This window comes from Netta rufina (genome assembly GCF_964035555.1).
Source record: "Netta rufina genome assembly, chromosome: 1".
Taxonomy (NCBI): domain Eukaryota; kingdom Metazoa; phylum Chordata; class Aves; order Anseriformes; family Anatidae; genus Netta; species Netta rufina.
Genome location: NC_140123.1, coordinates 14,549,612 through 14,837,969, shown reverse-complemented (window position 1 = coordinate 14,837,969; position 288,358 = coordinate 14,549,612). Strand labels below are relative to the sequence as shown.

The 288,358-nt window shown below is 38.9% G+C and overlaps 1 protein-coding gene across 1 annotated transcript; it reads left to right on the top strand.

The window, feature by feature from the left end:
• Positions 1–144,780: 144,780 nt before the first annotated feature.
• Positions 144,781–244,032, top strand: TRPC6 (transient receptor potential cation channel subfamily C member 6; the record flags this gene model as incomplete). The annotated part of the gene is made up of 12 exons (XM_084284748.1): positions 144,781–144,923; positions 207,189–207,963; positions 214,886–215,071; positions 217,125–217,289; positions 222,704–222,917; positions 224,890–225,117; positions 228,623–228,887; positions 231,296–231,491; positions 233,018–233,221; positions 240,992–241,075; positions 242,987–243,062; positions 243,881–244,032. 12 exons carry the CDS (start codon positions 144,781–144,783, stop codon positions 244,030–244,032), a joined length of 2,688 nt encoding a protein of 895 aa, XP_084140874.1.
• Between the last annotated feature and the right edge of the window lie 44,326 nt (positions 244,033–288,358).

Here is a 288,358-nt window from a genome sequence, read left to right as displayed (position 1 = left end):
TGTATTAGACATCTGGAAATAACAAAACAGTACAACCAAAGGCATTTTACTTTCCACTTGGAAAGACCTTAATTGGACAGTAAAAGATCCTCTAAACTATTAGATTACTTTTTTTTTTTTTTTTTTTTTCCCTCTCTTTTTTAACTGTAAATTCTGGTATTAATTTAAAACTTTATAATCAGCCGTGTTTCATTAACTTGAATAAACATTTTGGTTTTATTAGCGGTCTCTGTTACAGACCACATCTACAGAAAAAATATGCTAACATTATATATACTGTATTTATGCTTCACTAAAAATATGGTGTTTATGTGCGTCATACAGTACTCCAAGTTGTAAGTTGGAAACTTTGATGCATAGCTTGATTCTAAATTTTAGTTGGTTGCATTCAACAATTTACATAAGTTTTTCTAGTTATTTAGGGATCACTAATATAATATACAATTAATATGCATTTATTTAAACTACCATCTCAAGAATCAAGAACTCTTGCTTGAAATTTATTGTGTTGGGTGTTCTGCAAATGTTGGCAGCATGATCCTTGACACTTCTGCTTGTTCTGAATGTCCAAGCCCACTATTCTTTTACTGAAGACTGCAAATATAGCTTATATATATTGAATATATATATTATATTTAATATATATGCAATATATTAAATACACTTCATCCTGTAAATGCCCAGTTCTGTAACCTCAGCTTCATATGGAAACTGTTCAGTGATTGGTGTCTGTAGAGCTGTTTCCTTTTCCTAGTTATGTAAAAGTGCACAAATTAAGCCCACAGCTAACCTAATAAGCATGGGCTCTCATTTTCCCCAGCCAAAGCTGGTGGATGATCCAACAAAACAGAGACAGTCCTGATTTGTCTTGATCTTCTGAGAAAATAGTGATCCTGCTTTGTACAAGTCATCCAGAAATAACAGCCCCAGAAGATGATATTTTTTTATCTGCCTTTGCCTTTAACAGAAACCTTTAATAGGCATCAGTAGCTGTGGTCAGATGATGTTGCTGGGTCAGTATAAGGAACTAGACTCCATTCAGGCTTTACAAATACGGGGGAAAAAAAAAAAAAAAAGCTTATGTCCTTAAGAAAATTTGTGTATGTGCATGCATGGCATTCGATACATTTTGACTTTTTTTTTTTTTTTTTTTTTTTTCTGGGTGCCTTCAGTATAGATCTGTTCTAGCTGTTCTAGTTGCATTTTGCCATGATCCATGTAAATAACTCAGAGACAGATGTTTTCATTATGTGGGGTTATAAAATGAGGTACAGGTCATTGAAGAATCATTGATGATTTATGAAGCTCACTTAGTCCAAGTCCCTGCTAACAGCATATCTAATTAGATCAGGTTGCTCGTAGACTCCTCTATTCCAAATACGAAACAAACTCTCCAGGCAATATGTTCAAGCATTTGCCCACCCACATAGTGGATTTGTTTTCCTAACATCTGATTGGAATTTCCCATGTTCCAGCTTGTGTTTGCTGCCTATTGTCCTATCTGGACTGCCTCTGTCTTCTTGTATATGTCTGAACTGGGTTAAGTTAATTCTCTGTTCTTCTGCTGTGGGTGCTGCTTCACTCCCATAGACTCTGCTGGTAGGCTTGGGGGACCAAGGAAGCCAAAGGACAAGGCTCAGCAAAAACAGGCAAAAAAGGCGTCAGGTACCTCAATCTTTCTCATGTCCCTGGTTATGAGATCCTCTGTCCCTTGAGCAATGGGTCAACCTTCTCCTTGCCTTTCTTTAGCTGTCAGTGTATTCATAAAACCTTTTCTTGTTGACATTCATCTCCCTTGCTAGTTTCACCTTCAGCTGAGCTTTGGCTTTGCAAATTCTACTGGACAACTGGAGGCAATGTCTTTTTGTTCTTCTCAAAGAGCTTGTTGCTGCTTCCACCTTCTGGGTCCTTCGTTTTTGTGTTTGAGCTCAGTCAGGAACTCCACATCCATCCATGCTGGACTTCCATGCTTTCACTACTTCTTGTACTGTGAAATGGACAGATATCTGTGTGCATTTTGGGGTATTTATCTATATTCTAAAGCTCTCTGAAGACTATTTATTTATTCAATAGCAAGTAATATAACAGAGCACAGACTCGGGCCAGAGTGCATTACTATATTTCCGCTACAAGACCTCTACTTTTTTAAGAATTGATTGCTCCCTTTTCTGGAGAAAAATCTGGCTCTGCATATATACATACTAAATCTGATGTAAGAAACTCTCCAAGCTCACTGCAGTACAATTGTTTGTTACTAAGGTGGTGACATCATCCTGGTTACAGAACTATAGACCAACAGCAAACAATAACAAATTTTTCCTTCGTAAAGTCAAGTTTCTGCAAGAAGTCTATAAGGCATAGAGAAATACATGTCAGCTTTTCCTGCCATAATAGTAGAGTGAATAAGTTTCCTGGGAATGCAACAGAATAGGATCGTTCTCCTCAAACTTAAAACTAGTGCCTTGCAACTTCTTCATAAAATTTTATTTCTTCCCTTCTTCCAAAGTTGAGAGATGACTCTCATCTCAGTAATGGGACAATGGCAAAACAATAAGCCTAGAACATACAATGCTATAAAAAAAATAATACAATGAATATTGTATTCAATATTCATAAATACATAAATTCATGAATACAATAAAAAAATACAAAAATAAAACAAAATTGTTTTGTTTTGTTTTGTTTTGTTTTTCAAATCAATGGAGAGAGATCACAGAATTACAGAATTGCTGAAGTTGGAAGGGAACTCTCAAAATCATCTGTGCAAGCAGGGTCACATAAAGCAGGTTGCCCAGGACCGGCCATGTCCTGCTGTGTTTCCAGTATTCCCAAACTGTAGTTTCTAGAACCCCTCTGGGCAATCTCCTGCGGTATTCAACCAGCACCTCAGTATAAAAGTGTCTTCTACTTACCAGAGGTCCACCTTTTGAACTCCTATGGAGACAGTTCCAATGTTTTATTCCCTTCTTTGACAACACAGGAAAAAAAAAAAAAAAAAAAAAAAAAAAGGAGAGATATTTGTGCCTTCATTAAAACAGTAATTCTTTCCCTTTTGGGTGGATACATTTAGATTTCATAAAAAAATGATAATCAAAGTGGAAGAACATGCTCCTTGCTTGCATAACAGATTACAGTTTTCAGTGTCTAAAATATTTTGCCATTAAGTAGGGGTATAGATCAGTTTCAAGTTTAGAGTTTAAAACAGATCACTGTATATAGCAGGTTACCTTGGCCATAAGCTCTAGGGTGTATTTTTTTTTTTTTTTTGAAAACAGGCACTCAACAGTCTTGATGATAAGAATCAAGGGACAAGGACACCGTCTATGAAAGACCTTGGCTCACAGGAGAAAGGCTTGCTTGCTACTTAGAGTATAAATGAAGTTTATTTTAGATAGGCACACCTGAATTCTCTGTTTTATGTGCTTTTTTCCCAAGTTGCTGACACTTGGGTTCCTGATGAAAGTGTAACTCCAGGTTTCCACATTAGGAGTAGAAATTGTTTTCAGTAAGACATTAGTCTGGTAGATAAGGACACAGTTCTGCTGTATTTCTGTCTGCCTAAAATCAGATGTCCCATTTGGTGGCTGCTCTAACCACTGATCTGTTAGGCAGAAGATAGTTGCTACCATGATCAGCTATGCCATTAACAAAATGCTTAATGAATCTCTTAAAAAGTGGTAGAAAACAATACTTTCTGAGCTGATAGTTGGATCCATAGCTGGATTTTGAAAAATACAGTGATGAGCTACATTAGGTGATTTCACTCCCAGTGGTAGGCAGAATTAGGTTTCGTAAAACCATATCTTAAACCAATTATGTGTTTCTGTTCTACAAAGGAAAATTATAATTGGCTTCTGATGATGAGTATTATCAGTCCATGTCTAGTCATGATTCAGTAATTGAGTCAGTGTTCAAACTTAAGGAAAGATTTATGTGCATAAAAAGTTATAGTATAGTCCCATAGTGGTAGTTGAAATGTCACACAAGAAAGTTGATAAATGGGTGAGAGGGATAATCACAGAATTCCCACAGATGAAAGATATTCAAGAGTAAGACTATAAAGATGATAGTAAGAGAATAAAAAATATACCGGTGTTAGAATAGGTAAAAAAGAGAAAAGAGAACATTGCAAACCTTCCCTGGTTATAGATGCTTTTGAAACTTTAAGAGACTCCAGTGCACAAAGGAGAAAGTTCAGACTTAAACAGCTAAAGCAGACATTTAGTAAACAACTGTGCAGAGGCTTTGCACCTCTTTAATGACCCTGACAAGTTGTTTCCAGCTCCTGTGATATAAATGAGATTGACGTGATGAAGAAGGAAAGAATGCATGCTGTCTGCTAGCATTTTGCTGGTCTGAATAAAGATATTAGAACTGTGGGGGAAAAAAAATAATAAAAAAAAGGGCTATGTGCCATGGAATACTTTGACATGAGTTTTGAGAAATTAGGCTAATTTTCTGTTGACTCTGCAGTTTATAATATTTAGAAATGCAACACAGTCCCAGACAAGTATATTTTGAAAGATGGGTAACATCTGCTTTGAACTTGCTAGATGCTGCAAAATAGAATATAGGCAGAAAACAAGTGTTTAATAACATCCTCCTTCTTTGGCAGGATCATTTCCACTGCTGAAAGCATGCTCCAGTTGCAGATAAAGAACATGGCACTGGTATCCTCTTTGAATTGTTTTGAAATTTCAGGGGAGATTCCAATAACAAATAAAAGTTGAAGTTGTGTTGCATGGATGAAAATTGAATGGAATACAACTCTTAGTGGTTTGGCTCAATCATTTGTCGCTTTATGTTTAAAAACAACTTTCGGGAGAAACATGCGAAAGGAAAAAGAATAAATAATAACTTCTCAAGCGCATCAACAGCAAGAATCCTAACAAAGAGTTTATGTGATGAAGAAATAATGCAGATTTAAATGGTGTGCCTGCATCTTGAACACTGCATTCATACAGTTCTGGCCACTCCAGTTATGAAAGGTCACAGTAGGGTAAGAAGAAAGTACAAACAAGAGTGACAAGAGCAACTGAAATATTAGGTAAACTAAAGACACTTTTTCTAGGTTAGAAAAACAAAATTATAAGAAGGAAATCTGTGATTAACCATTATTGGCACAGGGACGAGGAATCCTTGATCACTGTTAAGTGGCTCCCAGTCTAATCTGATAACAGTTGCCTCTATACAAACAGGAAATCCTTTCGTTATAATCTGTGATTAAATGTAGGATATTACCATCATATATTGTGAATGCCAAAAATACAAGTGTGTTCAAGATGAGAAGAGACGTAATCATGACCCTTTAGGTACTGCTAAACATGATGCAAACTCCAAATGTAATATCCAGTTCAGGAGGTTCCTAAATACCAGACTTAAAGAAAGTGGGTAGGTATGAGTGAGAAGTCACTCTTTAACTGCTCTCATCTCACATTGATTCCTGAAGCATCTGAAACAGTCACTGCAGGCCAAGTCTAAGATGTGATGCGAGGCCAGGTACATCTCTGAGCTGTGCTTGGGGTCTGGTGCTCAGTGCATAGTAGAGTCGTGGACATTTTTGACTTGCAGTGGAAGAAAGACCTCTAATGAAGAATCAACTTCCAAAAGGAGAAGAAGGCATCAATGTTGTCAAACACTTTCTTGGAATAAGTGAAATTCTTGACCGGAAAGTAATGACATAAGTAAGATACTGCAGACACAACAAGAACACGTGGTGAGGGAGAAAAATCAAGGACCACAAAGCCAATGTTTTTTTTGATCTGAAATCAATGAAAGTAGGGAGAGTTCGAAGGGTAACTGTGCACACTGAGCAATTTATAATTAAATACAAATGGAAGAGACCAAAGCAGCCAAGTCACCACATTCTGTGGCTTGACTGAAACACATTTGTGAAAGCTGTCACGGAAGGTCCTTGTCTGAGAGAAATAAAAATAAAACTGTAAGTGGCATTCAGGGATTGTGGTAGGTAAGAAAGTCTTGAAGTTTGGGTCTTTGTCCTTGTAAGCAAAAAGAATGAATTCCCTAAGAGGTGAGAAGTCATTACATATAATGAACTGGAGATCATAGAATAAAAAACACTAGTTTTTCCAAGATTAAAACAGAGAATAAAATCATGACATTTTTGCTCAGAACTGTGGTCTGATGAGGCTAGCCCTAACACTTAGTCTTAGTCTTTTATAGCAGAAAAAATGATACAGAAAATAGTAAGATCATTCTCTGTTGAGTATTTATTTGCTCCCCCAATATAATAAAAACAGGCAGCATTTTTAAGCTTAACTTTAATTAGGTTAGTGGGAAATATGATGACTTGAAAAACATTGCAGATAAGATGCAGAAGAGAGAAATAAACCAATACTTTCCACATGCAAAGATCTGAAAGCTAGCCTTAGTATAAATTTGGATACATCAGGATCAAATAATATTACTTACAGCTCATGATTCTGTACAGACCAAGGTTATTTTGCTCTAGTGGGAGATGTCCATGCTCATGGCAGGGGAGTTGGAATTAGGTGATCTTTAAGGTCCCTTCCAACCCAAACCATTCTATGATTCTGTTTTGTGTTAGTGATAAGTCAGTAAAATAAGGAATCTGCATCCAAGCAGTGCTCCTCTGGTACCAAGCCTGTGCTTATGCAGAGGTTTCCATCTGCAGGTGCCCTGAAATCCTTACAGCTTACTTTCTGAATTTGTGTACATTGCTTAGGCAGCTATCTAAGCAGCCAGGTTTTTACGTTGGCCTCATCACTGGAAAATAAAATAATAAATTCTCACACGCTGAGACTTTCAACTAGGGAGTTCAGCTACTCAGTGCTCCCCATCTTATCAGCAAAAGACATGCATATTAACAGATTGATCCAGATTTTAAATTGCCCTGAGGAAAGTCATACTGTCCCTGTTGATTGCACAGGGAGCAAAGAAAACCTGCGCTTCTTACCTGAGCTCTGGAGGGTACCTAGAGCTTAGCAGGACAAATCAAGTCCTGTGAACATGGCAACCTTTAGAAAGGGATTAATCTGCCTATGCAGAAGCATTGGAGCTATTGGAAATATCATTGCACACAAAGTGTCCCACACAAATTTCATGGTAGACACTGGCTGCTCTGGAGCTGGAGTATATGCCAGGCAGGATACCCAGGGACACCTCAGTTGGCTTGCAATACCTGAACCTTTCCCAGAAGGAGAGGCCTGACTGTTAGCAATGGCAGAAAAGAAGTTAGAAATAATTTTGTCAGTGACGTCTGACAGGGCATGCCAGAATGAACCAGGTTATCAAGGAAGTAATGCTCTGCCTCCCCTTGAGATCCCATGAGATCCATGATCTGTTGTCTCTTTCAGTCTCCACCGTGGTGGTTCATACCAGAAATGCTGGCATAGATGTATTTGTTGCCGTTCCTGGAGATGAGCTTCCATCTGGCAAACTGCATTCAGCCATTTTTAATTAGGAAGGGTCAGGCTGGGTGTTAGGAAAAGGTTCTTCACCAAGAAGGCGGCTGGGCACTGGAATAGGCTCCCAAGGGACTTGGTCATGGCACTGAGTCTGCTGGAGTTCAAGAAGTGTTTGGGCTATACTCTCAGACATGTGGTCTGATTTTGGGGTGGTCCTGTGTAGAGCCAGGAGTTGGACTCGATGGTCCTTGTGGGTCCCCTCCAATTCCTGATACTCTGTTTCTGTGTTACATGTATGCCAATTCTACTTCTGATGTGGATCCTTCTACATGCAGCCACTGTAATGCACCTAACAGTGAAGAATAAACATGATTTTATATTTAGATCCAGTGAATCAGAAATTTTTCTGGTGACATTAGCTTTGTTTTGCAGCACTCCTTCTGGAGCATTCCCTGTGTGGGTCTCAGTACTAGCCTGGCAACCAGCAGGGATAATCCATCGGTGTAGGAGAGCTGCTCCATGTGATTTGTGTTTGCATGACTGTATGGAGACCAGAAGTTATTTATAAAATGGATACTGGAAACATGCACACCAACTTCCAGGCTGGGTATTGATCCACCGCATGTGCTGATCAATAAAGACAGGCTGTACTTTGTTTTGCAGCTCATTGTAAAATGTATTAAAATTGAGGGAAGAAGTACATCTTGGGCTCTCAATGGATGCAGTTGATTTTCCTACGTTCTGTGATTAGTCATCAATCAAAAGTTTAATTCTTACTTTACAACAGGCTCTAACAAATCCTCACATGGAACACTGCAAAGCTCTCTATTGTGTGCAGCATTTCATAAAGACATAACTCATGTAATTAAATGAGTAGTCCTTCCATTAAACTTTCTTTGCTTCAAGATTTTGAATTTTAGCTGTGTGTCTGTTGTCGTGGTTCCGCTCGAGTGGGCAGCCGAGCTCCACCACAGCCGCTCTCTCACTCCCCCTCCTCAAAGAGGAACGGGGAGAAAATATGTGAAAAGGGCTCAAGGATTGAGATAAGGACGAGAAAATCACGCAATAATTATTGTAACGGGCAAAACAGACTCGGCATAAGGAGATAGTAAGATTTATTGCCTACAACTAACAAGCGAGAGAAGTGAGAAAACAAAGGAAAAAAAAAACAAAAGCACCTTCCCCCCATCCACCCTCTTCCACCTCCTCCCCCCGAGGGGCGCAGGGGAACGGGGAATGGGGGTTATGGTCAGTCTACAGCACTTCTTCTCTGCCGCTCCTTCTCGGTCACTCTCGTCCCCTGTGCTGTGGGGTCCCACCCACGGGATGCAGTCCTTGATGAACTGATCCGGCGTGGGCTTCCCACAGGCAGCAGCTCTTTCAGAACTGCTCCAGATATGGGTCCGTACCACGGGGTCCATCCCTCAGGAGAAAACTGCTCCAACGTGGCTCCCCTACGGGCAGCAGCTCCTGCCAGGTCACCTGCTCCTGCGTGGGCTCCTCTCCACAGGCTACAAGTCCGGCCCAGAATCTGCTTCGGCAGGGGTCTTCCACAGGCGGCAGCCTCCGTCGGTGCAGGGCCACCTGCTCCACCGTGGTCTCCTCCACGGGCTGCAGCGTGGAACCCTGCTCCACCGTGGTACTCCATGGGCTGCAGGGGGACATCCTGCTTCACCATGGTCCTCACCACAGGCCGCAGGGGACTTCTGCTCCGGCGCCTGGAGCACCTCTCCCCCTCCTTCTACGCTGACCTTGGTGCAAGGCTGTTCTCTCACTCCCTTGACTCTCCCGGCTGCTGTGTGACGCAGCGTTTTTTCCCTGTCTTAAATATGCTCTCACAGAGGCGCAAAACAACATCGCTCATTGGCTCGCATCTGGAAAACAATGGGGCCCTTCCCAAACATGGGGCAGCTTCTAGATCTTTCTCACAGAAACCACCCCTATAGCCCCCTGCTACCAAAACCTTGCCACGTAAACCCACTACAGTCTGTGTATGTATGTGTATAGTGATCACGTGTGAAGACATACCCAGACATTTCTATTGTAAGGCTCAATGAAAGAGGTGCCTGGTAAGATCACTACAAAACTGTCTTGACTGCATTTATTTTCCACGTGGTTTTCTCCATCGCCTGAGTGTTTCTCCAGGCATATGTGGTCTGATGTTTTTACTTTTTTTTTTTTTTTTTTTTTTTTTCCAAAGACTGTCCTTGAAAGGTGGCACACAGACAGGTCTGTAACAAAATCAAGCCCACAGAAGCAATCACCAGGCTCAGCTTTCAGGCAAGAAAAGAAAAGAAAAAAAAAATCCAAAACCTGAAAAGTTTTTCCAGGTACACCTCTTCCTTTTGCCAGCGACAGAAGACTGCCAAGCACCTACATTCCTCTTGATGTTCAAATCCTGAGGGGACAGACTCAAACTTGGTGAAAGCCAAGGGGATGACCAGGCCCGGGGGGTTGCATGGATTTTTTAGGGGGGCTGTTCTCTCCCCCGGGGTTTTATGGATTTATGTGGGGGGAGCTGCTCTCTACCTGCTCAGCTCAGCCTCCGGGGTTAATTTCAACCTAACCCGGCACAGGCAGAGCACAGACACCCGCTATGCCGCGCTCCTCGCCCAGGGGCAGCGCCACAGACATGGCCGGGCGGGCTACAGGCGCTGCCATGGCAACATTGCTCGGTGCCACCCGGCAGGGGGCGACAAAGCACCGAGGACATGTCGCCGTGAGGGGACGGGGAGGGGACGAAGCCGCCAGGGGGGGCCGGGACCGGCCTCGTCCCCTCCCCGTCCCCTCTCGGAGGCAGCTCCGCGGCGACTCGCCGGGACGGTCTTTCTCAGGGAGCCAGGGGAGATGTTGTACCTCCCAGCCTCCCTCGTTCCGCTTTATAAGAATTATTTATTTTTTTTACACGCTATCTTCCAGCTTTTACATCAGCTGTCCTCACCTGACTGCACCTCAGCCCAGTTTGCATGGAAGTTACTGGTTTCACACCACAGCTGGTGGTGGTAGGAAGGGCAGCCCTGTGTTTGTGCTCTGCCGTCAGGAAACCCGTATAGCTCACACTGACCCTCACAGCTCCTACGTGTTGTGTTTTTTATGCATTTCCCTTTATTTTACTGTGGTTATTTATTTATTTATTTATTTATTTATTTATTTATTTATTTATTTATTTATTTATTTATTTATTTATTTATTTATTTATTTATTTAATATTTCCTCCATGCAGTCTGAGATAATTTAGGGGTGCTTTATGAGGGGCTCGTGGTGATAAATTTCCACTCTTAAAAGTGACCACATCGAATTCTCTGCACATGGTACAGTGCAGACATCCAGTGCTAAGCAGTAAAACAGAAAACAAAAGTGTAGTTGCGCTGGATATCTGCACTGTGTTCAAACTGTGGTAACCAGAGTTGCGAAGGCAACTTCCTAGGGTACATCCACAGGATGGCATGGAGACATCTATTATGATCTTCTGGATGGGCAATGGGTCTTTAGGGCAGGTGCTAGAATGACTGGGAAGAAATTCATGGTTCTCTGTAGGCAATCTGACAGATAAAACAGGGGAAAAAGCAACAACAAAACAAACTACTCCCCCCCAAAACAAACAAACAAACAAAACACACACACACACACAAAAACAAAAAAAACAAAACAAAACAAAAAAAAAAAAACACAAGAAAACAATAAAGTTACCCCAAACTTTCTAAGAGCCCACGCAGAACCCCTGGACAAGCCAGGCAGTCCAATAACCTCAAAGTTCATCTCATTGACCCTCTGCCACTCATTGTGGCGATGGCCATTGTAGACAGTCCCGAAATTTACCCATGAGTTATGAGCTGAGCAAAATGACACAAGAAAGACTCAGACAAACAGTTCTAGGACAGGTAAGTCTGACAGTGGCTTAATTCCTCTTCTGCATAACTCTTGTGCCTGGGTGCATGCCATACACTTCTTCCCCTTGTGCACTAAGTTTTCATGGAAAAGTATTACATGGTGTTTCCTAGGTGGGCAGTACAGCATACTGTGACCAGGTCAGAGCAGCTGTCAGACCAGGACTTCAGGGGCCACCATGCAGCCATGTGTCTGTACAGATGGAGAAAGTGACCCCTCTCCCTGCTCAGGCCTCTTTCTCCAGACCACGTACAAACCGTAGGTCCCTGTTTCAGTGTTCCAGTTCTAGCCTGCCTTCTATGTTGGAAGTCAGCAGCTTGTGCAAAGAGCAGTGCTGTGCAGGTGTGCAGAGCAGTTGGTGTGCTTGGATCTCTGCGTGCTGACCACATGGCCAAGCCTGCAGGAGAACACTGTCCAGATGCTGCCAACTGCAGCTGTGTCAGGGTTTGGTCAGGCCTCTTGATAGCACTTCTCAGAGTCACCTTTGTTTCTGGTGTGTTTGACTGTGCAAGTTCCCATAAATGGACACTTGGACATGTTATTCTGAGACAACAGTCTCTTAATTTTCATTAGTGTTACAGTACAGCTCAGGCTGCCAGCTCTGGGCTTATGCAAAAGCTTCTGTACATTTACAGGAGCTAGGAATTTAGGAAGCAGCTGATATGTTCTTTCCGCCTTTGAATGGCAAATAAGGAAGCAGTTTAATTGCCAGTGCAAGCAGAGGTCACTTTTAGGAAGTTGTCTCATAACTGCTGTGAATATTGCAATTATAAATTTATAAATGGACACAAGAAAACATTTTCTTAATGAAATAATTTCTTCCTGTCTTCGTTTTCTATTTTCCCCTTATCCTTCCAGATTGTAGTTTATTTTCATATTTTCTTTCAACAATCAGTTCACAGTAAACTTCTGACAAAGCTGTTAAAATGAACCAGGGATTGGGAAACCATGATACATGTTAAAATACAGCAGTGGTTTCCAGGTCTCAGCTATTTTGTGGCACATAGCTGCAGATAAAAATGTCAATAACATCAATTAGTTTTCTCCAATGAGCAGGTATGAAATCGAAACTATTTTTTTCTTCTACATTTTTGGTAAGCAAAAGTAAATACAAGCTATGAAATTGAGAACTCAGAAATGAAAGTTTCTTTAAAAAAGCATTCATTTTGCATGTTTTCTGCCTATGACAGTAGATTCCTTTTTATGTTTAAAACTGTTTTTGCCTCATAATATTCAATAAAGTCCTGCAAGTCTATGTATATTGCAAACCTTTCTAGTGCTCTGATTTAATTGTGATCCGACTACATAGACTGATAGTCCACGTAGAGAAAAAAATAGAACAGAATTGAGCAGACCACTGCACCAAAGCTGAAAAGATCCAAGTAATATAAAAGAATATTTTGACACAAAGCATATGAGATATTACAGTTTTAATAACCTTTTTTCTTGATAGAAAACTGCAATCAAGAAGAAAAGGCATACTCTATTTTTTTGGGTGAAATATTTGAAGTAATCCAGCTATCTAATTGTTCAGACATTTTTGGTTAAGTTTTGCTTTATGTCCATTTGCTAATGTCTTTTTAGATGCTTAAATGATTTCCCCCCACTTCCTTTCTGTCCGTTTTAATTAGTAATTAGAAGGCAGAGGCAGAAATAACTCCTTCATACTAATGACAATGAATGAGTGATTAATGCTTATCATTTTTTAACCACCTTCTACTTAGAGGTTTTTCAAAAGAATTTCAAATCTGACCTCCTGCACAAAATGGTGCTTTTTCCATGGTGTATAACAAGCAACCACTGACTGCTGACAAGCTGGGGTAGGTCTGGGGGCGGCTTTGCTCTCGGGCTTGGATTTGTGAAGGAGTGTCCTCCATGGGGCATGTACCTTTCCAGCAGAACAATTCCCCATGGTCTGTCCAGACCCACACAGTAACGATAGGCATGTTGGGGTAAAATACGCTTAATCCACCTCTAAGTGTGTGAGAGAGATGCTTGAGTCCTTCTATTTATAACCTTTCTAGTTTGGAAATCTTTTTTTTTTTTTTTTTTTTTTTTTTGTAAATCAATGTGGGTTTAATCATCTGCAAGTCTTTATCATTTTGCCATCTTCTCAAGAAACTTCTTTTCCTTCAGAGGTTTCTCTTCGAAACAAAATCATCATGTAAGGTCCAGTCTCACGACCCTTGAAGAGCCATTGGACAAGCCTGCGTGCAGATGCCAAGCATCAGTGCATGGAGGCTGGAAGGCTGATGACTGAAGGTTGATGCATCCTTGCAGGGTTAGGTATGACAGGGATTATTACTGCAGGGCTGTGTGTGCCACTGTCTGCTGCAGACATTGCTCCTGAGCAGGGATGCTCCCTTGGAGGACTCGCTGCTGGATTCCAGGGTGAAGATACAAGGTGTGGGGATGCTGCACAAGGAATTTGCCCTCCCCACCTGCCCGAGGGCTTGTTCCTTCTCCCTGAGCTCCTCCACAGATGTAGGAAATGAGAACGCTTCTTTTGGATCCTCTTCTGCATGCATGCAAAAGCTGAATGAGGAGATGTCAGTGCGTACAGCCTGGCTGCTTCTACAAACCCTCAAGGTCCCAGTAATAGAGCAGACAAGCTGAGATCTTGGGGACTTTAAAGCAAAGGGGAGAAAGTTTCTAAACCAACTGGATGGGGTAATGATCAGTAACCTAATCCCATCCCTAATCCCAAGTGAAAGGTGAATGTCTGGGGAGAAGTTTATAAGTCTTTGTAAGAACTAGGGAGAGGTCTGCTTCCAGGATGTCCACTGGACTAGACCAAGTAAATTCAAGATGGAAAAGCAGTCCATTCCTAACCACAGTAGGATTTTAAAATGAAATTGAAAACATAAAACCCAGAGGAACAGGAGAAATACTAATTCAATTTAGATTTTATCTGTGTATCTTTACCCCAGTAAATCTGTATTTTTTTCCTCAGTGATAGCTCTTTTTTTTTTTTTTTTAAATGAGAATTTTTCTCAAAAGTGTTCCCAGTTAGCCTGTCTTAACTCCTTTTAGCATCATTCCCATTAGTCTGTGATTATGGAGAGGTTTTAAGGCCATTTTGCGTTGGCATGACCGGGAGGATTCTACTAATTTATTTTCCCATGTAATACTTACTTATAATAGTCATCACAGGAAGATGCAACACAAGTCAAAGAAGCTTTATAAAGCCATCTCCACTGAATCATTTCATTTCTCAGCAGCGTCCCCAACACTAGGGGACAGTGGGACTAGGAGATAGAGCAGCACAGGTGTGGGATGGGATGGGGGGTGGAGGCTCTGTGAAGGGAGGTCTGTCTCAGACTAGAAAAGCAATCGTCCTCTGCTGTGGTGGGCATAGTAACACCTGCAGCATTTTCAAGCCTGGCAAAACATCATAATTTGTGTGCAAAATCTGAAGATATCAAGCCAGGATAGCAGGGGGAACAGTCTCAATTGATAGGATATTAACACCTAAATTGAAGTTACATTTTTTAAAAGAATAAAAGGAATAGCTTTAGGCCTTGTTTTCCATACCACTAAGAAAACTGGAAATGGATATGAAATGTGCTGGAAATGACAGATAAATAAACACTAAAAAAGAGCTAGTTCAAAAACTTTGTCTACTTATTTTGCTATAACTACAGATGGAAATTTCGTCATGTTGCCTCAGTTTAATTTCTGTGACAAATGTTATTTAACCATAGAAAATACTCAAAGCCCGAAGCCAACTGCACTCAAAATGTAACCCCTTCATTTACACATATAAAAATTCATTGGAGAGATCTATAAATAACACTTTTTATGTTATTGTCTTGAGACAAAATGGCTATAATTTTAGATTTTAATCTATCCTGCTTGCTGTTAATTTCTCTGATTGAGCTAAGATTTTCTCTTCACCTTTAATGCAGAACAAAAAGAAAAAAAAAAAAGAAAAAGAAAAAGAAAAAGAAAAAGAAAAAGAAAAAGAAAAAGAAAAAGAGGGGGAGTAAGTGTATGATATGGTAACTCTTAAGTGTTTTTGCTGTATTGCTGTTGCAGCCCAAATCTCCTAAAAGGAAATGGAAACTTGAGTGAAATCAGGAGATTAACCACAGCCAGAGAGGCAGCTTTTTGGGCATCCTTTGGGCTCTGACAGAGGAAGGTATGTACCTGGGGAGCCATACATTCCTTTCATTGGATACATCTATATAGGGAGTCTGGGGACACCTGAACTTTCCCTATCTGGGCCTTGGAATGGATCTCCCCTCTGCCCACCCAGGGCCCTACCATTGGCTCCTGCAGCTTGGGCACCCCAACCTAAAGTACTTGCATGTTACCTTAATTAAATGCTTACCTGAATCCAAGCTGAAGTCTTAGTTTAGGACTCAAGATTAGACAATCAAGCTAAAGATTTTTTAGGTGAAATCTTTAATTAAATTTAGTATTTAACATATTGGTGCAATACATTCTCTTCAATTGCATTTATAGAGTGTATTTCTGCTTTGTTATAAAGTGAAACTTTTTTATGCTCTTCCCTGAAATACTATTGAGTTGAATTAGCTGTGATTAAGTTCATTTACTGAAGTAGGTATGTAACAATTTTAAACCTAGATGGCCATATATTTCTGTTGCCTTTGAAAAATGTATACGACAAACTTTGATTTGGTGAGTTGTGGATAACATTTAAGATGAGGAAAGCCTCAGGTTATTTTATTTTCTGGGCTGTAAGGAAAGAACATATAAAAGGACAGGAAAATTCCACAGTGAATTCACAGATAATCAAATATAGTTTTATTGACTAGTTGGTGCTCTTCATTACAAAATCTCTGTCTTTTCCTACATCACTACTTACAAAGTTACTGAGGAGAGCCACTGTATTTATGACTATATTAATAGATGTAATTAATGCCATCAGCAGCAGAAGCTTTTTGTGATTATTTACAAATTTGCTTTTTCAATGAAGGAAGCACTCAAATTCTGGATTCAACTTTTTCAGAAGCCAGCTACAAGCGAGGAAAGCTTGCAAATATGCATCACTGCATCAAACTAAGTATGTACCATTTCTGATTAGAATTACTGGAAAAAAATCTAGGTTGACAGAGACATAGGTGTGTTTTGCTTAGTATTCATTGGCCTTTGAGAAAATAAATGCCCCAAATTAGTCCCTGTTGCATATCGTGCCATCAGTTTGTGCAGGCTCACTGTGCATTGAGAGTCAGGCCCTTCCTCTGGCTTTCCTGGTGATCCTGAAAGCATATCCCTGGTCTCGAGTTCCCAGTAACTCCAGTAGTACCTGTACCTAAATTAGGTACCTCTTTAGATGATGTTTTTGGTTTTCAGATGGTGCTGATACCTAACTTTTTCCAGGCGTAATGGAGCAAGCCCACTTACCTAAAGGAAGAGGACTCCTATATCCCTACTCAGTCTCCTTGTTGTAGGAAAATTCCTGGAGATGTAAGTGATGCGTGTTTGTGAGCTCTCATATCACAGGATGCTCCTGAAAACTTGTAATTGTGGACAAATGGAGTTTAGCCATGTAGCTCTTCTGAAAATCCTCCTGGGAAAGAGAGAACCTCCCCCCCCCCAAACAAAAACAAAACAACAACAACAACAAACAAAAAACAAACAAACAAACAAACAAAAACACATTAAATATGCTTCCTGACTGGAAAAGTAGAGAACCTTGCAGTGCACTGTGGTGTGTAATCTTAGATTGAAAGACTTCTATTTTATTTAGTTTTTATTTAGTTTTTGAAAAAGAACCTTCAAAAAAACATTTTCATTGAGAGTAGAGCATGGTTGTTTTTGTAGCTGATAATGGTCCGTATTATTCTGGAATCAGGTCTGCTATAGAAATATGTGATTATTATTGTGAATAGATGGGCAGACCTCAGCTGATCCTTTTGCACCAGGTATATTTATAAATTATATAAGGCTTTTTTGTAGAGTCTGATTGGTGGAAAATTTCCAGTTCATTAGATTTAAAAAAAAAAAGGCAATGTAAACTTTTCAGGGCAGTTCTACAAAGTATCTGTCATTTGAGTCCTTTATGGCTGTGAGCATAATGAGTTGATTAAATCCTTGAGGTAACAATATATCTCCTTGTTTCTGATTTTCCACATCTATGCAACTATTTTCTCCAGAAATACTGAAAGCTTTTCAAGGTGTTTGCTTCTTAGCTGAACTTCTGTACATTGTTCCTGGAGAAATGAAAAATAATTTATTTTACAGCTGGGGAAATGAATAAGTGAATTTAGTGGAACTGGTCAGAAGTTTCCTGACCAACATTTTTCTTTGGTAAAATACCATTTTTTGAAGCTATTGGAAGCTTGTTTGCTGTCTCAGTTTCTGTTTATTTGTGAGTTTTTCAGCTGGAGTCTTCAGCAGCTCTTCAGAAGCTTCAGATCCCACAGGAAACCTGAAAATTTCTGCCAGCATGTGGAGTGGGAGCCAATGTTAGGCATAGAGGAAACTGGCAGTTGTTTAAGAGGTAGCAAAAGCACAGCAGTAGCAAGATAGACCTGCATGTGCTTTTCTGCTCCAGGAAAATTAGCTGTACTCAGTAGCAATTGGCTGAGTGTTGTTACCAAACAAAAGCCCATCTCTTTTATAGAGGGTAGAAAGGAAAAAAAACTGTTGGTGATCTGTTGGCAGAAAACAGGTGCAAAGGAGAGGAGGAGGAGCAGAGGTGGTTGAGGAGAGGAGTGAGTGGAAGGTAGAGATGGAGAGAGGTGGAGGATGAGGCAGACCAGGCTACAGACACCATCATCCTTGAAGAATTAAGAAGGTGAGGTAAAGAAGTTTGAATCTGTTGCAAAAGTGGAGAGGATGCCAGTGCATGAAGGCAGGAGAAGATTTTTTTATAGTTGTGGTTAGATAAGAGCAAAAAAGAAACAAACAAATTTTGTCTCTGAAATCAAAGCTTAGCTGCCAAGCATGCATTGCCATGGAAATGGTTAACAGTAGTTTGTCACACACCGAGTTAAGTGACACCGTGTTATGCTTCTCTTACATACGTTTTGTGCGATAAACAAGCTGCGATTTTGTAAATTATTGAGGCTGGGATAATATTCCTTATGAGTTCTTATTTGACTTTACACACTCGGGATGGAGTTTCCTGACATTGTCATTTTTCCCTGAGGGGTTGTTCTGCCTTGTCCACCAGATCTATGCCTGCAGTAAATAAAAGCTTGAATTTGTTCACTAATTTACTTGAACAAAAGCTGTCATCAGATCCCAGAACTCCCCAGACAGTAAGATGACGTGAACAGAGGATTCTGTTAAAGATTTCCCATCTAACACTGATTTCCTGAAATGCCAGTGGTGCCTTGAAGATACTTACTCCTCATGTGTTTCATTCTTAACTCAAACAAATAACACAACTTAATTGAAGGATTGGTGAAACAGAAAAATTGTGATGTTCATTTCTCCATTTGACTATTCAAATGTTATAGGAAAAAAACAAACAAACAAAAAAAAACAAACAAACAAACAAAAAAACCAGAAGATTTGTGTTTAGAACTCACCTGAAAAGAAGCAGAGCTGATGCATGAAAACAGGAATGCCATTGCACATGAGCTCCAGCAGAGGAAGCTTTTGGTGTACTAACAGCAGTGATCTAAAATGGGAAAAAAGCAGGTAGTTTTTAATGTTAGAAGTTATTAATGCAAAGATTTTATGAAGTATTCTTACAGATAGCACACAAACTTTTTTACACAGGTATGCAAGAGATAAATAACTTTTTCCAGTGATCAAAGAGTGGGGAATTTATAGAGCAAAACACTTTAAAACATGTGCGCATGTAAATGTTCATGATGTGATCACATATTTTTTTTTACAGAGGTACGCTTCCTCATTCAGTGCACAAGATGGACTGTGTTACACTGGCCAGTATTTTATTTTATTTTATTTTATTTATTTTAATGTTCATTGTTCAAGCTATGGCCTAGCCCTTTATTTACTATATGCTTCTCTGAAAATAAAACCAATCCTTTCCTTGTGGTGTTTTTATGGCAATCATTGTGTGGAGTACAAGACTTTCTAACATACTGATTTATTTTCACAAAAAACACAGTGAGATGAAGGACTGTTTTTATCCCCATTGTGCATCTTGGGAACTGAGGCACACAGCGATATCTACTAAATATGGAGACTTTTCAAAATATGCTTCATATTATACAACACAGATGGAAAGGCTTGGTACCTCAAAAAAATTGACCCCGGGGCTGCTTGTCAGGTATCCAGAAAACAAGAAAATTACCATTTAGCTACCACTCATGAATATCTTATCTTAGGTTAGTCAGGCATAATCAAATTGGCAGTCAATAAATGATTTATTATTATAATAAACATCCATTCATTATTATTATTATAATGAACATCACTGGCCCAGCCCTGCTGCCTCTTTCCTGCAGTGCATTTAGTGAGGGGGGACCATGGTCAAGGAGGAAGGGAGTCAGGACAACTGCATGAGCACTCTGAAACTGTCAGAAAGTGCATGTATCAAAGCCAAAGGAAGGTTTGAAAAGCCCTAATACTAATGCTAGACAGAAATAACATGCTACTCACCTTGCATTGGTATTGGCATCAGATCTGTATCTGCATTTGGTGTATATCAGGAGGAAGGGTTGTTGAACATAGGGGTGGAAAATGGGAAAACTTGAAAATTTCACCTTCTTCCATATAAGACTGGGAGTCACAGCTTGAAATCACATCTCTGATTTGGGCACTTTCGTTGTTTGAACTGTAGAAAATTAGCTCATACTTTGTTTTCCCAGTGGCAGGTGCTTTTTATAGGGCAACTCAAGTGATTAGAGAGCTCTTGAAAATAAGCTTCACTTTCCAGCCTGAGAGGCATCAAGGTGATGTTTTCCACTACCTTGGCTCATACACAAATGATTAGGTTTGATGATATATACTCAAAGGCAACATTTCATACTTCATTAAGGCTTTTGTTTCAGTTTGAACTCATTCATCCAAGAATGTGTTCCTGCTTTGAATATCTGCTGCATATGGCAGTGATAATAATGATTGTCATCCTCCAGTTGTGCCCTGTGTAAGTCTGTGTACCTGGGTTGCCACTATTGCCAGATGTAAAAGATCACACGCAGTCCAGAAGTATGGTAAATCAGATAATGGAGACCAGACAAGACATGTGAGTGGTCCTCCTTTATGGAGGACATAAAGCGAAATGGGAAAGTGTAGGAAAGATGATTGTAAAAGTCCCAAGTAAATTTATAACACATTTATTTATTCATACTGGATTATGCTTCATTAAAGAAAATATTTGCAATAAACATGTGGAATTGCAAGGGCATTTCTGTAGGAGATGAGAGGAGTACAATTTCCTCTAGGCCAGGCCTTGCAACAAAGCTATGACAGCCACATGGCTTCCAAGCAAGTGCTAGAAATGAGCTGGGACACAGTAGCCACTGAAGAAAGGAACGTCATTTAACATTTCACTGATATAAAACATTCTTTGTACAGAGAGATAGGATCTTAGCATAATGGACTGGCTTTAATAGACTTGGAGCAGGAATGTGAAAAGGGGATTTTTGTCTTAATCTAAAGATAAATGATTTATGTGAATTGCTTCAGCATTGTGATACCATGTGTGTAACATAGATGGATGGCAAATCCACATTCAGTCTAGGAGTGATTCTGCTGACTTGTTGCTTTAATAATGTTCAATAACATTTAGTTCATTACATCTGGAACCTATAAAGGTTCCTGCTTGTGAGTGTCTTTGTCCTCCTCATATCAGTAAATTGATGCAGGGATGCAATTGTTTACCTCTTCTGTTTTCTGTGCAGCGTTGGGTACTTCTCTGTTCTACCATCAAATCAACCCAAGCTACCGCAATCGACAATAAGCATCTCTAAGCATGGATGAGACCATTCAGGAGCACTGTGGAACAGATTCAGGCTGCCCAGGGTCTTATAGTTCCAAGCTGGTTATGGCCCCACATCATCACCACATACAGCAGGAGCATGAACCCTTATCAGATCTTTGATGACTAACTCTATTAACATGAGCCTTGCCATTTAAATAGTTTTGGGAACAACTTTCTACATCATTTGATTACTTTTCTGTTGCTGCATAATGGGACAACATAGACAATATTCGGTGGGGCCAGACAGTATTTAGTTTTTAGTTGCATCCTTTATAGGTGATTTCACTCAGTCTGGTAACTTATTTAAAGGAAGAGCAGTGATAAACATATACGTAAACTTGAATTTAATGTTTGTTCAGCTGCATAACCCCAATTGAAAATGAAATACCTACTCCTTGTGTAAGAATCTAAGTCAGTTCTTGTAAGGGCAGGGTACCAAGTCCCCAGTAAATGCATTGGTAGCACTTTTAGAGCAGTGCGATGTTCAACAAGGGGGTTTTGAGTCGTTTCCATGAAAATAAATCCAAGATCCAAACTTTGCCCTGCCTAACATTGGGATGCACAGTAGGCGGAGCAAACATCTGAAACTATCCTGTGCTTGATAGATCTGCTGTAACGATTTGTTTGTGTATGCTGTGGAAGTACACATGGCATGATTCTGAACTTTGTTGGTTTTACAGGAATTTAAGAGGAGATCAACCCCTGGAGTTTTTACTGGCTAAGCTGCTAAAAGTTTAAGAAAGTTTTATTGACCCTCTGGGAGTTGTAGGATTTGATTACTGGTAATGTCTTGAGATTTTTTTTTATTTATTTATTTTTTTTTTTTTTTGTGTGCTCTGATGAAATGGAATTTTCTTTCCAGTTCATGTCTGGTTTACTTGTTTTTTGCTTTACAAGGTCACTTGCACAAGATTGTTCTAAACTTGTTCTAAACTCTTGGGTAAGCCTGATGATCTCACACTTTTATAAATTTTACTTAACCAATAAATGATATTGGATTGACCATTGTTCTGTTTCATCATAATAATGAAAAACTCTATTTGTGAATTTGGTCAACACCTTAATGAGGCTCCATTTCTTGATAAGTAGTTCCTGAACATACTGAGTTAGTACAAAAGAGCTTTATTTTCACTTACTGACAAGAGTAGCAATAGTGTAATTTTACAAAGACTGATACCCAGTAAACTGGGCAATTTCTAACTCTGTATAATAATAACTATTCTGATTTATGGTGAATTATTTTAAGATTTATACAAGCAGCATGCTTTCTTTTGTTTCCTCTGGAAAGAGTAGCTTCACATAATGCTGGAAGTGATACACAGAAGCTACTTTATACACATAAAATATAAGAAATTGACAATAGTCTTTCTGTCCCAAATATGAAAGACCGATGTTAGAACAGCAAACATATTAGCTCTTTTTTAGCTGTTTTATTTATTTATTTTTTTTTTGATTTTTAGTGTCAGAATGGGAGATTATAATGCAGAAGAAAAATAAGTGAATCAAACTAAGTCATTGTTACTGACTAATACTGGGAATACTATTCATGGTTTGTTGGCATTTATATGGCCCTCCTTGCCAGGACAACATCTGAATGCCTTGGAGTTGTTAATATATTTTCTCATACCTTTAAAACAGATGAATGCTGTTGTCTACAGTTTAGAAATTGGTAAGTTGAACCACAAAAATATATATATATATAAATATATATATATATTTGGTAAGCTTAACTTTCTAATTTTCTCTTAAATATCTGCTCTTAGTATCATCTACTGGGTATCTGTAAAAGCTATCCAACCAACTAGAGCCAAACAACTAGGAAATCAGTTTTGTGAATTGAAGCAGTTTGACCATGGCCCTTAGTGATTCACCTACCATCTCATTAGGAACTTCTGGTAATGACAAGAAATCAGGATTATTATTTTTTTTCCAGACTCACCATCATGCATTTACCACTGGATCATCAGACCAAATTTTGCCCCAAAGAGTGGAAGACATGCAATTTGGTTAAATTGTAGCTCCTCATTCAGCTTACTGGCAGATTTTGGATATTATGCATAGATTTAAATTAAAAGGTCATTCCATGCATGCTGAAAGTGATGCAAAATTGTGCATGGAGGCTGAGCTCCTGTGTGAATTCTCAGAGTTGTAAGAGGCACCAAGCCTGTAGTCATTCATTCAACAGAGAGAAATGGGAATTATAGAAAGCTCCAAGAAGGCCTAATATATTCAAATAAGCTCCAATTAGAACTTATTATCACAGAAATGAGAGTTCTAATAAGATTTATTTCCCTGGCTGATTAAAATTGTTATACCTGTGAGACTGTTACTGCTGTTGAATTTGAATTTGACCAACAGGTTTTGAAATTTTAGAAGGACAGAGACAGAATAAGGGGGAAGACTGGCAAGCCAACTGAGGTATGGACAGTGAAATGCCATGCACTCACAAAGAAGAGCTGAGCACCAACATTGCAGAACAGGATATACTGCCTAGAACTAGCAGCTATATATCTGAGCTAATGGTGTAAAAATAATAGTGTAACACCACTGTAAGAACTTGTAAGCCTTGCAAGCTAAGTAAGATGTTGTAAGACCATTGTAAGCCTTGTTATGATAACTCATGTCTATGGCATTAGTGTCACTGTCCTATGTATGACACCATGGATTGTCATATCAGTGGGTGCTGGCTTGGCCTCTTTCCATCTCATGTGTCATCAGTTAGTATGCTTTTGAAATAAAATAGAAAAAACACTTTCCTCTAGCACTTTGTGTAAAATACATAATGGAGAATGAGAGAATTTAATCAGATTAAAATTATTTTCTACTGACTTGCCAAAAGAGCACATGATGTAAAGGCTGTTTAGCAGGTCCACCCAGCTAGGGCAGGCCTTGGGAAGGACACAAAAGGCAGAGCAGTGTGCTGTGGCTGCCTAGATGGACAATTCTGTCTGGAGGAGGAGAAAAGGGTGTAAAAGAAAATCTGAGTGATTGTCGTGGTTCCGCTCGAGTGGGCAGCCGAGCTCCACCACAGCCGCTCTCTCACTCCCCCTCCTCAAAGAGGAATGGGGAGAAAATATGTGAAAAGGGCTCAAGGATTGAGATAAGGACGAGAGAATCACGCAATAATTATTGTAACGGGCAAAACAGACTCGGCATAAGGAGATAGTAAGATTTATTGCCTACAACTAACAAGCGAGAGAAGTGAGAAAACAAAGAAAAAAAAAACAAAAGCACCTTCCCCCCCCATCCACCCTCTTCCACCTCCTCCCCCCGAGCGGCGCAGGGGAACGGGGAATGGGGGTTATGGTCAGTCTACAGCACTTCTTCTCTGCCGCTCCTTCTCGGTCACTCTCGTCCCCTGTGCTGTGGGGTCCCACCCACGGGATGCAGTCCTTGATGAACTGATCCGGCGTGGGCTTCCCACAGGCAGCAGCTCTTCCAGAACTGCCCCAGATATGGGTCCGTACCACGGGGTCCATCCCTCAGGAGAAAACTGCTCCAACGTGGCTCCCCTACGGGCAGCAGCTCCTGCCGGGTCACCTGCTCCTGCGTGGGCTCCTCTCCACGGGCTACAGGTCCGGCCCAGAATCTGCTCCGGCAGGGGTCTTCCACAGGCGGCAGCCTCCGTCGGTGCAGGGCCACCTGCTCCACCGTGGTCTCCTCCACGGGCTGCAGCGTGGAACCCTGCTCCACCGTGGTACTCCATGGGCTGCAGGGGGACATCCTGCTTCACCATGGTCCTCACCACAGGCCGCAGGGGACTTCTGCTCCGGCGCCTGGAGCACCTCTCCCCCTCCTTCTACCCTGACCTTGGTGCAAGGCTGTTCTCTCGCTCCACTGACTCTCCTGGCTGCTGTGTGGCGCAGCGTTTTTTCCCTGTCTTAAATATGCTCTCACAGAGGCGCAAAACAACATCGCTTATTGGCTCGGATCTGGAAAACAATGGGGCCCTTCCCAAACATGGGGCAGCTTCTAGATCTTTCTCACAGAAACCACCCCTATGGCTCCCTGCTACCAAAACCTTGCCACGTAAACCCACTACAGTGATCCACCTCCTAATGACACCACTTCTGAAGCCTAAAAACAGACAGGAATTTGTCTTATATTTGTTATTTGTCCTAAACAAAGAAAGGGAAAAGGTTTGTAAGGAAGATGAGGAAGGGACAGAGTGGGTGCAGGAGGACTGTGAGAACAAGAAATTTCACTACACTTTTATTACATGCAGCATATTTTTCCTTTTTTTTTTTCTTTTTTTCTTTTTTTTTTTTTTTTTTCTGATTACAACATATTCCTCTTGCTGGCATATGATACCTTAGTCACAGTGTGACAGGTGATCTTAGGGCAACCATTTCATGTTCAACTCAGAGTCATTTGTCCTGTTCCCCTTTACTATGATGGGGGCAGTGGTCCTCTTCAGGCAAACTGTAACATCACTGAACATGTTCCTGTCCCATTTTTCCATCATTAAGCACTACTGGAACATCAGTCTGGTGTCTGATACCAGTGTGGGCACAGGCAAGATGGTATGTGTAGTCAGTTTGCCTGGTCACTGGCATTTTAATAAAAAAACTCTACTGTTTTGATTTTGTCACTGTTTGAACAGTGGAGAGTCAGGCCACTTTGCTGAATTCACTACTAAGGAGACAGTTGCATAGCAGTTTCTCACTTTCCACGCATGTTGGTGGCACCATTTGATCCATAGCACAGTCTAATGATGAGAATACAATTGGTCATTTCTGTGATTTTCAATTGCTACTAAACTGGCTTCACACCAACAATTTCAAAGAAGAGACATTGATGTAAGATTGGTGTGGCTGCCTGTTGAGTCAAGGTTCTGCTTTCCATTTGTTTGGCAAGACTATTAAGAACATCAGTTAGGAGAACTCATTCCATAGGCAGACACTAGCATAGAAATGCTTATTAGTTGTTTGCATTAAGGAAATAAAGTTGGGAAAATTGTGAATGATTTTTCAATAGAGACTAAAGCAAAAAGCAAGCCGTGATATGTTCTATCCAGAGATTTTGAGCTCTAGCAGGTAACATAAAGGGGATGTAGAGAACTGAGATCAGATTTTGACATATTGGAGTTAGATTATGTAACTACATGTGTTTCCCGGCACAATAAAAAAGACATGTACTTTCTTAACATGAGATTTTGTTTGCTGGAACTTCAAAAGAAAATATAAACTTCCTTTTATGTTGTTGGTAAACTGGAACATTTCTACCCCTGTGATTCATATTGCATGAATAGGTCCTTGTTAGATATGCTTCTTTTCTCATTAAAAATAAAAACATGAGCTTGTGTCACCCGCCACGAGCTATTTAAAGGGCTTCTTGGTATTTAAGGTCACCAGTTTTCAAACAGGAAATGGAGGCAAGCTGTGGGAAAAATCTCTAGTGTAAATGTTTAAATAATACTGACATAGTATAAAAATCAACCATACACACAGGAATTAGAAGTAAACTCTTTGTGTGTGTATTCACGAATGATACAAATCTGACATCTGTTACAATAATAATTTAATTATTATGACTATCATTATTATGTCTCTCTATTACTACAGTTGTTCTTGTTAATTAGCTTCTGTAAAGATCATGTGAATGTATGCTATCTCCTATTATTTACTCACATTCTTTGTAAGATCACCGAGTAGAACAGTATTATGATGAATCTCATAAGTAAGTCCTGAGAGATGTCTAGCTTCACTGCTGCATACCCTTCATTCCTTTGGCAAAATCTCTTGCTCGGAAGTGGCTGGGCCACTGTTCAAAGAGGATTGAAAGATTCATGGGGCCAGAGACAGATAGAAGAGGAAGCTTGACTCCTAAGCCTGGCAGGTTGGGGTTTCCCCAGAGACAGCAAGCATCCTGGTTTTGCTCCTGCCCCCTATTGCCGACTCCCCAAGAAAAATACCTCAGCAGATTCAGGAAAAGGGATGGCTTTTAGGGTGTTTCCATCCCAGTAAAATTCTGCATTCAGTCCCTACCATGTGCTTTCTTTTAGTTTCCAATATTTTTGCATTGCTTTCAATAGCAATATACTCAGCTTGTTCCAGTGATCACTTTTACAGAGCTGCTTTGTCATAAGCAATTTCACTGCAGCTAATGTGGCTGCAAGCTATGGCACTGGGGACAGAAATGGTGGAAGGGGAGACAAACATCTTCAGATGAATCATGAACCCTCAGGACAAGTGATCTGAACCCAGCTGATTCAGTTCCAATGGCTTTTCCTTAGGGATTCTACTTTACACAGGATGGAGTCATTATCTAGTTACAGTTCAGGATTATGCTTGTTAATCCCTTGCTCATGGGATTTTGTACAGATGAAGAGAGCAACTTTGATACCACCACAGTTTATTCAGAGGCAAGGAGGAAGGCTTCAGCATCATCTTCAAGATCAAAGTTCACAAACTTTATAGACTCTGTTAGGATTAGCCAAGTGAGAGCTAGTCCCAGTGCAAAGTTGCTGATGGGCGTTATATCACCTTCTGCCACCAGTGCTGGTCCTGAGCAGTGGTTTTCACTGCAGTTAGCATGGCAGTGCCAGCTGCAGGTCTCTGATGAGGCCCAGTGTTGCCCTGTTACTTTCTCAGAGACTCTCCAGCTACTTTTCTTGGGGATGAGATGTATATTTGTTATTTCCCATCAGGGAGCTCAGTCCTTTGTATCAGACCTGTGTTTTCATGTTCCTTCAGCACGCTGTGAGAAAGATGACCTTGTTTATACAGTTAGAATCCACCAAGCGAATGCTGAAATTTGCTTTTACCTTAGGTTTGGTAATTTCTGTTTTCTTCTTCTCATTCCCGCTGGATAACCTGATTTTGCCCCCAAGCTAAACTTTGTAACTCTATGTTAGTAGTTATTTTGGGAACATGATGAGATTATTTATTACCTGTTCATCCTCATTTCTCAGAAACCCTATTTTTTCCTTTTCTTTCTTCCTTTATCCCCACACTTCCTGGCTACTTTAACCATAGTTTTATTTCATAATCAGATGGGATTTTTTTTTGCATTCTTTATAGACTCCACTCCATTTACACCCAGTCTTTAGTTCTTAAGACTTCCATAAAAGATTTTTTCTCTCCTTACCTGTGTTACTAACTCAAGTTAGAATTTTCCTTTTTGTCTTGTTGATTAAATATTTGCTACCTTTTCAATCTGTTATCACTATATACGGACTTAAGAACACAAATCAAGGGAAATAACTATCAAAGTAATCCAAATGAGTAGAAAATGGTTCAAAATGATACATGGATTTACCAAAGGTCCACTGTACATCATTAACTCAGTATCTTCATTTGAAAAGAATAATTATTAACTATGTAAAAGAAGAGATCTATCTGGACATAAGCATAGAATATGACAGACAGTCACCATGGAAATTATTCATTAAATGGAAGAAGTTGGGGATTAATGTGGAAATTATAAGATGCGTGATTAACTGAGTAAGTGAAAGACGGAAATGCTTAGAGCTGAAACAGTGGGAGCCAGCTTTGGGGGATTTTACCACTGGAGTTCTTTAAAGATTATTTTTGAGATTGGTTTCTTTAATGTTTTGATTCATTCATGCACACATTCACATGATTGTATAACATGGGGACAGAACTTTTGGACTGTAATAGTGAAAGTGGAGAATGATGGATGATGTGGAGGAAAATAAGAAAAGGGGAGGTATGGAGCATTAAGTATTGAGTGATCATTGCTATTGCAGTTTGATAGTAGGAGTGTTATCTCAGTTTGTGGACAACCATAAGTTTCAAGTCTTCTTCCCACTCTTCTGCTTCTTGGAGGAGTCTTTCTGTGTTACCACTTTCTGAAAATGTCCTTGCAAGTTCATAATAAAAATCTCTGCACACTACTGAAGGGACTTTTGGTACTATGTGGAGAGTAGATGTGCTAGAAGTTCAGGCAAATATCAGTGTTTTAAGTTCTCAGCTACATGAAGAAAAGACACTTTGGTTGGTCACCCATCATGAAATCTCTTTTAAGACTACAAAGAAGCTGAGTAAAATTTACATGACTTTATTATATTGAAATGCAAATCTCAAAAATTCATCTCTTATAGTTGAAGATGGGCACTGGAAGATGAAGTCTAATGTGCTTTAAAACAGCCTGGAGGCTGGTACAATTCGAGGTGCTTTCTCTGTTCCCTACAGTTAGCGGACCAATAACTTCAAAGAGAATTGGTATATTTTTCCAGTGCTGGAGCTGTTGTTTGATATGTCCCATCCTCATGCTTGCCTCCCTGAGAATGATTCAGATAGCATGTGAGGATTCCACTTAGAAGGGCTTCTGATGAGTTTCTACAGGCATGTTTCTCAGCAGCAAACACTTTATCCCAACCCTAACTAATGCACTGCAACTGTACTGATAAAAATGTTGGTAGTGATATATGGGGAAATAGATCAGAGAGCCTTTTTCTTCACTCTCATAAATCCTCTTCCCCATATGCTGAGGATTTTTGGCCAATAAGGTCTACTGGACTTTAAAGGAGTTGATTTTTTATACTTTTGCTGCCCACAATTGACAAAAAATGACTCTCATCTTTTGAAAAACTCATTAGACCTTTATGAAGGTTGACTTCTTGGACTTTTGCAAAGGATGACTGATGACAAGTGATGTAACTTCGTGACCTACTCAAAGATGGAGTGAAATTTGGGGTCCCATTCCAAAAGCAAATGAAAGCAATTGATTGTCACTTGGTAAGTCTTGAAGGATCAGTTTATCTTGATACAGTTAGAACTCTTCTCTGTATCAGTAACATACATTCAAAATTTCTGGTTACTTAAACTTGTTGGTCAAAGCTGGGAAAAACAGTGAACTATGTGATACTTCCATAGCAACGTGAATTGTCATTTTTGTTCAGGGAAGAAATTACAGGGAGCAATCTCCAAATGACCTCTATTGATGTTATATAAAGTTGACATATTAGTCTATTAATTTCCCCTATGCAAATCTCTAGAGGGTGATTCATTATATTAGTGACAAACAGCTGTGTGCCAGCCCTCAGCTGCTCTCTGAGATGCAGTTTGTTTCCCAGCATAATTTCTGACATCCAGAACTTACGTGACAGTAGGAAATATCTGTACTATTTTGGTGTGAGGCCAGAAAAATGAAATAAAATGCTTTCTTTATCTTTCTAGAGTGTGGCATTATATAACCAGCTGTATTATTACTACTTTGATATGATTTTCTACAAATACTATTTCTGGACTGTCTTTCACATAGGTTTCTGTAAATCATGAAGAGTTTAAATATAGTTACAGCAGTGTAACATTGAAAATTGGTAGAATCATTATCAAAGTTCTAAGATGATTCACTTTAGCAAGAAAAAAACACAGAATCACAGATGGTTGTGGTTGGAAGGGACCTCAGAAGTTCTAGTTCGGATGCTGAAGTGGACTGCACTTATATATGTATATTATGCTTATATTTCCATATAAATTACTTGAAAATATCCAGTTGTAAAAAAGTTGTTTTAACTTTAACTCAGACCAATCCAGAATACATGTGTTGAAATTCAAATGACTGTAAAAGTACTTGAAAGGTAATTACTTAACACCACAAATGATTATTGAACTGGTGTAATTACCAGACTACAGAAATAGTGACAAACAGAACACACAAAGAATAAGTTCCTAGAAATGTGCTCCTGGTGAAGCAAGTTGGAATTTCTAAAAAAAGGCCAAAAAATGTATTTCATTAAAAAAAAAAAAAAAAGATTTTTTTGGTGTACAATTTTCATTTAAGATTTACTAAAACTAGAGATTATTCTGTAGCAGATTTTTTTTTCTCTCTCTCTCTTTTTTTTTTTTTTTTTTTTTTTTACGTCTTTATTAAAGAAATATTTATTTATTTATTTATTTTGTGTGTGTGTGTGTGTGTGTGTGTGTGTAGAAGGAAATGATGTCCTGGGCAAGTCTTGTATTCATATTGATTTCCTACTTATATTATAACTTGCAACTTGCATTCACAAAAGTTTTAAGAAGTGGGCCTAACAGGAAGTGTTTAACACAGTCCATAATTTACAGTCTTTAAAACAAAATAAATGCAAATATTAGCAAGTACATTAAGAGATTTTAAAAGCATAAATGTAAACATTTTTCTGTATGAGTAGTTTAGTATCAAATAAACACAAAATTACGTCAATATTGCAGGTTTACTCTTCCCACTTTTATTCATCTCTTCTTATTGTTGTGTAACCTTAAGTATAAAAGAAAAAAACTACCAGAAGCTGTACGTATCCACTTTTCTTGAAATCTCTCCCCTACTAGCAACACAGAGCATCACAATTAACAGAGGAGCAAAACATTTTTCATTTTACTCTAAGGAAGTTTTTACAGACAAAAAACTTGCACTGCATAATTCAGAATCCTGTCATTGTTGACATTTTTTTCTAACTTCTGAACCAGATGGTGATGCAATATTCTTCCTGGAAGCCAATGACTTGCATGAATACACCCAGCAGGACAGCTCTTCAGATGGGCACCAGATGCAGATATAAACATTTTCTGTTATTTGCTGCTCTACACATTTCACATCACTGGTGGAATACCTTGCACGAGTAGTGATGCAGTAGCTTTAATCAGTGTTGATTTAAATCAATTTAATTAATACTTTACATCTTTAGCATTACACTGAAGGCCCCAAATACTTTTTCAAATCCATAGAAGCAGCTCAAGAGTGCTTTCACAGTGTTTAGTGTGCAGCTTCTCACATATGAAGTATATAAAAAGGGCTTCATCCTGCAGCCTCACCTGCTCTCCCTGATGCATTACAGCAGAAAAAAAGCACCAGCATGGCTCTCTTAACATGCCTGGCCCACTGGGGCCTAAGAGGGTGAGAAGGAAATTTGGCACTTCATTTTCAGTCAGTGAGAAACAACCCAGTGCCATTTCCCTGGAACATGGGATTGTTCCTAGTGGAAAAAGTTTTAGACTAATGGTCACACAATCCTTGAACTAGCAAACAAATGAGCAAGCACAATAGCAACCAGTATCATCATTAGTAAGGGATTGGAAGAGATCAGAAGACCATAAAATTGCTTTAATAGTTCCTTCTCAAGGAAACTCCTGCACTCCAGAGTAAATTGTTGTTATTTGATAATAAGAAAAGGTAAGTATGTTTGAAAACAATTTGGATTTGTACAAAAAAGAAAATTACATTATCACAGACTGTGGCTGTTTCCCATTTTGTCTGACATGTCCCTTCCTATTTCTAATGCACTTCCTGGGGAGCAGGTTTGTTGGGTACAACTGCTGCCCTGAAGCCCATTTGCTTATTAGTTTGGATTATGTCAACAAGACTGCTGGGAGCTAGTATTTTTTAAAGTGAAACATATGCTCCACAAACATCACTCTTTCCTCTCTAATGGGCACAAGGGTTTAATTCTGAATGAATAATGGGCCATTTCTCTGCAGAACCACCCACTGCTCCCATGGAGACCATGGAAAGCAGCAGGACCTGTTGACTGTTCATGGTTCAACCTCAACAATGAAGCCTAAGTGCAGATTTTTGTACCCACAAAGTAGAAATAGGCTGAGAAGGACTTAGTATTAACTTGCTTTGAACTCAGTCATAAACAAATTAATATAAATAACTGGTAACCAATAGATGAATATTTTTGTACACAGTGACCCAGTTAAAGTCATTGTACCTTATGCTTAATTGTTGTATGCTAACTGAACAAGCCCCAGCCTAGGGTTGTTACCAACTTGTGGTGAGAGCTTGCTGTCTGAACTGGAACATGGTGTTGGGTGTCTCCAGTCACGGTGTGAAGCTGAAGCATGGGGTAGCAGTGGAGACCTTGAAAGCATGGGCACAGGTTAAAAAGAGAGGCCTGAGAACTATGAATAAGTAGCTGATGGTCACCTACTGGTCACCTGCTGATCACAGGGGAAGGGCAATAGTAAGATCTGACAAGACTGCTTTTGCTTTAAGACAAGAAGATGCAGTTTAGCAAGCAAGCAAAAAAAAAAAAAAACAAAAAAAAAAAAACCACAGCTAAATTGTAAAATAAGGTACCAGCTATAGTCTGGAATATAACGCCATCAAAACATCACATAGCCCATATGTACTTCAGGAACAAGGGTAAAAGGCCTAGGAAACATCCAGAGACTGAAAATTTACAAAAGGAAATCTCAGATTTGAGGACAACAGGAGAGAAGTATGAGGTCTATTTCAGGTCCAACCTCCCTTATGAAGGAGCTTTAAGGCTTGATTACCTCTGCCTAGGTAACTAGGATCACCAAGGACCATAGCAATTAGTGCTGACTGTGGATTCAGCTTCATGGTTCTGTAATGCAGACTTATTTATCAGTCTTCTGAACACTCCCATCACAGCAGTCTCTAATTTGTGGATATATACACATATTCAATTGCAACAATATGCAAACAATTAAGATATTTTCTCAGATTTTTATTTCAGGATTTCTCTGGTGAAAGTGTTTGAGAATTTTTATTATGATCTTGGACCCTCTAAGGTTAGATGGGAAGAGTGTGATGACCTGCTGAGATCTCTGTGAAGCACCAGCCATACTTCTCCCATTATTGCTCCATACTATGTGTTCCTCGAGAAAGCCATTACAAGGGTGAACTTCAGCTTTTCTTTGCTGTTTGTAAATAGAAAAATACATCCATTTTATCTCACCATTACCAACATTTTGCAGAAGAGATGATTTTTATGTTGAACTGGTGAAATTTTATTTTCACTTTTGTTGGATCTTACCTTGCATCTGATGGACTGCAATCACAGCTCAGAAATCTTTTGTAATATTTTACAAACAAAGAAACCTGAATGTTTCTTCCCACACGTGCATAAATATTATTAGGATTGCATCTATTTTTTTTTGTTTGCTTTTTCAGAAGGTGCTAATGGTATTTGCCTGTATTTTATGGCAACATTTCCACTTGCATAATTTTGCAGTGTCTGTGGTACAACTGCTGAAGTTGCTCAACAATTGCAATAAATCTGATTTTATTAGAACTGATAATAAACACAAAGAACATTAATGGTAAGACTAATTCTCAATCTCTCTAGACTCATTAATTTCAATGTTTCAAATCAGCACAGGATGCAGCTAGCTTAATCCTCCAAGGACTTAATTCAACAGAGAATGTGGCCATTTAATAACGTAATTGAGGTACTTAAGTGCAAAGTTATTACTTGGATTTGTCTCACAGAACTTTAAGTATCAGGTTTTTGCTACTACATCTGAACTAGACAACTTAGTTGGGATTTATCTTGAGCTAATGAAGAAGAACACCCTTTTTTTCAAGTCTATTCCCTGTTAGCCCATAAAGCCATGAACTGTTTAGCTGGGGCAGCTCTGGCCATGAATAGATGCAGATGTACAGGAGTAGAATTCACCTCCCCTGCAGTAAGTCTCTATGAAGAGTTGGATCTCCTGAATGTCTTGATCCACTAGGGCTGCTTCTTAGAAAATACGTTTTTGACACTGGTGGTGTCTATCTTTTATAGCACTGAGAACACTCATCTAGTCCTGAATTCAAAGCCCTAAGCATAAGATCATCTTTCTGCCTTACATGAGATAATAACCTCATGAGATGATAACCTTACATGAGATAATAACCACAATGCTACCATCTAGGCTACAAACAGATATTTTCCACCCTCTCTGCTGAAGTTGGCCATGACACTTGTGCTCCTCTGTAGCAAGTGACATGGTATTTATTCAGCTATGCATGTGAATGCTGTTCTTAATCATTTTTACCTGAGCTATGTAAACATTCTATCTAAGGAATGTGTAATTGTAAAGGATCTGGATGTAGGCACCAGAAACCAGATCTTTTGCTTTCTAGCTGCTTAACAGACCCAGGTGTATATTCCCAGTTCCTATGAATTGAGTAGTCATTGCCACATAGTCATCCATCTTCAGCAGGAATGGAGAATAACGTCCAGCCTTTTTCTTCATATCAAGGAGATGTGAGAAAGATCTTAGAGAAAAGATCTCAGACTTCACAGATAGAAGCAAAAAGTTTCTGAAACTGCTATGAAAGAGAAATCTCCTTTAGGCCTCTACATCTTTCTTTGATGTCTGTAATATTTTTCTCTGGTAAATGATTTTTAAAAGGTATATGAAATTCTAAAGAATCCTTAGTTTCCAATACTTTCAAATTATTTCCATGGTATAATGAACTGAACCTACAACTTTGAGGCAGAAAATTCATTGAACATCTGAGTTACAGAGAGGGAGGCACATGCTAGAGTATGTGGCTGAACACAACTCAGCTAAGTAATTGGTCATTAGGGTCAGAAAACTGATATCACTTTGCAGTTCAGGCTAAAATATTTATTTATGACTAGCAAATTGCAACAAAAACCTTCCATGATAGGAGATGTAAGGCATAAAGACAAGCCCCCAGTCTTTAACACTCCTCCATAAGGAACGTGAAGACTTTAAGTGCTCAGTGAATTCATTAGTGGCAAAAATTGTTCATCATGTTTGATACTAGCAAAATTAAGTATTTTTGAGGCATCCCCTGCCTTTTAAAGACACCTATTGCATGGCAATGCAACTGGCATGAAACATCTCAGTACATTTTTGAAGTAGATAATGTGGAAAGAAAAATGCACAGATTGTATTACAGGAATAAAAAAGATGCTCTTTGTTCCCAGATGATGGAAGTCCATGAATTTTTTTGTTAAACAGTTGTCTTACCTTTGACCTGTACCTCTCAAATATATATCTATATAGACTCTTGCCCTTGAAAACTGTAAAATTTGACAGGAATCAGGTCTTTCTCAGTTTCACTATTGCTGTATTTCAGTCATGCCATCTTTTCATAACTCAATTTTCTTAGCTATAACTTGTTTTCTAAAGGCCTGTGACGCTTTACGTGCTTATCTGAGTGCTTTGAGATCTTCAGCTGAGAAATATGTAGGTTGTTGTTTTATTAGTTATTAACTCATCTCAGTTGGAAATTACTGGCTCCATATTTTACAACTCTTTCAATACGCTACACTAAAAGCTGCCTTAGTATCCTGAGAATCAAATGGTGAACATAACATACAAAAAATCCAGACAAAGAAAAGCACAAATATGCGGAGACATGTAATTTGATTTAGCTTCTAATTTTCTATACTCTCATATTTCATATCCAACATTTTGATGTAAACAATTAGCAAAGAAAATTAACGTATTAATAGGCAGAGGAAGAAATTTGTCATATACTAAAAGAAAAACGGTAAAACAGGAGCATGTGTACCTTAAAGAGCTGTTCCTTTACTGGTACTCCATTTTGATGTGTCTTTGCCCTGCTGAAGCCTTAGCCATAGGAAGCTGGAGAGTGCATATCTCTGATCTTTACTCATTATTTGAAGAAGAGGCAGTGGTTGCTGAGAACTTTTCTATATTTAAATTGTTTGTCTCAGTGGAATGACACAAGCTAATCTAAAGGAGTAATCTTCCTGCAGCAGGAAGTGATAAACCTCTAAGAAAAAACATTTTATACTGGAACAGCAATGCCTATAAGAAGAGAATACAGGGCTGTGGGGAGCTGTTCACTAAGCAAACAGCTTCATGGGTTCACAATGTCTGTCCTCCTGCTGAAGTTTACAGACAGCGCAATTTTTCCTGAAGGAGAAAAATTAATCTATGTTCCCTGCATTCTTCTTCAGACATAACTTTTTTAAACACTTTAATGAAGGGTCTGGATTATTCTGACTGAATAGACTGGGAAACACCCACCTGGACCCCTTTTCTGAGGGAAGCAGTAGGTACAGCCACCTTCAGCGGGGAGGGGATGGCAGGGACCTGGATGTAGCCACACTCTCAGTGTCACATCTGGAGCCACAGAAGTGCTGCTTGCTTGAGTCCACACCAGTACGAAAGCTCTGGGACAATCTTAGGGATATGGTTTAGTGGGGACTGCTAGTGTTAGGTCAGAGGTTGGACTCGATGATCTTGAGGTCTCTTCCAACCTAGAAATTCTGTGATTCTGTGTGATTCTGTAATAAACCCGCATTCTTCTGGACGGGATCTCTCTGAGGGTGGATTCCTACAGAGTCTTCAATTGGATCTGCAGCTGAAGGTGAATTGATACAGAGATGAGAGGAAAACTTGGAGAAATGCTGTGAGCTGAGACTCAATGTCACTGAGTGCCAGCTCTGTCCTCAGCTGCTTCAACCATCAGGTTGGCTCTGAGGTCAGCATTTCTATTGCTGTGTGCCTCAGTGCTGTATGCCTCAGGCTAAAAGCTTTTCTCCTGCCATGGGGTCTCTTTCTTTGTTTCCAGCTCTGTTTTTCTAACACCAACGGAAGGTGAATCCACTGCTGAAGGATCAAAAGTACTGGATACTGGTGTGAAGTAAATCTGTAGCCTTGAATAAACTGGCAAAAAGCAAATGTAATTATTTTCAACTTTGTTTAAAATAACAAGCTTGAAATAATGCCTTGGCTTTACCAGCTTGCATTTCCTGTAAGCTAATTCAAAGTACTAAACCTGTTATCAGGCGTTCATTGCATTGAGTTTTAACTGCATTAATGGGTACGTGCACAAGCGTGTTGGCTTGATATTTACTGTCAGTGCGTCAAACGGGACTCGTAGGGGGTGTGCATGAAATCTCATTGCTGCTAATGAGGGCTCTAATGCTATGCTGAGTGTTGGGGTCCCCAGAGTGTAGTGATTGCCTGGCTGTAAGTGGTATCGTATGGGTAGTGCTTTAGTATTGCTGCCAGTACTGGGTACATTAGCAAGCGCATTGTATCTCTTTTGTGTTCACTCCTTCCATTTTTCTCTGATAAGGAATTGAGTACAGCCTCCTCTGATGTAAATTAAGTTAACTTTCATTAGTTTTGGTGAGAGCAGGACCATAGTCATAGCATTTGTGTGTGCATGCATCTAGAACATATTGCTAGATTTGGCAGTAAAAAAGAGTGTCTAGTGGGCAGCTGGAAAATTTCAGTTTTGTGTTTACACTGCTGATGTGAGGTCTTGGCATCAGAGGCCAGGAGTGATTCCAGAGGGCCAGTGGTCAAAGCTGAGCTGGTGACAGTATGTGGGGTGACACTGCAATGAGGTCAGTGCTCTCTCTGCCCTCTCAAAGCAGAGGTGCACAATTGCACAGCTTTTGCGCGTTGATGAGTATGCACAGAAGAGAAGTGCTGAGACATGGCCCATGTGTGTTGTAGATGAGCAGAGGACCCCTTGCAGACATTGCAGTTGCACCGAGTGCAAACCACATCTAAGAACAGCGTGTGAAGGCACCCAACGTGGCTTAGTATGAGCTGAGAGAGGCTGGGTGTAGTGTAGCCACGGCTGTGCAAAATAATTGCAATCAAGCTAAATATATATGCCAAGACCCAGTGTTAACAGTAAGTGCTACCTAAGCACAGCGAGCCTGTAGCTGGATCTCCACAGACCAGTCCTTCTGTGCTGGTTTAAAGATATCTGCCCAGCTCCTTTTGCACACAAGCTGTTCTTCTCCTTCACCCTCCATGCTCTAAGGCGGTAGCTAGAGTATTCAGCTGTCTGTTTAGAGATGAGGCACTATATAGCTTTTAAAAAGATTTTCATTTCAAGGTACCTGAGAAGCCAAAATTATCTGACATCTTTTAACCGAGCACTTGCAACTCCCAGTTGACAGCCAGCAACTGAAATATGCAGGAGAGTGTGCCCTGTGCCCTTTCTGGAAGTTAATTTAGTTCATTTAGTGGTGCAGTAAGAAAGCAAAAGCTGGCTTTTTCCAGCAGGCTGAGTTGTCAGAGAAGGATTTAATTTCTAAATAGTAATAGCAAGTGATGGCCTTTACTGCTGAACACTGCCTGGAAACAGGCTTCCCAAGGTAATGAAGGAAAGAGAAAAAAGTAGGATGCAGTCAGCGGATTGTTTCAAACACGCACTAGCTTCATGGTGATGTTGAACACTAAAAGCTTCTGATAACCTCTGAGTTGAGTTATTTTTGTTGATATCATCTTGTTTCTGCCAAATGGATTCTGTCTGGCTTACAAAGAGTATAATCCACTGGTTCACACAACGTGAGGTCGGGAGCGATCACTGTGACTGCTTAGTGCTGTAGTCTAGTAACATACGCCAGCTGATTTTGGTTGGTGCATACCTAACTTAAGGCCAAAAGCAAATTGCTTTTGGTAAAACTCTGTGAGCTCATTGTTATCAGATTTCTGATCCCCACATACTGCTGTTTTCAGGCTGCTGGACTCTCTGTCTTTATATTAGTAATGTTATATGCAGCACCAAGTCTCTTTCCAGTGCAGGAGGCTGAGCATCCCAGACTGCATCTATGCTAGCTTCTCAATTTAGGCTGGGAGTGCACTTCAGAAGTGAATCCCGATGTTCCATAATTACAGTGCTGCTGTTCATGTTGTGGTTTGGTCTCGCAGCACACAGACACAGTTCTTTCTGGAGAAAATTAAACTGGGAGATAGGCTCCAAGACCACATACAATGCAGTCTGACCACTGAGGGGTATTAAATTTCCAGGGCCAGACTAGTTCCAGTCTGGAGTTCAACTTCCCTGTCTGAATCTATCATGCACATAGGGACCTTGGAACCAGGCGTGCCTGCCTACCAACCTGCTTCCATTGTACCACACTGTTTTTTAGTTTTGGTGAAGTCTTAGCATAGGACTCAGTGCCTGAAGCACCCCTGGTCCCAGTGCCCACCAAGGACAGGCACAGGGCTCAAAGGAGGGCAGGGGCAAGTAGTCTCTGTGCTCATCCCCAGAGCCTGCCTGAGAACTACAGGCCAAGACCTTCTACAGAAATAAGTTCTCATCATTCTCTTTTAAAACTAGAGAAAGGGTTAGTCTTCATAAAAGAAAGCAAAACAAAAACTGGGTGATGAGGTCTTTGCTCTTGCCTTTTTCTTCATCACTTAGGAGGTTAGGAAATATGTTGTCATTGAGATGGTTTTTAAGGTAGTAGTTGAAAGTTTTCCATTTTGCACTTAGAAAACTGACTTAGAAACTGACTTAGAAAGTCAGATTTCTTATGTATACTTTTGAGTTAAAGCTCAGTGGACAGACCACTCACATTCCCATGTGCCTGTATTGAACATTTTTTTAATGTCTGCTGAGTCAACCATGTCAGACAATATTAAATCTAATAAAATTAGTAATAGAATGCATTGAATTACGATATACATTTATTTTACATCTGTATAGATGATTTATTACCTTAGCATTGTAACTCCATTTCCTGAGAAGGTACTTAGGGACACCCTCCTTTTGATAAAAGACTAAAAATAGAGTTTGAAAAGCTATGTGACAGATTAGATAGCAATCAGCTTTTGCTTCCCACGACCATTTCCATATTACATTGAACATGGAGGGTCTCCCTCCAAATTTTCTAAATATTGTTTGGAAGCTTGATCAAAGAAACTGAAAAAAATCTACTAGTTTTGGGTTGATCCCTCAAAATATTGACAAATTGTTCTGAACATAGAAAATCATTTTGGCCTTGCAGAATACAGGATGCCCAGAAGGGGATGCACTTATGTGCTGCTTTGTGCTCTGTTCCTAAGAACTGGTTATTCTACAGGAAGGTAGGTACAGGGATTTTTTAAATTGCTGTTGGAAAGTTTTGAATAAACAGTCTGTTTGCAATTTCAAGGAAAGAAGAAATCTATTTGCAAGGTATAAAATCTTAAAATAGCAACAAGCCTGGGTTTTAAAACCTCCATGGTGTTTTTTTTTTTTTTTTTTTTTTTGGGGGGGGGGGTGGGGGGAGAGTCTGGTTTTCTTACACAAAGGACTTAGCTATAAGACCATTGAAAACAATGAATTTATAATTGCTCAAGCTGGAAAGTGGGTAGAACATTTTTTCTTCTCTTTCTATCTGAAAGAGAAGAAAAAATATGGCAAAAATATGGCAAAATTCACTCTCCAAATAGGTTTTATAACAAAACTCAAAAGCCATAACTGAGTTGCTCATATCAGTTTAATTAGTACTTCCATTACATGGGGAAAAAAAGTATAAATGGCATGGCAATTGAACTCAATACATTTTCACATTTCATGTGCAGAGGTGGAACTAAAGTTTGTCTAAATCAAAGAATCTGTACTACTCAAAGGTGATATATACAAAGTTTTAAGAAGCTTGTTTTAAGGAGTCGGACCAACTCTATTTTAGCTCCAACATGTTCAATACTGAGCAGTCAAACATTTGAAAATTTTTCAGCTAGCTTGACCTTAAATTCCAATGTTAAACTTCAGCCAATGTAAAACAAAACATGACACTTAAAACATAAAACATAAGATCCTTTGCAAACTGAAAAAACTGAGTTTTTCACAGCCCTAATGATGACTACAGCCAGCTGCTCTGATTTGAAATACTATAACATTGTTAAAGTCACTTCAAATTAATTACTGTGATAAAGAAAGTGTTTGATAAAACCACTTCCATGGAACTTGTTACAAGCCCAAATAAGACTTGGAAAGAAGTCTGATTTTGCCCTTATTTGTAATAATGAATATGATATCACTCCAGAAATCAATGGTTATCTTTACAGAAATGTAAATGAAGACAAATCAGCTCCATTGTGAAATACTCTCTTTCAAATCATCTGTTAGAAAAAGTACCATGTAAAGAACATCAATTAATAAAGTAACGATAGAAATGCAGCAAGAATACTGTTAATGAAGTTACATATTAAGAACTGGGGGGAAATCACTGTCTTACTTCACAACAAATTTTGAGAAATTTGAATCATATCTGAAACTATCCTGAAAATTCTCAATGGTTCCATTAGCCAGATTTAAAAATGTCATCAGTTTTGGACAGTAGAAAGTTTTGCTTGGAATTTAATGTTTCGTCTAAATATTTAACTTTGTAGCAAATTTTCTTTGTAGAATATACTAACTATTGTAATGAAAATAATTAGACTTAGAAGCAGAGTTTTTTTTTTCTTTTTCTTTTTCTTTTCTTTTTCTTTTTCTTTTTTTTTTTCTTTTTTTTTTTTCTTTTTTGTTTTCTTTTTCTTTCCTGTAAGGAAGACATGTCAATGAAACAATTATGAAACAAAACCACCAGGAGACAGAAGCAGAACATGATTTTATCCCCATTAGTTTTTCCACCAAAATTTCCCTATTTTTTTTCTATCTCATTTCACATTCTAAGTTTTTCTTTTGTTGATTCTACACTTTTGAAGTATGAAGCACAACTTACATTATCAGATGTTCTAAAGATACAAATGACTGCTGTGAATTACCATATCAATGTCTTTTTTCATGCAGAGGCAATGCTGTTGGGGAAGCAAAAACATAAACAGAGAATTTTTTCTTCAATTAAAAGAAACTAACAGCAATGGGCAAGTCTGTTTTTTTTTTTTTTTTTTTTTTTTTTTTTTTTTTTAAGTTGGAATCAAGTGTTACATTTTGATCTTTGGAGCTGATTTTCTAGTCAGTCTTTTCCTCTTCAATTTAGCACAGTTTGGCCTGCCTTGAGTCTAGTTGGTAGTTCAGCAAGACCCAGTGTAAAGTTGTAGAACAGTCACACTTCATAGCTGCTGAGTAAAACTTATGCACTTGCATTAATATCACTGCTTGTTCATACGGAAACTCTCATAGTATCTCAGGAAAAAATGCTTACAAATGTCTTCAGTTTTTAGAATCTGTCTGTTAGGTAGAAACCACAGAGTTCATTTTGAACTTCTCTCTGAGAGGAGAATTTATGAGAAAATCATCAGATCATCAGATCATCAGATCTTTCACTGCTCACAATCTGCAGCTAAATGTGAGGCTGAAGACAGACACAATGTCCCTACCACTCAAACCATGTTTATTTTTAACAAATGCAGGATTTTAGTCTGTCAAGTGGATGAGATTTCTTTTCCTCTGATTTCATTCCAGCTTCACTTAGGAAGAATAATATTCTATGGTATGATATAATAAATTCTCATGTAACAGAAAATAACTGCTATTGCCTCTTTGTGAAAACATCATTAGTTTGGGAAAAGGTCAGAGAAGGGCTTCTGTCAGTCATTACCAACATGTCATCACCAGTCTTTCCAGAATGTAACAAGAGCCAATGAGTGACCAGGATGGATATAAGCCCTACATCCTTCTGGATCCTCCTTAGTGCCACCTGTTTCATTTTAATGGTTTGTATGTAGTTTGCTAATGAAGGCTTCTCCATTAACCAATTTACTGTTTTGCTTATCCATCTCAATGACCAAGAGACAGAGAGTGACTTAAAAGGTACAATGTTGGCCTCCAATGTTGGCCTAAATTTCCTAGGATTGTTATGGGGTATTGTGATGTGGTCGGTATTTAGGCTTTGACATTTAGGTAGGGTTGGCATACCTTAGCACATGCCTTGCCATTAAACTCAGCTGTTAGTTTGCTACATCTCAGGTAAAGAACTCTGGCTACCTTTCATTTCATCACAGAATAATCATTTAATGTTTCCCACATAAAATAACTGGGGTAAAAAGGAGTGAAAAAACATTATACAAATAAATTCTGTGGAGAACTGGCCCATTGGACTTTGTAATGTTGATAAATAGATATCTCCTCTTTCAGAAACCACTTAGTTATTCTTTTTGGGTATTAACTATTCATAAATTATTTGGAAAACTGTCTGAATATAGATACAAGATAAACCAGAAACCTTTAGTAATCCACTCTGTGATTGGCATAGCAGAAGGTTCAGATACTTGCCAAAGCCACAGAAATGGGGAGCCACTGGAATAATTGGTAATAATGTGTGCAGTTTGGTGGTGTTGAATTTTCTCAGGCAGCTGTATCAAATGAGGAGAGGTAGCCTAGAGAAGATTGTCTTAGCTGGACCTTAACGTGTCTGAGCCATCAGGATTTCGTGACTTAACACACTATTGTGCATCACGGAGTAGCGATGTCTGACTGCATGGGTGGTTTCAGCTCCTTGCAAATGTGAGATAATGTGGACTAGGTTCAACTCATTTCATCAGCGTGCATCACCTTGTGTTTTCCTAAGACTGAGAATATAAACATGATTCATGACTGTGGGTCAGCTGATGAGCAGCAGTTCATGACACTGCAGAAATCCCTCCTGTGTCCCAGGCTTGAGATGGGAAGTAACTGGTGGTGAGGGTCCTTCACGATGAGGTGTCTAACCAGTGTTCCCTGCATTTTTACCCATATGTATTTGGGATTAAAGATAACTCTCTTTATATCCTGGGGAAGGAGATTTGCTAAATTTCAGTGCTGAGTTTTGTCAAATATGCTGAAGTGATATTTAGGTGGCTTTAGGGCATCATACTCTGCTCCATGGTCTCTTAAGTGCAAGGCTTAAAAGTAGCCATGAGAGGTGAAGAGACTTTGAAATGTAGAAATATTTGTCTGGAGGAAACTCTGGGTTTGAAAGAAGACAAGTTTTAGTCCTGTTTGGCACAGTTCTTCCAAATAAAAGTGTTGCCTTTGTTGAGAAAATGTTAGATTCTTATTTATACTTGCCTTATTCCCTGAAAAATATGGAGCACTGTTGATCTGGGCCATTTTTTAAGCTCCAAGTAAATAAGCCAGGAGAACTTGTTGAACTTTTACTGGCCTGCTTTGGGAGCAAGTGGAGAGCATGTTCTCTGGAAGTGAGTTTTTCAAGTGACTCCATTTCAGAATCATTAATCCCTATGTCATAGGCCACAGAAAATTTCAACAGAATCTGAGTAAGCCTGTGAATTTTAGAACACTTGGAGCAGCCAGTCTTTGATAGTGACCTTTTAAATCATTTTATGAACTGGAAATAGTAGTGTTTCATATAGAAAGGAAATGTATGGCACGCTTGAGCAAGAGGATCATCATAGGTCGTGGAAACAAAGACCATATTACTCAAGGGAGCAATTCTACTCTGTCTCACTGTCTTTGTTTGTAAATGCCATGTGGTCTGGATGTCAAGACACTTGGCATCTCTACTTTAAATAATTTGTCATGATTGCTTTTAAAGTTCAGTGCACTTGTTCATGACCTATCTTGAAAACCAGCAATAAATATTAGCATAGTAAATGGTCTTTGAAGTTATTTTGATTCAAAAATTGTAATAGAGCAATATTGCAATACTTCATTCTAAAATTAAGACACTTGTATACTTAAGGCATAAAAAAAATATGTACAATTCTTTTTTTCCAACCTGAGGTTCATTACTCCAGAACTACTGTGGTAGACTGCACCCTTTCCTTTCCTTGCCTTGCCTTGCCTTGCCTTGCCTTTCTTTATCTTTGTTGTTGGTGGTGTTGTTTTTTCTCCTTATTTGAGTGAAAAGTAACATCAACAGTCACTGTAGATTAAACTATTTTGACAGCAGAGGGTATGACTGTGGGATAAGAACAGCTGGAAGGAAAAAAACAGTTACTTTTTGGACAAAAAACAATGCATCTATGACAAAGAGTCTGGATTCACGTGATTTTCCCTAAGGCCTGCAGAAAGAAAGGTCTAAGTCTTGAAAGCAGAACTGTGGGAAGAGGGATTAGAAAAGCCTGTGTTATTAGAAGGAAGTTTGATCTACAGCATTTTTTTTTTTTTTTTTATGATGACTGACGTTTCCAGCCCCAAATTTTGAACAGTGATGACAGAGGACCTTCATCATGAGAATGTTACATTTTGTTATAAGGATTCTCATTGATACACTAGATTTTTGCTCATTGAGCTTAAATAAGAACCAACTTTAGAGTGTCACAGGAGGTTGGTAGCACCATGTTTTCTTGAGAAAACTGAGTTTTGTTTTACCCTCTGTAGCTTTATTTTACCAAATCTATTTTACCATAAGGCAGCTAGAATTTCAAATTCTATCTGAGAAAAAGAGTCTGGAGGCTGCAGTCTCATTTTGCTAAGTAAATTAATGTGAAATATTGATGCTACGACTGCCTAGATGCATTTTTTTTTCTTGTTTTGAAATAACCTACCAGGTTTTCTTGTTCCTTCCTGTTCTTAATTTGTTTTGATTCTTATAATTATTTTCTTAGCTTTGTCCTTTTTTAGTTTTGCTTTTGATGATGATTTTGTTGGGTTTCATTAAGAGCAATCATTCTATTATACTCTCTTGCTTTTAAAGGTATTTCTGCTTTGTTTTGCATGAAAGATGCTGTACAGAGTGAAGCTGTTTTGTACAATTTCCTTGCTGGAAGCACCAATCAATCTTGGTCTGACCTGACCCTTCTGTCAAATGTGTTTAACCAGTAAGAAAAGGATAGGTTCAATTTCTAATGATTTCCATTAAAAGCTTAAAACAACTTCAGCCCATGCTCCATCTCAGACACTAAATTGCACCTTCCGGGGTGCTTCAGAGGGAACAGCAGTCACAAAGAGATAATATTTTTAAACAAAGGCCTTAAGGAAGATCAAGGTCCTCTTTTATATATGTGAAGAAAAGCATATTGGAAAAGCAACTGATGGAGTTTAAAGAGGTAAGGACAAGTCTTTAGGAAATGTTGATAACAGTATTCCTTCAACTGAAGGAAATGTTGATAACAGTATTCCTTCAACTGAGATTTACTGATGTGGTTGAAGATGCAGGCCTTATTCCCTGATTATGCCGCATTACGTGCTTATTGCCCAGCTCCTAGTTAGTTCAATAGCTTGTTCTGAAACTACTTGCTTTGCCTGCTACCCTCTTGCTGCTCCTTTTATGCTTCTGACCGCTGTTTCTATCACTGTTTCTTGTCACTGCTTTGCTGTTGCCATTCCCACTTTGCTGAACACATCTCAGTATCACAAGTTTTCTGCTCCCTGGGAATATAGCTACATCAGGTGTGGGTCTGAGAATGGGTCTGAGACCTAGCCCATACCTCTTTATTTTAAAACCCCAAATCCAAGTTTGACTACAGGCATTTTGAATGGGATTAATCTCAGAGACCTTAATCTGTCTCTTACAAAGACATTTATATCTGAGTTAATCTTGCTTGGTTCCCTCTGTAGCCAAAGAAGAAGTAAATATTTTTAGAGCATGATTCATCTCATTTTGATAGTGATGCTTGAAGTAGGTCAGGCAAGTTTCACCAAATGCATTTTCCATATGGTGGGATTCCCAAAGTGACTATCTCAGATGTACACATCTTTGTTGTGTTTGTCTAAATTTAGATGAGAAATAGTCAGGAGAGTATTAGAGTGAAGAATTGTATGTTAATAAGCTGCTTTTTTTCTAACAGCAGAAGAGGACTAGGAAAAGAATGAGGATCCTTGCCTAGACAGACCTTTTTTTGGCCTCAATACCGACATTTGCATATTATAGAGGAAATTACCTTTTATGCCTAAAACAATGTTTGCCAATTGGTATTCAGAAAAGTGGCTGCAGTGGTTTAAATTGAAAGATCAAAGCATGAGCTGTAATTTGTAGTGTGAATATAATCCCTAGTGTCACACAAGCCTTCTACTTCATCCTTTTTCCCTTTTGCTGTTTACTACCTTGTTTTAGGTTTTCATTCTACTGCAACAGCTGTATCAATGCTTGGTGTTACTTCTTCATCTGCACCATGGAGCAAGACATCCAATAGTGTCTTAAATAAAAATACGGTTAGTATATTAATTCTGCCTTTTAAACATATGATTTTTGAACAGAAATGACCCATAATGTATGCAAGGTACAGGAAATGAAAAAAGTCAGAAAAAAACTATGGAAATGAAACAAATATTAGTCAGGCCACTTTTTTCCTCTTCCATAAAAAAATACCAAACCAAGCAAAAATCATGTCTAAGAGACACATTCACAGAATCACAGAATAGCTGAGATTAAAGTGGATCTCTGGACAGATCCACTTTAGAATGGATTCTAATTAGAATAGATCTCTGGTCCAAACCCTCTGCTCAAGCAGGGCCAAAAGGTTGATACTGGATTAATTTCATAAAAGGAATAAAATATATAGTTATTTTAGAATTTACTTGAATCACTTTAAATCTTCCTATGAAATTATGATATTTTTCCTATTTTATTCAAATTGGATTCTATTTTCATCTCATTTAATATTCAGTAATTCAGAAAAAATCAAACACGTTGTCTGTCAGTGAATAGGGTGGAGATAGCAAGGAGAAGGAGATGGCACTGATACAGTGTTAAGTGATAGAAAGCTGACTAAAACATTCACTTAGAAATTATTTGACAGTATATGTGGTTTCTTTCTTACAAAACATTATTATTGCAATCACAAAGGCACAATTCTAAACTGAAAGTAATTTCATCTGATATATAGAATAGCTTAGATTTGCAGGTACCTCTGGAGATCACCTAAACCCAACCACCCTGCTCAAAGCTGCTCAGTGTCAGCTTTTTCTGGCTAAATGGCCTTGTCCAATTAGGTTTTCAATATCCCCAATGAGGAAGACTTCAGACCTCTCTGGTCAAACTGTCCCAGAATCTGATCACCCTCACAGTAAAAAAGCTTTTTCTTAAGTTTAAATGGAATTTCCCTTATTTCAGTTCCCATTGCTTCTTGTCTCTGGACACCACTGAGAAGAATCTGGCTCTGTTTTCTTTACTCACACCATCTGATATTTATATCCATTACGAAGATCCCCTGAGTTTCTCTTCTTCAGCTTGAACAGTCCCAGCTCTCTCAGCCTTTCCTTGTATGTGAAATGTTCCAAGCCCCTAATCACCTTTGTGGTTCATTTCTAAACTCCCTCAAGTATGCCCATGTTTCTCTTGCACTGAGAAACCCAGCACCAGGCACAGTACTCCAGGTGTGTCTCACCTGAGATGAGCAGGGGAGAAGTGTCAAACCCCTCAACAGGCTGGCAATACTCTAACTAATGCAGCCCAGAAGGCTGTTGGCCTTCTTTATAGCAAGGGCATATTGATGGATGGTCAACCTGGTGTCTACCAGGACCCCCAGGACCGAGAGCTGTTTTCCAGGCAGTTTGCCTCTAGTTGGCTTTCCCATGTACAAGATTTGGCATGTCCCTTTATTGAACTTTGCGAGGTCCCTGATGGCCCGTTCTCCCAACCTGTTGAGGTCCCTCTGACTGACAGCACATCCATCTGGTGTATCAGCCACTCCTGGCCATACCATCAGTGCCCATGTGGAGGAGCAGCAGAGAGTTGCTGTGTAACAACTGTCTAACAGCCTTAGCAACCTCTAACAATGTCCCGGATCTACACCACCAGCAAGCAGAAAACCTGCCTAGGTGACAGGTTGGGTCTCACTTCCCTTGCCATAGAGAATCTCTCACCAGCCCATCACTCGCTACTTCATCCTGGTACTCCCATGTAGCTTGGGTTCAGTCCAATGGAGCTGTGCTGGATATGGCTCCTGACCCTCCTCTGCTCCACTGAAACTCTTCTGTAACTGCAGATCTGCAGGCAGAGCAGGAGCCAGAGTTCACCAGCTACCAGACTGCAGTGTTGTGGAAATCTCAATTTCCCAACCCAGTAAGCAGAAGCACTGCAGATCCCACACAATGCATCTGGGGCTGGGGCTCCTGAGCCCTCATTACTCCAATGCTGCACTGGCTGCTGGCCTCCTCCATCTCTGAAAGCTTATGGGCAGTTGCAGCCAACCTTTCCTGGCAGAAGCAGGCACCCTGCTGTTCCTTGGAGGGCTCCCAGCCGTCCCTTGACAATCTCAGTTAAAGTTCCCAGAAAATGTACAGGATCTCAAAGCAGAGCCCAGAAACTGTTGCTTGAACTGCAGTGTCCACTAGCTGCCTCTGCTTTGCTGTAGAGCTCTATGGGACTGAAGGGATACCGGCTTTTATCATTCAACATTTTTTGAGAGGAAAAAAAAAATAAAAATCACAAAACAAACAAAAAAACACACACAAAAAAACAGGAAAACTAACCACAAACAGAAAAAAAAAAAAGATACATTAATCTTCTGTGGACAGTAATAAATGCTTCTAAAAATACTTTTAAATGTTTACCCAGTCCTTCAAATTCAGGAACTAATGTCTGAGAATGTTTGAGAATTTTGATATGAATATATTATTTTATTAAAACCTACAAAAACTTTTCTATTTGAAAAGCAAAGATCAGATTAAGTCACACTATTGCAGGAACTGTCAGTTCTCATAGCTGGCATAGTTGTGAGTAGGGTCTTAATGGAGTGTTGTGATAAAGATGAAGTGCTTTGTTCTGGCTTTATCATGTTGACTTTTATATTAGGATTTGTCATGGAAAACTTTAGTGAAAATACTCTTTTGTCTGTATTGAAATGAAATTTCAGATAATATTCAACATTTCTGAGGTGAACTCTTCTAGAAATTTAGCCTCATGGGAGTTTTTGACATTTAATTTCAATTTCTGTTAAAAGGCAACACCAAAGAACTAAATGGCCACACAGAATAGAAATTCCAGAATTTGGCCACTTCTGACATACTCTGAGATAGAGACTGTGGTGTTTCTTCCTCTTCCTACTCTATTCATTTCTTGCCTTTTATCAAATTATATGTTAGTACTAAAATCAATACTGGGGAAGCGGATTTCAGTGTGTGTTCTAATGAGCTCCATGTGGGAATAAAAAGTTTGTGTTTTCAGAGTTGCTCATATTGATCTTACATATCTGTTTGAATCCCTTATGTTACATAGCACCACTACCCAATGGCCCAGATTTTGCCTGCAGTCTCTTGCAAAGACCAAATTGCTTTAGAAAACAAGATGAGTGTTGTCACGAGAAACTACAGCTTAAAAGCTTTTACGTACAATATATTTATTTTTTTCTCCTTACTGAAGAACAATTAATTATAGGGAATCTATTTTCTGTTACTCTTGACTGTGAAACAATCAAAAAGCCGGAGCAAACAGAACTGTGTTCCAAATAAATGTTGCATTACATTCTGTGAATTGATGTTTGCTAGAGAATATAGACAGATCTGATTACTCAAGCAGAGGGCTGAATTTGGTAACTCCACTAATTGTTCTGTTCTGCAGAAAATAATTTCTAATCTGCTCTTGAAATAACTGGCTTCTTTCCTGGAAGTTATAACACTTTAATTTGAAGATATTTTTCCTATTTCTAGACTCTAGGATTTTAAAAACTCCTTACTATGACTGATGTTTATTCCTGCCCTAGTGTGACAGGTCCATGAAATTAGATGTGAGGAATGATCAGATAAGCTTATAGCTAGTTCTTGGACCTAAATCCGAGGATGAAGGACACCACAAGTAAACACACATTTTTCTCTGAAATTAATTTAGTTTTTCCTAATTATTCCCTCCTAGAAATGTCCCTGCAATAGTTAGGTTTGGATGTGAAGGCTGTTTCCACCTCTTGGTTCTTCCTCCATCAAGCCTCTCACATCCCTGTGTTCTAGTCCAACCTTAAAATGAGCTGCCACATCACTGAGAAATTGTCTCTTCAAATGTATCCTCCCACACTAGAAAAAATGGTATGAAGTTATATAGTAGGAAGGAACTAACTTTTAGTACTGAACAGATTCCCAGGCCTTGGGAATTTTCTTTCTCCAATTTTCCTAAAGATGCTCTTTGTGGATGCTCAATGATCTTTTATTATGCTAACATGATAGGACCTCTGGGGCCAATGAAAACTCAATGGCCTTTGTGGAGCTCCCCAAGAGCAAACAAAGGAAGAGTTTACATTTGGGGTGCATTCCTTTGTATGCTCACCTGGTGGTGCCCCCCACTTTTGACAGAGTACATAGGAAAATCTACCTCCCCTTCCAAGCATCCAGCTCTGAGGAGGTGACCAGTTGGTACATCCCCAAGCAAGGCTGTCAGCACCTATGGGCAGGTTACATATGGGCAGTCTAATCTTGGCTGACTTTACAAGTCCTTCATCTTACTTGCAGAGATTGTATTACACTGAACTGCTAAGTAAGATGTTATTTTTAACTGGGACTCCCCGATGACAGTAACTGCAGAATTCAGAATTTAGTGATGTACCAACATTTGAAATCATTCTGTGATTGTTACAATACACTTCCAAGTTCTAAATTTCTGTTAGCCTGTTCTAATGTTTAAGCTTTGAATACTTCACTGACCTTGATTTATTTAGTATTCCTAGTGTTCTGCCTATTATGCAAAATACCAGGGAAAAGCCTGTTTGTATCCCTATCATCACAACTATTATTTGTGATTTTTGATGGCTTTATTATACCTTATCCCTGAAATCAAGGCTAGTTTGTTTTTCTTACAGTTTTGATTATATGTATATGTACATGTATATTTATACTTATATTTATCCAATGTAACAGTATTAATAGTTAAAACACAGTTTAGCAAAGCATTCCAGCATATGTTGGAATCTGGGGGTTGATTCGCCTTTTTAGTTAAACAAAAATTCAGTTATTTTTCAACTGAGATCATGAAGCGGAGTTTTGCATTGAATGAAAGCACATTCTGGGTTCCTATACCTAATATGAGACCCTTTGCAGCAAGGTTTTATTTGTATGTCATGGCAGTGTGTTTCAGATGTCTCTTTTCTGTGAGTAACAACATTTTCCTGGACATTGCTAAAATATGACTACTGTAGGTCAAGGTCATTCAAATCATATCTCCCCAGGAGACACATTTTGAGCATCTGTCACTGAGGGCCTTACAAATTTTAAGTTTATTATTCATCCCTTATTTTTTTGGCACTGAAAGTAATCACTGAAAAAAATATATATCTATTATCATTTCCAGTAGTAATCAGAAAGTTAGGCACTGGAAGAGCCTTTACCAGATTGTCCTAAATTTAAGTTCATGTCCAAAGCAAAATTATTATTACATAGTTCCTCCACATGCCCTTCCCTTTTTGTGGTTGACCCCACAAACTCTGCACCTTGGGTATCCTTTTTCCCCACCCTGGGTCTTGGTGGGTGCCTGTGTCTCCTCCTGTTCTGACTGTCCTCCTTGTGCCACAGGTTCTCTGGTCCCTTCCCAGAAGCATCACCTGCCTATGCCTGTGAACGTTAACTGAAATCCTATTTTATTTCTTCTGATTGGTAGGAGGGCTAAAGAAAACTTTGCACTTAGCAGTGAAATAAATGAAATTTTCAAAGTATTTTAATATAAGTGGAAAGCCAATGAACTTATTTACCCTCTTAAAAGATTGAACACTTGGAAAAAAAAAAAAAACAAAAAAACACAAAAGTTCAGAGTAAAATGTTGCTAATTTGGGAACAGAAGAGTTAAAACCTCTCATAAATTTCAAACCATTTCATCCCTGTTCAGAATATGCCAAAAACTCAAAATGCCTCATAGGCATACTCTGGTGCTGAAAAAAACATTCAACATCTACTTTGCTGTTGCCAAAACCAGTAACTTTCACTACAAAGCGTGACAGTGCAATGATCTTTATGTTACTATGTCTGAAAAACTGAGACCAAGAGTGATATCAGTCACAAGGCAACTGCATGACGGGTGATGCCTGATAATTTTACAAGTAATTTGATTCTTCCTTTAAGCTAGATTTTGAAAGAGTTCATAGCTCTGTAGCACCATCTGCAGCTTCCAAAGCTAAGGCCACACTTGAAAAATGACCTTCCTGTGGTAATTTTTCTAGAATTCTCCAAAGGTTAAAAAGACTCACTAGCACTGCACTCATGTGAATTGGTCTTGTGAATAAAACAATACTAATCTGGTATAGAACTGAGTTGATATCTTCGCTTTCTTACTGCTGACACTGTTTCTTGTTGGAAACATCTTATCCAGCACTGCCCTAAACCATGTTTAGAAGACTTTAAATTTTGCATAATACAGTTTGGCTTCTGAAGAGGTTCTAGAACTAATCAAGCAATTATGAAACCCCCAAATGAAGTGCATTAACAGATTTATTTGGGAAGTTTTCACAGTGTCTTTGCTCCGTGCCTATATTAAACCAGGGCTATTAATAGGGTGGAAATGTTTTGGATAAGTCTCATGAACTTTCACATCAGACTTAAACCAAAACTTTTTTAAGTCTTGAAAAAAATCCTCATGTTCTTTTCTGACTTGTTTTGCTTACCTCTGTGCTTCTTGTTTGCTAGAGACAACAAGAAAGGGAAGGTTCAAAACGCAGTTTGAGAAGCTGTTCTCATGGTGCTCCTGACCTACCTGGCAACCAGAACCATCAGAAATTGCCAGGGCGTGTTCCTGATTATTACCAGTAATCACAATAATTGCTGGAGCTAATACAGATCTATTGTAGTTGGTAATTTTCTGATTAAATTGATTGTTAGAAATTAGTGAATAGTCAAAAGTAATGAGTAAAAGAGACATACAGCTAGAAAAATCTGAAATGCGAGGGGGTTTGTCTTATACTGTTTATGACTGCATGTGTTGTTTCAAGCATTCATCACTCAACATAAACTGAATAGGCAAATTGTGAATAACATCTTGTAAAAACCTGAAGTTTGAAATTTGCAATTATTCATTAGATTCTTTTGCAGGTAATAAGGTGTATGTCACACAAGCAAACACAGTGCAAAACAGTTATTCAGCAGTTCTTCACCTGCAACTAATTCTTCAAGCAGCAGTTCAGCCATTAATGCCTAGACAACTGGGGTGCTGGAGCGCATCCCAGTGCTGGGATTTGGTTCCTTGGTGTCATCCAGCAAGCCACTACACAGATTTCCCAATATGGATGAATTTTCTAAGATTAAACACTGTTTATTGTTGTGATCATTAAGCTAACTAGTCACCAGAATTAAATTAATGTAAAGAATTAAAATACCTCAAAAGAGGTATGACTTTGCACTTACTGAAAGTTCTCAAGCATCTTTTTCTTTTCAATCTGCAAACCTTTTTCTTCATTCTTTCAACAAATTATACCAAATTATGCTTATAACTCTGCTTGCCATAGTCACACACATAAACATACATGAACACATGCACATTATTTTATAGAGGAACAGTTATTTAGTGTTTGTTTCCATTGGATTATTGCAAAAGGAGTGGTTAACATTGTTTCATATATTTCTAGCCAAGTACATTACATTTATTTGCCTCTTCCATTGATACACTTGATTATGAATCAGAACTAAAATGAATAAATTACATCACTAATTCAAAACATGAGTTTGGATGCCTGTGAAACACATGCTGTTGAAAGCATTCTCTGTTCCCCTGAGCCTGGAGAGTCTTCTGCGCATTGTTATGTTTATAAAGTGGTATCATTCACATTATTGGATTACAGGTGTATCTTTCCTTCTCATCCACACATCAGTCTTAAGGATAGGCTCATCTACAAGTCCCATCTTGTCCATACGTTCAGAGTTAATTTATAATACTTTCTCTCTTGCATTTTATCCAGTCGCCTGAAGTAGAAGTTGGCATCATCCAAGAGCTTATCCACTCATCCCCGTCCTTCATTCATATTGTCTTTCTCATTGCCAGCTTTACACCTGTGTAGCCTGTTCTAAAAACTATTAAAAAGAAGAGAAAATCAGATTGAACAGACTGGTTGTTTAGAAATATTTTAGTCTGGTTGCCATGACTTTGCTTCTCAGTCACTTTTTCCCTACCTTTCAGACTATGTAGATTTGGCTTCTAATTTCTTCTGCTTGTTTTTTAATTTGACATGAGACTTGATAAAACAATGGCTTTGGGTTACCTGAGAATTGCCTAATTTATTTTGTTTCCAGATAAAAGAATTCTATACTAATTTAGGTAGATCCCTGAGACTGGCAGTGTTCAACATACAATCAGTGAATGGCAGAGTTAAATATTAAATATTTCACATAAAATGGTTCAAATCAAAATGATATTCTATAATTCTGATTTAAATTACAATGAAGAAGTGACTGCTCAGTACAGGTAACAAGATATAAAAATGTTTATGATGATCCTGTGTAAAAGTGAATCATTACAGAGAATCAAGTTATGTATGGTAGAAAAGAATGATGAATTCTCATATAAACAGGAAATTAACACAAAGACAAGAAAGACTTAAAAACCAGAGCAGCACAGTAATTAGCTATAAATAGTCTTGATTCAAAAGACTTAACTTTCTGTTTTGGAGCATATTTCACAGTAATGAATAATATGTTTTGAGACTTAATTGACAGGAAACGTAGCACAAGGTCATGTAATGACTTTTTTCAAATATAGTATCCTAGAACCTTGCTCTCAGCTGTGCTATAAATATAATGTTAGTTCCCTCCAAGAAGTGATAAAACCTCAGAAGGAATACTTGTTCAGTTCTAGTATTGTGGGTGGCTTTGGCCATTGGCTTAATCACCTGTGTGCTCACAGGGAATTCATGTTACCAAATGCTTTAAGGGGAGTGCCTACAGGTCCAATGGGACAATTCACTATTGCTTGCATCCATGAACCTGGTTGACTTTCAAAAGGTATTTTTTTCATGGAAAGACGTGAGAGCTTGGCATTTGTATTTTGCTTTAGCTTGCCTATTAGTAAAGATGAAACAGGAAATTAATACTGGTTTTGTTAACAAAACACACTGTTTTAAGCCTAGTACTCCAATAGCAACCCAGCTACATATAGCAACTCTCAACCATTACTAAGTTTCCTGAAATGAGGCTACGTGCTGCCTGACTCTTGCCTTTGTGACAATTTTCCTGTTTGTTGATATTAAAATCCTCTTCCCAGGACCATAAGTATCATGCAGTTCAGAAAGGCACATACTAAGCACAAATTCACACTGATTTTAAAGGATATTTATCACAGCAATAGTAGTCCCCAAAAAGTAATTTTCTATTTTTAACATATGGAATTACACTGACTTGCACACAAGAGAGGCATTTATTAAACAAGGCCGTTAATACCTCAGTCCCAAGTAAAATTCCATGCAGCTTGAATTTCAGCTGTAAAACTTCTGATTACTAAAGACTGCATCTTACCTGGAAATCAATGCCTTATCTGAAGAAGTTAAGATCCCATATCAATAAGGCACACTTTAAGAAAACTTCGGTGTTTGCATGCTGGTAGGGTGTCTGACTGGCATTTGTTAAAAGTGCCAAGACTTTTTAAAGAAGATAACATCACAAATGTTTTGCCTGACCGTGTCTGTAACTATACATATATATACTTATATATATGTGTTATTACATATATATATATATGTGTTATTACATATATATATATGTAACTACATATATATATATGTACTACATATATCTATGTAGTTGGTTATATATATATATGATATATAATATATTGTAATAAAACATGATTATATATATATTACATATATATATATATAGTTATTACAACTTTCCTAGATTTAGAATGCAAACTCAGGGACCCCATTTTATCTCTATGAGTTTGTATAATTCCTACAGCTGTAGTTCCTGACTAATGATTTGGAGCCACTGATGCATACTGACGTGCAAATAATATATTATTTTATATGTATAAGTAGATGTTTCAGGATAGAAGAAAGCTGCTATGGAGGCTGCTAACTCCAGACATAGGAATCATTTCAATCACAAATAAGAATAATATAATCAGAATACTGTAGTCAGGATACTATAGCCTACAGCTCAGTGAAGTGTCTCATTTACAGCCAGGATGGACAAAATATTCTGCAGTTAAAATCAGTCCCATACTGGTAGGGAGATGAAAGCTCTAAATAGTAGACTTTTAAGATTGTTTCGTTCTCATCTCTTGTTCAAAATCTAAACAGCCAAACTTAGAGCAGTTTTTTGGCACATCAGGAATGGGTTTCCCAGCTGTCCAACCATAAGTCCCTGCAAAATCATTGCTCTAGGCAATGGCTGGGATAAAACTCATTCTGTAGTACATGGTACTATCAAGAAGACCCAGATCATGGAGGAAGACAAAACAATTTGTTTTTCTCTGGTCAGTATATTCAAAACTATGTTACACATTCCTCCACTGTCTGGGGAAGAAGAAAAATGCTAATACGATTAATCTTGTCCTTCTGCACAAAATCAGTGCAAGGGTCCAATGTACATAAATCATACTATATTTGTCCTCCACATTATTTGCTGACATACATACTGTGCAAGTTCATTAACTTTTAGTGAGGCAGCAGGAAACACATAACCTGGATCAAACTGAAATCCATCACACTTTCAAGGAATAGAAAGAAAATTTATTTCTTCAGTTCCTAGGGCAAAATATTAGAAGTATTCACAGGGAAACAAAGATCTTTTGTCAAAGGCGACCATGATCGGTGTAGAGCCAGGTATCACTGCTTTGTCAGTCCCTCTAGTACATTTACTACTTTGTTGTCATGAGCACATTCTCAGTACATAGGTCATGTGAACGTGACTTACGAAGCTGTATTTTTAGCTTGAATGAATACATATTTTATGAGAGGAAGAGAGCTTGCAAATGATGTGAGACTTATTTTTTTCCCACAGACTCTTACACATACGTTGCAGACATCAGGAGTAACAAAAGCTTTTAATGCAGCTAGCTAGGACAGCTGCATGAGTCAAAATACAGTGCTAAGTTCATTGATACTTGTCTCTGCTACCAGATGTTCATCTTGTTTGCCCTGAAACTCACTGAGTATGGTGTAAATTCAAGAATAATCTGTGATTACATTATGCTCTGTACTCTATCGCACTATAGATTGTAGCAGCTCTCTCAGAAAGATGCCCAACAGTTGAGGAACTAATTATAGCTCAACATATGCTGCATTTGCTCTATAAATCTTTTCTCATGCAGAATATGGTTCAGTTAAAGCTGGCTAAATATTTCTATTGCCTGACTGATTCCACATGGACCTTAGATTCAGTCTCAAGTCACTGCTGTATGAGTTTTGTGACTCACAAGTAAAGGAGAGCCAGGTCCTTATATCAACTTAATGCAGTACATCACTTCTCCTCCCTCATCCCACAATGGTAATACGAATCTTTCCAGACATGTCATAAAGGAAATACAAATTACAATATATATATTTCCCTTCCCTTCCCTTCCCTTCCCTTCCCTTCCCTTCCCTTCCCTTCCCTTCCCTTCCCTTCCCTTCCCTTCCCTTCCCTTCCCTTCCCTTCCCTTCCCTTCCCTTCCCTTCCCTTCCCTTCCCTTCCCTTCCCTTCCCTTCCCTTCCCTTCCCTTCCCTTCCCTTCCCTTCCCTTCCCTTCCCTTCCCTTCCCTTCCCTTCCCTTCCCTTCCCTTCCCTTCCCTTCCCCTCACCTTTCATCACCTTTCCCTGCCTTTGAAAATAGTGTAGTTCCTTGCCTAAAGAAATCTCCATTCCTAAAAGCTTGCAGCATCATTTTAGGCATAAAATCTCAGTGAGAGAAGTTTTAGTGAATAAGGGAAGTAAGATTAAGGCAGTAAGATTATGTTACCATGAAGCACATGCATTTTCAGTCAATTTGGGGGATTTGAAAATATTTTTATTGATTCATTAGTAGTGTCCAATAACTAAATATTTCAGTGGAATAACTGAGAAAGAGGCAGTGGAAGAACTGACAGCAAGTCTTGAGTGACACAGAGGAAAGGGGATTTTTGACAGGAGCAGATAAACTGCATTGATATTACCACAGTTGTGTAGTGGGAATTTGACTTATTAAGAGGCTGGATGTGGAGAAAGGGAGAGTAATATGCAACATTTAAGGCAAGGACAGATCATTTAAACTGGAAATAGTGTAGCAATAGAAGTCTAAAACTGAGAGAGAAATCCAGTGGATCACTGTGTGTGAAGAAGCTAACTGCAACCTACTAAGACAATTGCAAGGACTGAGTAGAGCTGGCTATAGAGAACATCTTTAAAAAAGCAGGCTGAATTTATCAAGAATACATTTTTTTTTTTTTTAGCAACCTTGGATGTCAAGCATGTCCCTCAGGGTCTACTTTGTTGATCAGACTCACACATAACAACAGGATGATGTAAGATTACATATTATGTATTCAGAACAAGCTATATCTGCTGTCACAATAATCTCTTCATTCTGAATTGACACAGCAGGCTCTCACATTAGTGACCTCTGCAGGTGTGTCAGGGACTTTGTGCTGAAATATTAAGCAGGTTTTATGACTTAAATCCTGAAAAATGTTGTTCACTCATTGAACATTGACAGTGAACATTTAACAGTGTGACCAGCAGGGCTAGGGAAGTGATCGTCCCCCTGTACTCGGCTCTGGTGAGGCCGCACCTCGAGTACTGTGTTCAGTTTTGGGCCCCTCGCTACAAGAAGGACATCGAGGTGCTTGAGCGGGTCCAGAGAAGGGCGACAAAGCTGGTGAGGGGCCTGGAGAACAAGTCCTATGAGGAGCGGCTGAGGGAGCTGGGCTTGTTCAGCCTGGAGAAAAGGAGGCTCAGGGGCGACCTTATTGCTCTTTACAGATACCTTAAAGGAGGCTGTAGCGAGGTGGGGGTTGGTCTATTCTCCCACGTGCCTGGTGACAGGACAAGGGGGAATGGGCTAAAGTTGCACCAGGGGAGTTTTAGGTTGGATGTTAGGAAGAACTTCTTTACCGAAAGGGTTGTGAGGCATTGGAACAGGCTGCCCAGGGAAGTGGTGGAGTCACCATCCCTGGAAGTCTTTAAAAGACGTTTAGATCTAGAGCTTAGGGATATGGTTTAGTGGGGACTGCTAGCGTTAGGTCAGAGGTTGGACTCGATGATCTTGAGGTCTCTTCCAACCTAGAAATTCTGTGATTCTGTGATTCTGTGACTGAGCCTACTATGTAAGACAGACATGTTTTGCTTAGCCTTTCTTCATGTATCACAAATGTCAAGGGGTTGAAAAGAAGATATAAGTCCACGTCTAATTCAGCATACAATGAAAAATTGCACCAGGGAAAGGAAAGGAAATTCTCATATACAACAGTGATGAGAAAGAGATAAAGGACAAAACAAAACTGAATTAGAAATTAAATGATTAAAGACAACCAGTGACCTTCTAGTGCTGGAAAGTACAAGGTAATCATGAGTCCCTGAAAAGAAATTGCTCAGTGAATTGGCCAACAGCCAGTTTTTACAACTGATTACAATTTCATTAGGGAGACATCTAGAACTACAAAAAGTATAAGCAGTCCAGATTGCAGTAAGTGCTATGTACCATGGGCTAGGACCTGTCGGCTTTGTATTTGATTGCCTATATTTCATGTAGTATTCAAATTGCTTAAGTATACTGAGACTTAAAATGGTAATATTAAATAAATTCACAAGTAGTTAACACAGTTTACTTATTTTTACTTTAATAATTATTTTTTTGGCACAGAATTGTATTTTTATGCTGTAATAACAAGTGGAATACTATGATTCCTCAAATACAGATCTATTTTTCTTCAAGACCACATAATTTAAATCTTAAATTACTGTAAGTAAGGACTTTCTATAGACTAAATTAACTTACCAGTGTTAAGTTTGAGAGTAAGCAATACTTGACTGTTTTCTTTACCAACAGGTTTACAGGAGAAAAATTTTAAGATGGTAAGATAACATATTAACGTACTATGATGGAGTTCGGGATCCTTAGAGCAGTGAGGAGGGTGCAAAGCAAGATCACAAACCTGGACTTCAGGAGAGCAGTCTTTCTCCTCTTCAGTGATCTGCTTGGTAGAGTTCTGAGGGATAAAGCCCTGGAGGGAAAAAGGGATGAAGAAAGCTGGGTAATATTCAAGTATCACTTCCTTCAAGATCAAGAGCAAAGCATCCCAACACAGAGGAAGTCAAGCAAAAATGCTGGGAGGCCTACACGGATGAACAAGGAGCTTGTGGCCAAACTCAAACACAAAAAAGAAACCTACAAAGGGTGGAAGCAAGGACAGGTAACCTGGGAGGAATACAAAGACATTGTCCCAACAGCAAGGGATTGAATTAGGAAAGGCCAGTAAGAATTTAATCTAGCCAGGTATGTCAAGGACAACAAGAAAATCTGTGAAGCTATTTTATTTGTGATTGCAGTGGCAGGCTCCCAGCAAATAGGAGCACACAGTAAAAGTATTTCATAACCGTATATTTCCTATTACACGACACTTGATTCCTCCTCTTTCCTCATTGGCTGGGTACTACAGGTTCACAAACTACTCAACACTTATTATTTTACCATGTATGTACAATTTTATTTGACCAACCATTAATTTCTCCTTTTCCTTTTTCTTTCTTTCTTCCTTCTCTTGTGACTAGAGGGCCTGTGATTTTTTATTTATTTATTTATTTTACTGATTTTACACTGCTCATAATGTTTTTCTTAGCCATCTTCCTTATTTTGGGACAGTGGAACCTTCCCCTTATCTGCTCAATGTTCTCCCCACTGCTATGCCATTGTAATGCATGCATGATCACTTTTGAATATGCAAGTTCAGTGGAATTTTACACTGCAAAACCAACATTCTACATTCACATTGTCCACTGCAAAAACACAATGTTGCTTCTCACAAAAATAGCTCTGCAGAGAACCTGGGTGTCCTGGTAGACACCAAATTGAACATGAGTCAGAAATGTGCCCTTGCCACGAAGAAGGCTAATGGTGTTCTTGCCTACATTAGGCAAAGGCAGGTCAAAAGAGGTGATCCTTTCTCTCTACTTAGTATTGGTGAGGCTGCATGTGGAGCACTGTGTCCATTTCTGGGCCTCCCAGTACAAGAGAAATGTGGATATACTGGAAATATACAGTGGAGGGCCACCAAGATGATGGAGGGACTGGAGCATCTCTCCTGTGAGGAGGGGCTGAGAGAGTTGGGTGTTCAATATGGAGACTTGGAGGCTCAGGGGAGATCTCATCCATGTTTCTAAATACCTGAAGAGAGAGTGCAAAGATGACAGAGCCAGGCTGTTTTCAGTGGTGCCCAGTGCCAGGACGAAAGTTAATGGGCACAAACTGGAACACTGGAGGCTCCCCCTGAACACCAGGCAGCACTTCTGTGCTGTGCATATGATGGAGCCCTGACACAAATTACCCAGAGATGTTGTGGAGTCTCCTTCCTGGAGATCTTCAAAAACCACCTGGACATGGTACCAGGCAACCTGTTCTAGGTATCACTTCTTAAGGAGGGCAATTGGATCAGATGACCTCTACAGGTCCCTTCTAACCTTAACCATTCTGTGATTCTTTGATACAGCTAATTTACTTTTTCTCATAATCAAATAGCTACTGCTTGGACTCTAGAATTGGGTATAAAACACTTAGCTGGAAAGATGTTTTAAGAGTTCCAGTGAAGAAAGAGTATGACCTTAGTCTGGATGCCTAGGTGGAAGAAGATAAACTTTGCTCCCAAATGTATGAATGATACACTAGACAGACAAAGAAAATTGAATTGTTCTTGGAATCTCTTTATAATTTTACTTTATAATCATTGTTCCTGTCTTATTCTTTTCAATGAGCTCTGAGGCAAAGAGTTTTTTTCTTCCTTAACAAAAGCTGTCTTATTTGCTTTGACACTGGAGAGAGAGATGAAGTTTGGGACCTTGAATCTTCCCTCTTTTTTAGATGAACTATTGATATTCATGGATACATTTTTTTTTCTTTAAATTTGAGTTTATCTCCCTTGAAATAATCTGTAATGTGGGAGGAAAGAGCTAGAGACCATTTAGACCTCTGGATTGTTGTTTTCTGGAAATGATTGTTTCATCAGAAATATATGAGTGCTTTTTTTACTGTAAGTTACAGCTTCTTGCCTTCCCAGACTGATTAGGGAAATAGTCTAAACCCTGGAGAACTTCCAGTTTCATTTGTACTGTTTTCTCTATTAGTTATATTCCCCAGTGAGATTATCCTAGCTGGGAGGTTTTATCAGTGAAACAATTATTTTATATTTATCCTGTTGCTTATAGTCTTTACTTCAAAATTTGCTGCTTTTCACTGTTGGAGACAGGATACTGTGCTTGCTGTACCTTTGGCCTGACCTTGTTTCTTAGAAGTTTTGAACATGAAAAAACTCATTAATCCTGAAGTTTCTAGTTTTGAACTCCACTTCAAATTATCTCTCTGTACCATGGGTTTTGTTCTCTTCCAGTAGGTGGTCTTCAGACACATACAATATTTACTGTGGTGTTATTGAGCTAGGGCAATATTGCCTTCAGATAATTCATGCCTGCCTTTCCAATCTTGCTTCTCCCCAGCTCTATTTCTGTGGATCTGTGTGCAACTTGATGAAAATGATAGCTCTTTTATTGCTGGAGAACAGGGTTTGATTCCTCCTCTAGCCACTCAGTGGCCATAGTTGAGCCACTTAATTAAAATGCATATTCCATTAACTCAGGCTTATTACTATAGTGTTCACCATGATTTCTCCACATGAAAGACACCATGCATTAACATGTCCGCACTTTAATGTTAAATGCATTTAGACAACCTAAATTAAGGTAAAACCAATCTCCATGTTGAATTTTACTTCAGTGGTGGAGAGCAAACGAATCAAAATTCTCTTCTCTATTTCATTCTCTATAAATATTAATTTAAATTTTGTCATTGGTAAATGTCCCGTTTCAAGGTACTGACATAATGTTCTCTTCTTTTTCTTCTCACTTTGCTGTAAGTCTGTAGATCTCCCAAATTCCTTTTGAGAAACTGCTAAGATATGAAATAAATTGTTTCTTCCACTGAGGACCTAATATGTTTTGCTATAATAACCTTATCTATTGGTAGCAATAGCCTCAATAAATAGGGATGGGAAGGAAGAAAAAGGAGTGTGATTGTAGCATGCTTCATGACAGCTTTCTTCCAGATCAATATTATGAGCAAAACCTTTAGACTCATATTTGAAAGCTTTTTTTTTAAGGAAGTACAACTACAGTCTTGATTTTCAGGAATTCAAAAAACATACAGTTTGTGTCACTAATAACTATTGTTGTCCAACATTTTCTAATGTAACAATTGTAAATATTATAATCATGTTTATACTTTTATATTTCAATCTAATTATATTTACAACTATAAATCAGGTTAAAGGTCCATCTAAAGCTGAGGACTAAATATTCCAGCCAAAGACCTTCATAAAACAGGTAACTATTATACAGTTTGGTATAGAGTGGACACCTTATTCTTCCATTAGAAGTATTTCAGCCACTGGTGCAAATGCACCTCCCACAGTTAAGTTGGATAAGCAAAACTCTATTGGGGCTTAGCTTCTATTGGGATGCTGTCGTGGTTCCGCTCGAGTGGGCAGTCGAGCTCCACCACAGCCGCTCTCTCACTCCCCCTCCTCAAAGAGGAATGGGGAGAAAATATGTGAAAAGGGCTCAAGGATTGAGATAAGGACGAGAAAATCACGCAATAATTATTGTAACGGGCAAAACAGACTCGGCATAAGGAGATAGTAAGATTTATTGCCTACAACTAACAAGCGAGAGAAGTGAGAAAACAAAGGAAAAAAAAACAAAAGCACCTTCCCCCCATCCACCCTCTTCCACCTCCTCCCCCCGAGCGGCGCAGGGGAACGGGGAATGGGGGTTATGGTCAGTCTACAGCACTTCTTCTCTGCCGCTCCTTCTCGGTCACTCTCGTCCCCTGTGCTGTGGGGTCCCACCCACGGGATGCAGTCCTTGATGAACTGATCCGGCGTGGGCTTCCCACAGGCAGCAGCTCTTCCAGAACTGCCCCAGATATGGGTCCGTACCACGGGGTCCATCCCTCAGGAGAAAACTGCTCCAACCTGGCTCCCCTACGGGCAGCAGCTCCTGCCGGGTCACCTGCTCCTGCGTGGGCTCCTCTCCACGGGCTACAGGTCCGGCCCAGAATCTGCTCCGGCAGGGGTCTTCCACAGGCGGCAGCCTCCGTCGGTGCAGGGCCACCTGCTCCACCGTGGTCTCCTCCACGGGCTGCAGCGTGGAACCCTGCTCCACCGTGGTACTCCATGGGCTGCAGGGGGACATCCTGCTTCACCATGGTCCTCACCACAGGCCGCAGGGGACTTCTGCTCCGGCGCCTGGAGCACCTCTCCCCCTCCTTCTACACTGACCTTGGCGCAAGGCTGTTCCTCGCTCCTCTCACTCTCCCGGCTGCTGTGTGGCGCAGCGTTTTTTCCCTGTCTTAAATATGCTCTCACAGAGGCGAAAAACAACATCGCTTATTGGCTCGGATCTGGAAAACAATGGGGCCCTTCCCAAACATGGGGCAGCTTCTAGATCTTTCTCACAGAAACCACCCCTATGGCTCCCTGCTACCAAAACCTTGCCACGTAAACCCACTACATTCCACCCCTCGCCTCTGTTAAAAGCATATTTAAGATTACTCACAATATACTCTTACTTTACAATTATCACAACAACCTTCACAAAATTCACTTAAATCAAAACGAAAAAGAATTCACCACACCAAAATAAACATAACATCATCACAGCACCGACAAGGTGGACATTTTACACACACACCACCCCTCGTCCCTTCACCACACTAACATATCACAGTTACTGCTTTCTTAAATTCTTCACGACTTGTACATTCCTAACAATCATCCTGCACATATTTTTGCCCGTTACTTCTACTAACTATCATCCTTATCTCAAATTCCTCGAGCCCCACGTTGGGCACCAAAAAAGACTGTCGTGGTTCCGCTCGAGTGGGCAGTCGAGCTCCACCACAGCCGCTCTCTCACTCCCCCTCCTCAAAGAGGAATGGGGAGAAAATATGTGAAAAGGGCTCAAGGATTGAGATAAGGACGAGAAAATCACGCAATAATTATTGTAACGGGCAAAACAGACTCGGCATAAGGAGATAGTAAGATTTATTGCCTACAACTAACAAGCGAGAGAAGTGAGAAAACAAAGGAAAAAAAAACAAAAGCACCTTCCCCCCATCCACCCTCTTCCACCTCCTCCCCCCGAGCGGCGCAGGGGAACGGGGAATGGGGGTTATGGTCAGTCTACAGCACTTCTTCTCTGCCGCTCCTTCTCGGTCACTCTCGTCCCCTGTGCTGTGGGGTCCCACCCACGGGATGCAGTCCTTGATGAACTGATCCGGCGTGGGCTTCCCACAGGCAGCAGCTCTTCCAGAACTGCCCCAGATATGGGTCCGTACCACGGGGTCCATCCCTCAGGAGAAAACTGCTCCAACCTGGCTCCCCTACGGGCAGCAGCTCCTGCCGGGTCACCTGCTCCTGCGTGGGCTCCTCTCCACGGGCTACAGGTCCGGCCCAGAATCTGCTCCGGCAGGGGTCTTCCACAGGCGGCAGCCTCCGTCGGTGCAGGGCCACCTGCTCCACCGTGGTCTCCTCCACGGGCTGCAGCGTGGAACCCTGCTCCACCGTGGTACTCCATGGGCTGCAGGGGGACATCCTGCTTCACCATGGTCCTCACCACAGGCCGCAGGGGACTTCTGCTCCGGCGCCTGGAGCACCTCTCCCCCTCCTTCTACACTGACCTTGGCGCAAGGCTGTTCCTCGCTCCTCTCACTCTCCCGGCTGCTGTGTGGCGCAGCGTTTTTTCCCTGTCTTAAATATGCTCTCACAGAGGCGAAAAACAACATCGCTTATTGGCTCGGATCTGGAAAACAATGGGGCCCTTCCCAAACATGGGGCAGCTTCTAGATCTTTCTCACAGAAACCACCCCTATGGCTCCCTGCTACCAAAACCTTGCCACGTAAACCCACTACATTCCACCCCTCGCCTCTGTTAAAAGCATATTTAAGATTACTCACAATATACTCTTACTTTACAATTATCACAACAACCTTCACAAAATTCACTTAAATCAAAACGAAAAAGAATTCACCACACCAAAATAAACATAACATCATCACAGCACCGACAAGGTGGACATTTTACACACACACCACCCCTCGTCCCTTCACCACACTAACATATCACAGTTACTGCTTTCTTAAATTCTTCACGACTTGTACATTCCTAACAATCATCCTGCACATATTTTTGCCCGTTACTTCTACTAACTATCATCCTTATCTCAAATTCCTCGAGCCCCACGTTGGGCACCAAAAAAGACTGTCGTGGTTCCGCTCGAGTGGGCAGTCGAGCTCCACCACAGCCGCTCTCTCACTCCCCCTCCTCAAAGAGGAATGGGGAGAAAATATGTGAAAAGGGCTCAAGGATTGAGATAAGGACGAGAAAATCACGCAATAATTATTGTAACGGGCAAAACAGACTCGGCATAAGGAGATAGTAAGATTTATTGCCTACAACTAACAAGCGAGAGAAGTGAGAAAACAAAGGAAAAAAAAACAAAAGCACCTTCCCCCCATCCACCCTCTTCCACCTCCTCCCCCCGAGCGGCGCAGGGGAACGGGGAATGGGGGTTATGGTCAGTCTACAGCACTTCTTCTCTGCTGCTCCTTCTCGGTCACTCTCGTCCCCTGTGCTGTGGGGTCCCACCCACGGGATGCAGTCCTTGATGAACTGATCCGGCGTGGGCTTCCCACAGGCAGCAGCTCTTCCAGAACTGCCCCAGATATGGGTCCGTACCACGGGGTCCATCCCTCAGGAGAAAACTGCTCCAACCTGGCTCCCCTACGGGCAGCAGCTCCTGCCGGGTCACCTGCTCCTGCGTGGGCTCCTCTCCACGGGCTACAGGTCCGGCCCGGAATCTGCTCCGGCAGGGGTCTTCCACAGGCGGCAGCCTCCGTCGGTGCAGGGCCACCTGCTCCACCGTGGTCTCCTCCACGGGCTGCAGCGTGGAACCCTGCTCCACCGTGGTACTCCATGGGCTGCAGGGGGACATCCTGCTTCACCATGGTCCTCACCACAGGCCGCAGGGGACTTCTGCTCCGGCGCCTGGAGCACCTCTCCCCCTCCTTCTACACTGACCTTGGCGCAAGGCTGTTCCTCGCTCCTCTCACTCTCCCGGCTGCTGTGTGGCGCAGCGTTTTTTCCCTGTCTTAAATATGCTCTCACAGAGGCGAAAAACAACATCGCTTATTGGCTCGGATCTGGAAAACAATGGGGCCCTTCCCAAACATGGGGCAGCTTCTAGATCTTTCTCACAGAAACCACCCCTATGGCTCCCTGCTACCAAAACCTTGCCACGTAAACCCACTACAGATGCTAAATAATTTTCTCTATATCTCAGAGAAATTGCAAACCAATGAAACTTAAATCTAGCAGAATCTGATGAAATGCATCTTGCCAAGCATATGGTATGCTCTATGTATTCACTAATGGACTTAACTGGCATGGCTCACTCTTCTTTAACAAGTTCACTGGAGTCAATTATCTCCTCTGTCCTTCTCCTCTAATTCTGTGGTTTTCAATCTTTTTCCATTTCTGGATTGAAAATATTTTCCCAAGAAGCCATGGACAGTAAATTAAAGCAAATTTAAACCTTAAAAGACTACACTTATTTTTCTTAGGGAGTACTTGCACAGATAATTTTTCCAATAGGAGAAATACGTAATGAATACCTATGTCTTCCCCACAACTGCTCCTTGTTTCTATTCTATACCAGTTAATCATGCTTTGTTTATATAACAGATTGTTAAGTAATAAAACTGACGTGGCCAAAAAATAAACTTAGTAGGAGAAAAAGAGTTGAGTTTCTTTGCTTAGTATTTGTTCACTCTTTTTATCTCATTGATTTTGGCTTTGTTTCCAGGAGTTACGTTCCTAGTGGCCTTCACATACCCTTCTAGATATAAGTCATAGATACCAAGACCTTTATGGTCACCATTTGGCTAAATTGTATCCTGCAGTCTAACTTTGCACAACTCTAGACTGTCATATCACCATCAGTAAGAGTGTACTAGGAAGAGTGAAGCCTGTACTAGTAAAACTATAGCCAGAGGGCTGGATGATCATTTCCCCTTATTCAGCATCTGTGAGACAGATGTGGAGTTCTGCACCCAGATTTTGGCTGCCCTGTACATGAAAGATGGACATATTGTTAGTTTAACATATGAAGATGCTCAGGGAGCTGGACCACAAGACATATCAGGAGTCTTAATGCCTTTTTTATGGTGAAGGGCCCAAAACTGAACACAGTACTCGAGGTGCGGCCTCACTAGAGCAGAGTACGGGGGAACAATCACCTCCCTGGTCCTGCTGGCTACATTATTCCTGGTACCATCAGCCTTCTTGACCACCTGGGCACACTGTCAGCTTATGTTCAGGTGAGCATCAATCAGCACCCCCAGATCCATTTCCTCTGCACAGCTTTCCAGCCACTCTTCCCCAAGCCTATAGCACTTTGTGGGGTTGTTGTGGCCAAAGTGCAGGACCCAGCACTTAGCCATGTTGAACCTCATCCCATTGGTCTCTGCCTATCGACCCATCCTGTCCAGGTCTCTCTGATGGGCCTTCCTACCCACTGGCAGATGGGTAGTTCCTACCCATCTGCCACTACCCCCAATTTGGTGTCATCTGCAAACTTACTGAGGGTACACTCAATTACCTCTTCTAAGTCATCAATAAAGATATTAAAGAGAATGGGCCCCACCACCGACCCCTGGGGAACACCACTGGTGACTGGTTGCCATCTGGATTTCAGTCTGTTTGCCACCACTCTCTGGGCCCAGCTCTCCAGCCAGTTTTTAACCCTGCAGAGTGTATCTGCCCAAGCCATGGGCTGCCAGCTTCTCCAGGAGAATACTGCGGGAGACAGATGTTGTTGGGTCTCTATTCTTGGAGGTGTTCAAGACTGGACATGACCTTGACCAACCTGATCTAACTGAACCTGCTTTGAGTAGAGACTTGTTCTACATGAACTCTGGAGGTCCCTTCCAACCTAAGTTACTGTATGATTCTATTGAAAAAATATTTATGAAAATATTTCCCTAAATGAAAAATCATCTTTGAAAACTAATTCAAAGGGTGAGAACTAACACCAGTTGTATAAACTTGAGGGGTCTAGTCTAAGACAGCTGCCTAGACTTCTCCCTAGTCCCTGATGATAAAAACACCTTTCTGTGGGGTGATTAATCTCATCCTAATTTATGTGTTGAAAACATGTGAGGTCAGATTCTTTTGGGGACTGTCTGTCTGTCCTCATTACAACTGAGGAACTAATAAGACTTGTTTAAATTAAGCCTCTAACATTTTTATGGTTCTAAAGGATCCTACTCAAAAAAAAAACAGAGGGCACTAAGACTTTACCAGGCATGAAGAGAAGTTGTTTACGGTTAGGATTACAGATTTTGGAGAGTACAGGAAAAATGTTTTCTATAACATAAGGCTTTTTATTTGTAGTACCTTAGCTCTGCTTCTGCCCTAAATGTCATGTATTTCTGACAGTATTTGAGATGACATGAAGACTTAAAGCCTTATGGCCATAAGATGACACAAAAACTTAAAGGATTTTCAGAAATTCTTTCAATATTGTCTGCTATTTATATAGCTTCACTGATTCAAATTATGTTGTGAATCACAAATTCCAACTGTTATCAGTGATATTGCCTTACTACATTCCCATAATATAGATAGCATAGTCAGAAAACACTTGAAAGGACTCACACCTCTTACTTAAGATCATATTTATAAACATTCCTACTCCTTATAAGCTGAAAAATTAAACAAAAATCTGCATTTAAATATGATGACTGCAAGAATGTAATTGCAGACAGCTGTCCAGGAAAATTTTGATGAATGAAGGATGAAATGAAACCACTCTAAACTTCCAGTAAGGGACAGTGCCCATTGCAGTTTATGCTGGATACTGGACAGTTCACATGCATAAGGTTGGCAAATTGATTCCTGCATTCCTTGCAATGGTTGTTATCTGTTTAAGACATGCATCTATTGTTGACTTATTTTCTACTCACAAATTCTACCTTCAGATGGATTCCTTCTACAAAAGTGAGAAAAAAAATCTATAAAATCTTATTAAGAGGAAATTATAAAAAACTATACCAGTGAGAAATTAATAAGCCATAGGATAGCTCTTTACCTTCTACTGTCCATCAAAGGAACACTATCCTTACCAGCTTCTGAAGTTACCAGCAAGGCTGTTTCCTGCACATATAAACATACATGCTACTAGATTTAGAAGTCATTCGGAAAGTTTTGGTATTTTTCTTTGCTTTCCTCAGTGATTTAGAAAGCAGATTCCCTGCTAGCATAATTTGTAAGGTAAGTTTTAGTGAAAGGAACAGTGAATCTTTTCCCCAAGTCTTTGAACAAATTATTATAGCTCCATCCTGAAACACTAATTCATCACTAGACAAACATCCCCTTTTTCCTGTCTATAAGAACGATATGTCAGGACTATGTGGCTGACATTTGAGGCCAATACTCCACACTTTTCTACAATAGGTGTCACAGTGTTGATTTGCCAAAATAGGCAATTCAGGCATGTATTATCCAAAGTAGTAACTTTTTTTTTTTTGGTAACAGAGAAAGAAAAGAAGAGAAGAGAAGAGAAGAGAAGAGAAGAGAAGAGAAGAGAAGAGAAGAGAAGAGAAGAGAAGAGAAGAGAAGAGAAGAGAAGAGAAGAGAAGAGAAGAGAAGAGAAGAGAAGAGAAGAGAAGAGAAGAGAAGAGAAGAGAAGAGAAGAGAAGAGAAGAGAAGAGAAGAGAAGAGAGACAACCAAGTTTATTGTGAATGTTGTTAACCATTTATCTGATAATCATTTACCTGAATTAATAATGTTCCAAAATAACTGATGTTAACCAGCTGCTGTTCTTCAACTAACTGCTGTGTTAATGATCATGCAGACAGTGATGATGTAGAGCAGGAAAGGAGGGGAGAACTACAGTTTTCCAGCTGGCTTTTCCTAGTAATCAACAAAACGCTTACCCTCACTGCCAGTGGTAGGCAGAGCCCATCTGCTTGTTACCTGCTAAAAGGTCATTTAAACATCTACAAACATTTTTTTTTCCTCTCTCTCTTTTATAGTTTATTTACTGTTTGCACAGTTACCTGCCAGTTTATGAAGGGATGGATGAGCACCTGTGAACTGAAAATCAGATCCCTGTTTACAGAGTGAACTGTCCGGCACAACAGGCCTTATCTGCTCTGTCAATCAGACCAGGAATAAATCTGTCTTTTATTTTATTATTTTTTTTAATTTTTCCTTAACAACTTTCAGAGTTATCTCTAAAGCCTATCCCTAGTTTAGGTGGGAATGAACAGCCAGGAAGAAGAGAGAAGTATGGGATATACTAGCATCTCTATCAAACATGTTCTGGCCTTAATCCACAGCCTAAGTGAGGACTGAAAAGACCTCAAAAGATTAAAGTAGAAAACAAGGAAAATGAAGTAAACTAGCCTATGCTTTTCTGACTTGCAGGTAAGTTATTGACCCTGGGGGATTAGTGGGTTTTGAAATACCAAGCTAGGAGATCCAGGACACAAGTTTGGGACATAACAATTTAATTTTTAATCAGATTACAGTTTAAAACTCTATCTGAATCAGGCGTAAGAGTTTTTTTTTTTTTTAATTTATTTTATTTTTCTTCTATTTCTTTTTGTTCCCCTTACTCTGAAAAGCATCACTTCCTTCCACACAACTTAGACTTTGTAGGCTAAAAAGTGCGTTAGCAAACACAAGAACATTTCAGAAAAGTTGGAACAAAAAAAAAAAAAACAAAAGAAAACAAATATGTCTAGTTCTTAGAAACAGGATTGTTTCTAGTTCCATTCTTACCATCTGGGAATTTGGTTAAGTGCAGAATTAATTTAAAAATAAAAATATTAAGTTGGTAGATGTAGATATTTTTACTGCTACAAAGATCAGCCAAAATACACAAGAGTTCCTTTAATATCAGTCATTTGACTTCCCTTTGAGAGTGTGCAGAGGAGTCTTGAGGCCTCTGAATAAGTAGTATCTCAGAAAGAATTGATCCAGACTCAAAAGTTGGTCTTATTTAGTATGTAAGACACCAAGTTCAAAAAACAAAACAAAACAAAAAACTTGCATGTGTTGAGCATTTTCTCATTCAGCTTTTCAGACAGCTAAAAAAAAAATCTAAGTTTTGTTCAGTAGATAAAAATTCACTGTATATATATTACATACATAATATTTATTCAAAACAAATTATGATACGGAGGATTTCTTTTCTTTCTGAATTGTGAAAGGGAGAAATAACAACTTATAGCTGCTTTCTTGTTAATTAAACAGTGCAACATGTGCAATAAGATTTTTATTCCTTTTGGGAGCAGCAGGAAACACAGGTGTTTAGGGACAGACAAAACTTTTGATGAGTTGTCCCACTGTTTTTTTTTTTTGTTGTTGTTTTTTGTTTTTTTGTTTTTTTTTTTTCCTTTCATCTTTACATATAAATTTCCAAGAATTGATTAGGATATTGTAATTTTAGGGAAAATTGAAGGTTCATATTAAAATATTGTATTTTAATATATTAATTTTTAATGTATCTGTATAGTGCCACCTGTTTTTACTTTGCTACAGCTTTTATTACTCACTGGCTTTTTTTTAAGATGATGCATCTGCACAAGTTCCATTAACATTAATGAAAATTATATGTTTGCATCAGATTGAGTCTTGAAGACTAGAGATAACAGTTTTAATATTTCTTGCAAAGATGTCTGAGAAGAAGACAGGTTTAGTTCTAATAGCTACTTCTTCCTTCTCCACTCATTATATCCATGTATATGGATATAATACAAATTGTTGTTTTCAGAGCTACTGTACCTTTACTCAGAGGAGAAATGAATTAGATTTAAGCAGCAGTAGAATTTAGACAGATTCTAAAATATGAAACAACTTATAGGATGCTTTGGGATGTCTTAGAACTGTAATTTAGGTTAAAGAGTTCCAGAGTAATTCTATAAGCACATACAGACACAGATTTCTCAGCAGGAATTATGAGGTCTGACCTATGTGGCATACCAGGGCAAGCCCAAGTCTTGTGATATAATTGAGATGTGAGTCTTCTGGCTCCTCGTTTATTCATACCTGCAACTGTTCCTCACAGTCTTTTGGGCATAGAAGACTGAGGACGATTAAGGATCTGCACTGCATTTTATTTATCATTTACCTATCTATTCTTGTTTGTCACTTAGGCTTATATATAAATGCAGGAAATTAGTTTTAATCTACTGTAGAAATTATATTGACAAAGTTTTTCACATCAACTTGTGGCAAAAATATATTTATATATTCACTCTGGATAGGAACTAAGCTGCTAAAATCCCATCTAAGTTGTGATGTAGACACATAAATCAAAGCTGTATGCATTCCTCCTAGATAGCAACCTAGACTTGCTGCTTTCAAATACTGCCTAATTTTGTAGGCACTTACCTACTTGAAAACCTCTCGCTAAAAAATGTAAAAAACTCACTAAAGCAGTATCTCGCTTTAGTCATTCACACATACTCCAAAGTGCTTTTTCTAGGAACATGAGCACATATCTTCAGGCTCTATTTCCATCATAATTCAGGTGTAGAATCACAGCATGGTTTGGGTTGGAAGGGACCTTAAAGGTCATCCAGTTCCAATTCTCTGTCATGGCCAGGGACACCTCCCACCAGACCAGGTTGCTCAAAGCCCCGTCCAGCCTGGCCTTGAACACCTCCAAGGTTGGGGCATGTATAACTTCTTTGGGCAACCTCTTTGAGTTCTTCACTGGAAGATAAGGTACTACGTATCTTTTGCTAAATGTTAGTGGATAAAGCACACACTGGCACCTTGAACTTTCCCTGGTCTATCGAGGATTCTACTCATTTTCCCACCTTAGAGAAAAGTACTCTCATCATAGCACTGTGGGATGTTTGAGTGGGAATGCTTCCTACAGATCCTTATGGAGCTGAGCCTGGGATCAAGGGATTTGAGTCAATGGGCTAAAGAAAGAACAGAAAGAGACAGTCTAGCTCTAGCCTGGGTCTGGGCACTCTTGAGAGTTTAATACTGTATGTATAGTTCCCAAAGCCTTTTTGTAATCCACCATTTCTTTCTGCTTTCAGTGTTAGATTTGTCAGTAGGCAGGAGATCAGAGCCCAGAAACCCATGTCAGAGTGAGCTGACATGGAACAAATGTTTGGGATCTTTAAAGTTAAGAGGGACACCCACCTGACTTTGATGCTTTCAGGATTAGGGAGGCAGCAAGCAAAGCCATTTCAGGTCTTTGGATCCAAAAGTCCATTTCCGTGCTCTTCCTGAACATTGAAGCCAATCGGTCTCTGCTCTCCAGTGCCTTCTCTTGGTTCTCCTGTACCTGAAATCTTTTTAGGCTATGCTCTGAAGATAGGAGTCCAAAGTACTTTAGTTTGTGACTATGTTTACACCACGTTATTAATGCTTACTCTCTGCTCATCCCACAGCCATGGCATAGTAAACCTGAGTTGGAAGGCTTTTAGCTTTCTATTGCAAAGCAGTTTAAGAAACCTGTTCAAAAGCTGTGATCTGATGCATTTTGGGGAAGGCTTTCCAGCTATCTATTATCTTCAGATGGGAAGGGTGACTATTATCTTCAAGTAAGAAGAAACAATTAAATAATAACAATAACAACATCAACAGTAATAATAATAAAACCACCAACAAATGGTAATGCTGGGGAGGGAAATTAAGTAGCTGTACTAGCAATTTAAAGAAAAGCAGCTCAGCAGAGATTAAAAGATAATTAAAAGCAGCAGGTCCTATTCACTGCCCAGTTTTAAGCCCAAGATTTGTGTGGAACTGCTGCTGAGATCTGAGTTTGAAGGCAGAAGTCTGGAAGAAAAATGCTTTTCAGATTGGCTGAAGATACTAATTCACACCTTTGAAATTATTAAATTTGGGCTCAAACCCAGAGCCTGCAGCCAGGAACAGCTGACAGTGATGAGGATGTTTCAGCATGAGCTGCAAGGCTCACACCTTTCTCTCCCTGAAAAGAGCTGAAGATTTTGTCAGGGACTGTCCTGTACTGCACACTTCAGCTGGACTCCAGAACAAAACACATAAATTGTCTTCCATCTAATTGGTTCACTGCAGGTGGTTTTACCCTCTTTAACATTAGCAAATAAATAGGATTTATGAAGCACCTCAGCTGTGAGCTATACTCTATTCCTACTGAAATCTGATCAGTCTTTACCACTGCTATAAATGCAGGCTAATAGTTGTAAAACCTTTGCACTCTTCAGAGGGAAAACGTCTGGGTCAAAAAAGGTGTCACAAAAAAAAAAAAAACAAAACTGGAAAAAATAAAAATAAAACCACCAAAACAAAAACAAAACAAAACAAAAACAAACAAACAAACAAACAAACAAAACACCACCACCAAAAAACCTTGTAATCCAAAGCAATAACATGAGCATCATGAGTCTCAGGATGTATCCCAGGAGAGAAATCCAGCTCATAATCAAGGATGTAGGACTGAGGAGCATAGCATCTTCTTACAAATTTACTGAATATATTTGGTAAATGAATTTTCTTTAAAAATCTTTGACAAAATAACAAAAGTGGTGGGCAAGTGGTGGGAAGGTGACATCACCAGGGCAGCTGACCTAAACCAATCAAAGGGATATTCCATACTTTATGATGTCACACTCAGTGATAAAAGGTGGGAATAGGGAAGTAGTGGGGGGCCTCTCTTTATGAAGACGTCTGTCCTCCCAAGTAACTGCTATGTGTATTGAGGTCCAGCTTCCTGGAATGTGGACAAACGTCATTTGTTGATGGGAGATAGAGAATATTTTTTTCTTCTCTGTGCTTCCACATGGCCCTTGTTTGTTTGTTTGCCTCTTCTCTTCCCTTTAATTAAATTATCCATATCTAAACCCATGAGCTTTTTTTACACAGGGATGGGCTGGGGACAGGTCAGGCCATCTGTGGTGAGCCTTTACAGCAGAGCCATCACCCCAGGTGCTAGGGCCTCCTTGGGCCAGGGCTGGGCTAAGCTGAAGCCTCTCCACACCATTGGGATCTCCCCCATGGTCACTGTGGGACAGGGTCACTCTTGCTGTGTGGCTTAGAGCCAAGGGAAGGGGCCTACCTGGTGGTAAATAGATTTTCTCAAATACTTTTTTTTTTTTTTTTTTTTTTTTTTAGCTCACAGCCGTTACTTTTCTTCTCATAAGCAAAAGAAGTTGCCTGAAGATTTTCTAAATCTGTTCACAGGGCTCAAATATTTCAGCCAAAGTGTCTGCAGTATTTCATTTTAGAGATAATGGGAAATTTGTGTTCCTGAGATTAGATGGTATGAACTTGACCTTCATCTACAGACAGAGTTTGGTTTGTCTCCTCATTTTTTTTCCATGTTTGTCCTTCTGTTAGGCACAATCACTAAACTAAGCCTCAGGCTAAAACAAACAAAACTGCTAGCAACATGAAAGAGAAGGTGACAAGAATACAGAAAAATGCCTTTCTAATTATGTTGTCTTATGGATTCTTTTGTTTAATCCCATGTGGAATTAATTCTTTAAGTAAGTTTACTCAACATCATTGAAAATTGACTCCTAGTCATTTTAAATGCTTACTGTTAATTTTTTTCTGGAAATAATAAACAAATTTCAACCCTTTATTTCCCCACCTGAAGAAAAACTCAAACCAATATTTTCAGAAAATGTTAGAGAAACTTGCTTATATTCTCCTTTGGACTTGTTTTCATTCTTCTTTCAGCATTTAGCTCAAAAGATATTGTAAGAGCTTTCTAACTTCTAACTTCTCTCTCATGATCTCTCTCATGATAGTGAGAATTGGCACCTCAAAGAAGTCTGGAATCTGTTGTTTATTAACACAGAGTCAATGGTTCAGTGAAATCCATATATCTGTAAAACAATTAAATTTCTATTCTGGACTAATGGATTTTTAAAAAGTACACAAATAACATCTCTGTCAAATACGAGCTCAGCTAAAACCATTAGTTATTTAACAACACATAAACCAGAAACTAAATGGTAACACGTTATACAAGCTATCATTGCTTAATTTGGTCCACCAACACTTTTTGGAGTTGGCAGGGACAGTTTGTAGACAACTCTTTCTTAAATTTCCATAATTCCTGTTCATCAGATGAAACATGTCTATACATAGAACCACAGAATCATAGAGTCATAGAACAGTTTGGTTGGAAGCGACCTTAAAGATCATCTAATTCCACCCCCTTGCCATGGTCAGGGACACCTCCCACCAGACCAGATTGCTTAAAGCCCCATCCAGCCTGGCCTTGAACACCTCCAGGGCATATACAACTTCTGCAGGCGACCTGTTCCAGGGCCTCACCACCATAATAGTAAAGAATTTATTCCTCACATCTAATCTAAATCTACATTCTTTTAGTTTAAAAAGTCACTTCCTCTCCTGAATGACTAGTTCCATTAGATACTCTCAGGCATAAGCAAGGAAATAATTTGATTAACTAATATCTGACTGTAAAATTCTACATCAGGAGACCACAAAAAATATCACCAGCAAAACCTGAGCCATATCACAGAATCACAGAATCACAGAATTTTCTAGGTTGGAAGAGACCTCAAGGTCATCGAGTCCAACCTCTGACCTAACGCTAACAGTCCCCACTAAACCATTTCCCTAAGCTCTACATCTAAACGTCTTTTAAAGACCTCCAGGGATGGTGACTCCACCACTTCCCTGGGCAGCCTGTTCCAATGTCTAACAACCCTTTCAGTGAAGAAGTTCTTCCTAACATCTAACCTAAAACTCCCCTGGCTCAACTTAAGCCCATTCCCCCTCGTCCTGTCACCAGGCACGTGGGAGAACAGGCCAACCCCCACCTCGCTACAGCCTCCCTTGAGGTACCTAAAAAGAGCGATAAGGTCGCCCCTGAGCCTCCTCTTCTCCAGGCTGAACAAGCCCAGCTCCCTCAGCCGCTCCTCGTAGGACTTGTTCTCCAGGCCCCTCACCAGCTTTGTCGCCCTTCTCTGCACCCGCTCAAGCACCTCCATGTCCTTCTTGTAGCGAGGGGCCCAAAACTGAACACAGTACTCGAGGTGAGGCCTCACCAGAGCTGAGTACAGGGGGACGATCATCTCCCTAGCCCTGCTGGTCACACTGTTTCTGATACAAGCCAGGATGCCTTTGGCCTTCTTGGCCACTTGAGCACATTGCTGGCTCATATTCAGCCGACTATCCACCATCACTCCCAGGTCCTTCTCTGCCTGGCAGCTCTCCAACCATTCCTCTCCCAGCCTGTAGCTCTGCTTGGGGTTATTGCGCCCCAGGTGCAGGACCCGGCACTTGGCCTTGTTGAACTTCATGCGGTTGACCTCAGCCCATCGGTGCAGCCTATCCAGATCCTCCTGCAGAGCTTTCCTACCCTCAAGCAGATCGACACACACACCTAACTTGGTGTCATCTGCGAACTTACTGAGGGTGCACTCGATGCCCTCGTCCAGGTCATCGATGAAGATATTAAAGAGGACCGGCCCCAGCACTGAGCCCTGGGGGACGCCACTAGTGACTGGCCTCCAACTGGACTTGGCTCCATTCACCACGACTCTTTGGGCCCGGCTATCCAGCCAGTTTCTAACCCAACGAAGCGTGCGCCAGTCCAAGCCAAGAGCAGCCAGTTTCTTGAGGAGAATGCTGTGGGAGACGGTGTCAAAAGCCTTGCTGAAGTCAAGGTAGACCACAAGTCAAGGTGGACCACATATATCAGTAGAAGTTCTTATTCTTTGTGAGAGTAAGTAGTCTGTGAGGCCCACCTTGGGAAGTGGTGAGATTCCACTTTTTTCCTTTATTTTGCCTGAGATGCAAGAGGAGAAGCTCTTACCAAGTTGCTGTTTTTTCCAGTGTCTCCATTCAAGCTTGCAGACTCAGCATTCAGTTAGACTCCCTGGCATGACTAGATAAAAGGGGGGTGAGGCACAGTGTATATATCTAAAAGCTATTTAATTTCCTATGTTGACCCTGTGATTAGCATCCCACTGTCAGTGCTTCTTAGGAAGCTCTGGGGCTGAAATATCTAGTACCCCAGCTCTGCTTTCACTCGTTCCTCTGCCAACAATGTGTTTCCCTGTTAGTAGAACTGGTTGAAAAATGAGGAATTCTCCAATATTTTTAGACAAAATATAGAAAAGTTCCACCAAATTGGGCTATGATAGTGGTTGTTAGCAGGTCATTTGATTATTTAAAAAATGAGGTTTAATCTTTCAAAGTCTTATGCTCTGGAGAGTGTAGGAAAATTAAATTAATGATGAAGCGAGGCAATTTTATGACAGTGAGTTGAAAGCATGTGTTGGGCTTATATTTGGAGAAGAAAAGTTGACTGTGTTTTCAGAAGCTGCCCTATATATCTGCATCAGGGCATAAACAGTCTATTTCAACAATATGAGAAGTTTTATTCACTAAATCCTGCTGTATTTCTTGAGTTGATTTACTTTCTTCAATAAAATGTGCAGCTGAGCCTGGGAAATCATGTACTGTTCAGAGATGCCAGAGTTGAAGAATCTCCCCCAGAGCTTTTATTTGCATTTGGTTTTGGAAATAAAGGCAAAGAGAGTTTCAAATTCACTTGCTCTGAATGCCAGAATTGAAAGTGTCAAATGTGGCCCTCTCTGTAATCAGTGTTACACATATCCAAGGCATCTGGTTAAATAAGAAGATGAATTATTGTCATCATTTTAAAAGGTGGAGAACAAAGAGCATGTCAAGGATGGTGAGAGAACTTCTCTAGCACATACCTTTGAGCCAAAGCTATTATAGACTCTGTAAAGAATTGCTTGTCTACTGGCAAGGTCAGTCATTAATTTTTATGAATTGCCACCAGTTCCTTGAATCTTATGAACTATGCAATCAAAGGCAAGCAATAAGCCCTGAAAATTCAGTGTTGCAACCTCTAATCATAATGCCCACATTTTTTTAATGATATCAGCTCAGTTTTACTTATAGATTATTGAAATTGATTCATAAGGAAACTCTGGAGAATGCGAATCAATAATTAAGGTCTCGAGAAGACAGCATATTACAGGAAGACTAAAAGAGCTGACAGATCAATGGATCTATATTTGGTCATCCTCTCTGTCAGGAAATATGGTTTATTATTTTTGGATTGCATGACTGAGAATTTCATTGGCTCAGCCTCTGTCATTGGGAAATTTTAGGAAATTGCTGAACCACTGTATTTTCTCTTCAGGTTATTTTGACCCTCTCTTCCTGTATTTCTATCATGTTTTTATTTGTGATTGCTGCTTATGCAGGCATTACCAATCTCGCTTTAAATTTGACAGGGTAATCTTAGCAGCATTGTAGTTCACTGCAGCACGTGGCCAGGTTAGGAGTATGGTAGAACATTTATCCTCTGCTATTTTAATTGTTGCTGCTGCTAGCATCACCAAGGTAGCTTATTTTATATTAACTCAGGTTTGTCTACATGAACAGTGGCCAGTCAATATTTTGACATAGGCAGTGCAATGCAGTTGGATGGCATCCTTTAGAATTTGAGATGGCCTTCTACTTGCCCTCCATATACTATTCCTGAAGGGCACTGAGCTCTCACTGGTCCTGTACGATACCAGCCTTCTATGAAAGGCTGTCTCAGAAAATTGTGGTGTCTCAAACAACATATTGTGTGTTTAAGTAGCACAATTGAGCTCAGATTGTTGAGGAACAAACTAGAAACTCAACCTTTTTCCTGTAAATTGATCTGCCCATGGAAGCTTCTGTGCCCATAGGAAGCTTTCAGTAAAATACTAAGAATGAGTGGCACTGATATTAGAAAGAAATGCTAATTTCTGGTTAAAATAGTGTTGCATCATTTACCACAACAGTATTTACCTCTATGTGTATTCAGTACTTCTGTATGTGTTCAGTTGTCACGCTTCACATACCTAATGGAAGAAAAAAATTTGAATTATAATTTTAGCAGACAAACAGATAAAGTAATACACTGCTTCTTGCAATATGTTGTTCTACAATAATTTATGTAACATAGCTATAATATACAACTGTGTATAGAAAAGTTTAAATTTTTTCTTTCTGAGTTTCTTCTAAGACATAGTTCTCAGCCAGAGGTAAATTCTACAGTTTAGTGTAGCTTTGGAATTTTAGATCTTTTTTCTCCACTGTGAAAAATGATCTGTCAAATTCTACATGACCTTTTATCCAGTTTCAAAACATGAAGTCATCTCAAAATCTTGTCATTTTTTCCTAGCAAGAATAAAGACAGTTCTCAGTTGTCTTCACAGTTAGCATGATTAAGACTTACAGTTATTATATAGGCCTACACTGGTGTATGAAGTAACAATAGTTAATAGATGGCCTGCTATCAACTATCTCTTCGACACGTGACTTTCTAAAAAAACCAGCGACAATTAAATTTTGTAAATTACTGTGGTAATTTTGCAAATATTAAAATTTTTAGATTAAACTATAACTGTTTAACAGTGAAAAATCTCACTTTTTTAATGGGAAATATATTTCCCTCAGTTATGGTTTTTACACCATGCTATATCAAAGCAACTTCAATGAGAGAGAACACCATATTTGTATAAAACTTCCTAAAGAGAGTCCGCAAAGTAAATCTTTATTTCATGTAGCCTTTCAGAATATTCTTACTGGTATTTTGAGATGCTTGATAAAATTACATGAGAAAGATATGCAATCCACATTTCATAATCTCAAGGGCTTTACAAAAAATAGTTTTTTTTTGCAATTTCCCACATGAATTGTTTATATGAAAGCCTCAACATAATTTCCTATTTATTTAGGGAGAACTTTGATTGCAATGAGATGGATTTTGTCTGCTGTCACATTACAAACCAGTGAGCAGCTGGGACAGGATCTTCACCTCTCATTTCCCAGCTCCTCCCTTCTTCTATATTGCCTCTGCTATATTTTGCACATATACATGTACATGTCCTTGGTAACAATGGCAACGCAAATCTTTGTGATTTGTAGCAAGGAAAGCTGTGAGCTTTCCTTGGCTCAGGGACCTGCATCCTGAGCATATCTAAAGAGGGTCACACAAGGATGCACACGTAACCTCCTTGAGAGCCTGACTGCCAAAATTCCTAACCTTACGGTAGCCTGGGAACATGTGCTGAGAAGCCTTGTGGTAGAAATGGCTCTTATTCTTTCAGGTTGAATTTGATTTGTAGTGGCATTGGACTCTCTTGAGAGTAGTTACAGAACTGGAAGAACCTTTTACTTTACTAGAGCAGGACTGGACAAAACACTCAAGATAACAAGCCTCCCATATAATTATCGCTAGGCACTTGGAAATGGAAAGGGCATATGATCATGGATTTTTCCTTTCATTTAGAGATTGGCTTTATCTACATTAATTATTTGTGAGCAATTGCTAACATTGAAGGGTTTTTAATAAGGGACTTAATGTGATTCATAGGTGATAAAGTTAACTATAAAATAAAAATTGAGCAATTATATAATGTCAATTATCGGCTTGATTTGCTACTTACATAGCAGTGCTGATGCTTTATGTGACAGATAATTATTGTCTTGCTCTAGCAATTGCTCATCATCGTATGACAGCCATTTTTTTCTACTTATACAAAGTTAGTGGTGGTTCAGTTGAGATATTTCCTTTCTTGCAAAGATACTTGTAAAGCTAAGCCATCTAAATGATCATGCTTAGATCTGCTTAGCCTTCTTGTAAAACTTCAAGCTCATACACAGTCTCTGAGAGAGTTGTGTCTCCATAACCTGTGAGGAATGACTTCCAGCCTTCACCCATTTTAATGGAGCTCCTATTTGCCTAGGAGGTTTAGGCACTAAGAAGGCAGCACATGCTGCACAAGACAAAATTGACAGTGCCTAGCATGCTAAACTATAAGAAATAAGTATAGAAAAGAAATTCAGAAGAAGAAGTAACTTTCTTATTTGAAATAAAGTGAAATATTTCACTAGTGTCTAGCATATCCTAGAACAAATGTCTTGGACATGAATGAAGGGACTAAAGTTCTTAAGGTGGAAGCTGAGATAGTTTACTATGCTTTAATGCTAGGTAAGAATATCCACATCAGAAAGAGAGGGACAGTGGCTGTGAGGGAGTGTTGGAGTCTCTTTTGCAGAAGCTGACAGAGCTTAGAGCCATTCAGATCCTTCTGCAATGAAAGTGAGACAAGAGCAACACTGAAGGTAGTGTGAAAAGTGACTTCAAGTTAGTGTGACTCACAAAAAGCTACAGGAATGGCTTCAAAAGAAAAACCTAAGGGTGGAGTTGAATTACTTTTTATACAGGATGAAAACCAAGCTCTGATAGGTAAGTATGAGAAGAGAGGTAAGGTGTATAAGCTTAACGCATGTCTGTTCAGCGGGAGACAGAATTGGAATGGAACATGTTTAGACTTTTTTCCTTTTGTCACTGGTATATTTTTCTTAACTTTAAAATCTGTCTCTATCTTCGGCTAATGAAGAGAATTATATTTAATTATAAGGTGTTTCAGGGATATACAGGACTGCAAATTTTATTTCTGTAATTCTTATTCCTGTGGATTGTAACTTGAATGAGGATTTTTAGAACCAGGCCTAAAGCTGTATGATATCAAGTCTGCTACATCAGCTTGTTGAAAACATTTGATTTTTTTTTTTTTTTCTGATTTATTTGCAAATTCATTATTTACATCTAAAGTAAAAATTCAAAGTAAATATTACAGAACACATAGAGGCTAAAGTGACAATTCTGAAATTCTGCTGTGTCTACTGAAAGAAAATAGTCCTTATTCTATTCTGCAAGAAAGTAAGAAAGTTAATGTGTTCTGCAAAATGTTTAGTGTGCAAACAGAATCTACATTTTTTCTCAGACAGTAACAGATATGTAAGACCTTATTTTCTATCAAATGTATCACAGTTTGGCAAATCATGAGTGTATGAGAAAGAGAAAAGAGTATATCCTTGACACACAGATGTAAATGGAAGAAATTTTAAACAAATAAGTTTCTTATCTGCCAAAGGCTTTTACTTGTAATGGGAAAATGAGCTAGGCTCCAGGAGGGCTGTTTTCAAATATCACTACAAAAAGCAGTATTCATCACTCCTCAGAAGCACAGCATTCAAACTGCACTGCAGTGATGTTGTTTATCATTGTTTCAGACAGAGTTTTTATCACAAATAATATCTGAAGGTGTGGTGGTTTTACCGTGCTGGGCAGCTAAACCCCACAACCGCTCTCTCACTCCCCCTCCTTTAGATGAAGAGGGGGAGAAGTAAAGCAAAGAACAACTCACGGGTTGAGATAAGGATAATTTAATTAAAGGGAAATAATTATAATAATTAAATAAAGACTACCATGAACTAAACAATTTAACTAAGGGGAAATAAAAGGGAAAGGGGAAAAAGGGAGGAAAACAAACAAACAAAATAAATGAAAGCGATATGGAAGTGCAGAGGAAAGAAATTACTCTCTACTTCCCACAAATGAGCGATGATTGACCACGTCCTTGAAGCAAGGCCTCAATGCACGCAGCCGGTGTTCGAGAGAAGGACCGATGTCTTCTCAACGAGAGCCCACCCCACCCCTCTTCTTCCTGTTTCCACCTTTTATTGCTGAGTGTGACACCACATGGTATGGAATATCCCTTTGGTTGGTTTAGGTCAGCTGCCCTAGTGATGTTTCTCTCCTCACCTTTTTGCCCACCCCCTAGGAGGGTTAGAGAAAGGCCCAATGCTGTGCCACTGCTGCTCAGCAGTAGACACAACACTGGTGTGATAACACTGCTGTTCCAGCTACAAGTACAGAGTACGGCACTGTATGGGCTGCTGCCGGGAAAGTTAACATTCCAGCCAGACCCAGTACAGAAGGGATATTCCAAATAACAATGAAATTACTTCTTTGGACCTTGGGCTTCGTACGTTAAAAGATCTAGATCTTCTGATATTTGTTTATGCATACAAAAATAAACAAGAGAGAACCACAGTTCAGTCAAATCTCTGAATCGAGTGTGGTGACTGGAGTGGTGTAACATCCTAAGCAGCAGCAGAGTTTTAGTTATCTTCCAGAAGTCCATAAACCACCAAGAAATATTAGTGACATAGCTGCAAAGATCTGTGTATTTTCTTGTTAAAACTTCTGTACATCTAGAGAACACATTTATGCTCTTGCCGTGTAACTCCAGTGACTGTGATATTTAGTTTTTGATGAGAATGGATGACTTCTGAATGGTACTTCTATTGAGGGAGGCTGCATCCAATTCCTCACACTTGGCTGAGTTATGTAGCAACTTACACATAAATCACAGTTATATCAGTAGCTCCACTAGTCTCTGATCCTCCAGAGGTCAGGATTCATGCCATGTTCAGAGATATGCCTGAGTTTAGTATGTGTTTGTGTGCTATATGTGATTCTCCAAAAGAGAAAACCAGATATAGAGGAAACAAATTCTACAGTTCATGTAGACCTCAATACTTTTAATTTCTTCTGGGGTTGTATAAACAGACAATACACCATCAGACTGAGATACAGAAAAATACGTGCTAAGAAATTCAATTTTTTGAGGGATGGAAACTAAGTGTTAAACGCTTCTCAAGAATCTAATGTACCGAATGAAGACCTCTCATCTTACAGAATACTTTTCTTCCCAAACCATACTTAAAATAATTTCTCAATTTATGTCATCAAGATTTCCCCTTTTTGCTGCTTTACACCTGTTTCCAGTTTTGCAGAGCTAGTTGGCATTCTGTCTCTGGGATAAGAGGTTAAAGCCTTCCCCAGACCATCTGTGCACGTAACTGCATGCGCAGTTGCAGAAGAGACCTAAGTTACTCAGCTGTGTTTCCTTAAAAGAGACTTTAACAGATGCTAACAGTGCTATGAAGAAGGTACTGCAATCTAAAGTATTGAGCAATTTCTTTTCTCCAGTAAAATGACTAAGTTTAGCTCCCAAGCAAAAGGGAGTGTTGAAGATGGCAGTGAAATAATTGGCAGTGAAATAATGGCAGTGAAATTTCATAGAATTGTTAAGGTTGGAAAAGACCTCCAAGATCATCTGCTCCAATCATCCAAATTTATTTTGTATTGACAGAAAAATCACAAACTATTGCTGGACATAAGTTACCTACTGTACCTTCCTGTAATTACTAAGACAACTTGGTTTTCATTGGTGGAAATCAGCACCTGGTATCTTCACAGTTTTCTGAAATGCCCAGATGGAGTTCATTTACATAATGGATGTTCAATATGGATGATGAGATTTTCCTTGATCTTCTCTGAAACAACGCAAAATTCAAAGCTTGGGGTCCTGAGGAGGAACTAACATCACTGCAAATTAACTTTCTACCTTCTTATTTATGTCTTGTAGAACAGACACAGAAAAGTCTTGAATTTAATGCAAACAGGATTAAGTGGCTGTCTAAATTACAGTGGCTTACCTCTAGCTTCTGACAACCAACAGTAAAGTCTAGAGCAGACTTGTGGCAGGGTCCTTGCAAATCAGCACAAACTTTTAACTACACCATTTTCAGTCCCCTGCAGGGACGAAAGAAGGAAAGATGTGAGGAAAAGGATTCCCAAACTGAAAATGGTGTAGTTAAAGTATTCAGGGAAAAAATTACAAAGTCAACGTGTATTGCATATTTCTCTCAGTGGAAGTAAATGTCCTGTTATATCCTTTTTTTTTTTTTTTTGTTACATAGCACTTGCCTTTGTACTATTAGATTAACAGGGTTGTGGAGTTTTTTTTTTTTTTTTTTTTTTTTTTTTGGGGGGGGGGTTGGTTTTAATCTCAAATATGTTACATTTTGGAGGCTTAACTTTGCTGTAAATGTACCTTTTTTTTCTCCCCACTCCCCCCCCCCTTTTTTTTTCAGTGTGGTTTTATTCTCATAGAATACAATTTAATTGTCCTAGATTATTTTGAAATAGACATATAGACACTCAGTGTGTGCCCCCCCCCCAAAAAAAATCTTACCCCCTCCATATTTTCTGTGTGGTTAAGCTGGAAACTGTTCACCCCAGAGAACTTCCCCAGTGGGCAGTTCAGCTTGTTGCAGGGCTTCTCCAGATGGAGATCTTGGGCTATGTCCATGACAGCCCCATCATTGATTGGGGTAGAACAATTTAAGGCCACCTTTCTTCAACTTCTACCGTGCCCCTGGTCCTGGAAAGGAAAGTTTCAATTTAAAAACTGCTTCTGGGATTCTGCCTCTTATCTTGCATTACAGTGATTCCCAAAATACAAGCTTTGTTGCAGGTGATACAAGAAAGATGGATCTGAAAGATGGATTGAGAGTGTTGGCATCATCGCAGCCCTGCACTCCCATGATCTCTCTGTTGCTTAAAAAATACCAGGATGAAGGTGGTGCCCAGTCCTCTGGACTACTAGAGTACTCGCCTTGCACCCCATGAAACACTTGACTCCCGCAGGAGGTCATTGCATTCATTTTAACTGGCTTTTGGAAAGCATGAGCACTTTTGCCTAAAAAATAATTCATGAGGGAGAATGAGGTCAGAGAGCATGGGACAGGCTAAGAGCTGTTATCTTAGATGAAACAGCCTTCATCCTTACAGCATTTTCAATGATGCATCTGTGAGCTTCTCTAGCAGCTTTCCAGTGCAGATTAGGCACATTTAGACAACTCTGCATATACTTGGTGGATGCAAGAAGGCATGGGTGTTTCTGCAAATAATAGAGATAATATAAATCTAGAAGGCAGTAGGGAATAAAATCACTATGCTGAAGAGAACCTTAATTTCATTTACTCCACTGGCTAAGAGAGTACCAGAATCAAGCAATGCTGGTTTAGCTAAGCCTGGCACTGGCACCACAGAGCAGCCAGGGATCAACCTTGAGAGAATCTACATTAAATATCTATTTAAATAAACTAAGGTCAGACCTGTATTCCATGAGAGTGAAACACAATAAAATACTGGCTACATCTCTTGGCCAAGCTACTCTTTAATTTATTAGTTGTTAATCGTTTTCCTTCCAGTGACTCTTCTGTGTGTCAGCTGCTGAAATTCAAAACAAAATTACTACTGAAGTGGCTAAAAAGTTTAGAGAATGACCAAGTGCAAGCTGTTCGGGGCTGGGAGGCTGTTTTCCAAGCCAACTTCAGATCAGATAATGTTCATAGACAACACCGAAGCAAGAATGAAATGGAGTAACCAGAGGAGGGGGATAAACTGCACCCAGAAAAAGTATGAGGGGGCTGGTGTTATAAGGCTTCTGTAAGCTATAAGAGAAGAATGAAAATACTTATCTCTCTTGTGTGTCTAGTAAAAGTGATAGCTGGAAAATACAATGTTGATCCTGGAATCAGTTATTTATTTATTTATTTATTTTTCTGATTTTCAGAAGCCCCCCAAAATATGTTGCAAAAAGTAATTGGGTGAGAATTAATCACTCACTGCTGCAGTAATTAGGACAAATCAGCTTCTACATGACATAACTGCATTTGAAAGGAACTATAATTGCAGTGACTAATATTTCCAGCATTGTTTGATGGATCCACACTTCTTGAAGGGGCACTTCAAAGACTTTTAGCTTCAAGAAAGCAAAATCTTAGCGATGTGGTTTAGTGGAGCACTTGTTAGTGTTAGGTCAGAGGCTGGACTCGATGATCTTGAGGTCTCTTCAACCTAGACAATTCTGTGAATCTGTGAAATCTTGTTTTGGACAATATGCAGGCATCCTTGCTGGATGTTGGTATGAAGGGTGGTAATATTCCTAAAGTCTTATTTGTGCCCCTAATCTTTTTTTCTATATTGTTTTTTGTTTGTTTGTTTGTTTGTTTTTTTGAGATGGTTTGCAATAAAATTATAGAAAAGCCTGGTGTGTTAACACGATAGTGCTTTTAATGAAAAAACAGTGCTAACTGAACTAGTGGGTATGTTTGAAGCTAAAGAGTTTCTAGGGAGGACTGTTCAAACTGTCTTGAAGAATAAGTTTGAAGATGAATGTGTTTAATCATGAAAGCCATGGTTCATTATACTGTGCACAGCCTTTCTGTCAGCACCTTACTGGAAGCAAAATAGGACAGGTTTAGATTTAAAGGGGTCACTGGTAACATGCTGACTGGTAACATGCCTCCCAGCAAAAGGGTAAAAAGGAAAATTTAATGTTTTGATACCGAATGAGCCAGTTTTCCTTGCTTACATGTCATAAAAAATGTCTTAACAAATATTTTGATTAAACTGAAAACAGAAGTCTGAAGTGGTGAACAAATAAAGGAACTCTGATCTCATAGCTGATCTTGTAGTGTAACTTGTGCTGCTGACTCTTGCTGGTCTTGCTCTCCTGCTCTGCATGCCTCCCTCCTTGCTCTCCTAGCCATCCATGTCCCTTACAGATACACTGCTAACATGTTGTCTCCTTATCACCACAACCAAAGCACAGTTCTCCATGACAAGGCCTTATTCAACTTTTAGTTTGAGTATTTACGAAAATCCTAAAATAGCCATATTGGCCAATGTCTTTAGGAGTAGAACAGAGAATGCTCCCAGACCATGGGAAAGTACCCAGGATATAAGATAAAAAGACTTAAAAAAAAGAAACATTTGATGCTCAAAAATGTATTTTTTCATACAGTTTTCAAGACTGTCAGCCATTTTTGAAAATCTGTAGCAAATTGCATTTCATGTTTGTGAATTATGTTAGTACATTTCAGGAAGTGTGGCTTCTTATACAGTAAATATTCAAGCTCCATCTGTCTGTAACCTCCAGAAAAATGAGTACTTTATGACTTTTTGTAAATATCTCCAAGGAACATGCTGCAAGGTGAGAATAAAGTGTACAGATGTATTAACCAGGTAAGAATAAACTAGTAACAACTGAACTTTGGCTAAAAATCCAAAGACTTTCCCTGAACATAACCCCAGAGAAGTTCTGGACCAGTCAGAGCAGTGAGAAGAGAAATAAAATAGTGAACCTCCTTTAGGTGATATTCAATAATAAATTTATGAAGGGAACTATTTTACATGGTGCATTCAATACCTAAGTGCAGTGATTCAGGAGGTCTTCTTCAAGCCTTGCTGCTGCACAGCATTCTATGAATACCAAGTTAATTGGGAAAGCTTCTTGTTCTATGCAGTTTACCTCCAGAAGCAAACAAGAAACTATGAACTGTTATAAAATAAAGGTAAACCATGTTATGAGGAGCTTATAAGGGAATTGCTGCACTTCGTGAAGCTGAAAATTGAAGGATGCAAATATTTTGGATCTGTCTGGAAGCCTGGAGGACCATCATCCTTCCCAGAGTGGCAGAAGAGCCAGAGATGGTTGTCCTGTCATATTTTCAACAGAAGAGTTTTATAAATTATTTTATTGTGACTTCCCCCCCCCCTCAGATTCTGCCTATGCAAGGGATACTCAAATATGCAAATGCCTGTATTGTTTTAATAGCACAGGAGAGTCTTCATTTTAATGCAGTCCACTGAAATTTTTACACAGTGTCAGAAGAATGGTGATTTATGTTATATTTGGAGAAAGGTTGGAATGCTTCATACAGGCACTATAGCTCATAATTTACATGTTACTAAAACTGTTAATTTCAAGCAAGCTGTTAATTTAACAAGACTCTTATGACAGTTAAAAAAAAAAATAGATGGCCAGAAACTAGTCAAAATCCACAAATTGTGTTAGGAAATAAGATATGTTCACCAGTAAAGGAAGCATGAGGGACTGCAATTAAAGTAAATGAAATATAAATTCTTAATGTCAGACAGAGAAAAAAGATGACATTATTTCTCAAAATGTTTGTCTTGTTTTTACTCCTCACATAACCTGCTATTGTAGGCCTACCTGAACCAGAAAAAGTCTAGTAATCTGAACTAAAACCACAGTCTGAAGTAAGGAGGTGCTTAACTACTGACCTGTAAAGCCTGATAGATTCAGAGAAGTGTTACATGGACTCATATTCATGTCTATCTAGAACAGTGGATACCACTGGGACCAGTAATGTTATCTTCACAACATTCACTTTTTTTCCAGGCCACTCTTTTTTTTTTTTTTTTTTCCTTTTTTTTTTTTTTTTTGTTTCATTTTGCATTAAACTCTAGAAAAATGTCAAATGTTCTGTAAACAGCAGAGGAAGAAGGAAAGGAGATGATCCTGCTGATGGCAATTTGCTCTGTTAACACTAATATAGCTATTTCAGATCTGCATCACCTGTCCTAACGTGAATAAAATATCCAAAGGTGTTTAAAATGTGATTTTGAATCTCTGTCCCTGTATCATGGAATAAATACATGGAAGATTTAAATGGGACTTCACTGTGTGTGTCAAATTATTGCCTCCTGTACTCACTGTACAAACTGGCAACATGATGCCTCAACACAGAGGACAGGCTGAAAGAACTGGGTCTGTTTAGCCTGAAAAAGAGAAGACTGAGGGGAGACCTCATCAATGTATATAAATATCTGAGGGAAGGGTGTCGAGAGGATGGAGATAGTCTCTTTTCAGTTGTGCCCAGCAACAGGATGAGAAGCAAGGGGCACAGGAGGTTCTGGCTGAATATGAGGAGGCATTTCTTTACTATGAGGATGATAGAGCACTGGGGCAGGTTGCCCAGAGAAGTTGTGGAGTCTCCTTCTCTGGAGATAATCAAAACGTACCTGGATGCCACCATGCACAATGTGCTTTAGGTGATCCTGCTTGGCAGAGGGGTTGGACTGGGTGATCTCCAGAGGACCCCGCCAACCTCAGTCATTCTGTGATTCTGTGACAGAGATGCTTTTTGCAAACAGATGGTTCTTGGAGGACCAGGACTTGCATACTAAATAAGGGATACAGGGGAATGGCACATCATCAATATATCCTCATTAAAGGATCAAAATCAAGAGTCTAAGTTGATGTATAGTCATGGGAGAGAAGGAGAGACCTTTATGAAGGCTAATTAGAACACCTTAGTTAAATGGTTGGAATGTTAACTGTGCTATTAAATAAGACATGATCACTGGTAGGTGCAGTTCAACTAATAACTCTGAAGAAGTGTAAACATCATGATACCTGTGTATTACTTCACAGGGTGTGCAACCCTGCCACAGTAAAGCTTTTAAGGAATTCTGTCTGCACTTTGTGGAATCAACAGCATGATTTTTTCTTTTTTCAATATAATACCCTGATATATGTTCAGGATAAATTATTTTAGATGAAAATGAGTCATTCTTCTTCAGTGAAATGCCTTTGTAAAATTGCTCAAAAAGAAATAATAGGGAGTCAGTTTTATGGTGATGAAAATAACACCCTGAGAGAAAGACTGGTGAAGGTAAAAGCTCTGCTGGCTTTGGCATTCTTGAAATGCAGAGGAGATTTACTCACATGTCACTCTGAATCTGGAAGTAGTGGGTTTTAGCATGAAAGCAAGAAATCTGATGGCAGCTGTGCTTCTGGTGGTGGATTTTTTAATGATTATTTTTAACTGCTCTCAGTCACCAGGGCACTGTTATGGTTAAAAAATTAGATTTATTCTAGATGGCAATAGGAGAGGCAGATGTGCAGACTCATAGTAGGAAAAGAGAATTAACCCTTCAGAAGTCATTAGAAGTTACCAAGTAAATTGACAGCTCTCCCCAGCTCCCTTCAGACTGAAGCTGATGGACAGGGCTCTGACAATGTAGGTCTGTCAGACAACACAAAATAGAAGAAAAATGACCAAATATATAAATAAATAAATAAATAAATAAATAAACAAACAAATGAGATCAGAGCCAGCATGCATTTGCCATGTGTAACTCCAGGATTAGTTTAACATTCTTGGGATAGAGAGGAGAGATTGGAAAGGCAAGAAGGTAATATCAGCAATGGATTATATTATTTAGCTGGACTTTGCAAATGACAGCATTGTGCACAGTGTGGACTGGGGACTGAGGCAGTGCCCTTAATTCAAATGAATTAAGTCTAGAGGCAAAAGGTTATGCTGCAACAGAAGATGAACAAGCAGCCTGAAAGCAAATGCAACATTTGTAGATTTTGAATTGGATAAAGAAAAGCGATCAGGCAAAAGTTGTCCTAGAAACAGTGATATTAGCTCTACAAAGAAGATAAACAGTTAAAAGCCAGGGTGCACAGTGTTGCTTTTATAATAAAAGATGTGATTATACAGGTAAATACCAGCTGGGAAAAAGTCCATTCCGTAACAGTGTAAGGAAAAAGGGTAGGCTAGATAAAAAAGGGTAGGTTAGATTAAAGGGATGTTTAGCTGTTTAGCTTTATCTACAGTGCTGCCACTTCCAAGTCATTATAGTGACTGAGGGAGATACTGAGGACACTCCAGTAGACAGAACATAAACCTGTATAAAGTATGGCTGAAAAGCTCAACTACCCAAGGTAAGACCTCCAGGAATGCTTCCATTGATGCAGAGCAATACAAGCCATTGTGTATAATCAAAATACCTCAATTACAAAATATGTAAATGTTTGCTTCAGCAGAAATTGTCTAAAATCCTATTAGAGACAGCAGAGATTTTGAGTTTAATTTGGCAACTCACAAATATGCATCTAATACTCCTCCCTCCCCAGTGATACATGGATTTTTTAGGGGTCATGTTCCAAATGTGCAGACTCCATGTAAACGTCTCCAATACCTAAAGAAAATATACACTAGGGAGGATATGTTTGCCTAATCATAAATGTTTAATGCTATTATAGGTGCAATGTTTTATTTTGCCTGGCCTCCAGCAGCTGTAAGGGCAACATATGGATTTCTGGAGGGTTCTGTTTAAAATCTGTCAGCCCTTTGTGGAGGTTTTTTTGTTATTGCTAAGGAACCTCAAATGGCACTACATTCCTAAGTTTAGTGAAATGAATTCTGCCTCCAGCATCTGGTAATGGTAGGGTGGAAAGACCTTTGGATAAAACATGGGGTTTGATTTCCCTAGCTAACTCACAGACACCTGAAAAACCTCAGGCACTTAGCACTACATGATAAAATATTTTATCCCTGTATATAAGCCAATGACAGTATTCTGCTTAAAGTTAATAAGACAGAGACTTTTATTATTTTTATGTAACATTGTAAATAAAAATATTACGTGGGATTTGCCCCCAGGGCCCTCTGACTGCCCGGCACAGCAGGTTGGGTGCATGGAGGGAAGGATTGTGTCCTTCAGCTGCACCAGGGCTAGATCACCCCATCAGAGGGACAGGGCTGGCACTGCTCCGCATCCTACAAAGTCCTGTTAGCGCCAGCTGGAGGAGTTCTGCGCTGTGAATGTGCTCTTGCTGAAATCACAGCAGTGCCCTAAATGCTGCTCTCCTCATGAGTCCAGCTTTGTCAGACTGATTCAGTAATGGGGCAAGCAAAGCTTAAGGTGTTAAAAATCATTTCATGTGTGGTGAAAGGGATTTGCATTGCTGCAGTTTATTTCAATTAAAAATCTAGGTGTTACAAATTACATACATAAAGAATTTTGCACAGTGAAGAAATGACATTCGTTCTTAAGTAAGCTAACTCCTTTTAATAAAGAGCCGATACTGGCTTCGCAGACTACAGATGAATGTTAGTTATAATTTATCACTAGCCATTCTGTTTTACCATAACAATTTTGGAACTATTGTGATAAAAGTAGTCTGAAAAAAAAAATCAAACCATCCAAAAAAAAAATCAATCCACCAAAAAAAATCAAAAAATCAAAAAAAAAAACACTCGTACATCTCAATCATAAATATGACTATGCAGGAAACAAGGCAATGGGAACAGAGCAAGCGAAACTCATGGAGCTCGAATCCACAGTATAAAATATTAGAAGTATTTCCAGTTTCAGGTGAGCTTCCTGGGCCTCTACATTTTCTTTACTTTGTTGGTTCAAAAAAAGATTCTTTTCATCTAAAATCAAGCCCCAGTGACATGAGTTAGCAACTAAGCAAATTGTATATGTTTTCATTCCCAGAGACGAAGCTTAACCAGAGTTCTGAGTTCTCTGTTACATGAACTGCACTTGTGGACAAATTTAATTCAAGTAGTTTAATGGAGAGAGAACGACATTCACAATGTCTTTTCTTTTGTGTGTGTGTGTGTGTGCTCTTAGCTCTGTAAGACAACTGCAGTTCAGATCTTAAAAGTGTATTTTTTTCTGCTCTCAAAATGCCAGTCAGACCTCTGCCAATAGGATCTGGCCCAGAGAGTGAGCCCAGCTGCACATTCGGCCTTTCCAGTCCATTATTGTATTTCAAATTACTTGGATCATAGGGGAGACATTTTAACCTTCTATGTATTTCCTACTAATTTTTCAATATTTTTAAGGTACCGCTTGCCATCTGCCTAGTGTGAGTAATAGCCAGTGTGTTCTGGCAGTGATGCCAGAGCTCACCTTCCAATTTAACTGCTGCAGAGGAGAGCAAAACGGAAGCAGACAGATTTAAATGCTACCAACAATTTTTAATTTCTCTTTTGACATAGACTTGCTATGATTCATGTGAATAACTGTATGTTCTTGGTCTGGCAGTTTGAGAGCTTATTTTATTTGTCAGAAGAACATGGTACATAAGGAGTCTGCCTGTTTTTTTTTTTTTTCCTTCTGGCTAGTTTTGCCCCAAGAACACAGCAGCCTGGTGCTATGGCAGTAGAAAACTCTTCTAGCATTTTACAGTTAATGAATTAGTATGTGACTAATTGCCTGCTATGAAATTATTCCATTTAGTTCACCTCTACTTATGGTAATTGATTATAAGAGGTGCACTATGTGGCAGACCTAGGCTGTTCTTGGGACCTGCACTAAGATTCCTTTTTATTTTATGTAGGTAGTAGTGGAGGGTCCACGTTAATTTCATTCTGGTATCAAAATTCTGTGCACTTCAATGATTGTTAGAATACACATTTTCTTCTGAGTTTCTTTATTTACCTATTGCTGTGCTCTTGTTATTCTGGTCTTCACTTTCAGAAAGGGAAGAATTCACATTCCCTGCAAAAAATATTGTGAGCAGAAGCCTAGGAGGATTAGAATTTGCTAGTATTGAAACAAGGAGTTGCTGACATAAACAGGAATGAAAATAAGGTCTGTGTCTCTATACATGAGCATGATTTCTTCCATATTGTTTTCACTGTACAATAAATCAAAGAAAAATTGTCACTGGAAGATGATTCCTGCTTGAAACTGAGGTCAGAATTTTCAAGCACTTGACAGTATTCCCCTAAACAACAAATGAGGAATTCTGAAAAACTGAAGCCCTCAAACCTTCCTTTGTAAGGACATTGTGTTTACCCTCTTTCTTATCCTCCCTGATTATCCTTCACAGCTTCTCAAATAGAACAGCCTCTTCCTCTGAGACTGCTTTAGCCAGTTCTAAGTAACTTTTTTTTATCAGATATTTATCAGTAATATTCTTCCTCTACCACGTTGAGTCTAAGCTGCAGATATAGATGAAAAAATGACTGAAAACATTACTTGCATTCTCCCTATATACATATACACACACTATATAGATACATGTATATGACATATATACATACAATATATATATATTATTTTCTCTCTCTCTCTTTATATATTTGTCAGGACACAGACTAGGTAGAACTCTAATAATGACTGGTGATGTGGAAAAAGTAGGTTCTGCATTCATGTGGTTACTTTTCTGCCACCTGGTCTGGGTTGAAACCTGCAGCAGGCAGTACTGACGTACACCCCTTTCTTTTCTCCCTTCCACTTAAAAACAATTAAAAAATAATAATTCAGGAGCATGTCACAGTTTTGCACTGTAAAGATAATAGTGTTTTTCAATGGCCAGCTGGATCCTTTTCTGAATTGGGAAATCTTTAATGTAATTGCCTGAAACACCCTAATCTAACTGTGAATTCCTTATTGACATTGTAAGAAGGTAATTAGAAAGCAGTTTGTTTTTATTTATTTAATTTGCTGTATTTTCTTTTCCCTGTTCCAATAAGATTACGTCCAATTGAAATACAATTACTTCTAGAATTCCACAGGCAAACAAAAACACAGGGGAGCACTTTTCATACCATGGAAACCCTTTCTCTCCCATTCTCTCTCCCCCCCGACCCCCCCCCCCCCCTTGCCTGTCAGTGTAGTGTTTTGGGGAGGATTTGTACTTTTTTATTTATTTTATTATTATTATTATTATTTTTAAGCAGATAAATCTGCAAGCAACATCAGCAAGGTGTAAGTGCAGGTGTCATCAAAGGGGTCCTTTAAATTTTCTCAGGGGGTTCTCGCTGAGGTAGGAGGGCTCTCCTTCAACCATCTCAATGGCCGTTATTCCCAGTGACCAGATATCCACTTTGGGCCCGTAGGCTTTCCGTGTCACCATTTCAGGCGCCATCCAGTACCAGGTCCCCACCATGGTTCTGTGCTTGCTCTGCTCAGGAGTGATCTGGGCACAGAAGCCAAAGTCAGCTGGAAAAGCAAAGGAGAAGGGAAGAAATATAGTTAAAAATCAACAGGTTTCTCCAAAAACAACACATACTGATGTCAGAGCCGTGGTACAAGCTAGCCTGTTGCACTGCCTGGTACACTGCTGCTGCAAAGGAGGGGTGGTTTTGTGGGTAACAAGGTGTTCAGGAGTAAGCTTCTAAATCTGACTCACTTAGACCATGAAATCACAGAGCTGCTGACTTTATGTGAAGGACAGTGATCAGTAAAGAGCTGTACGTGGATGCTGTGAAACTTGGCAGCGCAGCATTTTGCAGCTGTAACATACTGTGTAACACATGGTCTCAAGGCTGTTCCTGGGTTTGTGAAAACAGAAACCAATGCCCAGCCTGTCCTCCCTCCACCCACACCCATCAGCATTATCTGGTCGTATTTTCTGTCCCAGAGATATTGTTTTCCCAGAAGATGTACCACCTCTCAAACAGGATTTGCTTTCTAGAGCTGAACACAAATACTGTGTTCAGAATAAATTTAAGTACCTATTTTAATACTATTTTCTTTGAGAAGACAGAAAGAAAGAGAGCCTTCCTGTGAAAATTTTTTGGCCCTGTCTTATTTGCATTTTACTTTCCAAAAGATCATAGAATCATAGAAAAATTAAGGTTGGAAATCCCTTCAAGATCATCTGGTCCAACCATCCCCCTACCACCAATGTCACCCACTACTCACAGTCACATTTGTTTGCAGACTTGCTTTTTACTGCCTTGAGCTATACAGCAAACACAGCCTTGGTGGCTGCACGCGTTTATGTTAGAAAAAGCTTATGCAGTGCAGCAGCCACAGTGCTGATTGTTCCTGCTCTGGTCCTGTCCTAATCCAAGAGATCCCAGAGCAGGTTCCTACATACGTAAGCCATTAGGTGCAGTACTTGCAGGAAGGAGAAGCAGGGATTCAAGGAGTCATCCCACACAGATGTAATATATCCAAGGCCAAGGCCAACACAGCACGTGTCCAATGGATTTTCTGTGGTAAAAGACAGACTTTCAATACCTTCTTGGTATCTCTGTCTTCAGCTTCCCTTCCCTTCACCATCTTGATGTCAACACTCTTCCACAATCTTCCAAGATTTCTTTTTATACAGTCTCTAGCAAAGTAAGCTTTGATTTTACTTTGGGTCAGTCCAAGACAACAGGTGGGTCATAAAGATCTGTGAACTTCATGGGAAGAGTAGTAGTGCTTTTTTCTTACTATTTTGTGTATCTTCTGTTCTGGAAGTACTTCTGCTGAACCTCTAGAAATCTGTGTCAGCACTGTAAAATTTGTGGTGACCAGACTTCAGAGTAAGTTTGGAGCATTAGGTTCATATTGCGAACTATAAATTAACAGACTTTTTTCTTGTTTTCTGCATTTTCCAATTTCAGCATTCACATAGCTATAAAGAGATCTTTAGGGTAAGAAACATTTTCTCCAAAAGCAGCAGGAGTCTGGAGTGAGCTTGTGAATTCCTAAGCAGATTTGGGCTTGCTCTGGCAAAAGTGAGGAAAAAAAGGAAAAAAAAAAAAAAGATCAAGAGGAATTTCTTATATATTGATTTTCACAGGTCAGCTGCAGCCAGCAGATGTTTAGTAGGATGACACTCTACTTGGTTTGAGAAACAGGAGGAAGTATAACAGCTGTTCCAAAGCAAACAGGCAAATATGTGGTAGGGGCTGTTCACTGTGTGTACTCTTTTTTCTTCCACATTACTGGCCTCATGTATAGCAATCATGGGGTGCTCTAGCAATGAATAATATTTCTGGCCTTAGGAGACATTTCATCAAAGGCCTAGAATAGCCTGTGCAGGCTGCACTTCCTCTAAAAGACATTTAAATAACACTGACTTTCAATGCAAGACAAAAGTTTATATCTAAGTGAAAACCTGTCTGACCTGTGGATTTTCTTTTCTTTTTTCTTTTTTTCTTTCTTTCTTTCTTTTTTTTTTTTTTTCCCATCTCTTTCCAAGACATAAATAATATTAGATATAATATTTATCTCATCTCCTTCCAAGATATAAGTAATATTATAAACATAACAATACAAACTCACTAAGTTTTGTATTTTGTTCGTGAGAAGACTTGAGAATGGGAAGACAAATATCCTGATGAGAGCAGTCTTCTTTTGGGTGTGCAGAAAAATGGTCTATGTTTGTTATGTTAGAGTATGGACACATACTCTATGGACATCATTTCATTTACAAAGTTAAGTCTGGGGAAAGCTTACAAGACTGGTATTCTTCTTCCCATGCTCTGGGCAAAGCTTTCAGTGTAGATGTAAGCAGCTTATGCAGTGCACTATACACAGCATATTTCAGTTCATCTCGGCATATCTCCATTTATTAAAAGAAACATTAAAGCAGCATTCATTAGCTTCAGAAGACACCATTTCCTAATGGGATGGAGCAAGCCCCTGAGAAAATGCCGTTCCACTTAAGTACAGTCAGCAAAATATTTTGGATGGACACATTAAACACTTTCTTTGTGTTCAGAAGAAATTTTTACTTTGAGGAAAGTAAAATTTGTTGCATGGGAATAAAATGAACTGCTTGGAAAATTACAGGTCTAAAGAAATAGTTTCTTCTAGAAGATCAAGTTGAGGATGTATTCTTCTGTAAGACTGCATTTTCTTCTCTTTCACTATTCTAGTCGATGAACCTACACAGATTCAAACTTCAGGGTGCATTTCAGTTGCCTAAATGTCTGTGACAAGTTGTAGTGGGTTTACGTGGCAAGGTTTTGGTAGCAGGGAGCCATAGGGGTGGTTTCTGTGAGAAAGATCTAGAAGCTGCCCCATGTTTGGGAAGGGCCCCATTGTTTTCCAGATCCGAGCCAATAAGCGATGTTGTTTTTCGCCTCTGTGAGAGCATATTTAAGACAGGGAAAAAACGCTGCGCCACACGGCAGCCGGGAGAGTGAGAGGAGCGAGGAACAGCCTTGCGCCAAGGTCAGTGTAGAGGGAGGGGGAGAGGTGCTCCAGGCGCCGGAGCAGAAGTCCCCTGCGGCCTGTGGTGAGGACCATGGTGAAGCAGGATGTCCCCCTGCAGCCCATGGAGTACCACGGTGGAGCAGGGTTCCACGCTGCAGCCCGTGGAGGAGACCACGGTGGAGCAGGTGGCCCTGCACCGACGGAGGCTGCCGCCTGTGGAAGACCCCTGCCGGAGCAGATTCCGGGCCGGACCTGTAGCCCGTGGAGAGGAGCCCACGCAGGAGCAGGTGACCCGGCAGGAGCTGCTGCCCGTAGGGGAGCCAGGTTGGAGCAGTTTTCTCCTGAGGGATGGACCCCGTGGTACGGACCCATATCTGGAGCAGTTCTGGAAGAGCTGCTGCCTGTGGGAAGCCCACGCCGGATCAGTTCATCAAGGACTGCATCCCGTGGGTGGGACCCCACAGCACAGGGGACGAGAGTGACCGAGAAGGAGCGGCAGAGAAGAAGTGCTGTAGACTGACCATAACCCCCATTCCCCGTTCCCCTGCGCCGCTCGGGGGGAGGAGGTGGAAGAGGGTGGATGGGGGGGGAAGGTGCTTTTGGTTTTTTTTTTCTTTGTTTTCTCACTTCTCTCGCTTGTTAGTTGTAGGCAATAAATCTTACTATCTCCTTATGCCGAGTCTGTTTTGCCCGTTACAATAATTATTGCGTGATTTTCTCATCCTTATCTCAATCCTTGAGCCCTTTTCACATATTTTCTCCCCATTCCTCTTTGAGGAGGGGGAGTGAGAGAGCGGCTGTGGTGGAGCTCGGCTGCCCACTCGAGCGGAACCACGACACAAGTGCAGAACAAGATACCTTGTTTATCTTCCCATTGCCATTCTTAGGTCAGGCATGGTCTTTTATCAGATATGTCTGTCAACAAATATGTCACGCCCATGAAGACATCTCAGGTAATTCGGTGTTTTACAAATGACTATATAAGTTAATGTGACTGAACCAAGCTCCTGATGACTTAATTATCAGTACTTCTGTTTCTCTACAGGAAACACTTTGACTGATATATCCTAGAATTGCATTTCTTCTGTTATGGTTATAATGACTGGTGACTCACCTTCACAGCAATATTTGATTTACACAGATCTCTCTCGTACTTGTCAAACTCCATCTGAGTTCCCCTGTTGCAGTAAAAATCATGTTTATTAATCCTTTTACTGATCATTTTGATGTTATAGAGCAACATTTTATCCAATTTCCACTACCCTTATCTTGAAAATATCTATTTTTCCTATATCCAGTATCCCAGAACTTTTTCCATTTAGCAATGTCATCTAACTTTCTCATCAGGAAATTTCATGGGCATGATTTTTATGATAAGGTGAATGTATTAAATATCATATCAAGAATATTCTTCTTACTTACTTCATCAGTAACAACTTCAGTTACTTTCTCTCAGTCTTCTGTCTCTTCTTCAGAAGTAATATCATCATTATTTTGCCAACTTAATATTTTTTCCCATTTATAGTCTATCAAGTACTTATCTGAAAATCTGGATAAATCATAACTACAATATTTCTTTTGTCTAGAAAATTATTTATCTAAACAAGTAGTGTCAGATTATTCTGGTTGTATACTTCTAGCAATATCATATGCAATAATGGGCCATGTGCTAAATTTTTCTATTGGATAACAACAATTTCTCTACAGATCTTACCTTCTCATCCCCAAAACTATTTCAAGATGTGTCTTACAGTAATAGGTCTTTTCCCCATACTTTCCCCCCATTATTGTTACACACAGGTACAATAGTTGCTACTCTCTCTTAATTTACTATTAGTAGATGGTTTTAAACAGGACTGGTTTCAATATATGTGTACTGGGTCTGGCTGGAATGTTAACTTTCCCGGCAGCAGCCCATTCAGTGCCGTACTCTGTACTTGTAGCTGGAACAGCAGTGTTATCACACCAGTGTTGTGTCTACTGCTGAGCAGCAGTGGCACAGCATTGGGCCTTTCTCTAACCCTCCTAGGGGGTGGGCAAAAAAGTGAGGAGAGAAACATCACTAGGGCAGCTGACCTAAACCAATCAAAGGGATATTCCATACCATGTGGTGTCACACTCAGCAATAAAAGGTGGAAACAGGAAGAAGAGGGGGGGGGTGGGCTCTCGTTGAGAAGACGTCAGTCCTCCTCTCGAACACCGGCTGCGTGCGTTGAGGCCTTGCTTCAAGGACGTGGTCAATCATCGCTCATTTGTGGGAAGTAGAGAGTAATTTCTTTCCTCTGCACTTCCATATCGCTTTCATTTATTTTGTTTGTTTGTTTTCCTCCCTTTTTCCCCTTTCCCTTTTATTTCCCCTTAGTTAAATTGTTTAGTTCATGGTAGTCTTTATTTAATTATTATAATTATTTCCCTTTAATTAAATTATCCTTATCTCAACCCGTGAGTTGTTCTTTGCTTTACTTCTCCCCCTCTTCATCTAAAGGAGGGGGAGTGAGAGAGCGGTTGTGGGGTTTAGCTGCCCAGCACGGTAAAACCACCACAATATGTTCTTCTTGCCACAATTCATTTTGATTCAAACTTCCTGATGTTACAACACCACAGATCAGCTTACCTGCAGACTTACCTCTGCTGTTCGTCCAGCAGAAGAGCCAAAGATAGTTTGTACCTTGCCCAAGTCTGTTGACAATATGTGTGTTTGTACTTTCCTGTTGTCTCATTTATCAGTAAAATATGTGTCTGCAGATCAGCTGACCAAGCAATTATTTTTTTGCCAAATTTGTAAAGCAGAGCTATATATATAGCTCTGGCTTAAGAGACTAGCTGACGTTAATAAACGTCAACTTTTTTTTTTTTTTTTTTTTTTTTTATCAATAAGCAAAGTATTTCTCTTGTATTTCTGGTTATTGAAGTTGAAGTATTTCTGCTCTTATTCTTATTCCAAGGGAACCTGTGCTGCAGTCTTTTTGTCAAAATCATGTAACTTCACATCCTTAGTTAGAAATAACATTCAGTTTCACAGGATTTGGATGCTTTGGACTTGAGAGAATTGTTAACAAACTAATTTTTTATTAAAGTTAATAGAAAATATACTGCCAGTTTTATAATGACAGATCAGTGATGCCTAACTGAAAGTGTCATGAAATTAGGAAGATATTTTTTTCATATAGCTAAACTTTAAGTTAAGATCTACTGTTAAAAGCAAAAAGTCATCTTTTAAAAATTTGTATGTGTGTCCAGCTGAGGGAAAAGCTAGCTAACGAGAAATGTGCAACTAACAAAAGATTTATTGTTTGTACAACAAACAGATTTTTTGAACAATTTATGAGAGATATAAAGAACACATCTTTCAATCTCATGTCAATAGATGATCAGAGTGTCAAAGAACTGTGCAAAGAAAATAAAGCTGATAAAATGAAAAAATGTAGTTTTCCTAGTGTCCTTATTCCTTGCTCAGGAGTTCATAAATGCTGCCATTCCCTGCAGACAATGTCAGAGGATCTGTTTCATATCAAGGCATTGGCTGAACTTACAGAGAAAATAGTCAAAATGAACACTAACTAATGACCATCACTAGATATAATGTGTCTGAGGGATCTAGAAGAATGTCAAAATGAAATACCTGAATTATTTAACTATGGTGTTCAACTGTTAGGTTAAAGCAGTTTTGATACCATAAAGCTAGAAAGTAGCTGATGATCCACTACAGTTTAAGACTTCACTGTGAACACCTGGGGAACTATAAAATAAAAAATAGGATTAGTAGACATACATGTAAATAAAGACAGAACCTTGAGGAAGAGGAGTTTCTGTCTTCTGATTTTCTCAGAAACATATGTCCTCAGTTTTCTGTTAGACTTCTTTGGAGAACTCAGCATGAATATGGATAAAGGAGGTTTATTTGACGTGGTCCATTCCAGAAGGCAATCAACAGCAACTCTCAGCAAAGGTTCTTCAAGATGTCAGTTTTCTGTAGGAAGAAAAAAGGCATCATTCACATAGCATATGATGATTTAAAAGGTTAAAATCAGGATTCAGGTCGACTCAGCAGAGTTTTCAGTGAGCATTGAGACCTGTATCTATTGAAAAATAATGTGGAGAAGATGGTTTAAACTGAACATGTTTGTTGGTTATACTGGAGAAAGAAGGGTGAGGCCCAACTAAAAAATACAGTGGAAGAACCTCACAATAATAGCCATTAATAACCACGCGATACAATGGCAGATGAAATTCAATGCAGATGAAGGGAATATGATAAACTTAGGGGGAAATTGTGCTAACTTCACACATGCAGTGTCAAATGACAAGTTAAATATTGCCATCCAAGAATGAGACTTTAATATATATACTCCCATGAAAGCATTATTTCATTGCTCAACAATGGTTAAAAAAGAACAGGAAATTAAGACTTATTAAAATTAGGAATAGAAATCTTACGTCATTGCTTAACAATATGATATACTTACAACCTCAGAACTATTGGAGCCTTCATCCTTTCAGCTTCAGGAAAGACGAAGTAGAATGGAAATGAAAGGAGAGATTAATGTTCTAGAGACAAGAATGACTTCTTCAGGAATGAATCTTTATATAAACTAAAATTTTGAGCTTGGAAATGGAGACTACAGAAGAAATACAAAATCCTGAGTGGAGCAGAGAGGATACAGGCAATCAATGAATGATCACTAACCCTACTAATGCAAGACCTAGTGAAGCTATTAGGAAGCAAGTTCTAAAGAAATGAACCAGTCCAGTAGCAAGCTAAGAAACAAGTATACCTGTAATATTGCACCTGATAACATTTTATTTTAGCTAGTAATATGACTGACAAAAATATGGGTCAGATTCTATTCGGGGATATTAAATATGTTACTTCGTATTTAAGTACAACATACCAGAATGTTCCCAATAGTTCATTGTCAGGAACATTTAAATATAAAGACAAGTTAATTTTTTTTTTCTTATCCTATTACTTCATGTTACACTGCTGACCAATACCATAGACCAAATACTGGGCCAAAGAAATGTAGTCTCACTCTGTACCTCCATCTATGCTGTCTTGTATTCATGACATTTTTCTGACCAAATTTGTTCAATGGAGTTCTACAGTTTGATTATAATTTTCTGAAAATGGTATTTCTTTTGGCATTTGTTCTTCTTGATGCTCTGATCTGTTTTCCAACTATCCAGATCAGCTCACTCCATTTTAACCTATTTTGGTTTTCTTTTTCTCTTTGTTGTTTTTGTTTGCGACTAAATAAACATGCTGTCTAGGTTATTTAAATAGGTTTCTTTATTCAATTACATGTTGTTCTTACCTTGTTATTGCCTCTATTGACTAGAAAGAACTACCTTAGTGTTTCTATCCCTAATCACGTATCAATAGACATGCCTTATCAGTATTCCAGACCTTGCCTTTCTGTTCTTATTACTATTGTTTTAGTCATAGTTTTCAAAAATACATTCAACCATATCTAGGGGAGGCAAGTCAGCATTTTCCCTTTGAAAAAGTCTCCTACTACTGAGTCTTACCAGAAATCATTATCATTTATGCTTATATTAAGGACAATAAGGTTATCAGCAGTAGTCAGCATGGATTTATAAAGGGGAAATCATGTCACATGATAGCCTTCTGTGATAAGATAACAGACTTGGTTATATGAGAGGAATGCTCTCTTGAAATGTTTGCTGATGATACAGAACTGATAAATCAGTAACTGTAAATGAGTAACTGATAAATCAGATGGGTGTGCTGACATTCAGAGGGACTTCCACAGGCTGGAAAAATGTTCCAACAGCAATCTCATGAAGTTCAGCAACAGGAAATGCCAAGTGATTCCTCTGGGGAGGAATAACTTAAGTCACCAGGACAGGCTGGGATCAACTGGCTGTAAAGCATCTTTTCGGGGAAGGAAATCTGGATCCTAGTGGGCAAGAAGTTGACCACAAGCCAACAGTGTGCCCTTGCTGCAAAGAAGGCCAACAGCCTTCTGGGCTGCATCAGGCAAAGCATTGCCAGCATGTCGAAAAAAGTGATTCTTCTCTGCTCAGCCCTGGTGAGACTCATCTGATGTGCCATGCCCAGTGTTGTTCTGCCCAGTATGAGAGAGAGACTTGGACATACGGGAGCGAGTCCAGTGAAGTGACATGAAGATGATGGAGCAACTGACATATAAGAAGAGTCTGAGACAGCTGGAACTGTTCAGCTTGGAGAGAAGAAGGCTCAGGCTCAGGGGCTCTGCACCGGTGTGTATAAATATCTGATGTGGTAGGGAGTAGTAAAGAAGACAGAGCTGAACTATTTTTTTTTTTTTTATGGTGAAGGTGGTCAAGCAATGAAACATATTGTCCAGAGAGACTGTGATATCTCCATCCTTGGAGCTCTTCAAAGCTCAGCTGGACTAGGAAGACTGCTGTAACTGACCATTAGTTGAGCTTGGGTCTTGATGTTTCCATCTCGAGATGGAGTGTCTTCCCAACTCAGTCAGTCTAACTTCATGTTTCTTATATTTTTAAAAATCCCTTGTTGTCAAATTGTAATAACTGAAATTAGTTTAAAATCTAGCTGAGATGCCAGACCACTTATTCTGAGAACAGTGTCCTTTGTTCCTGTCTTTGTTCCTGAACTACGTGAAGATATACAGTTATGGACAAGGGAGGAAAGAAAAGAATGTTTTCTCAGTGATCTGGGCCTAATTACCAGGGTCAGAAATGTTCAATTTCAGATTACTCAAGTTGTTTGTATTGTAATCATTTCTTGTTCCCAATTTAACAAGACTATACTTCTTAAAATAAAGCTATTTCCATAAGTTGAAATATTATTCCATCTGTATGATTTTAATAATTTACACACTTAGAAAGTAATATATGATGTTAAAATAGGGAAAGAAAAAATATTCAGAAAAATATCTAAGAATTCTCATATTTCTGTTATATTTTCAAGGATGCCATCTGAGCTTGTGTTCTTTGAAAAGGACACATATCTAAACCTGAGTTTTTCCTAGTACTGTTGTTTCTTTTAACTTTACCTGCAATTTTTATGATGTAGGTGATTACTATATCCCATAAGAAATTTAATGACTGAGCTTTCTATACAACTGGCACAACTTTTAGTCTATGTCAGGTTAATCTTCCTAAAGTAAATTAATAAAAAAATCTCCAAAGAAAAGAACTTGTATGGAAAGCCAAAGCAAAGAAGAAATCAGTGGTAGTGTCCAATAACAAAGTAGTGTATATTTGCTCAAAAATTGTAATTTGGTTGCCAAGGTGATACACAAAGAATACATGAAAGTTAAGAATATGTTTTCATTTATACAGGCTCAAGGTTTTTATATTTTTCAAGAAAGATGTGTCTCAGGTGATACAGACATTAATACTCCAATAAAAAAAATATCTAAACTTTTCCAACAAGAAGAATTGCAGAGTCCTTCCTGTGGGGAGGAACAACCGCAGGCACCAGGACGTGCTGGGGGCCTCCCAGATGAAAGGCAGCTCTGGAGAAAAGGATCTGGGGGACCTGGTGGGCACCAAGTTGTTAGCCACTAAGAAGGCAAACAGTGTTCTTGGCTGCATTAGGCAAAGTATCATCAGCAGGTCAAGAGAGATGATACACTCACCACTGGTGAGGCTATGCCTGCTGTCCTGTGTCCAGTTCTGGACACAGTACCAGGGAGACCCTGGAGAAAGTCCAATGAAGGGCCACCAATGAAGGGAGTGTAGCACCTCTCCCATGAGGAGAGGCTGAGAAAGCTTGGAATGTTCCGCCTGGAGAGGAGGAGGCTCAGGGGCGAGCTCATCAGTGTCTACAAACACCTGAAGAGAGGGTGCAAAAAGGATTGAGCCAGGCTGTATTCAGTGGTGCCCAGTGCCTGGACAAGAGCCAATGGGCACAAACTGGAACACAGGAGGTTCTGTCTAAACATCAGGCAGCACTTTTGTGCTGTGAAGTTGAGGGAGCCATGGTATGGGTTGCCCAGAGAGGTTGTGGAGTGTCCTCTTTGGAGATTTTTAAAAGCTGCCTGGACATGGTCCTCGGCAGCCTGCTCTGGGTGTTCCTGTTTGAGCAGGGGTTGGACCAGATGGACCCAGAGGTCCCTTCCTACCTCAACCATTCTGTGATTCTATGCTTCTGTGATATTTAATCTGATAACATTTAAAGACATGTTAGATGATATCTAACATTTGAAAGATACAGAAAATGGCAGCCTCACCTGTAATTAGCTTGTAGTCCAAAAGAACAGTTTATAACCTGCGAGATTATAGTAATACCCACTTTCAAGTACCATAATTTGATGCATAACTCAAACATAAAATTGAGGTTGCTAAGAGACAAAAGTACCATGAAAAGTAAATCACTACTTTCATTTATCTGTTTATTCAAGCAATAAAGTCCTATGTGTTTTTGTATCACTGTCTTACATCTGCATACCAAACTCTGAGATTACACCCTGAGAACTTCTTAGAGTTCAAGCAAAAATATTCATAATAATAACTTTCCTTCATATAAGCCTTTCACAGCTTGAAAAGAGGCTAAGGTTTCAATCATAGGAATTCATATTCACCATAGATCTCCAGAATATTTCCAATTATTCACTGAAATGACCGACTCTTTAACTCCAACAAGAAAGTTAATGGGTCTCTGTGCCTTATGCCTGGGGCATAATTGTCAGTTATACAATACTATTTTTTCCCAAACTGGGAAAATTTTGCTTTCAGCCTGTAAGAATGGTATGACAATAAACCATATTTAGAAGGCTGTAATAGAAACTAAGAACTAGTGAAAAGAAATTGATGGATAAAATAATTAAACAGAAGTTATTGCTTAACATGCACAGTTTAAAAATATTAAGCATCTAGGAGAAGGAAACTGCCACAGCATTCTCTGCTCATTTATCTTCTTCATTTATCTTATCTGGGAAGCCATCCAAGGTCATCCAGTGGGAAAACGCTGAAAGTAAGATACGTATTCCACATCACTTTTCCCCAGGGCTGAGATGCGTCAAACAGAGTGGCAGATAAATACTTCTCACCACTGGAGACTCTCATCTCTGAATTTGTCTGCGGTTATGGCACCTCTTCTTTCTCTCCAGAGCAGAGCAGAAACAGCTACTTCTTTGAAAATTAAACCTCCAGTATTATGCTGCTGTTCCTATGCAATATCTTAGCACCTGTTCATAATATGGCATCATCATATTTAATTCCTTCTTGCACCCATGTGAATTCAGGCCTTTTCCTTGGAAACATCATAGTTTTAAGTTATTCTTGGGTTATGATGCTCTTTTTTACTCCAGGCCCTGGGCAGCAATGGTTCCTGATTTGAGGCGGGATACAGTTTTTTTTTTTTCTACCCCACTCAGTAAGGCTTGAGGAATGGAGCTGTAGCTACATTGTGGCTCTGTTCCTACTTAATTAAAAGGCAGAAAGAACAGGCCCTGTAATTCTATAAAATGTAATTCACCTACACTATTTTCCAGCTTTGGTTTATCACTAATTGCAGTCCTCCACACACAATTATAGGTCGTGATATTTTACGAAGGAAGCAAAATTTTCCATAACCAATAAGCTACAAGCAACTGAGGACTGTAGTTCTGAGCACCTTTGTGTGGTGTAACTCTGTTAACAAAGTAGCATGCAACCTGACATTATGAAGCACAGAAAAATTGGATATACTAGAGCTCAGAGATAATTTTAGACCCTTGAATCGGATGCCTGTGTTAGGACCCTAGAGTCTCTTTGTGGTAAATGTGGCCATTAAAGCAATTAAGAACAGCTCTTTAGGAGCCTCCCTCCACTACTCTGCACAGCACACGGGCTGCCAGCTTAGGCACAAAGTTAAATGCCTCAAGTAAGGAGGGTGCATATTGCCATTTTCATTAAGCTTAGTAGAGATGACAAAAAGGCCAAATTACTATGCACTGATGCCCTAGCAACCTTTCGATGTAGTGCCCTTGCTGTAACAGAAGAGAATTTGGTCCCATAAGATTATTTCTGCTGTTTGCCAAGAGAAAGGTTAGGAACAGTTGAGAGCAAATATCCTGAGATAATAAAATCTTTAAGATTTTACATTGGATTAGTCCTCAAATAGTGAAAAACTACACAGAAGACCTGAAGTTAAATGTTTCAACTCTCCATTTTGCTGGTGCCAATTAACCCTTTCATAGAGTATCCCAAGATATATACCATCCCCACAATATGTGTGTCTTAGTCTCATGGCATGGCATTAAAGCAACAGATTTGCTACTTTTTGAGACAGAGCACCTATTTGTGCAATGGCAGGTGGATATTGATGCCATTTATAAGGCAGGGCTGATGAATTTCTGCTTTCAGTATTGTATACCAAACCTGGAGTATTTCAGCTACTTTCACAATGGCTGCAGACACAGGAGTGCACAAAACAGCTTTAATTCTGGAGTTCCACATTAGCACAACAAGATGCAATAATACATAGCTATTTACTGAGGCTTTAGAATGTGCTTATTTATTTATTTATTTATTTTCCCTGAAAATTTGTTTATAGTTTTACTGTACAGGAACTTGAGCTAATGCTAGGTGGGTTAGTGGCATACTGGAAACTGTATGTCTCCTTTTGGGACCAGAATGATCAAGTTAGCTCAGCTAATGAGTAGTTGATTTTCTTGTGGGAAGTAAATGTCCCTGCTTGAGCGGGGGGTTGGACTAGATGACCTCCAGAGGTCCCTTCCAACCTCAGTCATTCTGTGATTCTGTGATGTATCTTTTTCAGTCAGTTAATATTTCTGGTTGTTGTGGTATTTTTTTTTTCTGAAATAGAACTGTGGAAATGCAACCTGTCCCCCTGTAGCCCATGGGTCCCACATGGAGCAGATCTCCACGCTGCAGCCCGTAGAGGAGCCCCCGGTGGAGCAGGTGGATGTGGCATGGAGGAGGCTGCGGCCCATGGAGAGCCCCCGCAGGAGCAGGCCCCGGGCCAGAGCTGCAGCCCGTGGAGAGGAGCCCACGCAGGAGCAGGGGGTCTGGGGGGAGCTGCCGCCCACCCGTGGGGGACCTGTGCTGGAGCAGTTTGCTTCTGGGACATGGACCCCATGGGATGGAGCCGTGTGGAAGCAGTTCCTGAAGAGCTGCAGCCTGTGGGCAGCCCCTGTAGGCTCAGTTCGGGAAGGACGGCATCCCGTGGGAGGGACCCCATGGGGAGCAGGGGCAGAGAGGGACTGTGAAGGAGCGGCAGAGACAAAGTGCTATGGACTGGCCACAGCCCCTATTCCCCATTCCCTTGTGCTGTTCAGGCAGAGGAGGGAGAAGATTTTGGATGGGGGAGAGATGTTTTTAGTTTGTTTTTAGTTTTTCACCTCTCTAGCAAGTTAGTAATAGGTAATAATTTACATTAATGTCACAATGCTGAGTCTGTTTTGCCCATGACAATAACAGTTGAGTGATCTCCCTGCCCCTGAGCCCTTTCCATCATACTTTCTCCCCCTTTCCCTTTGAGGAGAGAGTGAGAGGGTGGTTGTGGTGGAGCTCACATCTAAGTACCACCATAAGGCCATACCCAGAGAGAAGCAGTTGATGGCTCTCTGTCCGTGTGGAGGCTGGCGACAAGTAGTGTTCCTCAGAGGTCTGTCTTGGGACCGGTGCTTTTTAATATCTTTATTAGTGACATAGACAACGGGATGGAGTACACCTCCCGCAAGTCTGCAAATGACACCAAGCTGAGAGGTACAGTCAATACAACACAAAGAAGGGATGCCATCCAAAGGGACCTGGACAAGCTAGAAAAGTGGGCCCACGTGAACCTAACAAGGATTAAGAAGTTCAGCTGCAAGGTGCTGCAGGGCAATCCCAGACATGAGTACAGACTGGGAGAACTTATTGAAAGTAGTCTTGTGGAGGACTTGGGGGTTCTAGTGGATGAAAAGCTCCACATGAGCCAGCAGTGGTTACTTGCAGCCCAGAAAGCAAGATGCATCCGACCCAAGCAATTTATGATGATGAAGGTGGAATTGGTATAAAGCTCTTGAATATTGCACAACAGAGCCATGTAGATATTAAATTTGTGTGTTGTAGATTATGGATTGCCAAAACAGAAGCTATGAAATTACTATAGAATGGAGCTCTGCAAGAGATACCTATTTATGGATTGCCACAGCAACATGTACCAGCTTGTTGCAATCAACAGTGAAGTATCTCTCAAGAAATCTCAGCTTTGATAAACACATTCAGGTTTTAAAATTAATTCTTTTGTAAAATCGAACAAGAGGAAAAAATGACTGTGGTCTATAATAATTTACATATTCTGAGGATATTTAAATTAGAAAATGCTTTCAGTCTCACAAAGTATTCATGAAATAATGACTAGCAATTTCAGTCAGAAAAGGTCAAACAATGGAAAAGATGGAATATAACTCTTAAACAACAAGTTGTCAAGAATGTGATCTATTCTTTGTCAGTTGGAATCTTTAAATCAAGATTAAATGTATTTGAAGACATGCTTAATTTAAGCAAGGGTTAAGGTGCAAGAATGAGTGAAATACTGTGTCATGAGTTACCTAGAAGATCAAACTAGATTTTCATAATATATGGCTTTAAAAGCTATGACTTTGAAGTAAGTAAAAAATGAGCAGCTCTACTCAAAATTTGAATATTTTGAGTAGAAAATAAGGTCTTGGAAGGTCATGTTATTAACATGCAAATTTTTGTAGGGAATTTTTTGCAAGCACAAATATGTGATGTATTAAACACTACAGACTGTTTCCTACTTATTTAAACAAGCATCTTCACTTCTGATCTGTAATACAGAGAAATATTTCCTTTGTCATAGAAAACAAAATTTGTCATTTCTCATTTTAGGCAGCTTAAATACTGTTGAGGAGTGGAATTAAGCAACAAGCAAACAAACAAAAGCTTACATGGTTAAAAAATAAATCTCTGCATGAGAAATACTGTATCGATTCTATTGAGTGACTTTGAAAGATATGGCAATATAGGAACATTTATATTTGTTTGTTTGTTCTCTGTGCTGTTATAAGGTCAGTAATGATCAGTATCATGGAATGGACATGTATTATCTTTACAGATAACACTTACTGTCTTTTCATGGTTTAGAACTTCACCATTCATTCCAATAATGTTAAACAGCAACAATTAGTCAGTACAATTAATATTGAAGAAAAATATATTTTCCTGACCTATTGGACTATGCTTTGAGACCCGCCTAGTAAAAAGGCCTGCCAGACTCAAGATTGTCTTAAGTATTGTTCATATATTCTGACTAAGGTAGAAGACAATTTATAAAGAGTGGCATTGACTTTTCTTTTAAGAATCATCTCAATGATAATAGGTTTTCTTGCCATGTACTTGCTTTTCTTGGTAATTTTCCTTGCTACTAAATATTAATAACACATAAAGAAAACATATAGATGAATATATCTGTCTTTATTTCCAGAGCACTTAAAATGGCAGAAACACATAAATTACCTTAAAATAATTGCATACAGCATGAGATCAGATAATTGTGTGGCTAATCTTCATTTGCAACTACCGTGATTTTTCAAGTGGCTCTACTAATGTGCCAATCTACAAGTCCCCTCAGTGCTATAACTGTGTGTGAATCAAGGCACAGAATTTGCAAGAAGTTGCACACACCTAGAAATCGTAAAATAGCAGAGTTAAGAGTAAGAGGGAAGGGACTTGAACTTTGTTCAAGTGAACCTTAAGAATTAACTAGATCATGTTCATTAAAATGTATCAGTCTGAGAACTGGTGCACCCTTAATGCTGGTCCTGCAGTTTGTTATTAATATCATGTATAAAGAGAAGCCACTGGGCTGAAACTGGGGCTAACAAAAATACGAGAATAGTGTGTGGCCACAGATTTCAAGATCTTTTAACTGATTTTCTTTCTGTAACAAAATGGAATTAACCTTTTTCTTTTTACTTTTCAGGTAAAATTCCAAAGAAAACCTAACAGAAATAAAAGCCTTTAGTATTTGTTTGCAGTACAGGAGAATTAGCCTCTGGTACATGATTTAGACTAATGATATGAAACTACACTTTGTTTATATTTCAGATAAACATTAGGTTATTAACTTTTATGGAACTGTAACATCAGTGTGCCTTGCCTTTTGTGGCAGGTTAACATTGGTGGGGTCCAGATGTCCACTATTCTTTCACTCCCCTTTCTTAGCAGGACACTTTCTCACTTCCTTCATTTTTCTCTCTTTCATCCTCTTTTGCCTATATATTTATTTATTTTTTTAAATCCAAGATGTAGTAAATAAACATTTTCCAAACAGAAAAAGATATGTTCCATATCTTCTTTTTTTTTTTTTTTTTTTTTTTCTTTTTTTTTTTGTCGAAGATCAAGTTTTCTTCAGGTGTTGGAAGAATACATTCTCCCAAGGTCTTCTGAAAAGAACTCCAATACCTAGTTTTGGACAAATACAGGAGAATAATTCACCTCTTTCTGCTCTTGATACACCCATTGGTGGATGTCTTCAGAATTAACTCAGCTTTTGCTTCTTCTAATGTCACTGAATGCACTAAGAATTGTTGAAATAAACAATTTCAGTTTGTTGAGGCAACGGTGAAATGTTTCTATTTTTTTGGTGCAAAATATATGTTTTAGAAGCTCTTCATTTAGAAGCTCTTCACTTCTTCAAAGTGAAACATTTACTATGGTCAAACTAAAGATTTTCAGTGCTGTCCTATTTCCCATGGTGGGAAAATCAAAAGTTTGATCATACATTTCAATTCAAAATTTAATTTTAAATGTAATTTTCCCTTGAACTTCTTTTGAATAGTTCTGCCACCAGGAGGCAGGTTAAATCAATTTATTTTTCTTGTGACAGGTGCAACATCTGAGAAGAATGTACCTTCAAATCTATATGTACAGTTTTATTAATTTCCTTCTTCTAGGGACTGTAAGACTAGATTTACTGCCCACAGCTAAGGTATCTTAGTTTCCTAAAAAGATGAATAGGTGAATAGGCAAGTTGAGGGACTGTTATACTCCTATGAACACATTTAAATACTCAAACTACTTTTAAAAATTTCATGGCATACCTGTTTTACATCATTAGATTCACACATGCTTTTGAAAGCATTTCCAGTAACATTAAACATACAATTAATAGTATAACCACTTCAGCTCACATTAGCCTACACGTTTTTATAAAAATGATACATGTATTTTGGGTTTTCTAGACTTTTGTTTTCTAGACTGTTATTAATCATAGTTCATAGAAGTTCTGCATATTTGGGTTGAATTTATTCAGTTTGAGGTTTTCAGTATCTTTTGTTTGATAGAAGATGCAGCTAAGATTGCAATACTAATGAAAATAGTTGTCTGTTTTCCATTTTAATAGTTTTAAAATCCTTGAGTGTCAGAATTGCTTTTTTCTGCATTTGGTTGAAAATAGAATCATTACTTAGATAGGGCAGTTAATTTTTTCTCTTTTAAAAGATAACAGTAAGATGAAAATTGCTGTTTTTTAACACTTTAATAGCTAGTCTTTTTCTAATGAGGATAAACATTTTGTAGTAAAAACAAAATCATTATCTTGCCTGACTTACTGGCTTAAACTGGATAAGAGGAATAATCATTTGGCACATATATTACTTTTAATACTAACTAAAAAATAATAAAATAAGAACAACATTGAATAGAATATCTTCTGTTAAACTCCAATATTTTGACATACTCATCTTTGACAATGGAATTCTTTAGAATCAGATTTTTTAAACTGAAATAATAGCAGCATAATAGCTTATAGAATGGAAAATCAGAGCTGCATGGTTGCTTGATATATCTGTTTTTCAGCAAAATTTTAAACAAAGCATATTTAATTCTGCAATAGAAATTACCTTACTCAAGGTGTAAAAATTAAAAAAAAAACAAAAACAAAAAACAAAAAAAAAAAACGAAGCAACTCAAAAGATATATATTCATCTTTGTCTCACAATAAGCAGTCCAGTATGTGATGAGAGATGGAAGCTTTCTTAGATAAAGAAGACAAATTGAACCTGGGTCTCCCTTATTCTGAATGTGTGCTACATCTTTCAGTTATAAGATAAAAGAGTGACACCACACAGAAGATTCAGTGTGAGGCTGACACCTTAATCTAGGTGCCAACATGTGGACTAGATGTCTAGGGTTATATCAATTTGATGTCTAGTCAGCAGGGAGCCAATGGAGTCTAGAAACTAATTCATTTGCCTTTACAGGGAACTCAGTGCCACATCCTTGATATTAGCAGGAGCCTGGTAGATAGACCATGGGTCCAAAAGAAGAGCTGTGTCCTTCTGGAGTGACCGCCAGAAATGTTATCATGAACTATTTCAAATCCCCCCATATAGCTCTGCATGAGCAACTGCATCAGACTCTGGGTGTCTATTTGAGAATGGTCTCACATGTTTCCTGGGTCTCTCATGAGAGAACATAACGACCGTATTGCTACTGATTGCAGTGGCAGCTGAGATACATAACTCAAAGGTGGACTCCTACATATATACATCTATTTTTAGAAATTTTAAACTTGGACTAGGTCCTGCTCTCTATCTTTGTGCAGGAGCTCTGTGAACCTGTACACTAATGTATTTGAGAATCAAAACTGTTCAAGGGATTAGACACAAATTTATATTGCTAATAGAAGCTGCAGTTTGATGAATAATAAATTCAACTACAAAAAATGAATTTTGTCAGGCTTACAAGAAGTGAAAGAAAGGCTGAAAATAAGCTTATAAGTGACAAAAATGTTTTAGAAAGAGTACTATCTAATTTAAGATTCAATTTTAATCTGAAAAAATTTAATCAATAACATTTTTTTTTGAGATTATATTAAGCTGCTAACAGTGAAGATGGGAAAACCTATACAATACTTTACTTTTTGTAAGGTAGTTTTGGAAATGTGCTAGGCAGAAATACAAGCAAATTCATCACAAAAGCTGCTGGTAAAAACAAACGATACAGTTGTGAAAAGAAATAGCCTTGGGTTCCTCCAACATGGTGCATTTATTTAAAACAAAGATCAGAGCTAGGAATTGCCTTGTCTTGCCAGCCCTACAGCAGGTTCCATGATGTGGGGATGGGACTGTGATGGGACTGTCCTCCTGACCCTGTGATCTAAAGCCCTGGGGGCTAAAGTCTCCTGAAATATAACAAAGCCCACCACAATGGTGCTGGGAGAAGCACTGCACAGTGAGGGAACCATAGGCAGGCAGGGCAGGAGAACTGATAATTGTTTTAAGGAGCTTTTAATGCCAGTCAGCAGAGCTTCAAAGTATGCTTTGGTACTGGGGACAGTGTTGTACAAAGCTTTTCCCTAGGGAGCTTAATCTTCCTTTTTTTTAAATGTGATTGCAGACTTGACATCTTTCATGTTGATTTCTCCTTTTTTTTAAGGAAAGCTCTGTTCTTACTAATGGATGACAGAGGACAGAATCATAACTGTACGTACTACCTGACCTACCAGTCCCACTGGTAGCTATTGCCCTGTTCAGGCCCAAAGAAGTTCTTTGTGTTTTTTTTTTAGCTCCTTGCCAAAATGTTTTAAAGAAACCATTCTGTCAGAACAACCAGAGGCATGAGGTGGTCACTCTCAGCTCTCTCAGCTCCCAGCCCATTCTGCTCTATGTGGAGTGGGATATGACTGTAGAACAGGGTGACTATTTCATGCAAATTGAACAGGAATTGAGCATCTTTGGAAGAATTAAATATTTGATAGAATCATAGAATGATTAAGGTTGGAAAAGACCTTCAAGATCATCTGGTCCAACCATCCCACTACCACCAATGTCACCCACTAAACCACGTCCCTAAGCACCACATCCAACTTTTCCTTAAACACCCGGAGGGTTAATCTGAAATGGAATGGAGTTTTTCAGAGTTTTTAAAAAATGCTAAAATATTCCTTTTTTTTTTTTTTTTTTTTTTTTTGGCACTGAATTAAAGAGCTTTATTCATACAGCTGTACATTTTAAGTCACTTGTATATTTTACAGCACACATACCATCACTGAAGATAAAGAGTTTTGTCTCTGTTCCTTTCTAAATACGATATCATATTGTGTTTACAAAATCCAAGCCAAGGAAAATAATCCAGAATTTGAATATCATGATGTTTCCAGGATAGAAGTGCATCTCTGTTTTTTGCAGGTGGAATGCTTGAAATCCCCAGAGATTACAGAGATCACTCTGGGCCACATAAATAATCCACATAGGATTCTGCATCATTTTTATGGCTTTTGGCATAGCCCTAAGTCATCTGTTTCCTTCTCTGTAGGAAATATAGTTACAGGAGTTTATGCAGATAATACTTCAAGCACACTTTACCAAATGATTTTTTTCTTGATGTGTGGCTCTGGAAAATCAACCTGAAAAAGCAGTAAATATCAATTGATTTAAACAGTGTTTTCACTAGTTATCTCTTTATTTTAATATTATCAATTTTATTTTAATGCCAGCTGCAATTCTATGGTTTGGATAGGAGTATGTACATAGTTAATCTGGCTCATAAAATACACAAAACAGCAGCCTTTCATCTTAATTTATGAAAATATTATTTATTGTCTGTTTTTCAAGAAAGCAGAATTGTGTGATGCATAGAAGCAGCTTCACGTAGTCTTGTTAGTTTTACCTTTCACTGTAGTATTTCCGTGATCAACAATTAGATTTATACCTCTCAGTTGCTTTTCTTTTCCTTTACTGGCAAAGATATTGCTTAAAGGCTCTGTTGTATGTATATTATGGCCTATATTATTATCCCTTTCTTTCCACGGGATGTGTTTTAAATTGTCAGATGAAAAAAATATGATGTACTGGAAACAATTCAAATGCAATGAAGGTTCCATCAGCTTGTGAAAAATCTCAATTTGGGAATGTTTGTATAAAAAGGAAATATTGTGTCTGAATTTTCTAAAATACCATATGATTAACTGAAATGCATGTGTATTCTGCTCCTCTTCCACGGCATTACTACAACCAGAAGAAGGAAGGAGAGGTCTGCCAAAGACATTCCTGCTTAATCACGGTCAAATCACAGTACTGTGCTCTGTCTCCATTCTTGGTTACAGGGTGTATCTGGACCTCATGAATTCTTACCATGCTTAGAAATATTTCCTTGTAATCCTTTCTTAAAAGTGGATATAGAATAAAGATCAAACAAAGCAGGATTTTTTTTTTCACATTAATTTTTCATGTACTGACAATCTTTAGAAAAAAAAATTAGTCTAAGCATTTCCAAGATTTATTATTCTTTTTATAGAAATATCTTCAATACTGAACATACACATTTTACTATAACTTTACCAGAAACCTAATTATTTCCCCTGAAATGCTGAACTGTACACAAGTCAAAACCAAAATTATAGGTTTGTGTGGGTTTGCATTTCAAATGCTTTATAATGATCTGTAAGTCTCACCTAATTGTTAAAGATGGCTAGCTTGTGTAAAGTAATATAAATAACTATGAGAAATGATGAAGATCAAATTTCATTTTCTTCTTTCTTTCTTTCTTTCTTTCTTTCTTTCTTTCTTTCTTTCTTTCTTTCTTTCTTTCTTTCTTTCTTTCTTTCTTTCTTTCTTTCTTTCATTTTTTCTCCAATAAAATATGCTAACAGCACCAAAATTGTCCATCCATATCATACAACTATAAACATTTCAGTCCAGTAACAGATTTGTAGAGTCTGAAATAATTCCTGCTGAAAATTATTCTATGGCACTGAATGCTTCATCAAGTTGGGAAATGAGCAAAGAGAAAGGAAAGTTAGATAAATCAGACTTTTGTAAAATATTGTCATAAGAATACTGAATTGTTGCATAAAGTCAGTGGAAACAAATGTGCTCTTATCACTGGATAATGTCATTCAATGCTTGAGTTGATCCTGTTGTACTGGGGCATTGTCCCGAAGGCTGCATGTTAAAAAAAGCATTTTCAACCATCAACCATGCAAACTTCAGGGGGAACAGGGAGGTGGATTCATATAAAAACAGCTGAGTATAGGCTTGGAAATGATGTTGGCAGTTAGGGAAACCACAGATAACATCTGTAAAGACTGAAAGGTGTAAATGCTATACTTTGACTATACTGGCAAAAAAGTTGCTAAATAGGCATGAAGCATAAGCTAGCTCAAGACATGAATTCCAGACCTGAATAGAAGAGTTTTAGGAAGCTTGCTGTGTCCATTATGGTAACTGAAAGTCTTGCCCTTCCAGGTTTTCAAATAATTATCTTGTCAGAGTTCCACTAAAAGAACATTTTGATTCTATACCTAGTCAGCCTCATTCATCTGTCTAATGAGCTTTGACAATGCAAAAGTGGGATGTCATGACGTCTACAGTCACTTTCACAGTATTTTATGCTGTTGAAGTGACAGAAAGGGCTCTTCACTAGAGAATCAGACCTGGCATGTTTGTCAATATTTTATTATGTAATATTTTGTTAGAACAAAAGAGATGATCACTGGGATGATGTTAATGTTTCAGGAAGTCCAGCAGGAATGTGCTTATGTACAACTCGGGACCGCTGCCTGTGAAAGGCTTTTAAAGCTAAGACTCATATGCCACAGGAAAGATTTTAATACTGCGTGGACAGTAATAATAAATCATGAAATGGAAAGAACTGGGAAAAGAGGCAGCTTTGATAATAGAAACAGATTAAAAATATTTGTGTGAGTAGCAAAGACAACTGGGAGACTTGATGCAGACAGTGCTGCTCTTCATTCTGCTCCTCGTTGCTATTGGAATTTAGCAAATCTAAATTCCCTGTGTCTTCATTTATCCATAATTCATTCCTATCTCCCTAAGTTGCTTTAACAATTCATTAATTGATGTTCATGTAGTAATTAAAGTCCTTAGATTAAGTAATTTGTATGTGCAGTCATGAAAGGAAAAATACACATTGGACAAAGAACATGTTGAGGGGGGAAGTTCAATAATAGTGCACTTTGTCAGATGTCAAAACAATGAGTGTATGACTGTGGGCAGTTTTATTATTTGGATTGTGTGAGAATGGGGCTGTAAAGTGTAAAAATAAAGATATGAAATCAAGGGAGTAATTTTATGTGGTGGAATTTAAACATAAAAGCATGCCAGACTTGAAAAAAAATATTCAAGATATCTCAAATGCTAATTTCTCCAAATTAATTATTTAACACAGATGGTTAAATAATTCAGATTTAAAAATATAAAGCCATGCACAACAAAACTGGTTGTGTGTTGCACAGAAGGTACTAAATGCTTCGGGACAAGCCCTGAGATCTTTGCTTAGCCTTCACTCAGGGAAAATCAGAGAATCAGAGAATCACACAATGTTAGGGATTGGAAGGGACCTTGAAAGATCATCTAATTCAATCCCACTGCCAGAACAGGAAAACTCTCAGAGGAAACTTTTATTGAGAACTTTATTGAGTGAGGGCCTCACTGCAGCACTCCATGGCAATTCTGTGGTAGCTGAAGAAGGTTTGGGATGAAAATCAATATCTTTTTTTTATGGTTTGTGGGTAAAAACTTCTCATATCCAGGGGTTTTGCAAGGAAATTAAAGTTAGGCCAGCTTGCTCTTCTGATACGTTAATGGTAATTAGGAATTAAAGGTTTACTGTGACAGCTTTAATGTGAAATGTAAACTATGATGCAGCATTAAGTCAGTGTCATAAAACACTGGAACAGACTCATAAAACATTGAACAAGAAGTCCATAATAACTTCTTAACACATATTAACTATGGTGCGATGTCTTCAGAAATAGATTGCATAATGATGACCTACTAGCAATAGATGATTAATCAAGAAGTTATATTGCCTTGATTAAATACCACACAATGTACTCATTTAATTGGAACTGTTGTATAGGTTCACTCTCTACTGTATATCAGATGTAATTCTAATAGCCTAAGAAAATACGCACAGTAAATTGTACAATACCATGAAATACAACCAGCATTGCTAGGCTTTTGTCACAGCTTCAGGACTGCCAGAGGTTTCTGCCTGAATAGTACAATGAAATTGCTAATAGTATTACAAATTATTAAGGGTTCTTACTCAGGAAAATGTGGGTACCTCCTCTTTTTTATTTTCTTTTCCTTTTTTTTTTTTTTTTTTTTCCATGAATAAGATGAAAAAAAGAAGTCAGTTGTTTCAGCTTTTTTTCTTGGCATGGCTGAGAGTGTTATCTGTGTGGTACAGATTGAGAAGTTAAGGCATGGAGAAACAAAATGATTTAACATCACACAACAGTTAATGGCAGAATCATGAATCTCTCCCCAATCAGGTCCCAATGGGTCCCAAGCCAATGTTCAGCCCAGTAGGCTGTGTTTCATCTGTTACTGAACTTCTTTTGTGAAGTCCAAATAAATGAGTTCAGAGGCACTGAGTTTGAAAACAGAAACCCTTTCCATAACTCTCCTGAATGAAGGCCTTGCAATCCCACTGTGGCTACAGTGGTAAATGAGATCCTGTGTAAATCCCATGAAAAAGAAGAATAAATGTGGTAGTCCATAGGCAGATCCATTTATTTGTACAGAGCCAGTTGTAATATTACACCTGAATCTTAATACTGCAGGCATCTTTTTCTCTTTTGCTTCAGCCTGTCGCTACTTGTCACGGCTTGTCATTCTCGAGATGAGTGCATTATTTGCAGCCACAAGGCAAGAAGGTGTTGGTGTTTGAATGAATCATATGAAAACCAGCATTACCACCAACATAGCTTGGAGGGCTGCCATATGCCTATTCATCTCATTCCTTTGCTTCATAAAGAACTGCTACAAAAGAAGATTTTCCAGGTAGAAGTTTCAGTTCAAAGCTTAAAATCTAGAAATTTTCATTTAAGGTAAAATTTTCAAAATATGTAAGGTACGGTTCCAGAAGCCAAGCAGCAGAGCAAATTAAGCAAGCAACCTACCATTGTTGGTAGCTGCTGACTAATTTAAAGCTAATACTTGCAGTCCTTCGCTGCTGTGTCATGGAGGAGATATCTGATCTGTAGATGTTCCTTAGGAGATCAGGGTGCTTCCATGCACTGGTCCACATACAGAAGTTTATCCCACCTTCAGTTTGACCTGGGCTCAAAAATCTATATAGCATCTTTTAAAATCCCTAAGTCATTTCATTTCTGAAAATCTGTCCAGGATCTATTTATCTGGGAGGGAGACAAGATATAGAAGGGAAGTCCTGACGTGTCATCCAAACACAATGAGTATTGTATTGAATTTTCTCACAAGGGGAGATAGTTTCAGTGAAGTAGAGCTTAGCAACCCATGAAATCTAAAATTGAAATTGAAGAGCAGCAGGAGAAGGAAGGAACTGTGACTACAGTGGCTATAGGATCAAATATAAAATGCAGAGAAAACACATCAGGGAAAGCTGACTCATGAAACACCTTGTTAATGTTCACCTGTACTGCAGTTGTGTTATGGGATCATAGCATATGAGCTAGATTTAGTCAAGCAAAAATAGGTGATGATGATGACAAGATCATGAATTTCCTGGCAGCATCAAAATTGTAAGGAACATCAGTTTACATGCACAGCCTGTTCCAAAACCTGTGCTGTTACTTGGGCACTAAGTAAGTCCCCATGTTGTTTCCTGTAGTCACAGTGTAGATGGTTATGAAAATACTTCTGTAAATACTGATGACAAGAAGCTCTTGTCTTTTGGTTTTCTTTGTTCTCCTGTTTGTAAGTTCCTGGTCTTATATAAACTAAATGAACATCAAAAGAAACAATTTTTGTTTATATATAACAGCTGTAATCTGGCTAGATGATAGAATAATAATGATTTCCTTCATATTGGGAAACGATGAAGAAAAAGATCAATAGGTAAACGAGTTCTGCTACTGTGCAAGAATGAATACATAGAACTGTAGCATTTTACATGCTACTCTAGTGTCTGTGATGATATATTGTTAAAAAAATATGTTAATTCTTCTCCATCTTTTCCTTACAAACTCTGCTTCCTGTTGCACCTGCCTCTAGATGTTACATTTTGCATCTGGAGTTTATGCAGCTATATTTGCTTTTTTTTTTTTTTTTTTTTTTTTCCCGCAACAATGTGGGCATATTATGATTATGATTATGATTCAGCATTATCAAAATTCATTACATCAGTTTAAATTTTTTTTTTTTTTGTATAGCAAATTCCTGTTTGAGTTTATGAGACACTGCTCATATCCTTTTCTATAGTAAAGATGTAAAGGAAGTAGTTTTCCTGCTGTCTGAGGATTTTCAAGTTTTCCAATACCTCCTTGTTTTCTGCAGTACAAAATTTTATTTTTCCACGAAAAAGTGAAGGAAAGCAGTTTTACAACTCCTGGCTGAAAATGAACCCCCAAACCATTATATAGAACAGGGTCTTGTGTTTGACCCTTTCACATATGCTTTTCTCCTTTTGGTTTTCTTCTATTTTGAATAATTTCAATTTTCCAATAAAGAAAATTAATTTAGTTTCAGTGGGTAGACCTCTTTTGTTTCTCACAAAAAAAAAAAAAAATCTAGTCAGCTACACAACCAATTTTTAACATTGTCATTTATGGTCTTGACCTTGGGGATAGCAACAAAACGGTATGGGGTGTGGTATGCATGGGTGAGGTAGTGAGTAGCCAACACAAAGCTATAGCAAATTGAATCTAGGAATGCAATGTATTTCTAAGTGAAGATCCAGAATGTTGACAAGTGTTGAAGGAACAGGACCATGGGCTGAATCACCTTGAAAGTACTTTGATCACCTGAAAAGCCTGAACAATTAAAAGATATGAAAAAAATCTCAGTTGGCATTTTGTGGTGCGGAATACTTTTTGCAAGACAGTATCAGTTACTGGTTGAGGATATATAGGACGTCAAACAGTCAAACTACATACATTTTGAGAAAAACCCAGACATAAGGAAGAGATCTGGACATCCAACCAAGTCCCAAAGAATAATTTTGAGAGGTAAAAGCACAGAGGTAACAAATGGTATAAATAGTTTAAGTAAATTTAATCAGGCCTTATGGTATTCAAAAGAATCAATAGCTGTGTTAGTCTTTAATGGGAAGAGATTTAGCTATTACCTCTCCCCGGGGATACCTTTAAGCTAACAGAAGGCCATCACGTACCTGCCCTTGCCATTGGGGCCCATAGAGAACACCTGTGCTGTAACTGGACATGCTGGACTCAAATCTCCCAGAAACACCAAGAAAGTGCTTCTGCTTAAAATGCATGTTAAGGACTTTTTGTTAATGCTCTTGTTCAATTAGGGTTTTTCTGATACCTGTTACAAGACAGCAAGTAAGTAAAATAAGGTTTACAAACTAGTCTTAACCAGAGGAACATATCCCGTAGTTGTAATAGCTCTGTTCATTCCTTGGGTTGGTGACAAACTTGATGCAGACTTTTGATCCACGTGTTTCTCAAGGCGGTAGACATTTCTAAAATGGACGAATTTCACTGTCAGTTCCTCTAGAGAAGACAAGGGAATGGGGGAGGTTGGGCAGGCTTGCAGCTGTGGTACAAGTGACACAGCCGGCCAGTGTTAATCCCAAAGGATCCTTCCCTGTCATTTCTTCTAGAAAGCAGTTCTAGACTACATTATTACTGTTCTGCTTTAATCAGGGCAAAATTGGAGAGAGTCAGAAAAAAACATTTACTAGTGTTGCTAAAAGCAGAATTTTGAATGTGGACTGTAGAATTGGAATGTAGAATTGTGGACTACCTAGTTGCCAGAGACATATAGCATCCCAAACACAACATTACATTGAATATTTCTGTTATATTTCCCACTTGCATCCTATGCAATGTAGTCATACCTCTGTTTTCTGAAATTTACACTTTCTCCCATCCTTGAGCAGCTGCTACCTATTCTCAGCAGGATTGCATTGGATGCTGCTTAATGTTTGACTTTAAACACAACTGTATAATTGCATTTACTGCTAATGAACTGTAGGGATTTTCTAATTCTATTATGACTGTCAAAAAACAAGTTTAAAACTTCTAAGTTCCACAACAGAAATCCAGCTATGTAAATTCTGAAACCTGTCAAAAAAGCGTCTCACCTCTTTGTGGTGGTTTTACTCGGGTGGGCGGCCGAGCTCCACCACAACTACTCTCTCACCCCCCCTCCTCAAACAGGAACGGGAAGAAAATATGATGAAAAGGGCTCAAGGGTTGAGATAAGGACAAGGAGATCACACAGTAATTATCGTGACAGGCAAAACAGACTCAGCATAGGGAGATAGTAAGATTTATTACCTATTACTGATAAGCTAAAGAAGTAAGAGACAAATGAAAGAAACCAAAAGCACCTTCCCTGCCCATCCACCCCCTTCCACTTCCTCCCCCCAAGCAGCGCAGAGGAGCAGGGGTTATGGTCAGTCTATAGCGCTTCTTCTCTGCCGCTCCTTCTCGGTCACTCTCATCCCCTGTGCTTTGGGGTCCGTCCCACGGGATGCAGTCCTTGCTGAGCTGATCCAGCATGGGCTTCCCATAGGCAGCAAACTGCTCCAACCTGGGTTCCCCACAGGCAGCAGCTCCTGCCAGGTCATCTGCTCCTGCGTGGGCTCCTCTCCACAGGCTACAGGTCCAGCCTGGAATCTGCTCCGGCAGGGGTCTTCCATAGGCCTCAACCTCCATTGGTGCAGGGCCACCTGCTCCACCGTGGTCTCCTCCATGGGCTGCAACATGGAACCCTGCTCCACCATGGTACTCCATGGGCTGCAGGGGGACATCCTGCTTCACCATGGCCCTCACCACAGGCCGCAGGGGAACTTGTGCTCTGGCTCCCGGAGCATCTCTGCCCCCTCCTTCTTCACTGACCTTGGCGCCTGCAAGGCTGTTCCTCACTCCTCTCACTCTCCCAGCTGCTGTGTGTCACAGCGTTTTTTTTCGCTGTCTTAAATATGCTCTTACAGAGGTGCAAACAACATCGCTTATTGGCTCTGGGGCAACTTCTAGATCCTTCTCACAGAAGCCACCCCTATGGACCCCTGCTACTAAAACCTTGTCATGTAAACCCACTACACTCTTCCAGTAGCAAGATATGGTTTTGAAGAAGTATTCTCACTTTGAACACCAGGTTTCATATGTGAGTGACACTTCATTAAGTGCTAATTTATGTAAAAATAAAATAAAATAAAATAAAATAAAATAAAATAAAATAAAATAAAATAAAATAATAAATAAAATAAAATAAAGCTTCTTCCAAAGGGTTCTGTTTAAAGGGCTCAGAAAGATTCTTCTATTGCTGAAGCAATGGGCAAGAACTGGGTGGCACAGAGAACTTCCCACAACTATTCTGTCTTCAGACTGGAGGGCATTTTCCATCTGCTTTTATTTTGTTAAAAATAGCATTTTTATTTTTAACATTTTAAAAATTGAAATTTAATTTTGACATTAATCCCAAGAGGAACATGAAGCATATTTGTATTTTCAAGTCTATCATTCTATTTTGCAACCCAGGGAACCAGAAGCTTTTTCCAGTGAGAACTCTCATGCAGTAACATCCCAAGAGATGATGAGTGAGGAAGACAAGCAGACTCTGTAAGACTCAAGACTCTTTAACAGCAATTAAAGTATTTAAAGTAAAGTATGCAACACTTTGCTCAGAGACAAATAGCAGCAGTCTTGTGCTTCAGGCAGCAGTACCATGAATGTTTTATCTGAGAATTTATTTAATAAATTAATTAATCTACCACAATTTATTGTCTCCAGTGAAAACAAACTGCTAAAGAAAGCTGTTGCCTGCAAAATCCTCTCTCTCAAAACAAAACAATAAAAGCAAACAAGCAAACAAACAAAGAAAAACAAACAAACAAACAAACAAACAAAAAAAAAAACAAACGCCAATAACAACACAAAACAACTATTGTGGTCTTGGCAACCCCAATGTTTCTAACAAATTTCAGTGTTTCAGTCAAAAACTGAAGTGGACAGAACCCATGGACAAAATCCGAGGATATGTTGTGGTGGAAATCACCTCTTCCCAGCACTACAGCTCATATGTTATTTTTCAGTGGGACAGCATACACTCAGAAAGTATCTTAGCCGAATTGATTTACAAATAGTTATTCACTGTATGTAACCTAGAAAGAAAATGGACAGAACACAGAAAATGATTCAACCCAGTATTAAATATGGGATTTTGTGAGCAATTCCAAAGACCCCCACTCTGTGAATTCACACCTGTGAGTTGTGTTCAACTCTGTGCTGATATATAGTGATGCTATGATAGTATCACTACAGCAGAGGAGGTTACCTACTTAGGTCTAAGAAAGCCACGGAACTTCAGGTATTGTTATACAAAAAATTTCCTGCCTCAGGAACGTGTTGGCTGGATTTATAACTGATGCATCTGAAAGCAGCCACTGGACATTTATGATAGTACAAAATATAACATTGCAAACACAAATAACTAATTCATATAACAAAAAATTTCAAACTAATTTTGAACAGTCCACTGTAAGGATGGACAGAACAATAAAATGGAAGTCCACTGGCCTGTCTTACCTTTGTGGGAGAGCTTTTTGGTATTATTCTAAATTATGAATAGAACAAACATGCTGATCTAGCTGAGCCAGGCCGCTGAGATTTATTTAAATCTTTTGTCCCACTCTTGTTAATATGCAGGATAAACTCTTGGTTTTGTTGTTGTTTGCTGATGGCACAATTTCCATGGATTCTAGTCTGATCAGAATTTAATCTCAATAGTTAGGGTTCTGATGAACTGTCTGTGGAGGTTCACAAACATTAATTTGTTTCTTTATTAGTAATTCAAACATTTCAAATTAACCATCCCTGACTGAAAAGATAAAAATGCTCCGGTTCTTAACTGATTGGAAAATAAAAAAAATCATGTTTATTTGGCTCTTTGAAGAATTTCACTCTAAGAGCATTTAAGGTACTTCATTCTGATTCCAAGTTTTCAAATATAATTACTTAAAGTGAAATTAAAAAAAAATAAAAAAATATCCAACCCAAATAAATCAAGGGGATACATTTTGAATGGATCAAGAATGGCTGCTTTTCAGCTGAAGATATATTTGCTTTCCAGGAAAAAAAAATCTATCAACTAATAATTGAACATTCTTGAGATGCTGGATCTGATAAAAACTGACAGGAAAGTGTTTTGTGTAAAATGTTTAATCAGACTTAGCCAGGATATAATTAACAATATGTATGTTAGATTATGGTTCTTGGATAAGATTCGGCATTTATGTATTTTTTAATTCTTCAATATCCTTTTTTTCTGCCTTTTTCTTAGAACATTTTGCTATGGATAAAAATCGCGTTGACAGAACAAATTTAACCCTTTTTGCATGAGTTTGTTTTTATTAATCTATATTATGAGGTAAAATTAAGACTTATGCCTGTTACACAATATGGATAGTTTTGTGGGTGATACTTTGTTTTGGTAAGTCTTTGGTTATCCTCATTATACACATTTTATTTTTTCAGCTAAGAGAGACCTACCACCATGATTTTGTGGCAGAATCTATCTTAGTAGAGACCAGCAGAATATTCTGAGAGTCATAATTTTAAAGACATCATGCAGACTTAATATATGTCAGTTCATCTCCTTATATCAATAAGCAGGGCTTTTCTAATCCAAAAGAAGAAATTAATCCATGGTATAGTTTGGTGGATCCAGACAGGATTAAAAATATATCATAAGACTTGAGCTCTGTATAGGTGGCAGGGAGTTTAACTGAGTCTGTGCAGGCCAGTTGCACAGTTTTTGCTGCAAATATACTCATTTTGGATCTCAGTAAAATCTAATTCAGTAAAAAACACCTCAGAAATGAGGTGAACTGTACCGAAAAGTGCTCCACATAACCGATAAGTTTTGCATACAGTTTATATATATATTTTTTGCAGTCTGTTTTCTTAAGCCCTGAGGAAACAGCAGACTGGCAGGAATCTGAGAGCTGTGAAACCTGGGACAAGATGTTTTGTAACTGCAACTTGTCTTGCAACCTCAGCTTGGTGAAGAAAACACAGAGACCTGCTGACTAACATATATATATGTTAAACCATTTTTCCCAACCTTTTTATTTTGGAATAATTTCTTCAATATATTGAGTACAAATATGTTTTTTAACATGGATCATGTCCATAAACTTTCAATCCAGTCTTGCTTTCTTACATACATATTTATCCATTCCTCATTAGTCCTACTTGTCAGGAATGAAATGAATACCCTAGATTCCTTTTGTGGAGTTTGTGCATATTGATACTTTGCAGAATCTCATTACATGTGGTACATCTGCTTTCAGGGGATAAAAGAAGATCCCTGCATTTTTATTGAAAAGGAAATGAGCATAACAATTTGATGCATTCATTTTCACATTATATTTCTTTGTGAGGATTATTTACAAATACACCAACCATGTGGACATTTTGTAAAGCATGAACAAAAATTGTTCAACTGGATTTCAATATTGCCATTTGATTCATTGTCACTACCAAATGAAAGAGATCAGTATTTTGGAAAGATTTTTTATCACGTATCAGCTGTCATAATAAAATAGTAAAAAAAAAAAAAACAAAAAAAACAAAAACAAACAAACAAAAAAAAAAAAAAAAAAAAAAAACAAAACAAATCAAAACCCAACTAACCAAGAAACTCCACAAAACTCTAAAGAAGTAGATTCTCTCAAAGTCTCAATTAATGTTTTTAATCAGAAGGGAAAAAATAGTGTTACATTTCTCACTCCTTTAATGCCTTAATTTTATTTGAAAAAGGACCCTTCCCCCCCCCCCTCTTTTTCTTTTGGAGGATAAATGGCCCTGACACTTAATAAAGATAGCATCTCATCATCACCATTTGCAATAGGGGAGACTGGAAACCTAAATTTTTTGCTTAACCCATTATTCAGTTTTGTGTATCATGACTTAATGGGACATCATAGAATACTTTGGTTTAGAAGGGACATTAAAGATCACCTATTTCCAACCCCCTGCCATGGGAAGGAACACCTCCCACTGGACTAGGTTGCTCAGAGCCTCATCCAGTCTGGCTTTGAACACTTCCAGGGATGAGGCATCCACAGCTTATCTGGGCAACTCTTTCCAATGTTTCACCACTGTTTGAGTGAAGAATTTCCTCCTAATCTAAATCTCCCTTCTTTTAATTTAAAACCATTTCCTCTTGTCATTACTTGCCCAAGCAAAAAGTTGTTCTCCCTCTTTTTTATAAGCCTCCTTTAAGTACTGAAAAGCTGCAATGAGCGTTCTCCAGGCTGAACATCCCCAGCTCTCTCAGCCTTGGAGAGGTGCTCCAGTCTTCTAATAATTTTCATGGCCCTCCTCTGGACCTGCTCTAAAAGATCATCATTCTTTGACACGAATGCATCTCCTATTGTAACATGGTCTATATTTTATGTGATAAATAAAGGGGGGCTAGGAGGAAAGAGTCAGGTGGCCTAAAGCATAAAGAGAATAGGTGAATACTGGATGTTGGAGCAGAATTTGCTGTCTAACTTGTACATATTTACATCATAAAAACATCTACTTATGAGCATTTACATTGTAAAAACATCTATTTATCTAGGCTCTCCTTAAGATCAGTGGTAGAAAATGGCTTCATGTGGTAAATAGATAGACATTTCCCTATAGAATAAGCCTAAATACCTAAATGTCTAAGTTGTAAACTTCTAAAGGTAAGTGAAAATTACTTCCCTCCCATCTACTGTTCTTAAAAGCCCAAGGATGATACTTCTCTACCTCCAAAAATATCTTTCCTCAGCCAATATCATTTGACAAAGCAGATAGTTTGGTAAAGGATTAGGCAGAAGACTGTGATGTTTTTTGAAAAGTCCATCAGAAAGAAAGTTTTAAGAGAAATTGCAGATTTAACACAATATCTTTTTTTTTTTTCCACTTACATTGAAATCAATTTTGCTTACATGACACTGTGTTTAATGAATATACTTCCTGGAGCTTTCAGCTTGCAAAAATGTGTGGCTTAAATTTCTCAGATCTTTGTTACAGTGTAATCTAAATACTTCCATAGTGTCAGAATTTTCGCAGAACATCTTATAGAGAAGTTTGCCAAGTAAACTTCCTGACTCTAAACCAGTAGTTATACAATCCAAAAGTGCTTTGTATCCCAATCAAAGTGAAAAATTTTGGGTCAAGAGTCTGTGTTAAAGTAGAGTTTGCGCTGCCCATACTTCTTGGAAATATTAAGGAAGAAAATCCTCAAACCATTAGAATTTACTGTTGCTTACATCATAGTTATTTCAAAACTGGGTACAAATTAGCAAGCTCAAATCTATCCACCATTTAAGCTCATAATGCAGGTACAGGATGCATAACACATTTCAATAGTGGAAGTAGCTTCCTTGCATCTAGCAAAGGAGAGTGATCTATTGCAGATTTTTTTTTTTTAAACTAAGTTTTTAGGTCTGGATCAAAGGAATTTTACAAGCTATAAAAGTCACAAACATCATTACTGAAGTGCCACAATACAAAAGTAGAAGGCATTTGTTATGCATCATGATGTAGGTAAACCAAAGGCTGGTGACAACTATGAATTACTAAAGTAATGTAACCAAAAACAGCATAAAGTAGTATTTTGTGGCACTGTGATGGCATAGCCAGACGCAATGAATGAGCATCTTACATTAGTATGAGTGATGTAATTTTTGAAGGGGATATTAATTTTATGTTCCAAGAATGATCATGTTTGATAAAATAGCCTAACTCTTCTACATCTGGCAGTAATAGATGCCTAAAGGCAGTGCAAAACAAGGTAAACATGGAATGGTATTTCCCCATTCTTTTTTTTCAAAGGTCCAGTGAGTTGTATCTCAAAAGCTTTTCTGGAGTTAGAGGTAATATCCCCTTCCTTAGTGAAAATTGGCATTAATGCATTTGACTAAAAACTCAGCTATCAGGATAGCAATGTTCTCTGACTATAAAGACTGAGCGTTAGCCATCTGGCAGTCCTACAGTGCCCATTTGCTACCCCTTATGCTGTCTCAGGGATGCCCAAAACAGTGAGGCTGGTGTTCATGGAGTAAGGCATATGAGTTTCCCTCCCAGAGGTGTAGTAATTGCCAGATCTGTCATTCTGGGAGTAGGGAAATATTCTGCACTGCCATTATGACTCCAAACAAACAAACTACAGAAACTGCACAGTTTCTGTCCTGAAGTCATACCACTTTTTTCCCCAAACCAATACTGCAACACTTCAACACTTGCATAGAACAGAGCAGTAGCATCTAATGATTTAACTTCTCGTATTCCAGAGATTGTATTTGTCTGGGTTTTAGCAAGCTAGCCCACCACTTTAAGAGTAAATGAGGTGAATATGACCTTGCTTTCTCTGGTTAATTACTCCAGTAACCAATCAGTTTCCCAAGTGATCATGAACAGAAATGTTATGACAAAACTGAAGGAAAGGAAAAACATGTAAATCTTGTGTGGTCCATATCACAATTGGTAATTCATACATCGATACCACATACAAAACAAAATAAATAAATAAATCATAAACTACAGGGAAAATTGAATCAAACACCTAACTGTCCTGTCCAGTGACAGGACACAAAGTGACTGCTCATTGAAGACTGAAGAACTGATGTATAGAAATGATTGTCAAAGCATGCCCTGGCAGATGCCATCACAGCTCAAACTGTTACATATCATATAGAGGATGCATGTAAGCAGAAAGTAGTTATAAAAGACTAGATTTTATCTAGGATGCTGGCTTAAGCCTCTTCATGAATAGAGGAGAACAAATAAGGAATGGTAATTTTTTTGTCTTGAACAATCTTGGCCACTTGTAAATGATGTCATTACAGACATATTTTTCCTTCAAAAGTTGTGCAAACAAACTCTTGCTAATCTAGAAATATGTGAATGGCAAATGACGGAAGCCAAAAATGTATAGGAACCAACTAGTCACTCAGAAAATGAGCAAGTGAGCATATGATAGCTGAGCATCCTTCCCATATACCCACCATCAGGAATTACAACCATGTTCCTCAGTTTGAACCAGAATGGTTTAGATGGGCAGTGAGAAACAGATGAGTTAAAACAGCAGATGTACATATTATTGAACATAAGAAAATCATCACTTGGATATTATATCTTTAGTTATTCATAGCTGGGTCTTACAGAGCTCATATGCAAATTACTTTCTTCCTTTCATATATTTTTGGATATTTGTTATTTCTTGCTACATTAGCCCCTTGTTTTTGCCATATTCACGGTATTGTGATTATGTAGAATATTATCACAACATTTTTTATATTCTATCCCAAAAAAAAAAAAAAAACACACAACAAAACAAACAAACAAACAAACCAAAACAAAACAAAACAACAAAAAAACAGAAATGTGAAAATATGAATTTTGCAAGCAATAAGAACAAGTGAAAATAGTGTGGCTGACAAACACTGTGTGGAAGTGGGTTGGGAAGGTGCTGTCACTAATCTGTTTAACTTTGTATTGTATAATGTCAGTGTTTCAGCATCAGTTGATGATTATTTCTCCCAGTATTCTTTTTCCATTGCTCTGAAGCCCCTTTGTATTTATTTTTCAGTTTAGCTAAACTAGTATGGCTCATTTTTGCCATATGAATTTGATTGGGCTCCTTCCTGCCATTTCTAACTAAACCACATAAGAACAGGTATTATACATGTATGTCCCTTCATTGTTTGTCCCTCCTGTGGTGAATGTATTTGAGTGCACTGAGTTTTATTTAGTAAAAAATCTTCAAGTCTATATCTTCAAGTAAGTTCTTCTCCAGCATGTGAAGTAGCAACACATTACCTCACTTGATGGGAAGGCTGATGGTGCATCTCACAATGGAGTAAAGCCTCCAGGTCCTCAGCTGGAGCTGTTTAAGGTAGCACACCCAACCTGCACGCAACACAACATTCTTTCCCTAAATCATTTTTCCCTGACTTCCAGATAAATTGGGCCAATCATCTGCAGCAAGAACACAGAAAGATAAAGTTGCAAACCAGTGACAATATAGGAAATGCAGGCCTACTTGCAGGAGTCTGAAGGGATATTCTTTGATAATTGGCAGATATATAGTATCAACAGACAAAATGGCACTTCTGAGTGCAAAAGCAATCTCAACAGGTTGTCAGTTGAAACTGCATCATGTTTTCTCTGTAACACTGATTCTCTCATACCTTAGAATTACAGTGGAAAAATAAAAACAAAAGCAAAACCGCAGCATCTTATATTTTAGAGGGTGGAACCCCCTCAAAGAATTAAAGGTTTAAAGCCCTCTTTCTACTCTACTCTACTCTACTCTACTCTACTCTACTCTACTCTACTCTACTCTACTCTACTCTACTCTACTCTACTCTACTCTAATCTTGAAGTCACTGGATAAGATGGTGCAGCCAAGACTAATACAGAATCTTCTTCTAGCAAAAGAAACAGAATTGCAAAATGGAATAGAATTTCAGAAGGGATTATTTTCTTTCTTAGAGAACTGCTAACAAGAGATTTAGAGTAGAAACTAATTTACGATAAAGGAACATAATGCACATACACAATTCAGAGAAAACATAAATAAGACATCATTTGTGGTTAACTAAGAAAAGACAGACATCCTTGACAGATAAAGTGTTCTGAGTTATTATTTTTAATACTGCAGGATGAAATCAGTGGGATATCAAAGATTATAGATTCCATCCTGTCGACAGCGTTGCAAAACTAATACCCATTATGTTAGAATCTCTAAATGGTAAAGCTGAGATAGCAGTGAGACATATACTGCAGCCACTCCACAGCTAGTCTGTGTTTATAACAAATCTCTTCTATTGCTATTTTCCATCAAAAACACAAAATGTGAATAATGCATTACCTGCTTCTCAAAGGAGGCAGGAAATTGGTAGTATTATGTTGGGTAGATAACTTATAATTTTTACAATAGGGAGCCTCCTCTCCAAAATCATAAAATAATATCCCTGTGCATGATACTGGTTTGAGAACTAGAGTAACTACTGGTGTTGTCCCTTAAAGTGATATAATTAAACCTGACTGCTACACTGACAGGGCTGAGGAAGATTTCTAGAATTCACCTGATTAAAATTATCATTCTTTCCTTGTTATTAGAAGTTTTGCAACTTCAACTTAAAGAGATCACTGAAATTTAAAAGAGAAGGAAACAGTCTTGCAATAGTTGCGAACTGCATCGTTTTCATGACAGTATGTGATTATGTCAAGATAAACAATTGTTCTGTACAGGCACATTTATTTGCCAGACAAAGTTAAATGTTAATAATAGTTTTTGAATTTTTAAGAACTTATTTTTGTTAAAGCTCTAATTTATTAATCACTATTTATGATACTTGTTTAGCCTTTTACTTGTTTATCCTTGGTAGAGCTAGACATCAGATCTCCAAGATGAGTACCACATATTGATCCTGTAAAGTATTCATGTAAAAGGACTCAATATATCACATTCTAAAGTTCTATGATAACATTAAATGACAAATCAAGATGCTCTGAACCGCTGGAGCAGCACACAGAAGTTAACATAGTGTCTTGAGTGAACATATAACCGATAATGAAAACCTGTTATATTCTTCATTAGATGGACACAGAGTAATTGAAAGTATTTTATTTCTTTGTGTGCATAATGACAGAAGGTAGATACAGGAAGAACTCTGATTTTGATCTTAATTATACTGGTTTCATAATGATGTCCTTCTATTGATTTCACAGCATCACAGAACGGCTGAGGTAAGAAGACACTTCTGAGTCCATCTGGTCCAACCCCAACTCAAGCAGGGACACCCAGAGAAGGCTGCCCAGGACCATGTCCAGGTGGTTTTTGGAGATCTCTGAGCAGCTTGTGCCAGGGCTTTGTCACTCTGCCAGTGTAGAAGTGCTGCCTGGTGCTCAGAGGGAATCTCCTGTGTTCCAGTTTGTGCCCATTGCCTCTTGCCCCAGCACTGGGAACCAGTGACAAGAACCTGGCTCTGTCCTCTTTGCACCCTCCCTTCAGGTGTTTATAGACATCGATGAGATCACCCCTGAGCCTCCTCTTCTCCAGGTGGAAGAGTCCCAGCTTTCTCAGCCTCTCCTCATAGGAGAGATGCTCCAGTCCCTTCATCATCTTAGTGGCCCTCCACTGGGCTTTCTCCATTAGCTCTAGGTCTCTCTGGTACTGGGGGGCTCAGAGATGGACACAGAACTACAGGTGCAGCCTCACCAATGCTGTGTAGAGAGAAATAATTGACCTGTTGGTGATGGCTAAAGCAGCCAATGGTACCATTAGTCTTCTTACCAGAAAGGGCACATTGCTGACTCATGTTCAACAATGTCCACCAGGACCCCCAGGGCCTTCTCTGCAGAGCTGCTTTCCAGCTTGGCCCCCACCATGTCCTGGTGCCTGGGGTTGTTCCTCTCCAGGGGCAGGACTCTGCACTTCTTGAGCTTCATGAGAGTTTTGTCAACCTACCTCTCCAGTTTGTCAAGGTCCCTCTGGAGGGCAGAATGGCCCTCTGGTGAGTCAGCCATTCCCTCCAGTTTTGTGTCATCTGTAAATTTGTCAGATTACTCTTCCTTTCATAGTGTACATGAACTCTTGAGCAACATCCCTTTACATATACATTCTTTTTGGAAGGTTGATACTTTTCTACTTCCTTGGAAACTAGCAAGATATTTTCCACTTAATTCTATCTAGGTTTGGCTTCAAACATCCTCCTACTCACTTAAAATACAGAAGGAGTATCTTATTATCTGTAATGGAAATAGGGGCTTGATGACTTGTAGTGTTCTTTGTCTTTGAGCAGCATGCCTCAGACTACTAGGCTGGAAACACAGTGTTTATGCAAAACCCACAGAATTATGTGTAATAAAACTGCAGTGGATTTAATGACAATATTTCACTTGCATTGACTTTTATAGTGTAGATACAGTATAGGTGGGCGTTAGTGCATGTTTCAAATTTTTAAAACTAATTGACAACAATTAATTACACCATGTAAATTGAGGCAAATGTAGCATGACAGACCTTATGTGAAAATGATTTGAGAAGAATTGTATATTTTTGACAGAAAAAAAAATAGGATAATGTCTGAGTGGGATCCTGTAAGTCATGTATATCTGATCCTGTAACTACATGTGTATGTGAGGGAGGTGGGAGCATCCCTGGCGGTCGCCTGGCAGATAAGGATGCTCCTAGGAATCTCTGTTCCACTCACACTAGAATCCTCAGTATAATTGTACAGGTAGGAACACATCCTTAGTAAATTATTTCCTTCTCATTCCAGACCTCACTTCTCGCCCCTCTCTCTTACAGTTCCTCAGTATCTCCTGTCCCTGAACACCCCAGAGTCTCCTTAGGCACGGCATTTTGGACAGCTTTTGAAACATTCTTTTACTCTTCTGTGATCCAATGCTGTGATCTCATTTGGGTGCCAATAGCTGCTAGCCATCTGAGCCTACCTCCTCTCTGAGATCTCCTTGCAGGAAAAAGGGCAAGCTGCCATTTCTAACAGTGATTATAATTTGTAAATAAATCAACTGCACTTTGGTTTCAAAAATGTATCCATGCAGCATTCAGTGGGAAGAGAAGGAGTACAGAAGTGACAATGCTAGGGAAGATTTTTAGAGATAGAGAAGATTTCTTCATGGCACTAGATTCTGTCCTCACCCACATTTAGACAAAGGCAGAGATGAACTGTGATAAGAATTAGAAGTTGAAAATAATTTTTTGTTTGTTTCTTTTGCTTTATTTTGTTTTGTTTTCATAGAGTGAACAAAACTACTGAGTAGCAATGGGTGGGTTTCCTGGCCTTTTAAAAGCAAATCTTGAGTCCTATGTTGTGCAACAGGAAGGAACTCCAGCAGGCAGCTTACACATCTTTCACACCTCAAACAATCCAGTGTTCCTTTGCTGTTGAGCATACTCCTATTTTTTTTCCAGAAGATGCTCTCACCCACAGGAGTAACACTGCTTAGCCATGGCACCATTTCACTGAATTGTTCCTTTCCTGTTTATACAAGTGTATCTTTGATAGTATTTCCTGTTCAGAACAGAAAGAGCCAGGAAACTATGACTGTGGTGCATGCTGGACTACCTCTGTTAGTACAATCTAAGCTCACATAAGAATTTGGTTAAACTTAAGCATCCATGCATCATTCTATGAATCCTTTAAAATTTCTTGGTTACAAGTACAGGTTGGTGTCACTTCCTTTTGTTCCTAAATAGGTTTATATTAGTCTGCAAGGGAAAAATAGAGTTGCACCTATATTTTGCTGTATGGAGATAACCTTTGTATGATTTTTTTTTTTAGTGAGGCTGAATCATGGTGTTGTTGTGTTCCACGTAGGTTCTTTAGCAGCTTTCATTGCCATGGTACCCAAGTGACTTCCAGTAGTGCATTTAAGCAATGTGCCTGTCACTTGTCATGTGGGTTCACTCCGTCTCTCATCCTCTCCCTGTATAGAGAACAGGAGCTTTCAGTTTCTGTTTTTCATCTTTCTGAGCAAAATATCTGCTACTATACTTTATTGAGTGAATGATGATGGAATAGTTTGTAATGTGCTATCTGTAATAAAAACAATTAAGCCAGCTCTAAACTAACCCTTCCATTTCACACTAAACACATCACTGCTTTTTATCCAGGGAGACAGATTATTTTCAGATTATGTAATAAAAAAGATGAACATAGTTAAGTGAAGAAATACTTTTTGTGTGTGTGTGTGTGTATCATTACTCAAGGTTACAGATTTTTTATTTCAAAGGAACAAAAAGTTAATATGTGTACAAGTCGGGTAATGATTCAGAACAAACAGATCTTCTGCCTAGTTCTGTATTCAGTCTGATTTAAAATATACGTCTGGATCAGAAGGACTGCAGTGAGGATATGATAACTTTTTCTAGAACACGTACAGAAATTTCATTGTAATTCAATTTGCAGTTTAAATGTCTTACAAAACACTGCATAAACATAAATAATGGGCATTTTTTAAAATATATCATATGTTGTTTATCTTTGCAACAGAAACACCAAGTCATTAGCAAAGACAGAATAATGTATAAATAAGATTGTGTTGTTGGAAAGACCTTCAAGTGTAATGAACAGTTAAAATCATACTTTCTGATAGGAATCTCTTTTCTTCTCTTTCACTGCAGGAAAGAACCATTTTTTTGCTTCTTCATCCCAGCATCTTGCCATCAAGAATAATTCTCTGTAACCTCATAAGCTTCCAGATACTTGCAGAATGGCTCATCAACCCTAGACTCAAACATGGGGATAGATTCAAGTTCAGTCCTTCTATATCCCGAACTGTTCAGACACAAAGGCATCCAAAGGACCATAAGTACAATAGGAAATGTCACCTTTGGCCAGGGTTTCCATCATTTTGGGTCTTTTGTAAAACCCACTGACATCAGAAGATGTATGCTGGTTGACTGTCAGCAAGCAGCACAAAAGATGTTGGTGTAGGCTTCCCTGCTGAAGTTGTTTGATATTCTCATGGCTTGTCAGCTCTGCAGTGTGCATGAATAAAAGCACCTTATTGTTTTCTTTCACTTTTCATCAGTACCATGAAGGTGGTATGATCTGAAAGAAACCATAAGAGACATTGCTGTGATTCATGAGTGTATCTTCAGAATTTCTGGAAGATTTGGGATAGATTAAAATATAAGAGTGCTTGGGGTGATAAGTGCTTACAAGGCTGAAATGTGAATGAAGACCAATGAAGGCTTTGGATCAAGGAAACAGCTGAGAAAATGTGAGCTGAAAGCTGAGAGAGATGTAAAAGTATCATGGTGAAAATGGGCATTAATCCTAGGGGCAAACATCAGTAAGCAGATCTTTGAAGGAAGCAGCAGAAGAAAACAGAGAAAGGTATGAGCAGGCTCTCAAATCACAGGTTCTGATAACCTACCAGAAAAATAGGATTGTATAAAGTTTGAGGAAGAAGGAAACAGAGGTTGTGCAAGGAAGAACAGTGATAAAAAACAAACAAACAAACAAAAAAACTAAACTAAACATAGATCTGGTTTGAGACACCAATCTAGTATCAAACAGAGCAGTTGAAATAAAAAATATCTGTAAAAATATCTGTATTGGTATTTTGGGAATTTACAAAAAAGACCTAGGAAAAACACTTTATGAGAGAGCAGGAAAGGGGAAATAAAACTTCCATGAACAAGAGCAGTGGAACACATGAGAATCTTCCCATCACAAAGTACTCAGTTACTGGCCAACAATTTTCCTACAGTAAAAATGTGAAATATTATCAACAGCATATTTCTCAAATGCAGAGCATGCCCATAGCTCTGTATCTCTTTTTATAGTCATATGAAACAAGAATTAGTATGAGAACTATAAAATACACATGAGAGCATTGCTACTAAATCTCCTACTTAAAATATTCTTAACCAGAAAAAAAAAAAAAAAAAAAAAAGTTTATCAAAGAAAAAAGTTTATCAAAGAAAGGAAGGCTTGTAGAGCCCATTAGAGTTTAACTTTAAGAGCAGTAGCTATGAGAGCAAAAGAAACTTCAGAAACTTAGAGCAACTGTGGAATTGCCTTTAACTGTGGGTATTTCAGAGCCTGGTCATTATCATGGACATAATATTGCAACTTCAGTGAGCTCTGGATCTCCCTGTGCATCTCCTCCTCTTGCACTTCAGTAGGTGAGATGAGTCAGTGGCTCAGGCAGTCATCAAAACTAAGACTTGGCAAAGAGCAGCAGGCAGCATGGGCTGTGTCAGCCAGCACATACATGTATATCTTGTACAGGATTGTGTGGGGTTAGTTGCCTGGCTAGCTGCTCAGATGACCTCTAGTCGGTGAAGGTGTGTGTGCTTGAGGAGATAGGGACATATACTATACAAATACTAGCAATGGTTTTGAGATGAGAGCATGGTTAGGGATGAGGGAGAGATTTTATTCAAAGATGTTCATTTTACTTGTACCTTTACAACATCTAGTTATAAACATTACTGTGTGACATAGTAAGCCTATTATAATGTTACATAATGTGAAAGGTGACTAAATATCAGATGCTATTTCTTCAATACATTTTTTGTCAGAAAAGTTTGTGTTTAGTATATTTAAGCTAATATGATTTGTATTAGTAAAATAACATCACCAAAAGTTTATGTGTTTAAGCTATTACGATTTTTATTAGTAAAATAACACCACCACTAAAAGACAATGTTACAACTGAAACAGGATACATACAAGTGGAATGAGTTTTGCAATGAGTTTTGCTAAAGTGTTATAACCAGAACATTTGTTATTATTATTATTATTATTATTAGGCTAAGAATGGCCATATTTTGCCCCTGCTGTTATCTGAAGTTATTGGAGGTGACAAAAACAAGTTCTGTTTGAAACTGGTGAGGTGTTTATAATGGGACACAAGCACCACAAACACCGTATTTCCAAGTTAAAAGAAAACAAGAAGTTCCAGCCCCGTGAAAGCCTGAGCTAACAAGTCCCTGTGTGTTTGCAGTCCCGATAAATTTCCAGGGGAACAGCCGTCAGTGCGATTTTGCTCAGATACCCGTGGGCCACGTCGTATGTAAAAAGCGGCTGAAGGTGAGCATATCTCCTCCTTGGGGTACAAACCCTTGGTTTTGGGGGGTGGGGAGAGTATTTTGGAGTGACCTCTTCAGAAGGCCAAGCCCTGAAAGCCAAAATCTGTCCCCACACAGGCCGGGCAGCCCCCTCGGGGGAGTAGGGGGTGTGAGAGGAGCCGGGGTCCGAGGAGAGCCGGGGGTGGGCTGGCGGCGGGGCCGGGAGACGCCGCGGCCCCTGAGGGGAGGCGAGCGGCGCCCTCCGCCCTCCCACCTCCCGCCCCTGCCGCGCTCCAACTTTGCTGCCTCTCGCCTCCCAGCCGGCTCCATCCCTCCCTCCATCCCTCCCTCCATCCCTCCTTCCCTCCCTCCTTCTCTCCCGCCGGGGGCCCGCCACGCCGAGAGGCGGCCGCCGCGGTGCGGCGGGGCGGGCAGGGCGGCGCCGAGCGGGGCTCTCCGCGCTGCTCCGGCGGCGCCCTGAGGGAGCCGGGTGCCCCGGGCGGGCTCGGCGACGTCGACGACCCCGTCTCGCCGCGGGACGCCATGAGCCAGGCTCAGCCTTACGCCCCGAGGAAGGGCGGCTCGCCGGGGACCGGCGCCCGGCGGAACGACAGCCAGGACTACCTGCTGCTGGACGCGGAGCCGGGCGAGGACAGCGCCCTGCCGCCCTACGCCTTCTACCCGCTGTGAGTGCTGGGGCGGGCTGCGGCGGGCGGGCTGGGGCCGCTTTCCATCCTCTCCCCCCTGCAGGGCAGCTTTTTTGCTTTTAAAAGGCGAAGAAACAGCCGCGGCGAGCGCCCCTCCGACCGGCCGCAGCCCCTCCAGTGCCCGCTCTGCTGGGAGAGGGACCCCAGCGCCCTGAGGAGGAGTAGGAGTAGGAGGAGGATGATGAGGAGGAGGAGGGCTGCCGTTTGCTGCCGAGCCCGCGTCGTTCCTCGTTAAAATTAACGCTGTGTCTGGTGGGTTCAACGTAGTTACGGAAATATTAACTCGCAGAGTGAGCGCACGTCGCGGTCGTGCTCGTACAGCCGCGGTCCTTCCCTAGCTGCGTTCAGTCAGAGGCGCGTAGCCCGCTGTACTTTGATTGTCCAAGTTTTGCTGAGTAGCTCGTGTCGTTTGAAGTAGGGTGGAAGGACGTATGCCATGAAAACTAAATGAAACATAAACGACAAAGGTTCCGGGAGCCGCAGTTTTTAAAAACCAGGTCAATTAACGCTCTCTGTTTACACTTTCTCCCTGGTTCTGTGCTGTCAGCGTGAGTCCCATAATTATCACTTGTTAGTGCTTCTGAGGAGAAGTTGTCCCACAGAGGAGGAAAACGGGTATTAAGCAATGTGAGATGAGTCTGAAAATCCCAGGTGATTACTGAAAGCTCCGTACTTTCTTTTACACAAATTGGATTGACTGCTTAACTGATGAACTCCAGTTGTGTACCTCTTCTAGTTTTTTTGGTTTCATCTATGAGGAACTTACCAGCCATTTGTCATCTACCTGGATGTAGAAAATAAATAATTGCAAGAAAAATGGTAATACTCACAGTGTTTGATTATTTATATGCTCAGTGAAGAACAGAGTTTTCAGAAATCACAACTATATTGCTCTTCCTAAGTGTTTTTTGCTGTAGAGTAGTTACTAGTTCAGTATGATCATGTAGCTATAGGAGCATACATTATTCTACACTGGACTTAATCCCCGTGTCAATATGAATGAATGTATCTGTCTAGTGAATGATTTCCTGAGCAAAATCTAATGATGAGTAGTGCAGGGACTGCTTCTGGCTAGGTGGACTTCAGCTCTGAACTAATATGTCAATTGTTGCGTTCCTTTGCTGTGGACTCATTCAGAATGGTTGTCCAGCTGCAAGAGGATATACCTTGCTTAAGTGATTTAAACAGTATCTTAAAATAAGATCTTCAAGAGCTGTGGGATGCTAATGTTTTCCCTTCAGCAGTATAAGCCTGTGTTAGCAGCTCTTGGTCCAGCACACAAGTGTGGAGATCATGTCTCATCATCTCAGAAAGGCTTTGAGGAAAGCCTACATCGTAATTAGGTTGCTTTATAGAGCTTGGGTAGCACTAAATGCAGGATTTTATCTCAAGTTGTGTCACATCAAGGTCTTAGATGGCTGATTCTGCTGTATGGGAGCCTCTCCCTGTGGAAGTTGTTTCTATCAGTCTTTGAGAACAGACAGATGCTACCTGATCTGAGTGGCAGATGTGAACATGAGAAATGTGCCCATTCTCATTTTTTATATAGTTGCTACTAAAAAAGGTGCTCTAGGGGACTTTGTTGTTGCTGTGCTTATTTTTTGATGTACATTAGGCATGGGAAAGTTTGTATGGGGCTTCTCATCTTCTTCTAAGGAGCCACTTTATGTGCACCTTGTAGACATTGCCTGCACAGAACCACTTACAAACTCTAACTAATCTGGCAAGGATGAACGCAGTGAGCACAGGCTCCTCCAGGAAGAGGTGATGTCCTAAGTACAGGTTTTGAATTTTACTGCCTAAAGTCCACTTGCATCATATTTTACATACCTTTTGTGCTGTCTCTTGAGCTGGAAGCCAATAGATTTACCAGTGGCCTTCATATGGCCAAGAACAAGACCACAGTGCTGGTGTTTGGGATATATGATTTATAACCTTTGTAATCTGCATGTGTTAAGAACACTTTTTTCTGCTTTCTTTTGAAATCTTCAAATGACCAGTATTTCATGATGTTACAGTGGAGAGTATTATCTGAATCTTACTTTGTATCAGTAGAATCATAAGGTCTCTGGAGATCATGAAGATAGTGTTGATGAAGGGCCTGCATTACCCAGAGAGATAAATTAAGTGAAATCAGTGGTTTGTTTGCCATGAAATCTACTTGGGCTCAGCATGCATGTCTTATCAAGTCTGTCCATATGTGTGCTATCGATGTTTATTCTTCAGCTTCTCCTCCAGCAATGTGGCAGCTTAGGGAGCTGGTCATGCTGTAAGGTGTCATATTCTTCTGTGAAAGCCCATGGAGGAATCATTGGTGGCCATTGGATTAGGAATCTAAACTGAGGGGTCTGTGGGCCTGTCTATTGAGCACCCTGTGCGTGACGCTGGGGGCGCAGGCGCGGTTGGAGCCCGCGGGCAGCTCGGACCCGGAGACGCGGTGCTTCTTGCTCAGCGGGGGGCTGGACATCAATTGGCGCCCAACGTGGGGCTCGAACCCACGACCCTGAGATTAAGAGTCTCATGCTCTACCGACTGAGCTAGCCGGGCCCTGTGTAGGCCCCTTGACCTTGCTCTTTTTAATGGCAAAACCAGCTTTCAGGAGAATTTGGATTATTTTCTTCCCTTTCTCAAAAACTTCTTCTGCTGTGTTGCCCCACATGGTAGCAGAGGATGGTTTCGATCCATCGACCTCTGGGTTATGGGCCCAGCACGCTTCCGCTGAAACTGAATAGTATGTCTATGTTTCAATGCAAACACAATAAAATAACCCTCCAGATTACATCAGCGTGTATTTTAAAATATTTTTACTAAAACTACTTGTGTGTCACTTATAGTATTTCCTGGTGCATCCAGTCGCTAAGGTTATTTTTGTCAAACTAACTGGAAAATGATGTGCATCATTTGCACAGGCAAAAATGCCCCAAGAACATCTTGTGTGATGGTGATTAATGCAGAACAGGGATGCAGAGTACAGCTGAGGTCCAAAAGATCTGCCCTGTACATCATTTTCAACATTGTGAGGGGGAAGCACACTTAATAATGGTGGCTTGGAAAGACTGTCATTTGACATGTGGGCTGATACCAAGGAATGGTTTTCTTCGAGTGGTCATTTAGTGCTGATGTCACTGCCTGTGTTGTTTCTAGAACACGTTTTTCATGTGTCTCTTTGTGATTGCCTTGAAGTAGCGTAGTGGCTGGATTCTAAAATATCTTGTCTAAGAGACCCGTTTCTTGTATTTGCAGCTAAAGACCTAATCCATCAACCACTTCTACTTCAGTTCAGTAGTGTTACTCCTGAGCCTTCATATACAGTCCCTTTGTAAGAGCAAATTATTGTCAATTTAATAAAATACTGAGGTTGCCTTTTTTTTTTTTTTTTTTTCCTTTGAGGTGATTTTTTAGATAATTCATTAATGGTAAACCGTGCAGTTATATTAAAATAGGAATAATTGCCAAACCAACTGTCTTGAATTTGTGTCAATGAGTTCAACAGCACTGATGGTATTGTTCTCAGGTACATCTAGGCTGAGACAGAAAAAATGCTTTCATATATGTATGTATATATATAATTAAATAATTATTTAATATTTAAGTACTAAATTACCTGTAGACTGGACAAAAATTTGAAATATTGACCTGTCAGTGCTAACTGACTCTGTGAGTAGTGAGTAGTGAGAGATCTGACAGAATTACTCACATACTTGAGGCTTTATCTGAGTTTCATTACAATGTACTGAATGAGCAGTACTACTCTTAGTACTACTCTGAGCAGTACTGTCTCTGAGGTAGCTGTTACCTTCCTTGTACACAAGACAGCCTGGGCTCAGTAACCATGCCAGACAGGGTCACAGCCTTTTTTTTTTTTTGGATGTGTATAAAATAATCTTTTATTTTCAGTGCTGTACAAAAAGTTCTAATGGAAACTTGTGCTGAAATACCTTGCTTTTCAGAACCTCTGTTAGGGAAACACACTTCAGGCAATTTGCAGAATTTGTAATTATATGGTTTCCAAAAGATAGGGTTACTTTCTTAAGAATTTAATAATTGTGTTTTAGAAATGTTACGTAAGTAAACACTCTTTCTAGTAATCTTCTTCCATCTAGTTATCAAGTCTGGCCTCTAATGTACCAAAAAATTCCATTGCCACACATAAGTCAGAAGAAACTTTTCCTCTTTTGCAAGTATTTCACTGGCATAGAACCCCTAGTGTGTAGTTTAAAAGAAGATGGAAAGTGCATTTTAAGTTCTAACCCCAAACGTGAGCACTATTTTGTAGTGGAATTTGAAAGTGATAGTCCCTGTATAAACTTCCCTGCTGAAAACATGTTATTGGAGAATATATTGTGAGCATATGGAGATAATCAGAATGCACTAATTCAGTCAGACATCTGCTTATATTGCTTATTTATGCTTTGAAATATTTTGCATTGTGAAAAAGAAATATATTTTCTTATATGTGTCAGAAAGGACAGACAATTATGCATTAAAATATCAGTTGTAAAGTAAATGAGGCACACAAATTATCAGATGAAAATGTGAAAGAAAAAGGTTCTGATGTGCATAACTGCCTTGAGGCGCAGATTATTCCTCGGCTTCTGTGGTTGTTAGATCAAGCGGTTCTCAGCATTAACAAATCCAATACATGCTTTAAGCCACTTTCACTGTTAAATAATATACTTAATAATTTCTTTCCTGTCTCTAATATAACCGTTTCTGCTGTTGGCATAACATCATTTTTATCTGCATCCTGAACTATCTTGCTTGAAATGACCTGTAAAATTATCTCCTAGACTCTTCATTAGACGTAATCTCTTCAGGGAGTAATGTGCAACGTGGCAGCTGTGCTTCAGATTGCTAGTCTCTGCTGAGATGCTGTATCATCTGAAAAATCTCTTGCAGTGGTTTTGTTGACAACAGAAAGGTGGAAGAATTAGTACAAGGAAAGAGAGGTTGTTTCCTTTTATAGTGTGGTGGATAGAACACTTCCCTGTGAATTGGGACTAATGGATCTAGTTCCTACAGTGCAGAGGAGAAAAATCATGCCTGAATTTCTCATATTCTGGGTGAGTAAATTTAATCCTCAAAGTCTTGGTTAAAAAAACATCACCATTATGACCAAGTCCCTGGCAAAACAGCTTTTAGTTCCCTCTTTATTTTGTACAAGTATCTATAAGGGAATGCTTCACTTTGAACTAGAGGTATGCTTGATGTTAAGATCTTTATTTTTTTTTTTTTATATGCTTTTTTTTTTTGGTCTGAGTGAAGAATAACAAATACTTCCTTTGAATCAAAAGGAAATGTGTTTATTTGATATTACTGTGTTCTAATGTTTCCCGTCTCATCAGAATTTTTATGTCTCATCAGAAATAAAGAAAAAAGAAACCAGAATCATGCTTATTGGGGTTAGGACATTCAGTAAAAGTTTCTTTTAAAAAACAGCGGAGTGGACCTACTGTGGATAGCTGAGTTCTGTTGCTAGTGAGTACTGCTGTAGCTTAACCACACAAAGTTAAGCTGGCCAGGGATAGGTGGTCTTCAAAAAGGTCTGGTAGTCTTCAGAATGCTCCCTTCCAGTATGTCCCCAGAGCAGACTCTATTCCACAGGTGAGGTTTCCTACTGGATAGTTTTGTGCTTTGAAGTTGCTAGAAATACAGTAGGCTTATGCTGAAACCGGTACAAGACCAGAAAATTACCTCTCAAAGGTAAGCTGAGCTACAGACATTCATTTTTTGGTGAAGACTTACATGATTTGTTGGTTTTAGTTGCTAGGCTCTTGTGTATTCACTGCATATGTTCAATAATGTAGCAGGAAGCTTCCTTTGGTCAGCTGCATTACTTGAGCAATGCCATGTGGTAAAACTATATAATCCATTTTGCTTGACCTGTAGCAATATTTCTGAGGACTTATTCATACCCATTCTTAAGAAAAAAGGTAGATCTGCAGGTCACTCAGATGCAGTTACTGAAAAAAATAAGTTACCTCACTGTGGGACTTAATTTTATAATACTGGAAGCTTTCCATTTAAATCCAAGTCATTTGTTGGATTTGCATGGTGAAGGTGGAGTAGCGATAAAGAAATGCGTGGGATATGTACAGCATACTTTTCATTGCAAATGTTAATAACAAGCGTGCTCTTTGTCAAACACCCTCCCAACAGCATTTGCCACTGCGGAAGCTGTGGGTTATAATAACTGGCTACTTGAAGAATTCCCACAAAATGTCAATATCCCCAAGTAACAATGAATTGGCATGATGGGTCTACCTCATCAGGCTATGTTTAGGCATTTGAACTCAGCAAACATGGTGAAAAGAAAATTTTGGCAGTTAAACTATATTCATAAAATTCTGCTTGGTTTCTTACATCAAACTGTGCAAGGCAATGGCTTAGCAAAGGGCTACAATTTGAAAGTGCATAACAATAGTTTTATATATACGTTTGCACATGTGTACACATACTTGTGAGTGTAGATACGCACATGGAATCTGCTCAACAGAGAGCTTAAAGGATTTGGTTGATAAGATGCATTTAAATGTAAGTTTTGATAGTTAAATGTGGACAGAAAGCTTAGTGATAATTAAATTACATACAGTTTTCTCTGGAATGGATTAACATTTTAATCTTGCAGTGGAATGGTTGTTTAGCACTGACAATTTAAATACATAATCAAATACATTATCTTCAGCAAAATAGATAAATTGTGGAATATAAAGGGAAGATGACTAATTAAAGTCCGGGTTTATTTTCTATATCTGTTTCTACACAACTTCACCTTTCCATAGCACGAGAACAATTGACAGCACACATTTATTATCTCACCAACATAATACGTATAAGTAGACATTTGTAAATAACAAAAAAATAGGAATGAGATGGGAGCTTGGCTACAAAAAACATAAGTAAGTGGAACAGTGTAGAGGAACTGCACATCAAGAATTGTCATCTTGGGGGCGTTCTTCAGGTTATGTGGGAGGTGTGCATGGCTTGCTTTCTGCAGCAATTGGATGTTATTTCCTTTTGCTAAAAAACAAAAGCCAAAAAACTAATTTAAAAATGGAAGTGTAGTGGATGTGGGTTTGGAGGGTCAAGCCTTTGCTGTGGATGGTCTACTTTCTTTTAAAGTGAAATTGTAGTGATGAAGTAAAAATGACAAATAGTAATAATAATAGTAGTTGTGAATTACTGAGAAGTAGATGTGCCTCATCGCTCAAACATACCTTCAGTCATGCCCTTAGTCATACTGCTGTTAACATTAATACATCATTAATTAAGAACAAAACCAACCTGAGCTTGCCCATTGCCAGCTCAGAAGAATGTGACTGGAGTTATTTGTTTTTGCCTTAGAAATGGAATAAGTACTGGTTTTGATGTCAGTATTTACCTTAGTGAAATGATTAAAGAATTGAGGTTCTTTTTAATTATTTGGTATGTGAGGTCTTCCCATGCAGGTAGAAGGAAAGATGCTGAACCACAAGATGGTGGTGGATGCAAGTTAGATTGAAAAACAAACAAGCAAAATGGAATACAGATCACGAGGTTTGGTGATGCAGTGCTGACAGTTTTAGAGGATATTCAGACTGGTAAATTTCAATGAATCTTGTCTGCTGTTTTGTTACCAAATTTTGAATGAAACAGTGCATCTCTTAAAAATGGCATCACATACTCAATTAAGTTAAATCCTCTCATTGAAAGTAGTGGGAGTTTTGCTAGATAGCCTGGATGTTTAGCAGCTTCATATTACAATTTTACTTTAGTTGTAAGTGAGCAGCAGCAGCTCCTGCTGACCACCTGCAGAAATAACTACTCAAACAGGTTTACATCTTGCTTTGTTGTGGTTTGCTGATGTTCGTGCACACAGCAAGTGGTAATCTCTGGGCTGCATGGGACATCCCATACTTTCCTAATCAGACTTTGATTAATCTCTGCTAATAAGGGCAAACTTCTGCTTTTGAGCCTGCTGAGTTCTTAATTCCAAAAGAGAGGTCTCTTGATTTAGCCATGACCTGTAGGGACCTACCCAATACAAGCAAGCGTTATTTAACTCAGAGCTGGACAATACTTGTCCTGAGAGCAAGGAGGTATTAAGAAGGCTGCTAGCAGCCACAGCCATCCTGGCTCCTCTGGACTTTTTTTCATTTTTAATCACATCCTGATCAGCATAACTAGAAAATAGGTATGTGCCCAAGAGACTGTTAATGTGGGCTAAAGTGCTGGTCTGGTGCCTCCTGTCTTCTGTCAGTACTGATAATTCAGATGAATGCTGGGTTACTGATTTTCCTCTTAGCCCAGTCTGGGTTTTGCCAGTTGTGTGTCTTGGCTGGATTTAGGAATTGTCACTGGCTGCTTAGAAGCCTTTCGGAAGGGCAGATTCCCTCATCTTTGAGTGATATTTCTCATCTGTAAGATTTTGTCTTTGGCGTACATATTTCATGTATTCTGTACATGATTTTTTCTCTCCTTTTTTTAGAACAGGTAGCCATATATGACTGCTCAACATTGTTAGGCCTATGATATGTACACGTCTTCAGCCTGCCAAGTGGTAATAACCCAATACTTGGCACTTCTTGTAAAGCTCTCTTAGTGCATTGCAAACAGGCACGTTGCACAGAGTCCAGCTGTCAGCCTTCCAGACACTGGGCACTTGGCAGCCGAGAGTGGTTCTTAGCACAACAGCATTTTAAATTACGGTCTGTGTCAATTAAACACCTCTACAGCACCCACATATCGCAGCAGTAAGTAAAATGCTTCAAACTGAGGTGCAGTTTGTGGACGGATGCTTTGGCAACTGGCATCACAAGGCTCAGAAAGTCTGTACTGTTGAGACTCATTGCAGCTAATGTTGCAATTCTCATTTCTCTGCTCATCTCAGGATCTCTACCAGCTTCCCCTTAGCCCCACGCATGTGCAGGAGCACATCCATGAGCTTGTGATGGGGCAGGTGCTTGATAAATCTGATTGCTTAGCATCCATCCCACGTGTAACAGCACAAGCAGTGCTGAGCTGTGACAAGGGCTGTGTTTACTCACAAGCCCCGCCAGATAGAGACCTAGAGCCCGGAGAGATCCAGATGTTAGCTAAAACAGTAGTTTTTGCATTTTTTTCCCTAACCATTTGCAGTAACACCTCGTTGTTCATATGTGCCAAGATTTACAGTCACATTCTGTGAGCTTCTAATCATGTTTAGTGATTTACATAGGATCTGAACCATTGTACTGATCTTTTCATTTTGATAATCCTTTCAGAAAATGCAGTGAACCTCTTTGAAAATTACTCCTAACCAGCTGTTCTTCATGTTCAAAGGCTAAAGAACAATTTTCCCTTCCATTTGCAAAGCAATAATTGATTTTCTATATTAGTTTAGTTCCACTCTGCTAATCTTTGTTTTTATGCATAATTTCCTTAAGCTAATTTAACATTACTTTCAATTGGAAAGTGTTTTCTTAAATTTAGTAATGAAATATCACAAGTGCCATAATTTTCTCATTGATTATCTGCACTTGTAAGGCTGGTTGCATTATACATGAGTTGAAGATATATTTCTATCCTTTTTTTTTTTTTTTTTTTTTTTTGTCATGCTAGATTCATTAATTTATATTTAATTGCAATAAACCTAATATGATCCAAATATATGAAGTAGCAAAAGATCTTGAGATGATCATTTAAAGCTTGTAGAATTTTTATCACGTGCACATGAGGGAGAGTAATCTTGTTAGAAGTTGATATAAATATATAGTATGTTAGTTGCACTTATTTAAAGGGAAATCCAGTGCTCTGAGAACTCCCGAGCCTCTCGTAGCTCTGACATGAAGAATGAATATGCATGTTCATGGGTCTGTCGGCACCTACATGATCTCACGGATCTCCACTTCCTTGCTTTTGTTTTCCTCTGTGCACTTGCCTATGGATTTGTCCTGGTGGGAGCACATAGGCTAGGATGGCTGCTGGGAGGGTTCAGACTCAACGTACGCATAACGTGGACCAGGGAGGTGAAATTAAATAATCTTCTGTGCAGCAGGATACTTGAGGATATTTGCAGTAAAACTTTTAAAATTTCCACTGAGACATTTAAGTCCTGCTCTGACTAAATTATCTGACAGATCAGATGCAAAGAGCAGGCAGCTGGATGGCAGCAATTGCTGTTCCTCTGTAGCTCTTTTTCTCTGCCTCTAAAAACAAGTTTCCCATTAATTTCTTAAGACAGTTTAGGAAGACTGCTGTTTTCTTAGCTTTCTCAAGTGAATCTTATATTCTTACAATGCTCTATTTCATTCTCCTTTCTGTTGCTATGTTGAGAAATCCACATTAAAAATGCAATGACAATTTATAATTTGGATCTAAGTGTGGTAATGTCAGCAAAAGTTAGTTAAGAAAACTTAACCTTCAGACAGTGGGGATGGGACGAAATCTTCTAAGGCTACTAGGTATTTTGTATGGCCTCTCTTCAGTGTTCTCACTTCAGGATCTTAAAAACTAAAACCACACAGCATCAGAGCCACTGGGAAGTTTGGGTCACAGTCTGTGCTGCTGTCCTGCATCCCAGTGAGGCCAGTGAAGCTGTGAGAGTCTGTAACAACCTCTGGCCAACCTCTGGCTGTCCAGGAAAGATGAAGGAGTTACGGCAACACAGCAGATATTGCAGAGGAAGAACAGCAAGTATCTTGAGCTGGCATCTAAGCAACAAGCAAAACAAGCAAAAACTTGACTGGGAGAGGAATGTGAGTATCTGAAGAAAAGGTCTATAGTATTTAAAACATTTTGGAGAGCACTTCTAAGAAAAAAAGTCAGCAATAACAGTATTTCCAGAAGGTTTGCAGAGTGAACACTCCTTGCTGTACAAAGCAGTACAAGTGAATGTTCTCTGCTTTTCTTCAGAAAAGAATTTTAGAGAGTTAGGTCAAAAAGCTATTTAATGAGCAGCATATGTTGTGGGCACATTGGTAGGTAAACAGCAACTGATGTGATTGTGAAATTTCAGCACTGCTGTATATGATAAAGTAATAATGATCTTACTTAACAAGATGATATATAAAATATATACTGGGATTTCTTTTCCCACATGCACTTCCAGCCTAAAATCAGCAACAGCATTTGAAAACAATGCATGAGAAGAAAGGAGATGTAAAAAAGAATCTAGGCAAACACTGCAGAGACAGCAAGGCTAATGGCTCTAGTCTTACAGAACTGCCAGAGGGTCTTTAATGACCCAAGGTTTCTATGTTATTGATTTTTACATCAAATCAGAAAAACAACAGAAATCTCTATAGCTGTCAGTGAGAGCATTTGATAACAACTTAGAGGGAAAGAATATCCCTTGTGGATTGACCAGCTTCAGCCTGTGCAGGATTTCTGACCTGTCTGCAAGAATCAATGAAGAAATCACCGGTACAGGGTTAGCATCACTGCTGTGCATGTGTGCCTCTTCTGACTCTGCCTGTGCCTTGGTTCTTCCTACCAGCACACAAGTCTTGATCTGTCCAGAGGGTCAGAAACAGCACAGAGGTACATAGTGAAGAGGAGTGGAAATAGGAGGATTCACCAAGGGGAAATACAGTGCCCTTCCTATCTGGATTTCCTTTTAACTGAAACTCGAAGAGGGTGTAAGAGGGCTGCTGCATGTCCAGGGATCTCCCCAAAGGCAGTGTGCATGCATATGTGAATGTGCACTTTTGAGCACTCCTGGTACTAATAATGTGCAAGCAAATTCCAGTAGCTTCATGTTCCTGAGTTTTACCTCTCTTGGAAGCAGATTTAATGAGTCTTGAACTGTAAGGTAAGGTGCTAGGTATTTCATATTGTGGATCAAGCATATAAGAATTGATCAAAATTTCACACCCATCCATGGTTTGTTTTCAAATCCTACATTCAGTGAAAATGTCAGCAACTCTGGCATCTACATTTGGTTTTGATTTAGACATGGGATTTGGGGTTGGAATGTAGAAATCCTTGTGTCTCTTTCATCTCCGTGGCAGTCATCAAGCTTTCCCCTTATTTTAGGGATGCTGCCTGGGTGGTGAAGGTGGCAGCAGGTGCAGGAGAGGCTGAGAGCTTTGTCTGAAATGAAGCAACTAGCCTGACATCATGTGGGCTCCTTCCATCCTCTGTGGAGGAGACAGGCCCCTTCAGAGCATAGTTCATCAGGTCTGTTCTAGGACTGGGTGAATCACACTGGTGACTAAAATACAGTAGAATGATTGTTGATGAATGGCACATTTATATTCCACAATGTGCAGATGTATTGCTGCTGACTTCAGTGGGATTTGAATTCATATGCCTATGTGGGAAATATTATCCTCAGTCTTTAACATTCGTGAATATGTCTTTTTCACTGTATGTTTTGTAATATATGTCAACGATGGTAATTTAAATATGGAGGAAAAGATTATATGTTTCTGGAACAGACGTCAAAAATGAGAAAGATATGCACTGAAAAATGGTATGTTATTCTTTGACTAAGACTAAATTCTGACCCATATGTATATGGATAGATGTTCTGACCTTTGAATACTGAACTATGCAACATAGATTGATTTTTTGGGGGGAGAGGAGAGAATTAAGAAGAGAAATATTTTGCATGTTAGTTGTCTGCATTGCATTAGAGAACAGAGGTAGGAAGAAGAATAGATACTAACGGGTTTATCTTGTAACAGAAATAATTTTTTTCTAATTTAAATTCAAACACGGGCCAAGCAATATCTTTCATTTCGATTAGAAAGTCGGCTTATAATACAAAGAAGTATTAAATCTGCTTATTTTGAAAAATAATTATAACAATCAATTCCATGAGTGTCACAAAAGATTTTGCAGAATTTCAGTTCCTCTCTTGCCTAATTTTCCTCTTTGTTGACATGGATAAAATAGAATTGGAAGTGGTGGTGTAACTTTGTCTCAAAATAGAATTTCTTACAATTAAGGCTGTTTACCAACATTCTGTGATATCAGATGTTCTGAGTTACATGCATGACTCACCGATATCACCTTTAATAAATGTAATGCTTCTGCAGTCTGCATTAAGCCTAGCACAGGCTGAATTGGAGAATGTACTTCAGTTGTAACCAAAATTTTGCTCTGTAGTTTTTAGAATGGTAAAACCAGGAATGTTTTCTGTTCAAGAACAAATTAAAATCTGCTTTTTCGATATGTTGGTGACCCAAGTATTCATCCAAATTTCTTGTCCTCCATCCACAAATTATTTATATGGGTAGATTTTTGTTTCAAGTGTTTAGCAACTGCCCTGGGAATTTAAGGAAGGATCCTGCCCACTGATGATGTAGGAGAGCATGCCATTTTCTCCTCAAGGCACCAGAGATGAACACCTCATTTGGAGGCATGAAGACAGCTTTGGAGATTCCAGATTGCATGAGAGATACAACAGCAAAATATCTTTTTTGAGTGAGAAGTAATTTCTGAATATTTATAGCTTTATCTGAAACAGTTCTTTTGAATATATCAATATTATATTGTGAGAGGGGGAATGTTGCCCCAGGTAGGAATTACTGGCCAGACCCCCTGAACAGTAAAACAGTATGGCTGGCTGCATTTCATTGTAAGAAAAACAGTACAAGATTTGAAGTGTATCCTTCTCAAGTTCACAGCCTCACTCAGCAGCAGGCCACTGCTTCTTGGTTTGAAAGGGGTATAGGGGTGGCTTTTCTTGGGGCATGCAGTGGAGAGTCTGTATCTGCTGAGTTTGTACTGTGGGTGGCTTTTTTTTGTTTTGTTTTGTTTTAAATTTGTGACCTGTTAGCATGAATGTAGAAGGCTGTCATTCTATCCCATGGGAATCTGAAAATTAGAGATGCCACTGACGTTCTGAATAGATTAGCATGATCCCATTTGGCACAACTTGGTAATCTTTTATAGCCTGGGCTGAAGAGTTGTACTGAGATCATTTTACCTCTTGCTCTGCTCAGTAAGCCCTGAGCTCAAGGCTGGGACACAAGATGGAAGTGAACAAAAGCATCTACTGCTGCTATGTATACTAAAAATACTCAGTTCTGAGAATATAAGAGACAGTAAACACCAAAGCACCAACTTATGACTGCTAATTACCTTACAAAAAAGGCAGGGTGCTAGGAATATTTGAAGGAATGTTTCAAAGGAGTGTAGGAAGTTAGAGGTATAGAAAATGAGAAGAATAACTCTTATTACCACCTGTCTCCAATAATCAATCAACAGCTTCCTAAAAATTCAAGGTAATTTTTGGAAAACAGCAAAGCCAGCTGAAGCTGTTGCATCTTCACCCTGGAATTTCAGTTTGCCCAGGAACTGGATGTAGCAGAGTAGGGAATAGGGACAGTGAAACTATTTTCATGATATTTCTCATGTGCAGCATCTAGATAAATGATATGTTGACTAGGCTAGCTTCATATCCCAGAGATGACTTCTGCATGAGAGCAACTTGTTATTCCCTGCTCTTCTACATTGTGCCATGTATACTGACACTGACAGGATATATACCACTTACAAGAGTATCAAGGGGAGAAAAAACTTCTAAGTAAACAACAGTTGCAATCAGGGCTCTGCAAATACTATTTTTATTTTTATTTTTATTTTTATTTTTATTTTTATTTTTATTTTTATTTTTATTTTTATTTTTATTTTTATTTTTATTTTTATTTTTATTTTTATTATTTTTTTTCAACTCATTCTGGAATATCACCTTGTGGACTTGGCCAAAAAAAAATGGGAATACAGTTTTCTCATTTTGCCAAATCCTATGTAAAAGTGAAAGCTGAGTAAGTTTGGAATTTCTTTTCACATGAAATGTTTTTAGTTTTGTATCTGTTTTCATGCTAGAATGGTTAAACAATTAAAATTCCCCCTTTTTTCCTGAGCAACCCTTGATAACTCTCTTCTTGGAAATATTCACCATTTACTCTTTGATCAGATTGTTTCCATATGTGTGAAGTAAAAATGTTTAGTTTTGGTCAACAAAGATTTAAAAATGTTTGTTGAAGCCTACCGCAATCATACACAAATCAAATCAATATTAATTACTTTTTTTTTTTTTTTTTTCCCATGGCTGATGGTGAAGGACAGTTTCAGCTCTCCCACAGCCCATATGTGATGTGACTGCGTTGGCAGACGGCAGAATTCAGAGTTTTTCTGTGCGTTTGTGCATGGCAGAGGGCATTCTCTGGGGAGACCAGCCCCTGTGAGACCATGGTGACCAAGACCCCAGATCTGTCTCCCTTCATCAGGGTAATGTAGTGAAATATTCTGTGGAACTGATGCAAAGTGATACACTTCACATCAGTTACAAAGCAACCATCACAAGGCTTTCTTCTCCACAATATTAGGGTTTGGATCCAAATAACATCTCCCCTGCTCCCTTCTCCCCTTAATTTTAATGCATTTAGTTAAAATCCAAAAAGTGAATTTGGACAGTTTAGACAAGCAACAAAAATACCTACTGAGAGATTTTGCTTGTCAGAACCCGTATTTGCCACTGGATAATGAAAAGGCCACTTTATTGCTAACTTCTGTTGGCTTAACTTTTCTCAGTCAAAAGAGTTTCCATCCACCCCCAAAAAAACAACGTCTTAAAGGCGTTAACTCTACTACTGTTTGTGGGATTTCAGACTAAAGAAATGTCTAAAATTGTTTTTCTGTTTTGATTCATCAAATTTTCTGGATGTTTGTGTTAAGTGATAAAGAATGATTCTCTGCATAACTAAGTTTTAATTACATTATGATTCTTCTGCAGAGTATATTGCAAAAAAAAAAACAAAAACAAAAACAAAAACAAAACAAAACAAAACAAAAAAAACACCAAGAATAGAACTTCTCTTGACAACAAGAGGCAAGCAGGAAATATGCTCAGTGGGTATTTGCCATTGCACATAGTGTTGGTGCTCCAAAAGCTGCGTGTTAATGTGCCAGTGTGAATAAATGCCTCTTAGGAAGATTTCTTATTTCATTGTTTCATCATAGCAAATTATTCATTGGTAAGCCATGTGCTTGGGGTGTCCAAAACTGTATTGCAAGTCCTGTTTCAAGTCAGGCAGAACAGAAATCTCAATCCAATGGGAACTGGTGTGGATGGGCAGAAGATGTGATCTTACTGATCACAGGAAAATATTCTGCAATTATGAAGTTACAGTTATTGTCTCACTTTATGTCTTTGATATCTCAAATTATGTTTCTTTTTTTTTGTTTTACATCGTGCCATGTATTGGAATCCTTATCATACCTCAGGTCTGAGAAAGGCAAGCGATCTTTTCATGCTGGAATTTGTTGCTTGACTTGCTACCAATTCTGTATTCACTGAGGTCAGGATGGCAAGTACTTTATGCACAGCAGAGAACAATAAACATCGTCGTTGTTTCTTCATTCTTACAAAGTAATTATTTTTTAATAACAGTAATTACAGCTATTAAAAGTAAAACAAAGCTGTTACTTTAGAAATAAAATATTTTTCCCTTTTAAGTAAGCACATATTGAAATGGAAAACATTTCCTCAGTAACACTTTATCCTGAAGTTATATTGCACTGTTTTTAAGTAGCATTCTCATTTTTTTTTTTTTTTAAATACAATGCATGTTTCTTCAGCCTACTTTGTACAAGATAATGGGTAACATCTACAAAAATAACTCTGTTCTGTTCTTGTTTTCATGGAATTCAGTTTCATGCTTTTTATCTATTTTTATTTTTCTTGGGTAACACCAATCAGCTGTTCTTTCTGTTGGATATCACTTTGTTTTTTAAGCACTTACAAGGTAAATTCTATCAGATGCCTTGCTTCTTATTTCATATAATTAACTATACATTACATTTGCATAGTAAAGATAGGATACATTTAATTCTTTTCCCACAAGCAGAGGAGGAAGAAATGTCTCCTGTACTGAAACTATAGTTATTGAAGTTTTTTGTTTGTTTGTTTGTTTGTTTTTTGTTTGTTTGTTTGTTTTTAATCCAAAGAGGAAAGATTGGTTTAGATTTATTATTTCCTCTGAACTTGTTCATAAACAGAATTCTGGGAAATGGAATATTTGGGAAATTCTCATTTTGTAGAAATACTTTTAAACAAACATATTAGCTGGTGGACACACTTCACAGTGTTATAGATTATAACAAATTAAGAAGTGGATAAACATATTAAGGTCCGTAATCAAACAGTCAAATATGACTGCCAGAATAATCATACCTGCCATCCTTTCGGAATTCTCTTTGTTGTATTATTGCATATCTCTTCTAACTCTAGGCTAATTTCTGTCCTTAGTACAATTATATGCAGGTTGTTTTAATTTTTGTACCCCAAGCAGTCTTATTGTCTGTTCTTCATCAGGTAGGAAGTAGAGTGCATACTTCCTGCTCCTGCAGAATGGAGTTATTTGTCACCAAATTCTAGTCACTCCTGTAATGCCAACAGGTTCTCATGTTGATACTTCCCTGCCACACTTTTAAAGGTCTTTTAAGACCTTGAATGCTTTTTCCCTTATTCTTAGTCCTGAGGTTGTTGGTTGACAGGTCAAGATCAGTGAGAGATATTCAAAGGAGGTTATCTTGAAAGAGTCTATATTTTTAAAAAAGAACAGAATCTGAACAATATATGAGGATGAAGAGCTCTAAATTTAGGGTGTATACTTAGAAATTTATGCTCCTCATTAATATTTTAGGATTGTTAAATTTCATAACTGCAGTAGTCTGAAAAATCAAACATCATCCATGGAAGTGATGAGCAGATTGGAGTGATTTCAGTTGCATTTGGTGTTGACAGTCAGATTTTCAAGAAATAAGAAGAGACTGAATAAATCATGAGTAAAACTAAAAACTAAATCATGAGTAAAAACTAAAAACTAAATGAGTAATCATTTAATTTTTGGTTTCAGTCCAGAAGGTGACAAATGTGATTAAATCTCAATTTATTCCCATGCTGGAGCATTAGCTCAAGTGCTGACTACAAGGCATGCTGAAGTTCTGCCATATTAAAGTTCACTTCTTTGTGCCATACACCACAGATTTTAGGGGTAATCCATACAACTGTGTTTCGCCTCATTAAATTCTTCACTTTTTGATTTTCCATGCTTTGATATCTTCACCTGCATTGTAGGTGAAAATACAGGCATTGCTCTCGTCATCAAATTGTCACTTGTCTGGAATTCGTACTTTACCGCATGATGTTTTTTATTGTCAACTCTGTGCTATAGAAAATGAAAAGTATTCTGCTGAGGATTTTAGTTTTTATGTATGCTTTTCTTGAAAGATGCCCAATAGTTTCAGCTTGGGAAAAGCAATAGAAAAGATGTTACCAGCTAAAATTAATCGTTATACAAAAATAAAATTAAAATATCTTATTTAGACTGCTAACCTTTGGCAAGCATGTCTCTGGCCAAGTAGCACAAGAAGCAGCTAGCAGAACTGCTGGTCTTCTCATGTCTTATTTAGACATTTTAAGTTACTTTTAATGTCTGCTTTGTGATCGTCTCTAGTTTTTCTCTTGGAGATGATTTTTCTGTTTCTCTGACATTTTTGATTATACCTTACCCTATTGCCTGGGACTACAACTCTGAATAATACACTGTGCTAAAAGTAACGATGATAATTGGCTCTGACTCATGCCAGAAGTAATTCACACCACTAGGAGAACAGGTAAAGGAAGACAAGACAACCTTGTGAGGTGTCTTGTGGAGGATTCTGTGCCAGTGTTTTGCCCTGTGCTCCAGTCTCCCTGTGCAATTATTGAGCTGTGGTATTACGGTTGGGTCTAGACACCCCAAACACTGCAGTGAACTCATTAAACTGTGCTCTGTGATGTATGTTTGTTTTCCTTTCATTTATAAACAGATATATAAGTGCATACACACTCATACACATTCCCTTTCTCCCCCACTTTATAAAAACAAATGGCATCAAAATGAATTTAAGGGAACTACCCTTTGTCACTAAATGATCAAGGCAGTGAGAGCTTAGCAGAGCTCTTGGCGGCTGGAGTTACTCTGTCAGCATAGCCTCATTTTCTTCCTTATCTGCTGGAGAGGTCCAGGAGTAGTTGTGGCTACCCTTACATGGGTACATTGTGGGACAGAAATCAGGAGCAGCTTCTCCTGTTCCATCGCATGGTCTTATTGAGGGGGGTTACAGCTTTTCAGCTGTAAGCATTTCCTTAGCAATAGCAAACACTATTGCACTTGCCATAATACGGCTAAGTGTTGTGCGCTAGCATCTGGCAAGTGGTTGTAAACATAAGCAGAGCAGTTGAGTCAGTGCATGACATTTTCAAATAAGGCCCTACAGAGCTAAAGACAAATATTTACTGCTTGAGCTTAAGTCCATTGTCTGGAAAGAGAAGACTCTTGAGGTTTTATGTTCAGACTGGGCATAAGGTTGGCTAAGGAAAAGCTAAAGTCCTAGTAAGTGTTACCACAGATGGCTCTTGTTTTCAAGCCTGAAATGCATTTTACTTCCTCTGTTTCAGTGTATACTGGCTAATATTTTCATGCTTTGTTGTGGTTGCCAAACACAAAGTGTTATCTATGCAGCTCACCAGGTTTACATAACTGGGAAAGGGTAGTGCTCCTTAGAGCTCACCTACTGCTGGAAGGTGATGACATTAATGGGACAGTTAAGGTAAATACTGTTTAAGTATTGGGAAATAAATGTGTGCTGAAGACGTATACAGCTGGAGTATAAGAGATGCAGCCTGTGATTTTTTTATTATTATTATTTTTTTTTAAGACAAAATTACTAAACATGGACCTGCAGGACAGAGAATGCTATAAAATCCAGTTTGACAAAAGCAACAGTAGCTTTATAGCACAAATGTTAACAAGAGAGAGCCACGATTGTCCATCTGGCTTGGCTTCTTTCTGCAGTCAGCTTAATCAGATGCCAGCCAGAGAGGTTTGTGTCTGGGGAGACAGGAGCTCAGGGCTGGGAAGGGGGCAGGCACTGCTAGAGGAGGTTCTGCCTCTTCTGAGGCTGTCTCTGAGTATGGGGACTCCCTTCAAACAAAATGTGTCCAACTAGGAAAACTTGAACGGATTGTTAGTAGTTTAAACATATGAGAGGACTACAAGGCACTTATTTATGTATTTTTTTATGTTAATCTGAGGTTTAAAACAACTATTAGTTTTGACAAATGTGATTGTGTGCTTAAATCACAGCTCCATCCAACCTTATTTTTCCATACACAAAAGGGGTAAGGAGCAGCAGAAGTATTACGAAAATGTAAATTACCTAAGCCTCTCTGTAAGGTTGAACACACACTTAAGATTGCTTCAATTCAGAAAACATTTGAGCAGGCAATTAAGTCTTAATGGTTTTAATGGAGCTAAAGTGTATTCTTAAGTGAAAACCACAGAGCCTTTTTTTTTTTTTTTTTTTTTTATTTATTTAAAACTGAATTTAGGCTTTAGCTACAGACAAAGAAATGAAAACAAACCCATTCTAATATTTTATTACTTTTATGCTCCTACAAAGGTATTTTCTTCTAGTTCCACATCTGTGTAGTATTTTCGTTGTAGAGTTTAAAGAAAAGGATAGTTTTAAATATGTTAAATTAACTCTTTTTTATTTTTCCTGGTGTATATTTTACATCACATTCCTGACCATGATTCTGGCATTGTGTACTAACATTAATTATGCATTTTTGTTTTATGATCTGTTAAATTGGAAACAATAAATTAATTTTTGGCCGTTGGTTACTCATTCGTCCAAATTCATAATAAAAATATGAGTTAGAAATTTCCAAACATAAAAAATTAGGTTCCTGTATTGAACATCCATAAAAAGTCTTCATGTGGTATGTTAGAATAGTGAGTAAAGAAAATATTATACATACATATATTGAAATAACTTGTTTGTATATGTTCATTTGATAAAGTATGTTATAGTGCTTTAAAGCATTTATTAGTTTTTCATATATAATGGGTTATTAATGTCTATGAGTTATTTGCATAAATAGAGATTAAAAGATGATTTAGTATAACTGAGTGGTAGGACTTCATCTGCTAACAGGTTCTACAGGTTGGAATTAGAATTATTCTCATTAGAATGAGAAATAATTTTTTAGAATGAGAAATAATTTTACACTGATTTATTAGAATCTTCATCTAGGTTGGAAAAGGCCATCAAGATCACCAAGTGCAACCATCAACCTGGCCTACTGAGTCACGTCACTAAACCATGTCCCTAGGTGCCACGTCCATGCATCTCTTAAATACCTCCAACGATGGGGACTCCACCACTTCCCTGGATAGCCTGTTCCAATGCTTGGCCACCCTCTCCATGAAAAATTCTTCCTAATGTCCAATCTAAACCTCCCCTGGTGGACTCTTTCCTCACATCCTACCACTTGTCACCTGAGAAAAGAGACTGTCACTCTCCTCGGTGCAACCTCCTTTCAGGTAGTTGTAGAGATTGATCATTTCTCCCCTCAGCTTCTTTTTCTGCAGACTGAACAGCCCCCAGTTCCCTCAGTTGCTTGTCATAATTATTGTTTTCTAGTCCCTTTACCACCTTTGTTGCTCTTCTCTGCACATACTCGAGCAACTCAATATTTCTAGCTGTAATCAAGTGGGGAGTGTTTTATTTTGATTTGAGAACCTTAAACGCTTCCTCAATTTTTATTTTTAGCAATGAAGAGTGATGGGATAATTTGTACCTGAATTACATGCAAAGCTGCAAAAAAACCCTTTGCTTTCTACCCCAGTGGTTTCTGATTCTCTCTGCTAATTATATTGCGTGTGTGGTTTAGTTCATGTGCCTTTCCCACATTGTACTTACTTATATATGGTACTTAGGTAACTGTATAACAGTGAAGAGCACAGAATATCTCAGTGGTGGTGTAACACTCTAATGTATACATTAGTCATGTTTAAATTCATCTTTCAGGAAAATTAAGTGTCATATCTGAACTTGCATACATTTATTCCAGCTTCACAACAGGAAGGCTCTGTCTTGAATTTTTATATGGATATTGAAATTTCAAGGTATCATGTAGGACACTCATCTAGGGAATCCATTAAAATCAGCAGCTCTTTCATCATGAAACAAGCTTGAACATCTTAAGTATGTTTAATAAGTAGAACAAGAGGCTCAGCTCTGCCATTTTTTGATCCATTATGTTGGCTAAAAATGGACATACTGAGTGCTGTCAGTTCTAATGTAAACCCTTTGTAATCTTTTTTTATATGTATTTACATTTTGATTGTGAATCCTTGCAGAATAATTGTTTTCTGACTTTTTTTTTTTTTTTTTAATACCATTAATCGTGAAAATTGCCCAATTGCAAATACCTTTTTTAGTTGGAGGTTAGTGAAGATTGATGTGAGCAGTACATTAACTGTTTTGGGTTTTCACTGTAGCTTTCCCTTGTGGTAAAGCAGTGGACCAAAATTTGCCTTAGTTCCTTGCTTTCGGTTAATGTGTTTTTGGAATAATCTCTGACTACTTTTCAGGCACCTTCACAGGCACCTTCAGGCAGTTGGAGTTTCATTTTGTCCCCGTGCCTTATCTTTTCAATTTGTCCCCATGCTTTATCTTTTCATTTTTGTCCCAATGGTATCTGTTTTGGTGTTAATATTCTTTCTTAGCAAACTGTGATAGTTTCTCTTTCCAGTACTTTGATGTATTCAGAAAGGCACATGGTTTGGCCAAGAAGATCTATTAAACTTTTGATCTTCCACAAAAGAAAACCTTATATTTTTCCCCATAATATTGGCTTTTTAATCTCCTAATTCTCATTTTGCTTTTTACATATTTACCTTTTACTTTTAGATAATTTTCCAAGATCTTATTTACACTTTCTCTGAGTTTCTTTAAATGTACTTTGTTATATTCCACTATATTTACTTTACAGTTATACTTCCTTCTCTTATTATAACCATTTCCCTTTTCAATTATTGACAAGGTTCTCATTTTTTCCACTAAGGCAGTTTGATCTGAAATACATACAATTAATTTCCTGTTGCTTTTCAACTGTTTCGTAAACAAACAAAAAAGGATAGATGACTGAAATGAATTTATCACAGAATCACAGAATTTCTAGGTTGGAAGAGACCTCAAGATCGAGTCCAACCTCTGACCTAACGCTAACAGTCCCCACTAAACCATATCCCTAAGCTCTATGAAATATGATTGACAAAAATAAGCTGTATTTCAGTCAGATATAGACTAGCAGAATAGTTACAAGACTGTCTCTTAAAATGAAATTTAATGCAGGTATAGTTGATTTAAAACAAAAAAAAGAATAGAGAAACTATTACAATCATTTTTTTTTCCCAAGGCTAACAGAATCTTCCAGTTTCTAAAGACAATCTTTCCTTTACTATTTCAGTTCTTAATAGGTCTTTCAAATAGGGGTGATATTTCATAACTGATGAATGATAGATACTCTAAACCTGATATAAGAAAAATATAGTGGAATGGTAGACAAAGTTTTCAAAAAAAATTAAAGGAAAAAATGACTAGACAAAGCTAAATGCATCACAGGCTAATAGAGGACTATATGAGTAAGTAGGACAATAGAGTTAATTTATCAGAACTCAGAAAAGTATTTGATATAATGCCACATCAGAAAATATTTGTTAAATAATGAGATTGGTTTAGTTGAAAAAACAGGTTTAATTTAAGGCAATAGCATGTTGAGTTCTTGTTGCCAAATGTCTAACGTTTACAGCTTTTCTTCATGTGACTTCTTGCCTAGTCCAAGGAAAGTGTTACTCCTTTCCTCTTAGATGTATTGTCTATGTGAAAACATTTTTGTATAGCAGAAGTCTTCCCAAACTGAGAACAAACAACCAAGTTCCTTCAGTCTATTCTCAAGAGCTCTTTTCTTGGCCTCTATTAATCTATTGCCACATTTGCCCATGATGATTGGGTCACTTTTCAATCCTTTGCAAAAGAAATTGACTCAGGGTTTCTGCTTCTTAGGTTTCTGTGTTTCCAGAATATACTCGTGTATTCATTTTCTAGGTAGAAAGGTTAGGCTACCTCTGTAATGGTAAAGGAAGCAGTAAATGAATTTCCAGTTCCTGGAAATGTTGCTGGGTATTGGAATGCACTCATTTAACTTACTACATTGTTCATAGTGTCACTGAATCATAGAACAGCGTGGGTTGAAAGGCAGCCTTTGCAAGTCATTTAGACCAACCCCATGCTCAGGGAAGGTCCAACTAGAGCATGTTGCTTATGGCATTGTTCAGTTGAATTTGAATGTCTCCAAACAATGGAGATTCCACAAATTCTTTGACCATTCTGTGGCACAATGAGGAATTCTTTCTTTATACCAAATCTTAATTTCCTGCTTGTAGCAACTTCTGCATGCTGCATCTTTTCCTTCCAATGTGCACTTCTGAGATGAGTCTGGTTCAGTTATCTTTATGTCCTTTCAGTAGGTTGTTGTAGAAAGCAATAAGATCTTCACCTCAGCCTTTTCTTTTCCAGGTTGACCAAGCTGATTCCTTAGTTTTTGCTTTCATCTGTGCTCCAGCACATTGAGCATCTGCTGGACTTGACCCAGTATGTACCTGTATTTTTTGTCCTGGGGAGTCCAGATATAGATACCATATTCCAGATGTCTCCAATAGAGGCTCACCAGTGCCCTTACCTGCCGGTAACACTCCCATTAATGCAACACACTACATGGTTGATTGCCTTTCCCACAAAGGCACATTGCTGAGTTCTCTTCACCTTGAGGATCTATCTCCAGATCCATTCTGGAAAACTTCTTTTTATCCAGTTCGCCCCTAGCTTTTGCATGAAGTTAATCTATCCCAGAAATAAGACTTTACAATTGTCTTTGCTGAAATTCACAATGCTCCATTTGGCCCATTTCCTCGATCTACTCTTCAGTGTATCAGATACTTCCACCATACTGATATCATCCAGGGACTTGCTGCCACTATAGCTGCTAGTATGGTTCCTTGATGGTAACCAGCTGCAGTTGGACTTCATGGTGCTTATAACTACTCTTTGAGCCCAAAGGTCCAGTTAATTTTTTGCTCACTTTTTCATGTTCTTCACCAAACTATATCCTGGCAATTTGTCTGTCCCACTGTGAGATCATGTTGAAGGCCTTGCTAAAATCAAGGTAATTGAAACCAATTGCTCTCCCTCAGTGTAGCAAGCCAATCAGCTTGTCACAGAAGGCAAGCAAGTTGGTCGGTAAGTGTCCTAAGTTCACCGTAGTAAATCAATGCTGGCTGTTACTAGTCACCTTGTCCTTCCTGTACTGGAAAGGTCTTCCAGGAGGATTTGCTCTAAAGCCTTCCCAAAAGTTGAGGTTGGGTTCATTTGCCTACAGCTTTTGGGGAAGGCCTGGTTTGAAAATAGGTGTTGCGTGCCTTTTTCTAGTCATCAAGACTCAGGAACCTTTCTCAATCTCCAAAACATTTCAAAGATACTAGAGGTCAACACTGAGATGGTACTAGCAAGCTCCCTTACCAGCTTTGGATGTATCAGATCTGGTTGATTGGACTTGTATACCCAATTGCCTTAAATATTGCCCAACTTAATTTTCTTGTAATGTAATTAATGCTTCACTCCCTCCGGACTCTGATAGCTGGCTTAAGGATTTGAGGAGCTTGATGGCAAACCTTTCTGGTAAAGAAAGCACTGAGTACCTCACTTATTCATGTCCTTGGTCACGGATTTCACCGTTCCATTGAGTAACAGCGTGCTCTTTAGACTTCCTTTTGCCACCATTGTATTTGTAAAGGCCTTTCCTGTTGTCTTTCACATCCTTGATTAATTTTAAGTTTACATGAACTTTGGTTTCATAGAATCATAGAATATCCTGAGTTGGAAGGGACCCTTAAGGATCATCAAGTCCAACTCTTGACACCGCACAGGTCTACCCAAAAGTTCAGACCATGTGACTAAGTGCACAGTCCAGTCTCTTCTTAAATTCAGACAGGCTCGGTGCAGTGACCACTTCCCTGGGGAGCCTGTTCCAGTGTGCAACCACCCTCTCTGTGAAGAACCCCCTCCTGACGTCAAGCCTAAATTTCCCCTGCCTCAGCTTAACCCCGTTCCCGCAGGTCCTGTCACTGGTGTTAATGGAGAAAAGGTCTCCTGCATCTCGACACCCCCTTACGAGGAAGTTGTAGACTGTGATGAGGTCTCCCCTCAGCCTCCTCTTCTCCAGGCTGAACAGGCCCAGTGACCTCAGCCGTTCCTCGTATGTCTTCCCCTCCAGGCCTTTCACCATCTTTTTCGCCCTCCTCTGGACACTCTCCAACAGTTTCATGTCCTTTTTATACTGTGGTGCCCAGAACTGCACACAGTACTCGAGGCGAGGCCACACCAGCGCAGAGTAGAGCGGGACAATCACCTCCCTTGACCTACTAGCGATGCCGTGCTTGATGCACCCCAGGACACGGTTGGCCCTCCTGGCTGCCAGGGCACACTGCTGGCTCATATTCAACTTGCTGTCTACCACGACCCCCAGATCCCTCTCTTCCAGGCTGCTCTCCAGCGTCTCATCGCCCAGTCTGTACATGCAGCCAGGGTTTCCCCGTCCCAGGTGCAGGACCCGGCACTTGCTCTTATTGAACTTCATGCGGTTGGTGATGGCCCAGCTCTCCAACCTGTCCAGATCCCTCTGTAAGGCCTTTACGCCCTCATTTGAGTCCACAACTCCTCCAAGTTTGGTGTCATCAGCAAACTTGCTCAAAATACCTTCTATTCCTACATCCAGATCGTTTATAAAAATATTGAAAAGTACCGGCCCTAAAATGGAGCCTTGAGGGACCCCACTGTTGACTGCCCGCCAGCCTGACGCAGCCCCATTTACCATAACCCTTTGGGCCCTGCCCGTTAGCCAATTGCTCACCCATCGTATAATGTTTTTATTTAGCTGTATGGTGGACATTTTGTCCAGTAGGATCCTATGGGAAACCGTGTCAAAAACCTTGCTGAAGTCCAAAAAAATCACATCAGCTGGTTTCCCTTGGTCCACCATACAGGTGATCTTATCATAAAAGGAAATCAGGTTAGTTAGGCAGGACCTACCCTTCACAAACCCATGCTGGCTGGGACCAAGGACTGCTTTGTCCCCCAGGTGCGCCTCAATAAGTCCGAGAACCATCTTCTCCATGATTTTACCAGGCACTGACGTGAGACTGACAGGCCTGTAATTGCTAGGGTCTTCTTTCTGACCCTTCTTGAAAATCGGCACAACATTTGCCAGCTTCCAGTCTACCGGGACCTCTCCAAATTCCCAGGATCGTTGAAAAATAATTGAAAGAGGTACCGCGATGACGTCCGCCAGCTCTTTCAGCACCCGGGGATGAATCCCATCCGGACCCATGGACTTGTAGGGATCCAGGTGGAGTAGCAAATCCCGCACACGTTCAGGGTCAGTTGGGAGTTTGTCATCCCCACCGTCCCGGTCCTCCAGCTCAGGGCACCCTGGGTCCCGAAGCCCATCATCGGCATTGAAGACAGAGGCAAAGAAGGCGTTAAGCGTCTCTGCTTTGCCTATGTCATTGTCTGTGAGGAGACCTTCCCTATCAAGGAGCGGCCCTATGTATTCTTTAGTTCTCCTTTTTCCATTCACATATCTAAAAAAACCCTTTTTATTTTCTCTCACAGACACAGCCAACTTCAACTCTAGCTGTGCTTTGGCCACACGAACTTTCTCCCTACAAACACGAACAGCATCCCTGTATTCTTTCCATGACACCTGGCCCTCCTTCCAGTAGCGAAACACTCTCTGTTTCCGCCTAATCTCCATTAGAACGTTCCTGGTCATCCACGCCGGCCTCCTGCCCCGCCTGCCTGACTTGCGATATTTAGGAATTGCCTGATCTTGTGCTTCTAGGAGGCATTGCTTAAAGAGTGACCAGCACTGGTGGACATCGAGGCCTTCAAGAGCAGTTTCCCAGGGGACCTTGCTGACTAGTTCCCTGAGCAGCCTGAAGTCCGCTTTCACCATATCTAGGGATGAGGTTTTGGTGGCACTTTTCCTTCTGTCACCATAAATTTTGAACTCAACCACTTCATGGTCGCTATGACCGAGGCGGCCACCAATCACCACATCTCCCACCAGACCCTCTCTGTTTTCTAGCAACAGGTCTAGGAGGGCTCCTTTCCTAGTTGGCTCCGTTAGCACCTGCACCAAGAAGTTATCATCTAGGTGCTTCATGAACCTCCTGGACTTGCTCGTGTCAGCCGTGTGGCACTCCCAGTTAACGTCCGGCAAGTTGAAGTCCCCCATAAGGACAAGGGGAGTTAATCTCGAGGCCTCTCTTAGTTCTGTAAAGAATAATTTATCGGCGCTATCGTCCTGGCCAGGCGGTCTGTAATAGACTCCCACAACGACATCCCCTTTATTCGTTCGTCCCTTGATCCTTACCCAGAGGCTCTCAACTTTGCCATCGCCGACCTGAAGTTCCACACAGTCCAGCCCCTGCTTCACATACATCGCCACCCCACCACCTCGCCTACCCTGCCTGTCCCCCCTGAAGAGCCTGTAACCATCTATCGCAACACCCCAGTCACAGGACTCATCCCACCAGGTTTCGCTTATGCCGATGATGTCGTAGTTGCGGGACTGGGCCAGGACTTCTAGCTCATCCATTTTATTCCTCATACCGCGTGCGTTCGTGTAGAAGCACTTCAGGTGCGTCTCCTTACACTCAGCACCTTGTGGATCTGACCGAAGGACCTCACTGGCACACAGCCCCTCTGATTCTAGCGTACCATCCCTTAGGTCTTCACCGGCGTGTCTGGTTTTAGCCCCTTCCCCCTTCGACTCTAGTTTAAAGCCCTATCTATCAGCCCTGCCAACTCCTGACCAAAGATCCTTACCCCTCTCCGATAGAGGCGCATCCCATCAGGTGCCATCAGGCCCGGTGTAGCATAGACCTTCCCGTGATCAAAGAAACCAAAATTCTGCCGGTCACACCAGTCTCGAAGCCACGAGTTTATGTGAACAGCACGCCTTTCAGCTTCGATCCCCCCTATCGGAAGGACAGAGGCAAACACCACCTGCGCCCCTGATCCTCTAAGTAGTCGCCCCAAATCCCTAAAGTCTCTTTTGATCGCCTTCAGACTTCTCGTTGCTACTTCATCGCTACCAGCCTGAAAGACCAGTAGCGGGTAGTAGTCAGTGGGCAGTACCAGGCGCTTGACTTTCTTGGCAAAGTCTCTCACCCGAGCCCCAGGGAGGCAACAGACTTCTCTGGGGGTGGGGTCCGGTCGGCATATCGGTCCCTCTGTCCCTTTCAGGAGGGAGCCCCCCATAACAATAGCCCTTCTTTCTTTTTTGAAGGATGATGTGGCAATGCGACGCGTAGGTCGCCTTGTCTTAGGCGCCCCCTCCATCTGGGACGGGTTTTTGTCTACTTTGTCATTTAGATTGTCTTCTTCTAGTCCTTCATATCGATTATTTAAGGGTAGATGAGAAGGTGAGGTGGGCAGAGAGAGGGCTCGCCTACCATCCCGAATAGGCACCTGCCTCCATTCCCCCCCTTGATCTAGGTCTCCTCCCGCTGCCTGGCAGGAGGAGGGAACCTCCGTCTTCTGCGTAACAGGAGACGCCTGTGCTGTGGCAGGCTCGTGAGCCTGCCTCAGAGAGGGTAGAGCACACCTCCACCAGTCAATTTCCCTCTCTGATTCCCTGATGCTCCTAAGCCTGTTCACCTCCTCCCGGAGCTCCGCTACCTGGCTGAGCAGTTCTTCAACCTGGGCACACCTCCCACAGGCATACCCACCACTGCTGTCGGAGACCGACAGAAGGCTGGGGCACACTCTGCAGCCCAGGACCTGGACGGCTGCGTGTTTCCCCGAGCCCTCCATCTGAGTAGCCACACTGGCGACCGTGGCTGGAGATGCCGCACGAGATGCGGAGGCCATGGTTTTCTGCCTGGTCGATACCATGGTCAGGTTCTACGCAAGCAGCTTACAAGCACCGAAGGGAGAGGCAGCTGCAACAGAGCGACAATGGGCCCCCCGCTCGCCCTGCCCACGCAAACTGCCGCGCAAACTGCCACGCCCTTCGACTCGCCACGCCCTGTTTGCCCGTCCTGTTCGCCGCGCTCCTGGTCGCTCGCGCTCCCTAGGGGCAACTTTTAAACAGCCTGGGAGGGGGCGCTGCTGGCTCTGCCCGCGCCTCGTCAGCCTCCCTCGTGAGGACAGCCGGGTCCCGGCATCTCCCCCGAGTGGCCTCGATGCCGGACAAAAAGCCCTGCCCGCCTCAGTCCCCTGCTCCGCTGCAGAACACGTCTGCCCTGGAGCCGATCACCTCAGCAAATGGCTCCGGTTGCTTTGGTTTGCTTAACTCCATCCCCGTGTTGTTGCACTGGTCATTCGGAACTTTATTGGTTGTCCATGCTGGCCTTTTACTATAGAATAAGGGAATGTTTTAGGTTCAAAGGAACCTTAAAGACCATCTAATTCCAACTCCCCTGCCATGGGCAGGGACACCTTCCACCAGACCACGTTGCTCAAAGCCCCATCCAACCTGGCCTTGAACACTTCAAGGACAGGGCATCCACAGCTTCTCTGGGCAACCTATTCCAGGGCCTCAATACCCTCTGAGTGAAGAATTTCCTACTAACCTTTAATCTGAATCTCCCCTCTTGTAGTTTAAAACCATTACTCTTTGTCCTATCACTACACTCCCTGACAAAGAATCCCTCCTCGAATTTTCTTTAGGCCCCCTTTAGGTACTGGAAGGCTGCAATGAGGTCTCCCCAGAGCCTTCTCTTTTCCAGGCTGAACAACACCAACTGCCTCATCCTGTCTTCACAGGAGAGGTATCTAGCCCTTTGATAATCCTCGTGGTCCTCCTCTGGACTCATTCTAGTACTTCTGTGTCCTTCTTGTGTTGGGGGGCCCAGAGCTGAATGCAGGGCTCCAGGTGAGGTCTCTCAAGAGCAGAGCAGAGGGGAAGAATCACCTCCCTTGTCCTACCGGCCACATTGCTTTTGATGCAACCCAGGATATCCTTTGCTTTCTGGGCTATAAGCGCACATTGCCAGTTCATGTTGAGCTTCTCATCAACTAACACCCCCACATCCTTCTCCTTAGGGCTGCTGTCAATCCATTCTCTACCCATCTTGTGTTTGTGCTTGGTATTGCCCCGATTCCGATGCAGGATCTTGCACTTGTCCTTGAACTCATGAAGTTTGCACATGCCCACCTCTCAGCCTGGCCAGGTCCCTCTGGATGGCACCCCTTCCCTCCTGCATGTCGGCTGCACCACACAGCTTGGTGTCATTGTCAGACTTGCTGAGGGTGCACTCAATTTCACTGTCCATGTCACTGACAAAGGTGTTAAACAGTGCCGGTCCCAATACTGTTCCCTGAGGAACAGCACTTGTTACTGATCTTGACCTGGACATTGAGCTATTGCCCACAACTCTTTGAGTGAGACCATGCAGCCAATTCCTTACCCACCGAGTGGTCCATCTATCAAATCTATGTCTCTTTAATGTAGAGACAAGGACATCATACGGGTCTTGCTTGCTCAGCTTTCTGCACATCACAAGGGACTGCTTTTGTACTTTTGAAGAGGGTGTCTCTGACGATCAACCAGTTCTCCTTGACTTATTTGCTCTCCTACAGGATCCTGCTACCAGGTCTTTGAACAAGCTCATCTTTGCTCTCCTGAAGTCAAAGGCTCTAATTTTGCTGTTTGTCTTGCTGTCTTCTCTCAGAGTTTTGAGCTGCATAACCTCATAGTTCCTGCAGAGAAGGCTGTCACTGACTTTCATATCTTCAACCAATTCTTTGCTTGTGAGTAACAAGTTGGAAAGTTCCCTGGCATGTTTTTTGCCTAAGCCATCTGCAGTCTCCCAAACAATTCCCCTTACAGTCTGAGTATTAAGAGTGTTGCTGGAAGTGTTCCCAGTAGTTGGTTTCCATGCACCCACTGTTCTTAACATCGAAAGGTCTTACTGGAAGTGAGCATAGGCATAGGGCACAACATAGTGGTTGTGGACCGCTAGTAGACATTAGTGATCTGAAGCATTCCTGGCCATTTTTACTAGTGTGGGTATAGCTGAGAAGTAGTCTTATAGGCATGAAATGCAAACAATTGACTAAAATTGTGAAATACACCATACCAGTTAGTACCAATGAGAAGAGAACATCTCTTTGTTCTGCAAGAGCAAACTTTAGCTCTAAGAAGAAAGATACAGAACAAATGATAGAGCAATGTAATTGTTTCTGTGCATGCGTACATGGCCCCTCAAGCACAGTCATCCAGCCCTGGCCTGGAAAAGTTGTAAATACAAAGTCAATTGCTAGTAAGACACAAGTGATCTGTCTGATAGCCCAGTATCTCAGTTGCTCTACTGGTTTTTGTCACTCCCAAAGTCTTCCATTGGACTTCAGTTTGCTCTATGCTTGTTCTGGAAGAAAAGCCTAAAGTTGCTGATAGTCTTTTACTGTGTCTAAACTGGTCCATGAACACTTCCAAATTCCTGCATCTAAACATGTTCTGAAAGCTTCCAGGGTCGTCATATTTAGCCTTATGTCCTTCTCACTCCCCAGTTCCCCACTTTCTGCACAATCCTGCTGTCTCCATTTGGTTTTATAGAAAATAAACTCTTAAATGCAGTTTGGGAGGGTGCAATAATCTCCAGAGTTTACTCCATGCTCAGTTTTAGGCTTAATAAATACATCTCCCCTGACAGTTTAATTGAGCTGTGTATTATAGCCACAATACAACCATTGAAAAAAAAAATCATCTCTGAAAATACACTGAAAGGGAATTTATTTATAGTTGTATGATGGAAGAGTAAATGTGTTCTTGAATCCTAATAAAATCAAAATGTGTCCTCGTAACAAAAAAGAGAAATTATACTGAGAAACATTTAAGAATTTAGTGTATGATGATATTTCATCGAAAGATTATGCATAGTGTTCTAGGTTAAACATTTTTTAAATCTGTTTGTAGTGTCTCAAGTGGATATTATAATTGCATTAACTTTTGTATATGATACTTAAAACAGTAATATGGCACACACTCTATAAGTTTATTGAAACTACTTAGAAATTTTTTTGCATAAGCAATGCTGAGGTTTAAATCTGTGTATTGATGTGGTTCTGCAGTCCAACCCCAGACACCTCAGTGTGAATGGAACTGCAGGAGTCCTGCAGTGCTGTGGCTTGCACTGACCTGGAGCTCATAAGCCAGGAATTCTGCAGAATGACCATCCTGGCAACAGTCAGCAGTGCTAGTGCAGAGATGGTACCTGGATACTGTGGGTTATGTACATACCAGGCTATATTTGCTCCATTGCTGAAATAAATTATCTCTCATGTGTCCCAAAGTGCTGGAACATTGCAGGAGTCCTGTGGACTCAATAACTCTGGTTTCTTGCCAGCATGGTAGTGCTAGGCTGGCTTTGTGTAGCGCAGACTGTATGTCTCTGCACCATGCCCTCACTGTGCATATTGTCACAGCTTTTCATTTATCTTCATAATCCAAGAATGCTGTTACACTGTTAGTAGAAGGTTAGCTGCATTAACCACGTAGAAATACTGGTGTGCAGAAAACTAAAATTTCTTCTATGCAGAGGAGTGAGATTTCCTGAAGTTTTAAGCAACAGCTGATTCATGTCTGAATGATGGATCATCCACAACTCAAGGTGCATGTGAGGTTCATGAATTGTTTCTCTGTGTTTTACAAAAGTTTCTTATAAGAATTTTTGCTTGTCAAAAACATTATCTTGTTACTCTTGTGCGTCATATAGATTTTCCCCTTGTTAAAACAGGTTGAACTGAAAATATTCTGAAAGGGGTTGTAAAGACAGGTCACAACTAAAGTCTGCAAATATTAACAGAAACAAGACTCATCAGTCTAATGTTCAAATGATCTTGGAGGATACAAAAACTTGCTGGATGAATAAGGGTGAGTCTTGAAAAGCCCCTTGAGAGCACTGAATTAAGCCAACTAAAACACAAAAATTACCCATCTTATTTAATCTGAAAAGTAGAGGGCTGATGGCTATTGCTATAACCAGAGAACTTTAACAGTGAAAGTCATCAGCTTCCTGGATGTGGTGGTTTCACACTGATGGGCAGCTGAACTGCAGCACACCACTCTCACTCCCTCTCTCAAGGAAAGAGGAGGAGAAAATACAATGGGAAAAGGCTCAAGGGTGAAGATGAAGACAGGTCAAAACAGACTCAGCATAAGGGAGGTTCATGCAATTTATAGCCTATTTCCACCTGCTCCACCAGGGGTTCCTCCATGGGCTGCAGTGTGGAGATCTGCTCCATGTGGGACCCATGGGCTGCAGGGGGACAGCCCACTCCTCGAGGGGCCTCTCCACGGGCCGCAGGGGAACTTGTGCTGCCTTGTGCCTGGAGCACCTCCTGCCCTCCTGCTGCACTGACCTTTGGGGCTGCAGGGCTGCTTCTCTCTCAGCTCTCACCCCTCTCTCCCAGATGTTGTAGCACAGCAGACTTCCCCTTCCTTCAATCTGCTTTCCCAGAGGGCCAACCAGTGTTGCTCATGGCTCAGCTCTGGCTCATGGGAAGGTTAACCATCAGCCTCTAGCACGCTGGGTTCTGAAGAGAACAATGGGCTCCAAGTGCCTACAGTACAATTAATTTCCCTCAAAGATGCTGATTTTTCCCTTTTAATGGTGAAAACAAGAGTTGAAATAATTATTTTATGCTCAGAAAGGGACATGTTACTATGTAAGTCTATAGAGGAGCAATGGCACATGCTTTTTGCTGCATGCTCCATCATCCTGGTCCTGTCACTGTCCAGACTGAAGACCTGTCTGTGGTTGCCTTCCAACTGGCACAATCATTTTCTTTTCCTGGAAACCAGAAAGTGTTGAAGCAAAATTTGAATAAAATGATGCTTTCTTGGGTCATGTTCTGATGTGGAGTTAGAATCTCAGTGGAATGCATGTCTAGGAAGTGGGAAGAGATCTAAGGCTGTATCTACATTAAAAAATGAAGTGTGCTGGGGCCGCTGAAGTGAATTGGCACTGAACAGTCCATGAGCATTTATTAAATGGTCATGTTGCCAAAACAGGATGGCAGCGTTCAGACTACCTAATGGAAATTTTCTATGGCCTGGGTTAACTCCTGAGTACTGTGGGAATATTTGGGAGTGCTAGTTGGCTGAGTCCAAACGCATACCAGGGTCTACACTAACAAATTAGCCATGCAGTCTGATTTCTACTGCTCAGGAACATTCCCTGGCACTTATTCATTTATTAGTACAGACTTAGCCTAAGAACCCTAGTCCTTGAACAGGAGCCCTTTGTGTGAGATGCTGTCCAGACGCCTAAGAAAACATGGTGCCTTTGTGATCAACAGGTTTACAAGGGAGACTCAAATATATAAATTTAATTGTGATATCCAGTACCTACTTATCTTGTTTGCAGGTGTTTTGGGACACTCCTGGGTGTTTGCAAAAAGTTGAAAAAGGCACACTGGGTCCTGAAAGAAAAACGTGGAGAGAGCAGATGCCCAAGAATAACCCAAATAGAGCTTCTGTGTTTCCAAAACAAATAGCAAACCTTGCATATCCCAGGAAACACGTGTAGCTGAATGACAAGATTTTGTTTCTCCGTATGTTCCCAAAGACAAGCAAAGAAACAGAACAAAGAGGAAAAAAGAATGCTCTGGTGTTATTGATGGAGTTGAGAGGAGAGAGAGGCAAAAAAGCCCAAGGTCTCAAAGCCATTATGAATGTATAATGTTCCTAAAATCACAAGTTTTTAAATCTACAGTTGTTAAATTGTATGTTAACATACTTTATGAAAAGTAGAACCTAAAAAAAACAGTTTGAAAACTGCAGTTTGAAATTAAAAAAAAAAAAATTAAAAAATGGAATGAGAATATTTCATAAAGTATTTGAAAACCTCTTCAATGGGGCTTGAAAGAGGGCATTAGGTAGTTTCTCTTGGTGGAGGTAATAGGGTAGTGATAGAACATGATTATCTGAAATGTTAACAAACTTATTGTTTCATTGACAATTTTTTTTTCTCTTGCTGATTTATGTTAGCTATCCAATTTTAACTTTTGTTCCAAGAATTCACTTGGAATTTATCTGCTGTCTGCCTCCTGTGAAATCTAGTGAAATACATGTCAGTAAGGCATTTCAAATCAGCAAAACTCTTAAAGCTCCGGTTATCTATGAGCATTTATATTTGAATGGCAGAGTTGAAGTCTAGCATGCAAAAAGGCAATATGCAGAATTTTCCTAAATTTACACAGATTAACTTATATTTTACATAGTACAGCAAAGCAGAACGCATCTGTCTTGTGAGAATTGTAATTTTGATCATTGCAAGTCAAGCAGTGAAAACCCATCCTCAACAGACTGAGCAGCAAAACTTTGTTGTCTTGGATGGTGTGAAAGTTTTATCCCCCAACCCTTTTATTTTTTTCACTTCGATGTTCTAGCACAGTGTGGTAACTAAAATAAGATGGCTGCTTATTTTAATAGTGATTCATTGCTTCCTAACAGATAGTATTACTTGATCTCATCACAGGACTTTTCAGGCCCTTTTTGACCATTAAAGGTCCAGAGCAGTTCCCACACAAGTCAGTAACACTTGGATCTGGTCCAAAGAAATGTTTGGTTTTATCTAGCTTCTGCTGACATGGTACAAATGCAACTGCCTGGGGATTTTTCACAGCATTATTTGACCTTTTGCCAGAGCTTAGGCTGAATATTAGAAAACTATGCTCTTAAGAGGGCATTTGCTCATATTTGAACCTCTGGGATCCATGCTTTAAATCTAATTTGTTATACAACTTCAAGCATAGTTCTCTGTATCTTACTTTATAGACAGATGTACAATTTGAAAAATGAGTATACTTTGGGTTCCAGAGGCAATGTTACTATAGTCAGAGTGATTTAAGAACATTAGCAAGATCAAGTGCGTACATCTTTTTGGACCAATTTTATGGACCTGAGTAGGAATGTGAAAAAGTCTTCAATCATCTCAGGTAATTTCAGTGATGTAGGTCTGGCATCTACATCTTAGCTAGGCATGCTTTGCCCATTTTATAATTGGTGGAGATAAACAGGCACTTCTAATCTAACAAGCAATTCAGTGTAGATATTTACTTGTGGCATTGAATCATGCTGTGGAAGGGCTTATTTCTGTCCATCAACTGTGGTGAAGGTTTGGGGTGCCTCACTCGGCTGCAGATGTCTGCATTGTGTGGGTCTATATTTAGTCAGATCAATCCCATCTGATTGTGTCACACATAATGGGTATGATTAGACATTATCTTATTTTCCAAGTCAGTTCTGGTGTCAACATGAGTAAATGTTCAGTCTTCATTCCATTAAAAGCCATCAGATTATTTTCTCTTGTGCTGATGTTTAATTTGTTTATTTCTATTTTTTTTTTTTTTGAGGAAAACTGCACCATACTGACACAGAGTATATTTCTTATTAGTGGATTTTTTGTGAAGCTGAAGTCAGAAGGCTTGAATGTAGTAACATAGACTGCACACAACAGGAAACAGCATGTTTGACAGTGGATCTCTCTCCAGATCTCTTTAATAGTAGGAGCGTGAATGAGTCACTGCTCTGAGTCATTTCTGAGAGGATTTGGAGATGCCTGCTGCATTCTGCTCGAGTGTGTTGAAGTCTGAGGACCAGTATGAGGACCAAAGGCTAATTTGGTTCTTTCAGGTGGCGTTGCTGTCATGCATACAGTCCATCAAAAATTCTGCAACTGTTCAAAACAGTGTGAGTAAAGATTAGTTTGATAAATGCTGTTAAGGACATGTAACAAAGAAAATTAAGTCAGAGGTAGTAAGGAACTTGTTCTTTGAGTTGTAATAGAAAAAAAAAAAAAAGCATTAATTTAGAAATAAAATTTATGAAGTTATAAACTTAATCACAACAAGCTCTGTTTAATCAGACTTGAATTTGATTATATATTCAGATGTTTTTCCCCAATTATTGTCCATTGTCTGGGCTTTAGTGTCAGGGACAATTGCAGTACTTCTTCCCTAGACAGCAGCTTTACACCCTGATTCTTGCAGGCCCTGCTAACTCACAAATGAATATACAGTGCTTTCTTGTGCATCGCTCCCATCTAGAACTGAAAAGGTTTTAAAGAAATGAAGTAGAATTCAGTTTTCCTATGACCTAAAATGTGTTTATGTGATAGTTTTAGCAAGGAGCCATTCTCACAAAATGAGTGAATTTTATTTAGTTATGCATAGTATTTCCATATAACTTTCATCATGTCATTGCCTTCAGTGTGCATGAAATCAATATGAGTTTTGGTTCTGGTGTAGTGACCAAAGGGATTTCAGTGCACGCAGTGGTAACTGAACTTGTCTGCCTCATGCAAAAAATGGTGGCTGGCTGCCACAAAAACGATTTCAGAAAAAAAAAAAAAAAAAAAAAAAAGAAAAAAAAAAGTATAATAATAAAGGAACTAGAACATGAAAAATGGTGTTTTATAGAGTATAGGAGACTTATTACTTTTTTACCAGGGACAGCACTTATAACATACATGTACTTCTTTAATCCTAGCAAAACAGGCGATTTAGGAACATTATTTAGCTTCTGGCAACATTCAGCAAAAAGCTGCTCTAGACATAGCAATGCCTACTGCCGCATAGATGTAAGGGGTTACATTCTTCTTCTGATTTGTTTCATGATATTTATTATTCAATCTGTAATAGTTTTGCTTTTGCAAAGCCTGAAGAAAAGTACACTGTTGCTCAGGGATCTGGTGGCACAATGATGTTGTTTCCAGAAGTGAAAGCAGGCAAAAATTGATCTCAATATGTCCGATACCAAGTATGAGATGCTAACACAAGACTTATTTTTCCTTTTAAGGCACAAAAATAGCAATTTGGAAACCAGCTCATGACCTTGAAGATGGGAATTTCATTGTATCCCTTTGACCTCAAGCAAACCATTTAAAACATTTTTAGCTTTGCATTAGTGGGCCTGCAGAGAATTCCAAGTTAATTTTCAGGTTTTGCTCAATGCCTGCAAACTCTGAAATTTCATTTCATTCTCTTTCATTTCCTCACTAATGAACTTCAGGATGAAAAAGGAGTTCCCCAAGAAAATAAGCTGCTTCATCCTCTATCTTCACTTCCTTTGGTCCTATACAAAATATGTTAACACCGATGGGAATTTTTCCTTTGCTGCCTGCAGATTTTGGATTTGAGTTGCTACTGCTTAAAGGGAAGCAGAATCAGATTAATTTGTTACTGTTTCAACAGAAACATAGTTATCTAACAGATAAAAAGCCTAATGGATTATGGACGTCCAGGTTGCTTCCAAGTAGTGATAACTACAAGTTTTTTTCTGGCAATTTACTTTTTTATTCTTCTGAAAGACTAATAAAGCAGGGAGGTTAGTTTGAGGGTGTCCAGTGTTTTTGTGGAAGTGTTAGCAGGTAAAAGAAGCTTTTCCTGGGTACAAGGTAATGTGACTTTTGGGAACCCAACATGTTCAGGCTGTTTCCCAGTATGTTGTAGATGTAGCCCATGATTTCTTGGGGAAACAATTACAGAAATACTTCACTGTGTGCTATTTCACCTACTATTTTGTGCTGCACCCAGCAGAGAGACCCAGAATGGTAGCAATACAGCTGTAAGTGAGCTGGTGTAATTCTTTTTTACAAGAGCGGGTACTGAAATTTCAAACAGGAGCTCTATATTCATTCATTTTATTGCAGCCCATTCATCCAGATGGATTCCTGCGTGCCTGTGCGACTGGAGAGTGGCATTTCAAAGATATACAGATGTGTAAATCTTGCATTATTCTGAAGCAAATTTAGGAATTCGAGGATATAAAAGAATGTAAAATAGAGAATAGAGAATATAAAAGATTTTTTTTTCTTTGTAACTCTGTGGTTGTTTGGTGGTATCTTGTGAGAATTCCTAGTGTTCTGAATATGCAGGTGTGAGGAGTTTGGACAGGGAACTTTCACTGGCATTGAAATTCAGTGAAATGCTTTTTAGGGCATAAGAATTCACAAAGGAACACAAGAAACATGAGGTCTAAACAGAGCAGACCAAGGTGTTTTTCTTTCTTTCATTCTTTTTTTTTTTTCTTTTTTATTTTTTTTCTTTTCTTTTTTCTTTTTTCTTTTCTTTTCTTTTCTTTTCTTTTCTTTTCTTTTCTTTTCTTTTCTTTTCTTTTCTTTTCTTTTCTTTTCTTTTCTTTTCTTTTCTTTTCTCTTCTCTTCTCTTCTCTTCTCTCTCTCTCTTTTTTTTTTTTTTTTCCTTTTTTCCTCTTTGTTGAGAACTGTTGATTTGGTGATGCAAAAGGAGAATAGGGACGTGCAGCTGGAGAGGGCCAGGCACTGTGCTCTCCTGGAGTGTGTATGATCCAAATTCAGGCCATCTGACACCAATGGATTTTAGCTTTGCAGAGAAATATCCAAGATCATATACTGCTTCAGGAAACTGTGTTTGTATTCTTGAGTAATTTCCTGACCTGAGGTCCTGGTTGTTAACTTTTCCTTGAATTTTCTCATGCTCTCCCTATTTAAAGAACATTTTTCCACTTTGGCTCAACTGACTGCCATCTTGTCATTTTTTAAGTGCTTTAAATAATCCAGGTGCCAGCATGAGATGTATGTTTATAAGTCAGATTTCTTACATTATTTTCCTTCTTGTCAGCAGTGTTTCCTGATACATCTGTGGAATGATAACACAACCCTTTTAGGTCATTCAACCAATTATTTTGGGCCAGTCCAGCAAGTCCTACTCAGAAGACTCTGATTTCATTCAGTTTTTTCTTTCCCTACGAAAAAAACTCTCCAATCAAGAATTAATTTTATTGATCTTGTTTCAGTGATATTTTTTTATATTTGGTATTGTTTACTTTCATAATTTATTTCAAATTTAAAGTAATTTAGAAATATTTTTCCTTCCCTGACTTATTTTATTGTTTGTTTCTGCTTTTTGTTGTTGTTTTTTGTTTGTTTTGTAATTTAAATAATTCAGATCAAAATCTGAAAAATTATGCCTTAGGGGCAATAGAAATGAAAGGAGACGTGGTCTCTGTCTTGGGATTGTTTTTCTCCTCTCGTTTATTTGTAATATGTCTAGCATCCTTTCAATTAGTTCATTATTGCTATTGTCAAGCTATCTTCATTGCTCTAGCAATTATTAGTAAGCAACAGCTTCGACACAGGTACAGTGTACATGAAAAGTTATGCAGAAGAACACGGGAGAGTTAGACCATGTTAAACACTGTTATGGTTGATGATACAGAGAAAGGGAATGTAACATACTAAATGTATCTTCTCCCTGCTATAGCAATGAAAACACATTGGTTTTCTTGGAAAAGCTGAGGTTGACACAGAATATAAGCATACCTCTCTTATTACTGACATTTCTATAGAGTGAAATAAACACCAAAGAAACACTACAAATTCAATTGAAGTCCCTGGCCTGAACTTCAGAAGGTTTACAGGACTCATGGTTACAGGCTGATATAGAAAAGATAAATAGCAGGAACAAAGAGTACAACTTGTACATGAATGCTTGAGAACAAGGTCCCTACATTTTGTATTTGTAAGTAATTCTGCAGCACTGTGCTGTTCTCCATAGAAAATACAGAGTTAATCAGGACGAAGGTAAAATTCAAAAAATTTTTATGACGAATACTGAGTACTCATTTCTTTGTGTCTATTACTTCCATTGTTTCAACTTTATTTCATCCTTTCCTTTTATTCAGTCTTGATGTTATTTTTATTTTGCTCTTAATTCTTTAACTATTTGTGGAAATTTTCTCATAATGGACAATAGAAGTCTCTTCTTTTTTTGCATGTTTCTTCTCAGACTATCTCATAATGCCTGCCTTTCTTTCCCAGTAATCTACTCCATTATTATTTTGAGAAATAAAAAACACAATGTCCAAATCATGAAGACCCTAAAAAAAAAAAAAAGAGCTGAGTTCATTTACCTTATTTTTAACTTCTGTTAGTGCCAGGAACTGCACGGCTTTAAGGGAGCACAAAATGTGCTTGAGTAAGAAATGAGTTTATTCTGAAACTAAAGGTTGCATTAAATTAATCTATCCACTGTTTTGGATAGCTGAAGTAGTTTTTCTACAGTGAACTTGGCCCAGATGCTTCATATCACTATTACTTATTTATAGGTAAAATGTAAAGTGTTAGAGAAAAGAAAAAGCTCATTCTTTGCTTACAGGAATTCTTTATTTAGGTCACATATAAAGAAGGAAATGGGAAATTTTATGCAATATACATGAAATATGGATAAGGAAATGTAGTTCTGACTGTGTTTCCAAAGATACCACTCCACATTCAAGCTGCAATGAAATTTGTATCAAGTTAAGGAGAGGGTAGCACACCAAAGGCTAGCTACTTTCAGCTAAATTCAGCAAAGCTTTTAGAGATCTGGATTACTTTTTCTACTTCCACAAATAGAATAATTCGATAGTTATTTTTTCCTTTCTGTATTGAGTACTCCAGTATGTTCACTTTGGTATTCTATGTAGAGATCATTCTCTGAGTAATGATATTGCCTGTCTTGTGTGTGGAGATACCAGACATCTTTATATAAAGGTTTTCTCTTGGGCAACATGCAGTTGGCATATGACAAGATTTTTATTTTTGGCATAATAATCTTAAGTTTCAACTATGGGATGGTTTTCTTTCTCTGCTTGCTGCCAGGATGGGGTATTTAGATGGGTCTGGAGTTAATAACTTAACTAATGTTGAATGAGTCAAATAATTTGGTTAGATATCTCCTCAAAGTTGTCCAATGCATTAGCTTAATATTCTTTATCAGTGGCAAAATGAAGGGCTGCACAAATTCCTAGAATAAAATGTCAGGATTTTTTTCCCATTCTCTCTTAGTGGAATTACACTTTATTATTTAACCATGTCAGACTGCCTCCCATCCACTGGTTTTGTGGAGTAAGGAAATTGAACCAATGAAAGATTCACAGATTCACATAATTGTAGGGGTTGGAAGGGACCTCAAGAGATCATCGGATCCAACTCCCCTGCTAAAGCAGGTTCCCTAGAGCAGGTTGCCCAGGTAGGCATCCAGATGGGCCTTGAATATCTCCAGAGAAGGAGACTCCACAATCTCCCTGGGCAGCTTTCTTCAGTGCTGCCACCCTCACCGTGAACAAATTCTTTTGCATGTTGGTGCAGAACTTCCTGTGCTCCATTTTTTGGACATTGTTCCTTGTCCAATCCCCACAAACCACTGAGAAGAGGTTAGCCATATACCTCTGTCTCCCACACTTCAGGTATTTATAAGCATTGATAAGATCCCCTCTCAGTCTTGTTGAGGTTGAACAGACCCAGGTCTCTCAGCTTTTCCTCATAGGTAAGATGCTTCAGGCCCCGTATAATCTCTGTGGCCCTCCGCTGGACTCTTTCCAGCAGATCCCTGTCTTTTTTGTAGTAGGGAGCCCAGATCTGGACACAGACTGCTTCTCTGGCTTCTGCTCAAACCAGGTCTTCTGAGGGGAGAGGTCTGGACCTGTGGCACCCCTCTCCTTAACGGAACCTTTCTGAATACTTAAGACCATGTTTGGTGAGAGCTTCTGTGAAAGTAATTGCATTACTTCATTCCAGTCTGTTACATTATTTGTTCAGTTGCGGATTTTTTTCACCATTCCTGGCCCACAGCATAAGCGTATCTTTATTTATTCCTGAAAGATCAAAATTAATGTAGATTTTAGGTGGACTTATTATTTGTATTGTGAGACAGCTTTTCAGTATATTATAGAAAGAAATCCCTTAAGCTGAACAAAACGGGAGATAAACAGGAATTTAGTTGTTCTCAGACACAGTTTAACCTTCTCACAGCCTAAAGTACTTCAGAGAGCCTTTGACTTGCACAGGTGATATTGAAATAATTCTTTTCAGTCTCCATATATATATTTTTATCCCTATATAAGCTTCATGTTCACAAAATATGTTCATGATGATGATAGGTAAACTTGGGAAGATCCAACTAAGGGCCTGTCATGTTCTGATTCCTCTGCATCACGTCATCTGTGAAAGCACAGTCAAAAAAAGCAAGACTTCATATTTTTCAAGGAGTGTAATAGGAGTGGATTTATTATAAACTTAATTAGTTCTGAGCAATATTTAACTGCTTGAGGTGGTTACTACACCTGATGAACACTAATGATTGTGGTTCTTTTTTTTTTATTTATTTTAATTTTTACTGTACAGAGAAAGTAATGAAGTAATGATTGGCTGGGCTCAATATAGTATTACCCATGTTATTATGTAAAAAACTTGTTAGTAGTTCAGGATTACCTGCTCTTTTAGGGGGCTTAGCAAAACTTGCTGTAAAATGGGTGAATGCAAAGTCAGCTTTCTTGGGTATAAAAGGTGAATCCGGACTCACATGGCAAGTCCATCTAATCATATAATTTCTCTTCCTTCTGTATTATTTCCAGTTCTTGTATTCCAATGGCCATCTTTCATTCTGTTGCTGGTTTATTCAAAGGGAAAGAATGTGGAAGAGTAACTCTATACCACATATATTATATATAATTATAGTATTTCAATTTGATAAATTATTTGTTATATGAAAACTCTGAGCTTTCTGTGGATTGAGGAATCAGAGAATCCCTGAAACTAAATGATTTATCTATCAATAGCAAAGAGAGTTTGAAAACAAGAGAACAAGCCCTGTTAATTTTCTGAAGTTCTTTTTAAGTACCATAAAAATGTTGCATTGGATAAGTGATACTCACTGGAGTATTTATATTTTCTGAAATCATTTGACAGGATTCTTTGCTGAAGATTATAAACTGTGGTAAAGTGTTGTTGAGTGTAAGATGAAACAGGATATTGGCTAATTCCCAGGAACCAAAGAACAGCCATAGATGGATCTTTTCATAATGGAAAGGGATAAGAATGGAGTAATCTAGCAGCCTATTCATGTGAGAAGAGAAATCCATTACACTGCTGGGCTTCTCCTTGTCTCAGAGGTGAAAGACAGTTGGAAGAGTGGTAATAGCACAGAGAGGAGATGCAAACAGTCTCCTGTGTCCTGAAATAAAATCATACCTTATGCTTTGAGAAAATAAACTTACCCTTTATATTTAAAGAATCAGAAATTGAATTGGTAGATGGGCTTTTTTTTTAACCCCAAATCCAATCAGGTTTGGATTGTCATTTGATTTTAGGGATAAAACCTGTACATTTATTTCTTACAAGGCAAGGGATTTTGAGCCCTGATTTTCCTGGTTGTCTATCTGCCAGAATCTGGTGTATCTCTTTGCACTTTGTGGAGCTTCTCCGTGCATATTCCGTGGGGAAGTTCAAACCAGGATGCCCTTGCAGTATGTTCTAGCCTGGTTGTTTGTTATCAACATCTGTCTTTTAAGCTCAGACCGTGTAAAGTACAGCCAATCTCTGTCCTAAACAGCTTGCATTGTACATATAACAAACAGAGAACCTAAAGGGTTGGGAAGAATGACAGATCATTTTTTATTTTTTATGCTATTGTTTAAATTTTATTGTATATTAATATTTCCAGGCAATTTATAAATATCTGCTGACAGGTTTTCAGTATGGAGAAAGTAGGTGGAAATATTCTTTCTAAAGAATGTTGATTTAAAAATGAAGGAGGAGTTAAGAAGGTGCTTGGGGAGAAGCATTTCACAAGTGAGATTAATTATCACATATGTCAGTAAGCAGAGTTCAGTTTATCAGAATAAAACAAAGCAGAATGTACACAAACGATGATAAAAGATAGAAAGGTACAATAAAATTAAATAGCAATATTAGCAAGATTGCGGAGCTTCTCTGCTTTTAAAATGTCTTCTTGAATGAGGCAGATTTACAAGCTGAAGTGAAATTACTCTTTAAACAACCAGTTCCACTGTTATCAGAAGACCAATGCCTCAGGACCATAATAGGACATCTCTTCATATCCAAGGCATAACTTAAATATATACTTCCCCATACTTCCCCAGCATTCAGCATTGCTTGAATTTTCTGCTCTTTCCTTTTTTTTTTTTTTTTTTTGTCAACAATGTTCAACAAGGACTTTTTCTTGTCCTGCTCTGCCCATAGATCTGCCTGCTCTGGCAAACAAATAAAACTCTGTGTGAGATAGCATTATTTAGCACTATTAAAGGCTGCTAAGTAGTTTGTCCATTATTTCACAGATTTAGGCAGTGTTTTGCATGTTGCACCTACCTATAGTGTCCAGCTGTGGTCATCTGGTGTCATGTCCCCTGCAGTTCCACAGCTGGCATTTTGCTGGAGCTTATGAATGCTTAACTATACTTGAGACTCCTCTCTCTTTGCCCATACTCTTTGCTTTGGACATATGAACCAGAGATCCCTGGTAGTGTTACTCCTGTGGCTACAGACAGCCTGAAACTACAAGAAATATGAACTGTCCAGTTATTCCAAATTAGATACTCGAGTTTTCCTGCCTTTATTCCAAGGTCATGCAGTCCCACCAGCATTAAGCCTTACAAGTAGTAGAGCTATTAAATAGGATTAAAATTGGATTAAATGTACCTCACTGAAATCTCATGTGGTTGAATCTTTTTTTTTCTTTAAAGGTCAAAATACACTATGCAAAGTATTTTTCATACATTATTATGTGTGCTAGAAGGAAGAAGAAGGTAACTACTTTCAGAAAAAGGTTTTGAGCTCTGCCATCCGATACTTTAAAGGACCTGAATTTCAACCTGGAGTTCTTGGATGACACAGAGGAAAATCTTCTTCAGCTGTTTTTTTTTTTTTTTTTTAATTTGTTTGTTGTTTTTTTTTTTTTTAGTTAATTACTCTCATAGAAGTTAATCATCAGCTACATCAGAATCATCAGTCTTACGTCAAAGGTTTTCTCCAGCTGTAGAAAACCTGAGCCGTAGTTGCATAAAGTTTTGCAAAGGCGAGAAGGGTTGGATGTGGAGGAAGATGACAATAAAGTGAATCAGTATTGTTTTAGAGCTTATAGGCTGTTGCTGCAGCTTCAAGAGTTTACACTATTGAACTCTGACATTTCAGCTCTGGAATTTGCTAAAGAAGAATACTGGGCCACTACACAGCTAATCAATTAATAGTTAATCTCCCTGACTTTCTGACACATTGTACTCAGATGCTAAAGTCTTTTAAACTTCTTGTTTAATTTCAGACATGGAAAGGAGCCTAAATTATGATCAGCTGTATGAACATGTTAGTCCTTCAAATTTTAAAGAAAAGTTGCATCTCAGGCCAGCTAAGTATAAGTCCTTATACTTATGTGCACTAATCTCTTCAGTGTATTTTTCTCTTAAGCATGAAGTAGTTTTATAAACATAAATCCATTACCTATAAAGTACCACTATACTAAATCCATTCCATGTAGAATTGTGGCTTTACTCATAGAAACAATGCAAATACATTTTTGTCTCAAGTAACAATGCAAATACAATTTTGTCTCAAGTATATAGACATACATCCTGTTGCCTAATTTAATTATCTTTATCCATACTCAGGTTTACACATTGTTCACACAGAAAGGAATTTTTATTAAGCCATGCTGTTACAGCATGCACACATTTATGTGATACTTACAAATATAAAAATTAGTGAGCTACATCCCAAGCTATTCCAAATCCTAGAATCAGAGAAGAAATAGTTGTTTGAGGAGGTTCCTGTGCCTTTTTTTTAATCTATGGGGCATCAAAGGAAAGTTGTTTACATGTCAGGGTAAGGTGAACAGTCTCAAAACCTGAGAAAATATGTCACTGCTATGAGCTCTTTACTATTGTGGGGATCAGAACAGATTATAACAAAAGTTGTTGGAATCTGCTTTGGGCTTTGCAAATGCCTATGGGTACAGGAACAGGAATACCTTGGCTGAATCTTTCTGCCCAATGTAAAGGATTGGAAAGACAGACCTTTGGAATCAACTAACTATACATTATTATATATATAATTATATTTGTATACGATTATAGATATAAAAATATATAGAGTGATTAAGTTACAGACCTCGTAGTGTCCTGTCTCCAACAGGGGCCAAAAAGAATATGCGTCAGGAAGATGATGAGAACAGGGAAAACAAGAAGCCATCTTTTCCTATCTTCCTGCAGTTTACTGCTCAGAGACTCAGAAACTGTGCATTTAATACCACTGGTGGATTTAAGTTCTCTGAATTTCTTTAATTCCCCCTTGAATCTATTGTTAACTGTTAGCATGCACAGTGTTGTGGGGTGGGCTCCACATACCAACTATGCAGTGTGAAGGTGTACCTCCTTTTGCTTGTTTTGGAATAATTATCTGCTAATTTCACTTACTGCTCAATTTTCTTCAATTTCCTTTGTAGGGGAGAGTTGCAGGCTCTGCTTGTAGTCATTCTTGGGAAAAAAAAGGGAGAACATGAAGTATAAGTCATCATCAGCTGTCTCTCCAGTGCTATTTAAAAACATGCCTATGTGTGGTCAAAATAAAACAGACACGACAGAAGGAAAATACACACCATGGAAGTGCAATGCTGAGTTGCCAGACAGTTTTAAATATGTTGTTCTGTGAGTTCATAAGCGTATGGTCTCCAGAGGGAAAGTGTGTGTGTGAATGGGGCTTTGCTCTTTCCAGTTTCCTCCTGACCTTTCCTGCGGATTTTCAGTAGCAGAAATTTGGTGTGTTTATGATGAAGCAGAGGTTTGAGCAAAATACCTGTGCATGAGCAGTCCTGGGGGCAGGGAACCAGTTAAGGGAATCACAAACATCTGCACTTGTGAACTGTGGAAAGTAAGCAGACAGTAAAGTATGAAAAAACTGAGAAAATATCCTGGCCCTTCTGGACTTATGGGTTTCAACTTGTTTTATGTTAAGTGAATCAGAACACAAAACTCAAGATGTAATTCTTTTCAGGCTTTAAAGCAGATCAGATAAGGGATGACCATTAATGACTTAAATAAGAGTAATATATCCAGGTTCTGTTTATGACATGGGCAACCGCAATGCAGAGCCTGACAGAGAAAATCCACTTGAAATTACATTGTCTGTTTTTCTTTTCATCTGTCTTCTAGACCATCTATCTATTCACTTCATCATCACCATTGATAGATCATCATTGCTGAGCAAATACAAAATGTTGATTAATATGCATATATATTTTTGTCTTAGCCTATTGTGCTATAAACTAGTAGAGCTCACAGTGTGGATGTGAAGTGACGCAAAACAGTCTGGTGCAGTGGACAGAGGGAGAGCACAGGAAAACAAGGGAGTCATACTAAGCAATGTGAGAGTAGTTTTTGTGGCACAGAGCAGTATAGCTGTAGATCCTTGTTAAGCAGCCTTAGTCTAGAGATTTCCTTACACTGCAGTGTGACTTTAACAAGCACTGTCACCAAAAGGATCAAGCCTCCCTCTCTTCTCACTCTCCATTACTTATTCCATGTCCTCACACCACCTCCTACCATGGGCCAGCACAAGTGTTTCCATCTGTATGATAAATTGGGTCGAGGAGCTGGGCTTATTTTTATTCAGAAATATTGTCCTTTGGTTAAGCTCCTTGATAAAGGTCAGCCTGGAGTTGCCCCAGCACTTATGTTGGCATAACAAATGGCATGGTGCAGGAGCAGAGGGCAGGAGTGTTTCTGCAAGAATGTGGATGAAACATCCTGACCTCACTCACTAAGTGGTTAGCAAAAATGTTGCATCAAATAAATTGCGACAATATAGGAATGAACCTGTTAAACTGAATAGAAGTCAATTTTAACCCTTTTGAAACAAACAAACAAACAAACAAACAAACAAAATCTGTATTTGTCTCTCTGTCTCCATAGAATCAACATCTTTGGTTAACCAGATTTGGTGTGGAGAGACAAAAGACAGAACCTTATCTGTAATTTATATTTTGAAAGTCAATGTCTCTTTAAGAATCTTAGAGTTTCCACCAGGGGAGGAACAAGATCAAGTTGGTTATATATCATAGCAGATTGCTTTGTTTGTATTCAGTTTTAGCATTGGTACAAGTATCCATCCTCTATTTTAAGTGATTTTATTTATAACCAGTGGGACACAGCACTAAGGCACATACTAAGTGGTAGCATAACATTCCAGAGATCTGCACAAGAAGTGTTTTTTGCTTTTATTTGAACCTCCAAAAGAACTGTAATAGAATAACAAGGGATACCTTGTTGATGTCTGCTACATCATTACTAATATGATAATGTTTTGTTTTGTTTATAGAGGCATGTTTGTCGTGGGCAGCCAGCTGTGTTTGCATTATAGCCATTTTAGTGATTCTGCAAGTTCTAGCTGGACAATGCTGAAGCTTCACTTAAAAAAAAAAGAAAAAAAAAAAGCACGACAATATGACCCACTAGCAAAAGTGATTTTAGTGCAGAAGTCTACAATTCATCACAAATAATATTATGATAGTAATAACAAAAGAATATTAATAGGAAAAAATGTCATTAGGAGAGTCTGGGGAATGTCAGTGTTGGACTTGATATGAACTAGATAAACCTGTTCAGTAGTCTCAAACCTAGGTAAACAAATGGATCCTAAATTACCATTTCAGGCAATGTCAGACCTCAAATTTTTAGATTGCTAGCTTATTATTACAGAGAAGCTTGCTTGAGGCAGCAATCCATCTAGCAATTGTGAATCTAGAATAGTCTTCCATGATAGCAGCTACTGATAGTCTACTCAGAATGAGGTGAGTAATGAAAGCTGATAACTCACCACAGATAGAAGAGCAGACAGCTTGCAAAACCTATATACTGTACACTATCAGTAGCTTTGTAAAAGGCACAATTTGAACTGGATAGCAAGCTCTTGACCAGAAGATCGAATTTCCCAAAGTTCCCAAATAGTTTTCAGTGCTTACAGAGGAAACCTCAGAAACAGCCATCAACCACAGTGACAAAGTCAGACACTGCCTGGCTAACCGAGGAGTAAACAAGACACAGGACATTTAATTTTGCAAAGTATACAAACTTAGATAGGCCTATAAAAATTGTTTAAGGCTCAACTCCAAAGGCATATAAATGCCTCCAGGATCACAGAATTACTTATTTATTCTGTAGATAGCTATGCGTAAGGCTGTAGGAATAGATACACAATTTACATTGCCCTTGAGATATGCTCGTAGTGAGGTATAAAAAGCATGGCAATATAGTCAGTGATATACCTTAGGTGTTTCATAGAAAAACACAAATTAGTTAGCAATGCAGCCAGTTATGAAATTTACTTTAAAGTCTTTTTATATATTTAATTTGCTTTCATCCATTTTTTCCCAGTCATGTAGTTAAAATCCTAGCTTTAATTTGAATAATTAAGACTTTTTGATTGCTGTTTTACTGTTGTCTAAAATTGCTGAAAATGATAAATTTTGGACTGTCTACCACCAGAGAAGTAAACAATGTGAGAAAATTATGTGGTGAGGCCACTAAAGACATTTCCAGGAAAACATACAGAACTTGGAGCTGTGAAATTGTTTTGAGAAGCTGAGAAAGTAAAAGTTGGAGACTGATGTTACCAAGTGTCAGGCTTAGTAAGGAGTTCCCTCTGGTGGGCACATACCCTCTGCAAGAAACAGTTAGGAAAAAATGCACTTTCTGGCTTTAAGCATCCTCAGAGTATTGCAGTGGAACTGGACAATTACACTTTAATTAAAGTGTATTTCAAAGGGTGAATGCATTCATCATTTTCTTACAGTTGAGAAAAAATGTTTTAGCGGATATGCGTAAATATAGATCAAGTTTTGTAGACAGATGCTGTTCTGAGCAAGAACATCAAGTACAGTTCAGGTTTTCAGTGGTGACCCTAAAATTAGACTTCAAAGCTTATGTTTAATGTCCAGGCTTATTGTTAAAAGTTTTCAGCAGCCAGCATGAAATTACATATGTACTCAGGTACAACAGGATCTTCAGTCCTACAAAAAGCAGTTCCATGGTAGTCTTCTGAAGCTTAAAATTACACTAATCCTCAAATAAAAGGAAGATAAAAATAATAAGCTCTCTTTTGGCACACTACCCTAAGCAGCCTCAACTCATTTCTTAGTGTCATCTGTCCTGCCTTACCATCTTACAGTGTTTAATCTGCTGTTTTCTTTCCCTTGCAAGTATATGGTATTGTGTAAGTATTGTGTATGATGTGTTCTAGGCTGGTAAAGCACTTGCTGTGCTCCTTTTCTTAGGAAGGAATTAACATCCCCTTTCTTCATTTGAAAGCTACCAGCAAACAGAGTCTAACCTTGTATTTGTTGTTCCTGACAAATCTCCTTTATGCAGACTCAATTATGGTTTTCCAGATTACCTTTCCTCCTTGGACCATTTTTCTGCAGCAACTATTTTCTTAATCATTTCCCTAAAGTTTTCTATTTGCTTGTAATTCCCTTTTCAGTGGTAGGCATCTTCTTTATCAATAATAAGCCACCATTCTTATTTCTGGAGTGAAAGGGCCAGTGAGAAGCAGGGACAACAACAAATGAAATAAGGAGCCTGGGAAATGGCTGTTTGCTCTGTGTTGTGTGCTTTCTCTCCATCAAACATTGAATAGCCACTGAACTATTTTTTCAGGGGAGAGAGGAAAATCTTCTGCTATTCCCTGAAGAAAACGTTAGTCAGACCATTACCCTTCCAATTTCGCATCAACAGATTTGAACTTTTCACCAAGCCGTGGACAAGGAAATACTTTCTAAAATCAAATTATTTTTAACCACTTCTGTACAAAAGCATTTGCACGACATAGTAAAGAAGCTTGGAGAAAACACTTCTCAACAGTACATAAACAAAAAGCTGTAACTATCCATGTCTCAGAAGTGCCTCAAGGGCAGTCCCAGTGGACACATCAATTTCTACCATAACTTCAGATAACATTCCCAAAGATTACATACTTCATGCTTGGTGTTAGATGTGCTTCTGAGGAAAAAAAAACAAACAACAAAAAACACACAAACCAACATGCCCCCTGCCATAACCCCATCCCCCAACAAAACAAAACAAACAAACAAACAAACAAACCCACACCATGTTTGTCCAGGATTTATGCAAGTAGAAATACTCGTATTTGCAGAACCCTTTCAAGTGCTGCAAAAAATGAAGTACTTAAGGGATGTTCATTGTGGCCTTTTCTCACTTCTACTGCAGTCTCTGTCTTTGGTTATTTGGAAAATATTCTGTAAATGTCCACCTGTATTTTTGGCTTGTTATTTACAGAGTTCTTCAGCTGTAGCCCAAAAACATTTTAGCACCAACTTCAAAGGTTTATGGAGGTAATTCAAATCTTTATACCAATGTGGATGTCATTAAGAGATGTTTCTCCTTATCTTTAAGCAGATTGAAGAATAATCAAATATCATTCAATTAGAAAACAGTGGCAAAAGAATCAATCTTGCTGCGTGTCAAAGGTAATTATTTCTGATGCTGTATGAGTGATGGCCCCACAGGCTGTCTCTGCTGCTCTGTGCTGAGCTCCAACCTGGAGATGAGAAGAACCAATACCCTGACCTGGCATTCAGGCCTGTGAAATGGGGCTATATCAGATTTAGCAACTGTGTGATGATGGAGAATTGCAAAAGATGCGTGGCTACTGAATAACATGTTCTGAGGGGTTTGTCTTCCCTCATAAAACAAGTATGTCCCTGTTAATGACTTGCAGGGCGAGTGGACAACATGGCTAGGAGAGACATGGAATCTGGACATCTTATCCAATTCCTCTTCACCAAGCAAGGTCAGCTGTCCCATAGCCATTCCTAACAGGGCTTTATCTTAGCTATTCTTCAATATCTCTGGTGACTGAAAATCCAAGATTTGTACAGATATTTGTTTCCAGCCAGTATCTGCCTTTACATTTGAAATTTTAACGTAATCTTCCTTTCTACAGCCTATCACTTCCTGTTCTGTAGCATGGCATAGCAATACAGGTTCAGACCACATCTGTCTCAGCATACATCCTATCTCTGGACTAAGTATATATTATTTAATATTATTTATATAAAACCTAAATATAATTTTATATGTGTATTACAAATTGCATATTATATATTGTTATATACCAGATATGTTTATATTTACATATTTTATATATACATATAAGGAAAAGGTAAGGGAAAGTAGAAGAGTAGAATATACAAGTAATTCTCTCTTCTCTAAATACCTTATCAACAAGTTTTAGGGTTTTCAGAGGTGCAGGGTACTTACCAATAAAGCTTACTAAATAGAGACAAATTATTCCCCTCTTACACAATAATTTGAACACTATTTAAATTCCTTCAGTCTTCTCAAGATCAAACAAAACCTGCTCATACTTTATTTTACATCTTCCAGACTCTTGATCGGTTCTGTTGTTACCTACTAGACTAATTCCAGTTGTTCTGTATTGTTTTTTATTTTAGACCACTTCTTGTCAGGCCCATTCAAAATTCTGACATTGCTTTCCTCCTGTTTATGATTCCTCCCAAACTAAGTTCCTGTGAGAATGTAAAACATGGAGTTTTTATTCTATCATCCAGAAAATTTATTGAAAATACTAAGTAGTACCACATCTAAGTCAGATTTTCTGAGCAACTTGTCTTTATAACCTTGGATTGATAACTACAATTTTCCAGAGTTGAGCTTCCTCTTCAAGGTTTCATTCAGCTTCTTTCTTTAGTTTGTATTTAGAATGTTATGTGTCACAGCAATGAAAGTCTAAAGACCTGCAGCATATACAAGGCTCCTGCCTGGTTCAAGATGATTTATTCTTCGGTGTTTGCAGCTGAGGGCCTTATTTGGTGCTACTAGTATCTGATCTTGTAGCTAATTACTAATTATTGGAAATTCACCAACACTTTTTGAAAATTAAATTTGAAAATGATTGATTTCATTTACATCACTTTTTATCTTTGTTGTTGGACTCGATGATCCTTATGGGTCCCTTCCAACTCGGGATATTCTATGAATCTATGATTTTTTTAAATGAAGTCTGTGGCTCTTTCAGGTTTTCTGGAAGCTCACCCAGAGAGGTGATTCAGAGATGATTACTATGTTTTTGACATTGTTTCGGCTTGTTGAAGTTATTCTCATGCTTAGTAATTGGCAAATTTTCATAATTCTTGACTTTAGGACATTGAGCAACTTGTAACTTGTAACATTGAGTAACTTTAGGACATTGAGTGACTTGAGTAACTTAAGCCAGTGTGGCCATATACTATACTTCTTTCATTCTCTTTGCTCTGGGAGTATTTATGACTTTAATATTTTTATTTAGGATGCTGTTGGCAGTCGCTACCCTCTTTTTTTCCTTAGCCATGCTTCCAGCCTGTAGATTTGCATTACACATTTATTTCCTCTTCATGAGAACTATGGTCATTATGTCTGTTTGTGCATGAATTTACTTAAGTTAATGGCTTCAGTGTAATCTCTCTCACTAAAGCATGGTCATGAAGACAGAGGCATAATTGGATTTATTGAGTTTATATGTTCTAATTTCCTAAGAAGCTGTATAATCTTACTCCAGAGGTAATAAAATTTTGAAGTTAAGCCAAAGCCTGAGTTAAAGTGAGTTAACAGAGTACTCTTACAAAATATGTAGTTAAGGTCTTTGAATTTTTGAATATAATAAAGCCTTTTACATGATTAAATGAAAAAGAGAAGGGGGCTGTGCTGTCACCACCCATGCTCATTCAGACTTTTTCTGCTATTACAGACTCTTCTAAAATGCTTTCTACTTAGGATTATGATGCTGGAGATGCTCACAATTGTTTCTCACTCCTAGACTTTCCCAGCTCAACAGCTCTTCATAGGGAAAGTCGGTGTCCTTGAAAAGAGTTGAGGTTTGAAATAGGATCTTTCAACACAGTTCTTTCATTTTGTAAATTAGACTCTCACTTCCTGAAAGCTGATTAAGGAAAGTCAGCAAAGGCAGGAGACTTATCTCTGTCCTCCAGAAGAGTCATTAATGCCCATATGATGTCTTGGATGTAAGTGCACCAGTGAGATAGCCGAAGATGCACATTTAAACACAAAATGGTTGCTAATCATTTTACTGCAAATATTGATGTGGAATTACTGTATGGTTTAGGAATGTGTCATTGAGTGGGGTTTTGTTCTGTGGCAGGTTTAATGCATGGAAGTAGCAGGAAATGAGATTAGCTCGATTTAGCTCAGCAAAATGAAGTTTGAGAGTGTGTATGATTGCTTCGTATTTGTGTGTTGCAAGTAAACACTGTCAGGGGAAAATGCTACTTAATTTGAAAGACAATTCTGGTTTCCAAACAAAACCAAATAGATATAAATTGGCCATTATTGCATTTAGACTGAAAATTAGATGAATGTTTCTAACTGCAAGAACAATCAAACTCAGGATTAGTTTTTAAGTGGGATTAGTGAGAGAAAATAAAACCCCAGGAAAACAGCAATTTCCTTTAAGGCAGAACTTGATATATTTATGGGAATTTTTTGAGATGGTTTGTGTGCTTTGTGGCTTTCTGTGCATGGACTTGACTCCATGATTCTTTGGTGGTCCACATTCCTACTAAATTATATACATTAAAGGAGGCCTTAATCTCATCTAATCAGCTAGGATCCTTTTTGAATAATCGAAAAGTACAGGTATTCCGCATGAATATTTATGCTATCCTAAAATAAATACTAAAGGTAGACAGCAGAATTCTTCTTTATCTAGAGAGTAAATCAAAATCAATTTATAGAAAAATCATACTGTTTCTATGGTAGACATGAGTTGAATATGACCCTGTATAATTCACAAAGTCAACTTTATTGTGCTTTAAGTTGAAAATACAGTGGAGACTGTGTGACTCTGCTCCATTGTGTTACATTTCTTATTTTATATGAATACTTCCTGTAATATGGTACCCAAAATGATGCAGGTATTCCAGGTTTGGTCTTTCTGGCTCTTAGAAATGAGTTAGTCCTTTAGACTACATTCCCACAAAAGTGCATTAATTATTTGTTTCAACCAACAGTTATTCAATATATTGTAAAGGCTAATATTTCATGTTGCTTCATGAATTATGTGGCCAGAGTCTGTGCCAATAGGTGCTAACATAGGTATCTTCTTGATAAAAAAGTGAATGAAAAGACCTTTGTAATGGTGAAATAAATTTAAGAATGTCAGAGCATAACACTGAACATCCTCTTCTGGAACAGCAAGTTCTCCCTTCTTTTGGAGGCAACCAAATATCTTATACCTTTCTTAACAAATTACTGAATTAATTTTTACTCCGTGTATCTAATTAAACAGAAAATAATAAAGTAGAATAATTTGCTTCCTCTGTTACAATTAAACATACTTAGAGTCTTGTGCTACAAGAACCAGTTTTAATTACAGAGCCTTAACTTTAATTAATTGCAATTGCAAATGGGTGTAACGGGAAATTCATTTCATACATATAAAATATATCGATGCAGGGAAAAACTATTGAAAATGGATTACACTGAAATTTTAGAGATCTGCATCAGAGATGTGCTACAGCGAACAATACAAAAATATTCTATTTCAGTCTGTAATAAGTTCTGCTCCAGAAGACGAGCTACTGTCTAGGGAATGTATATATTTAATTTCCCGTTTAAGCAGTGATTTTCTTATAAATTCAGGCAAGGAAAGAGGAAATGTTACTGGACAAACAAGCTGATTTTAAGTGTTCTTTACTAGCAATGATTATTCTTTGTTTTGATAAATCCTACTGAATGTGTTGCTGGAATAGAAACATAATCAGTTTCTATTATTTAAAAAATGAACGTGTTTAATGAACTGTAGATTTTTGTCAGTTAACTGAAGTTCAGTTAGCCTGTCAGTAAAAAAATTGACCAATCTTCTAACTCAAGAGGTTGTTTCCTTTGACTTTATAAGGATCAAAAGCTAGCAACATCATTTAGTACTGGATTATTTTTGCAAGGCAGGTGAAAATATGTATTTTGAATCAGTTATATAAGACGCGGTAATCTACGCTGAATATATCTCTATTTTTTGAAGGAATTTTTAAAATTGTGATACTTTATTATAGGCTGAATTTATTGTCTATTCAAATAATGTAAGTGTAAATTATTTAAATAACATTTATCAATAAATGAAGCTGCATAGATCAAGAAGAAAGAAGTAGTTCAGGACTAAGTATCTAGATGCAGCTTGCCAGAATGCTGCTCAATAAGATGGCATATACATTTCAGACTTTTCTGCCATTGCAATTCAGTGGTTAGCTTATTCAAAATTGAAAAGCCAATGGGGAGGTTAAAAAGTGGGCAAACTTGTTTCCTATGAATAAAAATTCCTCTAGTTACTATGCACTCTGAGAGATGATAGAAAGCAGCTTTGCTATGACATCTGTCAGCTCCCTCTGTCCCCTGGATGCAAGGACTGATGTATATCTACATCGCTGAATGTAGATAATGCTGCTTGGCTTGTGCACTTTCGAGGTCTGGGCACAGACTTTCCTGGTAGAAACTGAAGCAGAGAAAGCATTGAGTAACTGTCTGACCTATGATGTCCTTTGTCTCTAGATCTACCACCTATTGAACAGTGGGTCCACATGAATTCTTCAGCCCTCCTTGTGCTGCTATTTATTCTCAGAAGCTGTTTTTTCTGGTCTTCAGTCATCCTTTGCTACTTTTAACTCTAGCTGAACTTTAACTTTCCTAATGCCCTCGCTGCATGTACATTTATTCTCTCAATGTTTCTGCCAAAAGATAGAATCAGAAGGATGAGGATAAGCAGAGGAGATGTATTATCATGACTTGAGCAGATGCAGTGAAGTTAGGTTATTTGTCTTAGGCTAACATAAACATAAATTATGTTATATGAATGGTGATAACTGTCCTATACTCAGTACATCATCTGCAAAGACATGAAGTTCGTGCTCTGAATCCTTTGTGTAATGGTGTCCATTTACCTTTATCAATTGTAAAAGCTGAAGTGTTTAAACTTATTAAAGTGATCTTAGTCTTTGAGAACACTTCCCTTGATATACAGGAGAGCCATCATGGCTTTTTGGATAGTAGATATTATCAGGAGGAGTATTCATGTACATATTTGCTGCACATATGGAAAGAACAGGAGAAAAATGGATGGAGTAAGGTTTGAGGGAGATACTGTGATACCAGTTGGAGCAAAACAACAAATATTTCTTAAAAGGGTGTGGTTTGGGCCTTTAGAATTAATTGATGTAAATTAATTTTTACATCAATTGATGTAAAATTGATGTAAATTAAGATTTATATCAGAGAATATGCGTCATCTGGCAATTTCTAATGTGATAGGTGTTGCAGTGATTTTTCTTAGAAGATGGTTATGACTTGTAGTAACTTATGCTGATATATATTTCCATTAAATAAAATCTCTCAAAATCTTTCCTTTGATAAACACAATAAATAGATTAAAGATAGTACACTATAGACACTTGTTACTTATTGTCTGCTCCTACTGCCTGTTGAGTCAGGCAAAACTCACTCTGAGAAAATAACTTAAAATGGCTTTTACAGAGTAAAGAAATAAAAAAGGGGTTAAAAAGCTGCATGGTTTCCAGACTGATCAGGATATTAGAGAATTTTTACTTTAAATTTATTAATTGGGCTGGAAACTCAGACTTATGTAAGATATAACTAATGTGCTCTATAACGTGTCTTGTATTTCAATCATAGTTCTATCAATTTGTAACAAATACTGAAAAGAAGTATGTTTAATTTCAATAATAAAACTTTCATTTTGTTATTGTGAGCACCTAGTTTCTCTGCTTAGATGGTTCTGTTCTACCACTTATGTCCTGCATTCAATTTAGCACACACATTTCCACTAAAACACTTGCAGGTAGGTAAAAAAAATGACTTCTGTTTAGTGAATTTCTGTTTTTAGCACCAATATTGTCAACAATGCCAGTTACGTTATCATCTTTTTAGTTTTCATGTTTTCTGTGAAACTTCTTCAAAGGTGGACTTTTCAACACATACAATTATAAATATATGTATATTTATAAAATATGTGGAAATATGGATGGATTTTTTTTCAACCAGCAATTTACCTATAAGACATCAGCATATATATCCATGCTCTCATGTATGCTTTGAACCAAGTCCTTCTACTCATTGAGATCTGTGTTGAGACAGTCCTCAACACAGATCTCAATGAGTAGAAGAGGATGGGGTCTAACTCTATTCCATACCATGACATAGGCCCAAGAAAGGCTATAAACTTGCCATTGTCATACATTATCAGTATTGTCTGCATATTGAATAATGTTATAATTGTCAATTTTGAGTTACTCTTTATTTCATACCTTTCATATCTTGCAAAAGTAATTGCCCTATTGGACTTAAGATGTTGACAATTCAAAGCATTTCCAATGAGGAAAGGACTATATCTCTGAAACAGAGAATATAAAAGGCAGGAAGGAAATGTACAGCAAAATTAAATATAAACAATTTAGAAGATTATTATTAGAAGATATTTTGTAATGTTACTTTTTGTGAAGAAGTTTTGAGTCACTGATTCAAGTGATTGATTTTTTTTTTTTTACTTTGTCATTTAAATACTCAAAATCATATTCATTGGTATGTATTTAATAAATAAAATGTTGCTTGCAGTTATTATTTTGTGGCAATATTGAAAATACTGAAGTATCTTTGAGCTTACATATGTAAAGAGTTATTAAGTTACCATTCAAAAAGGAAAAAGGTGAAGTTGTAGTGAATATTGTGTAGTTTAACAGTAATTTCAGGAGAGAAAATGATTTGCAATTGAATTTCTGTTGAGGATTAGGATCTGTTCTGAGACAGCAGTGTCATGAATTAGATTTTCTTCTTGTTAAAAAGAATGTATCATATTTTGCCCTGAAAAAAAAACACAGCAGGTAATTAAACATTCCTCAACAAGCTTAGTTTTGAAATTGTTCATTTTATGTTTTAATAAATGAATAGTTAATGAGTAAGAGAAGTTAAGTGAAGGATGTGGATTTCTGTGGTAGAAACAAAAGGATGGTTCGCATTTCAGAGCTGTCATTAGGCAAGAATTGGCAGGATTTTGAGGCAAGCCATTAAGTGGCTGAATTAATAGGGGAATATCAAGGTTATGTACTGTAATAATGAAAAGGATTGTGGAGTTGTGGAGGAAGAGATGTCATACAATGCAGCAGATACACTTTTATTGTGTAGAGATTCAATTTATGACTGAGCAGCCAATTCTAGATATCATAAAAACACCATCAGGGCAAAGAGGATAAATCAGGCTAAAAATGTAGGCTAGACACTAGTACTACTATCAGTAGCACTGCTGATGTGGTGATGCCAATAAAATAATAAAATCAATTGAAGTCTTCCTGCCTGCTTTTCTGAGGCAGGTGGCTCTTTGGAAAATTTCCATGTTCATGTGTCCTGCTGTTTAATCCCTTGTTCCATGGCTGCTGACCCCTTTCACACCGCAACTTAGCTTCACTCTGAGCTGTGACTTAGCACTAAAGTAGACCAAGAAAAAAGCTTTGGGTAAAATGGCATCTGTAGGGACTGGTGGCTTTCTGAAGGGCCACCTGACACCTATGCTCATGAGGTGTCACTGTGTCTCCTTGTACCAGCAGAGCAGACCCGGGCTATTTTCTCTACAGGGTGCTGTTGATACCATCAGTGTCTGAACTGAGGCAGTCATTGCACATATCACCTTGCATCTCTGTTCTCCAAGTCGTCTCTGTATTTCAAATATATGCAACTTGAGATCTGATATTCTTTTTTGCTACTGAGCTGTTACAGTGAAGGTCCTCAAAATATCCCTGCTAGGGCAAGCAAAGATGTCATAAAATAGTACATTCATCCAGGAAAACGTAATTTTGCTTTTCTTGAAGAAATTCACAAACTTATCTGAATGTTTTCTGGTAAAAATATTCTTCTAGCCAAAAAGTCAAATCTTAGCATGTACAAATGTTATTATAATGCTATCTTCTTTCCTAGATTGTAATAAGAAGCACTCTTTTCATGAAGTGACTATGCATATCGGAGGAAAGCTTGGGATATGAGACAATGCTGAGAAGATAAGATTGTGTAGATAGAGAAGTACGAGAGAAAAAGAGGATTTTTTTTGTGTAAACCTGGAAAAGAACCTTGCCTTTAAAACTGTTACTCTACCTGTGTAATATAAAGCAGAATCCAGTTTCACTGAAGTTTATGCAACAGTTATGAAGGAAGAAATAAGAAAAGAAATGTACTCTTAAATGATGATTGACTAGGGCTTTCTCTTCTTGTTGAAAGAAAGTGTAGCGCACTATAGATTCCAGATCTGTGCAGTGACAGTGGTTACAAATGCATCAAAGACAGAATTTCTGGTCTTCATACTGCATTAAAAATATGCTGCAGATAAATGATGAAAAATATTTTTATTAATTATTGTTTAACATGGACATGCCCTTGCATACAGCAGAATTAATACTTTCTTTATTTCCACACAGCCGAGGCAATGAAAATAGACTAGCGCTACGACGACAGACTATTCTCCGGGAGAAGGGGAGGAGGCAGGCCAGTCGAGGGCCAGCGTATATGTTTAATGACCGCTCAACAAGTCTTTCTCTTGAGGAGGAACGCTTTTTGGATGCAGCAGAATATGGAAATATCCCGGTGATTCGCAAAATGCTAGAAGACTGCCCCTCACTCAATGTCAATTGTGTGGACTATATGGGGCAGAATGCCTTGCAGCTAGCAGTTGCCAATGAGCACCTGGAGATCACAGAACTTCTACTGAAGAAGGAGAACCTGTCTCGGGTTGGCGATGCCTTGCTTTTGGCTATTAGCAAAGGTTACGTTCGGATAGTGGAAGCCATCCTAAACCATCCCGCATTTGCAGAAGGCAAGAGGCTTGCATTAAGTCCAAGCCAGTCAGAGCTCCAGCATGATGACTTCTATGCATATGATGAAGATGGAACACGGTTTTCCCATGATGTTACACCAATCATCCTGGCTGCTCACTGCCATGAGTATGAGATCGTCCACACTCTGTTGAGAAAAGGGGCTCGGATCGATAGGCCACATGACTATTTCTGTAAATGCAGTGAATGCAATCAGAAACAAAAGCATGACTCTTTCAGCCATTCTCGGTCCAGAATCAATGCCTACAAAGGTCTAGCCAGCCCCGCTTATCTGTCTTTATCCAGTGAAGACCCCGTAATGACTGCCTTAGAGCTCAGTAATGAGCTGGCCGTGCTTGCTAATATTGAAAAAGAGTTTAAGGTGAGTAGAACGATACCTATTCTGACAGACACAGAATTATGAAGTTCAATTAAAGGCTTTTCTCGTGTTCCTTGAACAGGAAGACATTGGCATCAGCTTCATTAATAAGAACAATAACATGGGGAAATGTGTAATTGTTTCATGAATGGAACATTTAAATTTCTGGGAACTTATTGCTCTGTGCTGATTGTAATTCATACCATGTGTGTAGAAGGTGCCAGTGCCACATCCTATCAGGCAGGATAGTAAAGGAGACACAACCTGACCTTCAAACTTGTGGGAGAAGCTGGTTTATGACAGGGGAAAGAGGAGACTAAGGTTGGACAGTTTTGTCACTTATGCAAGCCAAATTGAACAATTCTACTCAAAACCTCACACATTCATTATTTTCTCATAGTTGAACTGAAAACTTTTTGTCATTTCTTACAACATTTTACAGTTATTCACTAAAAGGACTCTAAATAATGTCCTTCTTTTCCCTTTTAATGCATAGCTTTTCTCTTGTGTTTCTACTCATCTCTTCTTGTCTTTTACTAATTTATACTTGGTTATAGTTGAACTCAGCGAAGTTAAAGACTTTTTCAATGTTATACAGAATTTGTAATGTTACACAAATGCATGATTTTGAAACAAAATCAATAGACCCAGAGATTCAGTGCCCATTAGATCTTTGGAGCATGAATATTCTTTTGTGTGTGTGTGTGTGTGGATACACTGGTGCGCAGCCTAAAAAAATATTTCTATTTCCCAGTTTATTTCTATTATTTAAGACTGTAAGAGTCATAGATAGAAGCTTTTTGCTTTCAGTAACTGCCACGTGGGCCTTGTTCAAACATAAGCATTGTTAATTATGACAAAACATAAGCATTGTTAATTATGACACTGTTGTGGTTTAACCCCTTTTGGTTAATTAACTAAGAACCAGCTAAGAACCCACAGGCTCTCTCTCACTGCTCCACCAGTCAGACAGTTTCATAAAAAAAAAAAAAAAAAAAGCAAAGAAACAGCAAGCAATACACAAGATTTCTCACCACCAGCTGACTGATGCCCAGCTAGTCCCCGAGCAATGGCAGCTTCCCCGTCCAACTGCCCCCAGCTGTTATTGTTAAACATAACATCATATGGTATGGGACATCCCTTTGGCCAGTCTGGGTCAGCTCCTGGTTGCGTCCCCTTCCAGCTCCTGGTGCACTCCCAGGTATCTCGCTGGCAGGGCAGTACCAGGAGCTGAACAGTCCTTGGTCTATGTGAGCGCTGCTCTGCAGCAACTAAAACATCAGTGTGTTATCACCAATATTTTCATCCAAAATCCAAACATACAGCATGATACAAACCTCTATGAAAAAAAAAAAAACAACAACAAACAAACAAACAAACAAAACTTAATCCCAGCCCAAACCAGAACACTTAGATTAACTAACATCACTTGAACTGGGACCCTGTTGAAAGAAGGTGCTAATATATGATATTACTGTGACACAGCATGATATCTAGTCTTCTCTACCAGGAGAGCAAACCCTCTCCAAAGCATTAAAAGAATCATTTCTTATGTTGTGTTAGGAAGAGTGTGAAGTTGTCTTGATCAATATTTAATGTTAATCTTTTAAACACGGCTTTTAAGCACAGTTCTCAAGGTCATGAACCTGTCTTTGTTTAGCTGACTTGAGCTGAGATGCTTCAAATCTGAATTAGTTGCTCCTAACTCATGCTTGCACTGTATCTTTGTGGCACCAATCCATATACAGGAAGCTGAAATCTTTCTTTAAGAGGGAAAAAAAGGAGGTGGAATGTGCAAGGGGATCTAAAAAACAAGAGTTAAACTGCTGGATAGGAACAGGGGAGAATTTTTATTTTATATCAATAAGACCTATGTCTGGAAAAAACATTTCAGCTTAATGCAGAGGATAGAAGTCTGCCCCATGGAGTCCCTGGCAGAAATCGTTAGGACCTTGGGACAGAGGTTTTATCCAGTGCTTGCATGTACAGTTTAGAGAAAAGTATTTAAACCACATACTCTTGTTTCTTTTGCTTTAGCAGCTGCTGAAGATATGAACAAAAGGACTTGATTAACTTAAAGGGGAGTAAATTTAGAACAGAAGAGAAAAACATTTTTATACACCATAAATGCAGCCTGTTAAGTTCACAGCTATGTTGAGACCAATGGCATGTCTGATTTGTAGGGACTGTATAGCTCCGTTTACCACAGTTGGAGTGACACAAGTTAAGATTGTTAAATAAAATCATCATCTGGAACTGTCAGCAAGAATTGTTCTTCAGATGCGTGCTGCAGTACAGAACTGATGGGGTGAACAGGGGGCACAGTGTTTGTCCCTGGTGCCACCAGGGCCAGGAAATGCAGCACAGGTGTGAGAAAAGATGGACTGGTTCAGACAACAGGCTTCTGCAGCCTGCACTGCTGTTCCATGAGGAGGACCTTATACTGTGTGACCTGGCTCAACCCCAAGTGACCTTTAAAAAAAGTTCCTCTTTTGTTGCTGTTGTCTACTGCTTACAGGATAATATTGTGTGAAGAATTGCAAATGAGATTTTGAGGTACTGTCACTCAGCAGAAGCAGGAGGCTGGACAAGAGGCAGAGCAGCTCCATATTGCTGAGCATAAGTCAGCCAAGCTCTGCTGGGGACACACACGTGCTTTAGGGTAGGGTGAAAGGAATAGGAACAGTGAGGAGCAAGAGCACAAGGCAACACAGAAGTTTAAGTCTCTGTTAATTTAAGGTTTAACCAGGAGCAGGCAGCTGGTGACGTAAGGTCTTTCAGGAACATTTTTGTAAGTACTAAAATGATAAGGCCATTCTGGATAAACATTAAAGACAGGGGAATATATTTATACATGTATGTGCAATGAAAAGTGTTAACATTTACACTGTATGTAAGTAGTAACATTTACAATATCTACACAACCTTGGGGCTTGACTGCAAACTACCTGGCTTAGGTTCAATGCAGACAGTACAAAGGTTGTGTTTACAAAGCTGCAGGAAATGGACACCATCATCTATTCTGTCTGGGCTTGTCTGTGATCCTGTCAGCTCGTATCACTGCTTATATCCCAGCAATTTATCTATAAAATTGTTACCCTTACTTTCTTCAGGAGTTGGCTACAGTTGTTCGGAGTGTAGATTATGAATAAAAATGTGGATTTGGTTAAAATGTGTTACACATATTAGTGTAATCTAAGTAAGTATGTCTTCTGTGCATGGATTAGCTGGACATGGTAAATCTTTAGCTCCACCTAGGGTTTACCTGAGCCATTTGAAATATTCTAAAACATTTCTAAATGAAAATTGAGTTTACTGGCAATATACTGTTTTAAAATTCACCTATTTTTCAGTGCTGATGGAGTATTATTTGAGATAACACTAACCATGAAACTGTGATTTAGACCCAATTTCAAATCCCATACTCAGCAGAAAGCACTATTCTCTGGAACAAGCTCCTTTCTTTGCTTCAGACATCTGTAGGAATTGTCCTTATAAGTGTTTTGGAGGATAATTCTTTATTATGGATAAATACAGAAAAAAGTAGAGCATGACTGCTGAAGAAAGAGTAACTGGACTGTTGTGTGTAGTATTTCTGTACCAAGCACACAGTTAATGTAGGCTTCCCGAGAAATTTTGAAATCTGCAAGATTTTCTGAAAGCCATTTAATTTAACTTTGTACAACATAGCTAAGTGAGCAGCTTTATGAGGTTTGATAGCATATGAATCCTTATTTGGAGTATTGCGTTTGTATTTTCTTTCATCTAAATTCTTTGCCCACCCTAGAGCTAATATCTCTGCTCTGTCCATAAGTATGAAGATGATATCTGACAAATATTGTCCTGCAGAGATATGGCCTGGAGTTTTGAGAGGGACAGCTGTGGCCCAGCGCTGTTCAAAAAGGATAAGATTTGCATTGAATGCAGAGTTCTCTGCAGCTATAATGGCAACACACTGTTTTATTATATAATGTGATGGAGTGGAAAAATATTTTTTTTTTCAATAAATGTAGATGTGTTGCTGTTTGGTGTAAATTAATACCCCAATAAAGTCTTTTAAGTTTTCATTCCTGATGAGAATCAAAATCCAAACTATCAACTCAAAGCCTGATTTTCTGTTTGTTTTCAGTTAACCCTTGTTACAGAATTAGGGTCCCAAGTCTTGATTGTGGGTATTCATTGCTCTTTTAGAGAAAGGTTATCATCACCTTTTAGAGATGAACACCTGAGACATGGAAGGGGTAAAGGCTTCATTTGTAAGGGGGATAATATGTTTCTCTACCTACTTAGATGCCTAGGTCCAACATTTAGGACCCACTTTTGGGGCGTCCCTACCAAGGCACTGGTAAATCCTAAATCCACCAGGAGCCAGTGGCTTTTCACAGGAGGCAGCGTAGAGAGGGGTCCTTTCTTCTGGGAGGATCAGTTGTGGTGGTGCCAACACTGCTGTCCTGCTTATGGGGTCAGAGGTGAGGCAAACGGCTGGCCCAGGATGTGGTCGGCCCAGTGGCCTCTGCTTTCCTACCCAGACCACCAGGACAGACTGCCAGGAAGGACAGGTGACACTGCTGGACACAACGTCCACTGCCATCCCCATCTCTCCTGTCATTCCTCTGCCACCAGGGTCCTGTTCATCCTTCTCCAGAGTGCTTACCCCAAATCTTCACCCTCCTTTTGCAGGGTGGGAGCAGCCTGGGGTGCTGATCCCTCAACCTTGGCTTGCCAACATTTGGCAAAGCGGAGATTTTCCTGAACTTCAGAGAAGCCTGGAACCAACTTTGTCACACATAAAATAAAGCACACACCTACCTGCTTGCAGAATTAAGGGCTGATTCTTTTAAGCCTCTAAATGTAAATTAATTGCAAACTGCCTTTTTAAGTCTTGTAGGGCTGCTTTTTTAATTCATTGTTTATGATTTGCAGTAAAAAGACAAAAACAAAAACACAAACTTGTGGAATTCTCAATGTGCTGTTGGCTATTTTAGAAAGTGAGTTAAGCCAAACAAATTACCATTTTCTCTTGGTTCACATTAATGGTAAGAGACAGGAGAACTGGAGGGGAAGTGACTGTGCATCTGTGACTGAGACAGGGAGACGGTGAGAAGCATGTATTGCAATTAACCATTTCAGCTGTTACTACACATTTTTGTGCACTGAGGAAACAAGGGACACAGAAAAAAATATATATTCTTCATTAGAATAAAGAATTTTGTTTGGAAAATGGCCAAAGACATTGGTGTCCACCATGGGGTAATGGTCTCCTCACATACTGTTTTGAAAATCCTCAAAATCCAAAATGTCATGTCTCAGTCACCAGTGTGACTGTGTATGCACATATATTTATCACATATATTTATCAGCCTAGAACTGTTCATTGTACCTAAAAAGGTACATACGTACATAGGTTGATTCTTTGTTTTTCCTTTGCCTGGGAATGTCAAAAAGCTGCTTTTCCTCTAACTCTGAGAACATTTCAGTATTAAAATGATTGAATAGTAAGTTTTACCTTAGCCACTGGTACAAAAATGAAAGCCAAACAGAAGGTGATATATTACTCTCAAGAAGCGTCTTTTTAAACTGCCAAGATGTTGGGATTTTGGTTAATCTCTATAGTTACTCATTTGAATAGAGAGAAAACAAATAATACAACAGTAAAATATACAACATGTCGTGAAAAAGTTAATTTTATTATTTAGTTTCTGTCTTCTCTGCAGAGAAATGCAAAATTCTCTGACAAATCTGAGCTATCTTGCTTACGTTACATTATTAAACATATAAATCACAAACACTTATGGAGTCCTATAGTGGTATGTGTATGCATCTATGAATATTTGCATCCATATAAGTGAAGTGAAATGTAAAACTCAGATGCAATCCTTTAATATATACAAGTAATAAGCTCCTGGTATGTTATGTTTAATAAAGAACAAATATATATGAATTACACTCTCAGCAAATAAATTAGGATATCCTGCATACTACAGATAATGGTTTGTATTCCTGGCTGTGCATTAGTTGGCAGTTAGTATAAGGAAGTATTTTAAAAAGAATGATAGAAGAGAGAATGCTATGAAAAACAGACCAGAAGAGGGAGAAATGTTCCACTGTAGTAACAGTGTTTGTAGAAGGCAACTTTGAACATGAAACTAGAGACTGCATGAGCACTTCTGTATGACTTTTGCTGTTGTTGTTTTTTGCTTCATTCTTTTGTTTGGGAAAAAATGTACAGTAATTACGTCTTTTTAAGACATTAAAAATTAGTAAAAATTAGTCAATTAAAATTATTAAAATTATTAAAAATTAAAAACATCAGAAGATTGTGACATATGAATAAGAAAGTTCTTAGTTCTCAAAAGAACTAAGCAGGGGGTAATAAGTCTATACACATTATTTAGCTTTAGATTTACATCTATATCTGTATGCATCTGTCTACCTATCTACCTAATTTAACTTTTGTGACCCAAACACAGCTGCGAGCAAGTAGTGGTTAATGAATTGTGGTTTACAGTGACGGATTTGGTAATCAGTGACTGAGAAAAATAACAGGTAGTTAAACCAATAACCAACTGAACTTGCCATTACAGGGCAACATTTTGGCCGACTCACCAAAGTCTGAAATAGTCATTAAAATACAGTATTTCTAAAAGTTTCATTAAAGTTTTGATTGGCTATAAAGTAAGTCTTGAGAAGTAACCTAGATGTAAAACTTGATGGTCTAAATGACCAAGATGAGATGTATCCTAATCTTTGTGAACATTCAGGGGAAGTAAATGCTGGATAGAAAAGTGCTGTTAACCTACGACAAGAAAGCAAAACAAAATGCAAAAAAACTATTGATACTCAACAAATGTATAACTGGAATGCAGAAGTATTTCTCTGTTTGTTCTAAACATCAATTCACTTTCTTTCTTCCTTTCTTTTCCAGAATGATTACAAGAAATTGTCTATGCAATGCAAAGATTTTGTAGTTGGACTCCTTGATTTGTGCAGAAATACAGAAGAAGTGGAAGCTATTTTGAATGGTGATGTAGAGATGAGCCATAATAATGGAGAACATGGTCGCCCCAGCCTTAGCCGCTTAAAACTTGCCATTAAGTATGAAGTAAAAAAAGTAAGCAATTATGTTGATGGCATGAAATCATGGGATTATTGAATGTTTATGGTACGGTAGCTTTTGACATTTGAATGAACATTTCGGCCCTTCTATCAAGTGTATTTTACAAACAAAAGAATACTCACCCCAAATAGCTTGCAGTATGAAAAAGAAATGGATATGCAGGGTGGATACTGGCCACAGTGAGTATGCAACTTAATGGTTCTAAGAAAATACTAGCTGTATGCAAATTTTTTAGGTATTTACTTGGTTTTAGTTTTAGTGTACTTAAAAAAAAAAAATAAAAAGGTGGAAGAAATTTGTACTAATTCTGAAGCCTGGGAAAGTATAAGATTTAATAAAAAACAGATGATAGCACAGCAGTCTTGTGCTATTGATACCCATTTTTTGTCAGGCTGTTATGACTTACTTAGAAAATTGAGAGAACTTAATGAAACTATGTGTGTCACAGAAAATGTATATTTTTCTGTGTGGATAATTGGAGACACAATCTAGGAGTAAAAGTACTACAGTGGGCTCTAGGCACCAGGCAGTGTTGAAAACATGACATCACTTCTTTGGCTGACTTTCCATTTCCATTGCCAATTTAAGTCTTTGGTCTGCATTTGAAATGTACTCATTGAATAGGATCAAGCTGAGTTAGTAGCTACACCCAGACTCTTGAATTACTCAGAAGCTTCTCTTGGATAATATAGGTTGATAAGTTCCAGATTATGTATATATGTGAGAAATTATTTGATGAAGTTTGTGCAAATGAGGGACACGAGGATTTAGTTCAGGAACATGCTTAGAAAGCAGGTTACCCTAAAGTAGGGCTATCTGATCTCAGAGCAGAAAGATCTTTGATAAAATTTCTACATAATGAAACAAATCAGATCAATACAGTGAAAATGATCAATTGCTTATTTTAATGAAAAAATAGAAATGGAATCAGAATGCATAAAGATCCAGTATGGACTGAATATACAGATCTAGTTTGTACAGGAAGAGCTTCAAATTTTTTATGGAAATGGAGTTCACATCTCTGGGTCAAACCTTAAAAATTGATATGTGAGCAATATTTACAGTGTTCATGAATGAAAGAAAAGAAGAAAACATTTTTGACTGAGGAGCACCTACCAGCAAATGAACACAAACATGCAAAACATTTGGAAAGCAAAGTTCACTAAAGAGAGCTAAAAAAACTTTCAAAAGGAACGTACAACATTGAACATGTCCTTCACAGTGTTTGAGTCTTTATCCTGCCTTGAATGGGAACTTGCTCTCAACATTTTCCATTGCCTGTTAGATGACATTTCTTGCACCTTCAGCCAGTCACATAAAAGAGAACAAAGAGAACTATTCCTGAAAAATCTACTGGATTCATTTAAACTTTTAATTGTGTTTCCATGTTGAGACTTAAACTTTAATGCACAGAAGAATCCACCATTTATTAATACTACCATTTTAAGATGCTTCTTATACTCTCCAGAAGTTTTGACAGAAAAGAGGGCTGCAAGTCCAACTTTTCAGTTTTGCAGTATACGTCTAAAAGATTCCATAACCAAGTTACAAATAGCCCTTCCTTGATTTCCTGCAGAAGTGACAGTGGTATTCTTATGTCAGCTGAAAAAGTGATATTTTCCAACATGGCATGTGAAAATATGGTGTATTTTTTCTTTCATAACTGAACGCTGTATAGCATCATTTGCAAAACAGAAAGACTTAAAGTTTTGGAATTTCTGAGGTAGCAACATGAAAATCAGAGATGTAGGAAGCAAGTGGAGTTTGCACAGATAAAGTTGATGGATAATTACACTTAGAAGGAAATTAGTTCGTGATGGACCCCTTTTTTTAAGTTAATGTATTTATTGTTGCTAATAGCAACAAGTGCATTGCTGGGAGATTACACTCATCAAAAAACTTTTTTCTTATACTCCTGTTAATGCTCCTTTGAATATAAGCTGAGTTTTTTCTAGTCCCACAGTCCAAACACACTGCACATGGCTACTATTTTAATAAAAGGTATTCTAATAGTAATGTTCTGTTGTGTTTCTTTTCTCTATTACAGTTTGTAGCACATCCCAACTGCCAGCAACAACTTCTCTCAATCTGGTATGAGAATTTGTCAGGTTTGCGGCAGCAGACCATGGCAGTGAAGTTTCTAGTTGTTCTCGCTGTTGCAGTAGGACTGCCCTTCCTTTCAATGGCTTACTGGATTGCTCCTTGCAGTAAGGTCAGTTGACAAAATCTTGTAATGGCCATTTATTAATATTTATAACATTTCCATTTAGATTCCTGGCTGGCAGATGAAGCATAGGTATATGTATAAATTACTGGTGTGCTCAGATGGTGCTTCAGAAATGTGTTATTTTAAAGCTGGGTTAGAACAGAATGGCTGCAGTATTACATGTTCTGATAATTGGAATTATGACAGGTAACTGTATTGTGTTAAATGCAAAGTATATTAAGTTAAGTTACCGTAGCTGAACAGGAGTCATCTTGTAGAAACTGTAGAAACAATGAGTCAAACTATTCTTCATTAGTTGCTGCATTAGTAGTCAAGTGCTGACTACTAATCCTCATTTTCCATTTTTCAGAGATAGACTAATGGGTTGACTATTGTCAACCCGTTGGCTATGGGTTGACTCTAATTACCTCAAAGGCAATTTTATTTTTGATTATGGAAAATGAGTAGATAAAGGTCACAAGATCATGAAGCCAGAAATTAGCACAATCATCATTGGTTTCCTAGTCAAGGTGGATTGTGTTGGCTTGTCAAGACAGTGCTGTGGCTCATTGTATTCCATTAGGTTTTTAAAGCAGCCACGCAGCCTCTCTTGCATCCATTTATAACATGATGTTGTTTGGATTTGGATACTACCACTTTATCTCTTTGAGTGACATATAGACTGTGGAAAGCCTTTCCACTGTGGACAGTTTACAGTCTCTAATCTCTCCAAACTTTGTGTTGAAACTCTGTTTTAGTTGGTTAGCCACTATCCATTGCAAATGGACACTGATGGAAGTTTTCCTTTGAGAGTATATTAGAAGGAACAAATGGATCTTATAAGGATCTTACAGTGTGGTGGTTTTACCGTGCTGGGCAGCTAAACCCCACAACCGCTCTCTCACTCCCCCTCCTTTAGATGAGGAGGGGGAGAAGTAAAGCAAAGAACAACTCACGGGTTGAGATAAGGATAATTTAATTAAAGGGAAATAATTATAATAATTAAATAAAGACTACCATGAACTAAACAATTTAAGTAAGGGGAAATAAAAAGGGAAAGGGGAAAAGGGAGGGGAAAAGGAAAAATAAAAAGAAGGGAGGAAAACAAACAAAATAAATGAAGGCTATATGGAAGTGCAGAGGAAAGAAATTACTCTCTACTTCCCACAAATGAGCGATGATTGACCACGTTCTTGAAGCAAGGCCTCAACGCACGCAGCCGGTGTTCGAGAGGAGGACCGACGTTTTCTCAACGAGAGCCCACCCCACCCCTCTTCTTCCTGTTTCCACCTTTTATTGCTGAGTGTGATATCACATGGTATGGAATATCCCTTTGGTTGGTTTAGGTCAGCTGCCCTAGTGATGTTTCTCTCCTCACTTTTTGCCCACCCCCTAGGAGGGTTAGAGAAAGGCCCAATGCTGTGCCACTGCTGCTCAGCAGTAGACACAACACTGGTGTGATAACACTGCTGTTCCAGCTACAAGTACAGAGTACGGCACTGTATGGGCTGCTGCCGGGAAAGTTAACATTCCAGCCAGACCCAGTACACTTACAGAGCACAATATATCTATGATTTTAGCAGGCTGAATCCATTGCACATATGATTCCAGGGATAGAGGAAGTTTCAGAGAGGATTGAAGTCTTTTTTCTTTTTTTTTTTTTTATTGTTCTGTGAGAGGGAAAAGGTGGGTCTTTTCTGTTTTGCTGTATTTTTCATTTCTTTCAGTACGAACAATAAAAATCAGTTATATTATTTTCAATTTTCTATATAGTGACTAGGATTTTTATGAATGTTTTTGTCTGAAAACGCACCCTGAGATTCAACACTTTAGTAATTGTTTTTCAGCTATAGCAGTGACTTGTCTATTTGTCATTTCCCTTTTTTAATGATTTATTGGATCTTAAAGTCATTTTGAACAATCATACATTCTAGAAAAGCTATTTCAAAGTAGCTTTTCAAAGTCAAGTTTCAAGGGACAACATCCTTTAACATTTCACTTCATCTGTTCCTTTTCAATCATCTCATCCTGTGATCTATATGTTGGATGTTTCATTATATTCTGCAAATATAAAATTCAATCCATCTTTTTAAGCAGTTGCAATTTCTTTTCTTGTACTTCACTCATACTTCAAAATCTGTTTCCTTTTTTTTTTTTTTTTTTTTTTTAGGACAAAAATGTCATAGGATTGCCATAGGATTGCTCCAATAAAGAACATTATATCTATAACACTACCTATCTATGGAGTTCATTCTGTGTATGAACTGATGGAATTTTATAATTTCTTTTTCCTACCGAGATAAATTACCCATATTTTTTCCAGATATGGAACTGTAGGTCTCAGTGACAGCAGGAAGAGAAGGCAGTATTTATGGTGAAAATAACAACTGGCATTGAAGTTATTCTGATACTTTTCTTTAAATTCTCATGCCATTTTTGAGAAAGGCAAAAAAAAAGGTGCAGCCTTATTGTCTTTGTAACAGTTACAATATCTCAGACAGTTACTTGTGCAGCCATACACTTTTCCTTCTAGGAAAAAAAGCACAAAACAAAACAAAACAAAAACTTACTTTGAGCTTGACGTGCATATTGGGAGTTTCACATCTGGAAGAAATTTCAGAGAAAGCTGTGGACAGAGGCCTGTTGATTTGGCAGGAATTGACCCGTGTTAGATTCTGAACAACAAATGTCCTCTTAGTGAGTGATCCACTCAGCTTAGCTGGTGATCCACTTAGAGGCACTTCAAAAGTTTTGTGAACTATTTGCTCTGATTTTCTGTCTGGTAGTTTAGTTTAACTACAGACATAATTAACCCAAACCTTCTCAAATACTATTTAGTTGCATGACATTTTGAAAGATGAAATATTATTTTCACTTTTGTACAAGAATTTTTATAAAGTCTGAGCTCTTCAGTTATAATTAATAATAGAATTTATATTAATAATTTTATGAATTTATGCGTAATTCAGTCAACCTCTGGTCAAGATGGGGATCTGAATTTGAAATTCAGTCTTCTTTTTCTGTTCCCATCCCATTGGTGTTGGGATTTCTGAAAAAGTAACATCAGTCCCTATGTGTTTCTAGAATGTTCTGAGGGTTGTACATATTCTATTTCACTGCAGTGGAAGAAAAGAAATTTAGTGTTATGTCCAGTACATGAAGAGCTTGGAAAATGTTCCCCCTAAAAAGTATATGCATTATCCCTTTTTGTTACCAGGCTTTTTTCCTTTGTGACAGATGTGCTACCCAGAGACCTATTTTATCTTCTCTATATCAGTGCCATACTCTATAATGTTATGATACAGACTGTTTCTGCAGATTCACATGGAAGGACTAACATTAATCACTGACTAAAGTCCTCAGACACTTTAGATGACCTTATGTATGGGGTATATGCAATATAACTAACCATATCTTGTCCTAGAATCATAGAATCTTAGAATGTCCTGAGCTGGAAGGGGCCCATGAGGATCATTGAGTCCAACTCCTGGTTTCACACAGGGCAACCTAAACCCAAATCAATATATAAAAGTGTGTCTAAACTATCGTACAAAGGATCAGAAACCATCAAAAGCATTTAAGGTACAGAAAGAGAGCATTTAGAACACCATGTCCTTGGTCTCTGCAATGGGAAGGAATTTATTATGTCAAACTGCTAAGTGAAATTCTATTAAAGAAGGACTCTAGCTTATAGAAAAGTCTCAACATCCTGAAAGATCATGCAGTGTTTTACATTTTCTTGCTCAGAGTCCTATTTTCTGACCTATGTCCCCTGCATAAAGAGATTCAGGATTTAAAAAGTGCCATTTCAAGATTTTCTTGGATCACTTACATGTACCAATGTCCTAGTAACTTCCAGAATTTGTGTGATCAGTCAGGTGTGGTCAGTTCTGCCTCCAGGGAGTATTTTACTACATTATTTTGCTATTTTTTGTTTTTGGAAGGGGTGGGGATCTAGGAGTTCAGTTTACGATCAACAGGTATATTAACACTACTTCCCTCAATATTTTTTCTTTTTTCCTGGCTATGACTCTTTCTGGCATCTGTCTCCTAACCCATCTTCGTTTGTGAACACAAGCTTAGTGCATTTAAAAGGACACTGTCAAGGTACTTTATCTTCCAACTCTGCTTTATTCCATGTTGTTTATGACTGTTCCTTGCTAGACTGAAACAAAATATTTTCCCATGACAAATATCTGCTCTTTTTTGTAGTTAACACAAAATAATTGGTTGTTGAAGATTGTCTCAGAAAACAATGAGAAACAATGAATGACATGGATTTGCAGAATAATATATAAAGGAGAAAGAAGATGAAATGTTGTGCCTGCTAACCTTGACAGTGTTCCTTTAAGAGTACCTTCTTTTTATATTTGTCTAATTTTCTTAATGTTTTCTGTGCCTGAGACCTTACCATTGCATCCTCTTATTCTTTGTTTCTGTAAAAGCTGATTGTAAAGTTGGCATAAATCTGATTTTGATATTGAAACAAGTGTAGCAAAAATGCTTATGGCAATAATTCATCTTTCTGTCTTCCCTCCTTTTTTCCAGACCACAAATAGTCATATATTTCACCTGGGATCTGTGACACTTGCTTTCAATTCTTTCCATAAAATTTTTGTCAAGATGCTATAAGAGTATTTTTCTACAGCTGCCAACTCAGTGAACTAGCTAAGACTTTTGCTATTAATATTGGCACTCTTAAGCTATCCCCTATAGTAAATAACTGCTAAAAGTTCAGCCTAGTGTGAACTTCTATGGAACTTTTAGGTTTTTTAAGTGTCATGCTAAACTGTTTTGAAGCCATGCATAGTCATCACAAGGTTAAGGATGTTTCCATTAAAGGAGTCGGGAAGGAAATTAAGACACTACAGAACTATAAACATACCCTCCTGAGGCCTAATGACATTTTTTTAAAAAGGGAGTAAACTGGAAAAACTGCAAAATAACTGTGCTAAACAGTATCATGTCAGTCAGGAAACAGAATTCTTTAGTTATAATGTACTCCTGATGATAATTCAATGCCTTTAGTAAGTGTCAAAATCCCATTTTCTTTTCTGCCTCATAAAGATCACTGAAAAGTAAATTTGGAAGATATTTAACAACTATAATAAATATTTCTCTTGATTACCCATAATAGGCATAAACATGCCCCAAAAGAATTATAGAATTGTTTCAAAACACTGAGTTAAAAATACATATATGGTGAAACTGAGAATCAAAATTATCCCTTTGAAAACGGGAAATAAGCAGAAACTTTTAAATGTGGTTATCAGTATGGCATCATAGTACAATTTTTTTCCAAGACTTTGTTCCTTTGTATTATTGAAACATACATTTCTCTGTGTTCCTGTTCTTTTTATACATTCTTATTTTGGAAGAAGGCGATGCAATATCTTTTTGTTTTATAACCTCTGTTGCAGCTGGGGAGGATAATGCGTGGACCATTTATGAAGTTTGTAGCCCATGCAGCTTCTTTCACCATTTTTCTTGGTCTGCTTGTCATGAATGCAGCTGACAGATTTGATGGCACCAAACTCCGACCTAATGAAACAACAGGCAATGTCAAACAACTATTTAGGATGAAAACATCCTGTTTCTCCTGGATGGAGATGCTCATTATTTCTTGGGTAATAGGTAAATATTAGTTTTTGCTTAAAATTGTCTTACTATGATTTCAATGAAGCTGGACCGAATTTAGTCCTTTGCTATTAAAGTTACATGTAAAAATTGCATCAAAGGGAATTTATTCAACCAGCTGCATTCCCACATTGGCCTCGTGTTTCTTATTGGATGTCAGCAGGCCTTCTCATGTGCTTCATTACACACATTCAGATTAGTCACAAATATTCGGGTTAATCACAATCACAAATATGCAGGTTAAGGACGTTGGTGAAATCTTCATCATCCAAATATGAACAAATGCAATTTTATGAATGTCAAAGGAAATTATCTACTTGTTTTTGTTTTTGTTTTTGTTTTTGTTTTTGTTTTTGTTTTTGTTTTTGAGTCAGGCTGAGTATCAGCTCTCAAGGGGAAGGATTTCTATATCATGGGCCAAGGTTTTTTTATTCAGTTGTCTCTTTCTGATAAGATTTTCTTACTTTGCAAATATTTCTTCAGAATTAGTGGTTTATAGCTTAATGTGTTGTTGTTTGACAAAAGAGAAGCAGCATATAGATCCCTCAGTATTCAGCTGTGGATTTTTCCATCCCAGCATAGGGATGAAGTGAATGCTATGAATAGTAGTTTGGTATGACCCATTCAATGCAGTGACTAAATCTTACTCCACATAAGAACTTGAGCACAGACCCTCAAATATATCTTATCTGTATGATTCCTATTTGCAAGTCTAATTCCATTTATTTCAGTGAGGTTTAGATTCCCAAATATTTTAAGGACCTGGGTTTCGGATGTTAGTTAAGTCAGTAAATATGAGAGTTACATTCAAGCTAAGGAATCTGCTTCCAGCTTATGAATTTAAAAATTTTTACTTTTATGAGCTATTTTTTAATTGGAGACATTTGCACATCAACTGAATCATACAGCTTTGAAAGACATTGACAATTGTTATTTATTTCATCAGGTAGCTGTATAAATGAATATAATTGTGTATTGTGGGAATAATGATACTTAGATTTCCAAATCTTCTATAAATATTAATGAATGACCTGATAATAAGGGACTAAACAATATTTTTCCAATTTAAATGTATAGTTTGCTAATTTAAGCTATTCTTATTTATTTATTCTTATTTATGTCAGTGTCATGCAGAAGCAGGAAATGATTTAAGAAAAATTAATTCAGTGCATACAGATATAGTATGGAATTTAATTATTGTAATTAACATTATAATTGTTCTTATCTGAGAAGTGATGAAAAGATCTTTCAGATGGTTCGATAAGTACAAAAAATGGTGACATTACAATTTGCTTCTCTCTTATTAGCTCTCTTAAGAATTCAAGAAATTTAGTGCATGATTAAATACATTTTATCTTGAAAAGGGAAAGGATTTGCTCAATAAAAAAGATGCCATAAATGATACTGCATTCCTAGATCTTATTATTTTTATTTTCTATTTAATAATTAATATTATTAATTAGGAATGAAACAGATACCTTTGCCCTGTTGACAAAGTATTGGGTCTGATTCCTACTTGCACACTTGTTTATCATACAGACTATACTCAGGGTCCTCTGCAAATGGGAAAATGTGACTTCTGCTATCAGTTCTGCTACTGCAATACATTCATGCCATTACTCCTCTTTCAGTCTCATTCTGTGTTTTTAACAGATGGGAATACTCACTACCCATTCTTTCTTTGAAATCTTTTGGAGTTGAACAGGCAAAAACAGTATAAAAGATTGTTATGATTACTCACATGATGTAGAAGTAGTAACATATATATATATATGTTATATATATATATACATTAATTAACAAGTTCAAGGATTTTAGTGTGTGTTCAAAGTCCCAAAGAGCAAAATGGTTTTGAGTTTGACTGAAATCAAGAGCATAATCTAAACATTATAAAGTATCATATAAAATGAACATGAAGCTAAACAAACATGCTGCTTTTTTTTTTTTGCTTTTTTTTTTTCTTTCACAGGCATGATATGGTCTGAATGTAAAGAAATTTGGTCTCAAGGTCCAAAGGAATACCTTTTTGAATTATGGAATATGCTTGATTTTGGCATGTTAGCAATTTTTGCAGCATCATTCATAGCAAGGTTTATGGCATTTTGGCATGCGTCCAGAGCCCAGAACTTGGTTGATGCAAATATGAAAGACCTGTCAAGTCCAACACTGGAGCCCAACATAAAATACTACACCTTGGGTGAGTTGATTGTACATGGTTTGAATGTATTTCTTGGGCCAAGAGTTGATTTTCTGTAATTAGTACATTAGTTCCACAATGTAATTGTTAAAGAAATTCCCATCCCTGCTTTTCTTTCTCATCTCTACTACTTGTTCACAGTTCCTTTGGCTATGCTCATACATCTCTTTGGGGATTATTCTGGGCATCAGGCACTAAAATCAACTTAAGTTCAAAATAGCCCCACTGTCATCACCCCACCCATAAAGATTCTCTTTAATATCTTTATTGGTGATCTGGATGAGGGGATTGAGTGCACCCTCAGTAACTTTGTAGATGACACCAAGCTGGGTGAAAGTGTTGAACTGCTTGGGTGCAGGAAGGCTCTACAGAGGGATCTGGATAGGCTGGACTGATAGGCCAAGGCCAGCTCTATGAACTTCAACAAGGCAAAGTGCCAGGTCCTGCACCTGGGGCACAACAACCACATACAACACTACAGGCTGGGAGATGAGTGGCTGGAAAGCTGCTCGGTGGAAAGGAATCTGAGGGTATTGGTTAAGAGCCGGATGAATATGAGCCAGGTCTGTATTTGGGTGGCCCAGAAGGCCAACAGCATCCTGGCTTGTATCAGAAATCAAGCAGTCACCAGGACTAGGGAAGTGATTCTCCCTCTGTACTCAGCCCTGGTGAAGCCACACATTGAGTACTGTGTTTGGGTTTGGGCTCCTTACTACAAGAAGGAGCTGGAGGTGCTGGAACGTGTCCAGAGGAGGGCAATGAAGCTGACGAAGGGTCTAGAGAACAAGTCCTATGAGGAGCAGCTGAGGGAATTGGGGTTGTTTAGCCTGGAGAAAAGGATGCTCAGGGAGACTTCATCACTCTCTAAAACTACCTCAAAAGAGGCTGTAGTGGAGTGGGAGTTGGTCTCCTTGCCCAAGCAATAAGCGATAGCACAAGAGAAAATGGCCTCAAGTTGTGCCAGAGGTGGTTTAGGTTGGACATTAGGAAATGTTTATTCACTGAAAGGGTTATGAAACATTGGAACAGGCTGCCCAGGGAAATAGATGAGTCACCATTGCTGGAGGTGTTCAAAAAATGTGTAGATGGGATGCTTAGAGAATGGTTTAGTGGTAGGTTTGTCAGTGCTAGGTTAATGGTTTAGAGGTCTTTTCCAACCTAGCTGATTTGATGATTTGATTTGATGATTTGATTCTATGATTATTTTAATCCAGGTCATTTAAGCTGTTCAGTCACACAATGCTATCCTGCAAACATTTGTGTTGGCACAACTGAAAATGTGATGTATGGTAACGCAGGGGAAGAACTAAGCAATGAGATGCAGAAACTTCTTAAACCTTCTTTGCCAACAAAACCAACATGTCTTTCACTACAGCCAAAATCTTTGCTCATAGACTCTATTATATTATTTTAGTATTTCTCAATCCATTTTCTGTGTCAGTAAGAGATAAACATGTTAATAAACTGCTTGTCATATATGAGAAGTGAGTAGAAGCTTTCATGTGTATGCATGTACACTGAAGCCTGCTTGGAGAACATCTTTGTATGGTAATACTAGCATGGATAATATTAATAGTTAATATTTAATGTCATAGGTTTTGTCATAGGCTAGCAAATATAATACAGCTCATCTGGAGACCTGAAAGACATCTGACTACTAACCCATACTGAAACATCTGCTGTCTTTGCGTCTAGTTATCCATGAAATCTGAGGTAAAGCTAACACAGCTATGTCTGCTCATAGAAAAAAGGCACAGTATTTTGCCATACAGACATTTTCTCATTTGAATATAGAGTGTAGCGTTTCAGTAAACAAAAGAATATGCACATACCTACAAGAAAAGCACAGTTGCTAGCAAGACAATGATTGTGCTAACTGAGCCTTGTTATGCCTAAAACCAGAATCACTCATTATGATGTCATGACACATGAATACTGCTATGGCAGTAAATTCCTTGAAGACTAACATTTTCTTACATAAGAACATTCTGAAGCATTGTTGCTCAACATCACTGTGTATGGATATAATATAAAGCTGTACAAATAACTGACTTGTATTAAAAGATTATTTGTTAGTTAACAGCTCAAAATAGTATTTTTACAAAAGGCCAGTGGCTGCCTTCATTGCAGTATAAATTATTTATTTTATTTTATGGCATTTACAGTAGAATAAACACAGATGACAACACTCTCAGGAAGTAGGAAAGCCATTCCAGGTTGACCTGTTCTCTTTGCCTGAAGCACAATTGTGAATTGAACTTAAGCCTCTCATCTCATGGGAGAATGCCATAACCTCCAGCTAGGTAGCATCCCGAAGGGTATAACTTTGGGTTTCTCCTTCTATTGTTCTATAAAGATTTCTCTGAGTAGAGGTTCAAACCTGAATGTGCCCCCTTTTCAGTTGAATATGTTCCCTATGAAACAGCAATAACTCACTCACTCAGTGATCCAAATGACATTCAAGCAATTTACCTAGGTGGATTAGCTTCAAAAGAAGAAATTGGTAGAAATGATAATAGAAAAGATGATGGAAATGGGTGTTTGGTATATACCAGGAAAGAACCATTACCATTTCACGATGAGATGGAGTAAATAGAAAAACAAGAGAAGCATTACTGTTCCCACAGTTATGGAGTTATGGACGGCACTTGATTTTAGATCCCCAGGTTGAAACAGTTCATTTTAGATAGCTCAAACAAATCACATTTATAATTTAATTTGCCTTTTTTTTTTTTTTTTTAATCACTTAACACTATAAGCTGAATTTTACTTAAATTCACTAATAGGTTGTGATTCAAGTCCCAGGAATTTACTTTAGTGCTATTGCAGACCATTTTAGAAGCTTGTTTTTCCTTTATAATCAGTGGATATCTAATCAGTATGAGCAGAGCCATTCATGGTTTCTTGTTATTAAAAATGACACTTCTGGTGAAAGTGTAAAAAGAACGGAGTAAAACATTAGTGAAAAGGTAAAACATTTCCCCAGTCCCAAGCATAGGAGATGGACTAGTATCCCACCTCTGTGTCAGTCTTAGTGAAATATCTTCCTTTCTTTCACTTTAATTTCTGGCAGCATCTTCATGTAAGAAATTTACTGAGCACTGGGAAGTAGTGGGCAACAACTGCTGGCACTATTTGAGCATTTATACTTGGCACCAGGAAGTCAAATGAGTATCTAAGCACTTCACTCAAAGAAGGACACTGTTTTTCTGTGTGTTTTTTAAGTTCAAAAGGGTAAAAATTAACAGCTCCTTACTTTTAGGCAGCACAGTTTTATACCTTTTTACTAATGAAATAGCTCAAAATTCATGATGCAACATACAGTAAAGGAAAACACATGCAGATTGTACTTCAACTGTTTCAGATTTGTGTAGCTCCACTTAATTCAATTCTAACTTACAATGACTTTGGTTCATTATTACCACTCCCCCAAAGACAGCACTTCTGTGAACAACCCAGAGTGGACTTCAAAATGTTAACAGAAATTCTCATCTTTTGTTTTTAGCTAGAATAAACTGGGATCCGTCTGATCCACAGATCATATCTGAAGGCCTGTACGCAATTGCAGTAGTATTAAGTTTCTCCAGAATAGCCTACATCTTGCCAGCCAATGAAAGCTTTGGACCACTGCAGATATCACTTGGCAGAACTGTGAAAGACATCTTCAAGTTCATGGTGATATTTATCATGGTGTTTGTAGCTTTCATGATAGGCATGTTTAATCTCTATTCCTACTATCTGGGGGCAAAACAAAATGAAGCATTCACAACGTAAGTACTACTGATTTGATTGTAATAATTGTGAGCTATTTTCATGGGAGATAGTTGTTTGCATTGTATGTATTAAGTTTACTAATAGTTTTATAAGTTTTACATCTTTTAAAATACCTTTTTGTGTGGTATAAAGTAGTAATTTTTTATCGTATATATATACACATACATACATACATTATATTATATACTTGAATAAGCAGATGAACTCCTGATCCCAACACTAGGATGATAAATCAGGAAGAACAGTCTGGGAAGGTGAGGGATAGCTGCAGTTTATGTGAGTAAGAAGCAGGAATGCCTGTGCATCTGCTTAGGGATAGATAATGAGCCAGCAAGAATTTACAGGTTGGGATTAGAGGGTAGACCAACATGGGTGATTTTCTGGTGGATGTCTGCTGCAGACTGCCTGATCAGGAAGACAAAATAGATGTGGCTGTCTTCAGACAACTGGGAGAAGCCTCATGCTTCCAGCTCCTCGTCCTCATAGGAAATTTTATCCACCTCGATATCTGCTGGATGGGCAACACAGCAGGACACAGGCAATCTAGAAGGTTTCTGGAGGTCATCAACAATAACTGCCCAACATAGGTGATTGAGGATCTGGTGTGGAGCCATTTGCTACACTTGACTTTTACAGACAGTGAAGATCTGGTTGGGGATGTGAAGACTGAGAGTAGCATTGGCTGATGAGGTGATGGAGTTCACATTCCTGAGAGGAGGGAACAAGGCCAATAGCAGGACCACCACTGTGGACTTCAGGAGAGCAGACCTTGGCCTGTACAAAGAATATCATATGAAGAGGAAGTCCTGGAGGAAAGGGGAGTCCAGGGGAGCTGTTTGATTTTCAAGAATTGCGTCTTCAACACTCAAGATCGGTCCATATTACTGGGTAGAAAATCAAACAAAGGTATCAGAAAGCCTGTATGGATGAAGAAGAGTGACTGACACGTTGTAATGTCACTCAGAGGGACCTCAACAGGCTGGAGGAATGGGCTGACAGCATCCTCACAATGTTCCACATGGGAAAATACCAGTCCTGGCCCTGGGGGCGTAATAACCCCAGGCACCAGGGCAGCCTAGGGCTAAGCAGCTGGAAAGTAACTAGACAGAAATAACTGTTATTGATGCTCTTAGTGCACTGCAACCCACTTACTCCATGTAGCATCAGTTGCATGCTCTTTTTCTTCTCCCACCATAAGAAGAGAAGACCTGAATTTACTCTGTCTGTCAGGAGTTACTTGATATACATTTGTCATGACATCTTATTGCTAGCCATGATTTTAAGATAAATCACCCGAGTTGATACTCATTCTTTTCCATGCCCTGCAGTCCTTGCCCACTTAATTTCTGACTGTCATAATATTTAAACTATAGCTGTTATGAGGCTTGCTCAGCCAGGAAACAAACTTGGCCAAGAAGGAAAAAAATGCTACTACATTTCTTATTATTATTAGTTCACACAATAGATAAAGTATCTGAACCAATTCACAGATGGTGTACTGATAGAATATTTTATGCAGAGGGGTAGATTCAGAACTACATAACTTACGGGTTTCTTTTGACTTATTCTCTTAATGATAATGCAATAAAATTGAAAATGTGCTTTACAATGCTACTATATTTGGGTCATGGGGAAATACATGTAAGGTCTATTTATCAAAGCAAGAGAAAATACATCTACAAGGAGGTGAATATAGAATTAGATTCCCAAGACATTTGGACTTATGTTTGTGTGTATGTATGTGGAGAAAGAGAGAGAGAGAGAGAAATATATATATATATATATATAATCTGATTAAGAGGAGATACATGCATTGAAAAGAACTAACCTGAAAAAAAAATATTAGTGTCACAACACCATGGCTTATTAACTTTTTCCTGAATTTGTGGGAACAGTGAAAACTGAACTTCAGGATTATGGTCTTGAAGCATTTTTGAAAAATGTTGCTTTGCAAACAAGCTGCTTTCTTTACGGTTTCAGAATGTTGATCATATTAATGGTATAATACTTAATAACAATTGAACTATTCATACAATTATAATGAAGTGTTTACAGGTTATTTTTTGTTATTTACATTCACATTACAGGCAAGTATGTTGCATCTAGAATAAAGTAGTTTATAGTGATTTATTGTAACATTCTTTTGAAGCTGTAGATATAATTCCTAAACTGAATCAGATGTTTTTATTGTCAGTCCTAAATATTAGGACACGTATATTATTGAAGAACATATACATATGAAATTAGGTAGTCTACTTCTGCACAATATTGCTCTGGTACAGGTGTACATGATGATAGTAGAAATTTTTTTATGCTGTGTAAAAATGGTCGCTGGCAATTTATACAATAAGACTATACTGTTCTTGTTCAGTAACATATGCATGTGTTCAATTTCTCCTTTTAGTGTTGAAGAAAGTTTCAAGACATTATTCTGGGCTATATTTGGACTCTCAGAAGTTAAATCAGTTGTCATCAATTATAAACACAAATTCATTGAAAACATTGGCTATGTGCTTTATGGAGTTTATAATGTTACCATGGTCATTGTCTTACTGAACATGCTTATTGCAATGATCAACAGCTCATTCCAGGAAATTGAGGTAAAAATTCCATTTATGATGAAATATCACCTAATGTAGTGTTATATCTAATTGTTTAAATACCCTAGAAATCCTGTCTTCTTGTCATCTTATATAAGAAAAGTAACACAGAGAATTTTGGAATATATTACCAGAAAGTATTCATTCCACTGTTCATTTTCGTTACAAATTACCTGGAAATTACTCAGCTGTATGTGCTTGCAGTAGGAAGAACCAGAACCGAACCAAGAAACCCAAGAAACTGCTGCTGACCAGCAACGGATTATTTAAACAATCATTGCTTTATTCCTCTGCATTCAAAAGAACTTTATCTAACAAAGTAATCAGCAGGGCTACAGAAAATCAGCATGAACTTTTCATGTCATGCAATACAAAGGGCTAAATCATTATAATTGATTAGTAAAAAATGGAAGTAGAGCTTCAGAAGCTAGGCCATCCCAGCCTTTCCTGGGTGATGCCCTTACCACAAAGCAGCAGACTCAGGTTGTTTGACATTACTCCCAGTTTCTGGGCATTGACTTGGGGTCACAGTCATTATCCAGCCTGATTAAAAGCAGTGCACATTCTCCAGATTCAGATTTTTCTGACTGAGATCACAGAAAAAACAATTAGGTTTAGAGCAAAGAAAACTACACTGTTATCCAAAAGTATGATGACTGAATACAAATAGTTTCTAAAAACAGCTACAGCAATATTGAGACATGTCCTTGAGCCTGACCTCAGTCCTTTCTGCAGAATTGACTTCCCTTGAACTTTACAGGAATGAGTAAAATGAGTGTTTTGGCCATTGTAAATGTTAAACATAAACCATGGTGATGATAGCATACCTTATTTAATCGTATATTAAAGCAAGTGGAAGGAATTTGATAAAAATCACCTAATCCTCTTTAACATCATGTTTAAAGTAATAAAGTAAAATTCTTATTTAAAATTCTGTTTCTATTTCTTTTTCAAAAAGAAGATTATAGATTAAATTAATTGCTACAAAAAAAAAAGATCAGTAAGATAAGAAATCAAAGCTTGTAGTATTATTGAGGAATTTACAGTTTTGTTTTGTTAGAATAGGATTTTTCCATTTTATTTACTGAGCGTGACAGTGTTCCGTGCAAGTGACTACTTGACCAAGCCTGAGAGGATGAATTTGAATGTTGCCATGAAACTTTACATTAGGCATTGTGTTGTGTGCTTTTAGGTCAACACCATAGGGTTATTAGTCTCATTACAAAGAGCACAAGCCAAGAAGTCTTTGTAATGTTGTATTGGAGACTATTAGCACTCATTCTGGAGTAACTAATGTCTAACGCAAATCCATTTTGTTCTTCTGTAATTGCATTGTTTTAAATGGATTAATAAGAACAATTCTATTAATTGAAATGTGGTTTTCATGGATTATAAACAAGCTCTTAACCTGTTTGAAATTAACTTCAGCCAATTACATTGAAAGCACACATAACATTTAGCTAGGTCATCTTCAGTTGTCAAGATGCTATTAATAGTGTATTAATAGCAATGTTTCTCCTTTACAGGATGATGCTGATGTAGAATGGAAATTTGCAAGGGCTAAACTTTGGTTTTCTTACTTTGAAGAAGGGAGGACTCTTCCAGTACCCTTCAACTTAGTGCCAAGTCCAAAATCTTTGCTGTATCTCTTACTCAGAATCAAAAAATGGATCTCTAAACCATTTCTGTGCCAAAAGAAAAACTTTCAGGAAGATGCAGAGATGAACAAGGTAATTTAACAGTATGTCTATTAACTACTAATTTTAAAAGATAAAAACAATTTTAACTTTTCATTGTTGGTGTTGACCCATTTTTCTAATGAATTTCCTGATCTGCTTAGTCCAGACTGAAATCAGTCCCTAGGTACAGGTTGAAATTTACTTATTTTTTAACTTTTTTTTTTTTTTACTTATTTTTTAATCAATATTTGTCCACATCTATAATCAGTTAAGTTAAAAAATACCTTTGTAAATTTACAGTTCTTCTTGCTCTCTGTCACAGAGTCAGAAAATAATTTAGGCTGAAGAGGATCTTAGGGGGTCTCTTGTTCAACTCACAGCATGTCAGCTCTGAGGTCAGACCAAGCTGCTTAAGACTTCATTCCTGTCCAGTCCTGAAAACCTCCAAGGACAGAGACTTGACAACTTGCCTGGGCAGCCTGTGCCATTCATTGCATTACTATTCTCAGGGGGAAAAATTTTTCCTGTCCAGGCAGGACCTCTCTTGTTTCAGGCCGAACAAGTCCAGCTTCTCCAGCCTCTTCTCACAGGGCAAGTTCTTTAGCCCCCATCATCTCTGTGGTCCTCCACTAAGCTTGATAGGAGTGTACTCCTGCAACTCCTCCAACACCTGGTCATAGATAAAGATTCTAGAAGCCAGTAATGAGTGGTGTCCGTCAAGGGTCCATACTGGCACTAATGCTATTTAATATCTCCATCAATGATGTAGATAGTGGAGTTGAACGTACCCTAAGCAACTTTGCAAATGACACCAAGCTGGTGCTGTTGATATGCTAAAGGAAAGGGATGCCATCCAGAAGGACCTTGACGAGCTTGAGAAGTGGGCCCATGTGAACCTCGTGAAGTTCCAAGGTCAAGTGTAAAGTTCTGCACCTGGTCTGGGGAAATCCCTAGTATCAGTACAGTTGGTGATGAATTGATTGAGAGCAGCCCTGCAGAGAATGACTTGGGGATACCGGTAGATGAAAAATTTGATATGTTCTGGCAGTGTGCACTTGCAGCCCAGAAAGCCAACCATAATCTGGGCTGCATCAAAATCAGCATGGCCAGCAGGTCGAGGGAAGTGATTTCCCCCTCTGCTCTGTTCTTGTTAGACCCTGTATAGCCTTGTGTTCAGCTCTGGGGCTCCAGAGCAAGAAAGACAGGGACCTGTTACAGTGGGTCTACAGATGGGCCTCAAAAAGTATCAGAGGGATATAATACCTCTCCAGTGAAGAAAGACTGAGCAATCTTGGCATGTTCAGCCTGGAGAAGAGAAGACTTCTGAGTGACCTTATAGCAACTTTTTAGTACTTAAGGGGGATTTATAAGAAAGATGGAGAAAGGAATATGGGTAATGGTTTTGAACTGAAAGAGGGTAGATCTAGACTGAATATATGGAAGAAATTTTTTACCTTTACTGGAACAAGTTGCCCAGAGAAGTTCTGGATGCTCCATCTTTGGAAGTGTTCAAAGCCAGGTTGGACAGGACTTGGAGCAAATTGGTCTATCGGAAGATGTCCCCACCCATGGCAGAGATGTCACACTGAATGATGTTTAAAGGTTCTTTCCAATGCAAACCATTCTATGATTCTGTATTAAAAAGTGCAAGTCCCAAGACAAGGCCCCTTACTGCCCTCTGAGTACGACTATCCAGCCAGCATTTTGCCCAGTTGTCCAGGCTAACATCCTAAGGTAGGTAGAAGAATATTTTGGGATACAGAGTTAAAACCCTTACTAAAATCATGATAGACTACATTTCCAGTTCTTCCTTCATCTGCAAACCCAGTCATTTTATCACAGAAGGCCATCCAGAGGGTCAGGCAAATTTTACCCTTGGTAAATCCACATTGTCATTCTCAGTCACCAACTGCTCCTCCATGTGCCCAGAAATGTTCTCCAAGAGGACTCAATCCATTATTTTCCCAGTTACCAAAGTGAGGTTGTGGTGCTGACATCATCATTTTGGCCTTTTTTGAAAATGAGTTTAATGTGTGTCTTTCTCCAGCCTTCGGAGACCTCTTCCAATTTCCATGAACTGTGAAAGGTGTTATCATCTTTGGAAGTTCTCCAACTGCTCTCAAAACCCATGGATGCAGCCCAATGACTTGCCAAGTTCTGTCAATTAACCCCTAACTTAACCCTCATCCACGGTTGGTTGTTCAAAACCCTCCTCGAACCCCTTCACTAAGAACAGAGCCTTGGTAGACTGTTTTTAAACCTGATGGAGAGAAGGCATCAAATTCCTCAGTCTTAACCTGAATACCCTTCTTGACTGAGCTGCAGGCCCATGTTTTCCCTGTGCAGCATTTTATTGCTATTGCAGCAGTAGAAATTCTTCTTATTGCCCTAGCCAAAGTCAGCTTAAGGTGAGCTTTGGCTTTTCTAGCACCCTCACATGCCTGGGCAGTGCTTCTGAACTCCCCTTGTATAGCCTGTCTCTGCGTCCGCCAAGAAAGCAGCTTCCTTTTATTCAAAGCATTCTGTTATGTTTTATACAAGTACAGTAAAAGGCACTTGAGTTTATTTATTGCTGTATCTAATGGGTTTATTTAAGGAGTTTATAGTCAGTTTGTTTTTCTTGCAGTGGTTTGGTATAAATTAAATTAATTGCTTTACAAGAACGTAGGGCTTAGCACATGAGTTTACGTGGTGGTAGAAGTGTAAAGACTAGCACTGTTGTAACGCAATATGGAAGAAGAGCTTTGCAAGACATCTAATGAGACTCGCTAAGTAGAAGGGTGAGCATATGGTAACATTCACACACACAAAAAAGAAATTGCAGGTTTGTCTATGTGGCAGAATCAAATGTGTCATTTATGGAACTTTAAAAAGTGAAGGGTCGCTGTTAAAATAGTCAGCAGACTGACCAGAGGCCTCCTCAAGGTCAGTGATTTTTGAGACAGTGGCTATAGTCATTAGACGGGGGCCTGTGAAGAAATTACATGCCTATGTCAGTTCTCAACCAATCTGATAAACACTTTTCCCATCACAGTTATCAGCTGATGAGTAAAAGAGAAAATAAACTCATTACAATCCTAGAAGGAAAAAATGGACCTATATGGAAAAATAGTGTGCCTCTGACAAGCCTCTGCCTCTGGTTAAGTTCATAATGGTTTATAAAAGGAGACACAGACATTACAAACACTGCCAACAAAGTCAAGCTTGTTATTAATTTCAGATGTCTTTTGTGTGCTACTGGTAAACTTTCTAGCCTTTCAAAGACCTCATGTCATTTTATTTGCAAAATCTAATACTAATGTATTTAAGACCCATCAGAGATAATATCACTGATAATATCAGATAATGTATTTCCTTGAATTTTCAGTGACTCAATGTTATCAAAACTTTTCATCAAGCTGCTTGATGAAAATTGATTTCACAACTTCAGTGAGTGATAAGGTCATCACTGAAAAATGGAGATGCATGCAAACTTCAAAATGGGTAATGGTGAGAAACATTTGTGACTTTGAAATGTGCATAAGTAAGTTAGAAGCTTATTTTTAATGATGGTTTTAAAAATGAAATTTCTGATCCAATACAACTTAGGTAAACTTGAAAATCTTGTGCTTGCAATTACAATTAATTTTTATCATTCCTTTCCAAAATTATGTTTGTACATAGCAATTCAGATAGCTAGAAAGGTGCTTTCTACTAGCTGCAGATGGTAGAGTAACAAATGCTAAATTACATGTTCTTACTCTGCAATCAAAGAAGCTATAAAACTACAAATCAAATTAAAAACAAACAAACAAACAAACAAACAAAACAATATCTTACAATGAGAACCATAATGCAGCTGGACTTGCATCTATTCTTTTCTCAGCCTTTCCAGAAAGGTGATTGATATTGCCAGATGATTATGTTCTTACTTCCTTTTCGCCCTGCCATATGCCACTGAGCTGACTTGGATCTATCATGTGCTGCCATCCTTTGCTCTCTAAAAATAAACTAAAATGTTTTCATGTCCTCTATTAATGATACATTTCTGTAAAGTCTGTTTTATGGCATCGTCTCAAAGAAATTCTTAGCTTTTGGAGCTTTTAGCTTTGTACTCATCCTTGTGCTAGGCAGGTTGGTCCTGCTGTGGCTGCCGAACTGGCCATCCTTGCATGAGGAGCTGCTGGAAGCACAGTGAGCTGTGTGAAGATCAGAAGAAATCTGGCAAGAGCAAGACTTGGTGGCTGTGCAAATGCAGGACTCAGGGATGGCTTGGCCCTGTTCAATTAGCTTTGCCCCCAAGTAGGGTTGCTGCAAGGGCTTGTCCCCAGTCTGTTCCAGTTGCCAAACTGTGAGGGAGACAGCAAGTTCCTCTGGTGCAAGCCATAATGGGGAGGTCTCCACAAGTTTACAGAGAGATGCCTTTACATTGCTGTGCCCAGAAATGTTAATGCACCCTTGAGTTTACTGACTCAGGCCCAGTCTGAGGGTCTTTCCCAAAGCCAGTGTCTTCTCGGTGCAAAAGCAGCAGCAGCACCAGAGTGAGTGTAAAGGTGAGAAGGAAGGTGGGAAGGGGGGAATTCTGCCCCTGGAGCTAGCTCTGCCCTTATTACTGTCAGCAGAAAACAAAGCCAGATGTTGATAATGCTAAATGGCTAGTATGGATAATGTTAATTAATGTAGCTGCATTCAAAGTGTAGCACAGCAGAAACATGTCTTGAGACATGTCTACATATAATAATGAAGACTGTGAAGAAGTTTTCTTACAATCTGTTGTTTAAGACCTGCAGATTTCTGCTGTAGGGTAGGATTGCTGTTTAAACATTAGAGAAACAAGAAAGATAATCCCAAATAAATACATTAATAATAATAATAATAATAATAATAATAATAATAATAATAATAATAATAATAATAATAATAAAGAGTTTTAAAGAAACCTTCTTGGAGTATTATGCTAAATCAAAAAAGTGCCTTGGAAAAGAGAAAGTATATGTTTTAAGAGTCACAGAACCTGTTCATCTTCCTGAGAAAATAGCGGCAGATAACATATATAAGGCATTTTTTTAAACCATGACCTTTCAGAAAAGAAATAAGGAACTAATTATTGAAATAGCTTTAAACCCTGACTCAAACAATGAAAAAATACGTTACTTTCTCTTTCCTGGAATAAAACAGTAATTCTGAAATTTTCATGAGGGACCTCTGGTTATGAGAGCACAAACTGAATCATATTCTGGGAACTCACACTCCTGGTCTAAGCACATGCAGTTTAATGACTTTCAGCTAAAGTCATCAACTGCTTCTGAAAATTGGGATTTAAAGACATTAAGAAAGTGCTGCACAAAACAGCTACAGTCATTATAGATGACTGTTGTAACTGATTGCACTGAAATTTAAGCAATAGTAGAGAAAGATGTAATGAGAAACAAGTTTAAGCAAGAACATTTTTTTCTAATAGCAGTGCTCTATACATGCTGCATTTTTCTTTCACACAACACTCCCAGAGAAGAGTTATTTTTGTTAGGGTTCAAATGATTATTGTATTTAAATTACTTTCTCTTTCCTCTCCAGTTACTTATGTGTGGATTCTTGATAGATAATAACTTAAAAAGATGAAAACTCTTTCAATCATTAAAGTGACAAGCTGAGTTTACTGTATTAGTTGTTTTTAGGAGGAAAAAGCAATACAAATGAAGCTTCAAGGGTTTAAAGATTTTGTGTAAAAATGAAGTTGTAATGAAATCTTGGCAATCTCTGCCACCAAGTGGCCACTCAGCAGTGTACAATAAATGTGCATTGTGTGAAGCACACAAATGTGTTTCCTACAGAGGAAGAAAACTCTTCATTTTATTCTACCACATTATTTCCAGAAATTAGGAAACCAGAAGCTGAAGAAGAATTAAGATATTTTTTTTCTCATTGAATTTAGTAATGAAGGTAAGGCCCAGGAGAATATTTGTTAGCTTTAAAACCCTGAAATACATATTGATTAGATGTAGAACTTAGGGATATGGTTTAGTGGGGACTGTTAGTGTTAGGTCAGAGGTTGGACTCAATGATCTTGAGGTCTCTTACAACCTAGAAATTCTGTGATTCTGTGTGTGTGATTACACAGTCATATATAGCCACTATTTTTTTGCTGTTGTTGTTATAAATCTAATGCATAGTTTAAGTTAAAATATATTTAGATAAGCTTATGTTCTCCAATATATATTCAAAGCATTTAAGGTAGCTGTATTCAAGAAAAAAAAAAAAAAGTAATAGATTTTGCACATCTTTAATTAATTTCCCATCCAAATTTGTCTTAATATGTTACATATAAATATTAATTGTGCCATATATCTCTATATCTTATGAATTTATTCTTGCTTATTTCAAATAAACATAATCTGAGTTAATGTTTTTTTAAATATGTATACATGTATATACATAGAGAGAGAAACTTTCTAACAAACAAAAGGAAGTTCTAAATTCAGCGTAAATTTAATATTAATTTGAAATGAATACAAATGAATACACTGTGCCAACAACTGTGATGTTTTCTTCAGGAAAAAATATCAAAATACAAGTGCTATATAAAATTTTAAAATATTTAAATTATTCCTTGTTTACTGATTTATTAAGATTCATTTGCTTTACTGTAATAGTGAAAATAAAGTTTTTGGGAATTCTGGAGAACTAAAAGACTTAAAGAGCATGCTCTGCAGCAACAGGGAGAATTACAAATTTTAATTGATGTCCTCTTTGCTAATTATGCACCTGAATATTATGCGTCATTCAGCATTTTTTGTACATATACAGTTCCCAAGTTTTTGATTTTAGCCTTTCTTTTGTGTTAATACACGTAGTGTAAGTTAGAACAAAGCCCCAGTAAAGCTCTCTGCTGAGAGCTTTAACCTTTTCTAATTGACATCTGGTGAATATTTACCACATATTCTATAATCCTACTTCCATTTACTCTCAAAGTTCCACCACAGGAAATTCACAGTGTACCTCAGGAGGTTATAATGATTTCAGCTGTAGGAGGAACAGCTACACGAAAGCTTCAGCCTTCACTGGCAGCAGGCATTGGAGCGTGGGCTGCTTGCTGGGTGGCATGGCTGTGCAGCTGCACAAGCATCTAACTGCTTTCCCAGCTTGTCCCTCATATCAGTCAAAGTGCCCCAGTTTGCTTAGCTGTAGGTGCTTGATGCGTTAAGACGCAAAATAACCAACACAGAGAACCTCACTGAAAGTGTAGTGTGATCCCACTGGATCTGAAGTACTACACTGGGAGCCTAGTGTTTTAAAGCAGTAAAAGTCTTACATGTGGAGAAAGTACTTTTTAGTGACAGTCCCACTTATTTCTTGTCCAGATCAATCACAGCTTATATTTCATACTTTTTTATTTCTTGCAGTGCCACTCTTTGTACTGTCTCCATATGAATCAAAAGTCATGTAATTCATTTTGGTTTGAGACTCTTAGTGCAGTCCAGCCATCCAGCTGGAGCCCCCATTCATAATTTCCTGAAGCTTTAGTCCTTATCAAAGATGTAAATCACAAACAAAGCCTACAAGTTGAATCCTCTGGTTTTCATCAGGGGTGAAGACCTTTCATTTTAGCACGTGTAGTAAAGAAGATGCTATTCAGAAACACCAGCTGATAATTTTGTGGTTCCTGTGATGGAGTTCTGCAAAGGTACCATGTGATGGAGTTCTGCAAAGACTACCATGGTAACTTCACACAGACATAATTGGGCTCAACAGTTAATGTTCTGTCATACAGTACCTGCGTGGGGCAATTTAACTTAATATTGCTCTTTTATTTATTTTGTATTATAACCAATGTTTCAATTTCAGCTTGGTCAAAGGAAGCAATCAAGTATAAGAAGCTCTGATGAAATCCACTTAAACAGTTTAAACAATCCTCCAAGACAATACCAGGTAAAAAGCACTTTATTTTTGAATTAGATCAAGTTGTGCAACTCATAACAACATAAGGATAGTTTGAATTTAAGTTAAATAAAAATCAAGGGTAAATCCACAGACTCCGCATATGTCAGAAATAAATGCAATGATTTTGATACTTACAGTAAAATTTCAACTTTTTTGGTCTTTTTTATTTATTTTTTTCCCATATAGTATAACATTTAAAGTGCTTTTTGATTTTAGACACAGGTTGAGTCCTCAACAGCACAGCAAAAATTAAGAAAACAAAAAAGAAATGCAAAATATTCCTTGTTTGTTTGCTGAAGCAGCTTAGCTTATTGTGCCACATTTCTATATTTTAATACCTCAGGAAATAGAAATATCTTTCAGCCAGTGTGCTATCAATAGTCTGTTTATCCTCTAGTTCCTAGACAGCTTCAATGAGCCTTCATGCAGTCAAGCATGAGGAGACCCAGACTAGTCCGCATAAAGCGGACTAGCCCAGTTGTTCTGGGCTTCTTTTCTTTTGGAGGCTGCTTCTTTCCTTCCTGTTACTAAGTAGGCAGAAAGGAACGAGCAAGAGCTGCTTAAGCAGGCAGAAAGGAACAAGCAACTTGGGCAGTAGAACAGGACAGTCTGAACACTAAAAGACATTGAAAACTGTGGAATTAGGCATTGATACCTTTTTTTAACCATAAGGCAAAAACAAGTTGGTTTCCTTGGGTGCCACTGTTACATTATGCAGTGTCTATAATAAACTCTGTTTCAAAAACTCTGACATTTTCACAGCCAGTTTCCTTTCAATGCAGCGATAGATATGAAGATTATAAATGTATCCTGTAAACTTAAGGATATGTGTCCTTGTATTTGAAACATTCTCGGATTATTAGAATAAACAGTACGGCTGCTGACCTTGCAAGCATGGCTGTAATGATGGTCCAGAGCCACTGATGTAGGATGATTCACTTCTCAGCCACCTCTGGTCAGAGCTATTACTGTGGAGACAAAAGCAGACACATAAAACTATACATATTTCCTACCTTGTAGTGAAAAACAAAAAATATTGTGTTGTCATGGGTTACATTCTATAAAAATATTAAAGCCAAAGATAGATCTTCAGAGGTAGTTAGATACATTCTTCCATATTCAAGTCTTTTGAACTAATGGGAAGAGCAGGGTCAGGATTCATTTATCCTAGAAAGATAAAATGTACATTTCAATTTGCTGGCCTAGGTCCCCATATTAGTAGTGGACAGGGCAGTCATTTGAATGATGTGCTTCACTTGCTCAGTTTTAGCTGTCTGAGATGAACTATGCTCTCAGATTTGCTTTTTCTTTCCATAAAGAGAATTCAGGATGACTGCCACAGATATATATATTTACTTTATAAAATATCTGTATTTGCTTAAATGAGTCACAGCTGAGGTGTTTAAATGACTCTTAGAATGTGGGTTCCATTTTTTCCAACATTCACATTGTGAAAAGATAGCTTATCAGTTATAATACAAATATAGATTAAAATAAACATTGCAAATGGGTTTAGCAATTAGCATGGCTAGTCACGGCCATGGCCATCTTTTGGTAGTAACAGAGGCTAGATGTTTTTGTCTATGTGTAGATCAAAGCTGCAACTATATCAGTAATTCTCGTAGACTCTGGTAGTGGTCCAAATCAAGCTTCATGAATGACAACATCAGGAAGACAGGCTTAGTTTTCTAACTTTCATATACATATTTGTGTAGAACAATAAATCTTACATACTACTGTAGATGAAAAAAGGTATTTTTACGTTTCATTCTTTTAAGCTGACACGTCCTACACTGCAATATCTGAATGTAAGAAAAGATAGCAGAGCTCATATGTTGAAATTTCATAGAAACAATAGGTCCAAGTAAGAAGAGTTTTTCTTTACTTTCTTCTCTGCAGAAAATAATGAAACGGTTGATTAAAAGATATGTACTGAAAGCTCAGATAGATAAGGAAAGTGATGAAGTCAATGAAGGTGAGTATGTGCATGTTTATGTCTAATCAGAGAATCAAAACAAATTAAAATGGTTACATATGACACCTGGAAAAAAATAAATGTTTCCAAAGTGCTTAATCCACTTGACATATTTACAAGTGCAAAATGTAAAATTAACACGAAATTGAAGTTAGGGAAGAGATGTGTCTTTCCCATCAGAAACAGCTCTGCCATCAGATTCTTGTTCTCCCATCAAAAGCTGTCACTAGTCTGGCACCTTCTTGTGAAGCATGATTCCACTTCTAGTAGAGCTCATGCATTCTAGTAGAGCTCCCTGCAGGGAGGCTGCATTTAATGGAGCAGCTGGTTGGGGGCACTCACTTATGAATTTTTCCTTGTGCAGACACCTTTTCTTATTAGGGAAACAGCTGGCGCATGCACTTAGCAGAAATGTTCGCTTTTGTTTGCACCCCTTGGAAGCTGGAAAGACACCTATTGCCACAGGAAAAAAAAAAAAAAAAAAAAAGGACTGGATAGTAAGAGGCCTTGTTGCTGGCCAGAAGGACTCAGGGACGTGAGATTTCAGTGATTTCTCTTAGAGCAGATCGTTAACTTCCTTATAGAGGCTGCTTAGGGATTTGTGAACTAATGTGATCTCTCACACATTTGCTTTCTGATTTGTTTCCTGAACTGCATCTTTCTATTCCTATCCATAAACCACCATTTATATACAGTCCACAGAACATTCACTTTTTCTGGTTCAACAAAGAAATCCTGAGAAAACCAGTGATAACTGTAAGATATGTAGGATATGCTACTTTTTCCTTCTTTTCTAAATAGTGTGATGTCTTTTACAGGTGAACTGAAGGAGATCAAACAGGACATTTCAAGTCTCCGGTATGAACTCCTTGAGGAAAAATCTCAAAATTCAGAAGATCTGGCAGAACTTATAAGGAAACTTGGGGAAAAATTGTCAATCAACTCTAAGGAAGAAGAAAACAAAAGATAACCAACCTAAACATTTAAGAAATGCAACAGAATGTTAACAATCCACTTAAAGCCATATTTCTGTTTTTTTCAAGTCTAGCTCACATTTCTACTACAGATTCAGAAATTACATCATTCCAAATCTTTATTGTAAAAACAGAGCCACAAATCCTCTCTGTCTATGGTAAAGATGAAATACCACTTGAGTAGCGATATTTATTTTTCCTTTATCTGCTGAAGAATAGATAGTTTTAGATCATTTTAATATTCAATTTACCTCTTTTAGAAGGTGAGTGGAATCTTGATAAGCCCAGCTGTGAAAGATTAAAGACATAAATCTAAACTTTTCCTACATTAGCTAGTTGTTTTTCCAAATTTAATTTTGTAGACATTCACACATATATTTTAGTGAAGCAAAAGAGGGAAATTGTGGGTTTTTACATATTTATATCAAATGCTATTTAATTTTTCAAACATTCTCAACTAGAAAAAAAAAAGAAGGAAAAGAAAAAGCAAACTGTCTTTCTTAAAAACATGCAGGTTATTAAAGTAATTTATTTGAGCATCTCCTTATTTGAGCGTTAGATAGCAGAATTCTCAGAGGTCTTTCCTACTTATCTCTATCACTTGATAAACTATCATGAAAGATTCCTAGGTTCCAATGGGAGCTGGTGCATTAAGAAAGAAATATTTTTCACCAAGCTTATTGAAGAGCTATTGCTGGGGCCTGAAGGAAATTCCTTTAATTCAGAATAATTAATCCTTGAAGTTCTAATCTGTTCCAGAATTCCCAAATTCTCCAGCTTTTATGTCTTGAACTAAAACCCACAAACTGCAGGAAAGTTTGATTGTAAAGCAGGTAACACATTAAGTTGGAGGATATTACAATAAGTGTAAACCCTCTGAATTCAGGGAATGGTATGCATTGGGGGCCATGTTTCCTCACTGTTAAACTTCTTTAAGTTATTGAATTTTGCTCAGATATATCTTTACCAAAAGAAAAGGTGTTCCAAAAGCACAAAATCTGTATAGATTTGCATCCTTTGTCCTATTCTTTCCCTGGAGAATTTCCTGCGCTCTATCTCCTAGGTCTTCATCAATGAAGAATCTTCTCCATGTCATCATGAGTAGCTTCCCACACTTTGCTTATGCCTACTGTAATACTCCTATGTCTCTGTTTAGCTGGACAAGAGGTATAACATATCCATGTAGACATGTCTGGTTGATTGTTTAGATGCCCAATCCCTGGATGTGTTCAAGACCAGGTTGGATGAGGCCCTGGGCAACCTGATCTGATGGGTGGCATCCCTGCCCATGGAAGGGGGGTTGGAGCCAGATGATCTTTAAGGATCCTTCCAAACCAAGCCATTCTGTGTCTCTATGAATCTATGATTCTATGATAGTTGTGTGACTCACCAGCTAATACCTACATGCAGGATAGTTGGTTGCTTTCTGTTTCTCCAAGTGGATACAGGCTAAACACCATCTCATTTTTTCCCTCAGTTAATGCAGTAAATTGGTTTCTCTCCTCCAGCAATCACCCATTCTGTGATTGTTACAAGCATATATTTTGTTGCAGAACTTTACTCCTCTTTAAGCTAGGTTGAAGTTAGTGAAAGGGCTGTGAAACTTTATAACAGGAACTTCAAGATGTATAATGTACCTGTAAAAACCTTGCATATATTGGAAACACAGCTAAAATGACTTGTTGGTAATTACTTTTAAATTAGCTTTGTGAAACTTATTTATCGTGGAATGTATCAGAGTCTTTCCACCTCTCCCTTTTGGCTGAAGGTGTAAAACTATTGCTTTTGATGGGTTCAGACTAGTTTCTAGCTGAATTTACTGATAGCCTTTTTAAAAAAAAACATTGGTGAAATCACTGTGTATTTTCAGGGCAAAAAAGTGTGAATGAGAACTGCTTTTGTAGTCATGTAGACATATGTAGAGGCAAGAGGCTCTGTCCTGCCTGGAGTGCAGTTGAAGTTGTGGAGGCTGGCCTTTGACCAGGTTGACTGGGTATTTACTGTGATCTGGGGGAATTTCTCACCCTTATGCTCAGCCAGTTAGATTAGCCACAAATGGAGCCTGTGGGATAATCCCATGTATTGTGGGCCTCATGCATAATGAACTCAGGGTTTAGAAACATTTAAGGCCTCTTCTTCTGAGGGAGGAGAAGAAAATGAGACTTTTGAAGGTACTAGAACAGACTGTATTAAAATCCACAGTGTGTGCGACTGGAAAACTATGAGCTACAGAATAGCCAATTTAATAACTTGCCTTTGATTATTAAAAAGCATTACCTCATAACCTGCAGTATTTCCTGCAGTAGTCAACAGGGAGTACTGCAGACTCTGAGATGGCCATACTGGTTGGTCTGCAGCAGAGATGCTCTGGTTTCTGTGTCAGCCATCGTGTGGAAACAAAGGCAGCTGGGGTGATCTCCAGCTGGAAGTCAGCATGAAGCTATCTTCACTGCCTTTTGTCCCCTGGAAGGCTCCTGCCTGTCTCCCTGGGCCAGAATTGGTCACTGATTTTGAGTTCCCGCTTGAATATTTTGGGCCTGGTTTACTGAAGTAGTGAGCACTTATTACGGCTCCAGCAAATGACCACATTAGGGACCACACCACACGAAGATTTTCCACCTTTGAGAAGCCCTTTGGAAAATCCATTGGCCAGAACTTTTGGTAACAATTACAATTAAAATTTGCTTTCACTAGTAGGAAGTTTTCGACCATTGTAATGTGCAGTTTGGATCCGCAGCCCAGTGCTAGATGTTGGTAAAACTCAATCTCCATAAATCCAGTGTAAGGAAATGGCACTTAAGGAAATGTGTAAACACAGTTTAAGATCCAGGCACTTTTAAAGTGAAGATTTTTATTACAGAGGTAAAATGGACACTGTGAACTTGTTTAAGCCCAAATTTTGACTTACCTTAAAACTATAGGATCATAATGTATATATTGTATTTCATGAAAAAAAAAAAAAAAAGATTTTTTTAATTCAATGAAGATATTTTATATGTAGTTATTACTCATGGAACAATTTGTTAAATATATTTGAAGAGGTCTATTGCCAAATATAGTGTGACAAGCAATGTAGTATTTAAAATGAGCACAATACCAAATATATTATTCTGATAAAAAATTAAACATACCAGACTGAAAATACCTTTGTGCTGCATTTTATAATCATATTAGTCCTTCACTGCTGGGAACCTTTGGCTACTCTTGCTTGGAAGACAACAGCAAGACAAACACAGAAGACTACTTCAAATTGTGAGCAATCCTACTACAAAAAAATAATTTAAAAAAAGTTTCCCAGAAGGATAAAATGTCTTGTCCTACTTGATTAGACTCAGGATCTGTCTTGCCTTCTGCGACTAAATGTCACTGATGCTAGATGTTTTGGAATGACCCTGCAGCAGGTAACATGTAATTTTCGTCCTACATGTTTCTACTTCTGTTTTCTAATTACAAAAGACTGATATAACTTTGATGAGGAAGTGTTTCCAGATTTTTTGTTAATTATTAGGATAACAAGTAGGTAGTCTTGCTACATGCTTTAGTGTTCTTTTAAAATTTTTTTGAGCTCAGCAATTCACAGTTTCTGCAGCAGCAGCTTCCATGTCCAAACCAGACCTACTACAAAAAAGTATTGGCTTTTATATTTTTTTTGTCCCATGAATACCTCTTAAGTTTGAATTATGTGACATAGTGAGTAAAATCCATCATCTTCATGACAGTCTTCTCTCTGTTCATACAAACATATTTCACTAAAAAATATAAGATATCTTAATAAATTCTCAACAGAAGAAAGTACTTTCAAAACAATCCCCAAATTAACAAAGGTTTGCATGGAGGTTTCTTTCACTATTATTGTTTAAACCAAATCACACCAAGCTATTGGGAGGAAACGTTATACATCATGGAGGAACACAGAAAATAGAGAGTAATAGTGTAATACAAGTGTACTCTGCTCAAGGTTTACAGAAGCAGTTCCTGGGTAGTTTTCTCCACCAAAGGGTTTCACGCATAGATTCAGATATTACAGGCTAAAATCTGCTTTATTTCACTCCATTTTTGAGCACTTCAGTGCCAAGTTAATATATCCTACTGGTTTTGGAAGTGAAATAAATAGGGTCACCTAATGTTAGATGGATGCTAGCCATGAAGACTTCTGTGTTGGAGCACATCTGGACTTATTTTACATGCAGTGAATAGAAATGATCAATCACAGGTGTGATTTTGTCTCCTCTCAAGGTAGGAAAGCATCCTGGATAAGTCATGTATTAGAAGTGACCATTTCCCTCCAATTACTCTGAAGAAGCCACTATAGGTGTTTCCAATGTCTATAAGGAAGTGTGAGATGTCCCAGCTTGCAGAAATTAACACTGCAGTACACTGAAGAGCCATGAACCATCACAAAGCCTCATCTGCTTAGAAGTGCTTGAACTGATGAGGAACTCATTGAGAGGAGCAGGATCGAACCTGCCTGCAGAAGAATCTAACCCATTTTCCAGGGATAATGGATGAGTATGGTCCTTCATTACTCTGAAGCAATATTACATGTTTTCAATAGTGTAAGTGTGGGTAGGCATAAATGGAAATATCTACTAACTGCATCTTTCCCAGACATAAGAATAACTGTAGCTTAATGTGCACTTGGAAACTAAACCCTAATTGATGAACCAGGAACTTTATGAGAAAGAGAAGTTCAAATGCTATGTTTTATTACACTATGGTGAACATGTATTTTCAAGAGTATGTCTTTAAAGTAAGGTTTACAATATACAATTTGATGTTGGCAGTACTTCAGCTATAGCAGATGTATCATATAATTTATTAAGAACATGTTCTCATGGCTGCAGTGTCCCAAAATGCAGTTTAGTCCAATGAAATCTTGCATTTGCCTCTCATATACTTCCCTCAAGCTTGAAATTTGTAGCTGAACATAATAATTAATATATTATAGACAACATAATGTGCAACTGCACTCATTCACAGAACAGTAGAAATCTTCCTTATATTGAAAATGGCTCATTTTTCATGTAAATATTTAATGCTTTTTTTAATTCATTAGAAAATGCCTAGTGCAAATAATATTTCTTATTTCTAAGCATTTATGTTCCTGCTTACATTTTAATTTGGTCTGTGAATATAGAACTCAGAAATTAGAAAATTTCTATTTGGAAAAATGGAAAAATACTTGTACTTCATGATCTCATATCAAAAGAGGAGTTAGGTGAGGCTGAGGAATTACCTTAATCTATGTACTCTTAGCAGGACAGGGAATACCATAGAATATAGTGCTTTTCCCTGAGGTATATGACCTTGAGTAGCTCAAAATGCTGCACTTATTTTATTTTTCCATTGCTGCAAAGCCTAGCAGACTCTTCTTCCTCTTTCTGTTCTTGTCACCATCATTAATGTGACAGTGCAGAAGTGATCACAAGGTACAATCTTTGAGTGTTTTCTATATCCTGGCAGCTGTTATAGTAGCAACTGGTTTTGCTGTAACTTTTTCATTATTCTATGATTCAGCTCCTCAACATTTACTCTTTGCTCCTTTAATCAATGGATCTCCAATCAAAGTAATTGAAAAAGATTAGATTGCATAGTCTGCAAATACCGGTCATGAGATAAATCATTATGAACATGAATAGCAATAACTGTATATACTTTTATGTATAAAAACTTTTACATCACTTTGGCATTTCATTGTTCTTTACAAAAAAATGAGTGTATGCTGGTAGGCTTGCACAGTCTGCCAAGAAGGGTATAATTAAAACAACAATCAGTACAAAAAACTTTTGCTGTGGTGGCTTAAGGCAGCTTAGCACCACCACACTGTTCTCTTATCCCACTCCTCAAAAGGACAGATGGATTAAATATGATGAAAAAAGCTCAGGGGTTGAAATAAGGACAGGGAGGTCACTCAGCAATTGCCATCACGGGTAAAACAGACTTGGCATAGGGACATTAATGTAATTTATTGCCAACTGCTACCAGACTAGAGCAGTGAGAACTAAAAGCAGGCTAAAAAAACCTTCCCCCTACCCATCTTATTCCACCTCCTCCCCCTGAGCAGCGCAGAGGAACAGGGAATGGGGGCTGCAGTCAGTCCCTGGCATTTCGTCTCCGCCACTCCCTCACAGTCCCTCTCTGCCCCTGCTCCCCGTGGGGTCCCTCCCATGGGATGCCGTCCTTCCCGAACTGAGCCTGCGGGGGCTGCCCACAGGCTGCAGCTCTTCAGGAACTGCTCCCACATGGCTCCGTCCCACGGGGTTCGTCCCCCAGGAGCAAACTGGTCCAGCATGGGTCCCCCACGGGTGGGCGGCAGCTCCCCCCAGACCCCCTGCTCCTGCGTGGGCTCCTCTCCACGGGCTGCAGCTCCGGCCCGGGGCCTGCTCCTGCGGGGACTCTCCATGGGCCGCAGCCTCCTCCAGGCCACATCCACCTGCTCCACCGGGGGCTCCTCCACGGGGAGCTCCTCCATGGGGGCTCCTCCATGGGGGAGCTGCAGCGTGGAGATCTGCTCCATGTGGGACCCATGGGCTGCAGGGGGACAGCCTGCTCCACCAGGGGCCTCTCCACGGGCTGCAGGGGAATTGTGCTGCCTTGTGCCTGGAGCACCTCCTGCCCTCCTGCTGCACCGACCTTTGGGGCTGCAGGGCTGCTTCTCTCTCAGCTCTCACCCTTCTCTCCCAGCTGTTGTAGCACAGCAGATTTCCCCTTCCTTCAATCTGCTCTCTCAGAGGCCCAAACAGCATCGCTCATGACTCAGCTCTGTCCAGCAGCAGATTCCTTTTGAAGCAGGTTAGAGCTGGCTCTGATCTGACATGGGGCAGCTGCTGGGCTCTGCTCACAAACCTGCAGCCCCTCTGCTGCCAAACCCTTGCCACATAAACCCAATACATGTAGGCAAAACCTACTCACTCTCAACTGGTGAATGGATTTTTCTAATAAAATGTACTTTCCCATGACCTTTGTCAAGCCAATTCAACTCTCTGTTGAACTCAGCTTCCCTATTTGTGACAGGGAAGAATGAAAAAAACACTAACTAACGTAAATTCTGAATAATGTTGGTCAACACGTTTGAATAATTATTTTGAGGATTTTATAAAAGATAAAACTTCAGCTTTTCCTCAAAGGGACTATTTCTGTGCTTCCAGAAATGATTTTGAATAACTATATGCAGACATCCAGTAGCGTTATCCACTGCAATGGAGAAAGAAAGTATGGAGGGTTTAATTGATTGATGTCTTCACAGCAAAAGGCATTGCTATGGGACTGTTCATATGAGCTGTGATTCTAAAAATGCCAGTTAAAACACTCACTGAGCCTGTTCTGTGTGTAGCCTGATTATTCAGTCCCCATCTCATCGTGGTAAACTGGGGCTCTGCATCTGTCTCATAAAACACACACTTTTGAATGGAAAAAAAGCCAGCACACAATAAACTATTTAAAATACCATGCATCGTGAACAAGTCTTTCTGGTGAAAATAAAGTATGTGGCAGGTTTCTATCAAACCATGTTGGTATTAAAATACTCAAGACTGTGTTTGAAGGCTGTGCTAGAGCACATATGATCTCCCCTGAGGTGGTTGTTCTATTTTTCAAGTGAAAATACTTGTACCAGAAATGACCTTGTGCTTGAATTCATCAGCATTATTTAATAATGCTGTGAGCTTCTTCCCTCTAGAGTGGACCTTACACTTTGCTTTATATTTTAGTTGAGGAAACTAAGTGTCCGTATACAGCCACATCCCTTCAGCAGAGACTTCTCTTTGATCATACAGGAGGCCATTGACTGTAGCAATAAGAGTATTAAAGCTAAGCCTGGCTGGACCAAGAAAGATTTCTCTGTATCAGAGGGGGAGGAAATAAAGAAAAAATCAGAGAGCCTGAAGTTCTTTTACCATCTGAAGTTTGCATATAACCATCCATGGATGTTCCATGTGTTTGGTGATTTTGTTTCTTCTGTTTTAGATATTCAGAACATAGATAACTCATCAAGCGATCTAGGCTCCTCCTCTAGTCTCTGAAAAGGAACAGAAAATTCTAGGGCACAGTTTTAAATGTCTAACGTATGCCAACAAAAACATTCTTTCAGAACATCTCTCTCTCCACTGCTCAGGTAAGTCCCATCCACTGTCACACAGCTCTAGTAGTAAATGGTTGTGTGAAAGCAAACACAGGCCTTCTGTTTCAGGGGCCTTAATAGGCACAGATTTCTATTGCCTGAATGATGCTTCAGAGGTAAATCTTGACTTAGAGCACAGACCTAACCTTGGCCCAGTCTAACTAACTAGGTAACTCAATGTCTTGAGAATATGGGAATACCTTGTTGGGTGACCAATGAGGTCTGTATGGAAGTAGTGACCCAGACAAGAACTGATGTCAGTTGCCCAGGTATGTTATGTTTTTCTCTTCAGATGTCTTCACAGCTTTAGTAAGACTCAGATATCTATATTAGATTACTTATCTGTGTCTTTTACAAATTAATCCCCCTTACACTGGCTTTCCCCTGTAATCCAGCAATTGTAGTTGATCTACTAGCTGTTCATTCAACCTCCTCAAATTTATCAACATGTATTTAATTCATGCAGGTAAATTTTCTAATCAACACCCAAAACTTAATCCGAAGGAGAATGATGAGGAGATAGGATACATGCTGATGATCCCAGATTATTCACTCTGGAGTGAATAATCATAGTCCTTCCCTTACTTTTTTTACACAAAAGACTTGAAAAATTTGGAAGCATTCTTGGTTACTGCAAGGCTGATGTGTATATGCGTCTCCAATAAACTGTTTCTGCTGCATTTACCCCTTCTGTTATTTGAATGCTTTTTTTGAAAAGTAAATTGGTGAGTTTACTCATTTATTTTTAGGTTTATGGGTTTATATGTTTGGTTTAGGCAGGAATTCAACTCTGACTGAAATGAATATATTTCAAGTCAGCATTTTCAATGTCTATAAATTTTATAGTGTTGTCATAATATAATCAGCAGCTGCTAGCCAATATCCCATCATACCAGGCTTTTCCCACACAAAATGCATAACATCTGTTAGGTAAGCCCTCTGTGTACCTGCAGACCACGGGATGCATGCCAGAAGAAGACAGATGTTGGTAAAGATCCATCTTCTTTAACGGGCTATGGCTAAGACAGCCCAGACTTTCTGGAAGGTAAATGATGTGTGAATTCATCAGAGCACTCTGTAACAGAGCTGCTACTCCAGACTGTTCCATGCCATACTAACCTGTAGTTCTTTGTCCAAAGTAAAGTCAGTCAAAGAGCAAAGGTGAAAACAACCTGGAGAAACTACTCTCTAAATAATGTCTCAGGTATTTTTCAAGTCAGGTGACTTGGTGGGTATGAGAGAATGAGAGGAACAACTAAAATCAGGATTGAGTTATGATAAAGTCTCTGGCACTGTGGTTAGGCTTCTGCAGCTCAGCAAGGTTGATTCTGGAATATTTAATGACAGGCTTCAAGATTATGGTAAATTCTTACTCCTAAAATTGTGAAAAAAATAATAGGGATAGTTCCTATATAGCTTCTAGTGAACTCAGAAGTGTATGATCTACCAGATTATACTTACAGAATTACAGAATGGTTAAGGTTGGAAGGGACCTCTGGAAGCCATCTGGTCCAAGCCCCTGCTCAAGCAAGTACACCCAGAGCAGGCTGCCAAGGACCATGTCCAGGCAACTTCTGAAGATCTCCAAGAACGAGACCCCACAGCCTCTCTGGGCAACATGTGCTCCAACGCCTGCATAATAAAGACATGCTTTATGATGTCTAGATGGAACCTTCTGTGTTCCAGTTTGTGCCTATTGCCTCTTGTCCTGGCACTGGGCACCACTGAAAACACCCTGTCTCTGACTTCTTTGCACTCTCCCTTCAAATACTTATAGACATTGATGAGATCCCCCTGAGACTCCTCCAGTCTGAACAGCCCTAGCTCTCTCAGCCTCTCCTCACAGGAAAGGTGCTGCACTCCCTTTATCAGCTTGGTGGCCCTCCACTGGACTCCTTCCTGTATGCCCATGTATGTTTTGTACTGGGTAACCTGGAACTGGACAGAGGACTCCATGTGAGAGCTCACCAATGTTGAGTAGAGGGGAAGGATCACCTCTTTTGACCTGCAGGTGATACATTAGCCTTGTTAGTAGCAAGGGCACATTGTTGACTCATGTTCAACTTGGTGTCTACCAGAAACCTCAGATCCTTTACTGAAGAGATGTTTTCCAGCTGAGTGGACCTAGTGCACGGTCCTGGTGCATGGGCCTGTTCCTCCCCAGGGGCAGGAGTCTGCACTTGTCCCTGTTGAGCTTCATGACAGTTTTGTTAATCCACCTATTCAGGCTGTCAATGTCCCTCTGGATGGTAGCATGGCCCTCTGGTGCATCTGCTACTTCCCCGAGTTTTGAGTCATGCATCCAGATGTCCCTTCTTTGTAACTCTGTGACTCTCTAACATTGACTGTGTAAGTCCCTCTGAAGCCTGTCATTTGCTATGTTCATCCCTATAAATATCTTAATTCAGTATGTACTTACATGAAATATATTTTTTTTTCCAATAAGGCAAACATTTTAATAATCTTATTTCCCAACTGCAGTTCTATGTTCCTGCATCTATGCTTTTCCTAAGTATCAGTGAACTTGAAAAAAATAATTTCCCACTGCAGCGCCTTGTCCCTGCCAACATAAATTCATTATACCATGGCCAGAGACTTGAATTAACAAGTTCAGTTAGGAAATACATGTATTGATTGGATAATGATTATACTATAACCTGCTTATCTTCACACAATACATTTGTCAAGGTCATGGCTAATTGCATTAAATGCATAAGCTTTCCAGAAATCTTGGTATAAAAAAGGATGATTTTAAAAAACGCTTGTCTGAGCAAACTGAATTCTTGAAAACAGAATTACTATCCCCCTTTTTTTTCTTTCCTTTCTCTTTTTCTCTTTTTCTTTTTGGTTACAATGTAAAAGGAATCGAGTATTACAATCAGTCCCTTACAAAAACTGGGAGAAGTTGTCCTTAGCATTCTGAAAGGCTGTAAGCAACTGTAATACAGGCAAATCCCTTTTGGTGGGTTTATATTTTCCCCTATAAAAATCATACTTTATGGCCTGGTTCATATTTTATTTGCATGCTGAGTCTGCAGCAGCAGCGTTTGCATTGGATGAGCTGGCTGGGCATCAGTCTAAACTAAACATATCAGCCTCCAGTGGTCTGGTGTCCCCCTCTCTTTCATGAGCTCTATTTTCCTGGGAGCATGCATGCAACCTGCCAGCCAAGCATGAATTCATGCCTTAGTTCAAGCTGCAACTTGACTCTCACTCAGATTATTTGGATGAAGGAAAGTGTTAAAGAAAAGACAGGCATGGAGGCTAAGCCCACACATACCTTCAAAATATGTTCAAAAAGTATTTCTAGCTATAGTGTATATGAACCTGTAACAGGAATAAGATGTTTGAGGTCACTGTTGTAGTGCTAACAATGCATTCATTTGACTCCGTGTGACTCATGCAGGGCTGAAAAATTGGCCTGAAACCCTCTATATTAGGTACAACAAGGCCTTATCCGTGGTACAGGTATAAGAACAATTTAAGGTCAGTAATGATGCACAGGGCATGTCAGCACGCATGCTTTAGGTGATACATGCCTGTCACAGCACTTTTCTATTCAGGAATAAAAATAACTGGAAAAATGCAGTGTGGATAGGGTTCCTGTCTCCGTGAGGTCCCTCAGGCATGTGGAGACTGATGGGTCAAAATCAGAAGCACAGACTTTGCTTCCAACAATCATTCTATAAGGTCCACACTGAACTGTTTATATATATTTGCAGTTGCAATGGGTGACTTAAAAAGCAAAGCACGAAACTGCTGAAGCTACTTCCTAGTGCTTATTTAAAAAGCAACCCCATTATCTAAGGTTCACGCCAACCTCCAGCACAAAGTGAGGCAAAACTCTGTGAATCTTTATCAATCGCAAAAGCTTCGAGGACAAAAAGAGGAGACGCATTCTGAAGGAGCATGCAAGGAGAAAAACTACCACGTTGGGGCAGTACGTCCCCGTTGATGCTCTACAAGGAGCGTGCATGACCCTACCCAACGCCTGCAGCCTGGGTGCTGAGAAGGGCGTGGGAACACCCCATCTTTGGCACTCACACACGCACACAAGCACACATGCATAGGCGTTTATGCGTATATAAAGATACACACGTCACGTACATACTCATATATACATATCTATATATTTTATATATGTATATATTCTACATATGAACACACCAAACTTCCTTATTTGTTTTTTATGGTACCTTGAGCATTCATATAAAATTTTTCATATAAAACCAGATGACAAAACAAGGCTCTGACTTCAGTGAAACCACCTCCAGCAAATGCTTAAGGAAAAAGTTTCATACTTGGAAAGTCTGCAGTTACACATCTCAATTGCATGAGAAGAATAAGGGGCAGGGTACACAAGCTGAGAGAAGTAAAGTTCAGGTTAGGTATTAAGAAATACATTTTCCCAGTGAGCATTCTCAAACACTGGTACAGGTGGTTCACAGATGTATTTAATGCTTAATTTTTGGAGATTTTCACAAATCTGAACAAAACTTAGAGCCACCTTCTCAGGATTGGATCTACTTTGACCAGGAGGATTATCTTGAGCTTCCTTCAAAACTGAACTATTCTATAATTCTCTGATTATAGTATGGATGCCTTTATACATATTTACAAAACTCAGTGATCGGAAGTATTATGTGTATTTATCCAAAAGAACTATTTGTGATCCTGGACCAGCTGTATCTGCAAATTTGAACTAATTCATAACTTAGCCTTTGGTTTGTATACCTTTGGTTGGATGGATGCAAGAAATCTGAGATTTCAACATTGCACTTTTCCCTTGGTGAGTTTGGGAAGTGTATTAATTATTATGCACATGACTTCTAGACCTATGATTAATCACTTCCTTCTCATCTAAGCACAGCAATTTTTTCAGTATTTAGTTTATTTTCTCAGCCCAGGAAAATAAACAAGGAACAAACAGCCTAGAAAAGCGCAAGGCAGAAAAACCCAATACAGACAAACAAATATGGGTGCATCTGTACTTGGGAAAGCTGGAGAATGCAGAATGCATTTTTTTTTTTATCTAGCAGAAAAAAAATATTATTCTAACCTGATACAACAGAGTTAAAAGTTGCTTAGAAAATTGTCTAACAAGTCTTTAGAAAGATATTGTATCGATTCTTTATAGTATCATCAAAATGAAGCTCTATAAAGGAAGTCATGCCTCAAATATCATTCAATATAAATGTTTTAAATCCCTGAACATGGAAACTTTAAAGCCATAAAATATACCTGCTGCCACTCATCAGGCTAACACTCCAAGCAAGAAATGGGTAGCGTTCAACCTACCTCAGCTATTTCCATCTTATCCTGCTTCTTTTCCAAAACCTTTTTCTTGTTCCCTACCTTGCACCATTTTAACTTAATTTATTACTTTTTAACCTATAAATACATGTTCATCAGTGCTTGATGTAGATTTTGGAGTAGCTGGGTGGAGGTGGGAGCCTGATGGAATTCACTTGGGTTGGCAAGAACCATGAGATGGGGAATTAGAGAACCTGCTCTGGTTTTACAGCAGAAGGTCAAATGAATTGGACTTTTTATATTTTAATTGCCATGAACCAGCTTTAATGGGTTATAGGTAAATATAAAATACATCCTGATTCCTCTCTTCTTTTGTTCTAGAAGCTTTACTCAATTTATTCAGATTCTGTAGAAGGAAGAGAGGCCTTTTTGTTCTCAATTTTCATTCAGTGTTTCTTCATCAATGCAAACGTTCCTTAATTCAAACAGCTAACCAGTATTGTAGTTCTGCATAGGTCTTCTGCTCTATTTTTATCACACGCAAAGGATGGAACCAGATTTCTTATGAATGCCCCTGTGTAGAAGCCCTCTTTAGGAATGCATCAGAATATTGAAGAATATTGAATATGAGTGGGGAACTAGACGCAGCAGCCCTGGAGCCCATGGCCAGCCCAGGGACAGGACTCATTTCCTAGCTCTGTATCTGTCCATTGACTCTTCCTTGCCTCATTTATAAACACGAAATCTCATTTTAATGTTCATTGTCCTTGTGACTTATATTTATTGCTCTCCTGTCTAGTTTCTTCTTTTGGGGCTGGTATGACTGCTATCCTGGCAAGGTCACGAGGGCTGAATGACTTCAGTTACCAAGCTTTATTCTGCAGAGAAGTGATTAGGTTACACAGCCTTGTGCCTATTCATTTCCTTCCCTTGATCTTGAGCCTTGAGAGCCTGAGGAGTGATGCAAGTAAATTGACCACGAGTTTCCTATGCCTCCTAGAAGCTAAGTTGAAAATGTTGGTTACTTGGAAAAAACATAGTGATTTATTGCTGTATCTCACTGTAACCCCCTTTTTCATAAATCATTTTCATCAAAGTCATTGCTGCAATCTCTGCACATTGCAGCTCAGAAAGAAACAGGGGCTTTTTGTGGTTTTATTGATAATTCTTCAGCCAAGCAGGTGGCCTTTGGCAAACAGTAGGTTTTCCATAATAGGTCATATTATCATGCCCCAGAATGTTTGTATCTAGCTGCAGACAAGAAGGTCTGTGGAATTATATGAGATCTAAGAACTCAGAAGTAAATACATTCTCACTCTGTGGTTGGGAAAAGCTCTTGTTTCTACTGCTTTTTTTTTTTTTTTTTTTTTTAAGTGTGCGTATAGGGCAGGTAGGCAGTAATGAAAGCTGTACAGAAAGGTCTGTACAGCTACTTTCCAAGTCCTAAGGAAAGTGGGTTGTGGAGAACAGACACATGATGAAGGATGTGTGCTCCCATCCAAAAAAAAAAAAAGACCAAACCGACCTAGTCAGATTGAGTTATGGAAAAAAAAAAAAAAAAAAAAAAACACCTTTAATCTACATCAGATGGAACAAGGCATGAAGATCTCATTGCTGTATACAGCACAAAACCAATGCGTGGAAACAGCAAATCCACACCCTCATCTATAAATAACAAGGCTATAGAGTCATCTCTAACCCTGAGATAGGGCTGTTTTGTGGGTATTTGGTGCTAGTACTTTGTGATAAGCAAAATAAGGGGCACTGGAAGGCTTTCATTGTGGGGGCAGAGAAGATATCTTTCTACTTAAAAAAATAATAATGACAATAAAAATGCTCTGCTTACTTGGAGGTTAGCCCAAGGTATAACATGGCCACCAACCTCTGCTGTTATTGTTGCTTGTATTGCTGCCTGATTTCTAGCATCAAAAAATGCACTTTTTGTATTAGCAATGCACTGGGGATGGATCTGTGTGCCCCGACCTCCAAGCAGGATCCCCGGCGGAGGGGTCTATGCCTGTGGGATGCTCCCCAGCACTCCTTGCTCCTGGACTCCAATGTCTCTCTTATGGACAGCACCCAAACTCTGCCCTCAAGCACTTCCCAGACTAGGGACCCTATATATCATGCCCTGTGTGCAACCCCCTCCTTGTCCTTTGCACCATCCAGGCTGGAATGTCAAGCTGGTTTCACATCCCCTCCCTCAAGAATCCCCATCATATCCAGTGATCATTCCCATCACCACCATATTTAAAGCTCCAGGCGCTGCTCCCAGTTCCCCCACCCAAGCCCTCACTGTCAACAGGAGCCACTGAGCTCCGGCATCCCCACAACTCAGCTGATGCACCCCCTCCCTGCTTTACACCTTCAGCTCCCAGGTGAGCTATGAGCTGGCCCTCCTCTCCTGGCTGACCACTGCTGCCCTCTCAAACACCAGGAGCCACCAGGGACAAGCAGGTTACAGTGCCCTGTCCCCCCTTTCTCCCTGCACATCTGGATCCTAAATGCTGTGCTAGCTCTGGATTTCCAGAGTCTGAACAGACCAGACTTTCTTGTTTCGGGCAGCTTACAAGGACATAAAAATAGCATGATTTTAGGAAAAAAAAAAATACTACTTTTATTCACTTATTATTACTTGCTGCATGGTGATTTACTGCACTTTTACACAACCTTCCTGGAGTCTGACCTCAGAAAGCATCCAAATGACAAGGGAGGGGTTGGAATGACAGCCTGCCAGTGCTCCAGAAACATTCAGTGTGCTTTTACCATGAAAAGGGATAAAGTAGACTGAAACAGGATCCTGAAGGTTTCCTATTTCTTTTTTTCATTAGTAGAAAATGATTCATTTTTTTCCTCCTGACCAGCACCACCTCCTATTGCTTCTGTACAGGAAAGGACAGAAACTTTACTTTCTTACAAGAGAGTTTATAATTGGATCAAATTCTGTATTGTGAAAAATCCACTTTTTTCCAAACCTCCTCTCTTACTCCTCATATCCTCGTATCCTCATATCATTTATATATTTAGAAACATGCATATGCAATAAATATGTGTATGAATATACATACCCTATGTATATTCTCTGTACATACGTGAATATAAAATGTATGTTTTTTTTAATATATATATCCATCTGTATCCATATTAAAGCATTATATAAAATACATTAAAATTCATATAAATATACATCCACACATGCACATATAAACACCCACTTTTAATTCAATTGAATGCCAATAGCACATACAATATTAGTGCATAAAATTCTGATAAAAAGTCACTGGGCTTGCCTCAGTGCTTGTCAATGCCAAACCAACAGAATTTTCACTTTGCGGTAAATCCAGACCAAGAAAATTCATTTTCCATTTTTAGTATGAACTAAAGCTCAGTCTCCTGTGAGTAAAGGGTTTGACAAAATGAATCTATCTTTTAGACCCAAAATGTCACCAAGACATTTAGCTCACAGGATTCTGGCACTCCTAGGCCTGAGCTGCCATTGCTTCACCATTCACAGTCATGCACTGTTAATATAGATTAAAACTCAAAAACCTGAATTCCAACTTTTTTTTTATTTATTTTATTTTATTTTTTTAAATCCATTACTATAAGTCACTAATCCAGGGCAAAACTGCAAGATACCACTTCAGTCAAAAGGAATCATATTTGTTTGTTTGTTTGTTTGTTTGTTTACTTTTCTTGACATAGATGTTGTTAAAACAGACTGAGACCCACAGGATATAAAATGGTAGAAGTTGTCAGAAAAAAAAAAAAAAAAAAAAAAAAAGCCATTAGTTTTCTAAACACAGTTACAGCTTCTATATTTTGGGCACTAAATAGATTACACTTTGATCTCACTCTAAAATAACTGTTAGATATATTAAAAAAAAAAAAAATCAAGCAGGAACGGGTTTCTTCTGATCTGAAGCTCAAACCCTGTCATTTCTTGAAATGTCTTAGCTTTCCCTACTCAGCTCCCAGTGAAATCAATGGCATCACTTTGTCATGCCTGAAGAAATTCTGTAATTGATGACCAAAGTTATAACTGCTAAGGGAAAAAACTAGCACAATTCCTAGTACAGGGCAAAAATGTATTTATTGATTAAACTGCCTATGGTGTGTTTTATGGAAATGGTTTCAAAACTTTGTTTTCAAAAGAATAAAAAAAAAAAAAAAAAAAAAAGAGATGGCTGATCAGCTAATGTTTTCAATGGAAGTAGTTTGAGCAGGAAAGGAAATTTTGGTTCTTAAGCTGTTTGAGGGTCTGTCAAGTTGCCTGGCAAACAAATTTTACATTCATCGTGCTTTTCAAGTACACATAATTTAATAGGACAGCAAAGACAAAAGTAAAAAAGGCAGAGATGCTCCTGCAGTTACACAGCAAGACATGGAGGGGAGAAAGCTGAGTTTGTTTGTTTCCAGCTCTGGCACTGACTTCCCATCTCAATGCAAACTGTGCCTGCACTGCAAACTTGTTGGTGCAGTTCAGGTTCAGTGCTTAGCACTAACCCAGCGAACACAAACATACATTTCAAGGCCGATGATTTGCCACAGACACCTAATTAGATAGTTTAAAACTAAACGTTGTGCGCCTGCATGTGTATGAGCTGATGCCCCTCATGCCAGCTGCAGTGACCAGGTATTGTATCCAGCCCAAAGTGAAGCTGCTGCTGTGGCCCCCCTTCCTGCTGCAGGAGTTTGTCAGCTCACTGGAAAGCATAGCAAGGCTTCACATGGAAAGCTGCAGATTTAATGTTTCTGTGACTGTTTCTTGTCGGTATGAAAGAAACAATAGCAGTTTATTTCTCACTCCCGTCTTGTCTTTTTAGCTTATAAATTCTTGAGTGAAGGTTTTATTTTGTGTTTTCCTATGTCCAGCACAAATGGAAATCTACAGGGCTGCACTAACAAAAGCAACAGCCACAAAAGTAGGAATAACAATAAAGTGCAACACTGTTAAAAGTCAACAATCCAGCCAAAAAGCCTTCAACATTTTTATTTATTTATTTATTCCATTCTTGTCATTTTGATCCTCCAAGCTGTTTGCTAGGACTAGGATGAGGGAATCGCTGGCAGCTGCAGCAGCAGTTCCTGTCAAGACATGGTCAAAGAAGTCATAAGCCAGAAAGAGGGAGGTTTGTTTTTCTGTCTGTAATTTGTTTTCTGATCATATACTTCCTTTGAACTTTACAGGAGGAGATATGTGTTTGAAGTGAAATGTTTTTTCTAGTACTCCAAACCTCCACTAGGATCTTCATCAGATCTTCCTTCTCTCTTGATGAATTTTATTTTATTTTATTTTATTTTTGTAAAATCTATAAGGTCACCCACAAGTTCCTGCAGAGCTCAGTGGGAATATGCCTGATAAAAATCTCTGAAATCTACTCAAAGACTGCCTCCATGGGGTCAGGCTCTCACCCATTTGTTATGTGCTATGGTCAGTTTTGCCTTAAAATAGTGCTTTCTGACAGGAAAAGACTCACAACTATTTTAAAATGCTATCTCTGTTGACAGTCAACAAAACTAGCCAGGAGTCAGCCTGTTCTTTAACAAACCCATAGATAAAAAGGCCTAAAATGAAATTCAGAAGACCACTTGTCAACCTGAGATGGGATGATCTTTATAGATGTCTGGTTTTTAATACTGAGGTGCTCGTGGTTCCACAGCAGCCTCAACCTATACTGACGCTTTACAGTCACTGAAGGTAGATTTTTCTTTCTCCTTCTTTTGTGATCTGAACTTTTCTTGCTACTTTTTAAGGCCTTACCATCCCAGTCTTGAGAGCTAGAGCAGATAGTTCTCTTCTGTTTGCTGCAGCCACCCTATGCATTTGAGGACTACTGTCATTTCAGACATTTTCTTCAGAACTAAACACCAATCACTTGAGTTGTTTTCCTTAAAAATCACATTTTCTAGTTTTTCCTCATTATTGTTCCCTTTTCAATTTATTTATTTATTTATTTTCAATGTCCTGTACTAAATGTGGCTCTCCAGCTGAGACCCTGCCAACATAAAACAGAGCTGCAGTGTCTTTCTCTTACAAGCTGACCTTCAGCTTGCACTGGTCTTTTTCTTGAGAGCATGTCACAGCCGACTTTCATTTAATTCCTGATCTAACATAACCCCTGGATCCATATTTATTTATTTATTTCTCATATTTCCTACTTAGTGTGTTACTTATCAGCACGAATCCAGAGCTAAATGCAGATTTCTCCTCATGCTTTCATTGAGGTATATTCTACCGGGGGTATTTCCTAGATCATTTCTCTAACTTTGCCTATGAATTTGCCTTATTCTGCCTCCCAAGATACTTGCAGTCCTTGCCAACCCTAAGAATGGTCAGCCTTAGCTGAACATTCTTCTTCTTGCAGTTTATGTCTTAGGACCTTCCCGGGTCTAGGAAAAGCTCTTCCTTGCTGTGACACTGTTGACTTCAGCTGAGGCCTGCTGTTTCTCATGTCGTTGGGCTCAGAGCTTGCTGTGTATAAATCAGGTTTTGTGACAGCTCTTATGGCGTAGCCCTCCAGACTGCCCAAGGAGCTCCTCTCTTCCCTTACAAGGCTGGAGAAAATTCAGCCAGCAGGTCAGCCAACTCCTACTCCAGTATGTGAGGTGGGCAAAGTATTTGGTGTGAAGTTAAAGGCACAGCATTAGTTCACATGCATGTATGTGATGATTTTGCATGGCTTTGAATGCTGATGCAGCTGGTTGAGGTTTTCACAACTTCCTGGTTTTATTGAGGACTTTTCCCTGCCTTTTTTTTTTTTTTGCTGTGTTGGAGATGCACGCTGGTTCCTAGGGGTGCTGACAGAAGCCCCAGGCTGGTCTATGAACCCCTGATCTCATTGACATGTATTTATTTGCATGTGGAGCAGCTCCAGTAAAATTTAAGGGATTTTTGCTTGGCTAATGCCACTTTGGAACAAGAAGGTCTGACTTGTGCTGAATATCTAAATAAACAAAAATGAAATAGATTTGTCCATCCTCTCTATATGTTAATTCAAGTTACTTTAGAGATCACTTGTAATAACAACAAACAAAAACAAAACAAACAAAAAAATCCCAGATTTTATGTTTTATTTTCTCCAGGTTCTGTTGTAGCAGACATCACCTCTCATGCTGTCTGCTTTTGAGGAACTACTAAATTCAGAGTGTGTCACACGACAAGCCTCTTGTTCAATGCCTTGCTGCAGGAATGCATCACAGATTTTGAATTCTTTCAAGGCTGCTCTTTACAAAGCAGTCTGAATACACATTTCCAGCAGCACAAATGGAGTGGCAAATTTATAACTTCTATCATCACTCACCAACTGAGCCTTTCTTATTTGTCAGGTTGATCTGGCTCCATCCAACTTCCTGAAATAATTGGCTCATTCACAGCTCTCTTTCTGAACCTTCCAGGAAAACCCCAAGTGAATGAGACACCAAAGCAGGATGAAGATAAAATAGTAATGGCTAAATCCCAAACAGTCATCAGAAGTCCTTTCTTTGCTGTTGCCTGAACCCACCTCACTATGCCCTTTGTTTTCCTTTCAGCAGCCTGAGGAGTCCAGAGAAGGTCACCTGTGAAATTCATACTTGATAGTCGCAGCGTTGCAGCCCTTTAATTAAGTTTCTAGTGAAGTCTCCTGTCTTCATTGAAGTATTTGGTGCCTAAGCGTAGAAAGGAAAGGTTGTCTCCACTCTACTGCTTTACTCTTGAAGAAAACCTTCTGGTTTTGCCTTTTACTTTCGGTGATGAGGAAGACGGGGATGCTGCTCTTTCAGGCAGTATGGGTGAGAAGAATGACTGATGGAGAATTTTCCTAGTACTGATGTTGCAAATTAACATCATACATTGTTTCTGCTGCCTTCCTGCAGTTTCTGGGACAGATGATTTTCTTGTACAGCAAGCACATAAAAGAATCTGATACCATCTCTCTTCCACCATCAGGGGAGAGTGGAATACAAGACAGCTTGCTGTTTAAATGGCCTTAAAAATGAAAGAGTGGTCTACATGTCAGTCTAACTATAGCATCCAAAACAGACATTATGGACAATCAGACATTCAGTACCCTGGGCTGGTGGAAGGGGATAGGGAGCAGGATGTGGCCCTAACTATCCACGAAGAACTGGTTGGTGACCTGTTACAGCACTTGGATGTGCACAAGTCGATGGGGCCAGATGGGATCCACCCAAGGGTACTGAGAGAACTGGCAGAGGAGCTGGCCAAGCTGCTTACCATCATTTATCAGCAGTCCTGGCTATCGGGGGAGGTCCCAGTTGACTGACGGCTAGCAAACGTGACGCCCATCTACAAGAAGGGCCGGAGGGCAGACCCGGGAAACTACAGGCCTGTCAGTCTGACCTCAGTACCAGGGAAGCTCATGGAGCAGATCCTCTTGAGAGTCATCATGCAGCACTTGCAGGGCAAGCAGGCGATCAGGCCCAGTCAGCATGGCTTTATGAAAGGCAGGTCATGCTTGACGAACCTGATCTCCTTCTATGACAAAGTGACGCGCTGGGTGGACGAGGGAAAGGCTGTGGATGTGGTCTACCTTGACTTCAGCAAGGCTTTTGACACCGTCTCCCACAGCATTCTCCTCAAGAAACTGGCTGCTCTTGACTTGGACTGGCGCACACTTCGTTGGGTTAGAAACTGGCTGGATAGCCGGGCCCAAAGAGTCATGGTAAATGGAGCCAAGTCCAGTTGGAGGCCAGTCACTAGTGGCATCCCCCAGGGCTCGGTGCTGGGGCCGGTCCTCTTTAATATCTTCATCAACGATCTGGACGAGGGCATCGAGTGCACCCTCAGTAAGTTCGCAGATGACACCAAGCTATGCGCGTGTGTCAATCTGCTCGAGGGTAGGAAAGCTCTGCAGGAGGATCTGGATAGGCTGCACCGATGGGCTGAGGTCAACTGCATGAAGTTCAACAAGGCCAAGTGCCGGGTCCTGCACCTGGGGCGCAATAACCCCAAGCAGACCTACAGGCTGGGAGATGAGTGGTTGGAGAGCTGCCAGGCAGAGAAGGACCTGGAAGTGATGGTGGATAGTCGGCTGAATATGAGCCAGCAGTGTGCTCAGGTGGCCAAGAAGGCCAACGGCATCCTGGCTTGTATCAGAAACAGTGTGACCAGCAGGGCTAGGGAGATGATCGTCCCCCTGTACTCGGCTCTGGTGAGGCCGCACCTCGAGTACTGTGTTCAGTTTTGGGCCCCTCGCTACAAGAAGGACATCGAGGTGCTTGAGCGGGTGCAGAGAAGGGCGACGAAGCTGGTGAGGGGCCTGGAGAACAAGTCCTACGAGGAGCGGCTGAGGGAGCTGGGCTTGTTCAGCCTGGAGAAGAGGAGGCTCAGGGGCGACCTTATTGCTCTTTACAGATACCTTAAAGGAGGCTGTAGCAAGGTGGGGGTTGGTTTGTTCTCCCACATGCCTGGTGACAGGACGAGGGGGAATGGGCTAAAGTTGCGCCAGGGGAGTTTTAGGTTAGATGTTAGGAAGAACTTCTTTACCGAAAGGGTTGTTAGACATTGGAATGGGCTGCCCAGGGAAGTGGTGGAGTCACCATCCCTGGAAGTCTTTAAAAGACGTTTAGATGTAGAGCTTAGGGATATGGTTTAGTGGGGACTGTTAGTGTTAGGTCAGAGGTTGGACTCGATGATCTTGAGGTCTCTTCCAACCTAGAAATTCTGTGATTCTGTGATTCAGTGAGACTGTTCACGAATTTGTCTTGTTGTGTGTAGTATTGCCCCATCTCATCTTCTGTGGTCTTTACTGCTCTTCTGCAGGGCAGTAGCTGTATTTTTTAGGGTGCACATCACTAACTGATGCCTTCCTAGTGTAACTCCTTGCAGGGGTCTGCCAAGCCTGTTGTGCGCATTGCTCCATCTCTGTGGAGTTCTCTCTGAGACACTCTCCTTCACACACATTTTGCAATCTTCTTCAGATGTCTCATATCCCCTAAAGCCATATTTAGGACCATTAGTCCATCATGTTCTATACTGTTTCTCTGTGCCTTCCATTCAACGTGACTTGGAAGGAACCAGCACAAGATATTTGTGTCTCTCACACCAATACTTCCCAATTGTTTGCCCTTCTGTGCACCCTGAATTTAGGCCAAAAGCCCAATTAAGTTATTACAGCTCTAGTCTGGTTACCTCTTTCCAAATCCAGGTTATTTACTGACAGAATGGACTATGCACGTATTGCTACAGAAAATGAAAAGCTAATTTAAACCATTAGATCACTCAAGAAGAGTTAAATATAACATGATATTTTTGCTGAGGAAAAATCTTTGCAGCAAGTCTGGTGTTTATTCACCTGTGACCTATCCCTGAGGATTCCCAATTTGGCAGCAGAGAGTGATCTGTGTAAGAATCATCTTGTCTTTCTCTGGATGTCATGCATTGATTTTCTTCACTCTTCTGAATGAAATGTTTGTTATCATTCTGATAATGTGAGCAACTGATTTCCTCACAAACCCTCATGTGTTGGGGAAAAAATAATTTTCTTAGATGGTTAACCCCTTCTGTAACCTAGCTTCACAGATATTCTGTAATACATTTATGTCAATTGAACTTTTTTTTTTTCCTGGTTGTAATGTACAATAGTCTCTCAACATTTGAAATCTTTTAGGATTTTCCTCTCTTTGTACTAGTTATAACCAGTTATATTAACAGTGTGGAGGCCTGATCCTGGCTTCTAAGACCCTTTCCCTTGGTTGGTTGGTTTGGCAGGTTCGCTCCCAAGACTGTATGTCAATTCTGGTGTGGGCTTTGTGTGGTGATGTCTGTTAGCTAGATGTTAGCACTGTGTGTACTTGTCACCTTTTCTCCACTTATTGTAATGGATTATAAGCAATTCAGCTTCAGGTGAAGAGAGAAGTAGAGGGAGAAGCATGATACCTGGGGCTGTCTGGGAACTGTGAGTACTTGCAACATTGCCATATTTTGCTACTCAGAAATGCACCTGAGAACTGTCAGAGTGAAACATCATGAATACAGCTGTAAGTGTCTGTTCTCGAGTAAAGGTTTTATAACACCTGGAGTGCTGCATTCAGCTCTGGGGTCCCCAGCAGAAGAAGGATGTGGGGCCAGAGGAGGGCCGTGAAGATTATCAAAGGGCTGGAGCACCTCTCCTGTGAAGACAGGCTGAGGGAATTGGGGTTGTTCAGCCTGGAGAACAGAAGGCTCCAGGGAGACCTTACAGTGGCCTGCCAATACCTAAAGGGGGCTACAGGAAAGTTGGGGAAGGACTTTTTGTCAGGGGGTGTGGTGATAGGACAAGGGGAAATGACTTTAAATTTAAAAAGGGTAGATTTAGATTAGACAGAAGTAGGAAATTATTTACTGTGAGGGTGTTGAGGCCTTGGCACAAATTGCCCAGAGAAGCTGTGGATGCCCCATCCCTGGAGGTGTTCAAGGCCAGGCTGGATGGGGCTTTGGGCAACCTGGTCTGGTGGGAGGTGTCCCTGCCCATGGCAGAGTTTGGAATTAGATGGTCTTTGAAGTCCCTTCCAAATTAAACAATTAAATATTTCTATGAATATTTACAGCAGAGGAAAACTGATGCAACTGTATTTCTATGCTCAATCACACCTTGGCAGAGTTCTTTTCTAAGAAAACAGAAAAATAGTTAAGAACAGCTCTACCTTTGCAAAGCAATTGTTTTTGTTTCTATTTCTTTCAGGGCACCTTGTGCTTTTGAGCTAGTACATCTTGCAAAATGGATGGAGGGGTTTCCCAGGTTCTGACCCGGTGTCATATGGAGATCAGGATCCTTCATTCTTAATTGTCCTATTTAGTCACTAAAATTGCTGTTCAAGGAAGATTCAAACTGTAGGATGAAGTATGCAGAAGATCATTGAAAGAACTGAAGTTTCTTGTACAACTTTGCATTTCTTGAGTTAAAAATAAAAAACAGGTTATATAATCTTAATGTTGGTACCACGTCAGTGTACATGACAGTATGCACATAGCTGTGTACCATGGGAACTAATGAAGTCATGGACAGAAAATAACAAATTAGCTGAGCTGAAGAAGAAAGCAAACCACCCAGGGGTTTCTGCCAGGATATATCACAGTTACTGCTGACAGTGGTAAGACTTCAAACTCCTGTTTTTAATTATATATTCTAAATACTGTATTCTTTAGTGATGGCCATTCTTTTGATTTTCAGATGCTCTGCTCCATGAACTTTTTGCCCCTGTTGCTGGGGCTATGTTGCTTGTAGGAAACACTTTCTCCCCACCATGTTATGGTTCACCTCGGAAAATTCCAAGAGATCTCTTGAGAACTCTCAGGACTTGACTTCCTCATGACATGGAGTGAATCCTTTTTACTCCTGTGGGGTTAGAAATAATGTGTATGCTGTTAGATATGCTACTATTAATGTAAAAACACATCCTACTGAGGATGTGAGCACCCTATCACTGAAGGAGGACAATTTCCCATAGGCCCAATGTGGCCTTGCTTTGCTTGCCACATGTTGGATATTTCTGATGTTGATCCTCGTTGAGATACCAACTTATTGGTCCTGTCTGTCTTCCTGGCAGTCACAATATTTAATTTATAGTCTTTGGAAGCAAAGGTAGCTTTTCCAAGACAAAGTCTTTCTCCTAGGATATATTTCATGTTAGAGAATATTTCAGTGCAGGACAACCATAAATAACTTCTATGGCTAAACTAGACTTGTTTTATTTTTATGGGAAATAAGGTGAAGGATTTGTACGTATTACTTTGTGTCAGGTTGATTATGTCATTTCTCATAAATGTAAGCATAAGAAGGATTAAACGCTCTCTTTTATTCAGGAATAACATCTCATCACTTCTCATTGCCCTTTACCATGTGCATGCATAGCCATGGCAAGAAAGTGAAGGAGAGAGTTGCTGAGATTTGCTCTTGACATGCTAATTTGTGATATCATGTACCTTCTAGACCTGAACAGCAGAAGTGCCTTTTCAGAAGATGCATGGAATGAAAATACAGTGTTTATTTCAGCTGCTGCTTCTGACCGATTTAAAAGGTCATTGCCACATAACAGAGACAACCCAGACATAATTCTGTGGTCTCTTTTTGAATAGCTTTTTCCTGGAGAAATTATGTGTATCAAATTCAGCTTCAAGGTGGAGTCTTTTAAGTAGGCAAATTTAAATAGCTGCCTGATTAATTAAAATTTCATACATTATTAAGTTTTAAATTTAATGTATTAAACATACGACCTGTGCCCTTTTCTGGATTAAAGGAAAAAAAGACAGCAACTTTAGAAGATATTTCTCTAGATCTTGCAAATATTTTAAAAACTCTTTCGTAAAGAACTTGTTCTTACTCCATGTTTGTTTCCCAAATGAATTTTCATGCCTTTGTCATCAATAATGCAAAAGGACTGATGTAAAGCATGCAGTATTGTAAAGAGAACATTCCTTTCAGTAGGCATACTAATAGCCTGTGTGCTGTGAAACATTAGAAGAGACTGAACATCCAGCTGTTTTTTCCATACGCCTATTTTATAATTTTCTGTTTGCTGTTCTTCTTCATTCTTTGGACACTATTCCAGAATTAAACAGCCTTTTCTATGGTTGTTCTCCTAAGTATAAGTTCAAACATGCGGTGCAATTACTTCTTTTAGATTTGAGATTGTTTCCCCTATACATTCTTGGCATCAGCAAAAACTATTTGGCTGTCTAGAAAAAAGTTCATTAGCTGCCTCATTAGCTTATGCTCTGTTATGCAGTGATCAATAAAAATTGTTTTTTAAAGTTAATTTTTAGTCCCTAATACTATCTTTGATATCATCCTTTTTAATGATAAGAGAAGCTATTATTGGCTGAAGGCTGTGGAGCACCTTGAAATAGGTGACTCTTGCACAAACTCCAGTAGTAGCTTATTCTTTGATTTGTACCCTCAGTTTTGATGAAGAATCACCCAACTGGCAATTGTGCCTGCATTAGTTCACACCAATTAAGATTGGAAAAGACTACCAGAAGCTCAAAGAAACTGGATTCTCCCATGGTCTTTGATGACAGGTGATTAGGTAGATGTGATCAGAGGTAAGGCAGGGCACCTTACAAAGACTCTGTTCAGTTCCTGTAAACAAGGGGGAATCTGATACCTCTTTTTTTTTTTTTTTTTGACAATAAATGCCATATGCCATAATCCAGGTATTTTGTATAGCTACAGAGGTTTCTCAGGATCAGTTCTACAAGCATCTAATTCTTCCCAGGACTGACTGACCTGGAGATGGAAATACCCTGGGTTCAGTGCCCCTTGATGTTGTTCATCTCAGTATTGCAAACCTTAAGGACATTCATGATTTAGCCCTTAGTCCATCTTGTCCATTCATTCCTCACTCAAATAATGAAGCAGCTACTTCAAAGCCACATGGTGTTCTGAGGAAAATGAATTCTTCAATGTTCGTGAAGAACTGAGTTACTATAATAAAGGAGATAAAAGTGGACAAGCAGGTAGATATTGTAGTATAGCCTTCTACCCCAATAGCACAGGGGACTGAACATATGTTAAAAAGCACTTTAATTTATCTGAGGGCAAAAAGAGGTTGAAATCATACCTATTGAAAATTCTACCACACCTTTTTAACAGAGAGAGCTATTGCAAAGAATCCAGTTCCATATTTGATCAGGTCAGCTTGACATGGTTTCTGGAAGTCAGAGAAAAATATATACAGATCAGCTACAATAAAAGATACTTAGGAAGCTCTTAGAAGAAAGTTAGACTGACAAAAACAGCAGCAGAGCACTTGAAATCTCAGAAGTGGACTGTAAGACATCACATTTGTCATGACTCCAAGCTTCAGTTAGGAATTTGAAAAGCTTAAAAATAATGCTAAGATGTTCCCTTTTCCATTTTCTTCTTCTTTGTTTCCCTTCCTTTTTTTCCTTCTTCTTCCTTCTTCTTCACTATTTCTAATGAATGAATAAAGTGTCAAATGTAGGTTTGTGCATTTACTAGGCTCAGAAACAATATAATTGCTCCTTATACAATGCTACTGAGTCAATTCCCTTTCCTTTGAGTACTAATATAGGACTCATAAAATAAAGCTGAAGGCTAAAAATACCTCTAGATAATGATAAAGGTGACATAACCTCATGTGCCTCACAGAGCTGCATCTAAAAGTTAAGATCCAACAGAGTGACTTGATTGTTGACATCAAAACAACAGGCAGCTAAGCAAGTATAATTAAACTTATATTACTTGTTATATGATATCAGATGTTCAATGTGAAGAAATGCCAGAAATATCTCTGGAAATTGGTATGGTGTTGATTTTATTCCTTGTGTCTTGCAGGACACCTTATGAGACATTGATGAAGGACAGACAAGTGATCTGACCTGCAGACTGACTGATTTGGGCCCAGGCATGGCACTACAATTCTGCCCACTTCAAATATTTAATCAGAGGCAGGTATGATGAGCCAAATTCTCTACTGGAAAAGATGTCTCCCATTTGTATATCTCCATGTCAGTGACACAGGTCTGATGGTCCACATTTGGAGTCTGAAATCTACAGTGGGAGCAAAACTCCATGGAGTGGACTCAGCCCTTCTTCCACCTGGCACTTGATGAGTTACTCCAGGCCATTGAGGAAGACCGGACAAAGTAGCAACAGGGTCTTATGAACCTCACACAATGTTTTGATCACTGAACCATATTTAAAAGCAAAACAAAACAAACAAACAAACAACAACAAAAAAACACATACTATACGTACCATATGGCTGATATGGCTGATGAGGTACACCAACCAGACAAAGCAAATCAAAAGCAAAAGGATAAGACATACATTTAGTTATCTAAGCTAGAAATACATCTTAACTTCAGATTTTATCAATTTGTTGAAGGACTTAAGCATTCTGAAGTCTTGTGAAACAATCAAATATAAGGAAGTAAAAGAAGAAAAAGTAGTTTTAGATTTTCCATGATGAAAAAAAATCAAGAAAAGACAAAACATATCACAACTGAATGTCACCCATATCTCAGTGACCATGACTTGGTAAATTTTATTGAACAAAGCCTGCCTCCTTAAAATGACTGCAAGAAGGATAAGGGTGAGTGCAAATAAGGATAACTAAGGCACGGCTTTCAGTGCAGCATTTTTAGGAGTCAACAACCCTCTTCATATGGTCCTGAAGTGGATGGGGGAGACAAACACTTTTAAGGTTAAATGTTTGCTTGCTAAATGCACAGCAGGCCACAGACATGCAAAGTAACAATGAAAAATTAGCTTGTACAACTATCATTCATTGCTCCAGGGCTTATTGTATTTGATGACTACAAATGATTGCTGTGCAATAATCTCTGAAAATATTGCCAAGTGAACAAACTGGGTGCTCTACTGGTGCTTCAGAAATCTCATCCTCTAGCTGACAGGATGATGCACAGAAGCTCAGTTAGGCAGCAAAGCCAGAGTGACAAGAGCATGTGTGTTTTAAGGTCAGTGGCATTTAATGAGCCACAAATCTAGTTTGTTTTCCACATTTTCCTTCTTATGTCTCATGTCATATAATGTGATGATTTCAAGCATTTATCTCAGCCTTCAAATAATCCATGTAGCTTGCAGCAAACAGTAACATTCCTATGGAGGGAAAAAAAAGGAGGACACCTCTGACAAACTGAAATTCACGAGAAATTTCATTAACAGAACACCCCAGCTTTGTATGTGTGTTAAGTTGGCCAGTTCCTTATCTGCTGGAATTACAAGAGCCTCACTTGTGTACACAGCTGTGAATGTGCATGGGCCAGTATTGGTTTAAGCAACACTTGATGGAGCATAGTCCACTGCCCTCAAGAAGCTGGTATAATTGCTTTGATAATATCTGTATTACACGAGATGTCTTCTGGGAATGCTACCTTGGTAGCATAATCTTTTCCTTATGGCAAGTTACTTGAATGTACAGCTTTACACTTCATACAGACCACTGACTATAAGTTATGGCTAACAGTGTGTGCCAGGGATGCAGATGGACAAATGGAAAATTGCACGGCTTATTCAATCAGGGGCTATATTTTTGTAGGGTCCCTCATATTTGACTTGCCACATCAACGTCACACAGCTCACCAGGCAGAGACAATGATGTGGTTTTGCTGGCAAGGCAGTCACGTAAACAGCAGGATGCTTGCTTCAGCGAGAGCAAGTCAGTTTACAGCACCTGGGCAAAGCATCTTGCTATATTTGATTTCTTGCACAGAAGTTCTTGAGGGCTTTTCTATGTCTTGTTCAGCATGAGGATAGCTGGGTTTTGGAGAAAAATTTTGCAGGATGACTCCAAACTTGTTGAAGGTCTAGGGCTGAGCCACTTTTGCATTTTTAAAGAGACAACCCCAGGAGATGCTGAAACTGGCAGAACATTTAAGCGCTTTATGGGGAGACTGAGTAAATTTGTTTCACAAAGACTCCTATGGGTATGAAGCATGGCAAACATGAGTGAGAAAAAGGCACAGCTGAATCAAATCCTAGGGACAATTTGCACTAAACAAGTAAGGGCAGTGCAATCCTTCTTGTTCTTCATAACAGGCATTTTTCAGAGCCCAGCGTGAGGATGTGGAGGCTCAGTCTGTATGTCTGGGCATGGGGCAGTGCTCATGGGGCTATGGATGTGGTTCCTGTCAGAGCCTTATCCTCTTATTCATGATGGTGGTCTGTGGACATTTGTGCTAGCAGTAGCCCTGACTCAGCAGCATTTCCCTTCCCTGTGGCTCTCCCTCTCATGTGTGACAACAGCTGTCCTGGGTGCTGTATGGTGGAAAGGGTCAGAGCACAGAGCTAAATAAAAACTACCTTGCCAAGTGTGGAAAAGAGAGGAGTGTTATTTGAGCCCGTACTGGTACCAGTTCATGGCACAAACTGCCACACTGATGGAGCACTGCTGAATCTGAAGGACCAGGTGGGGATGAGGACAGAGATGCTGCTGAAATGTCCTTTAGCCACATTTCTGTGTGAAGCAGGCATATTGGGTTCAAAATTATCTTTGCTGCTTGGGTTGTTTGCATTCAAAGGCAAGGAGGCAGGCAGATGACTGTAAATGGCAAGCAACATCAGCAGGGACCTGCCAGAGAGCATCAGAGCACTGCCAGCTGTGATCTGGGGCAGAAGGCAAGGGGGATAACGTGCAAATTATTTTAGGGAACACTTACTCTGATGTGAGATGAATTACATTAGTTTTCTGTCATTATGACTGACAGGTGAAAGTGAGACTGTTTTGTTTATTCATTGTCTTTGCACAGAAGCAAAATACATGACACCTGCAATGTGATGCTAGCCAAAGAAACTCCAGTCTCTGGATGCTTATTCTTCCTGCTGCCCGCTGGCTTGCTCCACTTTTATGGCTTCGTCAGTCTATTTTTGGAAGTAACCTGGATCAGGAAAACAGGTTTGGGGATTTTTTTCTCAGACAAAGAAAAAGTTAAGAGAGAACCAAGTCCATCATATATAATAACAGTAAATGTTATAAGATTGTTCTAAATTAGAAATTATGAAGGATAATAAGGTATCAGGTAGGAAAATGTATTAGCAGAGCTAAGTATAACATAAGCTTATTTTTAAACGTGCAAGAGATAGAAGAAATCCTAATGCTAACGTTTGTAAGGAAAAATACAGTAATGGATGACACCAAAAACAAAGTGAAAACAATAATTGATCTTCCTGTATGCCTGATTAAAAACAACAATAACAACAAAAACAAACACACAAAAAAATAAACAACAACAACAACAACAAAACAACAACTGAGTTTTATACCATTCTAGGTGATAAGGTACTTCATTTACTGATTGTGATAGTGGACAATATCTGTTAAATTAGCATTAAAGTGGTTAGGTGTTTATATTCTTTTGCCTCCATAACTCCCCATGGTAGGTTATGCCAGCTCCCCACTCATCATATAATCAGAGACATTCTTTGAATTTGAGGACTATAACTATTTTCAGTGAATTTATACCTATGTGGTCTTGTACCTATACTGCCTTTTAGCTTAGTTTTTCTTCAAACTACATTTATAAAAACAATGACTTATTCCCTCAGCTGTTGTTCAACTATGTTGAAGAAATTAATCCCTTCTAGTTCTGTCCTGCAAAAGGCTCTCCATTCCCTACATCAGCCTCACAATGCTTTTAATTCTTGTTGAAAATTCAGTTTCCATCACAGATAGCAGCAGTGTATCATACACCATCACATGCATTTTAACTGATATTGAAAACTTCTACACAATATGCTTCAGAATCCCATTTTCTTTCTATCCCATTATAACACACTAACGAATTAGGTAAAATGTGACCATGTAATATTCTGAAGTCTTTTCTCTTCCAGTCAATGTATTCCCAGTTTCCAGAATTTTTTTTTGTGTGTGCTTGAGCCTTTCATGACTGTATTTTTTCTGCCAGTACATTCCCTTTCTTTCCTCAGGATATATCACGTATGCATATCATGTATGCATCCTCCTGTATTTTGGCAAATCTTTCAGGAGTTCAAGAAAAATATACTCTAAAACAGCTCCTTAAAGAATTTCACCTTTAATCCTCCTTAATCTTACATTTTTTGTTTGATGCCCAATCCACAGGGTCTCAACTTCAGTTTATTCCTGACAATTTTATAGTCCATGATCTAAGCTCCACCTTCTCCATATTAAAAGCTGTCTTTGTTGCAGTGTGTCATCTTGTCTAGGTAACACTACCAGACTGGTGCGTTTTGATGCGAAGGGGATAACAACATTCTTCCACTTCAAATATTTCCTGTTGACTGGGGTAATAAAAAAGTCAAAGTGAAATCTAGCTGAAATTTTCCTATTTCAAGAAATGTGATTTAAGTCATTGTGAAACTGCAACTTTTTGTATTTATCCATGAGTGTATCAGTCAAAATTCCACCAGAATGGGACTGGATCAGGAAATTCTGGAAAGATACAGAGAAACTAAATGTTATTTGATAAGAAATTTGCTGTTTATGTATGATCTAGGGCATAAATCTATACCCTTCCCAAATAAAATGTATCTATATATTTTAATCAAATACAAAGTGGTACAGTGGTATAGCAGGAAAAAAAAAAAAAAAAAAAAAAAAAAAAGGGAAAAAGGAAAAAAGAAAGAAAAAAGAAAGACAAGAAAAACATTTTCTGAAAAGGAAGCAAAACAAACTCTCCTCAGTCCTGTAATCACAAACCTGTGTAGTACACTTTAATTTACAAAATTAAATATTCCAGACCAGATGATTATTTATGGAGGAATGCTTCATCAATCAATCAGATCCTTTGACACAGTCAGACTGAACTGGATTGCAGGACCTTTAAAACACCTACTTGGAAGCTAATAAGCTAAGCAAACAAGCATGGGCTGGCTTTGATGCATTTTTTTTTTTTTTTTAATGTTACATTACACAAGCTCCACAGTACACACACTTCCTGACTGTGATCCCCTTGTACACCCTTGCCCTGGGCAGCCTAAGGCCTAAATAAAACTGATGCCTGGGCAGGGAAGTGGCTGTGCTGCTCATGGGTGCCAAGTACAGGGCAGCAAGCCCCCAGCCTGGGAGAACTGGTGCTGCAGGAGATGGGTGGGCAAGCCAGGTGACCCCTGTGCTCAGGGGCTAGGGGGAAGCTAGCCCTGCACATGGAAAAACTTGGGAAAGGCTCCCTGTCCATGTTGTTTTTTTGTGTGTGATTCCTTTATCACTGATCCAGGGCTGGCTGGGGTCTGTCTGCAAAAAAATTCTCAGCAGCTTTGCTTCACATCTGCTGTGCAAAAATTATGATGTGAGTAGGCTCCATTCTCATAACAAATACTGTGTCCCTTGTGCTGCTATAAAATTGTTCTCTCTTTAAGCATAGAATCTTCAATTACAGATCCACATGGTCTTTGAATTCCCTTTTATTAGGCAATAAAATAAAAAATTTATTAGGAAACTGCATACACAGATATATTCAAGTGACCAAAGTGCACAGTACATTTCACAAGGAAAATATGGAACACAGTGACCTGGAAAGCTTTGTGTTTGTAGCCAGTAGATCCTCATGGCAAAACATCAGACAGAGTGGGTGTTTTTTCTTTCTTTTTTTTTTTTTTTTTTTCTCTCTTCTGTATTGTTAATAGTTTATTATATATTGCAGTCCTTTTCCCAAGCAATATCAGAAAGACAAAATGAAGAGTATTACTAGGGTCTCATCAGTTTTAAAGTGGCATCCAATTGTTATTTCTGTTAGAATGGTTTCTATTAGGCCTCTACTGTCATATTTTTTTTTTTCTCCTTACTTTTAAGGTGTATTCAAGTCATGCTCAAGTGCGCAATGTTTGTTTGGAGGTTAGGGAAAGCTCTGAGCAATGATCTGTGCAGTCCTTCAAAGGCACTGCCCCCCTTTCCACCCCATCCCCACCCCAAAACAAGGCACAGAGAGGGAAGTAGCAATTTTCTATTGAAGATGTAATGCTTCAAGGAAAGAACTGAAATCAGCTGTTATCTCCTTCCCCATCTGCTGCAGGCTGGCAGCAAGAGGGTTTGCTAGGTCTTGCTACTGATATTTTGGTGGTTGGTGGAGCATGTGGTAAGAGAGTTTCTTATCCTCTCAGTCTCTTGTACAGCTGTGTTGTCTACATCACACTTTAACCCTGAAGAATTAATCTACTGCTTTGTAGAGAATGTTCAGGAAGTGAAACTGGCAAAGAGTAAATGTCAAATGAATTTATCCTATCTACTTACTGAAACAAGGTCAGAGGAAGATGAGAAAGTGATTAATTTATATAGTCTGGGAAAACTGAGGTGCCATTATAATTCATTGTTTTAATGTGTTATTTTTAATTATATGCCTATAAACACCTATGCTATGAAATTAAAGAGGGTTGTAAATGCAAAGTCAAGACATCCAAGGAACTGAGTACCTTGATGTACTACACACAGAGTGCAATGCCTGCATTTTGACAGAAGCCCATCTGTGTGCACAGGGAGATAAGACCCATTCCTGGTCTCTTTTCCCATTGCCTTTCCTACGACATTATCTATAAAAAACACATACTTCTGAAAAACTATCTTTGAATTTGAGCCCTGATATCTTTTGAATGTGCATTACTTACTGCTATTATGTTTGAATTATGTCTGGGTAAAGCTCATCTACACCTCCTTGTAAATTCCCTGCCAAGGGCTGAGTGATAGCACTCCAGGGTTTTGTTTCTGTCCATACACAAGGCATGGCACTGGCACATAGACCTTCTGCAAGACCTTTCAAGCTGTACTTCCTGCTCCTCACTTACCAGTTTGTTGCCATAATGCCAATAGCACCACAGCATTTTAAGCCTGCACCTATCTCACCATGGCTGTGCCTAGGAAAGCGCTGACTTTCAAGATGACATTACACAAGCTGTGTCCAGAGTGGTCCTGCTATGTGAGAAGTGGCACACAGCTTCCAGCCTCGTGCTTCCTCTTCTTCCAGCAAAACAGGGGTTCCAGAGGTGCATGCAGCACCCTGACCTCTCTCACAAGATATGACTAGAGAGTTCACTGTGTATCTGGTTTTCACCTCAAAAGTGGATGAACAGGTGACATCTGCCTTACTTCAGCTGTGCTAAGGAAAGTCCTGAAAGAGTCGTCCACAAAGCTCCAGCTGAGCCAGAACCAGCAAGTAGCAGTGAACATGGAACAAATAGCTGCTTTTGCTTTTTAGTAAAACCTTAGTGTCTGTCTCGACCCATCATCTCCTGGCTATTGACATGTACTTTTGTCTTTTTCCTCCTTTTTTTTTTTTTTTCATGTCACTACTAAGATTTGCCAGACATTTTTGGGACCTAAATACAATTGCTGAATGGCTGCTCATTGCATGCCAGTGCAGAAGTAGTTATCTGTCTCTATAAAACACGGTCAGTAGATAATTCAGTTCTGGGAGGCCTACAAAACATCTGGATTTTATGTTTGGTTTTGAAAGTGTTTGGATGTTTTAGAAGATTTTTAAAATTTGAAATAGAGTCATAAAGATTTGGAAGGAGAAACTTAGTGTTTTTTTTTCTCTTTTTAGATCAGCTTTAGTTAGAGCAGACAAGTGCTATAATTCTGTTTTCATAACAGAAAAGAAAAAGCAAGGGAGAAAATATAGCTATATTTTTCAGCATCTCTTAAAGATGCTTGTAAATTATTTGAGTTTATCAGCTAACACTGAGTTAAAACACAGTCATCCTGTTTCTGTTCACTCTGCACAGAAAAGCTCTTTGAAATCACTTTGTCCTTAGCTGATGCATGCATTCATTTTGATGTCTCATAAATTTGCAAAACAGTGAGTCACTTCCCAGATAAAAAATACTTCAGATATTGCCATGATAATCTCAGATAACGCAGGTCTATCACCTCTGACTGGGGAAACAGGAAAGCAAAGGAGTGATATAACAGCTACACAAAATTTAAGATTCTAGTGCTCTAATATAAATTGGATATTTAAACTGATTTAAACTGCTGGATCTAGAAATTTAATAAGTTCTTTCTCTCTCTCTCTCTCTTCTTTTTTTTTTTTTTTTTTTTTTTTTTTTTTTGTCTGGCTCCCATCACTGCTAGTGTCCAGGCCTTTTCATAAAGGCTTGAAGCTACTCTTTCTGCTTGACATCTGCTGGCTTCTGCACTCAGAGACATCCAGGAATTCTGGTACACTTCAGGAGAGATCAGCTTTCTATATGCAAGAGGATAAAATTGACACAAAGGAGCAGTCAGTCAAGATATTTACCAAACCATGCAAATAGGAAAACAGCAATGGCACACACTGATATAATCAAATGATGAAGGCAGAAACCACAGTGGAAATAAATCACCATCTTAGAAATATCTGCTTGGCAGCCACCAAAAACATGATAGACTGTGAGGGGTTAGCTGGAAATAACTAGACTACAGAGCCAAAAACACTGTTATGCCACCATCTAAATAGTGACAATTCAAAAAAGTGTATTTCAGTGCACGGTGTCCAACGAGATGTCTGAAGATTACGTACACTGGTTATACTTTCGAATTTTAAAAGGCTTGATTTTGAAAAGCAGAAATTGGGAAAAGGTTGCATGTAGTGTTAGTGAAACTGTCACTAGATGAGAATACAATCAGAATGAAAGGTCACACAACTGTTTTTAAGTCTGACTCATCTCAAAACACACTTTTGATATTTGCTATGCATTAGATAAATTTATGTACGTTATGTATTGCTGTTGTAATTTTCAGATTTACTCAGGAGTCTTTTCAAGAGCCAAAGGGGGGGAGCTTTTTTAAATACACTTTTCAGATTTTAAACTTGCTAAACAAACAAGAGAAATTAGATACATGTCCTTATTCTAATCTCAATAATCAATCCAATATATTCACATTGGAAAACATACAAAAACCGAGCAAACAAAAAACCTTCTAATTATCACAGAAGAAGCTCAGAGAACAAAGCGAATTAAAATTGTAAGCATATTTCCCAGTATTTGTTTAATTTAGAAGGTGAGTAATAAGTAACACAAGCAATAACAAACATGTATGTTTGGAAATGTTCCTTAAAATGTCAGAAAAAAAAAAAAAAAAAAAAAGATAAGTAGAAATTCCAGGAATACTTCCATTGTCTTGGGGAATGGCTTGTGCTGCTGCACAGATAAGCTCTATATCTCATCTATAAGATGACTTGTTTTCAGTAAATTAGGTTTGGAAAATAAATTTGAAATTTACTACTTCTTCTCCTCTCCTCTCCTCTCCTCTCCTCTCCTCTCCTCTCCTCTCCTCTCCTCTCCTCTCCTCTCCTCTCCTCTCCTCTCCTCTCCTCTCCTCTCCTCTCCTCACCTCTCCTCTCCTCTCCTGGTATAAAACAGCTATTCAAACTGAAGATCATATAGACAATGGATTCAAAGGATGACCATGACCTGATGCAATATTAAGGCATATAATACTGTTTGACTCTTGAAAAGAAGGTTGAGAAATGCCTTGAATCCTACTCCATAAGTATTTTCCTTTTTCCCAAGGATCATGTAGAATTTTTCAACATCATTAATAGATACATGACAAAATACTGTCTCTGGATGTCAAAGGTAAGAAATTTAGACTAGAAACACAGAGGAAGAACAAGATGGTGAATTTGTCACCAATGAGCCATTAAAGTAAGGTCAATTTTTTCTATCAGATCTTTTTTTTCTGAAAGAAGTTCTGTATCCAATGTGCATCCATGCAAATCCATGTGCAGTTACCTGAAGTTAAATAATGTTTGTTAAACTCTGTGTACTTACTTTTAACTCTGTTAAAACCTCATTTCTAATATTTGGTCAGTGATATGTATTATACCATCTGTTAGGTTCAGTGGTTGGGAAAATCTCTTCCTCAGATCTGAGATCTTGAGGTAATTTCGTTTTCCTCTGTGCTTAATCTGTTATCACAAGGCACACTTTATCAGTTATTTAAGTGCCCCAGATTAGCAGCATCTTTCTGTCAGCCAGTAGCACAATTCTGCATCCTAATGGCTGCATTTTTTTCTCTAAGTCTTTACAAAAGAATATTTGTACAAAACATATTGATTTACAATGACATAGACCAGAATAGAAGATGAAGGATGTAAATCAGGATGTAAAGCCTTATGGATGTAAATGATGTGTAGTGAAACATTGCTATGTAATGGGTTGTACTGAAAAAGTATCAGGTGGGTTTGAGTAAGAAGGTTAAGAAATGTCTTATGTCATATCTTTAAGGGGCAGCATGACTCTTGTGGTTAATGGAAGCCAGAGCATATATTTTAAAATTGAATGTATATTAAGAGAAAATATAAAAATAAAAGAGGATGTACTGATCTCACCATGAGTTGCTATTTTCATTGAACATATTACTTTGAAAACAGAATGGGAAGATTCTGGAAACCAGCACTACTCATGCTATCTTAAAATAAGTAGATATAGCTAATTGATAACCACTACTCAATCTTAAAGTACAGAGTTGGTCACTGTGCCCTTGTTCCAGCAAACCAAGCTTAGGCATCACCTGCTCCAGACATATTATTACTCCCTCGAATGCTTTTGCTGGCCTGTACAATCATTAGCCAAGAGTAATTGCTTTCCAATTAAACATTTCATATATTAGAATAGAATGAGATAGAAATAATAGGGTAGCTAAGAAAATTTTAAAAATATTTAATTGCTAAGAAGCATGTTATTCATTTAAAACACATAAAATAAGTCAAGCATTTATGTATGGCCAGACAAAATGTTGCACTTGTAAAGATCTGTATCAACATAGAAACACAAAACAGAACAAAACAAAACAGAACAAAAACAAACAAACAAACAAAACAAAACAAAAACAAACAAACAAACAAACAAAAAAAAACACTTTCTCTAGAGTCATCTAAACATTGAATCAGCTGAGTCCTCCTGACAGGAATAGCCATTAGAGAATTATATTATGCAGCAAACGCTGATGGCAAGGTTTTGGTAGCAGGAGGCTGCAGGGGTGGCCTCTGTGGGCAAAACCCAGCAGCTGCCCCATGTCAGATCAGAGCCAGCTCTAACCTGCTTCAAAAGGAATCTGCTGCTGGCCAGAGCCGAGTCATGAGTGATGCTGTTTGGGCCTCTGAGAGAGCAGATTGAAGGAAGGGGAAATCTGCTGTGCTACAACAGCTGGGAGAGAGGGGTGAGAGCTGAGAGAGAAGCAGCCCTGCAGCCCCCAAGGGGAGTGCAGCAGGAGGGCAGGAGGTGCTCCAGGCACAAGGCAGCACAAGTTCCCCTGCGGCCCCTGGAGAGGCCCCTGGTGGAGCAGGCTGTCCCCCTGCAGCCCATGGGTCCCACATGGAACAGATCTTCACGCTGCAGCCCCCACATGGGTGGAGGAGCCCCCGGTGGAGCAGGTGGATGTGGCCTGGAGGAGGCTGCGGCCCATGGAGAGGCCCTGCAGGAGCAGGCCCCGGGCCGGAGCTGCAGCCCGTGGAGAGGAGCCCACGCAGGAGCAGGGGGTCTGGGGGGAGCTACCACCCGTGGAGGACCTGTGCTGGAGCAGTTTGCTCCTGGTGGGTGGACCCCGTGGTACGGAGCCATGTGGGAGCAGTTCCTGAAGAGCTGCAGCCTGTGGGCAGCCCCCACAGGCTCAGTTTGGGAAGGACGGCATCCTGTGGGAGGGACCCCACGGGGAGCAGGGGCAGAGAGAGACTGTGAGGGAGCAGCGGAGACGAAGCATCAGGGGCTGACCATAGCCCCCGTTTCCCGTTCCCCTGTGCTGCTCATGGGGGACAATACAGAAGAGTGTGGATGTGGACAAGATGTTTTTAATTTGGTTTTAGTTCTCACTGCTCTAGTCTGGTAGCAGTTGGCAATAAATTACAGTAATGTTCTTATGCTGAGTCTGTTTTACCCATTATGATCAGTGTTGAGTGACTTCCCTGTCCATATCTCCGTCTGTGAGAGCTTTTTCATCATATTTTCTCCACCTGTTCATTTGAGGAGGGAGAATGAGAAAATGCTATGATGGAGCTTAGCTAGCCATCAGGGTGAAGCCATCACAACAGCATAGCATTGGCATGAACAGGGAATGGTGTTGTGACTGAATCCACCATTAGCACTGAAGTTGAAAAAAAACTCCTGAGGATCAGTCTGTGTTTGACACAATCCTTATCCAAAAACAAACAAACAAACAAAAACCACAACACCCATGTTTGTAACAGGAAAATTTACACCTCTGCCATGATCGTATTCAGAGACAGCAAAACCTTTGTCTAGTGGAAGGCACTAGACAAATGGATTAAATATCTATTAATTCTTTTCTATTGGTTGAACCATTCATCTGATGAGCCATAACGAACATCTAGTGGGCAAAATTTTGGGGTGGATTGAATCACCTCTGAGTTACACAGACTGTTTGGCTCGATCTGCATCACCTGTTGTGGGAGTGTAACTGCTTAATTTCTATGTAGTTATCTACCTGCATACACCCACATATGATATTTTAAAATATCAAACTGAACCCAACCCAAGCAGTTCAGTTACAGCAGAACCAGATTCATTTTATAGAATTATAAAACAGTTTGGGTTGGAAGAGATCTTACATATCATATTGTTCCAAGCTCCCTGCCATGGGCTGGGACACCTCCCACTGGACCAGGTTGCTCAAAGTTCCATCCAGCCTGGCCTTAAACACCTCCAAAGATGGAGCATCCACAGCTTCTCTGGGCAACTTGTTCCAGGGCCGCACCACCCTTATCATAAAAAAGTTTCTTCACTATATCCAATCTAAATTTACTTTCTTCCACTGTAAAACTGTTGTCTCTTGTCTTGTCACTACAGGCCCCAGTAAAAAGTCTTTCTCCAGCTTTCTTTTTAGCTCCCTTTTATATATTGGAAAGCTACAGTATGGTTTCTCTGGAGCCTTCTCTTCTCCAGGCTGAACAACCCCAACCCTCTCTGCCTGTCTTCATAGTAGTGGTTCTCAAGATCTTTCTTTGTGGCCCTCCACAGGTCCCATTCTAACAGGTCCATGTCTTTCGTGTACTGTGGATCCTCAGAGCTGAATGCAATGAGATATTATAGTCTCTGAAAGGCACCAAAGGAAGTTTGAATTAAATGGGTGGTACAGAATATTGGCAAAGTTTTCCTCAGCTGTTTGATTTCCCAAGAGGAGAAGAGACTTCACAAGATGTGGGTCAGGCAGGACAGGGAAGAATTAGAAGCTGATACACATATTAAGCTGGCAGCTTCCTCAAACTCAAAGTAAAAAAGCAGTTACAAGTATCCAGCATCTGTTTGGTATGGAGCCAACCTGGAATATGACTAGTCATCGTGAGGAAGAGAACCTGTACTCTATTGTAAAACAGATGTTTGGTCTGGGCTGTGTGTAGAGCTGATAGTATCAGACTGTTTGTGAGCTGCTCAGCTCTAAGAGTCATATAAATAGCCTCTTGCCTATTCCAATATTGTATCAACAATAGCATGGGGACATTTGAATTAATGAACCACTTGGCCTTCCACAGTCTTAGTGTTTGACAAGTCCCTAATTTTTATTTCTTTCTGTACTTTCTGACTTTCACCACCTTGACTCCAGAGCGAACATTACACCACCATGTATGTTATCCTGATTAAGGTAATTTATAAGTTATCTCAGTAGCACAGGGACAACAGCTGCTCCCTTTAATTTTTCTCCCTGTGCTATGCTAGCCTGGATTCTCAGGTACATCCAGCCAGATGTAGACCTACATTTAAAGGAATTCACCCACTGATGATTGATCCCACCCTGTGTTAGATTCCTGATATAAAATAATAAATTATCAGCTCTACATAGATATGTGGTGGCTTGCCAATCTCCACCTCTGTCATTTAGCTCCCATGCTGAGAAAAGCTGTTGGTGATAATTCATGGTATGTTTTCCTGGTGATTGTTCAGCATTCACTACAAACACTTGGCCCTCTGTGAAGCATTTAAAATATTTTGCCTCTGAGCTATGGTCCATCATGGGTTCTTTGCCCTGCTTTGTAGGCATATCAGATAGAAGGATGGGTAACTTGGACCAGCAAGACAACTTCTTTGGCTTGTGAGTAGCAGAAAGGCAGAACACAGTGGGATGGCCCTGCACACCAGGCAGTCATCTCACCTGTCACCGAGGTGACCCTCACTGCCAGAGGTTCTGCACTGGCTGCCTACCTCCATTAATTTCACACCCCTGGGGCGAGCTGATCTCCATCCTACCTACACCAGTTTCGCAGCTCAGGGTCCAGCTGATCTCTCCATACTGTTGCTTGCCAGGCCACAGCTTAGTCCCTGACGGTAGGTTGCTTCTTGCTTGTCCTGCATGAGGAGCACAGTGCTCTGAGCCAAGAGCAGTCTAGTCCTCTCTTACATAAATGATGTGATTAATAAGTTTAGTTTTATCAAGTTTATAATCATCCATACAAACATATATTTCTCATTCAAATGAGGGGGTTACTTTGCTGTGGCCATACTTATAACTCACTTATTTCCTGCATTTGGAATGCTATATAGCTATGTTATGCTATACATTTTTTCCTCACCTTACTTAGTGTCTAAGTTAATGGATTTTAAAACCACTTATATATCTTATTCTGAACACATGCTACCATTTACTCATAACTACTCTTTTGGTAATACAACTGTGTTTAGTCATTGGCATTGAACTTATGAAAAAGTATGTGCTCAGGTGTTTCTGTTGCTCAAGTACCCTTTTAAGTTACAGTTTAGCAAGACAACTTATAACTATTATTAAAAGAAAGGCCTTCAAGCTAAACCAGCATAATGTTACATAAAGTATTTTTTGTGATTTAAAAGAAAAAGTTAACAAAAGATGCTGAAAGTCTTCCAATTCTGTGATTATGAAGTAGGTTGCTGTAGAGATATATTACTTATGATGGAGGTATACAAGTCTCTTTCAAGAGCAAAGATTGTCTCATATTTTTCAGACTGGTGAGAAAAAACTATTCAGCAAAGGCTCAGCCCACCTTTATATGTCAATTAATGTCAATGGATGTCCTCTCTAAAAATTCTGAAAGTAGAATATGACTTCCTGATAACATCTCTTGTTCAGCAACGCTCTTAGACACACTTGTTTCTCATGTAAGTCAACAGGACTTAAGTTTACGCCTAAAAGGTTGGCTGAGTGGGAACTTACACCACTGATTCTACAATTCTCACTCTTGCAGAGTAATACTCAGAGGGTCAGCCCAACTGAAGTTATGTCAGCTCACCCTTAGCTGAGTATTCAAGTACGGATGGATGGGCCTGGTGAGAACTGCATTGTTGCTTGTCACCTGTACAGCTCCTGGGAAACTCGCCAACGGGAAGTCTTCAGCTTCTCAGAGCACTCACAGAATTTCACAACGGCTGCAGCCTCACAGGTTTTTCCCAGGTGGTCATTTACACAGCCTGAGGGTCACAAGTAAGTTCAGCCCTATGCATCTCCTCCACCGGTGAGGAAAGGCAGTTTGTATAAAAACTTTCATTTTGCTTTTCACTGGAACCTAACACGCTTTTTCCCCACAAAAGCTACTTAAAGAGTTGGAG